At 33.7% G+C, this 283,972-nt stretch overlaps 3 protein-coding genes and 1 long non-coding RNA gene across 9 annotated transcripts; 3 read left to right on the top strand and 1 right to left on the bottom strand.

Moving 5' to 3' along the window:
• Positions 1 to 23,457: 23,457 nt before the first annotated feature.
• On the bottom strand, positions 23,458 to 27,397 carry LOC143246240 (cyclin-dependent kinase 5 activator 1-like). The gene has a single exon (XM_076492611.1). The coding sequence runs from the start codon at positions 27,062 to 27,064 to the stop codon at positions 26,102 to 26,104; it is 963 nt and encodes a 320-aa protein (XP_076348726.1). The 5' UTR covers positions 27,065 to 27,397; the 3' UTR covers positions 23,458 to 26,101.
• Positions 27,398 to 41,276: 13,879 nt separating this feature from the next.
• LOC143246239 (uncharacterized) lies at positions 41,277 to 49,448 on the top strand. The gene is made up of 3 exons (XR_013025868.1): positions 41,277 to 41,372; positions 44,187 to 44,279; positions 49,316 to 49,448. It is a non-coding gene; the product is annotated as an uncharacterized LOC143246239 (long non-coding RNA).
• Positions 49,449 to 53,675: 4,227 nt separating this feature from the next.
• LOC143246236 (dual oxidase-like) lies at positions 53,676 to 179,986 on the top strand. 5 transcript variants are annotated; one of them, XM_076492605.1, is made up of 31 exons: positions 53,676 to 54,007; positions 75,712 to 75,804; positions 113,219 to 113,380; positions 116,129 to 116,316; positions 126,419 to 126,623; positions 127,436 to 127,602; positions 134,141 to 134,201; positions 135,178 to 135,274; positions 141,476 to 141,554; positions 142,777 to 142,873; positions 145,475 to 145,647; positions 147,702 to 147,877; positions 149,459 to 149,577; positions 149,846 to 149,983; positions 152,723 to 152,827; positions 154,108 to 154,313; positions 154,749 to 154,934; positions 158,777 to 158,999; positions 159,448 to 159,720; positions 160,563 to 160,605; positions 161,191 to 161,354; positions 161,893 to 162,123; positions 163,618 to 163,711; positions 164,480 to 164,529; positions 167,164 to 167,324; positions 168,937 to 169,057; positions 169,376 to 169,605; positions 171,370 to 171,534; positions 174,121 to 174,276; positions 175,118 to 175,246; positions 177,404 to 179,986. In XM_076492605.1, the coding sequence occupies exons 1-31, from the start codon at positions 53,929 to 53,931 to the stop codon at positions 177,527 to 177,529; spliced, it is 4,497 nt and encodes a 1,498-aa protein (XP_076348720.1). In that variant the 5' UTR covers positions 53,676 to 53,928; the 3' UTR covers positions 177,530 to 179,986. The 5 variants fall into 5 exon arrangements, with proteins under 5 accessions (XP_076348720.1, XP_076348722.1, XP_076348721.1 ...); XM_076492608.1 differs by lacking the exon at positions 53,676 to 54,007 and adding an exon at positions 74,031 to 74,142; XM_076492607.1 differs by lacking the exon at positions 171,370 to 171,534 and having other exon boundaries at positions 53,682 to 54,007.
• Positions 179,987 to 186,199: 6,213 nt separating this feature from the next.
• Positions 186,200 to 218,902, top strand: LOC143246238 (dual oxidase maturation factor 1-like). 2 transcript variants are annotated; one of them, XM_076492610.1, is made up of 9 exons: positions 186,200 to 186,336; positions 187,059 to 187,254; positions 189,465 to 189,522; positions 195,178 to 195,312; positions 195,692 to 195,754; positions 198,165 to 198,318; positions 206,107 to 206,318; positions 215,918 to 216,272; positions 218,011 to 218,318. In XM_076492610.1, the coding sequence occupies exons 2-9, from the start codon at positions 187,087 to 187,089 to the stop codon at positions 218,090 to 218,092; spliced, it is 1,227 nt and encodes a 408-aa protein (XP_076348725.1). In that variant the 5' UTR covers positions 186,200 to 186,336; positions 187,059 to 187,086; the 3' UTR covers positions 218,093 to 218,318. The 2 variants fall into 2 exon arrangements, 1 of the variants encoding a protein (XP_076348725.1); XR_013025867.1 differs by lacking the exon at positions 186,200 to 186,336 and adding an exon at positions 218,766 to 218,902 and having other exon boundaries at positions 186,953 to 187,254; positions 218,011 to 218,164.
• The last annotated feature ends 65,070 nt before the right edge of the window (positions 218,903 to 283,972 follow it).

Raw genomic sequence — 283,972 nt, 5'->3', positions numbered from 1 at the left:
ACAATTTAAAACTGACTAAATATTTTTACTTTCGTGCACTTGGATGTAGCCTAGGTGATCTCCCATTACTTCTTTAATTTAGGCTTATTATACCAACACTCAGTATACTTAGAAGATTTGCGACACACCACGGCCCCCTTGTTGCACTTTTGTAACTAAAATCATAATGAATAGACAGTAATCGAACTATCCTATCTGGATAAATGCGTTTTGGCTTTTATGACTCTGATATTTCGAAAAACCAGTCATCCATTGGCATTTATATAAATAGGTTAAATATGAATGTGACTTATTACTATAAAATACTGAGACATTAAACGCCAAGTGTATTATTGGAAAAATTTATCAACAGTAGTAAAACTAAATCTTGTTTATGAGTACAGTCAGAATCTCTCTGTATTTGAGTTTAAAAAAGGTAAAAACAAACAATGTATAAGTAAAATTATCAGACTTACACTAGAAAATCGTAAGAAATATTAATGAAATGTGGACAATCGTAAGAAAAACTAATGAAATGTGTTGAAACTGGACAACGATCGTTTAGACAGACTAAAAATACAAACTTTACTGATAAATATAAACTTTGACTATCACAGAGGCTCCTGTTTAGTCCTAAAAATACGTACTGAAACACAAAGTGGGAAGACACGCGATAAAAAGACAACTCTTAATCATTAACAAAGCTAGTCCCATCTATAGTTGATTGCTTCATTTTTATGCTTAAAACCACCTAGCAACTATCAACAGATTCTTTAAATAAGTGAACTGGTACTCTATAAGAAAAAAAAATGTTCCAAATGGTTTATAAAGCTTCTCCCTTTTACAATTAACTAGCTGTCCTTACCCTTACATATTACCGGAACACAGGCCCAAACTTTAGCTATTTTTTTTAAGAAAAGGGATCATATTTTCGCTTTTTATGTGACAATGGTCATCTTCTCTTTACGTTTAATAGTTTAAGAGCATAAACATTAAAGAAAATAAATGAACTTATTGGCTTATCAGATATATCCTCCTCCTCCTTCTTAGCTCTCATTGTAATGCCTCTGGATAAACTAAGTAGCTGCGCTTGCTTAGTCTCGGCTTGAAGATGAGCAGCCTGTCGTTTTCGTTCGCTGTCAAGGCGTGTTTCTCTTTTTTGTGGAGTCTCATTCTATCACTTTATTCATACGTTTTACTGTTTGTGATTAATAATCAGAATATTGTTTTTCGTCATTTGACTCTAAGGTACATAATCAGCGTCAGAAATATTTATTATACCTAACTACTCTCTTCTTTCTCAAAATAAAATTGATAAAAAACATTTTTTTTCAGAATTTTCCAAGTTCAACTTGTCTGTTCCATAAAAAAGTTGGGCCCGGCATGGACAGGTGGGTTAAGGGGTTCGACTCGTAATCTGAAGGTCGCGGGTTCGACTCCTGGTCGCACCAAACATGCTCGCCCTTTCAGCCGTAGAGGCATTATAAAGTTACGGTCAATCCCACTATTCGTTGGTGATAGAGTAGCCCAAGAGTTAGCGGTGGGTGATGATGACTAGATGTTTTCCCTCTAGTCTTACACTGTTAAATTCGGGACGGCTAGCGCAGATAGCCGTCGGGTAGCTTTGCGCGAAATTAAAAAAACAAACAACAAAAAGTTAGACTTGTTTCTGACACCATAATGGCAGAAGACTTCTCTATAAGATATACATACATTTTACTGGCGGTATTTCCACTTAAATCAGACAAAATATCCTGTTCATCTTCTGTGTAAAAAATTAGATTGCAAAGTTTTTTATTGGCAAAATAAGAAAATGACTAAAAAGAACCCAAATCATTAATAATATTAATATTATTAATAATATCAGCCACTTCTTATAGTTAAGGATTTTCGTTTGTGCTTAAAATTGTCTAGCAGTTATAAAGTAGACTTTTAATAAATCAAACAGTGACACATAAAAAGAGAACTCATAAACGACTTAAAATATTAATAATCTAAATAGTAAGAGTCTATGGTAATGGTAACATTAATGAAAAAGCATTTGATCTTCTACGTAACATTACGGAAAATACACTGAAACATCATTGCGGAGAAAATAGCTAAACTCTAAAAGAAAAGAAAATCTTCCAGCAAGACCATTTGTTCCGTGTACTGTTTCAAACATAATATATATTTGGATCTTGAATATTAAAACTCCTCATTTCTCTTAGAACCCTTTTAACAAAGTATTTTGCACCATTACAATTGTTAAGGCAAAACATTTTGTTTTAGTAGTAAGACAATTGTACAATATTTCCTCTCCATCTCTTTAACATTATAGTTTTCAAGAGCATTGACTCTCAGTGGGTCACCAATAAATTCATGGGCTTACAATACTGGTTCAGCATAGCCAGGTGGTTAAGGCGCTTGACTAATTATTAGAGGGTCGCGGGTTCGAAACTCCGTCACAACAAACATGCTCGCCCTTTCAGCCGTAGAGGTGTTATAATGTGACTGTTAATCCCACTGTTCATTGGTAAAAGAGTAGCTCAAGAGTTGGCAATGGGGTGATGATTAGCTGCCATCCCTCTAGTGTCATGCTGCTAAATTAGGGAGAGCTAGCGCAGATTGTTCTTGTGTAGCTTTGCGCGAAATTCCCTAATTTAGCAGTGTAAGACTAGAGGGAAGGCAGCTAGTCATCACCACTCACCGTCAACTCTTGGGCTACTCTTTTACCAACGAATAGTGGGATTGACCGTCACATTATAATGCCCCCATGGCTGAAAGGGCGAGCATGTTTGGCGCGACGGGGATGTGGACCCGCGACCTTCAGATTACGAGTCGCACGCCTTAACACACTTGGCCATGCCGGGCCTGGATTTATATAAATGATTATTTTTAACTCTTTCTTTTCCTGTATAATTTTCCTCAATGTTATATGTACTATGAGTAAAGTCATGGTATTGGTTAAATTTTAGTCAAACTTTCATTTGAACAGAATATTTTTTGTTGTACAAAAATAAAGAAAAAAATGAAAAAAGAAATGCACCTTCTATTAAAATGTCCAAATGGAAAGAAGGTTTAGTTTTAAGCTGGTAATGGTATGGTTCATATCGCAACTTTATATTATAATATTAAGAAATCGTAATAAAAACTCCAACTGGTGTGTAAAGATTCAATACTTCTTAAACGATACTAATATTTCGTGCATCCAGTTGAAAATTCTAATAAAATACGTATAAGAGGTTATTTTTTAGCATCCTCAGCATTTAAGTTTCTAGCGTTATAAGTCTGCAGACTTACCGCTGTGCCACTAGGGATTGTTTGTTTGTTTTGGAATTTCGCACAAAGCTACTCGAGGGCTATCTGTGCTAGCCGTCCCTAATTTAGCAGTGTAAGACTAGAGGGAAGGCAGCTAGTCATCACCACCCACCGCCAACTCTTGGGCTACTCTTTTACCAACGAATAGTGGGATTGACCGTCACATTATACACCCCCACGGCTGGGAGGGCGAGCATGTTTAGCGCGACGCGGGCGCGAACCCGCGACCCTCGGATTACGAGTCGCACGCCTTACGCGCTTGGCCATGCCAGGCCTCCACTAGGGAAGATACTGCAAAATTATATTTGGGGGATAATTTGTTCTCCAACAGCTCAGGCTCTACCGTTTGTTTTACGGTAATCACTTGGTTGCATATGAACCAAAATTTATTAAATTTAGTATTTGTTTTGTTTTATTTCTAGTTATATAATAAATACCATAAAATATAACGAATCGTTACACTGCTAGTTAGAAATAATCAGCTGTGTTTGTTTGATGAGCAATTTTAGTTAATTAGAAGAGAAAAAGGGAAAAATAACAATTAAAATATAAGTTAGTGTTAAAAATAATATAAATTAATTTTTATATGTATTAGTATAAGGAAATTAAGTGGACAATTGACACCAAAATATCATAAACCACGACAGAAGTTCATAATAGCGTTTGTCAAAAAATCAACTTTTTTGTTTTTATTAATATTTTAGCAGCATCACGTTTTTGTCCTATTTTCTATCAAAAATTTTGGCCAGGTTTGAATAAAATATTAAAAGATTCATAACTGTTTTTATTTGTGGCCTTGCAAAACAAGAATAATATAAATAATAATGATATGAATATTTTAATATTTTATTCAAACCTGGCCAAACCTACTAAAAACTCTTGCACAAATCATACAGCTTTTTTATATTGATTCGTGAAAGAGAAGAAGGTATTTTATCAGTTTTTCATCACTACTAACCAAGTTTCTCTTCAAAGCTTTTCAAGTGTCGAAGCCTATAGAAAAACTGTAGGTATGGTGCGTCAAAATCTATCCACAGCTCCTAAACAAACTCCTACGAAAGTTTTGAGGCTGTATTTAAGTTGCTTCTTGAAAGTCGAGATTTTCACCTGTACATTTTTCTAAGTTATTCTCATCTACCAACATAAGTTCTTCGACGCCATTCAAGCAAGGCAGAAACACAGAAGCCATTTAAACACCATTAGACGAATCAGAAACGTTTCGTTTTATTAAAGTAAACATTAAGTCTAAACAACGTCTCAAGCCTTAGTGTTATTAAATATAGTTTTAGAAGCCGCCACAGCAGAAAAGATTACAAATATTTTACTCAAATCTAGACAGTAGTAATGGGAGCGGTATTGAGTATATCATAAGATAGTGTTTCAAATTAATTCAAGCACCTTCGTTTCTTCGCTTCGAAGAATTTCTCTAACGCCTTCGCTTTCCGCTATTGAAAAAATTCGGTGTTTTACCAATGCATATTAATTGGAAAATAATTTGTATAACTTACAGTGCATTAATTGGAAAGGATTCATCATACCTCGATTTTGCTGTTGTACTTTGTCTTTACGTGTTTTTCTTGTTACCATTTCAGTGAGTTTTCTAACAGTAAATGTTTACCTTAGTAGATTTTAACTGCTGATTTTTGTACATGTTAAACGTATGTTGACACGAAACCTCGGGCAAAAAATCACCTAACTCAGTAAATAATGATTGTGTGAAAAAAAGTAAATGCAGCAAAGACTGAATGTATATCTATGTAAGTAACTTAAAATGTATTCCGCATAAACTGACAAAAATAAAGAAACGAGACTACTAAAATATTCTAATTTAAAAAGGGGAATAGGGATCGTCAAAAAGTACAAAATCAAGTGGAATCAAAATATAAATCCCGCAACTGGGAACTCTAAACAAACAAGTGTTTTTTTTTGTTTTTTTTAGATTCCCTAGTTGTAGACTTGAAAATTTAATCTTTGGATTTTGGTTTATCTTAGAATTGAATCTTACATGAATAATACAGATTAATTGACATTCGAGTGTGAGTTTTAATTCAAACTTTGTTTTGATTACTAGAAAAACAGTGATTAGTCTAAAAATATAACAAGTTAATTATATAGTATTGTTGCAACAGACAAGTGATATCGTTAAATAGTTGAAACGAATGGATGGTTACTATTTTTGGGAAATTATTCTAAAGATTCTCGGTTTTGACGTTCAGCTTCAACTCGTTTAATGAAGCAGTCAGGCATACATATTCGCACGCAATGCCCTCGACGCGAATTTCAGTACACTTTACTAATTTTTTATCATTCTTAATAACATAATCCAAAACAGAGCTGACAAAATGAAGTTATGGTTTCGTTCCATTCTCTTAAATTTAGATAGCACGAATTTTTTTTTAAATTATTTATTGGGAAGCAAAATTTCTAATCAAGTACAATATTATTGCTTTATGGCATTCTATTAATACCAGCTACTGATTAAAACAATGAAACAGATATGATTTTCGATAATGATCTTATCAGACAACTAACTGCTTTTACGTGCTGTCGAATTTTCACTATGATCTTGAACAACTTTAAGCAGTAATGCGACGAGCATTAATCGATGAAAGCTCCATCCCATTGGTACGGTTTCTTGGAGTTGGAGTAGGGGAAGAGAAATGAGGAAAGGGGTTCAAAAGCACGTGATGTATGGTTATGTGCAGTCTCTTGGGTTTAAACACGTCAGGCACGTGATAGCTTTCTCGTCTTACCATTGGACCCTGACGACAGGCACGTTACGTGAATTGCGACAGTGAGCTAGCCAATCTCTGCTAGTATTGAATGAGCATAAGAGTAAATAAGAAAAGTCTCCAACAAAGATTCTTTTTTCCTTATTTCTCTCTTTTTTATGTGTGAGCCTTTAATATTTACGACAACAATCAGGGGTATTACCGACTTGATTTCATCTAAATTTACCACTGTAATAATAAAACTCTTCACCCTATAAAAATCTCGACATAAAATCCTATCTCTTGTTATTTTTGTTTTAGTTTTTTTATGAACTGCGCCCATTTTTTGGATTCTTACACGAAGAGACACGAATAAATGCTCATATAGTTTTATCATTATTTGTTTAATACTTCAGAATATTTAAGAAAATAAAACTGTCTCTAAAGATGGAGAGGAATCGCAGAAGGAAGAAAACTGTTTGATCATGACTGATATGCTTCAAAGTACAGACATCAAGAATATCTCGATACACGATTAATTTTGTGTATTCTGATAGCGTGCCATATACATAGAACCAGGTGTCACGTCAAAACAGTATGAGCTGTCTCTGTTGTATAAATACTATCGAGAATAGGAAACGTCTTCGCGAAAAGGGAAATAAGATATATACTTGTATTTCTTTCTCTCATTTCGGAGATGAAAGATTCTCGTCACTTCAGTGTTTTTAATTATTTTTCTGGAGTTTTCTTACTTCTTTAGGATTACAGTTAGAAAAGAAAAGGAATACATATATCTGTAATTCATTCATTTGAAAATAAAAGTCTCATCATTTGATTGTTAATTTCTCTTAGACTATTAGCGTTTTATTAAAGCCCTCACTTATTTTTTTTTTCAGAAGAACTGCTTTAACACTCAAATTTTCATAGTTACGGCAAAGAAAACTGGTTATTTTTACATTTTTAAAATTCTGTGATCTCGATTGAAGCATCGCATACATATTTAGAAATAAATAAAACAACCAGAGAATCTTTTAATTTGTTTTATTCGCTCTACGTTTTGGTTTACGCCTTTATTGTATACAGAACCGATCCTAGAGAAATTGTAGCTTTTCTGAATTTTGCATTCGGCGCCCCTGTAAAGTCGACAAAAACTGCAAAGTAAATGCCGATTGTGGCCTCCCTTGGGTCGAACACACTGTGTGGGGTTACACGTCGACCATCCTGACTGTTTGCTGCTACTAAAGGCATAAAACCAAAAAGACAAGGAAATAGAGCAAACTGTAAGTTTCTGTGAAGGTCACGGTCATTTTATTTATTTATAAATATTGATTATTGCTATGTGAGTTTTCATTCTTTTAACTAAAAGCATTTTTATCATCCCAAAGCTTTAGTCACTATAGTTTTTGTTCTTTTTCTGTTCACTAGAAAGCATTATTTAACGATATGTGTTTCTTTTAGCACAGCCACATCGGGCTATCTGCTGAGTCCACACTTATTTAATGATACTTAGCAAAAAAGAAATGTAACGCAATGTAATTACACATCATTCTTATTATAAACCGCAATGATTAGTGGTTGTATTTCCTAACTTATTTTCTAAAATTATTTATCAACATTCTCATACGTTTCTAAAAAGTTTAAGTCCCCCGCTGGGACAGCGGTAAGTCTTCGGATTTATAAAGCTAAAATCAGGGGTTCGATTCTCCTCGGTGGGCACATCAATTAGTCTGAGGTGGGTTTGCTATAAGAAAACACACACGCATTCTATGAAGTTTAAAGGAGAAATAAATTATAGCGGAATGTCGTAGTTCTAACTTGAAGTTAAATGATGTACATACAAATGTTATTTTAACCTGTGTTTTATTGTTTCTTATACTTGTTATTAGTTTCTAATATTGACCGACACTAACAGTACGAGGAATAATGTTTGTGCTTCATGGTTTAGCCGTTCAACACAAAAGCCTCAACAGCAGACTGAACAGACCTGCGAGAAATTCACATATACGTCTGTGTTTTATATTGATTGCTTCTTCCTCTAATAACGAGTATAACTACGAGTTCTCAGAGTTAGCGCCAATGTTTAGTTTACCTCAGCATGCACCTGTAACTGACACGCAGTTGCTGTGCAATACGCTTTATCTTTTACAGCAAATAACTGACGTTTTCTTAGTCATGAATATTGTTGGCAACATACTTTATTCATCATTACATTTCCAGCTATCAGACTGGATATTCTAATAAAAGATTAAATCTCTCAAATACATACTTGTGGATTAATGAAAGGTGGGATTGGATCAAAGGAGGTACCACCGAGTACGTGTAAAAAGTTGTTAAGGGAGTCGGAGTCGTCACACTAACTTCAAACCTTCTTATTTATCATTCTGTATTATAACATTTATTGTTATTTTTCTTTTAAGTTGAAAATTACATGCTTTTCTTACGAACATGAGATACTTCCTACCTTTTGAGAATCATTCAATTTTCAACAAACTGTGTTGCGGTGTTGATATATTGGTTTATTTTGTTTGTTTGGTTTGTTTTGAATTTCGCGGAAAGCTACACAAGGGCTATCTGCGCTAGCTGTCCCTAATTTAGCAGTGTAAGACTAGAGGGAAAGCAGCTAATCATTATTACCCACCGCCAACTTTTGGGCTACTCTTTTACCAACGGACAGTGGGATTGACCGTATCATTATATCGCCCCCACGGCTGAAAGGGCGAACATGCTTGGTTGGTGTCAGTAGATCATTTTATGTTGGTGATTATGTCACATGCTTTCTATTTTAGAAAATATAATATGATGTTGATGAAATACGTTAATTACAATTTCAAATAAGCTGAAACTAAAATAAATTATAACTTAAATTTAAAAGTTAAAGAAATGTTGATATGTGTTCAGTTTATGATATTTGCCAACAAGATTGGTACACACAGTTTTTTTTCTAATACAAATATACTTTAATACGCAAACAATAACACAATTTATAATAACTGTGACTACAAATAATGAGTTACGTACAAGAGTTTTACAATCTTACAAACAATACTGAGTATTCTGTCTGTACCGGAACTTCCTTGGTATCTTATCAAAGGTTCACGATGAGTAAATTAATCCTTAGTTGATGTAGAAGCAATTCATTCAACAGGGATCTAGTTAACTCTGAGTGATTCGTTTTTCACAAATCCCACGTCGAGGTTTTCACCGCTAAAGTTATATAATGTATTCGTAAAACTACTAATGTCTCATGTAAATTCACTGAAGTTAAATATGTTCGTAATGTTCAAAATTTATAATCGTGTCTATTGGAATATCCAAAGTTCCGATTAATAAACGTTAATTACAGGTATAGCTTCCGAGGTTTATAGTTTACCAATAATAGCAAACCACTAATATATACTGTATTTTGAAGCGTCGCATTGGTTATATTTAAATATGTATAAGAGTGTGAAGAGAGTTTTTCGAAACTCCAGCTTAATAAACAATACAGACCTTACACTAGTGTTTACTTACACATATATATTGTTGATTCTTACATTCGATAATCTTCTATAATGGCGGGAATTTCGTAATACAAATTTAACAGTATAAGCTACGTTCATTTCTAAATATAAACTTAATTTAAACAAACATCAATATTAATATATATATATATATATGACAGTAAATTCGTCAAAAATATAACATTTTCTTAAAATTATAGTCCCTCAAAAAGGATTAAAATAGAAAAAAATGATTTTTTGTGTTAAATCTCACAGTTAGTTTCTTCAGTTCTGAACTCGTGGTGTATTTTAAAGGCAGTTAAACCTCTTCTATTAATTTCTTATGTTTGTAAACTTTTGGTGTATTTTAAGACAGTTTAGAAAATATTTGTTTTTGCTTTTAGATAATCTACCAGTTGTTTATTAATACTAACCTTTGTGAAATTTATCTTAGAATGTGTAATGTGATATTGCACAAAATAGTTGCAATGTGGTTAAGCCTGACAACAGACAAGATTTGTGCCCTAACGGTGGTGATGTTAATTTTTTGATAGCCAATAGTGTGATAAATTTGTTCTTAATATTAGCAAAGACAAAGAAGTGAAAGAGTCATATTAGATAAGAGTTAAGAAATTTATTTTTTATATCTATGCGTGTTTACTTATTTTACTTTATTTTGAAATTCAAGTCATCTTAAAAGATCATGCAAACGAAGATACTGGCGTTCCTTGAAAAGTATTTTCAGCTTAAATAATTTTAATTTCTCAACTGATGCTAACATAATTTCACCATACATCGAAATTGGAAAAGGATTTGCTTTTGCTTACGAAACAAACGTATTAAAAGTTTGTGTTTTTTCAACAATCTTATTTCAAAAAGACTGCACTCCGAATTTCTTTCATGATACGTAAGTATATCATTATGTTCTTAAAGCTTTTATTGTAGGAGCTGAACTTTAGATGACGCTGATACTTCCAGACTTATTTAAACATTAAGTCAAACAAACAACAAAAAACAATTATAAAATTTCCTAAACCTTAAGTTAAATAACGTAAGAAGACTATATGAAATGTAATGTCATTACATACTATATGTGTTAACATGTAATGCATACTCCGGGACACAAATTTATTCTCAGTCACATGGGGCTATTTAAGCCGAATAAAAAAAAGATAATTGGTTAAACGTTTTTGTGTTGATTCTCCCATAATGTAACGAAGAACCTATTGAAATTATACTATATTCTACCAACACAAATGTATTCTTATCTGTGTTATTTTAAGAACATACATATTTCTTCCTTTGAAATTTGTATAACGTGATGTTTTGCTACTCCACTTAATCTTTAAATCTATTTTCTTGTGATATTTTTACTAAGCCCATAATTTTTTAAATATTCTACTTTCGTTCTTAACGCACACATTCCAATTTGATTTTATTTGTATTTAATGATGGCATTAATGAACGACACTACTTTTTTTCTATTATTCATTTGTGTAGGTTATAAAGCACTGACATTCTGACCACTGTGTATGTTGTCTAGGTAACAAATGACTGTAACTATGCGATCGTACCAGACATGAGGTGAACTTTGAAATCATTCTGTAGCTTGAGAAATATTTATGTAGAAGAATATTGAGAGTTGATTATCAAACGTCATCAATCTCGTTCTACTTCAGTAGAACCTTACTAGCAGAAACAGAAAGTTGAGTCTAAATTATACAAAAGGTTCTCGTGGACTAGCCAATGAAATTATAACATGTTGAGAAAACAATAATATTATCTCCTTGAAACATAAAAAAATTAATGGAAAATGTGACTGATCATGGAATTTAATACAAACACGAAACTTTTTTCTTTTTCCATTTCTTATCCGAAATTCTTCTTTTGTGTTTATAAGACAAAGAAGATACTTTTTGTGTGTAAAAAAATATAGTAGTACATTTACACCTTATTCTTTAAAATGAAAGAAGTTTCAAGGAGAATTTAAGCCACTCTGTGTCATTAAATGTTTTATTACCTTAACAATAAACTTTAATGAATTTCCTGTGTTCTAATATTGTGTTAGTTTCAAGCATTCATAAGACAATTTCATATCCTTGAAATCTGTTTCTTTGGAAGTATCATGAATACACAAAAGGTTTTGTTTAGATAAAGAAATGCAAAGGTCAATGTTGCACAGTTATTATACTTACACAACATGTAATAAAGAAATAAAAATGCACAACCATGATATTTATCTTTAGAAGTAAGTTCAGAAAAAAGTAATCACAACCATGCCCTTTACACCACGAAGTAAGTGAATGCAGAGCAGTCATGATCTTTACACTAAGAAATAAGTGAAGGCAGGAATAATGTACAACCATGATCTTTTTCACTAAGAAGTAAGTGCAATTAGAAAGAATACCCAATAGGTTGGTTTATTAACAAAAGAACAAATTAAATTTACAAATCACACAGACTAATCAAAGCTGAGTTGAAAAACCATGGGAAATTGTAAAAATTACCAGACATAACTAACTTTACGAACGAAGGACGATTTACTGACTAAACATCCTTTATCCATTTTAAGACAATTGACTAAAAATAATTTATCCATTTGAGGAAACTTAATATAAATGGTTTGCCTTAAGAAACAAGAATGAAGCAGAAGTTTTTAGGGTTAGCCTCACACGTGTTATTTGTTGTGCACTAAACTGCTGTCCCCCACATACTATTTTCGAATGTTTTACTTCCGAGTGCTGTCTTCCACATACTCGTTCCACCTGTTATGTTTCTAAACTGCTGTCTTCTACATGCTCGTTTCACCTGTTAGAGTTCTAAGTGCTGCCACACTTACATAATGCTACCTCTTACGGTTCTACGCTGTTGTCATACACATATATCAACATGATTTGTTATGGCCCTAGGAAGTAAGCATAATGTAATGTTAAATTATCTTTGATACGTGTAGTGTATTCCAAATCTAGTTAATGATTGATTCTATATTAACATTTAATATTTATGCAGAATAGCATAGTACTTACGAAAAACAAAACTTAAACTTTACGATTTAAATATTGAAAGTTGGCAAAGCGTTTGAAAGTAATAGGCCTAAATATTTTGTTTAGTCCAACTTTAAGTAAATCTTTGAGCTTGATAGTTTTTTTTTGCTAACGTTAATAGAGGGAATTATCTTAGTCTGCTGGTAAAATTATTGTATTTTCGAATTTTTGAAGACAATTTATTTTGTTATTGTGGTATTACGGTGTGATTTATGTTTCATGGGCTCATGTACTGTTAACTTTATTTTAATTCCAAATTATTGTTTTATTATTTGTGGTTGACTCTAACTTGTGTCTTCTGGGGTCGTATTGTATTTGTATCCAGTGTGAGAATTTTGATTACGGAAGAATTGATTACCAATTATTCTGAATTAGTTAATGTTATAAAAATAAATCAATTAAATATATTACAAACGCTTTAGCGACACCGATTAAATGGATACGTTGACTTTATCGACACTTAAGAAATACGATATTGTGTTAAAGTCTAATGACTGGTATTAAGGGAAAGTATTTATATCATAAACTAGTTGTAGTTTACAGACTAGTATTAATTCTAAAATAAATATATTTATCACCTAACTAGATTGAAATTAACTGTGAATAAACTACGAATTACAGTGCTAAGAAGTAGTAACTTTAAATGGATTATAAAATTAGATGTGATTTCTATAGAAAATGATGATAACATCAGTATTACATTTTACTTACAATTTTATTTTAATTTATTTGTTACCCTTGGAAATAGCCTCTGAATAAAATATACTCTTCTCTTATTCAAAAATATTGACGCATGACTAACGAGTCTTAAAACTTGAAGATAGAAGAAACAGGGTTATTAACCTTGTGATTACCAATATTATGCATCTACATTTAATGATGTTCCGTGACACAAGTGTACCATGTCATTTGTATTTAGAGCTTACGAGCAAAGTTACATAAAGACTTTCTGTACAGAAATGATAGACTAGAGTGAAGGTAGCTAGTCTAAAGCATACACCCTCAACGTCTTGTTTAGCCTCGTCTCATCATTTCAATATTAAAGTGGTTTTACAATCTCTAATAATAATTACGGCTTATTTACTATTTATAAAATGTTCTTGGATAATAAAAATAAAAGTTGAATACTAATTAATGTTATGCAAAAGCTAACCTCAGATATATATATATATATTTGTATATAATTGTGGTAATGATCAATGATTACAACGATTCTGGTTGCACAAGAACTCCATATGTATTCTGTAATTATACCAAGTTTTACTTGGCACTATTTCACGACGTTGTATTTCTTATTTGTTGAAAGTACAGTAACAGAAACGTAAGTTATTGATTTCCCCAGTTAGTAGTGCTACATTTTCATAACTATCGCTACGGCATACATCGTAAACTTCCCCTGAAGAAATGTAAGTGTTGTTTTCGAATGACACTTACGAGATTTTCTTTTCGTTTTCGGTTTGTTGCACTTTTCCTTATGCTAGCATTTTTTTTTTTCATTTAATACATAAGTAGAAAATATAAGGCATGCTTAGGAAGCGGGTTTGGATAGTAAGGCAATAAATCACTCAGTTTCACAAAAGTAAAACAGAAACACGTAAATAAGTAATCAGTACCTTTATTCATCAGTTTCACACGTGCCATAAGATATGAAAAACAAAACAAAAAACAACATTAAAAGCTAATTAAGATTCTTAATTGGCTAAAAACTCGCAACTGAAATGTTTTCTACTCTACACGTATATATAGCTGGCTGTAGGTAACGCTACAACAAACGTTCCAAAATATCAGAAAAACAGTCTACAGACTTATCACACAAATTTGTATATATCTTCCTCTTCAGATTCGTTACAGTAACTGAAAAATACTACTCAATGAATTTTGATATTTCAAAAATATGATTCTTTTTAAAATTTGATTATTAATAAATCGTATACCATTAACATCACAAAGTTCAAGATGTTTTCTTGATCGTAATTTGATAGGAGTAAACATCTCATATATTTTCCCTAGAAAATTCTATTAAAATATCTGATTTCTATCACAATCTCAGTGCCTTATATAGTTCTAAACAAGTCTAGTAATAATAATAAAATATCAGAAACAATTCAGTGCGCTAAACTTGATACTAAATAATTATATATCTCACGTTTAAATAACAAGAACTGTTAGTAGGGTTTTTTAACATGCTATGGTTATTTTCACTTTGAAAAAGAAAACACAAAGCTCCATGAATGAGTTTGACTCTTGATAAAAAAAGAAACATTACAATGATAGTATGAAATTTTACTTTATAAAGAATAATTAATCGTCTACAGAAAATTATCATTGCAATGACATTTGATTTGGTGGTAGCTCATAAGTGTCGTATCTGCTTGCAGAGTGTTATTATTAGCTGTCGCAAGTTCTCAAGCTTAGAATATACATATTTATTTATATGATTTGATATTCATTTTAATCAAATGTTAAGAATAAAGAAAATCAAAATCAAGACAGTTGAAAATACGAAAAAACATAAAATTTTGTTTTGTGTTTAATTCAAAGAAGTGCTGAAACAACACGAGTATTTGTTTTGTTTAACTTCACTAGAAAGGTTTGTTTGTTGTTGAATTTCGTGCAAAGCTACACTAGTATTATCGGCGTTAGTCGTCCCTCAGTAAGTAATGAAAGATTAGGGGGAAGGCAGCCAGTCATTTCAACCCACCGCAATTCTTAGGCTACTTTTTTACTAACAAATAGTAGGATTGCCCGAAAATAATAATACCCTCACCGCTGAGCATGTTTGATGTGATGGGGATTCGAACCCGTGCCCCTCAGAGTGCGAGTTAAGCGCCCTAACTACTTGGCTTCATTAGAAAGGTATACTCATTAAACACAATTTTACTTTTACTTCAAAGAGAAAATGTAAGTACTATAAAGAAACCAAGTCAGAGCTTAAAATTACGTAAATTTAGCGTAAGCTAATTTCATATAAGGGAAATCTAAACGTTTTTAAGTTTTAAGTAACATAAGGTTTTTGGGTGGTACTGAGTTATTAAACGGATCTGGGGAATGAAACGAAATATGTAGTGGGGAATCCTATGTTAAGTATGCATACACGTGAATGATAAAACGTCGTTAAATCAAAGGTTTATTTAGGAGTTTTAAGATTGTTTGTTTGTTTCTTTTTTGGAATTTCGCACAAAGCTACTCGAGGGCTATCTGTGCTAGCCGTCCCTAATTTAGCTGTGTAAGACTAGAGGGAAGGCAGCTAGTCATCACCACTAACCACCAACTCTTGGGCTACTCTTTTACCAACGAATAGTGGGATTGACCGTAACATTATACACCCCCACGGCTGGGAGGGCGAGCATGTTTAGCGCGACGCGGGCGCGAACCCGCGACCCTCGGATTACGAGTCGCACGCCTTACGCGCTTGGCCATGCCAGGCCCAAGAGTTTTAAAAATCCTATTTTAGATTAGTACTATTTGAAACAATAAATCGCCCAGTTTGTTTATCATGACTTTTATTTAAAAGAGCATATATCGTTCTCAGTTTAATAGAGCGGATATTTTTGATGTTTGCTTTCTTTCGCAGCAATTCAGGTACCATTAGAGATTTGATATAACCTGCAAGAAACTTAACACTAGGAAGCTATCGTCGGTACAAAACGTTCGAATATAACTGAGGAAGAGAATTTCAAGAACAAATCTAAAAAAGAAAGAAAAGGGAAGATGATCATGTTGATTCAATACTTGGATGTATTGATAAAGCCAGTCATTTCTGTGAAAATTAATTTGTTTGCCTTGAAAAAAGCTATGGCATTATGTAGCATGAACTGCGACGTTATACAAATTTCTGCATAACCATGGCCATCGATCACATGCAGCTACTTTTCACATAGTCTGTTTCTTACTATTAATACATCCTTTGTTCTTCTCATGGTTTAACATATCACCTGCTTAGAATCTGCTGCAGCTTATGATGTAGTATGTTTAATATCACGTGAGAAGCACGAGAAGTCAAAAGAAAGTTCGAGAACTTATAACGTATCTTTATTCTACTTGTTTCCCGCATCTTTACGGGAAGTATAAAGTTGCGGGAACTTTATCTTTGTAAAATCGAAATTTCCACTCAAAATGATATCATTCACTGCCAGAGTAGTTTGTTATTAAGTACAAAACTAGATAAAAGGCTTTTTGGGAGCGTAGTTGAGTAGAAACCAACTCTTAATAAACAATATTACTTATACACAATAGCCCAAGAGGTAATGGTCACAGAACACCATAATAATTGTTTTTAATGTTCACACTTTGAAAATTAATTTACGACTACAGAAGAATCGGAGAAATATATGAGATTCAGACTGAATGAACGAAAAATTAGTCCGTGGCTGCAAATAAAATGTAGTCCACACACAGAAAACAATTTAATTTTGGATGCTTCTTTGAAGAGTTCAGTATTCCTTCTTTATGATATTTTGAAATATTTGAAAATTTTATATCACAGAAAAAATAGATTTATTATTGTAGACAAACATATTCACAAGTATTAATAATTCCCAATTAACTTATAATAAATACTATTGTTATTAACCAGGATTTTATTGAATCGTATTTCAGTGTATAATATTTCATAATCGCATTCTTAACGTCAGAAATTAAATATGTTTTCCAGTAGAGAATAGTGTTTGTTGCACGTATGGATTTATTAAACAACATTTTATTTTCTTGAAAGTTTCATAAACGTGTAAACTTTTTCATCTGATGTCTAGAGGGAAGGCAGTTAGTTATCACCACCCATCGCCAACTCTTGGGCTACTCTTTTACCAACGAATAGTGGGATTGACCGTAACATTATAATGCCCCACGGCTGAAAGGGCGAGCATGTTTGATGTGACGGGTATTCCAATCTTCGCTGCTCGGATTACGAGTTGAGTTCCTTAATCATCTGGCCATGTCGGGTCTAACTAGTGTGTTGTAGGGGTGTGAAGAAGGAGATCAAATAATGAACAATCATGTAACTAACTTTAACATCCCCTGACAGGTAAAGGGCGAGCATGTTTGGTATGACAGGAGTTCGAATCCGTGACCCTCAGATTACAAGTCGAGCGTCTTAACCACCTGGCCTATATAGTTTCGTTGGGAATAATGAACATGTATATATATTACACGCTGTTAACCGTAAATATAATTTCGTTTTCTGCTGCAACACGTTTTACAACAGAATTGTGGCTTAATTTACTTAACATTCCCACATTAAAAATTATGTATATATGTTTCATAATTAGTAATGTGCATTCAGATTATAGTCTTTGATAATAACCGGATTAAACCGTAATTAACCACAACAAAATTGTAATATATAGCGTGTAATAAACACTACGTTTGTACATTTGATTTTACAAGTTAAGTTTCAAGATTATTGTCAGCTGGGGCATGCCATTCATCTTCCAACCAGTTGCTAAACAACACAATATAAACTTTGTAAACATTTTTAATGCTTAAATAGTGTTTTGTTATTAAGCAACATTGTAAATAGAAAACACTGACATTTTGCAGTTCTTTATTATGCGTACGCTTCAATATATCTAAATATTCCTATTTAGCAAGCACTAAACGCGAAATGAATACAACATTCGTAAAGTATATGTTGTATTTTGAAAAAAACACCAAAAAACATCAACACAAAATTAAAAAAAGCAACAATCTAAAAGTCCGGAATGGATCTATGATGAAGCTGTTTGTATGTTTGTTTCTTGAATTTCGCGCAAAGCTACTCGAGGGCTATCTGCGCTAGTCGTCTCTAATTTTGCAGCGTAAGACTAGAGGGAAGGCAGCTAGTCATCACCACCCACTGTCAACTCTTAGGCTACTCTTTTACCAACGAATGATTGACCGTCACATCATAACGCCCCACGACTGAAAGGGCGAGCATGTTTGGTGCGACCAAGATTCGAACCCGCGACCCTCAGATTACAAGTCGAACGCCTTAACCCACCTGGCCATGCCGGGCCTTAAGCGAGGCAATATGTATTTAATATTTATGTGTCGTTTATGAACCACAGTGAAACGTAAATACTAATTTATAAATTAGAAGGTATCTGACAATTTTAGGCTTTAAAAAGTAATGCTAGTAATGATTGGTTTGTTTTTTTCTAATTTCGTCCAAAGCTACACGAGCGTTATCTGCGCTATCCGTCATAATTTAGCAATGTAAGACTAGAGGGAAGGCAGCTAGTCATAACCACCCACCGCCAACTCTTGGATTACTCTTTTACCAACGAATAGTGGAATTGACCGTCACTTTATATCACCCCCACGGTTAAAAGGGTGAGCATGTTTGGTGCGACAGGGATGCGAACCCGAGACCCTCAGATTACGTGCCGCACGCCTTAACCCACCTGGCCATGCCAGGCTTTATGATGAAGCTTTTGTTGAATAACAAGGTGAAATCACAGGCTAAAAACTAAGTAATGCACTAAGAATGTGAGAAGTTAATGCGTATATTTCTAGAAGCTACAATTACTACATGTGATCTTATATAAGTAGTCTGTTTTATATTAAATAAATATTGCCTCGCTTAAGGCCCGGCATGGCCAGGTGGGTTAAGGCGTTCGACTTGTAATCTGAGGGTCGCGGGTTCGAATCTTGGTCGCACCAAACATGCTCGCCCTTTCGGTCGTGGGGGCGTTATAATGTGACGGTCAATCATTCGTTGGTAAAAGAGTAGCCTAAGAGTTGACAGTGGGTGGTGATTAGCTGCCTTCCCTCTAGTCTTACGCTGCAAAATTAGGGACGGCTAGCGCAGATAGCCCTCGAGTAGCTTTACGCGAAATGTAAACAAACAAACAAGTCTCGCTTAAGTAGGGTTTAAAAAAATTGAGTACCATTGATATGAGTTTTCCATTGAGCACTAATGAGAGGATTGCGATTGATTCGTAAATAAAATGTTCTATTAGTGACAGAATAATGAAGTCGAACTACCAATTTTGAATCCACAAATACATGTTATAAAACAAAATCTAACAATGCTTGTTCTTTGTTTGTTTTTTAGAATTTTCGCGCCTAGCTGTGCAACGGTCTGTTTGGGAATATATCTAATTTTAAAATAATAAACTAGATAGAAGGAAATTAGTCAACAGCACCCATCGCCAACCTTTGAGCCACATTTATCTGCCCGAACAGGGGAACTTGAGCATTTGACTACAGAAGATGGAGCGCGTTTTTGAGGCAAGGGGTTTCCATTCATGAAGTTTTGGATTCACAGTCAAGTTAACCGCTGGCCACTAATTTTATGATATTGTTGTGTTATATGACTATTAATGCGTAGCAGAAACTGCTCTTCAAACAAGATGAATTACCCACCCACATTAGATGTCGAATTTATTAATTAAAGATTAGTGTTTGAACGTTTCCTTAACTCGCGTTAGAATAAATTAATAATAATATGTGGACGAAAAAAGAATTTTAGACCGATACTCCTGAAGTATATCAAAATTTTAGAAGTTAACAGAAAGGTGTTCACAAGTGATTAACTAAAATTCAATTAATAATAATGAGCGACAATACAGTTCTTATGAGAATTTAGTTAGGCTTATCAGACATTTATTCATAAGTAGTAAAGTAATGTGAAAGATTTAAAATAACAAATGGGAAAGTAACACACGAGTAAAGGTGAGCTTTAAAATCACTGTGCTTATGGATACCATCTGATAATTCAAATATGAATTACTTAAAATAACAATAGTGTACCTGCATGCACAGTTCATATAAAGGTGATTTATCTGTAAATATTTGCAAAATCGTTGATTTACCAATTAGTTAAAATATAATATTATCAGATCAGCCCATTTTGAGCATGCCAACTTGAGGGGGACATGAAGCTATGTATAGTTTGAGCCATTGCTTGAGTCCAACGTTTAATTGCATTTCCGGTTTAATAGGGACACTAGTGGTATTAGTGAATGCTCTTTTTATAACCTTTTGAATCGTGACTTAAACAGTAATATTTTGTGGCGAAGAGGAAGTTAAAGTTGCAAATAAATATATTGTTTTATGGAATGTGAAACACTTGTTCTTGTTTATTTAATGCCAAATATAAATCGAATTACAATGGCATGAAACTATAACTGCGTCAACAAAACATGTTCTATGGAATAAACTAACTATACATGGGAATGTAATTACAAAATGGAGACGTAGAAATCACATAAAAATCAGCACATCCGCAACTGAGCACATGATTTTTATAGTTCCTTTAATTACTTAGCTTTCGACATATTTTATGAGAACAAGTTATAAATCTTATATGGATAGAGATGTTGAACATTCACTAGAATGACAAATATGTGCATAAATATTCCACGGAAACGTTTTAAAATTATCTATATACATCAGCAATGGTTATCAGTTTTCAACTTGACACATTAATAATAAAAATTTCTATGGCAATTTTCTGTTTTTATGTTTTTTTTAATTTTACAGTAAATGTTTCATGCATCAGTCGTCATTAAACACACAAATATTGCACAAAAATGAGTGAAAGAAGTAGTTATTTTTTAGAAGAAAAACAGTTGTTTACGCATGCGTGAATTGCTGCCAAATAGACCTTGAATGTAGCAATCGATAGGGCTGCAGTGGCTATAGAGAAAGATACTCACTAAGGAGGAATTATCATTAGAGCTGCAGTGGTTAGGGGGAAAGACACCCAGGAATAATCACAACAACCGTATTTTAGGGTTTTTTTGTGTTTCTATTGATACGATAAGATGTGCTTTCGTTTTGTAGCTCTTACAGTTAATACGTACTAGTGACAATAATTTAGTATGCAAAAAATGAATGTTCACTTAGTGGCTCTTTTTGTATAGTGCCAGCTGATGTTAACAATTTTAGTATGGAATAATATTGATTTTATTCATGGCGTCTTGTGTTGACAAAGTAGCATGAAACAAAAGTGTGTTACTTTGTAACTCTTACACTCATTGATTACTGATGATAATGACTTAGCATTCTACAAGTATACTTTTATTTACAGTTCTACTTAATAACTGCTGCTATCAACACGTATTATGCACCGAGTGCGCTTTTACTTTGTAGTTATTCGACTTAATGACTAGTGGTGTGAACACTTCACTAATCGTCAAATATGTTTTGACGTTGCAGTTCTACTGCTTGATGATTATTTTTATCAAGATTTTAGTGTATGTCACATATTTTTGATGGCTTCTGGTCTTAACATTATTTTATGTCAAGTTAATGACAACTGGTATCAACAGTTTAGTATATGCCAAGTACAGTACTTCAATTTACACACCATCAAATATGAGTGGTTAATCTTTTTCAATTTTAGTTTTACAATGTAATATTTTTATAACATTTTTTAAAAATTTAAACATGCAATTTTTGGTCACTTTAAGATGTCATAATATAAAACGAATCGTAAATAGACTCACATCTACAAGATTAACCACTTGAATTATGTTTATGATTTATTCTTAAAATGATAAATATTTTTAAGTAATACAATTGTCTGTAAGAGAGATAAATTTAAAAATTCCATTAGAAAATGTACTGATCAAGTCTGATTTTGATTTGTTTTGTAACTCTTCTGCTTGGTGATTATTGGTTTCAACAGTTTACAATGCGACAATTGTTTTATCGACTTTGCATTTTTTCTGTTTAATACTCGAAGCGTCTATAGTTTACCGTATTGCAAGTGTGGTTTCGCTTTGTAGATCTACTTAGTAAATGTGGCATCAACAACTGGAAATTTGACAAATGTTTCATTTACTTTCTATCTCTTCCTCTAGGTGATTACTGGTATTAACAACTTACAATATGACAACTATCTCTTTTGTGTGTTTGTTTACAACTCTTCTAATTAGTGACTGCTGATAAAAACATTTCGTCATATGACAAGTGTGTTTTACCTAAATATATCTATACGTAAAAAAAAAATTCTTAAGCGTTGTTTTTCTCAGGGGTGGGGGAGTCTTACAGGTTATATTGTTCTATAAACATGTAACAAGACTGTATGTATATTGATTTATTGTAACCAGAAATAATTCTACGAAAGTTTATTTTTAACGTATTTCAATATTTGCCAAATAACGTTTCGGATGTCACAGTGTGTCATTTTTGTTATGGCCATAGATAAAAGAGAATAAACATTTTTGTGCTTTTAAATGGTTCATTTTTACGTAAACAGAATGTAAAGAAAATTTGTTCGTGCATATTTATCAAATCAAACTTTAAGAAGAGAAAATTAATTTAAAAATTTAGGCTTATTGACTCATGTCCCACATTGGTAACATCCGATACAAATACAGTGTACAAGAAAATATATTCCCACATCAACATACCTTGCCTAATATTTATTTAAAAATATCAACATACAATTCTCTGAATTTCAAAATGGAGTCTGACCGTTGTAGAAAGGGAACGTGTAAGTGAAATATTTTTGAAAATTGTCCTGGAAACAAATTTAACAACATCTTTTCATAATATCGTGGGTGACATGGGTGTTTCCAGCGGCTAAGCGGGAAGTATATAGACTTAAAATGCTAAATTCCAGGGTTTGATTCTCCGCGGTGGACAGAGCGCAAACAGCCCATTATGTAACGTTGCTCTGAAACAACGAAAACAAGTGACAGAGGTAATTTTAATAATCGATTTTTCTGGTTGTAAGAATATGTTTTTATTTTGTTTTGTTTGGAGTTAAGCACAAAACTACACAATGGGCTCTCTGTGCTCTGCCCACCACGGGGAATGAAACTTAATACCTTGCGTTATTAAGTCTGTAGATATATTTCTGTGCTACCAAGGGGCGCAAGAATATGTATTTGATGTCATAACAACTTCAATAAACAGTAGGCAACATATCTAACAATAATCTAATGGTTGTTTTACTGTATACAAAGCTGAAAAAGCGTGGATTCGTATTTTAAATACCTTTTAGAGACTCAATTGAATCTTTCAGGGTTTGTTTTTATTTTTTCCTCTGTCTTCGAATTAGGTTATATAGAGTTTATGTTATCTTTATAAAAATACTGAAAGCTGGAGGTATTCTAATCATGCAACCTTTAAAACATATTCGACCTTAATTATGTGTTACAATATTGCCTTTCAGAAAAAAAATTAAGAATCAATATTTCAAAACAAAACAGCATAAAAAGGAAGTACTTTATAATCAGCAATAATAATAATACACTTTTTGTATCGAATATTTTAGTAAACCAAGATTGTGTTCTAAAGATTAAATTCAAGGAAAAACACACCTCAGATGTCGGAAAAAATAAATTACAAATTTGTTAGAAGGTAAAAAAGTGACTTTAATCCACATCCCTGAGAGATAAACGTATTTTATAGGTGGAGTGAAAAGCAACATCAAAAGGATGGTCTTAGGAGATACAACTGTGAAGAAAAGGTATCAAATATATAGGAAATTAGCTAGTTCATGTTTGGTTTCATTTCAGAGCACAATTATACAACAGCTTATCTGCATTATATCTATTGTAGGGATTCGAACCAGGAATTTTAGCACTGTAAGTCTGTGAACTTACTGCTGCCCCGTCAGAGAACAGCTTGTCGATGATCTGCATATTGAAACAAGCATCAAGTACTTTAACATTATAAAATAAGGTATGTATATTGACCTAATTTGCAACAGATTGTTTAAGATATAGCATTCGTGTGTTTCAGTTACTCATATATTTCTTATGAATCTAGATAAATCTAAATCTAGAATATCGATGTGAGTTTGTCTATCGTATAGAATAAAAGTGAAAATAGTAAAACAAAAGAATAAATATTTTTTGACGTTGAATTATTCACAGCTTTTTATTTCCTATTTTGATATTTTTATTTCGTTATTAACTATCTCTGATTGTGGTTTACTCCATATAACGTTTTTCCGATGGCAAATTATGACTTTTTTCTTTGATAAAATTTTGAAATATGAATGTTACTAGTATATTTCAAGATACGGATAAAAAAACATATTCTTAAAAATGATAACGAGGAATTTTTAGAACTTTTTAAAAACATTTCAATGCTTTTAACATATCTTGGTATTTAGTCTCACAGGTATAGTTATTGTATTAAAAGTAATTTTGTTTTGGAGAAGAAAGCTTTAAGCGTATAACACAACTATACATTTTTATATATGACACTCACTACTTCGAGTTACTTTTACATAGATAACTAAATATTTGTTCGATAGAAGTTTTTTTGAATGTTTAGTGCTACAAACTTTTGTGAGCGTTTGGTTTATCATTAAATGAAATATTTTATGATAATTCCGTTTCCGTGTCAAGTTTATATGAATTTCAATAAACGATATTTGAGTCTTATTTTGTTCATGGTACCTTATTAAGTTCAAACACCAGCCAAATATTCACAGAAAATAAGACGCTTCGGTTCACCTCAAATATTAAAATAAAATTTTGCAATGCAAGAATATAAAATCCGTCGCTATATATTTGTACCTATCTTGGTTAACAAAAACTTATTTAGGATACTTTTAATAAATGCTTGCGCAGTTTCAATCTTGAAAACAGACGTATGCTGTTCTTTCATTGCAAGAATTAGGCCTAATTTACTAGAAAATTTTGGAGTTGGCGGTGTTTGTAGTAACGTGAAAACATCTTTGTTATGGCGAAGACCTCTAATTGTTTGTTAGATGTGTTTAATAAGAAACTTTTATGCACCTTGTTCATAAGTAACCTTGATAATAAGTTTTCTAGAACACATTATTATTTTATCTTTAACTAGATATGTCCACCAAAGACCAGTGATCTGATATTATTTGGAATTACATGCTATTCTGTTATATATTGACTAAATTAATGACACAAAACTCATTTGTGTTTCATATCGTAACTTACCCTATGCTATAAACATTTTCAATGTCACTTGACTTTGAAACAAACTAGGCTTTCTCTTACTAACATTTGGCTTTGAGGCTTAAAGAGCGTATAAATAAAAAATAACTAGTGAAAACAATCGTTACAAGTTTTTTTATGATTTCTTTGAAAAAGAATTCTAAACTTGGCTTTTATTATCCAATATATAACTAGATAAATATATAAGATGAAACTTTAGAAATACTCTTATAATAATTATATAATTATTTTGAGATTGATAATTTAATACCACTTTTTTATAACATAATAGTTTTACTTTTGAAGGAACTACAAAACATTGAAAACAGACCGGATTTTACATATTTTACGCGTTTTATGCAGAGCAATGTCTAATGCTGCAAACACTTAAGTTATATTTATCACAGTGCAAACCACGGGACTAAGTAGGTTACCTTGTGTAGATTAATTCCACACTAACGTTGAGACTGGCAAGGAACTGGGTCCTTAATTGCTATAAGCAGCTAACCTTAAATAACAAGCAGGGGTGATCTAAAGTGAAATTATATCGTCTGGGAATTTAACAGAGCTCTAGCCTGGACAGAGATCCTTCAGTAGAAGGTCTGTCTGTCTGAGATAATCTTGGACCCTGGTAGAGAATCTGTTTAGATACATCTCCTCTTCTGGGTTAGAGCTTTATTTGAGTAGTAGATACTTTTGACATTAAGTCATTTAATAACCAATCATTGTTAGCCAGACGTCGGACAGCAGGCCTTCAGTTCAGTGAACACCTCAGTGAAAAAGCTAGGTTCGCAGTTAATACGCAACATCTTACCGCTGAGCAGGTTGATGACCAGAAGACAACGATCCCAAAAAGTGTCCTTCGTTTCTTCCACTAAAAATGGCTTCAGTGGATAGGAAATTTCATTCCCCATGTAGGAATAGGAAAGATACAAGCATGTCAGCACGATGGCCTGCAATTCTTGCTCACTGTCTATGTCATCAGTTACTAGTTCTCTGACCAGCATATAAAGGAAGACCACGTTAGCGGGGTTGATAAAAGCGATGTCCTGCCAGCCTTGGAGTAGTAGCGATCGGTCCACTGTCCGAAGCCACATCACAGCATCTCCAGCCTGAAAGTCCTTCACTTTTCGACACTTCCTGAACAAAAACTCTCCTAGCGATCTTAGGAGCTCCGAGGTAGAAGCCTGGATCACCGTCTTCTTGTGAGTTGGGAGTGGCCTACTCGTTACACTCGGCTCGTTAACCGTTAGTGCCCCTGGAGGAGCTGGGCGGACCAGGTTATGTCCAGACAATACGGGTGGTTTTGGGGGTAAAGGAGGTGGAACGACTTTCTGGAAATTGTTGTAGTTCTTGTTAGCAACGTCAACCGATCCGATGTTACTGTTTTTCAGATTGTAACAAGACAACGACTTCTGAATGTTCTTGTTGTTGTTCACCAAAGAATCAATGTTGTCTAGTGGGTGGCGAGAGGTGGTGCTTTTGTTCTTGTCATTTTTTCTCTTACCTGGCACACTAATATGTTTCCACGTGAGAGCGTTGATGAACAGGGAATGCTTCTTAAAATGACCGTTGGTTTTTTCCATACATTTCTCCTTATTTTTAGCGTTATGCATCTGTTCATAGCTAGGGGTGTACTCTCCGTAAGTAGGCTTTGGGCCTCGGGGGGAGATGCTGAGCACAGTTCCCATTTTCGAAGACAATCACTGCAGAATGCCAAGGAATTCAAACCCACGCTGGTGACAACCACTGGACGATGGGTCTACTATTCCTTGTACGTGTAATTGTCTTTATCAAGTAGAAGTAACAGAGTGGAGGTCGATTTCTTGGAAGGCTGATGATTAATGTCATCCCTGAATGGAAACTTAAACGTGGATTTTATAATCCCTTAGCTTTCATGAAATCTTCATCAGGTAGGTAGGTTCTACCTGTTCATAGTAGGCGTCTTTCTACTACTTCCACTAGCTGGCAGACCGTCTGGCCAAAAGTACTCTTGGCAATAAACGACTGTTGTGTGTCAGGAGCTCGATCGAAATTGGATTTACATGTAGTGGTTGCCAAGGCAACTAAATATGAGACTGCGCACGAAATCATTTCTCCTTAGATGATGTCACTCTATTAGGGTGGCGTATTTTATACCTTGGTCACAAGGCAACGCTCGTTTTAATGACATATTTTTACCATGAAGAATATAAAGAATAATGGAAGACAGCAACGACACAAGTGAATGTATTTTGTGTAGTCACATATTTTATTATTTTATCTCATATTGCGTACATGAGTTACTGATTATGTGTACATATACGGAACACATAATCATGGATTAAAATAAATCCAATACTTGGTAAACAATTTTAGAAATATTATTAATCTATGATAGAATACATTATATAATTTATACAATAATAAACGATTATTTTTGTCAATTTTTATTTTACTTTGGAATAACACTTTGTGATTTGGTGTATTCGGAATTCGCACAAAGTTATATGAAAACTATCTGTGTTAGCTGTGCTTAATTTAGAAGTGTAAGACAAAAGAGAAGGAAGCTAGTAATTACCACCCACAGCCAACTCTTAGGGTACTCTTACCAGTGAAGAGTAGGATTGATCGTTATATTGTAACCCTTTCACGGCTGAAAGGGCGAGCATGTTGGGCGACAGAGATTTGAATCTACGACTCCTCAGACTGCGAGTAAGGGCGTCCCGTCACTTAGTTACAAAGAAATGTTCTATAACAATGTGTTTTTATATTTTGATACCCGTAGTGGGCAGAGCATAGACAGTCTGTTGTGTAGCTTTGTGCTCAATTCCAAAAACAAACAGAAAATATCTTAGTTGTAGACGAAAAATGCGAATGTTTTTCATATAGCAATGAAGTGTTATAGTTACGCTCAGTAATAAATGACATTTTTTGCAATACAGTAGAGTATTCTAAACATAGAAATATTTATATTTTATATCTTGTCGTTACATGTCAGTTACACTCACTTGAAGAAAGATTTTAGAATGCATTAGTGAAGCAAACCACAGGACGCTATTGCCACCTAGTGGAAAGTTGAACAGTTTTAGAGCACAATTTTACTCCCAGCATTAAATGTACTTAAAAAGTACACTTTTGATGAACTTCTAGAAAGACCTAGTGATATAGTAATCTATGCATTTTATGTTTCCGTTTACACTTGGTAGTGTATTAAAAACAACGTTATTTATTTTATTATTATGTACATGTTTAAAACAAAGGAAGAGACCAATACAATTATAATACTGCAGTGAATATTTTTAGAAGTACGTAACTTTACCAGTGGTTCAACAGGTAAATCTGTTGGCTTATAACACTAAATCTTGACGTCTGTACATGAGATAGTGAGTGCACAAATAACTCATTGTTTCAGTTTATCCTTAACAATAAACAAATAATACGCGTGGTTTTTGATTATACGATGCAAATAGACGTCAGTAATCTACATATTGTGTACTTGAGTATTTTGCAAACTTTTAAACTGTTCCCGGTGTAGTGTTATAAATTTTTATGTCATTTTTTGTATGTATATATTTATGTGTAAAATGTCATTAAAACACCAGTCTAAATATATGCAAATACAGTTATTCCATTTTTTTTATTTATTTTAGAGCCCTCCGGTGCACTGAGTGAAAGAAATGTAATGTACGTGAAAATACAATAAAGGCATCTTATTAATTTGAAGTCGCTCTGAAAATTTAAAGTAATACGATGAATTATGTTTCTATTGATAGTGCTTCTGGATGAAATTTAAAAAGTAATAGTACTCTTGAGTCGCTATTTGATGATCTATCTATTTGCAGAATTTGATAGTTTTATCACACTGTTTAAAACAGGCATAAGTTATTTATGCTCGGATTTTATGCTACTAGCATCCATTAGTAATACTAAACCGAAATCCATATAAATATCAGAGATATTTGTGTGTTTTTTTGAAGTGAGGCATAAAGCAACACGATGGATTAACTGTTCTTTGCCCACCACGGGTATCGTCTCTGATTCTAGCATTGTACGTGAGGAGACATACCACTGTGCTATTGGAGGGCGCGAGTTACACTAGGTTTATTATTTAACTTACTTAGTGACAGGTTTCATGAAGGAAATGCAAGAGAAAAAAAAAAAAGATAACCGTAACCAACTTGTGGTTGTTTCTTGAACCTTGTTGTGAGAGAGACGAATAATGTGACAGCTTATACTGTTAAAAAGTGTTTTAATACGAACTGTTAGTAGGTTAGTGGAATGTTTCAATAATTAACTCAAACTATCCTAAGAATAAGCAAGTTCGGTGAATACAGCTTTTACATCTGGCAAGATAATTGTCTTGAAAGTTGCAATTTCTTCAAGACAGGAATGTGGTAAAATACTACTGATATATTTTTGATTTTTGCTTGTTTCGTAATTTCGTACAAAGCTGCTACATACACAATAATTATCTACAATAACTGTTCTTAATTATAAATTAATTGATCAAAATGAAAGCAGCTTATCAGTAGTATCTGTCACCAACTCTTGAACTACTCCTAACTTGCCCAATATTGAGCTTTATTCGTCACTATTTTAAAGTGTTCATGGCAATAAACTTTAGAAAAGGTTCAAGAAAAAGCTTTTAAACTGGTATATGGTTTGAGAAACAAGAAATGCGATGTTAATCATGAAATACCAACTTTGAGAAAGAAAAAAGGTTAAGAAGTGATTTAATCGAAACATACGAAATGTTAACATGGAGAATGGATACAATATTATGAACAGTTTTTGGCGAATTTAATAATGTTAGATGAGGTTATGTAGACAAACATAAAAAAGATTCAGATTACAAAAAAGAGAAGATTGTTTGATCCAGACAGTGACTGATGTAAGACTAGTCTGTTTAAATACATAGTGAAGTCAAATGTTGCGCAAACATTTGTGAAACATTGGGTGAAGTCTTGGAGAAGATATAGATGACATACTTTCAGTAGAAATATCAGGGGTTTTCTTAGCGTGCAAATGACAACAAATTATGTATATGTAAAAAATATTTGTGCAGTTGAAAATTCGCTTATATAAGTAAATTCAAATGGATAAATATTAAAAACGTATTTAAGAATATAAAATTCCATACCAGACTTGAAAAATAAATGTATTTTCTAGATAATTCATTATTTTTTTATCAGTTGTTACTTGGCCTATATACAGTCATGTGAAAAAGTTAGGTCACCCTACGAAAGCCTGTGTATTTTTGTAACATTTTTGGATATATAGATATTTAATCTCAATTTTAACAATACTGAGAGATTATAGGAATATAACTAAACAATTAAAACTGAAGTAAAAGCCTTTTCAAAATCTTTTGTAAGTGTAATTCTACAAAAATGCATATTCTAACTGAGGAAAAAGTTAGGACACTCCCACATTTATTCCCACTTAAAATGGCTCAACTCACACACAAGTGTATCACACCAGCATTTTGGATGAGTCTTGCCCTATTTAAACCTCAGACATTTAGTTTGGTGTGCTCCTGACTGTTGAAGTGAGAGTGAGCACCATGGTGAGAGCAAAAGAGCTGTCTGAGGCTTTCAGAAAGAAAATTGTAGCAGCTTATGAGTCTGGTATGAGATTTAAAAAGATCCCAAAATATTTTAAAATCAGCCATTCCACTGTTCGGAAAATAGTCAACAAGTGGAGAGCTTTTAAAACAACTGCCAACATGACCAGACCTGGGCCAGAGCCTGCTGTAGGTCCTGTGAAAGTGCATGCCTCTAGAATCAGAAAGAGACTGCACAAGTTTATCTTGCATGGAAGGTGTGTAAGGAGTAAACCTTTGCTCTCTAAGAGAAACATGAAGGCCAGACTGAAGTTTGCCAGAGAGAAAGTAGACAAAGACCAGGACTTCTGGAATAATGTTCTTTAGACAGATGAGTCCAAAATTGAATTATTTGGACACCAGAACAGAGGACAAGTTTGGCATAAACCAAATACAGCATTCCAGGAAAAGAACCTCATACCAACTGTGAAGCATGGAGGTAGAAGTGTCATGGTTTGGGGCTGCTTTGCTGCAGCAGAACCTAGATAGCTTACAATCTTAGAATCCACCATGAATTCTACAGTGTATCAGAGGGTGCTTGAGGATCATGTGACACCATCTGTAAGAAAATTAAAGATGAAGCAGAACTAGACCCTGCAACACGACAATGACCCACAACATACCAATAAATCCACCAAGGACTGGCTGAAAACTAAGAAATGGAGAGTCCTGGAATGGCCGAGTCAAAGCCCAGATCTTAATTCCATTGAGATGCTGTGGGGTGACTTGAAACGGTCTGTACATGCAAGAAACCCTTCAAACATCTCACAGCTGACAGAATTCTGCATTGAGGAGTTGGGAAAACTTTCTTCAGACCGATGTCAGAGACTGGTAGATGGCTACAAGAAGCGTCCCACTGCAGTTGTTTCAGCTAAAGGGGGTAACACTAGCTATTAGGGGGTAGGGTGTCCTAACCTTTTCCTCAGTTAGAATATGCATTTTTGTAGAATTATATTTACAGAAGATCTTGAAAAGTCTTTTTTCAGTTTTAATTGTTTAGTTATATTCCTACAATATATCAGTATTGTTGAAATTGAGATTAAATATCTATATATCCAAAAATGTTACACAAATACACAGGCTTTCACAGGGTGTTCTAACTTTTTCACATGACTGTATAGGAGGTGTAATAAAGCGTACTGTATTAAAAATGATGAAATTAGAATAAAAAGTTGAAAAAATTATTTAGGAAAAGCACTTATACAACATTAATGCTCATTTAACTTTTAACTGAATATGGAGTTCTTTAAGGTTTTTAACTTTTCTAAACTGTCTACCACGAGTATCGAAACCCGAATTCTAGCGTTGTAAGTCCGCAGACATATCACTGAGCTACTGAAAGGGGAGAGCACTGTTGAACAGGCTTTGTTTAGGACATTAAATTAATTTTATCTTAATTTAATTCAAAAGAGTTTAATGCTGATTCATGTTTAGTTACAAAATATTTTTGGCTGTTTGTTTCTGGAATTATTTTGGGCAAAGTTTCTAGCCGATTCTAATTAAGAAATGATAGATTAAAGAGAAGACAGCTAGCCAACACTAACCGCCTACTCTTTTAGTAATGAGAAGTGCGGTTTACTGTGCTTTAGTGGAAAGTACTTTTGAAGAAATTGGCTCTAAACCATCAGTAATAATATGCAAACGTAATTTTGTAACAAGTTGATTCCAATCTTGCACCATTGCTGTTTTAGCAAGATTTGTGGAGATTCCTTCTCTAGCCATAACAAGACCAAGAAATTCCACTTCTGTGTACATTAATGCATATTTCCTTGGTTTGAGTTTCAAGAACGTTTTTTTTAACTAACTGGAATACCATTTTCATGTTCTCAGTCACAGACTCAGATATGCAACCAAGATATAATCAATATACTTCAGGCAATTCTTTTACTTCAGCCTCTGTAGTATAAAATCTTAGCAGTATCTTGAAAGTGGTAACTTCATTAAATGGGCTGAGTGATACAACATGAAAAGAATGCAAGCTAAGGTCTGCTGTCATCATCCGTCTTTATATATCAGTATGTGGATGCTAGTTCTAATGTGATCTTTACAATGCATCCATACGTTAATTTTTATAGTAATGGAAAGGTGCTAATGTGAGTTATCATATCTTAAATCAATACAGAACTTGGGAATGCTATTCTTTTACTTACTAATGGAAAGAACCATTAGAACCACTCTCTGAAGGTTGTATGAACCTGTCCTTTCATATTTCTAACAATGCCTACGTGATAGTTTAGCCATCCTGTCTTACAAGTACATCAGTATATTTTGCCAATCCATCATTATCATACGTATAATCTAGCTGGTTTGCAGGGCTGAAAGGACGAGCATCTTCTGTGACAGCATTGGAGTTCGCGACCTACAGATTACTAATCGAGCGACCTAACTATCAGACTATGCCAGGCCTTATTGCGAAAGATAACACTACCATATTTTCACAAGCGTTGGGTTATTATTATGAAGTGAATCCATAACTACCTTCGAACTTATATTAGAGTAACTCAGTTTTCCCTGTGATACTTTCTAAAGGTTAATTTATCTGACAATTTCAAAACAACAGTTTTATTGTTAAGAAAATAATGTCCACTAAGGCATCACTAAACAATTAAGTCGTGACACTACTAGTACCTATTATTAAAATAACCTACACTAATACAGTGAATAAGAGACTTTGCATAAACCTTGCGTATAAACTGCAGTTGACTAATATGAGTGGTTTGGTGTTGTTCTTTGGATTGTGTTTCTCCGGAGTCAGTGATGACGAAGGAGAGGAGATTAGGAAACCAGCTAACTGGCTGATCATTTGACATCTCCATAAATGGGCTTGGCCTCAAGTTTCTTTTTCGTAAAAATCTTTAGTTTTGGTGATACGAGACACATATTATTAAAAGTGTGATATAATAAAGATTAACATTAATGTTTATTTTTCTAGTGACTAAAATTATTACTTAATACTTATGGGGATTGAGGGATATTGCAAAACCTATAAATACTTTGTATTATAATTACACTGAGCATTATGGTGTTCACTAACTTCATAGCAAAGCCAAAGAATGCAACCTATACAGAATCAAGATGTTAAACTGACTGGACACGTGATCACCATGTACAAAACTACTTTAGAGTTAGATGACTTCTTCTTTAACCTTCTAAAATCCATTTAGTCTTACAATGGATCTGATAAAATGCTTATAATGAGTGAACGCAAAATATCCCTTATTTTGTACTTGACGGAACGCTACACAAAAGTATTTAAATATGTATTTACAGTTGGCACAGCTCACACACTTCTTCAAGTATGTATTGTCACGGTTTTGGCATTTGTAGACTCATTCTGTTTGATATTAACAATATTAACTTGTAGGTGAAGCTGTGCTCTGAAAGAAATATTAATACACGTCATCAAAATAATGTGTTGTATGTAACAAACAGTTAACGTAGTTGACTAATGTTTATAAGAAAGAAAGAGGTGCTTTGGGATTTCTGTTCCAAATTTAGGTAATAAGTAAAGTTTCGACTGAAGTTATGTTTTCATAAAACAAAAATTTAAAATTATGCAAGTGTAACGTGCTCTAGAGTAGTACAGGCAAGCAATGACATCAATGTTTTTAATAATATATAGAAAGCATAATGAAAAAAAAAAGTTATTAAAAATTAATATGAATAGATAAGAAAAAAATTGAATATAAAACTAGATATGTGAAATATGTGAAATTATACAAAAAATATCTGAAGATGGATCGTATTTAGATATTGTTCTGTGCCCGAAGTTTATTGAGTGCCCAGTTAAGAGACACTTGATTATTATTAGGCTTATCTACTGAGGATTTAAGAGGATTTGGTTGCATTTCGTACACACATGGATTATTATTTCATATGAAAGTGTTTTTTAAATATGTGTTATTAATTGATATTTGGAAACTGAAATATACGTGTGGCACAGCAGTATATTTGCGGATTTACAACGCTAGAAACGGGGTTTCGATACAAGTGGTAGACAAAGCACGGTTAATCCTTTGTGCAGCTTTGTACTTAACTACAACCAAAAACAAATAAATGATAAAATCGTCCTTTTTATATAAAATTATAGTGCAAAAATATTGAATGCGATGCTACTTCTTCATTAACCTAGCGGTAAGTTCGAGGACTTGTAACGCTGACATTCGGGGTTTGGTCCCTCTGGTGTGTACAGTAAAAACTTGGCGTTTTCTAGCATTCTAATAATTTGCATAAAAAACCTTTGTTACCTAGAAATCAATTGTTGTAAATGCATAGAATGAAGAAGAAGCAAGGTGAGTGCATGTATACTGCTCCCAGTGGCACCGCGGTAAGCATGTATACTGCTCCCAGTGGCACCGCGGTAAGCTTGAAGGCTTATAATGCGAAAAATGGACAAGGCATAGAGAGCTCTTTGGAAAGCTTTGTGCTTAATTGTAAAGAACTTAGATTAAAACTTTTCCTCTCATTTAAATAGTTCTTGCTTGCTGTAAAATAAACTGTCTATTCAATACCTAATCAAATCGTTTTTGGAGTCAAGGCCTAAAGTAGAAAATAAAAGTGAATCACAAAAAATAAAGTAAAATTGTTTATCTATTTGTTTGTTTTTCTGAATTTTCGTGTAAAACTACAAGGAGGCAATCTGAAATGATAGACTAAAGAGAAAGCAGAAGTCAACAACACCCACCGCCAAATCTAGAGATACTTCGACTGAATACTTGAAACTGACTGTCACTTCTATAACGCAAACACAGTACATTTTTAATGAAGTGAGAAACAAAATAAAACTCGTTATAGGGAAAATTTGTTGTTTGTTTCGTTAAAGTTAAGCACAAAGCTATATAATAGGCTACCTGTTCTCTGTCCACTACCGGTATTGAAAAACCGGTTTTTAACGTTGTATGTCCGTAGATATACCGCTGTGCCACTGGGGGGAAATATAGGGAATAACTCCAAGTTGTGAAGTTAAAATTAACCTCCAATGTTTTTTTTTTTAAGAAAGAGATAGTGTTTTTTTTTTTAACTCTATCTAAAATATCACCTCTGACATTCATGCTTTCTATAGTACCATAAGGGTGCTGAACGACTGTTAGGATGTGTTAGACCAGAGGTGGGCAACCCCATGGCTACTGGTCACATGTGGCCAATGGATAGCACAATTGTGGTCAGTTTGAGTTTAGGAATGAACTTTTTTCATAATTTTTTTTCGTAAATTTGGTAATCAGCAACTGCAATGCTTCACGTCATTGCTAATGTCGCACGCTTCATCGCTGCCACAGACTCCGCCCATTTTGTAACGCCAGTCTGGTTTAGAGTGTTTTTTTTTATAGCAAAGCAACAGCGGGCTATCTGCTCAGCCCACCGAGGGGAATCGAACCCCTGATTTTAGCGTTGTAAATCCGGAGACATACCGCTGTACTATCGGGGGGCTTCTGGTTTAGATGTACGTGCGTTATTTTCCATGCGCTTGCAAAACATACTTTTATTGTGCAACTTTCAAGTGTTTAAATATATTTTGTTTTAATCCCATAATATGGATAAGTAGATAATTCGAAAACGAAATAATCCAGATGATGGTTAACACTTAGAATATAAAGACAATTTAATGAGAATGGCGCGTGACTGCAAAAACATGAAACAAAAATTTAATGAAAGTTGGGAGTTGAAATTTGCAGAGATTGAAGCAAATAATAAGCCAGTGTGTCTTTTGTGTAACAAAGTTTTTAGGAATAATAAAGTATATAATCTTAAGCAACACTTTTATAATTTTCACAACGAATTTGATGTAAAATTTCCAATTGATAGCAAAAATTGTATGAATACAATTAGCCGTCTAAAAGCACAACTTCACGAACAAAAGGGAGGCCTAAAAAGATTTTTATCAACGACAGAACTAATTACGTTAGCTAGCTATAAAGTAGTTTGGATTCTAACTCAAAAAAAGAAATATTGATTGTGGTTATTGAAATTCTGTTGGAGAATTATGATTCAAAAATAAAAGGTGATATTTTTCAAAAGGTAAATAATTTGCAATTAAGTCGAATAACAATTGTTCGCAGAATGCTAGAGATAGCGAAAGACATAGAAAATCAGTTGTTTGAACAACTAAAACTCTATTTGTATTTTTCTTTAGCAACAGATGTTTATGATACTGCACAGTTGATATTTTGGGTTGGATATGTAACTTCGGATCTTCAAGTGGGGAAAGAACTGCTTGGCCTTTGTGGATTACGAGATCGAATGTATGGAAAAACATCTTTGAAAAATTTCTTGAAATGTCAAAAAAATTCAATCTGGATTTTAAAAAAACTGGTTTCTGTCACAACAGACGGTTTTCCTGCGATGACTGAGGCGAAATTAGGATTTGTTTCTCTTTTGAAGCAGCATCTAATTGAAAATAATGTGAAGTCCACGCTGCCATCTTTCCATTGCATTTTGCATCAGGAAAATTTATTTGCTCAGATGTCTAAAAGTGATAAATTGAAAAATTTGATGAACATTGTTGTAAAAATTGTAAATTATATTAGAAGTGGAAGCTCTCTCATACATCGAGAGTTTGTTGAATGTTTGAGAAAAGCAGTGACTGTACTTTTGATGGTCTCACTGATATTGCAAATGTAAGATGTAAGATGGTTAAGTAGAGGAATAGTCTTGGAACGATTTGCTTCTCTGTTCCCTCAAATAAAAAAGTATCTTGTTGAAAAAGGTAAGATTGAAATTTTTTCTGAAATTGAAACTTTTTCATGGTAGTGTGATTTGTACTTTTTGTGCGACATGATGACTCATTTGAATAATTTGAATACGAAACTTCAGGAAAGAGGTAAAATAATAAGCAAACAATCACAGTCTATTCATGAATTTTAATTAAAGCTAAACCTCCTTGCAGAACAATTACAAAAGAATTATTTGTCACATTTTGCAAAGTTGAATAGTTTTCTAGAAAATAATAAAGACTATGATTTCTCTGATGCTAAGGATGATCTCTATGTAAACTGGATCAAAAATCTATCTCAAAAAGTTGAATCACTTTTCTCCGAATCTAAAAAATTGAAATTGATATTTGAATTTTTGCATGATCAATTTGAATTTGACTTAGGAAATTACAACTTTTTTGTCTTTGAATAAATGTGGATTTGAAGACGAGATGTTTACCTGCAAAAGTGTAGAACACATAAAAGGTAAACAAAAATATTCTATCAGAGAGATGTGGCTCACTATTCTGATAAATGATAGTTTTTCAAATTTAAAAATAGTAATTTCAAAATTATTTTCCATGTTTGGATCCACATGGGTGTGTGAGGCAACATTTTCTACGCTAGATTTTCTCAAGTCTAGATACAGATTTCGGCTTACTGACATAAATTTAGAGGCAGAACTAAGATGCTTATTGAGCATAAATATTCAGCTAAATTTTACGAAACGTGTTGATAAAAAAACCCATCACTTTTCACATTGAAGGTTAGTTGAAATGCAATTATTTTGGTTAAACTAACATTTTTTTTTTGTTAATAGTGTGGCCAACGTTGTTTTCATGAGCCACACTTGTGGCCACTATGAAAAATAAGTTGCCCACCCTTGTGTTAGACTGAAGGTGTATTTTAAGGTGGGGTGGAGTAATAAAGTGTTTATTAAAACGTTCAAGGTTTTGAAACAGTAAATCACACAGTCTCCCAGTGGGAACGCGGTATTTGTTCGGATTTACTATGCTAAATCAACAGCTCGATTCCTGTCGGTGAAAAAAACAAATAACTTGATGTGGCTTTGTTATAAGAAAATGCAAATGAATGGAAAATTTAGTGTTATTCCAAACACACATTTTAAAAGCTGGATATAGTAGTTTAGTCTATAAATTAGGACGGGTAATATTTACAAGTCCCGAGTTACATCTATAAATTAATTTATACCACATAGTCATTGACCCGATGAATAAAGTGATCGATTGCGCAGTTATAATCCTTATTAATCACTAATTTTTGATCAAACAAGTAACCTAAAAAATAGATCAAAATAAGCCGCAGTGAATACGTCTCCTTTAAGGTACCAATTCTGGCTCAGAGCATATAGTCTCATAATTATAACTTAGTACATCGCAGGCATGTAGATAAAAAACAGTGCTAATGAAACAAGCTTTTAATGCTCACTTCGTTGTCATGCCAACACTTCCAGCCAGTGTACAACACAGCGGGTTAGTCACAGGCACCATTCTTTTGTAAGGTTCTACAATATTTATGAAAATTTGTAATCAAAATATTTATTGTTTTAATGGAAACTGTAATTAATTTCTATTAACAGTGTTTGAAAGTAGTTTTCACTTAGTTTACCAGGTTAACTTTCTGGTAATGTTGTTTTTCGCTCTACGTAGTTTCGCCAGAGCTCTCTTCTTTAATCAACGCGTTTAGCCTGATATCACTGTAAAATAAATAAATATGGTGTAGGGCGTTCACTCAGAATATTTTAATGTAAAACAGAAACACTGTGTTGTCCGTGCTTGTCAATTTATTTGTATTTGTAATATTTCGGAATATTTCTACTATAATATCATAATAATGATGCTAGAACATTCAACTATAACAGTGTTTGCCTATGAGTGATTGATTAACACTTTACACAGCTATCACATCGCCTTGACAACTAACTTGTGAGGTTAGTTTGCAGAGGCATTAGTGAGTTGCTTGTTTGTTTTACAGGAATTGTCAAGGAAATGTAATGTCCCAACAGGGTCTCTTTGTTGACGTTTCGTCCTCTTAATTGTCCTGTCTAGTTCAACACGGCATCATTATTTCGTCACTAAACATTTGAAATAACTTATTGTAACTTTACTTTTTTATTATCTTTATCTTTTATGGGAAATGCCACGTTTCCAGTACAAATACTGTAACTGAATACTGTAACTGTTTTATATACCGGACTCATTATCTATAAAGATTTAACATAACCAATACTGTCACTCTTCTTTTAAAGATATGTGTGTGTGTTTTTCTTTCCTTAGAGCAAAGCCACACTGGGCTATCTGCTGAGTCCACCAAAGAGAATAGAACCCCTGATTTTAGCGTTGTAAGTCTGTATACTACTTACCGCTGTAACAGCTGGGAACTTTTTAAAGATATAAAACCGAGCATTTTATTGCTTTGACTTTCTGGTATTTAGTCTTGAACTTTGTCATTGCTTAAGCATTACCGTACGTTTCTTAACCTGATTCTATACCAGTGTGCTAAACACCAGTCATTTTCAGCAAAAGACTAGCGCTTATTACATGAAGTAAGATACAATGTGGAATATCCCAACAAGCGTTGTGTTGAATGTTGAGAAGGAAAGTCACTGGAATGAGCTCTGGATCCTATCAACGTAGGATCATCAAATACCAAACATAAAAACGTGCATTCAGGACTGTCGAATGTAAATATCTCAGAAAATCTCCCATGATGCTGCTGGTACCAAGTTAATGAAAGTTTCGAAAATTTGGATCTCGTGGTAGTGGCGTACTAATTTCTACATTGTAAAAAGCTGCACCCCCTTCCCCAATATCTTAACTCTACTCGACAGACAATAAAATTTGCACCTCTTATTGAAATAGAAAGTGGCGTTCTTGGACGTTATATGTCGATTTTAATAATTAAATAAGTAAATCAAACTTATCCATGCTAAATATTGGTAAGGTTATGCTCTTAACTCTGAATGTATATAGCACTAAAAATCTGGTTTCAACACCTGGGTAAAACCACCAGGATTCATTTTAATAGAAAAGTGGGCTCATTCTTTGGCATTAATCATAGTCTTGACTCTCTCTTGCTAACACTGATTCTCTAACTGATGGAATAGACCGCTATTCATTTTTAGCGCATTTCTAAGTGTGTTGAGATTTCTGGAAAATAAATTATAATTAAAGATAATTCTAAATTTTATTTCTATAAATGGTTATGAACTACAAGTGTTTCACTACGTCAAAACGGCACAGCACAGATAGTTCATTTTGTAGCCTTTGTGATTAACAACAAACATAAGTAAAAGGTTTTACATGGAAAGGTTAAAAACAAACATACGCAAATAAAAAAAAGCAACATATTAACATAAAATGAGCGCTTATCTTATGGACGTGCGTTTCTGGTAGAAAATTCACGATTTTATGCAATATTTAAATAATCACTGCAAACTGGCGAATGTTTCATTTAGAAACTTGTTTAAGTTATAGAATTATGTAGGAATTACGGTATTGATTTAACAAATTATTCCTTACTCTGCAGTTCTACCAGTTATTTGATGTTTTGCAACTCTCCAGTGACGTTTTAGTACCTGCACCATATGGTTTACAGAAACACGTATCTGTTTGGATCACATTCGGATTATTCAAGCAAGCAAAAGTAAGGCTTCGTCACTGATGTACTTCTTATTTCCTGCATTGCATAGATATTGTTTTGCAGGTAGGTATAGTTCGTTTCGTATATGTCACAAGGCCAAGTCGTTAGCTAGGTAATATTGTATTTATTTGCTGTTAATCATTAAACTACACAATGGGCTATCTGAGCTATGTCCACCGCAGATTTTTAGCGTTTGTAAGCCTTTATCCTCCCTTTTGAGCCACCAGGGACGGCATTGTCCTATCTATTTATCTGATTCATGGAAAGAAAGATAGGTAGACAAATAGATGTCGGAAGCTTACAAGCATCCAGATGTCTGTTCATGTGATTTGATACAAGTCGTGTTTCAATGGTCGCGCTTTTATTCCTGTTTGTTCCAGTTAAAATCAGACATTTAATATTTTGTTAATATAAGGAATATTGATAGGTTGTTTAACGTTTTTTTTCTCTAATAAAAATTATGAAATAAGATTAATTTCCAAATTTCAAACTATAAACCCAGGAAAATTACTTAATTATACTACACTGAGAAAATCAATCTCTCACTATTATGTAAACACACTTTTCTGCTAGTGCTGTTTATTATGCGTTGTGATGTTATTAGATTAGTTCATTTATGGTCATTGTGTTAGGTTTAGTAGGTCATGTTCCAAAGTCAAGTTCAGTAGACTATGTTCACCATATTATATTCCAATGTCTAGCTCAACAGACTAGGATCATTAGGCGATATTCCAACGTCAAGTTCAATAGACTAGGTTCATTATGTTACATTACAACGTCTAGTTCACTAGAAAAAGCTTATTATGTTATATTCCAACGTCAAGTCTTCTGAACTGGGTTCATTGTGTTATATTCCAACGTCAAGCTCACTAGCCTAGGTTTATTATGCTATATTCCAATGTCAAATTCACTAAACTAGGCTTATTATGTTAAATTCCAACGTAAAGTCTTGTGGACTAGGTTTATTATGTTATATTTCAACGTCAAATTCACTAGATTAAGTTCATTATATAAAATTCCAACGTCAAGCTCACTATACTTGGTTCATTATGCTATATTACAACGTCAAATTCACTAGACTAGGTTCATTAATTTATATTCCATTGTTAAACTCAGTAGACTAAGTTCATTATGTTATATTACAACGTCACTAGGTTCATTAGGTTATATTCGAACGTTAAGCTCAGTAGACAAGGTTCATTAGGAACATCAAGTCCACTAGACTAGGTTCATTAATTTATATTCCATTGTTAAACTCAGTAGACTAAGTTCATTATGTTATATTACAACGTCACTAGGTTCATTAGGTTATATTCGAACGTTAAGTTCAGTAGACAAGGTTCATTAGGAACATCAAGTCCACTAGACTAGGTTCATTTGGATACATTACAATGCCAGGCTTACTAGAAGAGTTTTAATTGATCGTGTTTTCAGAGTCGAGTTCAACGGGCTAGCTTCAAAGTAGTGTTTTGAAGCACTTGTTTGGTTTCACCATCTTTTGTGGTTTTTGCTTGGAAATATTTCATTTCTCAGCTGTTTTAAAGTACACTGTGATAATATGCCAAACCAATAGCCATTGTTTTTTGTTTACTGTCACTCTTCTCGATGTACAATGGATATTATCCAAAAGAGAGATATGAATAATTAGGATTTTATTTGATGTTTCGCTAACATTTCAATTAGAAGCCATACCAGAAGAGGTATAGTATCTGTTTCTTTAGTTCTCTATGTGTGGAATGAATCACATGTTTTTCTCATAGTTTCAATAATTATTTTCTAATGTATTTCCATAATACTTGAAATAATTAATAATAAATTATCAAAATTTACTAACTATGTTTCTTTGTTTTGAATTTCGCGCAAAGCTACACAAGGGCTATTTGCGCTAGCCGTCTTTAATTTAGCAGTGTAAGACTAGAGGGAAAGCAGCTAGTCATCATCACCCACCACCAACTCTTGGGCTACTCTTTTACTAACGAATAGTAGGATTGACTAACACATATAAAGCTGCCACGGTTGAAAGGGCGAGCATGTTTGGTGGGATGGGGATACGAACCCGAGACCCTCAGATTACGAGTCGAGTGCCTTAACCACCTGGCCATGCCGGGCCGTTACTAGCTATGTAGATAAAAGCCAAAAAGTGTTTTATAAGTTAACAATACCTTCTACATAGTCCCTCCATGACCAATTGGTTAGGGCGCTCGACTCGCAATCTGTGGGTGACGGGATCAAATCCCGTCACACTATACATGCTCGCCCTTTCAAACCTGGCAGCGTCATAATGTGTCAGTCTTGACTGTCACCCTACAGCCCCAAAGAGTGACGCATGTTTTTTTTATTAATATCTCATTTATTATGGCGGTAGCAGAATGTGGATCACCGAACCTCAGTTCCACAGTTCAGCAAGCTAGCCACTGGGCCACTTTCGGCACTATCAAAAACAAGGGCGTATTGACTGACATGTTGTATTATATTATCATATCTTTATTTGTTTAGTATTACGTAACTATTGTGTTTTATTTCTAAGCACATGTTTGTAAATATATCTGTATTTATGAGTAATCTTAACGTTAAAAATAGATAATTGTTGACTGTGTTTCCTATGTTATTTTGAAAAACCAAGATACACCTCAGAATAATGTTTTATATCGATGTCCATGGATTTAGCTGGGTTATGTCAAATAACTGTTCTTAGATTCAATTTTTGATTTGCTTTACAAAGTTGCCAATCTGATGAAAATCAGACACTAGTTTTGGAAAATCGAATTATAGTATAACTGAATTTATTTAAGTGAAATTCTAAGTTTGTTTAATTGTGATTATATAACTACAACGCCTTCACTTTCTCGTATTTCCATTTACTATTTCTTGTTTTAGGGATTGTTTAGGTAGTGTGATTCAACTAAAACTGAAAAAAGAAATGAAATCTCGGCAATTTTACAAATAACCCACAAACTCTAGTCTCTAAGAGTAAGTTTTTTTTGTTTATGAAAAAGACTCTAGCGTCTTTTGGTTATTTGTGAGGATTACAATAGTCTATGAAATTGTAGTAACACTTTCAGTATTTAAACTGTAAGTAATTACAAATGCATTATATTTAATTTGTACATGCATACGAACATGTTTATATTTAACATGGAGCTATATTTTATGGACTTGTAATGTTTGTGAATTTATTATGCAGTTAAATATTTATTTTTACTTATCAATGAAAGAAGTTAATATTATCTATAGAATTATTATTCAATTCATTTTTTTTACTTCCTCTAATTGTTTATATGTTTGTTTTGAATTTCGTGCAAAGCTACACGAGGGTTCTCTGTCCTAGCCGGCCCTAATTTAGCAATGTAACACTAGAGGGAAGGCAACTAGTTATTATCACCCACCGCCAACTCATGGACTACTCTTTTACCAACGAATAGTGGGATTGATCGTAACTTTATAACGCCCCCAAGGCTGAAAGAGTGAGTATGACTTGTATGATGGGGATTCGAATCCGCGACTCTCAGATAACGAGTCGAGTGCCTTATCCACCTGGCCTGAAAGAAGTTAATATTATCTTTAGAATCATTATTCATTTTTTTTTACTTCCTTCAAAATAATTGTAACTTGGATTGGTACTTTGGGTGTGTATTTGTGTATTTCCTTATAACAAAGCCACATCAAGCTATCTGCTGAATTCACCAAGGGGAATCGAACCTCTGATTTTAGCGTTATAAATCTGTAGACTTACCGCTGTACTTGAGGGGGACTTGGTACTTTGGCTTGTAAGAATGTGAATTCTCATATTTGAAGTTATTGACGTTGTAATTCTATGTCGACGATGTTTTTGGTTTCTTTTTAAGATATAAATATTAATATTTTTCGGTAACATAATTTAATCAATTTACGCATAACTCTTTACTAATTTTCTTTGCCCTTTTTTTTTAAAGTACATACACATATAAAGAAATAGTTAGGCCGGAAACAATTAGAACATATTTACCCCCTCCATGTGTCATTATAACTATTAATAAGGGCCAATACTTCCCAATCTTTTATTTTGTTATTTAATATCGTGACCAGCTTTTCAAGGTATCCCTCGCTGGTACAGCGGTAAGCCTACGGATTTACAACGCTAAAATCAGGGGCTCGATTTCCTTGGTGGACTCAGCAAATAGCCCGATGTGGCTTTGCTATAAGAAAACACACACACATGCTTTACAATGGAAAATATTTTTAAAGCAATTATTTGTTTAGTTTAATAACTTATATACTATATTTTACAGAGTTTGGTTATTTATATAAACTGACCCTTTTTTGATGTTAGGATTGTTTTTTCTAACTTGATTGTTTTTGTAAATGTGAAATATGTCGATTAGACATATAGTAACAAATACTTTTTGCACTATATTGTTTCTTTTCACCATGGCTAGATGGCAGCATGTTATTTTGCTTAATGAAATTGTTGGATCTTGTACTTTTTATATAAAATTATAACGATATTTATATTTACCAATAGAGTGATAATTTGGATTGTTGCGGACCACACTCACCTAGTAAAAGCTACTTACAAGATTTTGAAGTTAGGACTAAATTTAGAACTTTCGAGGAAATGTAACATTTTTTTTTAAAATTGTCGATAACTGTTAATTGTTAAGGTAATTTAATTTGCACCTAAATTGACAACAAAAGAAGTTGAAATTCTTTTCGCATGTCCCTCAAACACCTAACCAAATTTATGAATACTGAAAAATGTATATAAGATAGATTGATCAAAGTGGTATTTTATAAACAGCTAAGAATATTAAACATATACAGTAAATGAAAGAAGAGTTAAATCTCTAGGAGGAAGCTACAAGTGATGTAAAAGAAGGCTTAACTTGCAAGTCTAATAAGTATTAAACTAAAATATTCATGAATTATTATGTTTAGCATAAAGATCTATTTAAAGATAAATATACTTAATTGCTTTACAAATTTGGAATAAGGTTTAAAGTAAAATGATGAGTATTTGGTTTATAAATATTTTATTCAACTTTCGTTTTACTTTTTAAATTATATGGTGCAGTTTATAACGATGTTAAATAATTTAACTAATGCATTTTTAAGTGTGTGTCAATTTGTCGAATAAAACTTTTAAAGAAAATCAATAGATTCGATTTATGTTTAATAGTGAATTCCCTGAGACTAGATAAATTTTCAAAATGATAGTTGGATTTTTCAGTTTTGAAAAAAAGAAAAATTACGACCTTGGTTTATAAAAGAAACTTGCAATTTTCTGTTAAACGTATATATATATATATATATTTGAAATAGCTTTAAAGTGTTATAGCTAGTTATAATGCCACTATAACTATTTGTATATTTGATTGCTTGTTTATTTCTTGAAATTAATTAGTTTGTAGCGGTGTGAATCCGTAGAAATACCGTTGTGTCACTGAAGGGCATGTTTGACTGAAGTCATACAACGGTACAAATTCTGACCCGGTTATGCAACGAACGCCAAAATATTATTAAATAACCCTTACAACTATACATGTTTGAAAGAAAGTCAGTTTTAATAAAACTTAGCTATTTTATTATTTCAAGATAAATCGTTAATCCCATTTTCACGGATATTTTACGGAATATAATTTTTCAGCCGTCAGAAATAAGTACAACAACAAAAATCAAAACAGACATTATATATTTAAAAATATATATGTAAAAACGGCTCGTTTGGGTTGAGAAAATATTTTACGTAGGGGGGGGAACAACGTTTCGACCTTCTTCGGTCATCGTCAGGTTCACAAAACAGACATTGTGGTGTTTCTTTATCAGTTACTAATATTGTAACGAGTATCGGTAAAATAAAACAAACACAGACTTAACATATCGTTACACGTCGTAGTTACTTTATATAACAACAACAAAGAATATTACTATTGCGTAACATTTTAACATAGTTAGGCTTCACTCTTTGCACTATCAAAGTTAGTAAATATTTATTTGTTACTTATTGAAAACGTGTTTTCTTGGATTTTATAGCTTTGAAACCAAGCCAAGTTTGGTTGTATAGACGTCTCGCATTTTCGAAAGAGTTATTTGGCAGATCTAGGAATTACAGCAATTTAGAAAAATAAACAAACTGAAAAACAAAAAATTGAAATGGCAAGGAAATTGACTGAATTTAAAGGGAACTTGTGTTCGTGTAGTAGTTGGCAATAGTTCTTCATGGTTGTTTAGTCACGTAGTTGTAGTTAAGCTTATGTGAAATATAAGTAATAAAAAAACGTGATAACAAAGCCATTGTGGCACTACAAGCGAGTTTAATAAGTAGCGAAATACTGCCATAGTCTTTCGGTTTAATATTCATAGTAGATCAACGTTGAATATTAAATAATAATTCTTTCAATTGCCTCTATAGTAATCGCCCCTCCCCCGTACGCCTATGGATATACGTACGGGGGGGAAGGAGCCACACAACTTGCAATATTTATGCCCATTTAGGTAAATTGTCAGTTTTCATTCGGACAAAATTAGAAGAAGATTCATGGTGATTCGGGTAGTTATTATCTTCATTCGGGAAAAAAGTTGGTAGCAGAAAGTCTTTCTTACTCAGAACCTCACTCGGGTTAAAATTGAAGAACCTACACTCAGAAAAATCTCCCGTACTCCTATGAGCATTTCCACAGGTGACCTTACAAGAAAGTGAATTCGTTATTCGTGTTTTTCCGAAGCCAACATGTTTTTTTGTACTTGTATTTATTTATTTTTCTTTCGAAAGCTTTTTTTCATTATAGTGAGAAGTTAATATCTGTACATATAAACTGAAGTTAGTTTTGTATAAAAAACAACAACAAAAAACATCATGAAAGTATTGATGGTTGAAACAGGATATTCAGGTTTTTAAGATGAAATAAAACGATTGTCATACTTGGTGATCACTCCCTGAAATTACATGCACAAACACCAGTTTTGCATACGTTTAGTAGGTGATTGTAGGTTTTATTTTTATGTATGCTTTTTTTTCGTCAGTGTTTTTAGAAAAACCTGTAATGAAAAATTATGATTATAACTCGCAGATCCTTCTGACTTTTTTCCTCCCTGTGATCAATAGCAATGGAAAAAACTCTTGTCCGGCCATTTTGTCACGAAAACATGTACATATAAGTTATGTAAGAAATTCTGGTTTTATATACTCAGCCAAAACGTTTTGCTGCGAATAGTTCAAACTCAGTGATCAGAAATGGAGATGTTATCAGCCACTATCACCCGTTCATTATAATAAAATCTTTACTATTTTGGGATTGAGAAACACATTTTCTAAACTTTATTTATAACAATTCAGGGACAAAATATATGTATAGATATCCCCCAAATTTGGCACGCTTTGCTTTCTTCTCATACAGTGGCATAACATTTTGTAGCAACTGAGAATAGTAAATATCTTCGAGTATTTGTGTTTGTTGTTCACTGTGAGTGCTCAATTCATCGTATGGTAAAGTTTTAAAATGTTGCAGAATTATGTTTGTCTTGCTATTGGATAAACAACAAAACATTTATTACTGTGATAGCATATTGATTTTACTGCTTCTAACTTTCTTTCTTCTTTTTTTTTTTTTTTTTTGCTGCTACTATAATATGACCAAGAGATTGTTCCAAAACCATTACCGTGGTTAATGTCGTTTCTGAAATTATTACAAGCAGTTAATTTCAAGTGTTTGATAGAAACGGAATTAGTACTAAGTCGGATTTTATACTTTTGTATGTACATGTTTTCTGTATTTTTGTTTTAGTTATTAGTTACACAATAAGTTATATATGCTATGTCCACGACGGGGAATCAAATCTCGAACTTTAGCGACGTAAGTCTGTAAATTTACCGCAAACTCACTAGGAGATGTTGTTGTTAAGTTAGTTTGATCTTTGTTTGAATTGTATTTCTCATCACTTACTTAGTTAAAATATAAAATTATACAGACAAGACCATGTGTTTTCTTTCCTCAGTTTCGCGTAGACGTTTATCTATATTTAAATTTCAGGTCACGGATGATTTTCTTGGGAATATAAGAAGTGCAAATATGTAAGACTCATAGAAAAAGGAAAATAACTTCATTCAGCATATAAAAAGAGAGGAGTATGTGTGTGTGCTTTTATAACAAAACCACATCGAACTGTTTGCTACGTTCAGTGAGGAGAATCGAACCTCTGATTTTAACATTGTTAATACGAAGACTTTCTTCTGTCCTACTCAAGAACAGGAAGAAAAGAATCTCACAGTTTATTATAATTCTGTTTCTGTTATATATAGTTTGTTTTGTTTGCTTGTTAATGGTACATAGGTGCACAATGGATTAATTATGCTCTTCCAGTCAAGCGGTATCATAACCCGAATCTTACCATTGTAAGCCGTGAGACTTAAAGTTGCGACACATTACTTCCACAACTATAGTTCTTTCTTTATCGATCACAAAAGTAAATTCTTTAAGTAAGCTTTTAACATCTCCAATTTAACTGCTCTGACCCAAATATGGCCAATGTTAACAAAGGTAAGTGTTAACTAATGCATTGAATTTAAAGTGAATTTTAATGTGCAGCCAAAGGATAACAAAATGATGTACGTTTACATATGAGAACTTATAATTCTTCAGTCCTTCAAGATTCTCTGGAGGGATCAGCGTTAAGCTTGTAACACATAAAGTTTGGAGTTGATTCACACAGTGAACATATTGCAGATATTCATTTAGCAAAGATGAATAAACATTCCTATATATTAATCTCAAGGTTTCTATTCTGCTATTGGTTTGAACTTTAAAAGCAGAAATTAACATATTTATTAACGTATTTTAAGGCCTTCACTATCAGAATACATATATATATAGGACAGTTCAGAAAGTGTAGAAAATTGAGTTGAGTTGCATGGAACTTTTTATTTAAAATTAAGTACTTTTAACGAGACACGAATAAATCGCAAAAACAAAAAATAACAGGTTTTCAATTGAATCGTTGTGGTATTGCCACCGAAAACTGTCTAAAAAGCTTATATGACTTTTCGTTGTTATTACCACGTCATCTTTTGCTACGCTAATCAATATTGGAACTGGCATCCTCTCGATTAATTATATGTGTGTTTGTTTTCTTATAGCAAAGCCACATTGGACTATCTGCTGAGTCCACCGAGAGATTAATTATGTAAGGTCTGATTTTTGTTTGCTTTACATCTGTGATCATAAATACATATTCTATCTGATTAGAGACTATGCTAGACAGATATGACTGTGGATAATATTGATTGATTAGTGATTAGTTTAAAGAAGTCCTAACTGCAATTAAGCAAATTTAATATTTATGAATATTTTCAGCTTTAAAGTATTGAAAATATTATTAACTGTTTTTTTACGAATAAAAGAAATCATGATTATACAAGATAGCTTTATTCTGAATGAATTTATTAATAAACATATGCAGAACTAGTATATTAAGGCAAAAAAAGGACGTTTGTTTTGGAAGAGTCGGAAAAGTTATCCAAAGTCAATTTTAATAATTATGGGGTTCTATATTCATTTTTAAAAACAAAGATTTAAGATTTATTATAATTTTTTTAAATATATTTAGAAAATACTTTTATCTGGAATAGTTGTACCTATGCCAAAATTTTATGTAGAAAAAGAAGCGTACACATAATGGTTCATTTTTAAAACAAAAGATAGAAAGAGCGTATATATATATGTGTGAGTAAGCTTGCTTTTTTCACATTATGTCAAAGTGCTCTTGTATTCGTAAATGGCTTAATCCTAAAGGAATTAAAGTAGGTTTTCTACAGTAAGCTCTGACAACTTTTTTGTAATTGAACTTCCCTTTGCATATCTGCAGCAATACTTAACTTTTAGTTGAGATAAAATATGCGGTACCAATAAACGATATCGCGAATAAGGTTAACAGTTTTAACGGTGTTGTAAGAAATGACCTACTTTATTTTCTTATAGATAGTCTCAGTAAATATTGTATTGAATGTAATGTTTGTATTTAATTTGAATAACTATTGAATTTATGTTTAAACTTGTGATATTTTTCTATTTTTAGTTTAATATACGAATTTTAAACCTAAAGTTCTAAAGGTGTTTTGTTTAAATATTTGTTATTAGTTTAGCAAACAATTACACGATGGGATATTTGTGTTCTATTCATAGGATGGCAACAAATTCCATATTCGAGTGTTGTAAGTCTTGAAACTTACTTTGCGCCACCAGGAGATCCCTAAGAAACATTCCTAACTGCGAGAGTATCTAACTGATAGTTCATGCATTCTAATTATTGTAGACTTCAGTGTTCTGCTCTATTGGTTTTTCGTACTTGTAGTCAGTTAGTTATGTAGAACTGGTTTTACTGGTTAATTTATAAAGCAAATTTTAATTCTGATCAGAAGTTCATTACAATTTCATCTGTTAACTTCTTTAATGATTTATAATCGACTTTGTTGACGGTATGAAATATTATTTATAGTTCATAGGCAAGAACTTTCTCTTTTAAAGACTGTTACCCACACAAAGAAAAAGTGGAACACATAGCTGTAACGGAATTAAACTGGGTGGTCTGAGAACGTCACACAATTGCTCACCAATCGGGGACGTTAAAAAATGACTTTTTATGGCAAGCAAAAAACAACAACAACCAAATGTCTTTTTGTATCTGCTATAAGTGAGCATAAATTGTATAAGAAATGCTAATGAGGAAAGACAGCTGATTTTATGTTGTTGTTGTTGGAATAATGATCTGATGATATTATTCTGAATGATAGAAAAGTTGAAGTAATGAGATGATAAAGATTTTAACAAAACAATACAGGAAAGTAAAAACCTTTGATAGCGTTCGAGAACTACGGAAAACTACCTCGAAACTTAAAAATGAAGAAAACAACAACTTTGCGCTTAGCACAAAAATACAAACAAAGCTCTTATTAATGATAAAAAATTAGTATTTTGTACTTCAAGAAGTTTATGAAATTATTACTGTGATATAAATCTGAAATGCAAATAATTGCATAAAACAAGTAATTATCGTAAAGGTAAGAAAGTCACCATAAAAAGGTAGTGGAGTGAAAAGACAATATTTCTGGCTACAGAAGCAATATAATAGATATTTTCAGAAACAGTAAAGTTGTTTTACTAATTGTTTCTGCATAAAATATACAAAATGGAGATTTTTCATTCAGTTTAAAGGCATTTTTATAAAACGTGACAAACTGAAGAACACTTCGACTACACTAAATGCCGTAGAATGCTTTTAGTTTCTTAAGTTATTTTTTACTCCTTGGATTTTTCTAATATTATGCATAGCAAATATCAGGTAAATTTATAAAATTTTTTGAGAACATTTTAATTTGAATATACGTGTAAATTAAGTAAGAGAGTTCTGCTCATAGATATTTGCCACAAAATATGTCTGAAGTTGCATTTTTTAACACGTCAATGTTACTATAGACATTGACTTTTTTTTTCTACTATAGAGAAAAACTTTCACTAATGGATAATGGAAACATAAAGATAATTTTCAAAATTTCCAAACTCTCAGATGAAATAAACAATATTTCAGTTACAGTGTACCAAATTACCCTAAATAAGCAAACATTTTGAAATATCTCTAAACTAATTAGTGTAATCATGGTAATAGTAAAAAAAATTATTTAAAAAAAAGTGAATGTGTGCAAGTTAAGCACAAACCTGCATAATGGAGTATCTACATTCTGCCCACCGCGAGTATCAAAATCTGTTTTTTAACAGTGTGAGTAAGCAGATCTTCTGTTGTGCCACAGAGAGGCAATAAAAGCAGTTGAATGTAAATAGTCAAAAATAGTGAAACAAGAACAACGCTTAGCTTTTATTCTGATAAGTTACATATTTTATTGATATATCTTTAAGAATGAAAGAGATATTCCAAAAACATTGTAATTATCCCCTGGCGATGTGTATGTGTTGCTATAATGTGTTTATTTTGTGTCTAGTAATCAAAAAGAAAATAAAATAACATTACTTTTTTCTTCCTTATGACAAAATTATCATATATATTGTTAATAAAATTAGCATTTAAATATAGTATTATCTAAACACAGATTATAAGATCTTCAGTAGGACGTTCAACAATATCTTTAATTATCAAAATAATCAAACCTTTTTAAGAACAATGAGAATAGTATTGTTAAAAAGAGAATGCGAGTTACAATATTATTTTAAATTAAATGTGCTGGACACGAAAGAGTTTTTAATTTGTTCCTTTTCTTCTTTTGTTAAGAGTTACACAAGTCAAAAATTTACTTTGACTGGGTTTGCGTTTCATACAATTTCATGCCTTAGGTCACGAGAAAGTAACCGGGTTTTTCGCATAATACACCGTTACGAAAGGGCTTGTGGCAGAACACCTGTTGGTCTTGTCGAACGAGCAATACTTTACAATCGAAGACAAATCTGTGCCAATCTACTTGCTACTTAAAACTTACAGTTCTTTTTAGAAGTCTAATACTAATGTGCAAACTTATGTTCTTTCAAGTGCGTGTTTCTTGAGAAAAAAGTAGTTAGTTAATGATTAAATTAACACTTTTCTAATTTTGTAGTTATAACTTTAATTATTGTAAACTAGTATCGGATTTCTCCGCTTCAGGATGAGATTTTGTTTCTTAAAACAAGTTGCTCTCTGTTGGGTATTATTCATACACATTTTTCTAGTCAAAAGTAAAAAGGGTAAGTAGACTGCACTTTTTTTTTTCTTGTTTCGAAATTATTCAAGATATAGTGGCAAAAAGGTATAACATTTAGTAGCAATAAAAAAAAAATGCTAAGAAATTTTTATTGTTATTTTAATTATTGTTATAATAAGTGATAGCGTATATTGCTTACAATTTGGGTAATTTTGTATCGATTGTGATTAAAAAAAAATATGGCAGGTAATCACCTGTAGTGTTTACAGTTTGGGTAATTTTGATTTTTTTACGTGGTTGATTTTTCTGTTATATTTTTACGATATTTTTGTTTTAGATTTGTAATTACAAACAAGTATAATTGATGTTTTATCGATAGTTATTTGTTTTTTTTTTTACTATGTGTATTAATCAACACTTTTGTATTCTGCGATGTATCTTTAACATGTGTATTACAATAAAACTGAACATTTCTGTAACGATATGTTTTAGGTTCAACAATCAAAAGGTTACTTTTAAAGGTGCATTGGAAGGTTACATTTTTTATAAGTTTTAAATATAAGCAAACTTTATAACTCCCTGTGTTGGATTCATCATTGAAACTAACAACAGTAAACCCCAGATTAAGCGAAAAGTTAGAATATTTACTGTTTCAGAGTGTTTATAGGACAGTGACCGGACCCGTACAGTGTTCTACTGTTTACCTGGCGCTTGATTGGTCAACGAGCGTGATGTAATGAAATGATGAACAGTGACAAGAGGAAGACAAGAGAGATAATTCTTTGTTAACGTCGCCATTTCCTACGAGACAGGACTTCTTATTACTTGAGTTGTGGAAAAAGTTATATCTGTGTTCAAACGTGAACAAGACACGAGAACATTTAAATGAGTCGTAAAAAGTGCTAATGCCACTGAAAATTTAAATAATATATGCATTTCCCCGACCTGTTTGAAGTTTGTTCCATGTTATCAACAGGCTACTTGTATAGTTAGATTCAAAACTAAGAAAGTTACACATTTTACTGGAAACAATTTTTTCTTTCTGTATACAAATTTGTTTCTTCTGTGCGCTAGCCATAATTAAATATAACAATTTCCTAAAGTATGTGTTTTGGAAGTAAGGCATAGCTGATCTTCATTCACCTTCGTATTTCAAAATGATACTGCTGTAAAAGTTGTTTATCCAATAATAAACAGGTTGTCGTTTGTACGGTTACGTTTCTTTAGGTTAACCAGGCATCATCAGGTTCACCAACTACAATCAGCAAACTTATTATCTAGCGTATTTTTTGTTTATTGTTAAGTACAAAGCAAAACACAGTGAATTATCTATGTTATACTCACCATGAGCATTGATCCCTGGCTTTGGCAGTGTGAGCCAGCAGACATACCAATGAGCAGCGAGAAATTTAGAAAGCTCGAAAAACTAGCGGATGGGTACATTGGTATTTGATTAGATGAACTTAACAAGAGTTAACTAGCTATTATGAGATGAGAATGATGAACAAATGAAAAACCTACTAAACCAAAACTAGCAAAACAACATGTCTGAAAATAACACAACGTACATTAAATCTTGTTGAACAGAAATCAGTGGTGTTGGAAATGATACCTAACATCAATAGTAACTTGAACAAACTAATTGGGTCATAAATATGTAGATTTATAGGTTTAGTTGGCGACATGAGTCTGGTTTGTAGATATGCTTGACCTCGATTAAAGGTTAACACAACATCAGATGGAAACAACAAAAGGTTCATGAATGATAAAATTCTCATAATTCTAAAATAATTTACAACATTACAATTTGAATTATTCTGCATGGTAATGTACACATGCAATACATAATTCTAATATATATGTTAGGCTTGCTTTTGCAATATCATAATAGCAATATTATATTAAAGAGGCCAACATTTGCCGAATGCATCATGTCTCCGCCACGCAACCCCAACATGACCAGTTTTGACACCAAAAGAATCGTGAGAAACACAGAAAATTCGAAAACTGTCTGTATCATTGCGTAGGATCTATAAGAAAGTGTCCTTGTACCAAATCCCGTCTTAATTGGTTGACATACACATGCATAATTCAAACCCTCAACTGTACTTTCTCGCCGAAAAATTATCTATATCTCTGTTTGGAACCTGCAAAGATTACACTCATTCCAAATTCTATATTAATTTGTCAAAACAAGATTAAGTAATTGGTTAAAACCTCTAAATATTATGAGTTTATTTAACCTTTTGACCACCTAAAATGACCAAAAATATTTATTTGTAACAAATTGGCTGAAATATGGTGGAGTAATTGTCAAAAAAACAAACCCCCAAAATTACGCTTTTTGGTAGAATTTTGACTCTCCTCATCTTCTAATTACTAAAAATAGGCAAGTCCACCCTTTTTATTGGTCATTATGTGGGATATGTATAAAAGTATATTTGTACTAAATCCCATGTAAATTGACCAAAATATGGCTGAGTAATTTAACAAAAAACCAGAAATTATGTTTTTCTGTGTGCTCTGACCTCTCGTAAAAAAGACTCAAAATGAGCAAATCCAACCTTATTGCATGTTTGTATGGAATCACGCACAAAAGCGACCCATTGGACTATCTGCTCTGCTCACTAAGGATATCGAAACCCGGTTCCTAGCGATGTGAGTCCGTAGGCATACCGTTGTGCCACTTGGAGGCCCAACTTTATTGTGCGTTAATGTATTGATTACATAAAAATTTACATTTATGCCAATTTTTATCTCGATTTCCATAAATCTGACTACGTCGTAGCGCAAAATATACATTTTTTGGTTCTTGGACCTTTGGCTTATTAAAATTCTTAAAAATTCTTAAAAAATAGAAAAAAAGTCTGGGTTGTATTGAACTAAGATATTAATCTGAAAAGTGTAAGTGTTTAAAAGAAGGAGCAATAGAGAAACGGCATGTTTCTCTGTGGACAAACACACCAATTATACGTATGCATACAACAGTTCGTCAATCATAGCTTTAAACAAAGGTCAGAAAAGATCTAACTCTATGCCAGAAACTCTATTAATTAATAAGGCTTCACTTATTTTTAGGCAGTTTAAATTAATATCGTCTCTTGGGATTTACGAAGAGCGTTCTATACTAATATTCCGATCCAATGTGTAAAGTTCACGATTCAATAAACACTACCTTTTTGTTTGTCGGCCGGAGAAGTTAGATGGAACAACACAATGTCCTGACTGTAGATTTTTCACTGGCAATCCCTTCAGAATGTTCATTTACTTATAATTTTAAGTCATTGACGTGTAAAAACAACGTGTGTGTGTGTGTGTGTGTGTGTGTATAAGCGGACCAATAATAGTGTGATAATTTTATTAAATATTTCACAACCCTAAATGTTTTTTATTTCAGTTTATACACAAATAGTATTTGAAAATTAATGCATATCTCTCGATATTTCTATTTGCATGCCCAATACACGTACATAGGCAAAAATTTTAAACTTACTGTATATCGCATTTTGTTGGTCAGTTGTTTGCGTGTTGAGGCTCTGAATCTGAGAGTTCATGGCTCGAGTCCCAATAACAGCAAGAACGTTTTCTGCACTTTGGTGTTTTATGAAAGTGACGATCCAATCCAAGTATCGGTTGAATAAGAGAAACTCGAGAATTACCACTGGATGGTGTTGACTAGCAAGTAATAACCTTCACTCTAGTTCAATGATCCCTAAGTATTTTTTTCATACTGGGCCACTTTAGATAAAGCCAAGAGCCAGATCTGAATTTGTTGGGAAAAATATCATGTCCCCAAAAGAGCTTTGCTTACTTTGTAATGAGGGCCACGAATCAGGTTTGCGATGGCCTAATGTGATCTGTGGGGTGTCTACTGGGGACCATTGCTCTAATATATCAGTTGAAAATTTAGTTAGACTATGCGCAGGTAGCTAAGCAAAAGGTTATTTACCCTTATTCTATCATAAACGCTGAAACAAATAAAATTTCCTTTGGTTAGTTCTCAGAGAACGTTTGGAGTGATGTGTAACGGTTTTTCAACGACTTTGTTATCAGTCAGTTATCAATAGTTGAAGAAAATAGTTGTAAAAATTTAAGAATGGAACAATTGACTGATTTACTGTGGCTATAATACTTTTTACATACATATGTACATGTATGTTCTAATAGTAAAATGCATTATTGGTACATCGGAGTTGTCTTGCGTGTAGCCTCCCGCTAGTATAGCGGTATGTCTACGGATTTAAAACGCTAAAATCAGGGGTTCGATTGCTTTCGGTGGGCTCAGCAGATAGCCCGATGTGGCTTTGCTTTAAAAACACGCACACACACAGTCTTGCTTGTAATGACATCTGGGTAGGAAGTCAGCACACAGAATCGTACACAACAGTTGCAAAGGTTTAAAAAAAAAAAGACAAAAATCCGTTTATTCTCATGAAGAAGATAGCGAACTATCCGAAAGCTCTCAAATTTTGGATCTCTTTTAAAAACCGTGTAACGGCATGTTACTCCTTTTGCATTCCAGAGAGAGTTTCTTTGTTCTGAAGAAATAAAGAAAATATAAAACCAGTGCCATACAAGCGTAATTTAATTTTAATGTAATTAGACAGGAAACAGTTAATGTCAGTTGTTTTATTCGAAATCAACTCTTTAACTGAAATGATGGCTAATGATGTTTGTAGGCCCTACATCCCATGAAATTTTACATAGAATAAAATTATCAATAGGCATCCCTTAAGACCATGGACCCTGGAGCAGAGCAGCTCCCTCTACCTACATATGCCATTGATTATGGTAAAAACTTTCGTAGTTTACATTACAGAAGTAGCTCACAACATCATCAAGTAAGCCCACATATTTTATCATTATCTTTTCATTTACAAAGAAGTAGAAAACAAAATTGGAATGCTTACAATCAAATCTTTACATTAATACACACGCGCGCGCACACAAAAGTGTTTAAGCTAATTTTATACCTTATAAATAACGTATGAAGAAAAACTTATTTTAACGTATCTACAGTATATAGTTAACGTAATTTTATTTCTTGGAATTAAGTGGATTGAATATTTTCGAATTTATAATTAAGATTTGTAGTTAACGTAGTAGCCAAGCCAGCTACAAAAAGAGAAAAATTCATTGAGCCTAACTTTCTCTGAATTATTATCAGTAATGTTCAGTTTAGAGTGCAAGTTGTAATAGTTGATGCTCATAAGTTATATTGATAATTTTCATTTCCATAGGTTTTTTTTTTAATGTATTACTTGCATTTACGTCTAAGTTGCTGAGTCATCATATGCTTGGTTATATATCTACTAGTTTGATGTATAGTCAACTGGATCACTTCTGCACATTGGTGAACTCGACTGTGAAGCAGTTATTCTTTCCTGTTGTGCTGTCGCTTCTATGGAATAGAATATTCGAAATCAAATACAAATCTATGATATTAATGTGCAAACTGTATTTAGATATCGTTAGTGAAAAAGTGGAGATGAAATATATTTCAAAGGAATATACAATATTTGTGTCTCGTTTGCTTGTTTTATATAAAGTCCATTTGTTTCACAAATTTCATATTCTTACAAGTATTAAATTGCTCGTGATACAGACAAGACGGCTGACTATTTTGAGAACACATTGAATCTTCATTTAGATGTTCTTTTTATAATTCATTTACTGATAGTTTACATTGTTTATAGTATTGCTAACAACCTGATTGATGTGTTTGTCATTATACTTATTTCACTCAACTAAACATGTTTTATTCAGTTTTATATAATTTAAACCATCAAAGCCAAGTTGGAAGAAATGGGTGAGAAAGCTCTATTGGAGTATAAGTTATTAAGGAATAATAATAATTATAATTTATATTACAATAGGCATTACATTACAATAGTTCAAAAGCAAGGCCAGGAAGCCAAATCAATGAAAGGACGCCATTTATTATTTTAATGTGGACAACTTGTATTCTTGAGGTTTGAAACAACAACTGTCTACGAAATTGAGTTTAAAAAATGTTCATGCTAATAGAAGGTTTGCATATACACTTATTCTTGGCCCTAGATTGACTGGAACGATAGGTAAATATTGTAAGTCTATATAAATACGTGTGCACCGTGCGGAACTAGTTTACAAGTATTACTAACAAATACTGTAAATGTTACCCGGTGAAGGTAACTTTAAATGTTAGGGGGTTGTTTTTTTGTTGTCTTTTTATGATGTCACGACTAGGATTAGTAGATGAAATGTACACTCCCGTGTCTAAAATATCCACTGAGAAAACAGCAAAAACTTTCGTGAATCATTCTGAAAACGAATGTAAGACAGGCACAGAAGGGCACTGACAGTTAGTGATAGTTTATATGTTTACATGTAGCTCCTGATGAACCCTAACAGCTTAGTTCAACAAGTTTCGATGAAGATTTGTTTACTTTCACAATAAGTCTGAGAAGACCTTCCCAGATTAATGGCACACTTTTCGAACTCTTGTTTCTGCGTAGTCATAAGTTACATAAATATAGGCGATTAATGCATATTATGAAATATTTATGGTTCATGTTTTGATCTTTTGGTTTTGATATTTTGCGTATCTGGAAGATCCGTAGATGTGCACGTATAAGTATTAATAAATTTTGACTTCTCTATCATGAAAGAGGTAAATTTGTCAGCAAGTAAAACACAAGTTATGTGTTATATGAACTATTTTGTCCTTGGGATCAGTGTTTGTAGATTCTTAGAACGAAGTGAAATCTAGAATTTTTGTAAAAAAACAAACTCTGTCAAATATCAGCTTGGCGTCACTTGTAAAATAAAATGCATGTTTAAAGATTATTTTGCAATTTCTGTCAAGCGTTATATATACATGTGCATGTCTTATAAAGTTTTATGATATACATATTTTGAAATTAGTTTTAGATAATGACTTTCATGCTTCATCTATTACTGAAGTGCTCATACACAAAGTATATGTACATATCGTTGCTTTACGTATAGTGCTTCGTGTATGTCCTAGATGTTTAGAGATATACATTTTAAAATAATATTCAGCCAACCCAAATGTTGCGCTTCGTAACGAGGTTAATAAAGCTCTCGTAACTAAAGTGAAACAAAAAAGATCATTGTATGTAAGTTAATTCAGGACTGCAAGTATTTTTTATGAGTTAGTTGAAACACTTTGTTTTGGTTATTCGTGCAAAGCTACACGTAAACTACTTACAACTATGTAGTTGTCTCTAATTTTGAACTAATAAAACTAGATGGAAGGCAGCTAGGACTTAACACCATCCACCGCCAGTATTTGTGTGTATTTATAAGTATCTCTTATAACTGTACCTACGTCTCTAAAATACAGCACATGAACTTGAGCCAAAGAGACGCGAATCATTATGAAATCTCGGATTCATAGCCCGAAGCGTTAAGGATTAAGCGGAGCCCAGCGTGGCAAAGTGGTTAAGGTACTCGACTCGTAATATAAGGGTCGCGAGTTCGAATCTCCGTCACACTAAACATCCACGCCTTTTCAGCCGTGGAGTCGTTATAATGCAACGGCAAATCACGTTATTTGTTGGTAAAAGAGTAGCCCAAGAGTTGGCGGTGTGTGGTGATGATTATCAGTCTTCCCTCTATATATGGTTTTGTGCGAAATTTGGAACGGCTATCGCAGATAGTCCGCGTGTAGCTTTGCGCGAAATTAAAAAACAAGCAACCTTTCAGCTACGTCAGGCCCAGTTTAAACCTACGCTATGATACTATTTTAAAATTAAAATATTTTACAACTGAGAAATAACGGATATTAATATCTTATACATTCAAGTTCCTGTTTAACATCCAATACTTCCTATTTGTTCAGGAAGACTGAGAATTAGTACTCAAGATTTATGTTAGGAATCTTACTGAAATTCTCGTGCATAAAATAAAAGCAATGTGTTTGTGAGTATCTCGATCAAATCAGTGTATTTTAACTTATTGTTCAGGTGCAGTTGTTAAATATATTTTTACGCAAACAAAATATAAAACGATCATTAATAACATGATATATGGACTACATAACTTTACTTGCACACCTACCCTTGGGAAAGATGAAAAGTTAAATCCACCTTTTACTTTTCGTGAAATTATTAATACACCTCTTAGAATTCTGTAAGGTGCTAGGTTCCACTACTGCCGACGACAAGTATTTTGTTCGAAAAATAAAATTGTCTTAAATGGTACTTATTCTGTTTTCCCACATTCTAACCTTGTATCTTATACACCTGCTGTCTTTAGAATACAGCACCAAAAATTAGAGGCCTTCATTCTGTCGAGCCCCTGAATAAACTTTTAACCTTTAACAAGATCACTTTTTTAACTTTTCTTTTCTCGAGAAAATAATTTGTAAAATAATACTTTAATTTCTTAGATCATTCTAGTAGCAATCCTTCTCAATAGCCACCCCCTCCAGTAGCGGACTTACAACGCAAGAAACCGGGTTTCGATAAGTGTGGTGGGCAGAGCACAAATAGTACACTGTGTAGCTTTTTGCTTAATTTCAAACAAACTCTCTCCAATAAGCCAGCTTCATGTTTTACATAAAGAGCCTAAAAATGTACGCAGTATTCCAAGTGAGACCTAACTAGTGTTGTAGATAGAAATATAATTACCTCTTGTCTTTGGCTTGTAATCAGTATGTCTATACATAACACTGTGTAAAAACATTTTTACTTTTTCTTGTTTTTGGACAGAAAGTGTTATTTTCCAATTGCTTATGCCTAAAGTAAATGAAAAAGACCTATTTTTCTCTTCAAACTTTGCTTTTGTGATCTGGGTAATGAAATTTTCAAATTTACCTAATTTCCAAAACATTCAGTGCTGAGTAGCTGATAGAGAATTTTCTCAAACTTACAAGAATTTTCAAGAACTTTCTAGAATGTTGTAGAATTTACGAAAATTTTTAAGATCCTTTTAGAATTTTCTAGAACTTTCCATAGTAATATATATAGGGGCTCACCATTTCAGTTTAGTTCTAACTGCCTAAGTGAGCACATAGACCTATCTGATTTTATCAGAGATAGTATCAATAATCTGCAAGCATCCTCCAGACACGTTCTGCTATGTATGTGACCAATTTATCAAGGCAAGAGCGAAAAATACTCTGTGACAGCATCTGCTAAAATGTGTGAAGCCTGCAAGGTATATTTCGGCATTCCTGTCGGGGATCAAGATAAACCCTGAGGACCTCATTTTACTTGTGAGCACTGCAAAAAAAAAAAAAAAATTCTAAAAGGTAAGACGGACAATTTTTGCTTGCTTGAATAGTAAGATTTTATCTTATACAAATTTTAGACCTTTTAAAATTTAAATACCTTTTAATTTATATATTTTTTTAAATTTCCAATAGTATAAAAATATCACCTATAAAATATTTTTGTATGAACCTCTTACACATTAGCTGTGAATGAAGTAAATTTATTCTTCATAATAACAATTTTATTTTGCTCTTTTGTAGGATGGTACAGAGGGGAAAAGAGAGCCATAAAGTTCGTTATTCAAAGATTTTGGCTTGAACCCACTGACCACTCAAGCAATTGCTACTTATGCATGGTTTGGTAGCCCTTCCAAACGTTGGGCTGGCAAGAATGCATCTGCTATCATGTATTCGGACCTTCCATCATCCACTGTCCCAGTGCCACACTGCCCTGAGCTCCCTATACCCACTCCACCAGACAGAAAGCAGCCATCCTCAGAAGATAACAGCAAATCATAAGAGGAGGTAGACGTTGAAGATCCAGAATACAATTTCAGAGGTGCAGCTGGTGAGAGAAACCCATATTACCCCAACCAAAGAGACCTCAATGACTTGATCAGAGATCTTGGTCTAACATAGTCGAATGCTGAGCTTTTGACATTTAGGCTCAAAGAGTGGGATTTGTTAAATAAAATTGTGCAAGTCGCAAGTCAGAAGAAGCGTCACCGACATTTTTCAAGCTTCTTCACTCGTCAAGATGGGATCTGATTCTGCGAAAATGTATCCGGTCTGTGTGAGGCAATTGGAATTGCCTGTAACTCAAACGAGTGGCGCGTCTTCATTGATAGTTTATCCAGAAGCCTCAAAGCTGTGCTGCTCCATAACGGGAATAAGTATCCGCCTCTTCCCCCTGGCTCATTTGGTGCGTCTCAAAGAGGAATCCAACAGCGTCAAGACCTTGCTAGAAGCCTTGAGGTATGATGAGTATGGCTGGGAGGTTATCGGAGACTTCAAAATGGTGGCATTTCTAATAGGTCTCCAAAGAGGCTTTACCAAGTTTCCCTGTTATCTTTGCCTTTGGGACAACAGGGACACCCCAGTGCCACAACGGACTGAATTCTCTGTGAGGAGGCACAATGTCAAGTGTAAACCTCTAGTGGACCTCCAGAAGGTGTTGTTCCCACCATTGCACATAAAATTGAGCCTTATGAAACAATTTGTCACAGCTCTTGATAAGGAGTCTTTAGCCTTCAAGTACCTTCGAGACTTCTTCCCTAAGCTGTCTGAGGCAAAGGTTAAAGCTGGTGTCTTTGTTGGACCACAAATAAAGAAAACCTTGAAGTGCACTGAATTCCCCAAGAAGCTTAGTAGGAAGGAAGAAAAAACGCTTGGGGCAGCTTTGTCGCAATGGTTCGGGGCTTCTTGGGCAATCACAAGGCCGAAAGTTATGTGGAACTGGTTGAGGCTCTGGTGAAGAACTACGGCAAAATGAGTTGCAGGATGTCCCTGAAAGTCCACATCCTTGATGCTCATCTTGATAAATTCAAGGAGAACCTGAGAGCATACTCAGAGGAGCAAGATGAACGCTTCCACCAAGATATACTGGACTTTAAACGCCGCTACCAAGGATCGTATAACGAAAACATGAAGGAAGACTATATTTGGGGGCTGATACATAAGAGTGATTTAAATTACAGTCGCATATCTCGAAAAGCTACTCGCTTCTAAACATTTTTATTCATGAAAATACATGAAAATCTTGATTCATATGTTGTTTTATTCAGACCTAATGTAAATGAAAATGTGCAAATTTGTCCGTTTTTACATAGAAAATATGTTGATTTCTAAATTTCATTATCCAGGTCACAAAAGCAAAGTTTGAAGGGAATAATGGCCATTTTCTGTACTTTTACAACTTAAGCAATTAAAAAATGAAACATACTATCCAGGAATAAAATTTGTGTTTTAACGACAGAGCAGTGCTTCAATGACTTAAGCGATTTATTCACCACTATGCCATAATATTTTTCTTCAGTTATGCTATTGAATTGTTTCTGGTTTATATTAACTGTGTGATGCAAATTATATCCCGAATATGTTTTCATTTGCTAAATATATGTCTAACTTATCAATCGATCCACATCATTGTGGTACCTTAATATTTTCGTTACTAAAAAAATCGGAGATTGTAAAATCATTAGCTAACTTTACTAATTTACTAATTGCGCCTTTATCAATATCATCAATGTAATTACGAGAAAGCATAAGTCAAAGCATTGACCAAAATGCTTCTGTACTGATAGTCTGTTTACTGTTACAGTTGAACATCTGGTGTCATATGTCTTTGATTGGATCCAAGTATTTTAAAGCAAAGTGTTACAAATATAGGTCAGACAATTCACCACTACCATGGAAGTTACGGAGTTTTTAAACATTCAAATAATAATTGAGCAGCAAACGAACTTCATGGTAGAACTGATGTTCATTTAGGCGTAAGATCCAGTTGAATAAACAATTTACCTTGTACTTTGTAGGCCCAGCTTAAAACAACAGGAAAATTGTTTCTGGACGAAGATTAACATTTCTGGGAGTTAAAGTTTTGCGTAGGTATATCAATGGCTCAACCAAAAGCCTGAGCGCTCATAATGGTAAAAATCGGATTTCGGGCAGAGTACAGATCGCTCATTGTGCTGAAAAACAAACACAACTTTTGTTTATCATTTATGTAAATTGTAAACGATTGATTTTGTACTACGTAATATTTGCGAATATATTTACGAAACAAATTGTTAGAAATACCAAAATAGATAGAGAAAACCTAACTTAAGCGCTACTTCTAATTATATAATGTAACGAATGTTTTTGATTTCTGTATTTTTGGGCTGAAGACGAAAGGAAAAACAAAGAACTTAAAAGTGATAGCGAACGACGAGTCTATTATTAAAAACTTAGGATGCTTAAATTCCGAAAATAAAAACTTTGATCCGTTAAAAATTTTATCATAGCTAAAAAAAAAACATGTCAAACTTGTTTACTGAAGGCAGTCACGACAAAAGTGGAGCACCTAAATTAATGACGACAAAAGAACTGTTGCTATGGTTGAATGGTTTTCCCCTTGGAAACAACCGTAAGAATTTACCAGACAGGGAATTTCAGCTTTTACTGCATTTAGCTTGAGCAGCCAGACCTCGTAATTTTTTACTTTTTTTTTTTCATCAGTTAAAGGGCAGTCAGTCATTCCGTAGAAACTTCTGTAAGTTAACGTAACACGTTCGTTATTAACTTTTCAGAATAGTGTGTTTATGGCTAAATTTAAGTAAGCGTAAAAGAATTAGATCAGAGTTTCCTAAATTTTTGCCATCTATGCCCCTTTAATAAACATGGTTTTTGGCGCGACCCCCCTTTCTTTTAATGAGTGAAAGAGTGAGTTCAGTGACGCAATTTATTACACGGATACGTATTACAATGCTATATGTGTTGTGGTAATTACTTATTAACTCCATTAATAACAAACACATATATAGATGTTTAATTCTGCATTATTGCACTATGGACTCTACTAAAACCACTTGCGCTTCGCTTTTTGGGAAACGCTGGATTAGGTGATACGTAAGCCTTTTTCTTTAAAAAAAACAAAACAAACAATAACAAACGAACAAAAAAAACTAATATTTGGTTGTGGACAACCCAGTAAATTAGCTTGCAAATAAGCTTGTAAATAAGTGCCTTATAACAAACTCGGTAGGCAAAGTTGACTTCGTAATACATTTGTTTATGTGTTTGTAGTTAAGCACAAAGCTACACGATAGGATACCTGTGATTTGCCCACTATGGGTATCTAAATCCGGTTTCTACCGTTGTTAGTCTGCAGGCAATCCGCTGTGCCACTAGGGATTGTGATACAGAATTAAAAATACGTTTTCAAATATTTTGTAATAAAAATATTACGATTTAATAAAGAGGAAGACTATTAGTTTTTTTACGGTTACGGATTAAATTCCCGTTACCGTAATCATTAGTTGTCGTGCAAAAGTTGCTATGGTTATACAACGCGAGTACACTATTCTGTGTACTCGTGAGAGGCCCTAGAATTCTACTACCTAATATTTTTATTAAATTGTATTATATTATGGGACTGATGTGCAGCTGCGCCTAGTCACATATAATCATTTCTATATACTACTAACTGTTGCTGTTATATCGAAATCTAACATCTTTTGCATCATTAAAGCGTAGTGCAAATACGTAAAATAAAGCTTAGTGTACTATTACATTAATGTTTCACGTATTTCATTCACACATTCACGCAGTAACATTCACACTATCTTCAACAACCTGAATGCCCATGAATATATCTGAACCCAGTTTCCTTACCATAATCCAATGCTTAATAATACCTAAACTCAATCCTCTATTCGATAATCCTACGGTTAGGACCATCTAAACCCAATCCCTTGTATCATAACCTCAAAAGGTTTAAGCCTATTCCATAATATAGTGCTTAGAAATATCTAAACCCATAATCTCAAAATTTTAAGATAATTTAAAAAAAAAGTTTTGTATCTATGTTAATCTTTCTGTCAGTAAGCGAAGGTAAGATAATTTAAGTGCTTAGAACTTGTTAATCATAATCCACATATTAAAATCAGATTTTGTCATTCATTCCTGAATTACTGGACGAACGAACTGTCAGACCTGCTTACATGACTTAACTTAATTACACCATTCATTCTAACAAGACATACTTGACATCATTGTTGGTATATAAACGCAAACAGTCTTTCTTATTACATTTTTTAAAATGTAGTCTGAAATTTTTTGTTAATGCTTTACCTTTTTAAAAATATAAACGAAAGCACTTAACTCTAGTTTACTGTGTGATTAAATCCTCTAAGTGACGTTAAAATAACTTGTTTGATTCATTTTGACAAGAATATCACATGAAACTGTTAAGTTGATATTGGCCACCAGAGACAGTGAAGCGTAAACTGTTATTTAGATGACACTGGCAGTACGAGAAATAAAAGTACTCTCGTTGTTTTAAAAACAAAAGGGGGTTAGTAAGTCTGGGGACGTATAACTCTAGAAATAAGGTCTCAATACCCATGGTGGTTACAGCAAAGATTTTTTTGTATTTGTTTTTTAATTTCGTGCAAAGTTACACGAGGGCTATCTGCGATAGCCATTCCTAATTTAGCAGTGTAAGACTAGAGGAAAGACAGCTGGTTATCACCATTTCCCGCCAACTCTTTGGCTAATTTTTTACCAACGAATAGTGAGATTGACTGTCACATTATAACGCCTCCACGACTGAAATAGCAAGAATGTTTGGTGTGACAGAGATTCGAACCTAACACTCTCAGATTATGAGTCGAACGCTCTAACTACTTGGCCATGCCGGGCCACCACAGCACAAATAGCCCATTCTGTAGCTTTTTATTTGACTACAAAAATAAAACTCTTCTGCATATAAATAATATTGATCAAGGGAATCACGGAGCCAACGTTTTAGAGAAAGTTAACACTGTTATTTATTTAACTTGTATTTGTAAACAACTCCTTAATTGCTATTATAAGACACTTAATTTATTTGATCGAACAAATTGTATACGAAAACTGAAAACAAAATCCTCACTCATAAACTTACGGTTAAAACGTTTGAAATAACGGAATCAAATATAAAACCTCGTTATTCTAATACTTAGGACTTAAGTGAATCCCATAATTGTCTAAACAATCAATCTGCTTTTTATTCATGAAAAAACTTCTTAATTAAAAAAATTCATTTTTCGGGCAACTATCATAGTCGGCTAACTATGTACTATTTATTTTAATAAAAAACAAAACCCTTGAAACTATTGACAGGGTAATTACTAAAAATGAACTTGGCTTAGCACAGTTACTGTTTTTTAGCTCAAATACAAGTCCTTTCTCTTTTACATTGACTGACACCTTTTTGCTTTAGTTCATAACGCGGAAATTCAAGATCATTAAGGAAAAAAAATTAGTTATTTGATGATGTTAACTCGAGTTAATAATTAATAAGATTATAGTTTATGGACATCACACTATTTTTCCTATAAAATTAAAAGCTGATCCGCGAATATTCTATGTACATAGTACCACTTGTGTTTGGTTATTTGTTTTATTGCTAACCACTTTAGCTTTATAAGTCCGGAAACTTAACGCTGTTCCACCCAAAAGCATCTAAAACAAAACATCTTGTAGGTCTAATAACCCTAATGATTTTAAAACTTTTTTTTATGAATTTTGGTGTTCGTCAAGATTTGTTAGATAAAATGAAGAAAGAGAATTAAATGTGGTAATTTAACACACACACACTTTTATAACCTTGATAAAAATCTTGTGCATTTTGGAAGAGTTATAAAATATATAGAATTATTTGATATTTGAATGTAGCTGCAACGTAACTCTACCAAACTTTTATTGTAGGATATCTATCAAAAACTGAGGACTTGTTACTGAACCATGTACTTTTCTTTTGAAAATGTCAACATATACTTCTTAGTAGACTTTTACTTACTTATCAACAGACCAATGATTTTTTTTACTCTCAGAAAAATCATAATAGGAAAGAGTTGAATTAAACTTTACACAGCCCGTTAAGTTTTTAGTTTTGGGCTCGGTTAGATAAGATAAGGTTAGTTCAAGGGTTTAAGATGTCTGCTTGACTAAGCTGCCTTCCGTCTAGTCTTTTACTTCAAAACTGGGTTTGGATACGTGCAGGTAGCCCCCGAAATTCTTCGACAAAATTTTTATTTTACCATGGGAATTAACTGAATCTAGATTGGGCAGCTATCAACTATTAGCTGATCTGATGTCGAGCTGTTTCCTGTGTTCGAAGACAAAGTTGCTTAGAGATACGAAATCAGTACAAGTTTTAAAATATCTTATTTTGGAGTATCTTATGTATTTCTCATGTAATTTGCAAACTTCTCTTTGCCAACTTTATTCAGATGTAGTCAGCTGAATGTTCGTTTGTTCTACTGTAAAGTACTGTTCTATTTGATTAGCAAACTAGTTTCGACAAGTAGTACTTTGCAACCGTGTGTGATAGGCAGTGCATTCTGGGCATTAACCCAAATCCCAGTAGCTTGAGTGTTGTGTTTTAACGAATTTGTTTTATGAGTGATCTGTGACTGCACTAACTATCCGTGTATAGGAGTTTGGTGAAATCCGTTCCAGTTACCTTATGGGCATGGGCCAAGGCGAATTCTATTGATCCATTTTTATTTTCACCTTCCAGGCTCAAATAACAAAGACTAAATCACCATGAGGGTGTAGAATAACATCTCTTTTTTTATAAAATTTGAGCCATGACATAAGATTATATTTACTCACATATTGATGAATAGTGGGATTGACCATCACATTATAACGATTTTACGACTGAAAGAGCGAGTGTGTTTGGTATGATTCTAACTCGCGACCCACGAATTACGAGTCAAGCGCCCTAACCATGCCAGCCGTGTTAATTATGTATAGAAGTAGATAACGAAGTGAAAAATGTTTAATAAAAACCTCTTTGTGATTGATTAGGTTTTCTTTCTATCCTGTTACTTAGTTAATGTTGTTGTTTTTTTAACAGACAAAGTATTTTCGAGTTAGGCCTTGCACTAGACTCTCAATCTCAGGATCACTGTTTCGAACCAAGTCAACAAACATGTTTACCCTTTCAGCCACGAGCCAGTTATAATGTTCAGTCCATCCCACTTTGCATTTGTAAAATAATAGTTCTCGAGTTGGAGATGAGTGGTATTGACTAGCTCTTTCTTTCCACTCGATCACCTCTATCTTAGGAATAGTTAACACAGATAAACTTCGAGTCACATTTTCGAGTTTTTGTAAAATTAAAAACGTGTCACAACAGTTGACAGCGTTTATGAGTTTATTCTAATTTAAAACATAGTATGAAACTGAAGTACTTGTTCAATTTCGGGTTTGATCACACAAATGTTGCGTGCTGTTTCAACCATGTTACGAATTGTTTGTTTGAATTCCGCGCAAAGCTACACGAGGATTATCTGCTCTAGCCGTCCTTAATTTAGCAGTGAAAGACAGAAGAAAGGCAGCGAGTCGTCACCATCCCCCGCCAGTTCTTGGGCTACTCCTTTACTAATGAATATTGAGATATATCGTAACATTATAATGTTCCCACGGCTGAAAGGGCGAGCATGATTGGTATGATGGAGATTTGAACCCTCAACCCTCAGCTTGCAAGTCAAGCGTCCTAACCACTTGACTATGCCGGATCGAAAGTGTTATTATAAACAAGAAATAGTCAGTATGAAGCAACATAGCCTAATCAATGTACATAGACGTCTTAAATACGAAATCTAGGGCAAAACTTACTCCATTATTTCCACCGTTGTGGATATTATTCACAATTTGTATTTCAAAAAATGTTGGTCCATCTGCCATATGCTTCTCAAAACTTCTTTGCCGGTATTAACATTTTCTTATGTTCTTGTACATAGGGAACTCGGAAATAAATACAGAAACACAGGAAAAGGAGACTTATAGAATTGAATCAGTAACGCATAAACCAGAAATTTGTCAATCAAACTATAATATTTGTTAAATGATTAAGTTGTGTTTAATTCTACTTGTTCTTGTATACATAGAATAAACTAATTATAATGGTAATGTTTTTAAAAACTAAAATAAAGATATCTGATATTAGCAGACTTCGATTTCACCAAGTAGGAAACCTTGACGTGTTAATATACACACATCTGAAACTTTACAACTATTAATGTATAACGGTATCTATTCAGTTTACATTAAAGTGAATAAACTTACTAATAAATTTATCAGTTGAAGGGTTATAGGCAATTGAAGTTGAGCTGATTATTGATATAAAGTGGCTCAAATACATCACGATACCTCTGGCACAATATAATAGATGTCATATGTTCTGATGATAAATGTTATGAAACTTGTTAATCTTCTGTATCTAACTTGGCTAATCTCCTGACGTTACTCCATTATCAATGTTTCGAGTAAGGTAAAATATATTAGTTCTCTCCGTTTTTTTAGTTGCTGATTGAAAAAAGTTTAATACCAATTTGTGTTGTTTTTTAATTATCTCAGAATGTCTAAAGAATTAGTAATGAGTGATTAAAGAGACCAAAATATAAAGTTTTTTTCTCAGCAAACCTATCTATTTATGGTCTGTGTGAATACAAATCCGTGACAATTTTTGTTAATTGTTCTTGGAAATACATTCTGAGCAAGATATGTAAATATGTTTCATTGACCTATTCTCTGAAGGCATAACCATTAGGTTTCGAGCGATGCTGTGAGTGTACTATTTCTTTGCCTCACTAATCCGCTTTTCTCATAATGGCTGATGTAATAATAAAGCTTTTCTTACACCAGGTGATGCGAAACTGTTTACTTAATTCTGAAATTCAGAAGTAAAAAAAAAGTAAAATAAATACAATAACAAAATATCAAAAAGTCTCTATACATCTCGTACGATATTGGCTTTACGAGGATGATAATTTTGAAAGAAAAAATAATACAACAAAAGTCTGTTGTTTTGATTCGCCTTAGGTTAATCGGATTGGGCTTTTTAAATGTACGAAGAAATAGTTCCTTTAATTTTCAACATTTATTGTATTATTTGTTTGCTTAAGACATTAAGGGGCAGAACATTTCTTTTGAAAATTTCCAGTCTTTTGTTGTGTTTAGTTTAATGATATCATGTAAACATGGCGATAAAAAAAACAAAAACGTTGTAATCCTCTGAGACAGCGAATAGGAAACTAGCTCTATATAGTACCAAGTCAATTATCTAAATATCAACAAACTTTAAGTGTGAAGTGGTTAATGAAATTATAAATAAATCTCAGTTTGCCTACACTGATATATAAAACTAGACAATGTCTTTGTAACCTTAAAAAGTTAAAACAATCCACTCGTACGTTTTTAATTTATAACAACTTAAACCTACGTCATAAAATTAGGACGTTGACCCTTACTGTGTTAATTTATCAATATTCAAGTAATGTTGCCTCTCCGGTTGTACAGTTAAGTTAGCAGCAAGACATTTAATGAAAGTTACACTGTTTATTGTACCATTCTAAACAATATAATAAGTTTTTTTTCTTTTACTCACAGTTAGTGTCAGTACCGGGTACGAGTCAATGATTTAATGGTAACATATGTATACTCTTAAAAGGCAAATGAAACATAATGGAAGAGTGTAATTATTTACGCATCGAATAAAAATATTTAAGTACCGGGTACGAGTCAATAAGTTAATGGTAACATATGTATACTCTTAAAAGGCAAATGAAACATAATGGAAGAGTGTAATTATTTACGCATCGAATAAAAATATTTAAGCACTTGAAGTACTTCTAGCCAGAAAAAATTGGTTTGTATAACAAAGTACTTGCTATAATCACACGTGTGCTAAAATGTTAGAGTTAACAGCAAAAGTGACAAAAGAAAATAAACAAATGTAACCACAAATTACCTCAAATATTTCTTGTGAAATAAGAAAATTAAAAATTTCCAGTAGCTATTGTGGGCTTATACTGAAAATAAATACGTAACGAATATTACTAAGTAAAAAATATTTGGAATCGAAAATCCAAACAAGCACTGTAGTTTTATAAATTTAAAATAACTCTCATTAAATATAAAAACAAACAACAAACTAACACGAGACAAGTATAAGACTTTGTTTGTGAAACAGAGACGTTTCCTTAAAAGCATAAGGAACAAAAAAGGAAGACATTTGAACAAGGTAAGCCTCAGAGCATTCAACAAACTGTCGTACTTAATCTAAGAATAGATACAAAATAATTTGTACAGAGAACTGCAGAGAACTGGTTGTACTAAAACTCGTGTTCTGTTTTTAAATACCGCGCCGTCTGCATGGTCTTTCTACAGTAAATCATCGACATCACTCAGATGTACTTAAGGTATGGAATACATTATAGATAGTCTTTTTTAGTTAGCTTGCAAAATAAGTCGTCTGAACAAGTTGTTTCTAAAATTACTTGTCTTAGAGTGTTGTTTCTTTAAAAATAGTATATACGAAATAATTTACAATGTCCATGCGACCGTTGATGCTAGTTATTTAAAAATTTCTTCAACTTGGTTTGGGGGAAAGAATTATGAGTGAAGTTTTACCTTAAAACAAATTTCAAATACATGGTAACTCAGAACAAACCTCGCATTCTACAGTTAACACTAATGGACCGTGAAGCTTTGTGTTTCACCAAAAACAAACGTTGTGCTTCTGTAAAGTTACGTTTTGTACTAAAATGTTTTCAACTCGCTTTCTAAACAACTTTCTGAGAGTTAAATGTGTAGTATTATTGAATTTCATAAATCACTCTAAATCTTTTCTGGTAATATGTTTTAAATCTATAATTGCTGAGCATTAGCATTTTCTTCTGAAGGATAGGAGTACTTATTCAGCTTATCATTTTACAAGAGCCTATTTTTACCGTTAACTTTACACATCTATGAATGACGTATTTGTATCTTATACCGCTACTGTGGTAGTAATGCAACTATGAATGCCAAGACAGGATATTTTACTCCTAACGTTTCGAATAAGTTAACAATATATTTAAGCTTTTTCTATCATTTTGAAGCTAATTACCTTCTTTATAGTTTATAACTTCAAAATTAGAAACGGCTAGTGTAGATAGTCCTTGAGTAGCTTCAGACGAAATTGAAAAACACACAAACAACGAGCTGACCAGAGGATCAGAATAACTAATTAAGTTTTTACATTGAAACTGGTTTTTCTTTTTTTAGTCAGATCTAGACAGATCTTTAAACTAAAAAAAAAGTAAAATAAAAATTGACTTCTTTACCGCTTTTTTTACTGAGAAAAAAAAATTATACGTTGTTTTCATCAGTATCAGCTGAGAAGGTATATTTTCATACGTCCCACCAATCCCTGTTGTTCAGCGGTAAATGTGTTTATTCTTTGAAATGAGCTTCCTGGCTCAGAGGCAAGTCTACTAGTTTATAATGCTACAAACAAATGGTTTTGATACCCGTAGCGGACAGAACACCGATCAACAACAATTTAGCCAACAACAGTTGTTATAGTGTGACGTCAAAGCATGATTGTAATTATCTTTGTCATACGATAATTATAATAGTATTAGGCCTATTATAATTTTTATATACTAGATTATTTATCTACTATTTCAGGGACTTTCAAGAATTAGAAGAGTGTATAATTATAGACAATGTTGTTAATTTTTTACTATTTATAAGTATATATATATATATATATATATATGTGTGTGTGTCTGTGAAGATGATACTTGTGTATATATAAGAAAACTTCCTGCACTTTGGACGAAACTGTAATTTCAACATTGCAGTCAAGCATGATGTACGGTCAATAACAAAGTATATGTAAGAAAACTTCCTGCACTTTGGACGAAACTGTAATTTCAACATTGCAGTCAAGCATGATGTAAGGTCAATAACAAAGTATATGGCTTATATTCTTCTCTTTACAGAAGCCAGAACAAAAGAAAGATATGCTTTCAGCGAAAGACAAAGATTCGATGGATGGTACAACAATTTAGCCCACCCAGACTGGGGATCAATTGGTGAGTTTTTGATTGAATTTTACTCCAGTTTCCAAGACTGAAAAAGTTAATTTAAGAAATCCATGTATACATATACGTGTGTGCGTGTGTACATACAAACACTGACCTTTTATTGAAACTGTAACACTTCACTATATTCATACTAGCGTATAGCCTGTCGGAAATAACGGGGCAAGTACTACCACCCACACCCCATAGTTTACCCTAACCTCAAATTTTATAGCTAACTGAAATTATTCAATTTTGCGAAATCAAGTTTGACCAATAAAGAGGTTGGAAAGTGCAGTTGAAGCAGTCAAACATCGGTAAATACCTTTTGTGAACCAATCAAAATTTAGATGCTTCGTGAAATTAAGCCGTGACGTATTTGTAGAATAATTATTGGAAAAATCAGATTAACAACTTTAATATATGTATAATTTTGGAGAGAATGACTTCCAATATTGGCTTTAATGTCATGTTACTTAACCAAGAAAAGAATAATCCAATGCTGTTGTTAGACTATATACTGAAAGTATAAAATGAAATGTATAGACAACAAAACTGGAGAAACATTTGTTGATTTCTTAAAATAGTGTATGTTGATTAAAACGGTTTGCTTTTATTAAAAACATTAGTTTAATATTAATAAATGTTTTTACTTCCATGACGATTTTTTTGCACTTGGCTCTAGACTAAGTGATCCTATACTACATATTTACTTTAGGCTTATTGTACCAACACTTATTACACTTATAAGGTTTCATGGTGCTCGTCCACCACTTACGGACCCCTTACATCTCACTCACTAAAATTATAATGGGTACACAACAATCGAACTATTCTATTTGGATATGTGCATTTTGGCTTTTATGATCGTTCCTTTGTCCAGAAATCTAGTGTGAAGTGACGCGACGCGACACACACTGGCTTTTTTGTATAGGTTAGATTTCAAAATATATCGGCCCGGCATGGCCAAGCGTGTTAAAGCGTGCGATTCGTAATCTGAGGGTCGCGGGTTCGTATCCTCGTCGCGCCAAACATGCTCGCTATCCCAGCCGTTAGGACGTTATAATGTGACGGTCAATCCCACTATTCGTTGGTAAAAGAGTAGCCCAAGAGTTGGCGGTGGGTGGTGATGACTAGCTGGCTTCCCTCTAGTCTTACACTGCTAAATTAGGGACGGCTAGCACATATAGCTCTCGAGTAGCTTTGTGCGAAATTCCACAACAAACAAACAAACAAACAAACAATTCAAAATATATCCATTTATACAACAAAATGTAAATTAACGATACAACCTCTCTTTGTTGTTAATGAGTTGTATGCTTGTAACTACCTAGTTTGGTAGCCTTGCATAAGTACTCTTGATGAAAATAGCAGAATGATTTCTTTCTTAAATGATTTTATCATTTCCACTCGTATTTTTGCAAAAAAAAAACAAAACCTACACGTGGATAAATTCGCTTTCTCCGTTTCGGACCTATGTTATAAACTGCATTTAATTAAAGTTTACCAAATAAACTGTTTATTTCACTGTAAATAATTTGTTTAGGTAAAAACAATGAAAATTAACATATGATTTACATCTAGTGACCCTCGATCCACATAAACAAGAATCTTCAGTGATGTCGAGAAAACCCACTTGTAGAGAAATATATATGCAAAAACGGCTCGTTTGGGTTGAGAAAATATTTTACGTAGAAGAACGAACAACGTTTCGACCTTCGGTAATCGTCAGGTTCACAAAGGAAGAAGGTAACTGACCGGAAGCTGACCACATGTTAGGAAGGTTATTAGGAAGGCAAAATTAAAGAAGCCTTATTTATACAACAACTTAAACCCAAAATAAACCAATATAAAAGAATGCCTTTATACCTATATTAAATATAATAAAATAAAATTATATATTCAAACATCTAACACCGCCCTCTACATTCCAACACTCAGTTACACAACCCCTTCCTAACATGTGGTCAGCTTCCGGTCAGTTACCTTCTTTCTTTGTGAACCTGACGATGACCGAAGAAGGTCGAAACGTTGTTCGCTTTTCTACGTAAAATATTTTCTCAACCCAAAAGAGCCGTTTTTGCATATATAAACAAGAATCTTATTTGAGAAAGTTGGATTTTTTATCCAAAACTCATTCTGTTATTAATTTAAGCAAGAGTCTTTATTAAGTCTTCCTTAGCACATTTTGATAATTTCTTTCTGTCTTATCTGTTTAAAATTATATATACATGCATAATGTGTTTTGTTTTGGCTTAAAAATTTATGGCTATAATATAATCAATCAGAGGTTGGGATTTGCTATTTTTAACACAGTCCTTCCTCATTATTTTGTTTACTTATTTAACTTCATTTAAATGTAATTATTTAATTTCACTGTATATAACAGAAGCTCCGTACCCTTTGAGTGTACTTTAACAAATAAGTTTGAATATAAATTATAATAATATCGATTATTTCAGCAATCGCACACCATAACTAAAACCTTTCAGACTTCTATTAGCCTTTACTTCAGTGCAGGAATTTATTTTTGTCTTTGGCATTTCATCTAGTAATTCATGCGTAATAAAGGATGAAGTCATAACACACGAAACACAACTGAATACTCTTAGTGTGTTCGTAAATTATTTAAAATACTCAATAAAAATATTAGGATCGTAAAATAAAATATTTTGGATTACGGATCTGGCAAGTCGGGTCTGAACTCATGAAATGTAAGAAAATATTTCCCACACTTTAAGATGTGTGGGCGCTATAAGAGTGACAGTCAAACCTTTGTCTCTCGACATGTCAACGGTATTTTTAATGATTAACAACGTTAAAATCATGAGTTCGATCCCATGCGGTGGACAGAACGTAGATAGTCCATTATATAACTTTGTGATAAAACAACATCAACATGTGATAAATAAAACATTCTATTTCCTATAAAAAAATAATTGGTAGAAAATATACTGCCATTGTTAAATGTAGTCTGTTTTGTTTATTTCCTAACAATTATCCCCCAGTAGCACAGCACTAAGTCTGTAAGCTTATAACGCAACAACCGGGTTTTAAGTATCCGTGGTGGGTAGACTACAGATAGTCCATTGCGTAGCTTTGTACTTAAAACGAACAAGTAAACCTAACAATTAAACAGTAGGAATATCTTGCGAAGTATTTAAAATCAATGTTAAAACTTAATAGCCTATCCAATTCATTGTGAGGTATAATACAAAATGTAATAATGGTATATAGTGATAAACTCTTGTACAACACAGTGATGATGAAGTGCTACAGAACGTAATAATGGTACATAGTGATAAAATATTGTACAACATGATAATGAGGAAGTAACAATAGAGTATTTATATCATAAGATATGATGTTAAACTACCATACAATATACGAAAGCTAGGACACATCTTTTGGTTAATGCTGTTAATAAAGATCTTTCTTTAAACAATGAAAATATACCAAATTTAACACGTTTAAGAAACGATACAAACATTTGTTTTTGGTTTTAGAAAACCACCAGCCAGCTTCTATAACCATGATCTAATATATCTAATTTTTAAAACTAACTTGAAAATTATTATCTACACTTAGAGTAAATAATTATCTTTATAATCAAAACAGCTGTTAGTTTGACTTCAAATACGTAGTTCAAATGAACAAAGAAACTAAAGAAAATAAACAAAAACGTTCATGTGGATTTAGCAGTACAGTAGAGAGAAAACTTTCTTTGATAAAGAGCTGGTCCCTAATGCTTGTGCAACATTCTGCTCTAACCTTGCGAAGTTAGGCAAGTCGTTGCTTAGTATTATGTGATTAAGTGTTGCAAAATGATAAATTAATGCAAACCCTTATACACTATACATTTTTCTTTCCTGAAGCGATAAGTACTGTACCGTTTGTACGGTCTAATAAACGTCATATACAGAAAATAGAACTTCTTTGTGAAGTGAATACCTGAGCTAAAGCACGTTACCAAATGGTTATTAAAAATATAAAATTTTGTTTTACATGAAGCCAATTTTTTTCCAAAGCAATTTCACTTGCAAAGAAAAGCACAAAGGTCTAAATGCAATTTATCGTTATTCAACGCTTTGTCTTAAAATTTCAATGAATGGTTGACATTTTGCACATGGAAACATTTCAATTAAATTACCTGTGTTGATTTCTTCAAATATTTTCAACCGCGTTTTTCTTTTTGTTTCAATATCTATTGTTAAACGAGAACTCGGTTAGTAGAGGAAGATTATATGCCATGACAGGAATTTTCTCAGATGTTAGCCCTAGGAATGTAGTATGGCTTGGTGGTTGGGGCTTCGACTCGCATTATGCGGGTCATGGGTTAGAATCCCGTCATAGGAAATACTTGCTCTCTTAGTCACGAAGCGTTATAACGTGAAGGTAAGTCACTCTATTTGTTGATAAAGGGATGACTGAGGGCGCTGCTGACTAACTACCTTTTCTCTAGTCTATCGTTAGCCGCCAAGTAGCTTTGCGTGAAATCCCACGAACAAACAAACTAGCTATAACTTAGAGGTGAAAGGCAAGTTTAAATTTAGAGTTTTATTGGAAATTCCACGAGATAGAGGAAAATAATAAGCACAACAAATAAACACTGTGAAAAAACAAATAATGGTAAATTGTCATAACTATTGATTTGTTTGTAGCTTAGTACAGACCTACACAATGGGATACCTGTGCTGTGCTTACCATGGATATCGAAACCTGATTTGTATCGTTATACGTAGGCAGACTTATCGTGTGCTACAAGAGAGCAGTTACACGAAAAGAACAAAGTATATCACGTTGTATGTGTGTTGCTCTGAGGACGAAGCATTGATGTGATGACGGTATCAATATTCTGTTCTGAATATACAGATATTATAACTGTCCTCAAAGTGATTTAGTTCGTTGTAAACGCACACCATTTTCTTTTTTTATTTGGAAACGAACCCGTTTTATGTTGCTTCAGGGTTAAACATTATTAACAAGCGTGATTTTCACAACGTAATAAAGATTTATTTAATCACAAGCTAGCTTTCTCTTCTTCTTTTTTATCAGAAGCGTCGAAAAGGGAAAAATGAACTTGTTCTCGACCAACCCTAGTTTACAACTGCTAAAGCAATATTTGAACTGTTGTACTTGATTTGTTTGTTTGTTTTGAATTTTCGCACGAAGCTACACGAGAGCTATCGGCGCTAGTCATGCTTAATTTAGCAGTATAAGACTAAAGGAAAGGCAGGTAGTCATCAACACCCACCGTCAACTCTTGGGCTACTCTTTTACCAACGAATAGTGAGATTGTCTGTCACATTATAACGCTCCCACGGCTCAAAGGGTGAGTATGTGAGTCGTACTTGATACAGCAGATATAGTGCAGGTGTTATACATTTTTCTTTACTTTCTCAGCAGTACTTCTTAAGGCTTACAATGCACAAAAAAAAGTTTCGATAAACATTGTGGGCACAGAACTAATAGTCATTGTTTACCTTTGCACTTAACAAAAAACATAAACAAAATTATCAAAGTAGTTTTCACCCGTTAACGCTGTAGTTGCTTGACTTCCCGGGAATAATAAGACTATACTATTGGTTCACCAGTTCTTCAGGGTAAATATAAATAATAATAATATCAAATTATTGGTGTTAAAGTAAGTAATCGATAGTGTGTTATCAATTCTGGTTTCTAAATGTCTCGTATAAAGTGGATATAAATTACATTTCACCAGCTTTGTTTAGTTCACGCCCCCCCCCCGCTAGTACTGCGGTATATTTACAGATTTACAACGCTAAGATCAGGGGGTTCGATTCCCCTTGGTTGGCTCAACAGATAGCTCGATATGGCTTTCCAATAAGAAAACACAAACACATTGTTTGGTTCACACCATAGCTGTTGTTGTCAATGCACTTTAATAATGCGTACAGCATCCCAAACATCACTGTGTCCATCGTATCCCAGTCAGCATAAGAAGTGCTATATTAAACGTCTTCTAATGGATAAAGCAGATATTGTGTATGATTGACATATTGTTTTACATTTTTATTTATTTGTATTCTTTATTTCTAAGAATTACTATAACATTTAGTGATTCTCAGTTAGTCAGCTGTCTTCCTCTTAGTGTATCACTGTTAAATTACAAGGGTTAACGCAGACAGCCCTCGGTTATTCATAGCAAAATTATTTTTTTATTTTACAAGATTTAAGGTAATTCGTATTAAAAGCCATCTTTCGAAAGATGCCAGAAAATACATCTAATTAGTGATTAACGAGCATATGACTGGAAACTGCGGTTATCTAGTATGATAATAACAGTGATTTTAAAACAAGAGAATTTGCTTGGGTAAAATCTGTTATCTAATACAGTATTTAAACACGAAAATATACATCTGCAGCTCGAAACGTTGTACGTAACTTCCTAGACAGATAAAGTCTGTTGACAACACCTTCTTAATGTTTTCCCTAGAGGCGTTTAGAAACAACTTGTTTAGTTCACGTAGGGCAAACGATTGGATCCTAGAAAACAAATTCTGTAGATTTAAGTGTGTCGAAAACAGTTCAGTATAAGATAGTTCCAGCTTGTGTATGGTTTATTGTTAATAACTTATTACTGTTCTAATAGTCATTACTTTGATAGATTGTGTAGCAGGAGGGTGAAAACTCGAACACTGATATACTTCTCAGTTTATTTAACATAAACAATAGTAGTTAAATTTATTTAAGCGTAAAACTAGGATACGTAACAAAATAAGTTGGTGTTATGGCTGTGCACATAAACATAGATTTGTTTTAAATTATTAAAATGTTTTAGTTCATACTGAAGTATCAGCTGATATTTATAATGTGCATATTTTTTAATTATTCTCCTTACAGTTTCACTCTCTTAAATACGTATGTCATGTTGATTTACACTGTTATCATTTAGTGTTTGTGTTACAGAAGCGAGAATTTTGAGAAATTACCAAACTTAGGTCCAAAAGAATCCTTGAATTCTATCATCAGATGAATGAATTATAATAAATTATAAATCGTTTAAAAACATATTTGTTTTCTTGCTATTAATCGAATCCCAGTGTATTTGAAATAACCACATTAAGAAAACAAAAACAAAGCATATATCACGTGTAGTTAATATTTGTACCAGCTGTTCTCAAAAATTTTTATACGCATATTTATACTTTTCACAAACCGGTTGATATTTAATTGCTAGCTGCTAGACGAATTTATTCGGTCAAAGATGAATTCTCGGTGAAAATAAAACGAACTTACTCAGAAGTAACGTTTTTCATATCATAACCTTTCAGAAAACTGTGTGATTTATGTTTGAATATGCAAAAACTTGTTCCTCAGAAATGGCAACGTTTAAGATGTCGCGAAATAGTATTTTTATCAGCACATTTGAAGTTGTTTCTGTGAAAAACAAAGTTACGACTAACCTCATGAAGGTGTTATTTGAAAGCTCACTCATATACAATTTATTAAACATATTGAATAATGTTTAATCTCAAACATTACTATCGACTTATTAACCACATTTCTCTATACTATTTATTTACCAGGTTCCTTGTAGGTCCATTGACATTTTCGGTTGTGAACTGAGGTAAAATCCTGTTAGTTTTTACTATACCTCGTTTGGTTTGTTTTAAATTTCGCGCAAAGGTACTCGAGGGCTATCTACGCTAGCCGTCCCTAATTTAGCAGTGTAAGATTAGAGGGAAGGCAACTAGTTATCACCACCCACTGCCAACTCTTGGACTATTATTTTACCATCGAATAGTGAGATTGACCGTCATACTATAACGTTCCCACGGTTGGAAGAACGAGCATGTTTGATGTGACGGGATTCGAAGTCCCGACCCTCGGATTACGAGTCGGGTGCCTTAATCTCCTGCCGATGCTGGACCCCTGTAACTCGTACCATTTGGAATAAATGGTCGCTGATTTTTGGAAGCTCCTAAAATCTGAGTTATGTTTTGTATTTCTTGGTAGTTAATTTTGGGAGTCAATTTAATTAACACTTGATACTTAATGCGCTGTGATTCCAGGTTCTTGCAAAAGTGAGTATTTATTTATACTCGATTAAGTATAGGTGCATCACTGGCTACAGGGTGTCTAATGAAACATGAGTTACATAAAATATTAGATATAAATACGAAAAACATCACAATTAGTTTAATTAATTACTAGTGTAATTCCCTTTTATATCTTTCGTGTTAAGTTAATTATTTTACTCGATTTTAGGTCATTTCTCTATATTAAGTATTTCAACAGATGAAAAAAAAATTATCTGAATGTACATATATGGAACTCATTAATAGTAAACAGTATAAAAATAAATCGATGATTTCAAAATGAAGCCATAAAATGTAAACGAGTAGACTTCTTCATATAGTGAAAATATGGAGAATGTTGCAAGTTTCTTTAGCGATTTACGGTAACCTTCCAAGGGTGTTGTATAATGAAAGGACAAATAAAGCTAAGTGTTATTTATTAAGTCGTTGTAAATAATTAGACTTATCAGTAGTGAATATACAATTCAACATCAAACCTCCCAGTGGCACAGCGGCATGTCTGCAGACTTGCAACGTGTAGTTTTGTGCTTAATTACAAACAATCAACAACAAATAATATAATATTTTTACTTATGAACAATGAAAATTAGTTTAAAGACATCAGTTCGTTTTTGAAATAATCATAAAACAGATATAATCTTTTTCGGGTGATGAAATTCAAAATCACATGAAGGTTTACAAGGCGAGTGTTTTATACATCGGTTGTTAAGCGGCCATATTACCTACTACAAACTTGGTTTGCAAAAAAAAAAAAGGTTCTCCCACTTTTTAAAAACCTGTTTTGCTTTCGTATTCACCGAATGAAAGTGAAATCAGGTCGCAGTCGAACTGTAACTGCTAGAAGTTCAGTGAGCTGTGTCAAAATAACAGAAAAAGCAATAAAAAAAGTAACAAATCGTGATATTAAACACCTCTGCTCGCGCGATCACCACGTGTCCGAAACGTTACTGTTCGGTAAATTCCCAGCATTAACATTTCGAAATATAGGTCACGTTGATAAAGCTGAACTGTTAACCTAATAGATTTCATTGTGAATAAACTGCTTTATTCACTCTCCGGTTTTTAACTGTAGTTAAAGCAGACATGACCGACTTAATGTAGAGGGAAAACATTGAGGTTGCATTTGTTGAGGAGGGAGGAAATGATTAGCAAACACTCAAGTTATATAAATGTATTTGCTGTTGAGGTTGTATGCACGTGAACATATTTTGGAGCATAAATTGTTTGTTTGTTGTTAAGCGCAAAGATACACAATGAGCTGTCGGTACTGTGACCACCACAAGTACCGAAACACGTTTTTTAGCGCTACAAGTATTGAGACTTACTGCTGTCCCCCTGTGGTATAATATAAAAATAATTTGATAGATTTAGAGAGTGATCCTAAAAGTATTGTACCATTTTAACAAATCTCATGCAGACCAATACAAATCAGGTCATTTGTATTCTCAAGACACCTGGTACGGGCATTAGTACAGAGTGTTCGGAAAGTCACTGTGCAGTTTTGTAATCATATTTTATTCAGTCTATTTCAAGCCAGCAACTGACAGAGGTGTTTAGAAACAAAATAAGAAGGATTCAGGCCTGTATTTATGCCAACGGGGGTCACTTTTAACATTATTTATAATTGTCATTCATATTTACCTCCTGTATTCTATATTGAAACATGTCTGTTAATAAATTTATAAGTAAACAGTGACTTTTCGAACACCCTGTACTTCAATTAAAATAAAGCACAGAACAACGTATCGACCTTCTTAGGTTAACCTAAAGATGACCTAAGGTCAAAACGTTGTTCTGTACTTTATTTTAATTTAAGTATTAATACCAATACTAGCCGTCTTGAAAATACATTTTTATTTCAAGTGGGTTTCTCGTCATCACGAAATCAAGTCATTTCGTCTTTTATAAAAGTGATTTAAGTTCCTTGCTTAAGATGTTAAATTTAAAAAAATATAATGAAGAAAAAACCAAAACTGGAAAAAAATGAAATAATTCTGCGCTTTGTCCACGCTACATAATAAATCATTTTATATATAGATTTGAATTGAATAAAATGTTATGGTTAAAAGTTCACGCGTATTTGCATGTTTAAAGTTCTAAAACTGAGCAGAGAAATACTTAATCTAAAGCCCTTGTTGAGCGTAAAGGATCAGTTGCTTACAACAAAGAGACGATTTTTCCAAGTTCAATCAAGCAGCGATGACAATGTGTTCTATGGCACAACTTGCGATTTACTCTTTATAAACTCTATATTAAAATAACTAGGGTTTGAAATTAGTTTCAATTCTTCTTTCTTCTTATAGGCAAAGTGGTGAAAGGTATGCACACCATTACGTGCCAGAAACTTATCTCTCTCTATGTCTGTTTTGGACATTCGCAACCCATTAAAGTTTTACGAATATCTTGTATTTTATTTTCTTATGTTTAGTGTCTAAAACGTTAACACAAACAAGTTACAAACAAAACTAATTTTTAATTTGTGTTTTTATTACATTGCTTTTTACAAAAGCTTTACAGAAATATTTTTGGGGCTTTTGTATAAAGAATTTAATTATTTTTAGCTTTTTTTTCATTCATACACAAAAACGTGTTTTTTTTTTTACAGTTGAGATATAGCTTCAGATCGCTAAGCTGATACACAGAGAAAAGATGCACACAATAGCCCTTAATTTAAAGATACGAAACAATATGTTTTTATATAGATTCACAAAGTACACAGAAAATGGAATTTTTATACATGCAAGCGAAAAGAAGCCCACAACAACCCGAACATTTTCGAGAAGTGGACTTTCCTTTATCAGTAGTAAATTTTTCAATTTTGATTTTTTCTTCTTCTACATTTTCTGAGCCTTCAGTTCACATCTCTTCTGATATTATAGTAATAACACTTACAGTCTTGAGTCCATCTCATCTGTACGTGTCCAACGACCTGGCACAGCCACGTGGTTAGGGCGCTCGACTAACACTCTGCGGTTCGAATCCCATGTCACAACAAATATGCTCGCCCTTTAATCCATGGGGACGTTACAATGTGACAGTGACAGTGAATCCCAACACTCGTTGGTAAAAGCGTAACTCAAGAGTTGGTGATGGGTAGTGATGACTAGCTGGTTTCCCTATAACTTTTCTCAGCTAAATTAGGGATGGCTAGCGCAGGTCGCCATCGTGTAGTTTTGCGCGAAATTCTTAACGAACCAAACTTCTACTTCCGCGATTCCATGACCTCTTTTTTTTTCTAAGTCTAAACCTTGACTAGCACCTTTCAGTTAAAGTAAACTAAGTCACATAGCGTCAGTGATTTTTCTTATTTTGTTGCTAATAAAACTACTAGTGACATCCCTGTAAGTAACCAGCTCATTCCTGAAGCATTCTTTAGAAGAACTTTAAGCGACTCCTTTTTCAGTTTAAGTTTACTGATTCTGATGTAAGTGGTTTAAAAAGAACCAGTATTTTCTGAAACTTGGTAAACAAACCAAGAAGCGAACCAAAAACCTTACATGCGCCGAATCTCTGCACAATAGAATTAGCTCAAAGCTCCTGTCACAGTATAGTCCCTCACGATAAGAAAATTTCTAACACTTGCACGAAACATAGGAAAACCAATCTTTCCTATTCAAGAAAGATACGAAAGATGGTTGTTGAAATATTATAAATCAGTTAAATCAAGAAATTATGGTTATCACTCAGATTTATATTTCTCTCAATGATTTCAAACAAAAGAATAAAACCACTTACATCAAGAAAAAAATTACTAAATCTAAAACCCTAAGAAAAAGCAAAAACAACAAGAAGAATCACACTGGTGTAACTTCAATTTCGAATAAAGAAACAAAGTGTACTTCAAATCTACCATAATATAACACTGCACAGATGTCGTTAAGTCACCCAGTGGGGCAACCAGCCAATGAAAAAGTATCAACTAACTTATTTGTTAATAAAACACTGGACTAAATTTGTCAAAATAGCGTTATGGCACAAATAGGTATACCATACGTCTAGGCGCATTATAGTGATTAGGCTAGATATTAGAAGACTCCCTATTTGAACCTACGATATACTACTGACCAGTCTTCGCACTTTTAGAAGAGGAAGCGTCATAAAAGTGATGATTTCTCTCGATATTCAGTTTTTGTCTGCCAAACTTTGCTTCATTTTCCACCAACCACTTTACTCTGACTTCATCTCCAAAATTAACTTTCATTCCCATACAAAACCTGAGCTTTCATGATGTTATTATTATACTTACTCGCGAGCGAGGCGAAACCAATATCTCTGAGGTGTGTGTGTTTTCTTAGAGCAAAGCCACATCGGGCTATCTGCTGATCCCACCGAGGGGCATCGAACCCCTGATTTTAGTGTTGTAAATCTGTAGACATACCGCTGTACATCTCTGAGGGAAGCCCTACTTTCCTTGAAAACTAAATCCTTAGCACAACATATATAACTAAGATATTTAGTTAGGCTTAAGAGCGTAGGAAGCCGAAATTTCTAACTGGTTACCTTTTCTTTAGCAGTATTAAAATACCGAAAATTAAGCCTAAACTTTTACCGTTTACTCCACATGTTGCACAAAGTGCTGTTTAGGTTGAAAATACTTAATACGCTTTATTAACCTGTTCGAGTAATAAAATTGATAAATAACGACATATGGAAAACAGCTATCTTTGTATTACCTTTACTGTGAAACAAACTATTTTGAAAATGTCCAACCTTCGCAAATTTACTCTCACGCGAGTCCTCCTGCGGACGCTATTACATTCTACCAAAAGTTTTAAAATACGAGTTTAATCTGGTATAGTGTGAATGCTTTAAGAAGTGCCTTGTAAGTTAAGATAATTGGGCATTAACTGAACGTCGCACCAAATATGCTCGCCCTTTCAGTCATGGAGGCGTTATATCGTGATAGTCAATCTCATTATTCGTTGGTAAAAGAGTAGCCCAAGAGTTGGCGGTGGGTGGCGATAACTAGTTGCCTTCCATCTAGTCTTACACTGCTAAATTAGGGACGGCTAGAGCAAATAAACCTCGTGTAGCTTTGCGCAAAATTCAAAAACAAATGAACAAATAATTAACTGAAACTTTTCAGCCCTGTACTGATTGTCATAAATAGTTTTATTTGCGTAAAGCAAGGGCTGTCAAAAGTTTTCGAAACTCCGCTAAGTTTTTAATCAATCAATAAAGGCCTATTCAAGAAAACAATGATTGCAAAAGAAAGTTTAAAAGTTTACCTGTTTTCCTGAGTTATGAGTTGATTGGCCAGTTTTGGAGTCGTAAAGAGCCCGATGAAAAGGCATTTATCTTCCTCCTTGACATTTCTTGTCGTACATGTCGTCACACTTATCGATCTCAATCTTGTAAAACTCGATTGGACAACCAGGTTCGCCAGCCATCACAATTTCTGAAGAAACGACTTGACCTGTGGTTAAATTTAACCAATTTGAGAAAGGTTTAATGCATTTTTAGAAATAACAAAGAGCTGTTTTTACTCCTTTTAGATCGTTTTTAAGCAGCCATGTGATTCTGAATATGTTTTGATACAACTTATTTCAACCATTCACAAAACATCATACTCATCTTCTGTATCCATATCATTCTCCATATTATGAACGTTACATTTTGAATTGAAATAACAATACGTCTTTTAAGTTAACATATAATTAGCAATACATTTAATAATATTATGCGTATTCGTTTCGTAAGTTCTTCATGCTCTTCACTAACTATATATATCAGCTAAAAATAATATTACACTTACAACCTATCTATTTGTTCACATCTTATGTGAACGAGCAGAAATTCTTAATTATGTCTCCGGAAAGAGACACACTGTGTTTTTATTGTTACTTCTTTCTTTATTTTTCCAAACACTCTTCAATCGACTATCAATCCTTCATTTTTTTTGCCGTTTGTCTGCGAACTTACAACGCTAGAACTGAGTTTTGATACCCGGGGTGGGAAGAGCACAGATAGCTCATTGTGCAACTTTGTGCTTAACTTCAAACAAGCAAACAATTAAACAAATTCTTCATTTCTCGGCAGACTGGCTTTAAATTTGACAAGATTATCCCTTGGTCTAACATGTACAGACGCCTTTATATATATATATATATATATATAGGTTTTTTTAAGTATTTTATAGGGCGAAAAGTCAAACAACCCGAAAATGTACATTTTTGGCTCCTGTGCAGACATATTTATAGTAAACAAGATAAAATTTGACAGAAATATATATTTTGTAGCGACCACCACGTTGACATACAAAAAGTTGGATTTTCTCGTTTCTAGTCATTTTTAAGGGGTTGAAGCTCCCTCCCAAAAAACCAACATAATTTTAGGGACTTTCACTTAATTTTTAAACCATATTTTGACACAAAAATAGTTTACTACAGTTCCTAAGCATTAAAAAAACAAAAATGATGAACTTGCTATTTTTAGTAATTATAGAAGGGAGCCAAGATACCGCAAAAAGCATAATATTGGGTTTTTGACAATTACCCCGCCGTATATTGTACGATTTACATGAAGTTTGGTATATAGATAATATTTTATCAGTTTCGCACACTACATAAAAAAATGTGGGTATGCCTATTTGTTGTCATTTTCTCAGGCTCCAAAACAAGCCCACGTATTTTAGTGGTTTTGACGAAATATTTGTTTCGACCAAAGTCCATGGAATTCGGTACAAAGGTCCCAGAAAGAGATATATAAAACTGTAGAAGTTTTTGCTTTTTGCTCACTTTTTCGGTGAAGACAGTACAATTTAAGGTTTTCGTAAAATTATTCACATTTGTTAACCAAATGACATGGGATTTATTACAAGGATACATTATTACAGATCCAAAATAATTACATAGACAGTTTTTCGATTTTTATGCAATTCTCACGATTTTCTGATATCTAAACTGGCTATACTGGGACTGTATAGCGGTGACATTTTACATTTGTCCGCGAATTTTGGCCTCTTTAATTAATTTTGTAATTAACCTATAAATTAACACTCATGATACTGTCCTCATTTATGTCTCAACATTTGCTGATGAGCAAATTAATTTGGAGTTGATGAAGGTACAATTCACTTAACAAGGAGCTAGGTTCTACATTGTTTTTCTTTATCCCGCCAAACGCAGAGTTTTCTATAGCTTTAGTTATATAAAATTTTCATAAAAATACTAATGTTTGATGTGTAATCATTGAAGTTAAATAGTTTGTAATATTCAAAATCTATAAACGTCCCTGGTCAAATACCTTATGGTATCGTTATATCAATCGCAGTTATAGTATCTGAGGTTTATAGTATCCCAACTACAGCAAACCAGTAATATATACTATCGCTTGACGCGTCGCGTTAGTTACATTTATAGTCGTGAGGAGAGTTTCTAGAAATTTCAGCCTGCACAAATATATTTGATGATTCACTACACGTACATACATATATTATTGATTCTTACACTTGAAAATATTCTACAAGTTTAGTGAATAGGTGGAAATTTCGCAATACAGGTTTAACAGTAGAAGTTATGCACATTTCTAAATAAAATTTTAACTTAAATAACCATCAATATTAAAATAGATACAGGATAATGAATTCTTTACAAATCCTGAATACAGATACGAATATTCGTGCTATTACTTGCTTAAACTTTGTTCTTGCTACGAAACTAATGATTTCAAGAATACTACAGCCCATGCAGAGCACTTAACTATTTCCATCGTTAATTTTTCAAATAGGTCTCTTTCTACTGCGAAAGTTATCGTTTTCAGTAAAGAAATCAATATTTGTTGCACCAAAAACTTTGTTAACAAATCCTAATATATTTTTGATCTTCACGAATTCTTCAAAAAATCGAGATTTCATGAATTTTTTCATGGCAAACTCTGTTCTCTTGCAATCAGTAAAATCTGTTCAATTTTTAAGGAAAATCTACATGTAGACACCTTCCACAAATAGCGAAGTTCCCTAGAAACCCACATTAAAGCTGTTAAGAAAGAAATGACACACTAATTGGAATATTTCAGAAACATTTCCAAGAATTCCAAACCTAAAGATATAATGGCTTGTAAGTCTTCATTAAATGCAAGTATTACTATTATGAAACCTACTGATAAAGGTGGAGTGATTGTTTTACTTCATAAACACAAAACTGACACATATTACCAACCATGTGATACAGAACTGATTTTTACAAACAACTAAATAATTACCTAACAACCACCATTAATGAGTAACCATCCAAACTGATAAACTGAAAGTTCATAAACTCGGCAGTCCTGGTCGTCCTTTCATGTCTAGCATCATTATGGCTACTGAAATATTATTAACTTATGTTTTTCATCACACAAAAGGCATCCCTTCAATCGTATTTCTTATATAGAAGAGCAGTTGTTCCGAGTGCCGAGATATCTAAAAACGTTGGTGGAAAACGATCAGCGATTCTTTATACATTCCTGTTACTGGGGTTGTTTGCACGTCTAAACTACGCTCTCCAAAAGCACATCCTTTCTATTAGGTTGTCCAATAATAAATGTCGGAATTCTCACGATGACATTTAGAAGCTGAATACTGAGTAATTTATCGTTGGTTGGTTTAATCTAATGTTTGTCGCTTACAAGGTGTCTTAGTTGTGTGTTGTTTCAACTCTATTCAGAGTAAGTTTCGCGACCCTGAGGCAGCATGGACAAGAAGGACTTTCGTCTGATTTACCTCTATGACTTCAAACTCTGACAAAAAGCTATCAAAACTACACGAAACATCAACCGGGCATTCGGCCATGAATCTGTTACTGAACGTATATTTTAACGTTGGTTCCAAATATTTTGACATGGAGATGAAAATCTTGAAGACCACGAAGGTCGTGGAAGGAAGTCATCTTTAAATAAAAACATATTAAGAAAAACACTTGGGACAGTACATGAGCTTGTAGAAAAGCTAGGCACAAGCAAATCAAGCACTGCCAACCACTTGAATGCAATTGGGAAGATGAAAATGTTAAATAAGTGGGTTCCGCATGAACTGACTGAAGGTCAACGAAATCAGCGTTATGAGACATGTCATTGATGACGCTTCAAAATATGAACTAATTGGGAATAGAGCTTCTGCCTCATCCACCTTATTTCCTAGGCTTTTGCCCCACAGATTTTCATTATTTCAAGCACTTTGACAACTGTTTGAAAAATAACCGCTTTCAAGACCATGCAGCTGCAGAAGAAGCTTTCAGGGAGTTCATTGACCATATAAACTGATTTATACAGCAGGGCATAAACAGCATCGTTACACGTTGGCAAAGTTGTGTTGTAGCAAATGGTGTTTACTTTGATTAAAGCATGTTTTACAACACTGGTTTATACTTTTCGAAACTTCGCAGTTCAAAAACGACATTTATTTTTAGAGAACCTAATACATTTAATATGCAGTTTGAAACAATCTGATGTCAAATGAGAAAACAACGACAACAAAAAAAATACAGTAAAACATACTTCTTTTCGTGCTGTGGTTTTCAACAAGTGTAATGACATTTAGAACATCGTGTTTGCATTTCACGACATCCAAACTTCCGCAAAATTTCATTTGTTCCTCAACAATGAAATAAATCAGAGAATGTACCTGCTGTGTTGTTTATACCGCTTATATTAAATTATTTATTCGTGGTTTTAAAAGAACCATTTGCTCGCGAAAAAATTAAAATAAAATACATAAGAAGTGTATCCTAAAATAGGATGAAGCTACAACACCCTTTATATCATTGCTACAAGGCTAAATCTGTTACATGTGGCTCTGTTAGGAGATAAAAACGAAGATAATCCTCTTCTGAAAAAGTGGGCGGACAATAGCCGAAACCAGTAACATTGAACGCACAGCTCAAGGTAGTCCTATATGTACTACGTGTGTAGAAAAAGAAATGATAGCTGTAACAAAAACATTGCCAATTTGAAAAACCGCCAAGCTATAAAAAGAACCCAGCCGTATAAAGCAGAGATATCAGACACGCAAGCCAGGTGAGAAGCAAAAATTGAAACAATCTTTTATGTTACTATTACGTTTTATAATTATTATTGTTATAAGATGTGCTATGATGTTCAAACTACTACTATTCTTATCTTCATCCACTGGAATCAAACATGTACGACAAGTTTGAAGAATTAAAGAATGCAACCTTGGCCAATACCAAGTAAATAGGCACAATTATAAACGCTGCGTTTCTTAACTTGGCTTATATGTTTGATATCCCCATTTCATGCAGCTGTGGTCTGTTTTTGTAGTTTGTGTTATTTTCACAATCATAATGTTTTTATTACAGATGTCTAAGACACTATTTATTTCCTCAAAATTATTCAGAATATTGATTATTAAAGTCCACTGTCTCCTAACATCCTTCTTTGAAGTATGGACATTTCATTCCCATATGTTAGCATTCTACTCGACGGAGTAGAATCTTTTAAAATGTTTTTCGTTAACCTAGAACTGAATAGAATAATTGATAAAGTCACATTAGTCATAATCCTAAATAAGTTTAAAAACAACAACAAAGATTACAGTTAAAATAATGGTACTACTATGGACCGTAAAATGCCTCATCCTCTGCCTTATTATCACTTTGCAAATATTTTTATAGGTGGAATTGAAAATTAAATCCTTAATAAAAGTTTTGTCTAATCGCTCTTCAAGAAACGTTATTTTAGTTAAGTATTATAATATCTAGTGGTGTATGGAACTCTCTAGATCTCTGTCGGGGCATAAATATGCGTCGGAAAATTAATTCAACAATTAAAACTAAATTGCGTGCTTGTGAATTTAGTCATAAAGAGCATATAAAGGGCGTTTGTTTACAGTGAACTTATCACAGATTGTATGTAATAACAGAGCAGAGAAGAATACTTGTCGTGTCAATTGTGTTCTAAAGTATTTGAATCATTCTGCGTGGACTTTGACGAAAAAGAGACAATTATTAAAATTTCTGAATACGGCTGTGATAATCAACATTGTAATGAACGTTTGTATATACGTTTGACTTGTTTTAATGTATTATTTTTTAAATAAGTGGACTGTGTGACCTTTGTTTATTATTGACATTTATCGTCAACACCTGCTGTAAAGAATTCGGACCATACATTAAAACTGACACACATCACTTATGCATCAGATTCATGTAATGCTATTTCACAGATTAAGTCATGTTTTTAGAAAGCAACACTAATTTATTCCTGATGAAGGAAATATCACTTTCCAAAAGTTCTCTGGTTATTCTTTATGATCTTAGTTTTGCTTTTGATCCTGCATGCTTTTGAATATTGTAATTGCTTATTCATAGTAAGTACCCCATACTTATAAAAGGCAAATTGAGAATCTCATATGTTATTTAGGAAAGTTTGAACATGGTACAGAATGTCACAAAAATGTTCACACAAAGTGTTTAAAATGCTGTTCATTGTCATGCATCAGCATATAAATTCTATGTCTAAACGTAATTACTGATTTGTTCTTTATACCTTACATGGTGACATACATTTTATTTGAATTACCAATTTTGAATTGTTGGAAGAGAGGGAAATAAACCTGAAGTTAGTTTGTAAGAAAGAAGTATGTAATATAATACAGCTTTTCAACATCAATTGACACAAACAAACTTTTCCGAATAAATGTGTTATTTTCAACATACCTTGGTTTTGTTGAACTATATTTAACTATATTTTAACTATATTAAGTATTATCAATATAAGTTATAAGATGAGTATTTTAAGATGTGCTGTTTCTATTTAATAAAAAAAAACACATTGTATAAAATGGTTTTTAGGCCTACAGTTTAGCTTCCTGGTATTAGGTTTAAAGCCAATGGCTGCAATTTTATAAATAAACCTGTAAAGTTGCCCTGGCATCAACAAGGTATTGTCACATTGCACTTTAGTCTAATTCTTCTATATATATGTATACATGCAAAAGTTATCGCCTGAGTCTGTGGCCAAAGAAGTGTATAACATTCAGGCAATGCATATTATATAATTATAAGAAAAACAACGATATATTTAAAACAATTAGCCAGGCTACCTATTGAAAAATGGAGAGCGTTTACTTTTAAAAACTAAGGGATATACTTCATTTTTTTTGTTGTTTTCCTACTCCAAAGGTACATAATGGATTGTCTGCATCGTGTCCATCGTGGAAATTCGAGCCTCAGATTTTAGTGTTGTAAGTCTGTAAGTCTACCATTTACCCGTCAGGGGATGTTAAAGTTAGTTACAGGATTGTTCATTATTTGATCTCCTTCTTCACACCCCTACAACACACTAGTTAGGCCCGACATGGCCAGATGATTAAGGAACTCAACTCGTAATCCGAGAAGCGAAGATTCGAATACCCGTCACATCAAACATGCTCGCCCTTTCAGCCGTGGGACATTATAATGTGACGGTGAATCCCACTATTCATTGGTAAAAGAGTAGCCCAAGAGTTGGCGGTGGGTGGTGATGACTAGATGTCTTCCCTCCAGTCTTCCACTGCTAAATTAGGGGCGGCTAGCGCAAATAGCCTTCGTGTAACTTTGCGTGAAATTCAAACCGAACAAACAACACACTAGTTCTTTGTACTTCAATTCCCCAAAAGATTAAGAATTTATCAATGCTCTTTTCGGCCTAATATGGTTTTGTCCCAAAACAAGAAAATATCATATTGTTTTGTAGAAACATTTACTGTGTGAGTGTTGAACTAACTGTTGATTAACCTTTCCATAACTATTTTGAAAGGTTATAAATATGTATTAATCCCTTTGCTTAAGTTCAAGTTACACATGGCATTGGATATCTCATAGAAGTTTATATCATTTTAACCTTGCGGCTACGCCTTGAAGTAAATCAAGTCCGTGTCAGTGTTGCACAGATACTTGTAAAAGGTGATTAAGTTAACATAGTATAACATTTAGGGACAACAAGGGACATATTGATCCATTTCGTCTGTTTCATCCTCCAAGCCAAATAAAAACTATTAAATAACAAAAATTTAAACCACTCCTTATCATTTATATATCTAATAAGGTTTCTTGTAAACGCATTCAAATTTACTGCCTCCACAACATTCGAATGCAATCCATTTCATAAGCCAACTTTTCTTGATAAATGAAATTTTGAACTGAAGATGGCGTCTACCTTGCATAAATCTGTACTTGTGTCCCCTAGTTTTATAATTTTCGCTGTTAAGTATGAAAATGTTGATGTATCAACATTATCAGTTACTTTTATAATCTTAAATGCTTCAATCAAATCTCCTGTAACTCTTATTTTCTTAAGAGAATTTTAAGGATCTTAATCTCACTTTATATGAATACCACTTCATCCCAGATATGATTTTAGAAACTCTCTTGTGAACCTTTTCTTTCCTAAGTTAAGGAGCCCAAGACTGAACACAGTATTCCAAATGTGACCTAACCGGTCACATATACAAGGAAATTATAACCTCTTTAGACTTCCATTTAATATTTCTGTAGATACAACCTAAAATCCTACTTACTCTACCACGAGCAACAGCATAATGCTTGGATGGCTTAAGAGATTGATCAACCATTACACTAAGATCCTTTTATTTTCTTGACACTCTTAAGGTTATTCACACCCTAATTGTACTTATAATTATGATAACCCACATGCAATATCTTGCATTTATTACAATTAAAACCCCTGTGCCATTTATTTGCTCAACTCACTAAATGATCTAAATCATTTTGTAAGGCAGCATCATCTTTTTTACAACCAGTTACACCCAAGACATTGATATCATCAGCAAATTTAAGTAATTTATAGACCATTCCTTCACGTACACCGCTTGCAATATTAATCCAATTTGACTGAACTCCATTCATAACAACCTTCTGTTTTCTTCCATCAAGCCATTATTTTATTCAGTTAGTTAATTTATCCCCCACATATGTAGAAAAGTTTTACAAGCTCTTTACGTAGCAATTTGTCAAATTCTTTCTGAAAATCTAGATACACCAAATCTATCCTTACCCTCATTTACCTATGCAATAACGTTTTTCAAATATGTCAAAATATTTGTAAGGTAAGATTTTTTCCTTAGTGAAATCATGTTGACTGTCTAATAAAATTCTAAAATTTGTTAAATTACTTTGCAAAGTATCTTTTTATCAGATTTTTGAAGACTTTTTCACAAATGATGTAAGATTAAATAGGCCTATAATTACTGGGACAACAACCGTTACCTCTCTTGAAGATAGGAGTGACATTAATTAATTTCCAATCTGTTGATACTTGCCCACTATTCAAGGACTTATAAAAAAAATTGTGGCAAGCTGCTTACATATTCAATACTTGACCTACTTTAAAACCCTCAAGGAAATATTATCTTACCCAGGAGCTGAATCATTCTTAAACTTTCCAATTTCGTTTTAACAAGCTCAGAATTTATGTAACTGTTTTGTTCAATTTTATTTTCATTAATCATTCGTTCAAAATGAGGAATGCTGTTTAAATCTTCATTAGTAAAAACTGAAAAAAGTAAAATTTAGTAATGTATTCATTTCATAATCATCATGTACAAAGCTTTCTTTGTCATTACTAAAGAGTCCTATCCCCATCCTAACATTTAATAATTCTTACTATTAATTTTTATGTTTTCAACCAAATTTTTCATACAACTTCTTGAAGTCCTAATTTTCTGTTTGATCAACTTTCTCGATCTTCTATAATCTTCTAAATATATCATGTTACCAATCAACTTAAATTTCTCATGTTTTTCTTTAATTTTATCTCTTATACTCGTGAGACAAGTTGTTTTTTACTTACAGCTACCCTTTTCTATCTGTAAGGAGTACATATGTTTTAAATATTGAAATATATTTCTTAAATATTTTCCATGTTTGTTTAGTGTCCCCAAATAACTCAGTTGCCTAATTCACAACACAATTTTTTTTGCTTTATTCAAAATTTGCTTTTTCGAAATTGGGAATCAAAATATAATTATTTCTGATTTCCGTATGTAGTAAAATACAAATCTAATAAGCAGTGATCAGTTGTATCTAGATGTTTCCCAATTTCCACTCTCTAAACAATTTCCCCATTAAAAGTTAACAATAAATCTAAAATAGCTTTATTATTAATAGGTTCCTTGATCAGTTTGTGAAGCAATCCATCTTTAACAATTTCCAGAAACCTTTCTCCCTTATGGTTTGAATCTAGCATTTCCAAATAAGTATGTCTGAAATTAAAATCATCCATAATTATGAATTAATTAATAGCTGAGATCTTAATCTCACTGTAAAGTTTCTAATTTCATCATTTTCATCTGATGATTTGTAACAAATTCTTACTAAGTAAATATTTGGGTATTCATTAACAGAAACCCAAATGGATTCAATCTCCTTGCTTTTATCCTTAATATTTTGAACTTTAACAGGATGTAACTCACACTTTACATATATAACCACTCCACCCTTTCTATTTACTATTATGTCTCTATTAGATAACAAATAACCAGGTATTTCAAGCAAACGTTCGCCATCAAAATCGTCTACATTTAACTATCTTTGATTTATTTCCATTATATTAAAATCTTCTATTTATACCAGTGCCCTAAAACCCCCATTTTATTCCTTATAATTCTAGTATTACAATAGTAACTATTAAGCTTACTGTTGTAACTACTTTTATATTGATTTCCTATGCTAAATTTTCTTCTAATCTCAATGTTTCTTTCATTTAGTTTATCTTTGCCTTCACCATTGTTTAGTCCTAGTTTAAAATTTCTATTAGTAGAAATATCCTTTCCTATTTAAGTGTAAATCATCCATTCCATAAAGTGTCCTCTTCCCACAGAACTGATCTCACAATTCCAGCCAATTAACCTGCTTATCCTTACGTATTAGCATTTAGCCCTTGTAACCGACTCAAAATTTCATCTTCACGGTTAATTCTTGGCAGTATTCCTGACACAATTACTTTATGGCTTTTATTTTTACAACCCTTTGTACTTATTAATTAGGATCGGCATAGCAAGGTGGGTTAAGGCGTTCGACTCGTAATCCAAGGATCGCGGGTTCAAATCCCCATCGCACCAAACACACTCGCCCTTTCAGTCGTGGAAGCGTTATAATGTTACGATCAATCCCACTATTCGTTGGTAAAAAGGTAGCCTAAGAATTAACGGTGAGTGGTGATGACTAGCTGCCTTCCCGCTAGTCTTACACTGCTAAATTAGGGATGGCTAGCGCAGATAGCCCTCGTGTAGCTTTGTGCGAAATCAAAAGAAAACAAACAAAACAAACTTATTAATTAGCTCATTCTGACTTACTCTTCCTCACATCGTTAGCCCCTACGTAGATAAGAACGACTGTATCGTTGCTCTCCCCTTCATTATATCTCTCGCTCTGTCTGTTGTCTTCCACTTGTGCCCCAGGGTAGCATAACCTAACTCTTTTATCCCTATATGCCCCATAGACTATTCTATTCACATGCATTGTCAAGGAATCATCTATATCTATAACCTTTTTAAGTTTATCATCCATATCCATCTCTGTTCCTTTTGCTTTTCCTCAATCCAAAAGCTCCTCGTCTACATTAGCTTAGGGCTAAAATTTGTTGTTCAATGAAATAAGCTCTTTACAGTTACGTTAGAGATGTTCTCTCTTGAATAACTAAGGATTGTGAATACCACTTTAGGTCCTCTTGGTATGAATTGAAAGAGCAGTATAACATTATTATTTTTTCTTTGTATGAACGTTTTTGCAAACCTTCTTTTTTCACCTCATCAGGAGTTAGAATTCAACCCATTAGCAGCCAACCAGTATGCTATGATAAATTTTCTTCTGAATACATATTTTATTTCATGTTTTCACTTATTTTGTTGTTCTTTGCCGTCCAAGTTCATTTTACTCTTCTGCATAAAATTTTGTGCGAAATTCAAAAAACAAACAAACACTTATAAGTTCAAGTATCTGCAGAGCGAAGATCCAGTAATTTAAAACATATGTACTCCTTACAGATAGAAAAGGGTAGCTGTAAGTAAAAAACAACTTGTCTCACGAGTATAAGAGATAAAATTAAAGAAAAACATGAGAAATTTAAGTTGATTGGTAACATGATATATTTAGAAGATTATAGAAGATCGAGAAAGTTGATCAAACAGAAAATTAGGACTTCAAGAAGTTGTATGAAAAATTTGGTTGAAAACATAAAAATTAATAGTAAGAATTATTAAATGTTAGGATGGGGATAGGACTCTTTAGTAATGACAAAGAAAGCTTTGTACATGATGATTATGAAATGAATACATTACTAAATTTTACTTTTTTCAGTTTTTACTAATGAAGATTTAAACAGCATTCCTCATTTTGAACGAATGATTAATGAAAATAAAATTGAACAAAACAGTTACATAAATTCTGAGCTTGTTAAAACGAAATTGGAAAGTTTAAGAATGATTCAGCTCCTGGGTAAGATAATATTTCCTTGAGGGTTTTAAAGTAGGTCAAGTATTGAATATGTAAGCAGCTTGCCACAATTTTTTTTATAAGTCCTTGAATAGTGGGCAAGTATCAACAGATTGGAAATTAATTAATGTCACTCCTATCTTCAAGAGAGGTAACGGTTGTTGTCCCAGTAATTATAGGCCTATTTAATCTTACATCATTTGTGAAAAAGTCTTCAAAAATCTGATAAAAAGATACTTTGCAAAGTAATTTAACAAATTTTAGAATTTTATTAGACAGTCAACATGATTTCACTAAGGAAAAAATCTTACCTTACAAATATTTTGACATATTTGAAAAACGTTATTGCATAGGTAAATGAGGGTAAGGATAGATTTGGTGTATCTAGATTTTCAGAAAGAATTTGACAAATTGCTACGTAAAGAGCTTGTAAAACTTTTCTACATATGTGGGGGATAAATTAACTAACTGAATAAAATAATGGCTTGATGGAAGAAAACAGAAGGTTGTTATGAATGGAGTTCAGTCAAATTGGATTAATATTGCAAGCGGTGTACGTGAAGGAATGGTCTATAAATTACTTAAATTTGCTGATGATATCAATGTCTTGGGTGTAACTGGTTGTAAAAAAGATGATGCTGCCTTACAAAATGATTTAGATCATTTAGTGAGTTGAGCAAATAAATGGCACAGGGGTTTTAATTGTAATAAATGCAAGATATTGCATGTGGGTTATCATAATTATAAGTACAATTAGGGTGTGAATAACCTTAAGAGTGTCAAGAAAATAAAAGGATCTTAGTGTAATGGTTGATCAATCTCTTAAGCCATCCAAGCATTATGCTGTTGCTCGTGGTAGAGTAAGTAGGATTTTAGGTTGTATCTACAGAAATATTAAATGGAAGTCTAAAGAGGTTATAATTTCCTTGTATATGTGACCGGTTAGGTCACATTTGGAATACTGTGTTCAGTCTTGGGCTCCTTAACTTAGGAAAGAAAAGGTTCACAAGAGAGTTTCTAAAATCATATCTGGGATGAAGTGGTATTCATATAAAGTGAGATTAAGATCCTTAAAATTCTCTTAAGAAAATAAGAGTTACAGGAGATTTGATTGAAGCATTTAAGATTATAAAAGTAACTGATAATGTTGATACATCAACATTTTCATATAACAGCGAAAATTATAAAACTAGGGGACACAAGTACAGATTTATGCAAGGTAGACGCCATCTTCAGTTCAAAATTTCATTTATCAAGAAAAGTTGGCTTATGAAATGGATTGCATTCGAATGTTGTGGAGGCAGTAAATTTGAATGCGTTTACAAGAAACCTTATTAGATATATAAATGATAAGGAGTGGTTTAAATTTTTGTTATTTAATAGTTTTTATTTGGCTTGGAGGATGAAACAGACGAAATGGATCAATATGTCCCTTGTTGTCCCTAAATGTTATACTATGTTAACTTAATCACCTTTTACAAGTATCTGTGCAACACTGACACGGACTTGATTTACTTCAAGGCGTAGCCGCAAGGTTAAAATGATATAAACTTCTATGAGATATCCAATGCCATGTGTAACTTGAACTTAAGCAAAGGGATTAATACATATTTATAACCTTTCAAAATAGTTATGGAAAGGTTAATCAACAGTTAGTTCAACACTCACACAGTAAATGTTTCTACAAAACAATATGATATTTTCTTGTTTTGGGACAAAACCATATTAGGCCGAAAAGAGCATTGATAAATTCTTAATCTTTTGGGGAATTGAAGTACAAAGAACTAGTGTGTTGTTTGTTCGGTTTGAATTTCACGCAAAGTTACACGAAGGCTATTTGCGCTAGCCGCCCCTAATTTAGCAGTGGAAGACTGGAGGGAAGACATCTAGTCATCACCACCCACCGCCAACTCTTGGGCTACTCTTTACCAATGAATAGTGGGATTCACCGTCACATTATAATGTCCCACGGCTGAAAGGGCGAGCATGTTTGATGTGACGGGTATTCGAATCTTCGCTTCTCGGATTACGAGTTGAGTTCCTTAATCATCTGGCCATGTCGGGCCTAACTAGTGTGTTGTAGGGGTGTGAAGAAGGAGATCAAATAATGAACAATCCTGTAACTAACTTTAACATCCCCTGACGGGTAAATGGTAGACTTACAGACTTACAACACTAAAATCTGAGGCTCGAATTTCCACGATGGACACGATGCAGACAATCCATTATGTACCTTTGGAGTAGGAAAACAACAAAAAAAATGAAGTATATCCCTTAGTTTTTAAAAGTAAACGCTCTCCATTTTTTCAATAGGTAGCCTGGCTAATTGTTTTAAATATATCGTTGTTTTTCTTATAATTATATAATATGCATTGCCTGAATGTTATACACTTCTTTGGCCACAGACTCAGGCGATAACTTTGCATGTATACATATATATAGAAGAATTAGACTAAAGTGCAATGTGACAATACCTTGTTGATGCCAGGGCAACTTTACAGGTTTATTTATAAAATTGCAGCCATTGGCTTTAAACCTAATACCAGGAAGCTAAACTGTAGGCCTAAAAACCATTTTATACAATGTGTTTTTTTTTATTAAATAGAAACAGCACATCTTAAAATACTCATCTTATAACTTATATTGATAATACTTAATATAGTTAAAATATAGTTAAATATAGTTCAACAAAACCAAGGTATGTTGAAAATAACACATTTATTCGGAAAAGTTTGTTTGTGTCAATTGATGTTGAAAAGCTGTATTATATTACATACTTCTTTCTTACAAACTAACTTCAGGTTTATTTCCCTCTCTTCCAACAATTCAAAATTGGTAATTCAAATAAAATGTATGTCACCATGTAAGGTATAAAGAACAAATCAGTAATTACGTTTAGACATAGAATTTATATGCTGATGCATGACAATGAACAGCATTTTAAACACTTTGTGTGAACATTTTTGTGACATTCTGTACCATGTTCAAACTTTCCTAAATAACATATGAGATTCTCAATTTGCCTTTTATAAGTATGGGGTACTTACTATGAATAAGCAATTACAATATTCAAAAGCATGCAGGATCAAAAGCAAAAACTAAGATCATAAAAGAATAACCAGAGAACTTTTGGAAAGTGATATTTCCTTCATCAGGAATAAATTAGTGTTGCTTTCTAAAAACATGACTTAATCTGTGAAATAGCATTACATGAATCTGATGCATAAGTGATGTGTGTCAGTTTTAATGTATGGTCCGAATTCTTTACAGCAGGTGTTGACGATAAATGTCAATAATAAACAAAGGTCACACAGTCCACTTATTTAAAAAATAATACATTAAAACAAGTCAAACGTATATACAAACGTTCATTACAATGTTGATTATCACAGCCGTATTCAGAAATTTTAATAATTGTCTCTTTTTCGTCAAAGTCCACGCAGAATGATTCAAATACTTTAGAACACAATTGACACGACAAGTATTCTTCTCTGCTCTGTTATTACATACAATCTGTGATAAGTTCACTGTAAACAAACGCCCTTTATATGCTCTTTATGACTAAATTCACAAGCACGCAATTTAGTTTTAATTGTTGAATTAATTTTCCGACGCATATTTATGCCCCGACAGAGATCTAGAGAGTTCCATACACCACTAGATATTATAATACTTAACTAAAATAACGTTTCTTGAAGAGCGATTAGACAAAACTTTTATTAAGGATTTAATTTTCAATTCCACCTATAAAAATATTTGCAAAGTGATAATAAGGCAGAGGATGAGGCATTTTACGGTCCATAGTAGTACCATTATTTTAACTGTAATCTTTGTTGTTGTTTTTAAACTTATTTAGGATTATGACTAATGTGACTTTATCAATTATTCTATTCAGTTCTAGGTTAACGAAAACATTTTAAAAGATTCTACTCCGTCGAGTAGAATGCTAACATATGGGAATGAAATGTCCATACTTCAAAGAAGGATGTTAGGAGACAGTGGACTTTAATAATCAATATTCTGAATAATTTTGAGGAAATAAATAGTGTCTTAGACATCTGTAATAAAAACATTATGATTGTGAAAATAACACAAACTACAAAAACAGACCACAGCTGCATGAAATGGGGATATCAAACATATAAGCCAAGTTAAGAAACGCAGCGTTTATAATTGTGCCTATTTACTTGGTATTGGCCAAGGTTGCATTCTTTAATTCTTCAAACTTGTCGTACATGTTTGATTCCAGTGGATGAAGATAAGAATAGTAGTAGTTTGAACATCATAGCACATCTTATAACAATAATAATTATAAAACGTAATAGTAACATAAAAGATTGTTTCAATTTTTGCTTCTCACCTGGCTTGCGTGTCTGATATCTCTGCTTTATACGGCTGGGTTCTTTTTATAGCTTGGCGGTTTTTCAAATTGGCAATGTTTTTGTTACAGCTATCATTTCTTTTTCTACACACGTAGTACATATAGGACTACCTTGAGCTGTGCGTTCAATGTTACTGGTTTCGGCTATTGTCCGCCCACTTTTTCAGAAGAGGATTATCTTCGTTTTTATCTCCTAACAGAGCCACATGTAACAGATTTAGCCTTGTAGCAATGATATAAAGGGTGTTGTAGCTTCATCCTATTTTAGGATACACTTCTTATGTATTTTATTTTAATTTTTTCGCGAGCAAATGGTTCTTTTAAAACCACGAATAAATAATTTAATATAAGCGGTATAAACAACACAGCAGGTACATTCTCTGATTTATTTCATTGTTGAGGAACAAATGAAATTTTGCGGAAGTTTGGATGTCGTGAAATGCAAACACGATGTTCTAAATGTCATTACACTTGTTGAAAACCACAGCACGAAAAGAAGTATGTTTTTACTGTATTTTTGTTGTCGTTGTTTTCTCATTTGACATCAGATTGTTTCAAACTGCATATTAAATGTATTAGGTTCTCTAAAAATAAATGTCGTTTTTGAACTGCGAAGTTTCGAAAAGTATAAACCAGTGTTGTAAAACATGCTTTAATCAAAGTAAACACCATTTGCTACAACACAACTTTGCCAACGTGTAACGATGCTGTTTATGCCCCTGCTGTATAAATCAGTTTATATGGTCAATGAACTCCCTGAAAGCTTCTTCTGCAGCTGCATGGTCTTGAAAGCGGTTATTTTTCAAACAGTTGTCAAAGTGCTTGAAATAATGAAAATCTGTGGGGCAAAAGCCTAGGAAATAAGGTGGATGAGGCAGAAGCTCTATTCCCAATTAGTTCATATTTTGAAGCGTCATCAATGACATGTCTCATAACGCTGATTTCGTTGACCTTCAGTCAGTTCATGCGGAACCCACTTATTTAACATTTTCATCTTCCCAATTGCATTCAAGTGGTTGGCAGTGCTTGATTTGCTTGTGCCTAGCTTTTCTACAAGCTCATGTACTGTCCCAAGTGTTTTTCTTAATATGTTTTTATTTAAAGATGACTTCCTTCCACGACCTTCGTGGTCTTCAAGATTTTCATCTCCATGTCAAAATATTTGGAACCAACGTTAAAATATACGTTCAGTAACAGATTCATGGCCGAATGCCCGGTTGATGTTTCGTGTAGTTTTGATAGCTTTTTGTCAGAGTTTGAAGTCATAGAGGTAAATCAGACGAAAGTCCTTCTTGTCCATGCTGCCTCAGGGGTCGCGAAACTTACTCTGAATAGAGTTGAAACAACACACAACTAAGACACCTTGTAAGCGACAAACATTAGATTAAACCAACCAACGATAAATTACTCAGTATTCAGCTTCTAAATGTCATCGTGAGAATTCCGACATTTATTATTGGACAACCTAATAGAAATGATGTGCTTTTGGAGAGCGTAGTTTAGACGTGCAAACAACCCCAGTAACAGGAATGTATAAAGAATCGCTGATCGTTTTCCACCAACGTTTTTAGATATCTCGGCACTCGGAACAACTGCTCTTCTATATAAGAAATACGATTGAAGGGATGCCTTTTGTGTGATGAAAAACATAAGTTAATAATATTTCAGTAGCCATAATGATGCTAGACATGAAAGGACGACCAGGACTGCCGAGTTTATGAACTTTCAGTTTATCAGTTTGGATGGTTACTCATTAATGGTGGTTGTTAGGTAATTATTTAGTTGTTTGTAAAAAATCAGTTCTGTATCACATGGTTGGTAATATGTGTCAGTTTTGTGTTTATGAAGTAAAACAATCACTCCACCTTTATCAGTAGGTTTCATAATAGTAGTACTTGCATTTAATGAAGACTTACAAGCCATTATATCTTTAGGTTTGGAATTCTTGGAAATGTTTCTGAAATATTCCAATTAGTGTGTCATTTCTTTCTTAACAGCTTTAATGTGGGTTTCTAGGGAACTTCGCTATTTGTGGAAGGTGTCTACATGTAGATTTTCCTTAAAAATTGAACAGATTTTACTGATTGCAAGAGAACAGAGTTTGCCATGAAAAAATTCATGAAATCTCGATTTTTTGAAGAATTCGTGAAGATCAAAAATATATTAGGATTTGTTAACAAAGTTTTTTGGTGCAACAAATATTGATTTCTTTACTGAAAACGATAACTTTCGCAGTAGAAAGAGACCTATTTGAAAAATTAACGATGGAAATAGTTAAGTGCTCTGCATGGGCTGTAGTATTCTTGAAATCATTAGTTTCGTAGCAAGAACAAAGTTTAAGCAAGTAATAGCACGAATATTCGTATCTGTATTCAGGATTTGTAAAGAATTCATTATCCTGTATCTATTTTAATATTGATGGTTATTTAAGTTAAAATTTTATTTAGAAATGTGCATAACTTCTACTGTTAAACCTGTATTGCGAAATTTCCACCTATTCACTAAACTTGTAGAATATTTTCAAGTGTAAGAATCAATAATATATGTATGTACGTGTAGTGAATCATCAAATATATTTGTGCAGGCTGAAATTTCTAGAAACTCTCCTCACGACTATAAATGTAACTAACGCGACGCGTCAAGCGATAGTATATATTACTGGTTTGCTGTAGTTGGGATACTATAAACCTCAGATACTATAACTGCGATTGATATAACGATACCATAAGGTATTTGACCAGGGACGTTTATAGATTTTGAATATTACAAACTATTTAACTTCAATGATTACACATCAAACATTAGTATTTTTATGAAAATTTTATATAACTAAAGCTATAGAAAACTCTGCGTTTGGCGGGATAAAGAAACAATGTAGAACCTAGCTCCTTGTTAAGTGAATTGTACCTTCATCAACTCCAAATTAATTTGCTCATCAGCAAATGTTGAGACATAAATGAGGACAGTATCATGAGTGTTAATTTATAGGTTAATTACAAAATTAATTAAAGAGGCCAAAATTCGCGGACAAATGTAAAATGTCACCGCTATACAGTCCCAGTATAGCCAGTTTAGATATCAGAAAATCGTGAGAATTGCATAAAAATCGAAAAACTGTCTATGTAATTATTTTGGATCTGTAATAATGTATCCTTGTAATAAATCCCATGTCATTTGGTTAACAAATGTGAATAATTTTACGAAAACCTTAAATTGTACTGTCTTCACCGAAAAAGTGAGCAAAAAGCAAAAACTTCTACAGTTTTATATATCTCTTTCTGGGACCTTTGTACCGAATTCCATGGACTTTGGTCGAAACAAATATTTCGTCAAAACCACTAAAATACGTGGGCTTGTTTTGGAGCCTGAGAAAATGACAACATTTTACTCAAGTTCATTTTACTCTTCTGCATAAAATTACTGGATCTTCGCTCTGCAGATACTTGAACTTATAAGTGTTTGTTTGTTTTTTGAATTTCGCACAAAGCTACTCGAGGGCTATCTGTGCTAGCCGTCCCTAATTTAGCAGTGTAAGACTAGAGGGAAGGCAGCTAGTCATCACCACCCACCGCCAACGCCTTAACCCACCTGGCCATGCCGGGCCAGGTTGAGCTGACTTGAAGTTTACAATGGTGAATTTTGCTACATCAAACCATTATTTTTGCTTACTGGTTGCCTTGTTTCTGAAATATAACAAATAAGGAAAGGATTCTAGAAGATAACTCAGGGAAAAACTGCTTTGGCCAGACTCAAGTAACTGTGTGAATTTATAATGACCGTGGTAAAGACCTCGGCCAGTGGAGTTTGGAGCTAATGTCAGAGGATGAATCAAGGAAAAAGAGCATACAGTAAAGTTTATGGATCTAGTCCTGATATCGCTATCCCCAGAATCTGGATCTCCCTCGCGCATAAATCGACAAAGGTCCAATACCTAATTTCATTTTATTTTTTGACGAAGGGAGAATGCTCATTGACACTCATATCTACTAAAGTTGTGACACACGTGAACATGATGTTAGAGGGACGTTTAGCGGTACCTCGAGGAAATACACAATATCATCATCCATGGAGATGTTTTTCAGAGTCCCCTTCATCCCGTAAATCCTGATAAAATAAGAAAAAAAAAGCCAGTCACGGGATCAGTAGCCATCAGAATACTTACTGTGTCCAATACCCTGTAGTTGTTGATACCAGTTCTGAATACTATTCTTGAAAGTATAAATATGGCAACAATGGATTGTTGTCTTCATTACAGCCAGAGACAAGATGCAGAGTGGATGAAGGCTTGAGCTCTGATGTAGTGTATCAAAGACTGGCTCCAGGGCAATCCTATAACGAACACTAGCGTTTGGTATCGGGGGATACTGCTAATATTATACAGGAAGACTGACTCTATGGCCACACTCATAATGAACACTATAACTTGTTGTAAGTGAACGTTTCTATTATCGCACACATTTTCAAGTAGATTGGAAATTGTTACCTTTAAGAATTACAACATGTGAAAAAAACCCGGAGGTAACAGTGACACGGGATGACACTCTCGTTATACGCTGAACTATGCAAAATAAACCCTGAAAACAAGAATGCCGGGATAAGGGAGAAAAGGATTTTTTTTCCTTTTATCAGTTGGCGTATTTTTCTCTCATTCACCACACCACTGATAAATCATGTTTTAAAAAGACATGTTTATTTACCAGTAAAAAGAAATAGATAACTATCTCAGCCACGTAGACGGACATTGAATTCATGCTTCGTGTTGTGAGCGCTAGAAGAAGTATATATTGTAACACCTACAGTGAAGATCCGCTGACTATGGTCACAAGTTTAGTGTTGCAAGCGCTCGTTCAAGCGCTCACCACTTTTTGTCTTGCTTACATTTTTGCTTCCTCTGGCGACAAACAATGGTGAAATACGGGTTACTTTTGAAAGTCATTTTAGAGCAGATTTTACATTCTATAGTCGAACTTTGTAAAGGTGTACGCACTGTACTTTCCTTTTCCCATCCATGCCACTGAGAAGATTACCTTTAGAAGTGCATTTTTTATTGCTAAACGAAGAATAAGAAAATAAATTTTGAAATTTACTGGAAATTTCACGCAACCTTAACAAAAAGTAGGCAAAACTAGTGAATAATAATTTGCCACTCTGTTTTAGAGGTGCGTAATGTCCAGGATAAAGCAGAACATTTGACATTTGTAATTTTAAAAGGAAAGTAATAAGTACGCATATTTTTATGCATAATGAGAAAACGATGTAAACGGTGATATTTTTCTTCTTTTGCTTTTTACGTTAGGTACAAAACTTCGGTTTTGTTTGATGTATAAGTAATTTACGATACATTGATTTTAACATTTGTGACATGAGTTTTTTTGGTTTTGAATTTCGCGCAAACCTACACAAGGGCTATCTGCGCTAGCCGTCCCTAATTTAGCAGTGTAAGACTAGATGGAAGGCAGCTAGTCAGCGCCACCCACCGCCAACGAATAGTGGAATTGACTGTCATATTATAACGCTCCCACGACTTTCAGGACGAGCATATTTGGTGCGACGGGGATTCGAACCCGTGACCTCTGATGACGAGTCGAGTGCCTTAACCACCTGGCCATGCCGGGCGTCACATGAATTATGACAGACATAAATTCATACTGTGAATATGCAATGAGGTAGTGGAATTAAATATTTTATATTTCACAGGTAATATATTACATGATTTTTTATAGTTCTTAAAATGCGTTATGGATTATTATAACACACTTTAACAGGCCTATAAGTATTTATATATAAACCATTTGTAATTCATAATCGTGTTTCCAGTTTTTGTTTGTTATTGATATGTTTTCATTATGGCAACTCCAAGTAAGCACGTTTTGTTTGGATCTCCCTGTACGATCGCACTTGATTATCAGATGCAATAAAACATTAAGAATATGTTTGGTAACCTGTATTGAACTAGGCAGGAGTGATGTGTCTAAAGTATATTTAGTTGTATTGTAATGTTTCACCACGGAATGAGCCAAAGTCTACATTTGCCCTAGTGTTGTGAAATAAGTGTGGAATATTGAAAATGTGCTTCCATTGAGTATTTAGTTATACTGGAGTCCATTACGGGTTTCGCATAAATTTGCATTATTTTAAACCAAGAATATTTCACTTTTATAAGGGTGACTTATAAAATTATGTACATTTATACAAAAATGCAGGTAGCTATTCGAATGACCTTGATTTCACCTTTATATCATGACGTCATGTTAGGTGACAAATGGCCTCCAATATATCTAAACATCCTATGCCTGCAGATTTTCAAAATTTCTTACCCACTTCACAACAATAGGAAAAGTCAGGACCTTAAATACAGATACATATAAATGTACAATATTTGTGCTTAGGATGGATAGACGGTTTGGTCTGTTTTTGAATTTCGCACGAAACTACAAGAGGGCTATCTGTGCTAGCCGTCCCTAATTTTGCAGTGTAAGACTAGTGGGAAGGCAGCTAGTCATCACCACCTATTGCCAACTCTTGGGCTACTCTTTTACCAACGAATAGTGGGATTGACCGTAACATTATAACGCCCCAGGACTGGAAGGGCGAGCATGTTTGGTGTGACGGGGATTCGAACCCTCGACTCTCGGATTACGAATGGGGTGCTTTAACCATCTGGGCATGCCGGGCCCTTAGGTAGACGGAATGTGGCAATTGCAGATTCGTTATACCTGATATTTAAAGGAAATACGAGACTGCATTGACTTAGATTTATTGATAATAGCAATTTATTTCTTGGAGGGGACATAGCTACATAGGAATTAACGTTTTGCACAAAAAACAACTTTGATCCGAATACAGAGACAACAATAGACAACACTTCTACCCCTAGAGTTTTGTGCTAATCTGGTATTCTAGTTTCGTTATTCTCGTTCTAGGTATTAAATTATTTCTTCTTGTAGCACTCTCCCTGTCTTCCATATCCCGTCTTACATGCACAACCTATACCTTAATATAATTATTTTGATAAGTTTTTCGTGTTTAATAGGAAATATTTAATGAATTCATCGTATTACGTTGAAAGTATTGCTCATTTTATAATCGTTAAATCTGTGGACTACTAGCGAACGCCAATGTTCGATAGACATAAACATTCCTTTTTAAAACATTGTTTATTGAGTTTCAAGTAAAGTGACACATTGCTTAAATGATTATAAAAAATCAGGGAGGGAAAGTTTTGTTTGTTTGTTTGTTTGTTTTGGAATTTCGCACAAAGCTACTCGAGGGCTATCTGTGCTAGCCGTCCCTAATTTAGCAGTGTAAGACTAGAGGGAAGGCAGCTAGTCATCACCACCCACCGCCAACTCTTGGGCTACTCTTTTACCAACGAATAGTGGGATTGACCGTCACATTATAACACCCCCACAGCTGGGAGGGCGAGCATGTTTAGCGCGACGCGGGCGCGAACCCGCGAATTACGAGTCGCACGCCTTATGCGCTTGGCCATGCCGGGCCAGGGAGGGAAAGAGAAGAATGTTTATTAAACTATCTTTTTTCTTCTTTTTTAGAGAGTCAACTTGTCCGAAAAACGCCACCTTCTTATTCTGACGGGGTGTATATGATAGCCGGCAGAGATAGACCTAGTCCTCGAGTAGTCAGCCAGTCGGTATTCAAGGGTGATGATGGTATTCCATCAGAGCGGAATCTAACAGCTTTGTTTTCGTTTTTCGGTAAGAGATGCGAGCAGGCAAAATTTACTTCATTTGTTGACTCATTCCGTCTTAGCTTTAAAACTTCGTTATAGATCATATTTGTAATGACTATATTTGTGGCGGGAATGTCAATAAACTGGACATTGGCAAGAGCGTAGTCAACAGACTGAACAGCTAATATTATTTTCCACTGGCGGAAATTCAATTCTAAAAGTTCTGTCTGAAAAAAATACTTCATACATGTGTGTGTGTGCTTTCCTCATAGCAAAGCTACTTCGTGCTATCTAATATCTACCGAGGGGAATCGAACCCATGATGTTAGCATTGTGACTCCGAATGTTTACTGCTGTCCCAGTGGGGGACTACTTCATATATATCTGGAATGGCATTAATTTCTGAAGTATGATAATCAATATATGACGGGCCTTCATGAAAATTTTGATTCGCATCCAATTTAGAGTTCTTGTTGAAAACGGAAGGAAAAAGGACTGACCTTTTACGAAAAAAAAGAACAATGAGATCTTGAGGGCTATTTTTCGAACGGCAAAAATCTATATCCAGAATGTCATAGGCAGTTTACAGGGCAAAAATAGTTGTCTTGTGTAATTCATTTAAAAAAAAAAATTGTTTCGAAATTATCCGTGACAAATTACAGCCCATATCGCTTTATTGGTAAAAATAACGAAATGGAAGTGTAATAATCTATGTTTTTGTACAGATATAATTACTTCCCTTATAGTTAATAAACAATGAAATAGTTACATATTATTGTATCGTAATATTTAATATTAATATTTTTGTTTCGGGTTTATTTTTTAAGTCCAAAACTTTACGATGGTTTGTTAAATTTGTGTGTTAAATTTCGATTCAACTTGTTTATGTACCTTTAACTCCTACAGCAAATGATTTAAAGAAACAACAACTAAGCAAACAAAACTGGAAATAGTGTCTACATTATTTTCTCAAATTACAAATCCTTATTATGACTCCATGTCTACAGTACTTATCAATTTTAGTGGAGTCAAAATAGGGATTTGTAGCTTGAGCTGTGGGGGCGTTATAAAGTGAAGCACCATTACACTATTCGTTGATAAAAGACTAGCCCAAGAGTTGGAGGTGGGTGGTGATGACTAGCTGCCTTCTCTCTAGTCTTTTATCAGGGATGGGCAATTCCATGGCCACTGGACACATGTAGCCAGCTCGAGTTTACGAACCAACATTTTCCATCATTTATTTTTATCGCAAATTTGGTAATCAGCAACTACAATGTCTCATGTCATCGATGATGTCACGCACTTCATCACTGCCACTGACTCCGCCAATTTTGTAACGTCAGTCTGGTTTAGATGTTTGTTATCGAATGTGCGTTGTTTTGCATGCGGTTGCAAACATATTTTTTATTGTGCAACTTTCAAATGTTTAAATATATTTTGAATGAAAGTATGGAGTTGAAATTTGCAGTGATTGAAGCAAATAATAATCCAATGTGTCTTTTGTGTAACAAAGATTTAGGAACAATGAAGTATACAACCTTTTAACAATTTTCACAACGAATTTGATGTAAAATTTCCAGTTGATAGCAAAAATCGTATGAATACAATTAGCCGTCTAAAAGCACAACATCATGAACGAAAGAAAGGCCTAAAAAGATTTTTATCATCGACAGAACTAGTTACGTTGGCTAGCTATAAAGTAGTTTGGATTCTAGCTCAAAAAAAGAAATCATTTTTTGATGCTGAACTAGTAAAAAAATATTGATTGTGGTTATTGAGACTCTGATGGTGAATTATGATTCAAAAATAAAAGATAATATTTTTCAAAATTTGCAATTAAGTCGAAGAACAATTGTTCGCAGAATGCTAGAGATAGCGAAAGACATGGAAAATCAGTTGCTTGAATAACTAAAACACTGTTTGTGTTTTTCTTTAGCACGAGATAAGTCAACAGATGTTAGTGGCCTTTGTGGATTACGAGATCGAACGTGTGGAAAAACATTTTTGAAAAAATTCTTGAAATGTCAAAAAATTTCAACCTGGATTTTAAAAAATTGATTTCTGTCACAACAGACAAAACCGTCTGTTTTCCCGCCATGACTGGGGATAAATTAGGATTTGTTTCTCTTTTGAAAATAATGTGAAGTCCACGCTGCCATATCTGATCACAGCACGAAATTTGATTTTCTTCGTGACGTTAACATTGCCCATTTCTTACTTTCGAAAATCCTCAATACATAAAATAAGTTCGTTTGGTTATATGCTACGTATTTTTCTACTCATAAAAAGGTTCAAACTTCATTTTTATCATAAATTCCATTTTTTAGGCTGTACCATTAATAAACCTCGTGCATTTATAGATATATCTATATTGTTATATTGTAAATGTAATTTCTTTAGGTAATATGTTTCGTGTAGAGAAAATGGAGAACCTGCGAAGTTAATATATGTAATATTATAAAGTGTATTGGTAATTGTATGGTAACTTAAGTTCTGTTTTGAATTTAGCTCAAAGCTACATGAAGGTAACTTAAGAGACGGATTATTATTTCGGTTCATCAAGAAAATATAATATTCAAACAATGCAGAATGATGTGGAAACAGTGTATGTGTATGATGCTTAATGAATGGTTGAAATAAGTTGTGTTGGAATATATTAGGATTTGAAAAATGAAATAGCTGTTTAAAATGCAATCTAAAAAATGAAAAACAGCTCTTTGTTATTTGTAAAAATGCATTAAACGTTTTTCAAATTGGTTAAATTTAACCCCAGGTCAAGTTGTCTCTTCGGAAATTTTGATGGCTGGCGAACCTGGTTGTCCGATCGAGTTTCATAAGATTGAGATCGACAAGTGTGACGACATGTACGACAAGGAATGTCAAGGAGGAAGATATATGCCTTTTCATCGGGCTCTATACGACTCCAAAACTGGCCAATCACCGAATAGCCCAAGAGAACAGGTAAATATTTATACTTTCTTTCAGTCATTGCTTTTAGAGGAATGTTTTACGTTCGAATTCTTGGATAGGCCTTTATTGATTGGATAAAAAAATTTACCGGAATTTTGAAAACTTTTGCCATCCTTTGCTTTACGCAGTTAAAACAATTTGTGAAAATTAGTAGAGTTAATTCTTCAGTGGCTATCCGAATAACGTAACTTACAAGGCATATTGGAAATTATAGCATCTAGCCCGGAACATTAATTACTATGACAAGGTTGGCCCTAAACGATGGTATAATCACTTGTGTTGTAACCAAATTTTTATTAATTTAACCTTGCTCTCCATAGCTCAGCAGTAAGTCTTATAAACCACAAAAACAGACTTCGCTAGTAGGGGCTTGGCATGGCCAAGTGAGTTAAGGCGTTCGACTCGTAATCTGAGGGTCACGGGTTCGAATCCCGGTCGCACCAAACATTCTCGCTTTTTCAGTCGTGGGGGCGTTATAATGTGACGGTCAATCCCACTGTTTGTTAGTAAAAAGAGTAGCTCAAGAGTTGGCGGTGGGTGGTGATGACTAGCTGCCTTCCTCTAGACTCACACTGTTAAATTAGGGACGGCTAGCGCAGATAGCCCTCGAGTAGCTTTGCGCGAAATTCAAAACAAACAAACACTCGATCGTAGGTGGTGGGTACAGCAAAGGTAGGCCATTATTTATCCTTGCGCTTAAATAGAAAAAGAAAATCTAACCCTATGTATAATAAATATAACTATTAGCTTTATCGTAGTTTCTGGTTGGTTTGTTTTAGTGTAAAACGGAGCAATGTCTGATAATTATATATCTTATTAATTCAGTTCTATTATAATTCAATAACATTTGTGAATTCCGATGACAGGTAGTGTTAACGTACCTAAAAAATTATATTTCAAACTAAGTTTTTTGTAAGATATGATTGTTTTAAACTGTTTTATGTCAGTATGGTCAAATGTCTAAAGATGCTTTAATAATTACAGCTTGGAACTGACACTTGCTATAAAAGACCACTGCCTTTATAACAATAATTTTATTTTTTCAGAAACAAGTTAGTCCATTCCATGAAAATTGTTTCCCAGAATATAGGCGGAACCTATATTATTTAACACCAAGTGGGTTTCTTTGATCGCTTTTTTTTAATACTGTACCCACTGGGTTTATGAACTTTGCAAGTTAACCCAACAGAATGGTACGAGCGAGAACTTTAACCTGAATATAAATGTAAAGTTCTCGCATTGCCACAAGTACACACGTGCTACTTACTACTTCTACGGTAATAGTATTGTTGTTGAAATTTTTCTTTTTACTAACACTCACCTCTTCAAACTTGTCGAAATATGCGTACAAGTAGTGCAGGAAAGTTTAAACTTAAAGTTGAAATTTGTGTTTAAAATGTTTAAATATTTCTATTAACACTTTTTTTTCAATTCATAATCATCACACGTACACACAAACACACACAGCGACCGCATACAGGATCTGGAAAACACTAGAGACTGTCTATGGTAATGGTATTTTTCAACCTGAACAGTCTTATGAACGAACGCACGGTTTAAAACAGCTCGTGCAATCCTCAAAAACACAACCGTCCCGCACTTTCAATTTCTACCGAAGGAGAGACAGCTAGACAACACCCGTTACCATAAATGCATTGACCGACTTAATAGTATTGACTGTCACTCTTCTAATGCATTCAGAATTGAAAGTGTGAAGCTTTTTTATTGCGGAATCGCTTGGCGAACATTGAACCTCTTGACATGCAACTCAACATACTAAAGTAGGTAACATTCGGTCGAAAAGTTTCGCATTTCATGGAGAGGGAAAAAAAGCTTATATTTTGCTGCAAATTTTCCCAATTTGTTCAAAAATGCCCCAACCACCCCTCTGGCACAGCGGAACGTCTGCGGATTTACAACGCTAGAATGCGGGTTTCGACACCCCTGGTGAGCGGACAATTTAATAGCTCATTGTATAGCTCTGTGTTTAACTGCAAGCAAAATACAGGCAAAAGTAAAGAAATTTTAAATATATGTCTCGTGACATTCTTTATTGAAATTAACATCAGTTACTTTGAGTTTGGTGTCTTCACAAGATGCTTGAAATTTCTAGCGAGTAAACTAACCTGTAAGACTGTTTCATGAATTTCTTAGTCTCAAACATTTCATGCCATATCTGGAGTGGTTAACCCTTTAAAATATAAGATAGAAGTAATGAAAGAAACAAGCGATTAAACTGTGCGATATTTATGTTATATATTTGTATAACTAACGAACCCGTGGGCCTACCGGCCAAATTTAAAGGGCCGCTACAATGCAAATATAAATTTTTAATCAGGTTACTAACAGTAATTAGCAGGCCTATTTATTTACATGCTATAATGTAAACCAACGCTAAATTTGAGGTTTCCTTTTGTGAATTTCCCGGCTTCCTTAAGGAGTTAGGTGAAAAGTTTTACCTTTGTGCGACATCGGTACAGGACGAATTGTTTGGTACCATTAAGACGTTGGTGAATTCAAACATTTAGAAGAATGTTTTTGAAAAATCACCTGATTCCCCAAAGGTTGGGATGGAAATGTTTACCTTTGTGTAAACTTCGGGACCAAGGCAATACGTTTGGTATAATTTAAGTCCATGCGACCACCGATATAAGAGGAGTTATGTAACACACACACTGAATTTTATTATTTAACTTATATAAAAGCCAAGATGAATCACGTCACGTCACACTTGATTTCTCTTGATTTTTCAAACAGGGGAAGTCATAACAGCCAACATGCATTTATCCAGATAAGATAGTTTGATTAATATATGACCATTGCAATTTTAGTGACTGGGAGGGGAATGAAACTTTGTAAGTGTAGTGAGTGTTGGTATAATAAGTTTAAAGTAAAGACGTAGTGTAGGATACTTCGCCTGGAGATAAGTGAACAAAAGTTATGATGAAAGTGGAAACATCAATTGAGGTTTAAACGTAAATAGTTTCTGAATTAAGCTGTTTTCTACAACCAACGTTTTTAATAAAAAAATACTAACTTGTTTAACCAACAGAGACTGTATCATATAATACATCAATAAATCAACAAATATATTTCCTGATTTGTTGTCTATTCGTTTCATTTTATACTTTCAGTGCCTACTAGTTTATACTTTGTTGCTAAGCAACATGACATAAAAGTCATTGTTGGAACGTAGTGTTACTAAAACGCTTTTGTTTGTTTAAAATTTCGCACAACGCTACTCGAGGGCTATCTATGCTAGCCGTCCCTAATTTAGCAGTGTAAGACTAGAGGGAAGGCAGCTAGTCATCACCACTCACCGCCAACTCTTGAGCTACTCTTCTACCAACGAATATTGAGATTGACTGTAAAATTATAACGCCCTCACAGGTGAAAGGGCGAGCATGTTTGGTGCAACCGGGATTCGAACCCGCGACTCTCGGATTACGAGTCGAACGCCTTAACACGCTTGGCCATGTCGGGCCATACTAAAGCGCATTAGCGTTTTTATATATTAGAAGTTCTTAATCTAACTGATTTTTACCAATATTTATTCAAGTTTGACTAACAAAGAGGCAGAAAAGTGCAGTCGAGGAAGTAAAACCTCTGTAAATTCCTTTGTGAGTCAAGCTTAATTTCACAAAATTTAATAATTTCACTTAGTAGTGAAAAGTAAGGTTAATGTATTTTATGATGTGGGGGAGGTAGTACTTGCCCCGTAATTTTTGACAGGCTATACATTAGTATAGATTCATAATTATTAGTTTATATTTTAGAACATGGGTTCAGATATTTTCAAGACTATTTTTATTCAGATCAAATATAAGCATAGGAGAAATGTACTGCTAAAAAGGCTGAAGTAAAACATATGAAATCAAAATATTATATCAGTAGTCTGTGCATTCGTATTATGTTTTGTGTATTATTTTCTTACTAGCTTCTGATCGCAATAAGCATATATTCTGTTGTTGTTGGAACGGTAAAATGATGAATAACTGAATACAAGCTTCAGCGTATCTGTGTACAGCTGTCTGTGCGAGCTGTTTGAAATCAGCTCATTCCCATTGTGTATGTTTCAGCCCTATGTGACGATTGACCTACTTGAGTATTCATAGGAGAAAACTGCTTATCCTTGTCTTTGTTTTTAGAGCCAGAGCTGTTTAGAAATACATAGAATCAAAATTTAAAGTTGCTTCTCATGAGCAAACACACAAAATTAAGGTGGAAAGAATATATTAGACACAGGTTCAAATTTACATTAGATTCAAACTCAACTTGTAGGTGATTCTGTTGACCACTTGATTGCGCTGCGCAACCAGTCATCACGTGGACAATGGTGAATTAGTTAAAGCATCATAATTTTGGTTGCTTAAAATTAAACAATGTGGCTATTTTTATTAGTTGGTTAACATTTTATTATCGAATAACACAGTTAAATTTTGACATGTTTGTATTATTATTTTTTAACGTTAAAGTAAGACATGAAGTGCATAACTTTTGGTTCGGTGCATTGAAATAATATACATAATTTACGTATCTGTCATTTATTAAACTTAAGATATTTATTCGACGAAATGACAGTTGGAGAATTTATTAGTCGAAATGTTGTGAAAGCAACAATACACGTAAAAAATACGAGACATAATTATAACATTAGTAGTGGAGTAGTGGACCCTTCTAAAAGTCAATACAAAGCCTAGGTCTGATATATTTCCTGTGAATGCAATACCTGCTAAGCAAGGTAAATACGTAGCCTACCATCTAGCTTAAAACACTACCAAGCATTCTATTAATTTCCTTACTGATATAAAGTGGGCCTATTTTCATAACCAGTTAGCAGTGGTTTATAGAAGTAAGAGTTTATCTACATTAGCACTGTTTGATTGCACTATTGAAGTCGTTCTCTGTGACTATCTCTTAGTCTGTTGTTTCTTAGCCTCTTACGTTCAGTAAAAGACTTTGGATCAGATGTTATAAATGCAATATGTTATGACGTCCTAATGAAGTTGCACTGGCATTCGTGCCTTGAACATTTTGAGTTCATAACTCAATTGTTTACTGAACAAATTCGACATTCAACTCTAGAATGGAAGCTGGGGTCATTTGTTTTAACAATTCACTCAGGTGAACCCTCAGTGCCAAGATTATATGTACGTGTAACTAAACGAAAGAAAAACTTGCTAATGTTCATAGTATCTCAGATGACGCTATAGTATGATACGAATGTGTGAGATACTTGGCATCTTGAGTACGAATTGATATACTAATTCGAAACGGAATCAAATAAACGCGTTTTAAATAAAGTTTTAAACGAATAAATATGTGAGTTTTCTATAGCTGTGTATAGCATTTTCTGCTATTTTGTTTATAACAGAAAGGTGAATCATCCACGTTAATGGTACTTAGAATATCTTTTCTACTAAATCAGATTGGAAATTGGATACTAAACCAGTATTCTGACTGTTGAGAAAGACACGCGTCTCTTTTATATTGTCGTAAGCATAATCGCATCGTGTAAAGGACTTGAAACGTCTAGTTTCTTATAACAATAGTTAGCTTTGGACAATATGTCCTGAATGGTTAATCCATGTAACGCTTGTTAATAAATTACAGAACGTTTATTGTCGCCCATGTCCGACATGAAGATGTAGATTTTCCTTGGATGGCTTTATATGTATTGGTGAAGGCATATCGTATCATCTTAAACTATATTTTCTTAAATTGCTAAATCAAATTAATGCTTTCAAAGTTAGGTCGAGTATGACTCAGTAGTCCAGGTACGTGGTTGTAGATTTCGAGATCCATTGTTCGCATCCCATTACCACAATAACTGTGCTCTGCATTTTGGAGTAATGGGTACGTTATACGAGTAACGGTCAAATATCACTGTTCTATCAGAATATAGTACATATAGGTACTGTTGACTATCTGAGATAGTTTTTTAGTAGTTTTACTAGAATATGCGACAAAGAAGACAGTTACTAAGAGCTGTAAACAGTTTTGTACAATAATTCTCGTTGCATAAATACATAATTTCTAAATTACATTTTTACTAAAATTTCCAAAGGGATAAAACTAATTCTTGATGTTTCATGTTTTATAGCATTTACTAACAATTTTCATTGAATAATATAAGTTCTTCCCTAGTGGGACAACGATAAGTTTGGACTTGCATAGCTAAAATCCAGGGTTTAATTGACACAGCAGACAGACCAACGTAAAAAAGAAACAAACGACTAATATGGAAAAATCCTATTCTTCCTTAATGATACTTTCAAATTTTGCTTAACAGTTGACGAAACGTCTGACGGCTTTTTTTCTCAACTTTTCAACAAAAAAATTCTCTAAAATGCTTAAAGCTTACAACTTAACTTACCATCCGTGTTTTGAAAAGGAACAACGGGTAGTGCTAGCATCAATCTTTCCTTTTTCAAGTTCCTCAACACACCGAACATGCTCGCCCTTTCAGCCATTGGGGCGTTATAAAGTGAAGATCAATCCCACTATTCGTTGGTAAAAGAGTAGCCCAAGAGCTGGCGGGGGATGGTGACGACTCGCTGCCTTTCTTCTGTCTTTCACTGCTAAATTAGGGAAAGCTAATGAAGATAGCCCTCGTGTAGCTTTGCGCGAAATTCAAAACAAACCAAACTAATCAGGCACGAGGTTGTCGCTATAATGCATTAATTTACATATATATAACTGATGTAAATTCTAGAAGTGATACAAGTGTAACGTTACGCCTTCATTAACGAAGCCCTTGTGATATTTGAGTGTTTTGCTCAAACAACTTGATACTAAACAGAAAACATTGTTTTGTTATGTTCATACCAGACCATTTTTGTTGTAAATTAAACAATATCTATTTATATATTTTTTTCTCTGGTTTATCATTACCTAAAAATATGGCATTTGCATAGTAAGAAATATTTATGCTACCAACCTGACGAAGTGTGCTACAGTATTTTTCAACTTTATTGTCATGCTAATTTTATTATTTTCTACTGTATAACAATATTGTTATTTTTCTCTTACCAGAGACTTTCATAGGTTTCGAAATTGTCACACTATTTGTTTCCTTTTAATACATGCTTGCCTTTGTATTTTTCGTTTTCGAACATTGTAAAATTAGCATAGCATTCTACACGTTGGTGTGTCTGACTTTGCTCAACAATCTCTTTTAACAAAGTTAATAGAATGTACAAGAATCCAGCACAACAAAGTCTGTTTAAAACAAACCAAAGGTGTCGCTCTCATCCGTCTAAATTAGAAGTTCGAAAACTATTATCTGAATATTAGTATTGTGAATTTTATATGAAAATAACTTTGCATTATAGATGAAAGGGCATTTGCTTCCCCCTTGTTTGTGACTTGTTTCCTTGTGCTAGATGCACAGTTTGCCGGAACTTCAGACCTCCATAAACTTGTGGCTACTGTTGCTTTCTAATCTTTTCCTATTGTAACCGGCCCGGCATGGCCAAGTATGTTAAGGCGTTCGACTCGTAATCCGGGGGTCACGGGTTCGAATCCCGGTCGTACCAAACATGCTCGCCCTTTCAGCCGTGGGGGCGCTATAATTTGACGGTCAATCCCACTATTCGTTGGTAAAAGAGTAGCCAAAGAGTTGGCGGTGGGTGATAATTACACTGCTAAATTAGGGACGGCTAGCGCAGATAGCCCTCGAGTAGCTTTGCTCGAACTTCAAAAAACAAAAAAAAACTATTGTAACCTTGATAAACTAGGTATTTTACAGTCTGAAACTTGGCGCAACAAGGCTTACAAGGTCTTGAGTAAGGACCTTGGGAAGTTATTCCTTAAGACGTGCAAAGACTTAAGTGTCACCCTGGAAATAGAAGCAGACAAAGCACTATAACCAGAGCTTTCTTACAGTTTAGTGTGTTGCAGAAACAAAGCTTTGCGAAGTAGATAAATGCACTGAAACACTGTTTATTTAAACCTAATTTTTCACTCATGAGCATTGCTTTGTATCTCTAATGACTTCACACACACACACAAAACAAGTTTTTCTAATTAACAAGAAGTATAGAGCTCCCAGCTAGTACAGCAGTATGTCTACGGATTTACAACGCAAAATCAGGGGATGGATTCCACTCGGTGGGCTCCGCAAACAGCCTGATGTGGCTTTGCTATAAGAAAACACACACAAGAAGTATAGCGTTTGGTCACCAGGGTGTTGCTAAATGTATCACATAGGATTTCGAACTGTATGTGCTTTTGCGTACAAAAATTAATAATATAGCTTTCTGTGAGCAAAGAACTTTAAATGCGGACTTAGAGCTGAATAGGTCACAGAAATGGTTAAGAAGAAAGACTGTGTTTAAACAAATTTTCCACAACAAACTATTCTAATAGCACATTTAAAAACACTCGATACGTTCATTTAATTATAAGCCTAGTCGATAATAATCAACTAATGATGATTAAGGTTCTTCAAATGATCTGTTTTGTCCATATGGACTTAATAATCAAGGATTTTACATATAAATCGTCATTCAGTTCTATTTACAGAGTTTTGTTTGAATTTTGCAACTGGTGATCAAAGTGTCCTAGCATGAAATAATATTTCATTAAAAAACTAAACTTTATAATCCTGTTAAATAATTTTGCTAAGTTTTCCCGAGCTTACAATATTTTTTTTTAAATTGAACCTATACTTTGTAATTTTGTGGATCAAATTGTCAGTGTATCAAATGTTTCATATATACTAGTTTTGCAATATAATCCATAAATGTTTCTAAAATAGTAAAAACCTTTTTTTTTGCAATATTATACTTTTCAACCCTTATTTTACACCATCCGTGTGAAAGTGGATGGTATTAATTAAAACTAATCTGTTATTTCCAAATATGACAATATGAATCAACATCCGGGTGCACAAAAACACCCATAAACAAATATATAATCATGTATGGTATATATAAATATAAATTTTATAATTTTCACGCAAAACTTCACGAAAGTTATATGCTCCTAGTTGTCCTTAATTCGAAATGATAAACTAGAAGGGAAGCAGCTAGATAGTCCAATCAGAGTCAAGTTAATGACAACCGTTTCTAAGACAAGGTTGGCTACTATTACTAGGCCAAGTAACGGACGTGTTAAAAACACTGGTATGACCTTGGCAATTGGGACTTGAATGACCTTGATTGTCATATGTTGGAGGTTTGTTTTTTATAGGAAGGTTTCTGTTTTAGGAAAATCAAGTTTCAATATCAGTGGCATTTAACTAAATTAAATTCTTTCTTTTCATGAAAATTATATGACTAAATATAAAAACTAGGTTGTCAATCAGACTTAATTACTTGAACAACGGGTGGTTGAGATTTAAGTTCTAACGTATGCCGGGAAAGTTTTTTATTTTTAAAAACATCATCTCATATGTTAAATATACTCCCGAGAGTCTCCAAAAGTGTCTGTTTCGAGAGTAAATAAAACCAAAATTAAGAGTAACAAATACATTTATTTATTCGTTTTGAAATTGTAACCTACAGAATGCATAATTATTGTCGTGATTTATGTCGTGCGTATGTTTTACTGAATCATAGCAGTAGAAATTGCAGAGTCCCTCACGTGACGTCATTTTAGTGTCTACTGACTAACACACTACTGGAAAATAATGCGAATGGCTAAAACAAGTGATCTCTCCAGGTGGCCTTTGGCCACCTCATGGGAAAATTATTCATTTATTGAATAGCTTCACGTAAACAGCATCTACGTTCTCTCACTAGTTTTGGTGTCCAAAACGTCGTCTCCAAACTAGAAAGAAAGAAACTATGCCAACACAGTATCTGTAATGTTTTTTAACGTGCTGATTTGTTTAAGAATGGTACTATTTTAGTAGAATATAATTTAGATTTATCTTAAATCAATTTGGCATCATAAAATTTGGCAGGATAAATGAAAATTTTTTGTACTTTTATGATCAGGCAGGATAAGTGAAAACATACAATATTCTATACTTGCTGATTAATTAGTGATAGTCTATGAATTATAGCTTAACTGGACAGGATTAGTAGTTTAATGTATTTGGATTATTTTACTTGTAATTTATTTACAGAATAATTTTTTTCTCTAGATTAATTTGGTGACAAGCTGGATTGATGGTAGTTTTGTGTATAGTACCAGCGAAGCTTGGGTCAATTCCATGAGATCCTTCAAAAATGGAACGTTTCGTCGAAACAAAGACAATAATTATCCACCTAAAAATACCGAGAGGGCACCATTGATGAATTCCCCGCCAGCTAAGTACTTGGGAATGCTGAGCCCGGAAAGAATGTTCCGTATGTAAAATTATTCTTATAAATTACAATATACATGAAGAAAATTACAAAAACAAAAATTAACATTTTCTATGATCCCTGGCGGTAAAAATGTAAAAGTGGTAGATTGAGCTTGGGAAACCAATACAATATTATTTGAGCCACAGATTGGGAGTTCTTTGAAAAGTAACAATCATATGAAAAGCTACTTTTCGATGAGAAAAAAATTAAGTACAATACTAGAATTATGGCCCTGAATTAGTTTGTTGTTTGTTTGTTTTGAATTTCGCACAAAGCTACACGAGGACTATCTTCGCTAGCCGTCCCTAATTTAGCAATGCAAAACTAGAGGGAAGGCAGCAAGTCATCACCACCCACCGCCAACTCTTTTACAAACGAATAGTGGGATTGATCGTCACTTTTTAACGCCCCCACGGCGGAAAGGGTGAGCATGTTTGGTGTGACGAGGATTTGTTTGTCGTTAATCACGTACTAGTACAATAGGCAGTTTGTGTTGTACTAATTACAGAAATCAAACCTATGTAACATATTACATTGTTGGTGACAAACTATTTAAATTTTTGTTGTTGTTTATGTTGAAAGTGTGAATGTATGATGAGGTGTAATTGGACAAGAGACTCGAAGTATGTGTACAAAACTACTTGTTCCTCTTTATTGCTAGTTTTCAAGAAGCAAAAGTAATAAACACGAAAACATCACTGTTAACGTCACCCAAGAGTTAAATGTTCATCATGATTAGGCTTATATGAGACTTTCTGGCATGCTACCTGAGAACAATAATTATTTCTGATGAATTTGTTCATATTTATTAGTTGTCGGGGATCCTAGGAGTAATCAGAATCCAGCTCTCTTAGCGTTTGGAATCCTTTTCTTTCGGTGGCATAACGTCCTGGCTTCGAGAATTCATAAGGAACACCCAGACTGGTCAGACGAAGAGGTTTTCCATAGAGCCAGACAATGGGTAATTGCCAGTATGCAAGTACGTAGCAGTTATATTTATTTCATAATGAAACATACCACAGTATGAGTAAATTTAACAGTGGGAATAGGTGTGAACTTAAATGTCACATATAATTTCTCATAAAATGTGTTTAGAAAGAGATCTGATTTAGTCACTAAAGTTTATTTAACATGATATGAGAATACGGATAAAATTAAGATAACGTATTATTACAACAGTATATGTTAGTACAGAAAATTACTGCATGATACGGAACTTGTTTTGACTAGTTACTACTGGACTTTCTTTGATTCATAGGACCATAACTCTAGCTTGTTAATCTTGACAACGTCGATGCTCAAACATAAAATTTGTTTTCTGTTTCAACAAATTCAATAGATTTACACGTAGATCATTAAGTCAATTTTAATAAAAACAAGTATTTAATGATTACAATAAATATCTAAAAAAATGTGATGTTTTCAGTCTTCAAAAACCAAAACATTTTACTTAATAATTTACTGTAAGAAGATAAAAAAAAACCCGTGAAATTGGGAACAGTCTTATACACTACATGTTTCTAATTCTTATCGTGTCATCATCAGCAAGGCAATATTTCACAAGAGTTAAGACTTGTATTTTACTCAATAACCATATGATTAAATTGGCATACGAATTTAATATAAAAAGTTTTACACTATCTATTAGCAGCATTTCCCGCTGTTCCTTCATCTTTACCAATAGTTTAAAATTCTTTTATTACATTTAGTTATTTTAGTAAGATTACTAACGTTAATAATATTAATGCTTTGATCATGTGGATTACGAATAACGTTCTTATATGGGTCTTAACTCTCACAAAATGTTGCACTTCTGATGATGACGCAATCAGAAGTATTTCAGACTCTTCCCAGCTTCATGTTTTGTTGTATTTTTATCATTATACAGTAAATTATTAAGTAAATAATTTTAATTTTATTTTAAGACTGTCTTAGTTTTATATTTAAGTATTTATTGTATATCATTAAACGTTAGTTTCTCCTTTAACATGTGTTATTTAAAATGTACACTAGTCTTGTCTTAACCCTAAAAACAACCACTTTTTCATAATAACTATATTCTGGTTATTCAATTAATTTTGTTTGCTGCAGATCAGATATCTACGTACAAGACTGAACTAAGTACACTGTATTTTTTGTATTCGATAATTAAACACCCCGATAGGAAACTACAGTTACGTAACAGATTAAACTAAGTCAGTTTTGCTTGTTACTCGTCGGGGATTCTACTCATCTAGAAGATACTACATCTACGCATCATAACGCTAGGTATAAGTAATGATAATGCTGCGTTAAATGCTAAAATTATAATTCAGTGCATGTCGAAAAATAGAAATATTAAACGACAGTTTTATTATAAAATATCAGAAAAATATTTTATATCCTACATATATCTATTTGATGTCATATTAGAAAATTATGAGAGGGCATTTCAAGGACTGAGTGTTGTATATTCTAATTAAGTAATAGTTATTTAAGTAAAATTGATAAAATATTTTCACTATGTAAGCTGGAGAACAGAGGGCGAAATATATGAGTAACGACGTTCAGTTATATTTGTGTGTGTGTGTGTGCTTCGTTATAGTAAAGCCACATCAAGCTATCTGCTGAATCTACCGATGGGAATCTAACCCTTGATTTTAGCGCTGTAAATCCGTAGAGTTACCGCTGTATCAGCGGGGGCTTATGTTTGTGTAAACCAAACATCGAAATTAAAATACTTCAAGAAATGCATGCATTATTCTTAGACCGTTTCAGCAATAGGTCTGTGATTAGTGTGTTTAGAAACTGATCTGACCTATGACTTATTTGGTGGTTAAATTGTGAAATTGGAAGAGGGAGCCTGAAAATTTAATTAATTTGGCAATTATATAAAAAGCTACTCTTTGATAATATACAAATTAATGCTACAGTTGTTGCCATACATTAGTTTATTGTTAAGTAGAAATTTATAAAATGTGCAACTTTTATCCACTAAAGGGATCAAACTTTATATGATGGGAGCGAAAGGCGTGACATTGATGTACAGCACATCTATTTCGGATAATTTATATTCTCTATAAAAATGAAACTACAGAAAATATTATATAGTGACCTCTATAGTCGGATTTTTCTTTGAAAGTATGATGTAAAATTTTAGAATACTAATAGTTGTAAGGAACTACGTGCATTAATCTTGAAGAAACTACGACACTTCAAATGTCAGTATTTGTTGTTTGTTAAAATTTCACCAACTAAAGTGCTATGACTGACTTTTTTCTAACAGGAGATATAAGTTTGTACGTAGATCTTATTCTTTTTAGATATTTGTTAATCGCTGCTTCTAACTAGCTTTAAAAAATACCTTAAAATGCTCAAATAATATTGCCTTGTGCTTGAAGCAGCGTCACCACATTGTTCACTAGTAAAGAACAGAACCGTGAATTACAAATGTTAAGTAACATTAGTTAGCGCTTGAAGCAGTGTCACCACATTGTTGAACAGTAAAGAAGAGAACCGTGAATTACAAATGTTAAGTAACATTAGTTAGCGCTTGAAGCAGTGTCACCACATTGTTGAACAGTAAAGAAGAGAACCGTGAATTACAAATGTTAAGTAACATTAGTTAGCGCTTGAAGCAGTGTCACCACATTGTTGAACAGTAAAGAAGAGAACCGTGAATTACAAATGTTAAGTAACATTAGTTAGCGCTTGAAGCAGTGTCACCACATTGTTGAACAGTAAAGAAGAGAACCGTGAATTACAAATCTTAAGTAACATTGGTTAGCGCTTGAAGCAGTGTCACCACATTGTTGAACAGTAAAGAAGAGAACCGTGAATTACAAATGTTAAGTAACATTAGTTAGCGCTTGAAGCAGTGTCACCACATTGTTGAACAGTAAAGAAGAGAACCGTGAATTACAAATGTTAAGTAACATTAGTTAGCGCTTGAAGCAGTGTCACCACATTGTTAATTAGTAAAGAAGAGAACCGTGTATTATGAATATTCAAGTACTGTTATTTTATTGTAAGTAATAGCTTCTATAGTAATGAAGATTGTTTTTTAGAATAGTTGTTGTTGTTTTGTATTATGCACAAAGCCTCTCACAGAGCTATCTGTGCTCTGCCCAACACTGGTATCGAAACCCGGTTTTTAGTGGTACAGGTCCGTAGACATATTGCTGTGTCACTGGGGGGGATTAGAACAGTACGACGTTTCGAATACTAGTGCGACCGTTCTCACGTAACACATATTTTAATGCTTAGAATAATTTTCTGTAAAAATATTCTTTACTACCCAAGCTCTAATTGGTATTAGAATAATACTTTTTGTTTGTTTGTTTGTTTGTTTGGGAATTTCGCACAAAGCTACTCGAGGGCTATCTGTGCTAGCCGTCCCTAATTTAGCAGTGTAAGACTAGAGGGAAGGCAGCTAGTCATCACCACCCACCGCCAACTCTTGGGCTACTCTTTTACCAACGAATAGTGGGATTGACCGTCACATTATACACCCCCACGGCTGGGAGGGCGAGCATGTTTAGCGCGACGCGGGCGCGAACCCGCGACCCTCGGATTACGAGTCGCACGCCTTACGCGCTAGGCCATGCCGGGCCTAGAATAATACTAAATCAGTAAGTAAACTCATAACGAAACTATTTGTTCAGGTAAAAATACCTAGAACATTGCTGATTGGTAAACAAGAGAACTGTGAATTACTAGTTTTATTGTGAAGGGTAAGAAGTCGGAGCTATACTTGTTCACGTGATTCATAGTGTTTCTAATCAATAACTTATTTCGTGTATAGTGCAAAGTTATGAGTGATTATTAGCATCTATGTAACGATTGGTCTTCATATGTAGCAAATTTTCAGTCTCATTTATCTTTCTAGTTTGATAAAGTTTCTAAAAAAATAAAAATATTACTTTATCAGAACAGCACTTTGATTAATTATCTTTTCTGCGCATATGTAATTGAAACTCCGATTTGTATCAATTAGGCCGAACACGGCTTAGTGGAAAAGAGTTGGGCTGTAAGTATAAGAATCTATGGTTCACACCCCTTTACCGCATAGAAAATGTTCGCACCTTTAAGTCGTGGGTGCGATACAATAACAAGAGTGAGGGTGAAATCCTTATTCTGTTTTAGTAGCTCAAAAGTTTGCGATGGATGCTATTGATTAGTTCTCTTCCTTTGAGACTGTAAATTCAAAATAAGGAAGGGATAGCGTTACTAGCCTTCTTGTAGTTTTGTGCAAATGATCGAAACAAACAGTAGACACTGTTTGTAAATATTTCAGTTAAATTACGATATAAAATTAGGAAATATTTGAATTTTGGTGTTGTCAGCTTGTAGTACTAAAACCATAGCCCTACTACTACTACATTTCAATCGTAAACTATTACCATGGCAACTTGGTACTGGTAATCGCATATTAAAATAAACACTGATCAAGACAATGAGCTTACTCAATATTATCTACACAAAGTACAAGCAGAAAGCTATTTTACACAATGCATTTGAACCATAGGTTTACTTCCTATAAGGTGCAATGAAGCAATTTTAAGAATGTGACATTATTAAATGCACTTTTCTGTCTGTTATTGTGAATTTTCAAACAAATAAATTTTGTGGATTTGAACACATCGGGTTTTCATTTATCAAGTACTACTTAAAGGTATATATGTACATATAACACTGTATTTAAAAAAAAAATCGTAATGTCGATATAAAAACTTGGAATAACCAGCAGTATAACTGATAAGAGGTATGTGGATTATGTCCCTATTTGGGCGACGTCAAAGGGTGTGGCTGCTGGCCTGACAATGGTCGCCCCTAGTACTAGTATGTGTGTCATGTAGTGACTTATTTTAAAGCGTTTAATATTTTAAAGGTATGCTTATAAATATTTAGCCTGCTTGCTACACATAAATGACGGTGTATCTCAAAATTTCAAATTCTCGTTTGAAAAGAACGCGTTAAACACGTTTTTGTCCGAATAATTAACACAAGACTGTATATGAATAGATCATAAAACACAATATTAGCTTACTTTGCACTTATTGCTGATCATAGATACGCACTGTATTAGTTGTGTGTAAAGTATACATACATCACATTAGAGTTCATTGTTACTCCACTGAGGTGGATGAAAAATGTCGCCAGTGTCCTAACTGTAAGTTGGCATGCTGTCTTGTCCGAGTACCACAGTGACATCGGTGAATTCTGGTTAACATCTGTTTGCAGGTAGCTTTTCTTGCAAAATCAGCTTGTTTGACCAGTCTCCTATTCACTCTTTCTTTGGATTTCCTGGAATGAAGTGTTCATGGCATTCCTGTCGTAGAGATTTATGGCATCTACCAGTAGACTTTCCATGAACAAGATTTCTTGAAGTTCGATGGCGTTTCAACATTTTGGATACACTACTGTTCGGGCAATTTTCGTTTTCTTCATGCCATTTCAGAACAGTCGAATAATTTGACGTCCTATAAGTTTTGGTTCGTGACGAGATATGATTGTACGCAAAACAAGTGTGCATATGTGTTTTGACTAACAATGCTCAAAACAACTTATAGAGACCAGAATAACAATTCGTACGTGTTTGTTTTATCATGCCTGTTACTAGTCGGACATTTATTCAATAACTACTCGATACATGTAGACAATAGTACAATAGTACGCAGACATTTTGGTTAATACTATATTAATAAATTTACAGTGTGCTTACGGTATGTTAAGCCTAATTTGGTTGGCTAATTTAGTTAGAAAACGTTTATTATAGTTGTATTCTTTGTTCCTGCTAATATGGATTTTTATTTTATATTAGCGCTTAGCTTATCTATTTACGTAGTTACTTTGGATTTGTTTGTTTTAGAAGTTCGCACAAAATTAAACAGACTATAAGCGAATTCATGTGTAGCGTTTGGTTACAATCGCTTCGTGGATTTTTTCTAATGTTTCCAAATTGTGCACTTCTCTGCAAGACAAACATCTGCTGACAGGAGCAGTGAGACGTCTCGATTAATATACTCTCAGTGAATATTTTACTTCATAGAGAAAAACAACAATTATAAATTGTAGAAATGATTTAAATGGATTGCATATTTAATAAGATTTTAGTCGGCATAGCAACGTGGTTAAAGGTACTCAACTCGTAATCCGAGAGTTGCGGGTTCGAATTCCCGTCGCATCAAACATGCTCGCTCTTTCAACAGTGGGGGCATTATAATGTTACTATCAATCCCACTATTCGTTGGTAAAAGAGTAGCTCAAGAGTTGGCAGTGGGTGGTGATGACTAGTTGTCTCCCCTCTAGTTTTACATTACTAAATTAGGAACGGCTAGCGCAGATAGCTCTCGTGTAGCTTTGGACGAAATTCAAACAAACAAACTATAAGATTTTAATATTTTGTGTTATATTTTCACAACTGTTGTTTAGGAAAATGATAAAGAATAACTGTAATTAATAGGGAGCATTTCTTACTATTCTAAAAAATTCTGGGATTTGTACAAAATAGCTAATTATCAAATATCTACTTACAGAACATCATTATATACGAGTTCTTGCCAGCCTTGATAGGAGAAGAAGTGACGGAGTATACAGGTAACAATTGTTGATTTTATTTATTATTGTTTTATTCATATTATTGGATTTGTCGTGCACATTACAAAATAACGAGAATAAGAAAAATAAGATATCACTTAAATGTTAGAGTACATGAAGACCTTGATGCAGTTATAGCAATATTATTTCTTAACTAAAATATATCTAATTAAATAACATGTATCAACAATAAACTTATGAAAGCTTGGTTTAGTTTTCTTGTATTTGTTTCGACAAGTAATGTGTATTAAAATATTTATCAAAATTAATTTTACCGAAAGAATTGAATAACATCGGGATTTGTTTGAATAATTACAAATATTACCTATTTTCTAAATAAGTAAATGTGTCATATTCCGTTCAAAAATATTTTCACACTAACTACGTCAGTAGCTGCTAAAAACCGTATTAATTATTAATAATTATTAATTATTTTCTATCCATACAAAGTCTCATTTTTTTCTGCAATTGATTCTTTAGCTAATTGTGAAACGAAAAATAAGAGCCGGTGAGAGTAGTTTTTATTTTATTACACATGCACGTGACTCGTATTTTTGAATGTCATTTAAAACGTACTGAACCAACAGCAAAACTCGAATTAAAGGATGTTGAAAAGAAACAATTTCTTTTACTTTTTTTAACTGATTCAAGTTTTCTTGAATATAAAGCAATCACGTGTTCGTACAAAAATAAAAATATATTTAGTATATGATTTACGACCTTAAAACCATTTTGAAAGTAAGTATTGCCACAACGTTTAGCTTAATATAATAAAAAATTAATAATACCTATCATTATCGTAGTTGGAGATCAATGCTGAAGTAATACATGCAAAGAATATTTACTGAATTTTTCTTTGCAGGATATTAGAAGTAATGTCTAGAAAAAGATGAATTATTTCAGAAATCTAAGACATCTTAACACTCCTAAGATATGCTAAAGGTTTTCACGTCTCTGACACATGTCTGCATTACAGGTTACAAACCCGATCTACATCCAGGAATTAGCCATGTCTTCCAATCTGCGGCGTTTCGGTTCGGGCACTCTCTGGTTCCTCCTGGTATGTACCGCAGGTAAGAACATACGTATGAAACTAGTTCCATGTTCAGTTATTAGCAAAATATAAAGGTACTTCCAAAGGTTCCCCGAAAGTGTTCCATTTCAAGAGCAAATAAAACCAAAATTAAGAGTAAAAATATTTTAATTTCTTGCTTTTGCAATTCATATGTCATACCGTATTGTATTCTAGAGAGCGCATAATTCTTCTCGTGATTCACGGCATGCGCATGTTTTACTGACGTCACAACGATTTTAATGCCCCTTCTGTTCGACCAATTCTTACAAGTCGTTACACATTATTTCCGTCTTTACTAAAATACCATATTGCACAAGATACAGTTCGCCTAAGACTAATTGCTTTCAATTTACATATTTATGAAATATGAAATGAATAAAGTAGTGTTGTAACTGTAAATTTTCTGAGGTAAACAGACGTCTCACGTTGTTTTATAAGTTACGGATCACTATCATCTATTCTTTATACTGTCACAGAACATTCTAAACACTTAATACCAAGAAGGCCAAGCGCTTCCTTGCCACCGTTTTTACGTAGAAATCATGGAACAATTGTACCATCAATCTGATTTGGGTTATTTGATAGTCATGTATGTAAAGTAACACTGCACTGCAGCGTTTTCCAAAATTTTGTCATTCACACTTCCTTTAATAAATATAGCTTCTTGTGCCCCCTTTTTTCCTAATGAGTGAAAGGGCGAGATAAGTGACGAAATGTAATACAGAGATAGAGGGATAGACGTGAAAATGATATATATATATATATTGTAGGTTAAGTTTTGCATTATTTCACTATTGACTCCATCCTAATCACTTCCCTCCCACACCACCAGTGGTTATTTGCGCTACCTGAACTTTGGAAAACGGGGCTAGACTGTATGCCACATTTATCATTTCTTTCTTATCGGAAGCGACGAAAATTTCAAGCTAGAAATTTTTGGTCGAGAGGTCAACCTGAACAGATTGTGAGACAAGCGCAGGAAGATACAATGCTATGCGAAAGCCAATATGGAACAATTTTTCGTCGAAATAAAATAAAACTAAAAGTATCAGCAAAGAAAAATATGTCGTCACACATACACTATATTGAGTCTTCAAACCAATTCCAATAAAAACAATTATCTCAGTGATAGAAGCATTTCATTTTATTAAAACTAGAGGCTAACATTGCCAAAAGGTTGGGTAATTGTCAAATGTTTTTGAGTTCTAGATGGTTGAAGTGCTGTTCCAAATGATAAACGAAGCGATGGTTGTGTGCAAGTTTAGAAAAATCTCTTTGTCATAACGGAACAGACTGAAATTATTGAAGCATCAGTCTAGGACAAAATATGTTTTGTTGTGAGAGATTTCAGAATAATATTTACGCACAGCAAATCAGTTGCGAGTGCCGTTTCGGTTACTGAAACATCCGGACTCACAACGTGTTGCAAATAATCCTAATATTTTAAAAATGGAATTACTGTTGACATGGGAAAAAATAAGGATTCCAGATGTGAATCTAACATGCAGTTTGTTACGTTCTCTTACACAGCTTAGACTTTGTATTGGAGGAGTTTGTTTGTTTGTTTTTGGAATTTCGCACAAAGCTACTCGAGGGCTATCTGTGCTAGCCGTTCCTAATTTAGCAGTGTAAGACTAGAGGGAAGGCAGCTAGTCATCACCACCCACCGCCAACTCTTGGGCTACTCTTTTACCAACGAAAAGTGGGATTGACCGTCACATTATAACGCCCCCACGGCTGGGAGGGCGAGCATATACGTGCACACGTTTTGTTCATCGATTTCTTTCAACAGACACGTGAAGAAGTTCTATTGGTTTATTGACGTTATGAAGTTATCACTCAATTTGTAATTTACAGCAATAAAGGAATTTATTGTGACAGAACAATATGCAACGTATTTAAAGATTCGGGTACATCCAAGGGGATTCACCAGAACTGTGAATCCGGGAATTCATGGTTCGAAATCCTTTGTCGCTAAGACGCTCTCAGCACTGACGTTATGAAGTTATCACTCAATTTGTAATTTACAGCAATAAAGGAATTTATTGTGACAGAACAATATGCAAGGTCAAGTCCCATTAATCGGTCCAGCAAAAATAGTCCGAGAGATGGCGTTCAGTATTGTTGAATAAGTGCCATCTCTCTAGCCTGTAAATTTGAAATCTGTGACGACCAGCGCAGATAGCTCTTGAGTAGTTTTGCGTGAAATTTTTAAAAACGAAAAGCAAAAGTATACTTATTGTCTTGTCTGTTTTATGCGCCATAAAATACACATGTGTTTAGGAGGAACATTTGACCCCATCAAGTTTGTGGCTAAAGTTATGCAGCAACTTTATGTACTCAGTACATAGTTTTATGTATTATGAACTACATAATAGAAGAGAAACACAGTCTTAAGGATTCAGCAGATTATTTAGATTCTATTTTGGTGCACCAGAACTGTTTACTATGAAGTAAAATAATAAAAAAAATCACTATAAAAAAACGCTATTGCCTTTATAATGCGCTGATGACTGGAAACATTTAAACCAAAGTAATTCTTACAGGATAACAGCTTTTGGTTGTACTCGCTTTTCGATTACAAAGGTTGTGAATGAAATAGTTTCAGCTTGGATAAATGGATATCTTAGAAATATTTCTGCTTACGAGCTTTTTCTTATTCAATTTGCTAGTTGACAATGTTAGTAAATTTTTGTTTTTGTTTTGCTTTTAATTCTCTTTACGAGAGCTGGGCGTAGCCTAGTGGTTAACTTGTTGCACTTGTACATTGGAAGTTCCAAGTCTTAGCCTGCAGCTTGTCTCTGAACATGTGCCAAACTTTAAACTTCGGACACTTCATTATAAATATGATAGTCGTTCCCATTATCATTTAAGAGTTACCATATACACGGCGGGTGCTGCTCACTGTTCTCCTTTATTCTGCTCATGAGCTTAAAATTAGCATGTATGTTGCGAGTTGAAAGGTCCAAAGCTCGAGCCTTCAATACACACACGTTGAACACGTTCCACAGTTTCAGGTGTGGATTCGTTATTCTGTTAATAAGAGTGGCTATGTAGGAAGCGGGTGCTGATGAAAGTTTGTCCTCCTTCTGATCAGTAGTTCAAAATTAGGGGTGGTCAAGTGGTTAGGGCGCTCGCTCGTAATCTGAGATTCGTGGGCTCGAATCTCCGTCACACCAAACATACTCGCCCTTTCAGTCGTGGAGACGTTATTATGTACAATCAATCCCATTGTTCGTTGGTAAAAGAGTAGCTCAGGAGTTGGCGGTTTGTGGTGACAGCTAACTACCATTCTTCTAGTCTTACACTGCAATATTAGGGAGGGTTAGTGTGGATAGCACTCACGTAGCTTTGCGCGAAAATGCAAAACAATAAAAATTAGGGACAATTTTGCCTGACCTGACGTTTAGCACATGTGTCTCATAAAATGTCTTTTAGGTTGAGAAGTCCACTTACTAAAATACCAAAAGAACAGAAAGAATAACTAAGCATATATATTATTATACATATATGCTTATAAAGGTCATAAACAAATAAAAATATTTTGTGATAATTAGATAACAAATATGACTGGTTTATAAAAAAGAACAGTCCAATTTAGCATAATATAGTGCATTTCGTCTATTCCTGCCTGGAGTGGTCACCGTTTTAACCACTCGATGCATCGTACAGTAATGTGTTGTCTGTTATTTAATCAATATATACTAAAATGACCAGGGACGCTTAACGTTGAAATTTTTTCTGTCGTGACGTCACTAAAACGTGCGTTTGCCATGAATTAAGAGCAGAATTATGCACTCTGAAAGTTACAGCGCAGCCTGATATATGAGTTTCAAAACAAAAAAATAAAAATATTTATTACTCTTAATTTTGTTTTTATTTACTCTTGAAACAGAACATTTTCAGAGACTTTGCAGAAGTACATCTAGCATATATATAATACTTGAGTTATTTAGATTACAGCTACACACAGAAAACCTGATTATGGGTCTTTTTCTCTTTTAAAAGCTAACTGAATTAAAGCAAAGACGTATCGGTAGTGAATGCATGTATTATGTTTTTACTATCTATGGAGATTCTTTACTTATATATATATTATATTATCAGCCGGAGATAATGACAAAAAAATCTACAAAAGAACATGTAAACAAAACAACAAAAATTGAAGTTTTTGTTCATGCATTTGTAGGCTCTGCACTTTAGATGTATTTTTGTTGTAGCAAATTTCTTCATTCTTTTCTTCTTTATATTTTCTCAAATTTTTATACGTAGGTTAAGAAAAATTGAGTTCTTGGACGTGATTTGCAGTAGACCATACTATGTACGTGGGAAGAGGACAAAAGCCAAATATAAAAACACGAACTCTAGAATAGCACTGATAAAATGAGGAATACGAAAACTTGTATTTGTTCTTTGCATAAGAAATGGCGTTTTAAGAACATTTATTTGACATTTTAGTCTCAACGTTTTCATAGAAAAAACTAGTTTATTTTTTATGACTGTTGCAAGAACTTAGTTTTGGTAGTTAAGCCTTTTGTTGTTTATAATTATTATTATTATTCCCTTTATTTTTCGTTGATCTTTTTAATAATATCACTTTCTATGAGTTGAATATGATGATAATAACATGAGCTTGATAATATTATTATCGTATTATCTCTCGGGTACGTCGAATTCTAAAGCATTAATGTGCAGATTGCAAAATAAAAGAGAAAAAATTGTGTGAATCAGAACGATAAAACGAAGAAATTAGAATCGTGAATGGTGGAAATCTGTCTTTAAGTGACGTAGATACTAAGCTTATCCAATGGTGATGATTACTTAATAAATATTGAACACACTGCGTTCTATACCCGAATCCTTGGGGTAGGTGAACAGAAAATGTATTACAATTACTTTGTACCTCCCAACTACTCTGTGTGCTATTTGATTTCGTAAAGAAGCTTTATAGAAAACGAGTGGTGGTTAAGGGAGGAAAATGAGTTAAGACATCAAAATTTGCTTTGGATAGTCATTTTCTCTGCGTTGTAAGGCACTATAAACTATCTTCGTTCTATCAAATGGATTACAAAATGCCTTTTTTCTCTTTATGTTGAGATCCTGTATGATTTCTTCGCAGTTGAAGATTAGCAGAGAACTTTTACTTTCAGAATCAGGTCATCGTAGTATGGCTTCGAGCATTGTAATAATTAACACCTGTAACTAGGCCTAGAAAAATCTGGAACAAGCTGGTTGTTTAACACAAGCGTTTTAGGCAGTGTAAATACAAAATAACAGAGTGCACAATTTGAGTTATATGATTCCCTCTGTTTTTGTTATATTTGTATTTAAATATAGACTTAGAGCAAAGATAAATGTTGTTGTTCAATTATTACTTTTGTCAGTTTTCTCTTTACAAATTCGTTATGAATAAACTTCTCACATGAAACAAATAAATAAATCAAGTAACAATAATACTAAGTAAACGTAGCAGCAGTAAAGAAACTACCCTTAAATAATACAAAACACAGAGGGCGACTAAATAAGCAACTTTTGAACAACATTTAAAAAAGAAACAAAAAACAGTACCATCACTAAATTCATTATTTATATGTCAACGAATGTTTGAGAAACATTATAGATAAGTTGAACTTCGTCATGTGACACATAAAACGGAAAACGATGTTAATTATTGTTTTTAATTAGCCTTGCATATTTATGTGATATCCCACCTAAAGATGCCAATTGGTAAGACTTGCGTCTTGGCTGGATTGGTATTTTGGTCGTAGTGCGCTAACAGGTGGATCAAATTCAATATAGACTTCTTCTTCCCGCTCATTGGGTTAAATTTTGTAGTTGCATTATTTGTTTTATCTCCCGCATGCGTATATATTTGGATTTGAGTCTTTGGGTTTCCTAAAATTTGTTTTAAGAAACACGTTTTTCTTTTTAAAAAGGAATTTAGAACGTATGAAACAGAACTTGAGACTAAACATTTTAAACACGAACTTCTTTATGTAAAAACAATGATTTTTTGAAGAAGTTAAAAATCAGGATTTGATCAGGTTTAAATAATCTAAACATATTTATCCTTTTTACAATATGTTAACTTTTATACTATATGAAAACTGTGACCCAGTTAATCCAGAAATCATGCCAAAGTTTATCACTGAACAAATAACCTTCGTCAACTATTGTCATATGTATACATGTTTTTCAGGGACGGTCAATGCAATTTCAAGAAGACTCAAAATGGTTATCCTGCGTTACGACTATGTTCTAGTTGGTGGGAGTCTGATGTAAGTAGACAGTATGAATAGAATTTTCAAAAATTACAGGATTTTGTCTTTTTTTTTTTTGACATTCTATGGAGCTTTATGGATTAAATAATAGGACATTGTTTGTAGCCAACGACTAAGTAGATACACACTCCAAAAAGAATGCCGTTTCATAAAAATACTTTTTTATTTTGTAAGCTGGTCATTGGTATGCATAGATAGAAGGTCCTGGTGAGGAATGACCTGTAGTTAATACTCAGCAGATTGTTATACCAATTCAACTACTAATGATTTCTGAAGCTATATACAGGGTGCTTAAAAAAAAAGGTAACACTTGTATGGGACTATGAAAGGTGGATCGCAGTTGAAATGTTCTCTGTATTTCTTGCAAACCACCGTGCAGTAACCTTTATTCTTTGCTCTAAAAGTAATTTCGTTGGCAGACATACCGCTGCATTAATGGGGGGGGGACTTCACTTATGTCAAAATATTAATGTAAAGGTACAATAACACTGTCTAATTTCATAAAATTAAATTATTTTCTTTGCTTACAGGAACTGAAACTGAAATTAGGTAAGATGCAAACTGGGGTCTTTATTTTTCTGAGCAGAATATAAGGACATGAATATTGCACTCCACAGTTTTCATTCTAGTGATTTATTAATGCCTAAGAGGGCCCGGCATGATCAGGTGGGTTAAGGCGTTCGACTCCTAATCTGAGGGTCGCAGGTTCGAATCCCCATCGCACCAAACATGCTCGTCCTTTCAGCCGTGGGTGCGTTATAATGTGACGGTTAATCCTACTATTCGGTGGTAAAAGAATAGCCCAAGAGTTAGCGGTGGATGGTGATGACTAGCCTAACAGCTTTACTAATATTTTTGTTTGCTATTCGGTGATATTCATCCACTTACTTATTTATATTATTTCTCTAATTTGTTTGACGTTCTAGGTTGTGCACGAGTTACATGGTACTCAAACAAATAATATGTATCTCACGTTTCCTTCGCGTCATTTTTGCTTTACACAAGAAATCCCATGAATATATACGCATAGAATATGACACTTGTAAAGCTCTGGAATTGCTGTAAATATTATTTAATTTTTGTCTTCGGACTTGTAATTATTGTACGACTTTGTTGTAGTTTTTGTTAGTTTTATGAACAGGAAAAATAAAATGCTACTAGTTGAATTAATACTTTATGAAACTTAAATCTTATAATCAACTACTTTGCTTCTGGGTAGGTTATTCTACCAGAGTTTGGAATGGAGGAGATATTCATGGGCTTGGCTTCTCAAATCGGAGAAAAAGAAGATATTATTCTATGTTCTGATGTCAGAGGTAAGACTGTTGATAACTTTCTAAAATAACAGAAATAAAATCCATTAGCATCATCACAAACTATTCTAAAGAATAATCTCAACAAGATATTGTTGCAAATTTTACCATGAAAACCTGATAAGTAGGGTAAAGATGAGCTACGTCTAAATATGTTATTTTAAGAAAATTTAATTATGTTTTTACTGATATAACAACAGTTTAATCTAGTAAAATTTAATTATGGTTTGATGTTAATATGGTAATTCAAATAATATTATGGGTCGAAGTTACATTTTCAATTATATTACTTCACTATATCTTATAACGCTGTACGAGTTCTTGAGTTTTAGTAATTTGTTATATCTAATTAATTTAAACGTTTAATAAACAGTTTGAGTTGCTAAATCCCATTTTCTTCTAATCTACTTAATGTTAGCAAACTACTACGAAACACTTCCAAATAGCTCGGCGGTAAATCAACAGGCTTAACTAATATTTTAAAATTCGGGTTTCGCTATCAGTGATAGTAGGGTATAGAGAACTCATTTTGTAGCTTTGTGTTTAAAATAATCACCCCAAACTCTGAAATATTTTGATATCTAACAGTAACTATTGGGTTTTTAATTAAGTAACTGCATAATAATAATAATAAAAATAATAAACAGAATAATAAGGTTCCATGCAGAATTTGTAATTTATGTAATACTTGTTTACTTGGGATCATCGTTATGCAATGAAATAGATATTTATCTACCGGGCTGTTTTCTAGTTGATACATAAATGGGTGATGTTAATTTACTTGCTAGAGTTTTGAGTGAACAAGAATAATAAATACCTTTTCTTAATTTATTTATAATAGTCTCATCCAAACTTACACTTAAATAAAATAACTGAATTTGAAAAACATTTCTAGGTCGTTTATGTAAAGAACGTTCATACTGTTTGGTTCACGAAGGTCACCATAAAAAGTTATGTTTATTGTTTATCTTGCATCATAGGTGTTAGTGTTAGGAACAGAGGGTGAAGAGTTATTTTTAATGTTTTGTCTTTTTCTCGTATTGGTAGTTTTTGTTATGTGAGTCGGGAGTATTTTATTTCTTAATAACACTATAAAACATACTCAAGATGCCAGAAACTAAATAAACCGCGATAAAAATCCTGCGCTCTTTTTGTAGGATTTTTATTGTAGTTAAGTTTAAAGAGACTTTATGGTGTTTGACGTTATCTTTCGGTTAGGATGCTGAACTGTTGAACGAATACATAATACGGAAAGATTGGAATATATATATTTTTGAAAGAGGCAAAGTTTTTAAATAAGATGGTGTTATGTGTATGTTGAGTGTAATACCAAGCATAAGAAAATTGAACACTTGCAGTTAATATTTTTTAAATGTATAATTCTAAGACTAATATTCAAGACAATAATTATAGGATTCTTGTACGCAGTGTTGCGTTAGGTACATTAAGCAACGACTGTCATTCAGAAAAATGATAATACGATAGAGTAAATAGTAAGAATAAACCTATGTTTTTAAAAATCACTTCTCAATACACAACTCCATTCTCAATCTCTGCAGAAAAATGTCTACAATTCGTGGTTCATTACTTTTGCATTTACAGGAATCACGTCCACCTTTCGAAACTGTATTTTCAAAATAGAGAAATAATAATGCAGTTTCTAGTGTTAACATACTAAAATTTAAAAACAGTTTGTGTTGTATATTTTTTGGTTTTTCCTTTTCCCCACTCTTGTGTCTTGTTATGTTGAAACGCTTGTTGAGTTTAAGTATTTCTAAGAAGATAATTCAGCGTATGACTGATTATTATATGGGGAAAGGAACAAAATCATATACATTTTCTGCTAGGCATTTAAACAACAAGTAATACTGTATTAAAACGTTTGAAGAGGCTCTTTGTCAGCTGGTTAGATGCAGTATAGCCCCCCCCGCTAGTACAGCGGTATGTCTTTGGATTTACAAGGCTCAAATCAGGGGTTCGATTCTTCTCAGTGGTCTCCGTAGATAGCCCGATGTGGCTTTGCTGTAAGAAAACACGCATACATGGAGTACATATACTTTTAACATTATTTTTACAAATGGGGGAAAACAAAAAATTATGTTATCATAGTAAAAGTTTTTATTAGTTAAAACAAAACTTATTCAGCATCACAAACTTAGTTTTTTCTCTTTTATTTCGGTAAACAAGATGTGATTTATTTATTAGGAAATTTACAGATAGGATGAATTTGTAAAATATTTATTACTAGTTTTCATTTTTTGTTTTCAACTTTTAATTATATTATTGAGCTTTCAAACTTTTCAAGTCAAGCGTTTATAGAGAGCCAACATTTAAGCTAAGCCTTTTTGTTAAATACTCCCATCGTTGGAGTTACAAACCCATATTTTTATTGTATTAGGGGTAACACCAAGGAATAGTTCAGATGTTTTAAAGATCATAGAGCATACTGAAATTCATCCTTTTGGTTGTTCAGTATAAATATAAAAATAAGCCCCTTTATTCCAGATATAAAAAAATGAAAAGAAAATAATTTAATGAAGCCTATGTTTCGCCATAATAAGAAAAAAAGACAAGATTCGCCTCAGATTTTTCTCTCTTTATTAGACAAATTGTTTGGACCTGTTGATTTCAGCCGTCGTGACCTAGGATCCTTAAATATCATGAGAGGTCGAGATAATGGCTTACCCGACTACAATACTGTACGCAAGTGTTACCAACTCCCTGTGGTTTCAACGTGGTCTGAAATCAACCCCAGTCTGTTCAAGGAACAACCTGACGTAATACATTTAGATAATTATTAAAATAGTACTTCAACAAAATATTATGTTGTTCGTATGTTTAATATTATTTTTTAATTCACAAAATCATATGTGAGAATATATGCAATACAAAATAAAGTAGGGTGCGCTGTTTCTTTTTGTCTTTGCTTTTTCTTGTAAAAATCTACTGCTCATTTTATTGACTTTTATTCTACTGGAATTGTCTGATATTTCTTTTGTATTGTAACCGAAAGAAAGAGATATAAAAAGTAAGGTGACACCACTTAGTCGAGATTTACAAGTTCAGTAAATGTAATAGTATATTAGTAATTTTTGTAAATTATTTAAAAAGTTAATTGTTGAAGACGATAGTTATAGCTGAGTTGTAATAACAAACGTCAAGGAAATATATGAATGTGAGAATTAATAATGTTTTAAGTTGCTGTTTGTATATTGAAAAACGTTAGGCCTACTACATTTTGTTAACCTTTGTCGAGTTGCGCTCATGCTGTCGCAATGATATTGATTTCTGCCTTTTAAAAATTAGACTATCTGCTAGAAAGAGATTGGGTTGTTTTGAATTTCGCGCAAAGCTACAGGGCTATCTGCGCTAGCCGTCACTAGTTTAGCAGTGTAAGACTAGGGGGAAGTCAGCTAGTCATCACTACCCACCACCAACTCTTTTACAAACGAATAGTGGGATTGACCGTCACATTACAACGCCCCCATGCCTAAAAGGGCGAGCCTGTCTGGTGTGAGGGGATTCAAACCCGCGACCTTCGGATTACGAGTCGAGCGCCTTAACCACCTGGCCATGCCGGGCCGCTAGAGAGAAATTTTTCATTTGTTGATGAATGCAAACTATTTTTTAATGTTATTGCCGTAATATTTTTAAATTAAAGTTTTATACAAATAAAACTTAATTGTTATTTCAATGTCGTAGAAACAGGCTTTTAGCGGAAGAGTTTGTTTATTAAACCGAGCGCAGATTGAATTGAAGGGATGTCGTTAATGGAATTACTTACAGTTGGGTTATCACTCATCTTTAAAGTTTGAAAAGCAAATGTTAATAATGACCAAATTGACCAATATAAACGAATCATGTGTGATTTTAAATTAATTTGTAAGATTAATTCAATATTAAGAACATGTAAGACATTTTTCCATTGACATCATTTATATAGTTTTTGCAAAGTTTTAGCTCTTTTTGCTGGAGCCTTCAACGTGAGAGATGTTAATGGCACAAATACAGTATATTGTTTAAAACACACATTAAACTAAGTTAAAAAAATACAATCTGGCAGTAACAATGACGTCTGCCTTATTCTTATTGCTGGGTTACAAGCTTTGTTTTCAACCAAATATACATTTCTAAGCAATATACGCTATTTAAACACTAAAATATTACCTGTTGAAGGCACCAGTAAGGTCACAAAAACAAAGGAAAATAACGTTCATGAAAAAATGCCCTTGAATTTCTTAATATAGAAACTAAATATTTTAAATTAGCCCTAATTATATAATAACATTTTTCATCCATCAGGTTACAAAACTGGAGACAACATATAGCTGTAAAGATTTGTTTTTTTATGAAACTATATACCACTGTGATGTTAAGCTGAAACGTATGTTATTGCCTCACACAGATTCATAATAATCCAAACGTTAGATTTTAGAGAGAGAAAACTAATATTGTGGTCTGAAATGCACCAGTGAGTGTAAAGTAATAAAATTTCAGGCATAAATTACTTTTCTTTCCTTTCTTGTTTTCTAGTGTAAAATAAGATTGTACATCAGAACTTGGAGTGGTTTAGATTCCTTTTAAACGCTTCCTACACGATGTTAAGACGTATATAAGTGGTAAAAACATTTATGCAATTGTCACAATGCTATCTAATAATATTTTATAAAATATGTTGCTAAAAGAGGCATAACGTACTACCATAAATTTATTAACTTTGTTTTAACTTATTGTCTAAAAAACCATACAATTTGATTTTTAAGTAATATTTTTATATGCGTATTTATAACATATCACGTGAAGTTTTTGTTCAACTTTTATTTCTATTTAGCTGTTTAAAAAGATAGAAGAACTGTATGGGGATATCGACAACATCGATCTGTTTGTAGGTGGAATGTTGGAGACAAAAGATGGAAAACCTGGACCACTCTTCACGAAGATCATAAAGCAAGAATTTGAAAAAATTCGTGATGCAGATCGATTCTGGTTCGAAAACAAACGAAACGGGTACAATATTTCGAATATTCTACAAGAATGGGTATAACACAGTATAGAATAAGGTTACAGACGCGAGTTTATTTGCAACGTACCTGAAACATCACTAGACTTAAAAATCAACGAAAGATAATAAGTAATAGCTTAGTATTGTTATAGAAGTAAATGCATGGAATAAAAATAAATAGAAGAGCTACTTTCACTGAGTCAAAGCTTATAATTTAACATACTCATTTTGATATACGTATAAAAAATAATGAATTTTGAACCGGATTTATAAATGGTTACGTAGATAGAGATCTTGATTGTTTATTTCATTTAGGTATGTGGAAATTCACAAGTATTTATTCTCTGATGGATTGTTTAAGTAGAGTATTCGTGATGAAATTTGGTTGAATGGAAGGCAACTGCCTGTTGCAGAAACGCAAGTATAGAGGACCGACGTTTGTCTTCAGAACACCTAAAGAACTGTTATGGACCAGTAACTATGAAAGAGATCAACAACTACAGTAAAATTCTTTTAATGGACCTGAAAACTAAAGAGAGAACGGAAGACTTTCGAAACGTCGTTCTCTGTGTTTGTTTCTACAACAGGCAGTTACAAGTTTGTAATTGTGTCTAGATAGATAAATTTAAGATTTGTGCTGTTATCTTTTGACGAATCAAAGCACCAAATTACTTTTAATATTATTAAACCTGTATTCCCAATCTTCTCATTTTTGCATATCGAAATGAAAATTAGTTGCGCATAATATTATAGTTACGAATATAAAATCTTAGACGAATATTATTTATCTGTCTATTATAGGCAGTCCTAAGACTAACATCTGGCTAATTTGTATTAAAAATTAAACAATTAATAAGAATCAATTAATTCAGTGAGTAATTTGAGGGTAAATTATGTAAATCTATAACAATTATAGTTATTTCCATGATAATTATTTTTATTTTTGGTTATTTTGGTGACAAACTGAGATCCAGTTAATCTTCACAATAGGGATCATGTTTGCTTATGTTTGATGATAAAGTCCATAATTAATTAATTTATTCGAAAGGGAACTGAAGGCAATCCTGGAGGGGTCATCTATATTACCCTCTCGCACCACTATACAGTAGTGTGTTGTTTGTTAGTCAGTCGGTAGACACTAAAACAATATATCATTTGTGACGTTTAACTTTGCAGTTTGTACTGTCGTGACTTCAGTAACACGTGCACATGCCATGAATCACGAGAAAAATTAAGTACTCCGTAGGCTATAACGCAGCATGATATATAATTTTTCAAAGCAGCAAATAAAAATATTTGTTATTCTTAATTTTGGTTTTATTCGCTCTTGAAACAGAACGTTTTTTGGGACCTTGTAAAAGAACATCCAATTTGTACTTTATTTATCAGACATTCACGATAGTTACTTAACAAATGTCGAGGAATATATTTACTTATTAATTGGTAAAATGTTTAATATTCATGGAATGATGTTAAATACATCTTATATATATAGCAAGTTACTTCACAAATACAACTATTATCCACCTGAGTAATATTTACGTAATATGCTTTCTCATATTTTCGCTCTTTATTCATGTTTTAAGAATATTTACACTGGATGAGATCCAGAAAATTAAAGGAATCCGACTATATGATATTCTGATCAACGCTTCAAATATTCAGCCTGACCAAGTTCAAGAAAACGTATTTAAGTGGAAACAAGGTTGGTCTTACTACTAAAATAACAATTTAATGTAGGTTAAACATACTTCAAACATCATTTTATCGTATATATATATATTTATATTTATACAACATCATTTCTGCTATGTCAGTAGATGGTTACTTTTTTTCATTAAGTTCTTTGGGATGAGGATGTGGGTGTTTTAATAGGATTTAAATTTGTTATATGAATGGTTATTTACAAGATTTTAGAGAACTTGAGAATGGTTTCACAGTGACCTTGTTTATTAACTGTTTTATTTCTTTAGATGACCCTTGCCAGCAGCCAATTCAATTAAACAGTTCTTTCTTGGAACCTTGCATTGTCTTGGATGGTTACGACTATTTCCATGGCAACGAAGTTGCTTACATTTATTCGTGTCTTACGCTTGCATTTATACCAATTAGTAAGTAATATAGTTATTAATCTTTGTATATACTCTGTGTTATATCAGCGTAATTTTGTTTAATTGGTTAATTTTCTAGTAAATGGTATGAAACTTAAGCCAATTTTTGTTGAAAAAACAATAGATAATTGCTAAAATGTATGAAATGTATTTTATTTTTAATTTTTACTTTAATGGGTTGAAAGTAATTTTCTCTCTACCAATGTCAATGATGCCAAGAAAAGAAAGTTTCGTGAGAGCACAAAGACAGCTTATTTCATTGTTGTTCAGTAAATTGTGTTTTCAAATAACATTCTTTTTTAATTTTGGCATTGAAAATCAAGAGATTACAAAAAATCAGCCAATCTTAATTTCTTATATTAAGCTGATTCAGCAGTAATCAACTTAACAAACAAAAATGATTTTTAGTTGACTAATTCTTGTGTGAGAAATATGTTTTGTTTAGTAGTTAAAACTGCATAATTTTATTATAAAAACCATAAAAGAAATAGACGCAATCTTTCGATAGCGCCCAAAAAACTGGTTGACGTTATACACACATATTCATTAAAACGAATGTTAAAATTTCTGTACACTTGTTGATAATAACTTTCATCTATAATGAAGTCAAATATTAAAAAACAAACAATAAATAAATATTGTTGTAACAAAATCCTCAGACAGCTGTTTTTAAAAATAAACGATTTGTTTGTAATTAAGTACAAAGGACTATTTGTGCTCTGCCCACCATATGCATCGAAACCTGGTTTATAGTATTGTAAGTCTGCAGACATACCGTTGTGCCACTGGGGAGCCCAACTTTATTGTGTGTCAGTGGGTTGATCGCATAAAAATTTACATTTATACCACTAAAGGACAGCAATAAACAAAGCGAGAGGTTGCTATTCGTCCCCTCTCACTCCTTTTCTGTGAAATATAGATTCATCAAACATTATTATTCATTTAATAGTAGAAGTAAACTGCCTTATAACATCAGAATGTTGTTTATTCTCATTAAACACTCCACGTATTTAAACTATTTGAAGCTTTGAACTGTCAGTTTCGGTTTGTATTTTAGTGAACTCTCCTGAAGAAATTGTAAAGCGAAACGTTGAATGTTTAATGAAATAAAAACAACATTTTGGTGTTATATGGTCGTTTATATCTAATGTTAATATGTTTTCTTTACACGAATCCACTACAGAAATTAAATATTTAGTATGCATTTGTTAAAATACACTATAAAATATTTGCAAAAAGAGCTCCAAGTTTAGTGATATTTCAGGATATGTTAAGTTTGTACTTTTGTACTTACAAGTGTTTGCTGAAACCACTGCTAGGTATAACGTGCAGCATAGTTGAGTTATTATAATTACATATGATTCTTTTCCATTGAAGCCCATCAATCCAAACTGTTCATAACGTCAAAATAAATCAGTCATTCCCAATCTCCTTAAATATCACTAGAATCAACTGAAGCAGACACAAAATGATATTAATGCATCACCCTTTATGGTTGAACTAACATATTTGTACTCAAAACATTAACCAGGTTGCTTTGTTTACCTGTTTTGTTTTAATTCAAAGCCACATTGAACCATTTGCTGTGTCCACCGATGGAATCAAACCCCAGATTATACCATTGTTATTCTGTAAATTTACAGCTGATCCATAAGGAAACAAAAGCTAGATTGCTGTAACACCAAACACATCTAACTGGAGCATGAAATTGTTTCAAGATTTCCCGCCTCCACGTGATGTTTTTTCTCATTTCTTATTCCTCTCAGTTTTCACTCTTCAGATACCAAAAGAAGCAATGCTTTCCATTCACCGTTGTGATAAGTGGCTCGTGTGTTTCACCCTGTCCGTGAAATCCAGCAGAATATAATTTCCTGCGCAAAATGGGTGTTCTGGCCCGCATTTTAAAATGTTTCTCATTGCTCTGAGTAATAGAGCTCATGTAAATAGTGGTTTCATTTCGTGACATATTTCAACATTTGTGTAGACTGAGATGTGATTAACTGTAGGAATCCATGCTAGTAGTCCACATTAGTCCATCAATCTTCTTTTGTTTTTTAGCACATATCAATGGTAGATTTAAATATGACTAGGTGGGGTGAAATGTTTCAGACATTTGTATCGGCTCTTTGAAGACCTGTGGGTTTCTTTCATGTGAGGTTGTGACTATAAATGGCCATCTGTGACGTCTGCTAACCTTTATTAAACCGCATACAGTAATGCGTTATGATGTTCGCATGTAAATTTAGAAAGAACGAATGTGTTCTGGTCAGCACTTTAAGAAGTGAAATCCATTTCTACATTGTTCGATACTAGATTATGTATAACTCTTCAATTTATTGTGTCTTGTGCTTGTAACCATTGTTATTAATTTCTACAACATGTATGTTGACTTTATTGTTGTTACTGTAATACAGAAAGCAACAATAAATATTTAAGTGGTTTTTATAGTAAAACAGAGAACTTGCGTTGCACCCTACGGTGGTTACAAAAGGGAGATTAGCAAATACGAAAATATCTATCCATCTTTACGTTATGGATTACTATGCCCAGCTTATATGGTAACCATAGTTGATGAACAAAGTTCATATCCTGAAAATAAAAAGTTTAACTTTCACAATACAAAACCCGCTTTATATAAGTTCGTCATCGTACATATTTGTAATTCACTGTAGTGATCTCGTATCATTTAGTCTAAGGCGTTGGAAAATGTTTATACATTTTGGTGTATTTGTTCTACAGTTTGTCTTGGTATGGGTTATGGCGTTATTAAACTTCAGAACCGAAAGAGGAGGAAAATAAAAACCGTGAACGACGATACCACGAACAAAAACTACGAGAAACTACGTAAGTAATTCTCATATTTTAGATTCAGTTTAAATCGTATATTTTTGTCAAAATGACATGCTTTTTGGCTTTGTTTAACTTCGTTTTGTGCGTTTTTTATGTATTTATTCTTAATTGATAACAACATGTGCCTGAATGAACAATTCCAAAGATGACGTCACTAAGGGTGTAAAATGGATTACAGTATTTTAAAAAGACGAGAGTGATGCAGTCAACTTTAAATGACATTACTGTGACATTTTTTTCCAGTATCCAGTTCATTAAACGATTATAGGGTTTATTTCAATAAACTGATATGCTGTTTGCCCACATTGTCGTATTAGCTTCGGCAATGAAATGATAACATAAATACCTCCGCCTTAAATGAAATAAATTATAAGATTCGTTATTAAATAAATATTTTCTGTAACTAATTTTAAAGTAAGTAACACAGAAAATATATTGTCATTAATACATAGACTCACACCTGATGGTAGCTGCAATTCTTGGAATTATGACGTGGTAGGTATATAAAGAAATACACAGAATGTATACTGTGATTGATACATAGATCTGCATGTGTTGGTGGTTACAGCCTTGTGAATTATGACGTGGCAGGAATATAACAGTCATACATAAAATATATACAGCGATTAACAAGTAGATCCACACAGTTCTAGGAATTATGACTGATAGGGATGTAAGAGTTACAATCGATCAACTGTGTTTGTTACTAGATATGTGCAAGTTATCCAAACCTGTTATTGTCCATTACAGTCCCACGTTCACTCCATCTGATAGAATTCTATTCTTATTAAGATATTGTTTTAACAAGTTTAAGGATTTTTACGCATAACATTTCCGACGTAACACGTTGAACATAAAGTAATATTTGTATTTCATTTTAAAACCATTTTGATTCGTTACATTAAATATATATTACTTTTTATACTTTGTTCGAGGTCTATGAAATTACTATAAAAATTAAACTTTACCAAGCTAATTAAGTTCATACCATAACAGTTGTTGTAAAGCGAATTTCTAATATAAACAGCGTCTGAAACATTATTACATCTGTTGAATCTCAGACGACCTGAAAAGCCTTGGTATTAGTCGAAAGGCTTCTTCAGAGGATATAGTATGGAAGACGCACTAATAAACTTTTTTTTTTTTTACTATAACTCGGAACTCGTACTAATAATTAGTAACTGAGATGAATAGCAGAATTGGTTTAGTTTTAATAAATGAAAACTATTGTTTCTAAAATCACGTAAAATCTCGCTCAAAATGTGGTGTTTCAGACGTAAAAGAATGGTTACATCAAAATCATAAACGATTGGTGAAAGTTAAGATTGGACCCGATGAAGCCATTTACACAATCAACCGGAAGGGGGAGATAATGCGAAAACTGGAGTTTAAAAATGTTAGTTCTTTGGTCGTGGAAATTACTCAAGAAACTCACAAGAAACCGATGATTCTCATTCGATCTCCACGCGACCATGATTTGGTAAGAAGTGGGTGATTGGTAGTTTTAGTTTAAATGTTTATATTAACATTAACAATGAACATCTCACGACGTTCATTTACAAAACGGTTATAAGTTAAAATGAAAAATATCTAAATATTGTATTGTAAATTGTATTATCGTCGTAAATATTTTATTGCTAGTAATACTATATTTATGAAGACTGTTAATTATCCTGTTAGTACAATTTAGATTAGTTAATTATTAACGTATATAAGCTATAACACCATGATGTATAGGCAGTATTTTAGAATTTGTTGAAGGCCATCTTTTCCTCATCTTGTAAGTGCATAATGCATTATTTATCTAAAGTAAAATATATACATTTGACGAGTATATTAGGTAAATTTAGTAAATTTATATCTAATCACTTAAAGGTGAAAAAAATAACTTTTCTCTTTTTGAAACTCTCTATAGGTGTTACAGTTTGATAACGAACAGTTAAGGAAAAAGTTCGTGGGAAAATTAGAATCTTTTATGCAAAATCACAAGAAGACATTGGAAACGGTCTTCACATACAGAGATACAATGTTAACTAATGCCGAAACCAAAGAGAAACGACAGAAACGTTTGGAACGTTTCTTTAGAGAAGCATACGCTTTGGTACGTTTTAATCAACTTCGATAACATGTATTTCGAGGTTTATTTAATATTATATTATTAGTATTGTATTTGTTCGTAGACTGATGTATTTGAGACATACCGAAAAATTATACAAGAAAGTTGCAGCGTTATATGGATGAAGTAAGTTTTCTTTGGATGGTTTCTTTTTATTCTACAATATGGCAAAATATTCGAATATTACATTAAATATAGTCAGAAATACTTATGGACTTTACAGATCAGTGAATCAGTTTTCTTCAGTTCTGTCTTTGATTGTTACTAATATACTAAGCTTTGTTCCTTACTGACAATCAAATATTCTTTTCCATTCCAAAGAGTCATGTTTTAGAATTGTGAACGTCTAATCATCGTTAAAGTTCTGTTTGTTTGTTTTGAATTTCGCGCAAATCTAAAAGATGGCTATCTGTGCTAGGCGTCCCTAATTTAGCAGTGGAAGGCTTTTAGTTATCACCACCCTCTGCCATCTCTCGTACTACTCTTTTATCAACGAGCAGTGGGATTGAACGTTATAATGTGATGTGGGTTCGGATACCCGTGACACTCAAATTACGGATCGAGTGCCCTAAACACCTGGACATGCTGGGCCATTAAAGTTCTGTATTTGTATGTTAATGTCATGGTTTCTGTTAATTACATGCTTTTTCTACCAGTGTACACTTTCTATGTTCTCTATATTTTTACTCTTTTACATAGTACACCCCTCGGTATCTAGGGTGTAAGATAAAGGAATTACAACACAAACATTCGTGGTTCAACCCCTATAGTAGGCACACCACAAATAACCCATTCTGCAGCTATACAATCGTATATATTCTATAAAAAAAAACCAGTCGTATATCAGTATTTGCATATCGATTAATTTTATACCTAAATGCTTTGAACGCCGTAATTAATTAAATGTTACAGCAAGCAAGAAAGTTTGTGCTTCACCAGTTTGTACTGTTAATTTTATATTAAGACGACACCTGTGTCAGGTAGACATAAAGGAAAAACGTGACAGTTTATCGGTTGCTGATAGTAATCACTTGTATGTTGTTAAGGGGTACAACTGGGATACGCGGCTGTAAATGTTTTAGTTGATTTCAGAAAGTGCAAATCTTATAAGTTATTTTACAACAAGCAACTTTATTTCCGTACACATTGTTGGAGAAGCTTTCAGGATATCTCACTAATAAGTTAATTGATGAAATATATATATTTATAATTAAAACTCAAGCCTTTTTCACGAAACAAACATGCATGCATAAAAGAAACTGCATTTGACCACGAACTCATAATTAGCATTTGATTTAACATTTCTTTCATAGAAAGCTATACACTTTGACGAGAATTTAATATCTGTAGAAACTAGGGGTTGTATAATGAGTGTGTCCGATTTCGTGGGAAGAATGAAATTTGTATGGGTTTCCAACTTGTAAAAGTGTTTAATAAATGTTAGTAACCTTTTGTGCATCTCCCTGGTGGAAAGGCTCATTCTTACTTCTTATCCATTTTGTGCTACGAGGCTTTTAGTATTTCTACTTTTGAGTTCTCACATTTCTTATTGAACAAGTTATGACCAGTCTATATGTTGTTTTTTTCGTGCAAAGCTATCTGTATTCATTTGAGTGCGGGGAAAAGAACCTTGGATTTTATTTTTGTAAGTCCATAAAGTTACCATTGACCCATTGGGGGATTTTATTTGTTCGAGGAATGGTTGACTGGAAAAGAAATATTAGAATATTTCAATAGATGTTTCTATTTGAATTTTAGTGAAATACAACTGTTATGAATGTGTATTTTATCAGACTGTTCAGTATTTTATCCTTTTTTGTACTCACAAACACACTAAAGGATCTTATACATAATAATTTGTTTAATATAAACCTTCAACAAAATTACAAACATTATTCTAAGTTCTGTGCTTTACATCTCGACAAGTTTGTTTAACATTTTGTTGAGTGATTTCGCATGTTTTGGTTATTTGTTGTTACATGCTTTTGTTTAAGCAAACATATGTTTATTAGGAGTCTAATAACGTAAAGACTAGGTAATTTTGTAATCTATTTTATATTACAAGCCCCCCTCTCCTTCAATCGATTAAAAGTAAAGCAAAATACTTCTATATCGAACCAAGTGTCAGTTGTTGTTGTTTTTGTAATACATCTCTGCAAATATTTGAGTGTTATTACTTGTCTTTGTCTTTTAAGGTATACATGTTATAGAAACAAAGTTTAATTTCGGATCATTAGAAGAAAACAATGTTTACCAAATATTAATTTATAAGTGAATGAGTTTATCGTGTGTGTGCTAGCGAATAACCCGCCATGAGTTATAGGTTAAGTACTACCATCCCCGCCATAATATACCCTAACCTCACATTTCATAGATAAGTGAAATAAATAAATTTTAATAAATCAAGCTCGACCAGTAAAGAGGGAGTCAAACGTCAGGAAATTAGTTTCTGAGCCAATCAAAACTGAGATAATTCATGAAATGAATTCGTGACATATTGATAAAATGATCATTTTTTTTAAGAAACGACTTTTATACTCCATATATTTATACATGATTTTTTTTTATATTTTAACGAACGTTTCGCCTTCTCATCTTCATTGGGGTTAACACATACAACGTTTTGATGTTAGAATAATAGAATAATTATTTGTAAAAATCAGTTACATTAATAAATTTTAATCCGTAGAAAAGCCAGTGCGTTTTGATAAACTACTTTTCAATAATGACTTCTATGCCACGTTGCTTAACTACAACAGAATTACCTAATTTGTTATTAGTCTATGTATTGAAAGTATAAAACAAAATGTACAGTCAACAAAACTGGAAAAATGTTTGATTTCTTAATTTAGAGTCTTCGTTTATTAAAAAGGCTTGTTGTTTTGTTTATTAAAAACGTTGGTAATATAACAGAAATTATCTTAATTCAGAAAAGATTTCAGCTTAAAATTGAATTGATAGTTTTATTTTCATGATAAATTTTATGCACTTGGCTCTAGTCTACGTATACCACTCTACTACTTTAATGTAGGTTTACTATACCAACCCTCACTACACTTATAAGGCTTTATGACACAAACACTCCTCGAGGACCCTTTCACCCGCATCATTAAAATTGTAATAAGTAGATAGTAATCGAACTATTCTGTCTGAATAAATGCATTCTGCCTCTTATGACGTATCCTATTTTGAAAAATCAAGCGTGACGTGACGCACACTTCTTTTATATAGGTTATATATACATATCAATGTATGTATCTCAAACATTACAATAAAAGTAAAATTGTAATTATTTTTAAAATAATGTTGTAAATAAAGGGGTTGACGTTTGTGGTTTTACCTCGTATAATTTTGAGGACGATATTATTTCTACTTTAAGGTTATGGTAACTGTCTTCCTACAACTGTCTGCAAAGAGCGAAAGGCAGTAGAAGTTGAGACGTTGTGGATATAAGCACTCAACTCTTAACTCTTAATTGAATTTCAGTAGCTGCTGTCTAGTTTAACATCAAAGCCTGGGGTTTTATCTCATAGATGAAACATCCTCAACGAATTTGGGTGCTATGAACATAGACGTTATCCGTTATGACTTAAGGTTGACAACTACAGCTGTTAATGAAAACTGTTTAATTTTTGTTCTCTTATAATGTTTGTTTTATATTATTTCATTATTTTCTTTTAGTGCTGATTAATCTCCTATTGATGATTAATGTAACTGAAAGTATCAGAGCTATTTATATATAAAAATATATATATGTGTGTGTAAGTAAACTTTAAATAAAATACAAAGTAAAAGTAAGAATTGTTCAATTCTAACCTGTTTTATAGACGTTTGGCATGAAAGCTGGGGAGAAAAAGAAACTAGAAGAGTCCAGCAGCGATGTCATCATGGTTATGAGGACGTCACTATCAAAGAAGGAGTTTGCAGAAGCTCTTGGAATGAAACCAGACACTTTGTTTGTTAAACAGATGTTTAACTGCGTGGACAAGGATAAAGATGGAAGGATCAGTTTTCAAGAGTTTTTGGATACTGTTGTTTTGTTCTCCAGAGGTAGAGTTCAGAATGTCTATAAATCTCAGGCTTTCACATTTAAACATACACACACAGATGCACATTCAAAGCGTTTATGCTATATTTCACTGATTAGTACAATATGTACTTTATCATAGTTTTAGTAAATGGCATTTCAATAAGCAATTTCTTAGGCTGTTATTATAGGACATTCTTGACCAGAGTTTTAGTAAACGATTCTTCAATAAATAGTTTTTTAGTTCGCTATTATAGGATATTCTTGACGAGAGTTTTAGTAAATGGCTCTTTATTATTTAAGCAATTTCTTAATGTATTGAAGCTTGGATTATTTAAGCTGTTTTGTTGGCCAGGTAATGCAAATCGTATATCGTCAAATCTTCATTACAGACTGTAAACATCTTATATTCTTCTCAGTAAGCAGTGATTAAGGCGGGTAAATTGTAATAATAATAATTATGCTTTCCAGGTAGAACTGAAGATAAACTACGAATAATCTTTGATATGTGTGACAATGACGGGAATGGCGTCATCGATAAGCGCGAGCTGATGAAGATGCTTCGTTCCCTTGTGGACATTGCTAAAACCAATTCCTTAACGGAAAACCAGGTTATGGACCTCATTACTGGGATGTTTGCATCTGCTGGCTTGGAAAACAAGGAAGAACTTACATACGACGACTTCAAGGTCATGATGAAAGAATATAAAGGAGATTTTATAGCCATTGGCTTAGACTGCAAAGGTGTTTTATCTAATTAAAGTTTATAAACAAAATAATTTTAATATGCTTTGCCTTAAGCCTTGAAATGTTATAAGTTTGTGTATATATCCTCGTAAAGTTATAAAACTCAAACTTTACCAGCATTAAAGAGAGTAAAATAAGTTAAATCGTTTTTTTTCATCCTATCTTCTCCGGTGGGCGCAAAGAAAGTGCGAAGCTTGAACAAACATCGCCAGCAGATGGCGTAGTAAATATTTGCAACAAGTTAACACTTCTGCTGTTATAATACTCTTGTGTGTATTTATACTTTCCACTACTTAATTACTGTTCAAATCTTAGCTTGGCTATAAGGAAAATTTATGATCATATTCTCATATATATAAAAAAAAATTGCAAGGAAACTTCACTAAAAAATTTCAAGTGCAGGAAATAATGATAATTCCAGGGAAATTTTTAAAAATCCTCTTTAATGTAAACAAAAGATAGTCCAACAAAATGTAAAGAAATAATTTTGTAATTTCAAAAGATATACCTAACAAAATGTTTGAAAAACCTATAGTGTAGGAAAAAAGATATGTGACAGAAGCTAAGAAATGAATTATAGCATTGTTATCCCAGTTTAGATTACATGGAAATAGTTAAAAGATGAAGTGTTTATTTTATTATATAACATGTATAGAGGCATTGTATGCTATATATGTACAGTTTCTTGTACCGATTACAGCGGATTTGTGATGAACAAGAATCGATTTAGAATTACGTTGATATGTAAAATATTAACGTAATTAGATATGTCACAGTTACTGTTGCCTTTACATGATTTCATATTCGATTTTGAAACCAAGCGTTGTTTGTTTTTGCAGGAGCCAAGCAAAACTTTTTGGATACATCAACCAACGTTGCAAGGTGAGTTGTGATTGTAAAACTTTTTTTTCCGAAACAGCACTGAAAACGAAATCTAGAATATGACTTGAATAGTAACAGTTTTTTTTAAATCAAGTAGGTTTTATTATTAAACCGTGTTTATAGAGGGTAAATGTCACGTATAAGAAATATTATTACGAACTATGAACTAAGTGTAAATGTAAAAATGCTTATGAGGAATAGGATTTATGATTTTTATTAACGTTAATGTATGTAAAGATGGTGTACTTTTATTCCTGTGTGAAATGTCAAAAATATTTTTAAAATGTTTTCTGCATATAAAGTAAATAATAAATAATTATAGTATGTCGAAATTTGTCTTAACTTGTTTGGTTCTTGTCAATGAAAGTGATGACGTGTAAGTATTTCAAACATCGCTTTATATCCATAAGTTTTAGTGCTGCCATTTAGAGGTATAATTTGTTAAATCCGAAGAGAATATTTATGTTATTCAATTGTTACTTTCGGGATGAAATATTCACGTACCACTTTATATTTTATATCATTTTTTTTTCAAAATAATGTATATAGGTTTGTGATTTGTTGTGCTTCTATGTGAATATTCAGAATGACCAGTTTTCAAATCAACCAACCACACGAAGAATCTCCCAGTTGGCTACAACAGAAGTGGAATAATCTGGTTACAATCTTGGAAGAGTATAGACAACACATTTTTTATCTATTTATATTTGGAGTAATTAACATCGTTTTGTTCGTCGAAAGATTTATATGTAAGTCACAATTGATATATTTTTTGTGAATAACAAAGATATGTGATAACGAATAAATAGTAAAGTCGAAACCTCTGTGTTGATCTATGTTAATCCTCAGGTTATCAGCTTATTTATATTTCATTCATTACCGACCATATATTTTGTCATACTAAGTAATTTCGCAATTTTCCTATCATAACCTTCATTGTAAAGAACTGACAAGAAAACATGAAGGAAACTCCATATTTTCTACTTGATAACCGTAGTAGTAATTAGTGAGTTAAAATATACTATTAATGATGTTCTCATTTTAATGTTTTATGTGGTCAACGAAGTCATTGATTCCAAAGTAATTTTTGCAAAATTAATTTAGAAAAATGAGTTTAAAAAGTCGACAGACTCTATACGTAATTTTAGTCCTGTGCTTAAATAGCTGTAAGTTTTAGATTTGAAACGAGTAAGCTTCATTAAGGCAGTAACTCCTGTTTCACAGTGATTAAAACAAGAGCAACAACTCGAAAATTGTACTTTGTACAAATTTGCCTTTTGGTTTTAGATTACACGTATATGGCTGAACATATGGACCTACGACACGTGATGGGGCTTGGCATCGCTTTTACCCGTGGGGCGGCAGCATCCTTGTCTTTCTCTTACTCCTTGTTGCTACTGACCATGTCCAGGAACTTGCTGACCAAGCTGCGAGAACTGCCCATCCACCAGTACATCCCTCTTGACTCTCATGTCCAGTTTCACAAGATTGTCGCCTTGACCGCCTTGTTCTTCACAAGTAAATATATTACAAATGTAACAGTAACTTTTACAAAATAACATGAACTAACTTAATGGTGATATTTACATCAACAGAAATCTTTGTGAATGTCAACTCTAACACGATTAGTTTGGTGGATTCTTAGTTTGTTGTGATACATCTAGAGAGTAATATTCCTTTGTGTGCCTCACACTGATCTTATTTCCCTTCTTGCTACTCTAAGACCAAAAATATTTGTTGGATTTTTTTGTGAGAAATTATCAGCTGAAAGTTTTTTTTTTGTATCTAAGAGAATTTAGTTACAAAAGTAAGTTATAAATTTGATTTTATAGAGGTAATAGTTACAAAAGTAAGTTATGAATTTGATATTATACAGGTAACAGTGAAACTCCTTCTTAGGTAATAAACCAAATCATTCAGTAATTTGTGGTCTTTGTTGCTGGGTAACTAAAACATTCAACTTATTGCACGAATTTAACTGAAAGTGTGTAAAATCATTCGATAAACATTTAACTTTCATGCTTTAAAGAAAAAAATTCAACAGAAAAAAACTCTAAAATGTTTATCATATTTCTTAATTAACCATCCCCCGCTGGTACAGCGGTAAGTCTACAGATTTACAACGCTAAAATCAGGTGTTCGATTTCCCTTGGTGGACTCAGCAGATAGCCCGGTGTGGCTTTGCTATAAGGAAAATATACATACAAACACACTTAATTAATCATTCAATAACTGTGGCGTTATTGCCACGTGTTGTAATGACCTGACTAAATCAGTTTCTATGAAATTTTGTTGAAGGATTCAGTTGTGATATCTAAAGATTGAGTTCAAATGCTTGAGTAATAGTAAGAGCAATTCGAATTTAAAAACCACTTCAGCCTTACCGTATTAACGCTGCGAATGAGGGCTAAAATTATAGAGGAGTTCGGGATGACAAAATACATGAAACCGACGTCAAACGAAAGTGACTCATAACAGGAGCACGTTTTCATTAAACTTATCCATTACTGCGATTCAAAATGACGGAAGAAGGTAGTCCATGCCTTCATTACTAGCAGGCCCGGCATGGCCAGGTGGCTAAGGCACTCGACTCGTAATCGGAGGGTCGCAGGTTTGAATCCCCATCACACCAAACATGCTCGCTCTTTCAGCTGCGAGGCATTATAATGTGACGGTCAATCCCATTATTCGTTGGTAAAATAGTAGCCCAAGAGTTGGCGACGGGTGGTGATGGCTAGCTGCCTTTCCTCTAGTCTTACATTGCTAAATTATGACGGCTAGCGCAGATAACCCTCGTGTAGCTTTGGACGAAATTAGAAAAAACAAACCAATCATCACTAGCATTACTTTTTAAAGCCTAAAATTGTCAGATACCTTCTAATTTATAAATTAGTATTTACGTTTCACTGTGGTTCATAAACGACACTTCAAACATAATACTCATAGTTTTTTCTTCTTACATATTAAAGGGTGAGAAAATAATTGTTTTATATTTGTAATTTCATCCTGCAGTGATCCACTCGATCGGCCACTTAATTAACTTTTACCACGTCTCAACACAACCAATAGAACATCTCCATTGTTTATCAAAGGAAATACATTTCAAGTGAGTTTTAAGTTATATTGCATATTGAGTAAGAATGCAAATAAATGTAATTTATTACAATTAAAAAATATGAGAATCACCCACTGCCTTTCGAACGTTTTTTTTTTCTTTTCTAATTTTTTGTGTATATCATATATAGAAAAATTGTTTTTTGTTGTATATATAATTACTTGTAATGCAATACGATATTTAACAAATGTAAACATAAGAGGCTGGATCGAATAACACAACGAAGATATATCACAGTACTTTAGTAAGTACTAAACAGACTTAGATGGGTTTTGCAAAGGATTTCGCCCCAGATCTCGTATAATATTTGTAAAAATGTGTATCATTCACTATTGCAATTCCGATGTTTTGGTATTTGTGACATCTTTGACTATTTTTTTCTGTACTCATCTGAAATGACCGTTTTTATTCCCATAAAAGTTACCAGACTGCCAAATTTCGGCGCTTTAAACTTGTAGATTAACTTAAAGTTATATAATTATCATTTATTTTGTATCAGGTAACACCGATATATATGTGAATCTTCTTTCCCTGCACAACTAATGAAAGTGGTTTATATTTATGTAACATGTTTATTATTTAATAAATAAGAATATACTGAACATTTTACACGTCTCTTCTCCTATCCTTCGTTATGCCCTTAGTTTGAACTATAATTTCTTTCGAAGTTTTTCGTCAGAAAATATAGTTAACAAATGGACGAGACTCCATAGAATTTTGGGTTCTGATTCGTCTTCATTAATTGCTTTATTTTTACAGTTCTGACTTCAGACCTACCATAACATATTGGCTTTTTCAAACAATAACAGGTAAGCATTAACTTTGCCTGTAACACGTGCGGAATGTAAAGTAAACTTTAGTTTATATTGGCTTTTATCTATTGAATATTAATCTGATATTTTAAACAAATGACATAAATGAGTGTTAGATAACAGATAAGATTACCGATTACTTTTTTATCTGTCCACCAATTCATATACTATGGATATTAGATTAAGTGACCAAGTTGAAGATAGGTGATTTATGAATAGATAATAGGTAACTACAATTACGACAGAAAGTGTCGTGAGTAGTTTTTTCCTCATAACTTAAAAGTATCACGATTAGGATAATGAAAGTACAGTATATTATAAATATTATACTAACTCACATCTACATAAAGTTCTATGTAAATTGAACGACAAATAAACTATTTTTAAACAACTAACCAAACATAGGAGGGGCAGAAAGTGTTCGTACGTCTTCTTTAATGGTCAGTTGTGTAGCCTTACTTGGCGCAATCTCTCCTCATAGCTCTCCATGATCATTTGACAGTACTCGACTGGTATTTTCTTCCATTCTTCTTACAGAAGTTTTTCTTGCAAGTTTTTTGGATGACACTGATGAACCCTGGTCTTCAACTCATGCCAAACGTTTTCAATTGGGTTGAGATCGGGTGACTGCCATGGCCACTCCAAAACGCTTATATGGTTCCTCTGCAACCAGGATTGCACATATTTTGATGTGTGCTTAGGGTCATTATCGTGCTGGAAGATCCAACAACGCCCAAGCCACAAGTTCCGAGCATCATTCTTGATATAAGTGCCTAATATATCAACGTACTCTTCTTTTTTCATGATTCCGTTGACGCGGTGAAGGCTGCCTACACCAGAAGAGCTGAAGGAACCCCATAGCATGATCCTCCGTGTTTAACTGTAGGGACGGTGTTCTTTGGAAAACCCTTCTTACGGAAAATATTGCGAACATCATTGTGGCCGAAAAGTTTGATTTTAGTCTCGTCTGACCAAAGAATACTCTTCCAATAGGTAAAGGGTTTATCTACATGCTTTCTTGCACACCTCAATTGTGCTTTTAAATGAACAGGCTTTAAATATGGAGTTCTACGAGGATGGCATGCTTTGAACCCAGAAGAGCGCAACATGTTCGTAACTGTAGAGGTGCTTACTTCAACCCCACTTTCCCTTACCAGTTTCTGTATGTCATTACGTGTTAAACGAGGGTTCCTACTAACCTTCCTCTTGGTTCTCTCTGGAATTTTGGTGGGGCGTCCGGAACAAGGGAGGTTAGCAGTTGAGCCTGTAAGCTCAAACTTGGCAGTTATGCTTTGAACAGTAGATTTCAACACACTAAGTTGTGTCGCAATACCGGAAAGAGACACACGAGACTTGTATTTTACAATAATTCGTTTTTTTTAAGTCACTGGATAGTTGTTTCCTATTCGCCATGATGACCAAGCAGATAATGACGGAGACGGCGCTAAGTTGCCGGAAGTCAATTTTTTGCTGGCTAAATTCCAATAATTATGAACCCAGTGTCTAGTTCTGGAATGGTATAATGCAGAGATGCCAACCATTACGATTTGAGCGTAATCATTACGATTTTGGTGTATACATTACGACTATACGCTCATACAGACAAATATTACAACTTGTTGCAACTCCCAAATTATTATATATCATATAGGCCTATACAATAAAGTGATAAATTGTTCTCCCAGGGCTTGAAAGGGGTGAAAAGAAAATTTCTAGTGAGACACAAATACATTTTGATAATAAATAATAGACGTAGTCCAAATGGCTACTTGCGATAATCATGTTTGTGCTTGAAATAATAAAAAAAAATATTTGTATCTCCGACGTCTACCAATAGTATGAGTGCGGTGCTTCTCCATACTATATACGAGGGGGAATCCATATTTACGTCATCAGTGCTTGTCAGCCAATCAGCGCTCGCGTATATGGGTACTTCTCGTTTTCTGAGCGGCATAGAAACACCAATGCGATCGTTCACAAGTGGAAAAAAAGAGGCCTCGTTCACCAGATTGTCTTGTTTCTGGCAAATCTAAAAGGACTAAAACTGTGAAAGGGCTCTGTCTACAATCCTTACGCTCAGTCATTTAAAATAGTTGGCATCTCTGATAATATAGTTTATTCGCCAAACTAAACAACATTTTTAGGGGAATATCAGTTTTTTCACACGTTCTGAAATGTACGAACACTTTCTGCTCCTCCTATTTTTGGTTATTTGTTTATAAACAGTTTATTTGACGTTTAATTTACATAAAAATTATCTAGATGTGTGTTAGTATAATATTTATAAGATATTATATATCTATTAGCCTAATCGTGATACTTTTTAAGTTATGAAAAAAAACTACTCGGGATGCAGGGGTACGAACACTTTCTGTCGTAACTTTAGGTCGTTAACCTATGATAAATATATAAGAATTATAAGACTGAATATTATTTAAGTTGAATAGTCTGAGTAACTTGATAGTATTAAATTTACAATAGGATCTTTATCACTGAGGGCGAACTTTTCTCACTTTTTTACTTAGATATAATATAAAATGTCCCATTACAATAATTACATATATAATTATATGTAGAAGTGTTTAGCATTTAGCAGTGTTAATCATTGTTTTTTTTTATCTTTTCTTATAGGAATTACAGGTGTCTTACTATTTGCCATAATTTGTATCATCTTCATATTCGCCCATCCGCTCATCAGACAAAAGGCTTATAAATATTTCTGGTGCACGCACACTTTATATATCCTTGTGTATATCCTGTCTATTATGCACGGATTAGCCAAGTTAACAGGGGTGAGTTCACAGACAGATTTCCATGAGATTTGTTACACAGTTCGTCATTATATCGTGTAAGATGTAATTAAGCATGATTTTATCACTCACCACTCCTGTGTGTGTATGTATATTTACGTTTTCTAAGATGTAACACCCGTATTGCCTAACAAAAAAACTAATTACAATTTCAGCAGCTCCTCCACTCGCTGTGGTCTTGGAATAAAAAAAAGTAGCTAGAACATGTGGCACAATGTGTATTGTTATATTATGTAAGAAAGAAACCTGACGAAACCTTCTATTGTGTGCACAGCTTTCTTGATCTTATAGGTGTATTCTATTTTCTTAAATTTGTGCATGATATAAATTATGTCATACTAAAATGAATTTTACTAAATATTGGAGTAAGGACTCGTAGTTAGGTATCGCTTTAAGTGTAAATTTTAAAGCGTTTTGAATCTATAAACTTAGAAAACTAAATTTATATTTTTGGTGTCACTTCATCCCAAAGTAGGTTACATTTAACAATACTCGGATACAGGATTATTTCTGAACAAAACAAATTCCAAACAAATAGAAAGGCAACAATATCTTACAGTTGCTTTGTTTATTGATATAGAATATCACTGTAGCCAGGTATTTCGTATGTAACATATATGTTTGTATGCTTGTTGGTGTCGCTCTTAACATGGCAGTATATATTAATATATAAATTTGAGTTTTTATTTGTCCGCCAACTACTTACACAGTTTTGGAGCTAGCAGGACCAAACTTGTCGGACCGATTCGTGGTGGTTCGACATTTGCCCTAATCTATATGGTGTAGCTTCAACATGTAGAATGTACCAAAGGGACCTAAAACTCACCCGGGAGGTCATCCAGCTTAAGATTTGAGTCTAGGATTAGTTTTATAGGGTTTCTGAACCCTAGCCTGTCATCAAATTTTGTAATCGTGTTATCCTAGGATTCTTGGGCCCATCATGTTTACACCCCCACCCAAAAGCTAGCAGGACTAAGTTTGATACGTGTTCTTAGGCACCACTGTTGGTTGTCCAAACGGGGTTTGTCAGGCACTAAATCCTCTTAGAATAGCTACAGAAATAATTGTAGTAACTTGATCGGTACATTGGGGACCTCTGTGAATCATAATGGGACCTTTGAACCCTGAAAGGAGAAAAGATATTTTATACTAGTGTTATTTATTATATAGCATAAGATCCACACCCTTGAATGAACGGTTTCACCTATCAACCAAAATCTGGATGATTACTGTTTAAACAAAAGATCAGTAAAAATAATTACAACAACATCTTTGTTACAATTAACTTTTTTATTTGGTAAACACAGCGAATTAATATATTGAATTAAAATGCTTGGGTTGCCAAAACCAATATTTTCATCACTATATTCTTATCAAAAGGTTATCTTGTTGCTGTAGAAGAAAGTATATGTAAAGTTATTGACTAAACAAGTACAGATATGTTACTATGCAACGTAGTGGTGAAATTGTCATCGAATAATATATATTATGTAATTCATATTCTTGAATGTAAACCATTAATAAATTATTCATGACACTGGCTACAAAATTTTAAACCATATTTTATAATAAAAATAATCCTTTATTTTTTTAGGCACCTCGGTTTTGGTATTTTTTTATTGTTCCAGCAATAATATTTGTACTAGACAAAGTTATCAGTTTGCAGACGAAGTTCATGGAACTGGATATTCTTGAAACTGAACTGCTGCCATCTGGTAAGTTAGTCAGTCTTTCATGATATGAAAGGCGATTAATAAATGGCATTTATGATCCGATATCTCTCTCTCTCTTTTTTTTTTTTTAGAAACATAACTTTTTGTTGGCTTTTATTCTTAATTATGACGTGTTTTGTTGTTTACAGAAATCAACGTACGTTATTTCCATTATGGATGAGCTTTTCAAATAAAAATACTCTTATTTAAGTCTGTAAATAATTTCTAATTATACGTTATTTTGTTGACTATTTTGGGATTTACTTTAGATTTTTTGATCTAAGGTATGTTAATTTTTATTATAATTATCATATTTCTCAGATGTTACTAAGGTAAAGTTTTCCAGACCACCAAACTTCAAGTATTTGTCAGGTCAGTGGGTTAGGTTAACATGTACAGGATTTCGACCAATGGAATATCATTCTTTGACACTGACGTCAGCACCGCACGAGAACTACTTATCAGTGCACGTAAAAGCACAAGGACCTTGGACATGGAAACTGAGGAATTTTTTTGATCCAAGTAATATTCGGGATGAAGAACTGCCAAAGGTATTTAAAGTTTAACATTTATCAACATTGTTGCCATTGTTTTGTTTCTGGGTATTAAACTTGTATCTTTCAAACCAAATTAGATGGCTAATCAACATTTAGGGAAATAAAAACGCTGCCTCTCTTTGCACAAAATAGTAAGTATACTATGTATAGTAAGTATTTGAACTGCAGATGGAGCTCCGAAGCATGATACAAAATTAAAAAGTGACATACGTAGAATCACAAATAGGTAAATAAAGATTTAATTGTGGTAATACTTGGATTGCAAATATTTAACTGTTATACTGATTGGGCAGCAAAGATTTAGTTGTTATCCTACTCGAAAAAAATCCTCAAAGCTTTCTATTTTATTTAGTGTCGTGTTTTTATCTGTCTCACATTACTTCACGAAGATAATTTTAAAATGATAGGAATATTGTGAATATTATTCATTGCGTGGTGCTTGGGTATCGTTATTAAGTTCTCCTACAACTGTTTTTTTTTCAGCAAAGTTGTCTACATTTCGTTGTGTCTAGAAGCGAGCTATTTACATGTAGCCGTGTGTACAAGTGTTGTACCTGCAACAAAATACGCTGATACTATTATTTCAGCTAAATCTCTAGGATACATTTACATTTACACACATAACCATTAGTTTGGGGTTAATCAATACGCATTTCTCTGGTAGTAATTACGAAACCCTAAATGGATTAACCAAAGTTCTACTACAGAAACTTTCGCAAATGTGATATTTACAGCTAAAACTGATCACTGACAAAGTAAAAAGTGCCACATTAAAAAGAGGAATGATAAGGATAAGTACTTCGAAATAAATACGTTAAACAGACCACTGAAAGAATGAGATTGGCCACAGATGTTTCAAACAAACAACAATACAATATTTATCGTTTCACAAAATAAAAGAGAACATCGTAGTATTTTCTTTTATAACAAATTTATTGCGTGCGTAGTGTTCTGTTACACTTGCTGGTTGGCTTCTTGGGATTCACAAAAGCAACTACTGGAATGTATGGATTACAGTATCAAGGATAGTGTAAATATTTCGTGAACCTAAGATACAAAAAACCTGTCTGGTTCAAAGCTTGAGTTGGCTGTCTAGAAATGGTAACTGCATGATGATGAGCCAGTTTCAGCGTTAAATATGTCATTCAAGGCATCTGTCTGTAATCAGATGTTAGCTTGATTACAAGCAGAAACGTACAAGCATTTGCCTGCTGTGTGTAACTAGCCTAGTCATCGTATTAAAGCAAGCTAAAGCTGTCTAAGCTCTATTTATAAGAGTACCAAAGAAAATTCATGTAACTTTAAAGAAAATACCTGAATATACCTTGAATAATGCTTATTTACGAAGCAGTTATGAAGGTTTTTTTTAGATAATTTCGAATTACCACACAAACATATATACATATATATGTGTGTCTGTGTTTATTACAAACATAGATTTTAATATAACATTAAAGTAGTGCAATATTATATATTAATTCAACAGTATCTGATCTAAGATATTCTTAATAGCGATATATTATAGATATCTTGTTTTCAGTTTTGTGGGTATATTCTATACTGTGTTCAACAATCTGATTAATGATTCCGATATAATGACTGCTTCCATGAAAATTTGTCTTTACATTTCAAATATCTATTACTCGTATGCAATGGAAATAAACAGATAAAATATGAATATATATTTAGTAGAAATAGTAACATAAAAATACAGCTTAATATTTTTCAGCTCTGTATAGTTATTACTATGATACATAGATTCGCTTAGAAGGACCGTTTGGTGGAGGTAACCAGGACTGGTACAAATTTGAGATTGCTGTGATGGTCGGTGGCGGCATTGGGGTCACGCCCTATGCTTCCATTCTAAATGATCTTGTTTTTGGAACATCCACTAATAGATATTCTGGTGTGGCCTGTAAAAAGGTGATTATTTATTGCTATTAGCTGTAATTCAAAATGATTTTTTTATTTTAAAGAAAAGGGTTCTAAAGATATAATTTTGATTTATAAACACGAGATAATAGCAAATGAATGACAAAAACAAAACAAAAACGAACAGAAACGTTCGTTAGTTATCGTTTTTCTCAATTTTTTATGTTCATAACATGGTAATCAAAGTACAACGATCTTCGATAATCGTGGTTTTACGAGTAGGTTGAACAGAGTGAAGAAGAATGATAAACTTTATCGTCAATTTTAAATTTCTTGTAAAATTATCTTCCAATCATATAGCTACAAATTGAGTACCGATAAAAGATAATTGGACATTTATAATGTAGTGCATATTACCTTGTGTATGTGAGAGCAAAGGACAAACGTGTCTGCTCCCTTTGAATTTGTCCCCCAGTGGCAGAGCGGTATATCTGTGGACTCGTACTGCTAGAAACCGAGTTTCGATACCTGTGGTGAGCAGAGTACAAAGACCCAATTGTGCAGCTTTGTGCTTAATTCCAAACAAACAAACCCGTTGAAGTTAGGGTAGGATATATGCTTTGTTATTTTTCTTCTGCCAGTCTATTTTACTAGGTGCAAATATACTCGCATAACACCCTTTCCTGGCTTAGTAAAAGCAAAGAAAACGTACTTTACTAAGGTACAAGTGAATTTAACTATTGTTTATTGAGGAAAATTGAGTATCATTGTGATGGGTAAATCTTAGAACTCCGTAGTCATGTGTGAAAAAATAATAACAAAAGGGGGAACCCTCAATAGCTGCAGTTGCAATTAGGTCTGAAATATGTAAAATATGAAGGTATGAGCTAAAAGTTTGTACTTTAAAAACAAAACAACTGGGAACTATTCTATAGGCCACTTTGCTGCGGTTGAAAATAATGAGAAATTTCTTTCTTCATGAGAACTTAGAGCAAATATGCAAAACAAAAAAACATTAAAATGAAAAAACGCTCATGGGACCTATCAAAATGAAATACTTATTTAAACATTCCTCACCAGCAATCGTCAGCTTTTGTCCGTCTTCAATGATACGCTGAAAATAAAAATTACAATCGCCCTTGATGTGAAAGTTTTTAGTATTCTAGCATTGCCAATTAAAATTCCGATTTCATAGCCAACAAACTATATTGACATGATATTTAACATTATTTTTTATATTGGATACTAAAGTTATTGTAAGCTGAGTAAAATTTCCAAATAGCATTTGTTTCTTAAATAGTAACTTAATCTTACATTAACCTTTCTTTCGCCTGTCTGTATTACAAATTTATTCGAACCAGCCTTTTAGTAGATCGGTATTAGGAAGGCGACTCAATTGTCATAAGCCGTGTTGAACGAATTGGAATCAGACTAGATGGAAAAGTAAATCGTTTTATCAGAGCTCATGTTGACTGAGTAGAGCTGGGGTCGAATCCATGCTATAACACAAAATATTCACCGTACTTTAATATGTGGGTGCATTATAATGCGATAGTCAATCCTACTTTGTTTTTAAAAGAGCAGCCCAAGATTGGCAGTGGGAGATGATGACTAGCTTCCTTCACTCTAGTCTATCACTGCTAAATTAAGGACGGCAAGCGTAAATAGTCTTCGTGTGGCTTTGACCGAATTTCAAACCAAACCAAATTAAATTCACCACAGCCTGATATATAATAATGTTTGAATTAGGAGAAATTTTGAAAATCTGAACTGTGTCAAAAGGGTTGAGCCCGTTTATATTTAATGGTATAGAAATTAAACGCCTTATAATAAAATATGTATAAATAAACTTATAACAATAGGCAGCAGTGATATGTTACTAATGGTATGATAGTTAGGTTAAATGTTGCCTTGGGGATGAATTATTATTATTATTATTATTGTAGGGTAACATTTAAATTGTTGAATTTTTCGCAGTTCTGTACTTGGGTTATCTGCGTTAATAGAACTTAATTTTGAAGTGATATATTAGAGGGAAAGCAGACTCTTGGGCTACTCTTGTTAGACCGAATTGGGGTATTTGATCATTACTTTTATAACACGCCCACGGCTCCAAAATGCGATTTCTTTTTGACGGGGGGAAGGGGAAAGGAGAAGGTTTTATGTGTTTCTTTGTTTGCAGTAAAGTAAGCTACACAATGATCTATTTGTGCTCTGCCCACCACGAGTCTTGAAAGGAGGTTTACAGCGCTGTAAGTTCACATGCATACCGCTGTACCACTGGGAGAAAACAGTAATGTTCTTATTAACCGAAATACAGATACGTATAAAAAGGTCCAAATTGTTTAGCCCCACTCAGTCAGTAGGTTCCTACGCCTGTTATATGCCAGTATCCTTCAATATAAAACACAGTATTTAGATCAACATCATGACTTTGGGATACCAATGTTACTCCTTCCAACATTTCCAGCTTTCCTTGAATAATACAAAATTTAACTGAAGTGCTTAATTTCCTCGGGCATATTTCAAGTGTTGCTTACATTAAAATGTGTACGGATAAACACTTTTTTGTTTTCTATAATGTACGAAGAATCTCACATATATCCTTCAATGACTCGCCAGCATTTTCATCTATAGGTCTACTTCCTGTGGATATGTCCTTCTCATCGGCACTTTGAATGGTTTATTGATGTTCTGAGGGACGTAGAACGTAAGGATGTCACCAATGTCTTGGAGATCCATATCTTTATTACTCAGTTTTTCCATAAGTTCGACTTGAGGACTACCATGTTGGTAAGTAGTAGCACAATTATCTGCAACGTTTTGGAGATCCAGATATTTATTACTCAGTTTTTATCACAAGTTTGACTTTAGTGTTACGATGTTGGCGAATAATGTAGTTATTTTCCAATGAATGAAATATCCACGTTTCGAATACTCAGTTTTTCCACAAGTTTGATTTAAGGAATACCACTTTCCTAAGTTACTCAGTTCTCATTGTTCGACGATATTATATGTATTATCGTTGTTGAACTGTAATTCAAGTCATATCTTATAAATATTATTTATTTACCCCTATTTGGCATCGATGTTGCGTTACTGTTGAATATGTTTGATGTCATTTTTCAAAACAAACGTGCTTATGTACGAACTTTATTATACAAAGTAACGAGACTGTAAGGTGTTTTTTGCACATTGTTCTAAAAATAAAGATTTATTTCGGCAAATAAATTATCTTTAGTACCGTTTTGTATTATTTCGTGTACAAACCTGAGGTAGACCAAAGACAATAGGTAGTATTTAATTATGCAGACACATCTTATCCACACCTATGAGATCTATTATTTTTACATTACCTTCCACTTGATGTTAGTATTAAAACGTACCTTTATTTTCTCTTATCATAAACTGTAAGCGTTTATAAATCTACGCCACTTTTATAACGTGTATTATTTCGAAATAACACTTGATCAAGCTTAAACTACTGAGTGTGTGATATGCATTATTTATTGATTGTTGTTGGTTTTAAGTATCACAGTAAACTATAGTTTTTAAGGTATTCTATGTTTATTTTTTATCATTATTCTAAAGACTATAGCTTTTCCAAATTTGAAACAAGTTCTTCCTTTTTCAGTATATCTGTGAGAACCACTTTCAGAGAATCTCCAACTCAAGTATGTTCACTGGTTTGAAAGCTATTAATCATTTCGGGAGACCTGATATGAACGCCTTTCTCAAGTTTGTTAGAGAACAACATTCTTACGTACGTTTTCTGTACATGTTATACTTTGTAATTGGCTTATACATGTACAGTCATGTGAAAAGTTAGGACACCCTGTGAAAGCCTTTGTATTTTTGTAACATTTTTGGATGTATAGATATTTAATCTCAATTTCAACAATACTGACAGATTATAGGAACAATTAAAACTGAAAAAAAGACTTTTCAAGATCTTCTGTAAATGTAATTCTACAAAAATGCATATTCTAACTGAAGAAAAAGTTAGGACACCCCCACATTTATTCCTAGTTAAAATGGCTCAACTCACACACAAGTGTATCACACTAGGTGCACATGATTAGAAGATCGTTACTCAGCATTTTGAATGAGGCTTGCCCTATTTAAACCTCAGACATTTAGTTTGGTGTGCTCCTGACTGTTGAAGTGAGAGTGTGAGCACCATGGTGAAAGCAAAAGAGTTGTCTGAGGCTTTCAGTAAGAAAATTGTAGCAGCTTATGAGTTTGGTAAGGGATTTAAAAAGATCCCATAAGGTTTTGAAATCAGCCATTCCACTATCCAGAAAATAGTCAACAAGCGGAGGGCTTTCATAACAACTGTCAACATGCCCAGGTCTGGTCACCAAGCAAGTTCACCTCGAGAGCAGACCGCAAGATGCTAAAAGAGGTCTCCAAACACCCTAACATGTCATCACGGGACCTACAGCAGGCTCTGGCTACTGTTCATGTGAAAGTACATGCCTCTACAATCAGAAAGAGACTGCACAAGTTTAACTTGCATGGGAGGTGTGCTAGGAGGAAACCTTTGCTCTCTAAGAGAAACATCAAGGCCAGACTGAAGTTTGCTAGAGAGAATGTAGACAAAGACCAGGACTTCTGGAATAATGTTCTTTGGACAGATGAGTCCAAAATTGAATTATTTGGACACCAGAACAAAGGATATATTTGGCATAAACCAAATACAGCATTCCAGGAAAAGAACCTCATACCAACTGTGAAGCATGGAGGTAGAAGTGTCATGGTTTGGGGCTGCTTTGCTGCAGCAGGACCTAGATAGCTTACAATCTTAGAATCCACCATGAATTCTACAGTGTATCAGAGGGTGCTTGAGGATCATGTGACACCATCTGTAAAATTAAAGCTGAAGCAGAACTAAACCCTGCAACACGACATTGACCCACAACATACCAGTAAATCCACCAAGGACTGGCTGAAAACTAAGAAATGGAGAGTCCTGGAATGGCCGAGTCAAAGCCCAGATCTTAATTCCATTAAGATGCTGTGGGGTGACTTGAAACGATCTGTACATGCAAGAAACCCTTCAAACATCTCACAGCTGACAGAATTCTGCATTGAGGAGTTGGGAAAACTTTCTTCAGACCGATGTCAGAGACTGGTAGATGGCTACAAGAAGCGTCCCACTGCAGTTATTTCAGCTAGAGGGTAACACTAGCTATTAGGGGGTAGGGTGTCCTAACTTTTTCCTCAGTTAGAATATGCATTTTTGCAGAATTACATTTACAGAAGATCTTGAAAAGTCTTTTCTTCAGTTTTAATTGTTTAGTTATGTTCCTATAATCTGTCAGTATTGTTAAAATTGATATTAAATATCTATATATCCAAAAATGTTACACAAATACACAGGCTTTCATAGGGTGTCCTAACTTTTTCACATGACTGTATATAGTTGTGCACATTATACTTTTGAAATCATTATTACATTTACAGTCTTTTATTTTATCTCATTAAGCGTTTCAGAGACAAACAACGTCAATAATACAACTTTTCGTTGTTATTAATTTATATTTTGACTACAGTTTAAGTTCCTTATTAACTAAAAGTAATCATTATTTAAGTCTTAATATTTATGCTTTAAAATAAATAGTATCATCTCTGTGTGGTTAATAAAAGTTTATTTTAGTTTTTCTATTGTCTGTTTGTACTTATGCACAAAGCTAAAAAGTGGGTTATATATGCTCTACCCACCAGGGGTGTCGAAACCTGGTAGCTAGCGCTAAAAGTCCACAGACATACAGCTGTGCCACTGGGGGGCTAATGTTTGTAACCTCTCTTATTTAAATTTGAAATATTATATATTTATTCATTTTTATGTTAACCTATACTTTGAGTTTGTAATGTTTTATTTATAGTGAATAATAGTTTTATCAACTTTTCTTGGCAGATGAGCAAGGTTGGAGTGTTCAGCTGTGGACCTACAGCCTTAACCAAGTCTATAAGCTCAGCCATCGAGAGCGTCAATAATTCTAGGAAACTTCCGCACTTCATACATCACTTTGAAAACTTCTGAACGTGTGCGCATGTGCGTGTTTCCGTGCCATTCTAGCAATCCTGGTCAAAAGCCATAAAATAAGTAAAAATAATAAAATAACAAAGAAACAATAGTTATCGGTAACAAGAAAGATTCCTGTTATTTAAAATAAGAATATTGAATGGATGAAAAGTTGTATAATGCAAATGAACCGAGGAATGTCATAAACATATAATACGAAATTAAACTTTTTTCTTAAAGTATTATCAAGTGGACGTGTGAATCTAACTATCAATGAAGCCATTTTAGTTGTTTATATATATACAGTTGTTCTATCAAAAGACGCAAAGATTTGACTCGCAAGTTTGTATATCAAAATCAATAATATATTACTCAAATGTACTACTTAAAAATATTTTGCCCGTTTTGGGGATTTTCATATTATCATTGGTATATAGGTACGACTTTGTATAAAGTACATCAATGTCATATTATTTTTATAATCTATTCCGTCTAATAAACGTTTAGACGGATGGTTTGAAGCTTTAACCTCCTGGTGTTTAAACACTAAAATTTGAGGTTCAATTCCTGCTGTTATTACAACACAGATAACCCACTGTACAGCTTTGCGTTTAAAACCGTTTCCACACTTTTATTATTAGAAGATTTGGAAAATTAAAATAATACAAAATTTTAAATCTTTGCATTTGTTGTCAAATGATTTTTTTTTAAAGTTTGAACAGAAATGCGACTATTATAGAGTTTCTTTTGTTAACTTGACCTACAAAGTTTCTAAATTTTGCCAAAGATTCTCTGCTAATTTACAAACAAGTATTCTGAAAGAAATTGCGATAGAAGCTGTGAACTAGAACACGTGTTTAATGTTTTCGATACAAATGTAACAACCTCAGCGTAAACATATTTGTATAATTTCGTATTGTGATAGTGTTTTATACGTTTATAAGTATTTCTATTCGTTTAAGTTACTTATGATAATGTAAAAGTATCGCAAGAACATACTGCGTATTCGTTGTTTTTTAGATGTTTTAATTCTTTGTATTTTGTATTAATGAATAAGAAACAAACGTTTTGACTTTTGTATGGATTCAGTATTGTGTGATAAACAAAAATTCTTTAGATGTGTAACTGTTTTAGGTTACGATAAAATCTAGTGCTACCTTACTTTTAACTAGAAGCTGAACGATAGCTTATTTCGTGCAAGCTTTAAACTGTTGTGTTGATTATAGCAACCTAAGCGTAAGTTTAAGTCTTTCATCCACAAAAATGTTTAAGTATTAAATTTTTTGGATTAAAGATGCGACTTAAAATATCCAATTTTGGCACAAAACTGTTGGACTTTCGAGTCTTTTAGGAATATTAAGTTACAAGTATTATTTGCGTTACAGTTTATTATGAAGGGAATATTCACCTTCATCATCAGTTTTATTTTATTTTATCTTAATATCTGGCTGGAAATCTTAAAGAGTACTACAATGGTCAAATGCGCAGACGTTTGTTTGAAATTTTAATATCGAAATAAAAAATTGCGTTGACTTCAAATTAAACGCGGGTCTTTATTTACAAAGATGTTTTATGTAAACTCTCCTCATGTAAAGTATGTTAAAAGAAAGTAATGGTGTATTCTTTAAGGTCCAAAATGTGTATATAAACATTACTTAATCAGTAATTGTGATAAATAATTGTATTCTTAAAGTGCTAGATGGTGCCTTAAGCACCTCTGAGGACATTTGTTGTAATCTGAGGATAGTTGTCTATTGGATAAATGAGGTCACGTTTATAGCAATCTGCAGACAGTTACTGTATTGGATAAAAGGGGACACCTGAAGCGGTTCTGTTTTTGGACTGTAATGTCTTCTAACGCCTTAGTTGTAATCAAAAGACGGTTCCGGTATTGGAAAAATACACTCTTGTAGTAACCAGAAGGTCTGGCATTGGATGGATTCCTCCAAGAACGCTTGTACAAAACCCGAAGCCGGAGCTGGTATTAGATAAATGTGCTCCGAGAACGCTAGAAGCAATCTCAAGAATGATAACATATGGATATATGTGCTCTTAGGACACTTGAAGTAACTTGAAGAAGGATCCGGTATCAGATAAAGGCGCTCCGAGGACACTAGAAATAACGTAAAGATTGATTCAATATTGGATATACGTGCTCCGAGGACACTTTAAGTAACCTGAAAGGAGGATTCGGTTGGGTATAAATTCCCTATAAAGAGTGGGCTAATATTGCAAGTTTTATCTCAATAAACCTACTTGAAAATGTAGATATCCCGTTATTATTTGAGCTATAAGTTACAAAGGTTTATAAAATATGAGGAGTCGAAAACGACTCAAAATATGTTCCTCTATTATTGAAACTTTACATCTTGGTATAATGTATTTGTCTAGGTGATTGGTGTTGTAATTTATGATTTTTTTTTACGATCAGGGCTAAAGGATGTGCAATTTCTGGAATAAAATAATAATTTTTAATTTCTGGTTATTGTATTTCCTTGTTTGCTTAGGGTGGAGTCTTAAAGAACATTAAGTCATATCGAATAGCGTCGCCTCTCCACAGTTAAGATATATAGTAATGAATATTATGCAAATGTGACGTCTGTGATATTGTTATTAATATTTATTCAAAGTTTTCATGGTCTTATAAAACATATAAGTAAGTGATAAGACAAGGAACACTGGTGGAGACTGGAAACTCCTACACTAATATTAGAATCAGCAAAGTATTTCGAGCTATAAGATATAAAATCTATACAATTTACTACAGTAAGGTAACGGTGAGGTAATTGTTTTTTGTTTGTTTTTGAATTTCGCGCAAAGCTACTCGAGGGCTATCTGCGCTAGCCGTCCCTAATTTAGCAGTGTAAGACTAGAGGGAAAGCAGCTAGTCTTGGGCTACTCTTTTACCAACGAATAGTGGGATTGACCGTCACATTATAAAGCACCCATGGCTGAAAAGGCGAGCATGTTTGGTGCGACGGGGATACGAACCCACGACCCTCAGATTACGAGCCACCTGGCCATGCCAGGCCCTGAGGTAAAATATATGAAATATTAAACTTTAATGTGTACATTATATTATATAGAATTATTGATAACTTCTGAGGTATAGATAGGACCTAACATTTCAGTTTGAAATGGTTATATCATTATACATTTTAAAACATGGACTAAATAATGATAATGCTATGGTAGTACAAGTTGGATTCTGGCATTGTAATGGTAACGTTGAAATGTGTAAAACCAGTTAACTTATACAAACACATTGTAACGCAGATAATTAAATTTAGCCATTCTGAAAACACCAGTACCTACATTAATGGGTTCGAATCCCGTCACACCAGAGATCCTCGCCCTTTCAGCCGTTGTGGTGTTAAATGTGACAGTTAATCCCAATATTCGTTGGTAAAAGAGTAGCCAAAGAGTTGGCGGGGAGTGGTGATAACTAGCTGCCTTCCCTCTAGTTTTACACTGCTAAATTAGGGACGACTAGCACAGATAGCCCTCGTGTAGCTTTGCGCGAAATTAAAAACAAACAAACTTAATTGATTCCTTATTGAGGGTTCAACATGAGTGAACTACGAGTTGAGTTCAGTACAATTCACTTAACTGGCTAATTCTTCAGTGATCACACACGAGTTTTTCACAGCCGAAATTATGCAATATCTTCGTAAAAATACTAATGTCCGATATTAATCCGTTTAAGTTAAACGTTTTCTAGTGTTTGAAATCTATAAACGTCCCTGGTCAAATATCTGAAGTTCCTGATTAATTTATAATATACTGTCTCTTGGCGCTTTCATTGGTTACATTTCATAGGCGTGAGGCGAAATTATGGAAATTTCAGCTTGCATAACAATAGTGACGGTATAGTGGCAATTATATGTACATTGTTGATCCTTACACTCGAGATTTTTCTTCACTTTTATTGAATAGGAAAGAATTTCATAATACAGATTTAACAGTATAAGTTATGTATATTTTTAAATATAAATTTAACTTACACAAACATCGACATTAAAATAGATATATGACAGTAAATCTGTCACAACCTGTTTTCAGAACTGTTGTTGTACATTGCAGTTCCTGTTGACTGAACTTAAAACAACCCTAGTCACTCCATTCTTCATCCAAGCCCCCAGTTAGATGTTTATTTTATTATAGAAAGCAAAAAAATTATTTAATAAGAAGTCACAGCTGAAGATTTTAATCTGATCAGTTTCTGTTCCTTTTCATTTTATTATAAGCTTAAAAGTGTTACGTATTATGATTTATTTCTGACGAGTCTCCGATTTATTATGTTACGTACGTTACGTACTATAATTTCAAATAGCGTGAAATTTTAATATTAATTTAGAAGTTGGTGAAATGTTAATACGTATCAAATTTATTATATTTGCCAACCAGACTGATACACACAATTTTCTTTTTTAACATAAATATATTTTAATATACAAACAAACAAAACAATACAATTTATAATAACGGTTCTTACGAATACTTATTACAAATAATAGTTTATAAATAACAGTTTTACAAACTTACAGACAATATTGTGTCTTATATCCGGTCTAGAATTTAACATTTTATCAATACTTCAGGTCCACGAGGCGCAAGTTATTTTTATGTTGACACACAGGTATACTTCTCTCGACAGAAATGCTAACTAGCTCTTTTCTTATCTGACCTCACACCATTACAAGCTGACTTTACTTAGCAAAGATGTTTATTGCGAATTTCGCGCAAAGCTACTCGAGGGCTATTTGCGCTAGCCGTTCTTAATTTAGCAGTGTAAGGCTAGAGGAAAGGCAGCTAGTCATCACCACCTACCGCCAATTCTTGGACTACTCTTTTACAACGAATAGTGGGATTGACCGAACATTATAACGCCCTCACGGCTAAAAGGTTAGGCATGTTTGGTGCGACCGGGATTCGAACCCGCAACCCTCGGATTACGAGTCGAATGCCTTAACACACTTGGCCATGGCGGGCTGCAAAGATATTTAATGTCCTTGTAGAAGTAATAACATCCAAAGTAATTCATTGAAGTTGAACAGTTTGTAATATTCAATATTTATAAACTTTCTTGGTCCAAATCTGCAGGTTCCGATTAATAGGCGTTAATTACAATTACAGCTTCCTAAGCCTATAGCGCACTGTCTGTAGCTGACTAATCGTAATATTCTTCTGCCTCTCGCTTCACTGATTTTATATTAATAATGTGAGTTTCTTGAAACTTCAACAATGTTTTAGCACGTTTTCGTAAAGCAAATATTATTGATTTAAACTTTCAAAAATCTTCTACAAATTTCGAGAACAGGCGGAACTTGCCCAATACACAATCAAGAATATGCGTCGCATTAAGAAAAAACTAAAACTATACAGAAACAAGCGTATGGACTAAAATAAATGTAAAACACTAGACCTGTAACATTTCATGGATTTTCCTGATTATTTTTACTGTTTGTCGTTGAGCTTTGCTACATGCTTTCTATGAAGATGCTAAACTAGAAAACATCGTCAGTGGAAAGTGGTTTGGGAAAACTAATGAGAATTCAGTTTATTATATTATCTTATTATTATCATAATCTGGATTTATAACGTAAAAATCACTTATCTAAAGGGAAGTTAAAAAAGTATTGAAATTTTGAAGTTGAAATGGTAGTTTCCAAGCACACTTCAACTGAAGCTGACTTTTTTTTTAACTACACCTTCCATATTTATTTCATAGCCTTCAAAATTTATCATTTTAGTTTTTGCTAAAGGTGGGTGTAATTAATGAAAGATAATCTAATATGTAGAACAATATAGGGTTTAATAGATTATATTAAAACCCATATCAATTTGCAGATCAGCAAGTCGCAAGATAACCACAGCATACATAAAATCACGATTAAACATAATATATGAGAACTACATTTCGATATTATTTGGTGTTACGTAGAAAGTGTGATATCGCCGATTACTGATTGCTTTTGGGAAAAGTGTGTAATAACCTTTTCCTAGGCAAAGTATTCATACCGTATGATAATAAGAATGAGATTAAGCCAGTGTCTTAAAATTTCCAAAGTGGGGATGGATATCCTTTGTATTTAATTATACTAGAAAAAGAAAGAATAGGGATCAGTTTGGGGTGTCATGATCATTGAAAAAAGGCCTACAACAAATTGTACCCCAGCCGTTATAAGAAAAATGTGCTTGTAATGATGATATTCCACAAACACTACCACAATAAGTAATTTCTATGTTAATTCATGATTTCATGAATTTGGAAGTTAATGAGCTACGAATTGTTTTCTAACATTATTTAGTTTTTAATGTTTGTTGAACTCCCCCCCCCCCAATTCAGTTCGTTTTATTAAAGGCTACAACTTGGTTTGGTTTGAATTTCGCGCAAAGCTGCTCGAGTGATAACTGCGCTAGCCTTTTTTACTTTAGCATTCGTAAACTAGATAGGTAGCAGCTAGTCAACAATACATTCTGCTAACTCTTGTGCTACTCTTTTACCAAAGAATAGTGGGTTTTACCATCACATAATAATACTTCTGCAACTGAAAGAGCGAGATTATTCGGCGACAAGAAATCGAACCCGCGACCAGCAGATTACGAGCATCACATTCTGAAAATATAGTATAGAGAATATGATATTCTATTTCTACTTTTTTTTGATACACGTAATTCGCTGTAACATTGAATGTTTGATCGTTCTTTAGTTTTATATATTAATAGATTTACAGAACTCGTATTTTACATTGAAACATCATTAGAGCCATAGCAATTATCAAAGAGAGTAATCCACTATAGGCTTGGCATGGCCAAGCGTGTTAAGGCGTGCGACTCGTAATCTGAGGGTCGCGGTTTCGCATCCCGGTCGCGCCAAACATGCTCGTCCTTTCAGCCGTGGGGGCGTTATTATGTGACGGTCAATCCCACTATTCGTTGGTAAAAGAGTAGCCCAAGAGTTGGCGGTGGGTGTTGATGACTAGCTGCCTTCCCTCTAGTCTTACACTGCTAAATTAGAGACGGCTAGCACAGATAGCCCTAAGTATAATTTGTGCGAAATTCCAAAACAAAATCCACTATGAAAATTAACGGACAGAAAATACTTACGTAAACTAACCTCAACTTTAAGCCTGAAAGAACAACAAACACAGTCATCCTATCTTTGAGCTTTCGTCACACGATAAATATCGTTATATACATTCAAGCAAATAACCTAAAAGTTGGGTGGAAAATAACCAATATTACTGTAAGACGGCAAAAATTATTTTGAGTATTACATAGTAATAAGGTTGGACACAAGATGGCGCTAAAGACAATCAGATCACAATGTAAAGTTATAAACAAGAAAAACATATTCCTCACCACTCTAAAACTCACCTTTTCTTATATAATTATTTGTTTGTAAATAAGATACAACCATTATTTTATAACACTAGAGATGTGCAATTTACTAAAGTAGACTTTAGTCTGAGGAAGCAAGCATAACGGTTTTGAAAACTTTTAGGGTACAAGTTAAAAATTTCTGATATAAATTGCGGTTTTATTGCCAAGCCTTGCTAGATAAAGGGTTAATGTTTCTAAAACTGAATTTTAGTTATTGCTGTATCTTACTGCACCAAATCTTTCTGCATAGCCTGGTGGTAGGACGGTCGACATGTCATTTGTGAATCGCGTTTCGAATGCTACTATCAAACGTGTTCACTATTTTAGCCAGGCGTATTTTACGATGACGATGAATTTCACTTATTATTTGTAACCAAGGGTAGCCTAAAAGTTATAAATGTGTGGTGTTAATTAGCTGCAATTATTCTAGTGCAGCGCGTCTGAAAGTGTGGTCCGTAAGAATAATACCCCAGGAAATTTCAATCCATTGTCGAATTTGTATAAAAATATTTTAAAAGAATGTTATTTACAAAATGAAATGCATGTTTAGTATAATTAAATTGGTATAAATTAAAATATTTAAATTTGGAATAAAGCTTTTCATATACACGGAATCTTTTTCTTTAAAAAACAAAGCAACATCGATACTTCTGTGGGGGCCGCAAAGAAATTTAAGTTAAAACGGATTCTCGGGCTACTAAAATTGAGAACAGTTTGATTCAAAATGAGTGACAGCCTGTGTAGGTTTTTTTTTTCTGTTTGTTTTTGAATTTCGCGCACAGCTATACGAGGGCTATGTGCGTTAGCCGTCCCTAATTTAGGAGTGTAATACTAAAAGGAAGGCAGCTAGTCATCACCCTCCACCTCCAACTCTGGGGCTACTCTTTTGCTAGCGAATAATGGGATTGACCGTAATATTCTAACGCCCCCACAATTGAAAAGGGCGAGCATGTTTAGTGTAATTAGAATTCGAACCCGCGACTGTTGAATCAAGAGTCGGGTGCCTTAATCACCTGACTATGCGGGACCCATAGCAGATAGTGTGAATTAACTTTGCTACATGAAAACATGCAAGCTTGAACAGCTGGTAAACACGTTCAACTACACAATCCTTTCAGCTCGAAATTTATGTCCTTATGACTAATTAGAATACATATTGAAGTTTTATTATTTGTGTTTCATTGTCAAAAAGGTCTTAATTCAGTAACGGAAATGTGGACCGCACATCCTACGCACGTCTCTCGAGCAAGTGCTAACGTCCGGAGACTAGACGCAGCACCTTCCTTTCTCACGTGGAAGATTAGTGTTTCTGAGCCAGTTGTGTGATAGGGACAGAGGTTGAGAGTTTCTTATTATTTACTAAATTACCGCTGGTCTGCGTTTAGTATCGTACAGTTTGACTACAGTGGGACACGGGTGAACGAAAATGGGAGAAGACTGTAAGTGATCACTCAAAATGATCCTAAAATAAATTTAAGTATTAAGAAATATCAGTAACACACATAAATAGGTTACTTAACATTATAAGCTGGAATGAGTGGATATTAATTCAGAATACTTAGAATACACAGATTTAGATACTGCTACCGAATTTAGACCTTTACAACTTCATTAAAATACCTTTCATACTCACTTCATGTTTACAATAAGCAGTTTTATTCATGTGGGAAGGCGCGCCACGCATGCGTTGCGGTTGGTAAAGACAATTTATGCACAATAATCTCGAGAGAGCTTGTTTAATTTTGCAGCATTAACTGATTGGGTAGTGGCTTGCGTAATGCTGTTTTGGCCCTTGACCTGTTTCAATATTTCGATATAATTTTGGAGCCGAGAGATAATGCGAACTAATAGTTGTATGCCAAAAGTTGTTCTTCAGAGATAGGACCATTTTGGATGTGCTTAAAGGGGTTGAGAGTAGGCCATTCTGGAAGTGCTGGGCACGAGAGGGGGTAGTGAGAGTATATTTGGAGACCGTTTCACTTTCGTTCGTCTTTGTTTGTCCACTTCTACTGAGGTGTTTAATAGCGGTAGAAATCGACTGATAAGTCCAATAAAATTTTCATTTTTAACGAAGATGTATGTTGAAGTATTTCCATTGTATTATATTATAAACTAGAAGTTCTGAACAAAATATATTCTGTACTTTATATATTTGCTACAGTGGTTAGGAAAACAATTAGGCTGGTATCATGTTAAAAGGATGGTTCGATGCCTTCCGCAGTGACGGAGGTCCCACGTTGTACAATTACTCTAACCGGACGCCTGTGATAGAAGATATTCAAAACATTGTAATCTACGTGAGTTTTTCTACTGTTTTCATTGCCTTTCTCATCGTATTTCCAGGAATTCGAAAAGAGGTTAGTACTGTTAGGGCATTATTCGATTGTTTGTCGTTTTACAAGTCATTGATTAGTTTATGTACCTGTTATTTTACTTGTTTTGATACAAATTTGATTTTCGACAAAGCCACAAGCAAAATGTCTATTCCGTAATTGTTTATTACTATATGAACTAACTGTGTGTGTGTGTGTAAAAGAACGAAATTCAGTTGTTCGTAAGTCATTCCAAATCATTTTATACAGCGTGGTAGACCTAACGCCTTTTACTTGATTTATTTATTTTCACGTTAAACAGAATGTGATATTCAGCACCTGTAATTAATAAAGTAATAAATTTGGGTACCAAAACAGCGAGTTAACGATTACTTCCTGGGCTACGGGAGTAAAAGCCCAACAACAGTACAAGAAGGTTGAGCTCTACACAACACATGGGTCTATGTGAAGAGGGGTTGAGTTATGCTGTGAATATACTCAATGCCATAGTAACATAGTTTAAATGATGAGCTATACAACATAGCATTTGAGCGTATATCATTTTCCCACTAAACGTTCATTTTGTCGCAGTACAACTAGAAATGGTACAATAAGTACCTTCGTATGTGCTTATTAATGTTTGTATGCTTGTACACAACTACATTAAGGATTAGTTAACGGGTTTATGGTGTATAAACTTAAGTATTTCTAAACATTGTGGCTCTTTTGTGCTCTGTTCGTTTCGTTTCTAGAAAAGCAAGGACTTTGCTAGTCCTGATAAAACATCGAAGTGATGAATGAAAACGAATTCCACTTCATTTCCAAACGAACCCGGCACGTTCGTGCAGAGTGCAGGCGTGCACAACTACATTAATCAAACCAATCAAAATGAGCTGAAGCCAACAGAAACGAACAGTGTGATTGCTGATTAAAAAATTTCATAACAAACTTTCAATGTATAAAGAACAAATCGGTTTTACCTCGTTATTTCTCACCTTTCAGGCAGTCATTTTCAAGAGGTTCTCATCCCCCCCCCCTATAGTCCATAATATCATGTTGTTGTGAAAACGTTTTGTTCTTTAACTTGTAACTGTGGAGGTGTACTTTTTACTGTGAATACCCTATTCACACTCTTCAGAAAACAACAAATACTATATTGAAACTGAAAGAAAGTACTCTCCCATCAACAGTATTTCAACATTTTTGTTTTCTCAATCACTAACGCTGGGTTCGTTGTCTTTTCTTTATATAAATATCTTAACTATTAGGTGTTCCATTCTGAACACTTTTATAAACATTCAACTAAAGTTGAAGTGTGAATATAAAGCTATATTTAAGAGGATGACCCTTTCCTGTGCGACTGTCATGTTCATCAGAAAGGCCTAGTCACTAGGGTCTGAACTGTGAAGCTGAGGATTCGAGGTTAGCGACCTTGTAGAAAAATCCTACTTTATGTGCCATGAATGGGTTTGGCGGTGGTCATTATTGGCTTGCTGCCTTCTTTTCGGTCTTTCAATTCAAAATTAGAGACAGTTATATACAGATAGCTAGCTCTTGCGTAGTTTTGCGTGAAATTCTGAGAACTAAAATTACTATTAAAAAAAATACGAAACTAACACGTTTAGGTGATTTTAAATGGTTTTATAATAGTAATTCGGATTGAATAATGTTAGAATTGAAGAAATGTTGCCGTTTCATCCTTTTGTGAACTAAGGAAGATTTGTGTTAAAGGTTACTTTTTATTCTTGAAATCGTGAAACATAGTGAATGTATTTGTGAATTGTTTAACGCATTTGTATTGAGTTTTTTCCTGAAATTTCTCATGTTGGTGGTCCTTATATGCGTAATCGTATTTTCGCATTTGTTGACGCTCTTTCATCGAGAAAATGAAAGTGGTTTTTGCACAAAACATCATATTAACGTTATATGTAATATATGAATCTCGTGCATGATAAATATACAGAGCATTTAATTGTTTGAATGCGATACTTTATTTTAAGGAATGTATATACTTTATTAAAAATCGTAACGTTAATTGGAGTTTTTGTTTTGAAATCCGAAATTTTCGGGAAATTTCTTGTTAAATTGGAAAGAGTTAAGTTTGAGTTCTATACATATCTTAAATAGTCACCTGATGGCGCATGTCTGCTTGCATGTGTACTTGGAACCGGTGGGGGTATAGGAGGACCAGGTAAGCAACATATCCTATCACCTGTAGAATATAAACATTTATCGAGTTCTGTTTTTTTTTACAGAGGTTTTCTACGTTTGTGAGTGTCGCGATTAGTCTCTTCGTTGGAGCAATTATTCTCGGTAAGTTCACGTAACTTTCAGTTTAGTTTCGGTAAATTTTCACTTTAAGGTTTGTCAGATTATTTAGTACAAATATGGTAAAATTGAAAAAAAACTCGTTAAAATTGATGTTTTTTCAACAGTAACTATCCGTTCTTTATGAATCGTTTTGCTTCTTGCGGTCCGGATTATAACAAACTATCTATGGGAAAAACCCCAGAATTAATCGTGCATGACGTGTTCGTGTCTCCCTGAGAGGATCGTCTCAGCCTGTTTTCCACATGTAATTAATAACAAGCTCAAAACACGGGACGAATGACAAACATTGGCATCATTTACATTACGTAGAAAGATAACTTGCATACGTTATGCTCATCTAGCTGTCATGTTATCACCATCTCTATATATTGAACTATTGTGGTTTAATACCTATATCTGTAAGTTAGGTGGGAACAATACATGCTTAATTAAAATATTGTTTAAACTTTAAATCTGAATAACAGAAAATATTGTTGACCTTACTGTTCTCATATTTTACAAATATTGTAATATTTGAAAAAATATACGAGCCAAGTGAATACCTGTGTTGTATGGAAGGTAATTATCAGTTTTGAAATCAAATGTAGTTCTTGGTATTTCATGTTTCTCTGCAAACTGCGCATATTCATTCACCTTTTCTATATCACAGAATACACGAATCGTCAATCAATCACTTAAGTATATTTAGCCTTTGCTTCTATGTAATACTATATAGGGCAGTTGAACACTGTATATGTTTTTATTTATGGACACAACTTTTTATTTTGTTTTACTTCATTCTAGCTTTTATGGCGAGACACTGCCTAAATGCAACATAAAGCACCACTGTGTAATTAAATTCTAAAGTAGTGGCTACTTTGGAGTACTGATATAGTGAAAGTTAATTCTGCGATTTATTTTTATTTGGGGAAGGCCAATGAACGTAAAGAAAATATGCATTTTGCGTTGTTAGACTCAACCGTTTATTAGAGCTTCAAAAGATGAAAATAAAAAAAAATGTTTTAGCATTTAATAGGGAAAATGTGAACACTATGAAATTAGCCTAATTACTAGCTGGTCAAAATTTTAAGACCATACCAAAAAGAAGTCTTAAACAGGGTGGGAAATACCCAACAAGAGGTCTCAGTCGTGAGATGCACGGCTGTGATTGCGAATAACTGCAAACATTCGCTTTGGCATGGTCGATATAAGCGTTTGAAGAAGACTGGCTGGAATGTTATTCTAAGGGGTGAAGATGGCTTCACGAAGGTCATGCAATGTTTGGAATTGACGTCCATTTCTATAAACTTCCCCTGCCATCCACTCCGAAACATTTTCAATGGGGTTCAGTTCGGGCGAACACGCTGAATGGTACAAAAGAATCACGTTATTCGCCATGAAAAAGTCCTTTTTCCTGCAGGCATTGTGGATTCAGCGTTGTCCTGCTGAAAGATCCAGTCATTTCCACACAAGCGAGGGCCTTCAGTCAATAAGGATGCTCTCTCCAACATGCCAATGTAGTCAGCTGCTGTTTGACGCCCCTGTATAACCTGAAGCTCCATTGTTCCATGGAAGGAGAAAGCACCCCAGATCATGATGGAACCTCCTCTACTGTGTTGTGTAGAAAATGTCTCCGGTGGGATGTATCCTTATTATGCCAGTAACGTCGGAAGCCATCTGGACCATCCAGGTTAAATTGTTTCTTATCAGAGAACAAAAACTTCGTCCATGTTTGGTGCTTCTCGGCAAAGTTTAACCGAGCTGTTTCGTGGTGTGGAAGGAGGCGTAGCCTTTGAAGACGTTTATGGTTTCTAAAGCCTTTCTTTCGTAGATGCAGTCGTATTGTTCTTGAGCTACATTCTGCGTCTGTAAGAGTCTAAATCTGGTTCGACGATCGGCTGGCGTTTTGCTGAACAACCCGTCGAATCCTCCTGCTCAACACCGGCGAAATTTTCTTGGGTCGACCACTTGAAATTCTCCTTCCGTATCTCTCGGTCTTTTAAAAAAATTTGCAACAGTAGTGTTCTTACGCCCAATCTCGCCAGCAATGGCACGTTGTGAGAGACCTTGCTTTTGCAGCTCGACAATTCTGTCACGTTCAAATTCTGTCAACGTTTTAGCCTTTTGCCATGTTGACAATGGTAATGCTTGAGCACAAATGACTAAATTTCGTTACGTATTTACCGATTAACGCTTCGTTTCAGTATGGTCTTAAACTTTTGACGAGCTAGTATTTAGGCTAATTTCAGTGTTCACATTTTCCCTATTAAATGCTAATTTTTTTTTATTTTCCCTTTTCTTATTGTCATCTATCGAAGCTCCACTCAAATAAGAGGCCGAGTCTAACAACGCAAAATGCATATTTTTTCTTTATGTTCATTGGCCTTAAGATTTTAGCCAGTAGTGTATGCGCAATTATATTTCTTACTACAGCCGTTTTCTGATACTAAAGCTCTTCAGTTACGATCTTCATAAATCGTCCTATTGCAAGAAACATTGTAATTGTTTCTACCGTTGCAGTAAAAATAAGAGAAACCCTTGAACTTTAGACGATTAAAAACGTCATGTTACATCACATGAAACCTAGGCGTTGAAAAAATTACCAGGCATTGCATATGAATGTATTATGCCAAAACTCCTAGCAACCAGTATAATGCCTAAACTGAAGTATTAAAACAGTTAACCAAAATCATTTTTTGAATACTCCTACTTCTGATAACTTAAACGAGTACTTCATATTGGTGAAGGTAAGATATTACAATTTTATAAGGCCCAGGTTGTTAAAGCATTCGACGCGTTATCTGAGGGTCGCGGATTCGAATCCCCATCACACCAGATATGCTCGTCCTTTCAGCCGTGGGGGCGTTACAACGTGACGGTCATTCCCACTATTCGTATGTAAGAGCCGCCCAAGAGTTAATGGTTGTGACTAGCTGCCTTTCCTCTAGTCTTGTACTGCTAAATTAGGGACGGCTAGCGCAGATAGCCCTCGTGTAGCTTTTTGCGAAATTCAAACCAAACCAATTTTATAACTCTAACGTTTGAGGTTTGAATCGTAACATTAAAATTGATTTAATCTGGAGAAGCTATATTTGTCTTTTAACTCTAACATATCCCTTTACTCAATTTTTGAAGTTTTTTTTTTAAATGATAGCAACTTTCCTCAACCGTATTAATTGTTGTAAAAGTAACTTGATAACCAAGGCACGATTTTCTCAAATTTTAACAGACACGTGCATACAAATACAAAAGCTGGGAAAGGGGAGATAAATGTTATTTTCTGAAATGTTTCTACTCAAGCCGAATTAATACAAATGCAGGGCCACCGTGAGGCCAGTTTTTTATTTCCCTGAGCTTTTAAAGAAGAGACATTTTGATATATACGCTTAAATGGGGTGTTTGTAGAACGTAGCCCAATATTTCCCATATTTGCTAATGGTACGTTGAGAGTTCCGTCGTTATGCAGGTAGTGAATGCGAGATCATAATCAAAAACTGAAAGACTGGTCTTCCATATTACCAAAGTGTTTGAGATCCTATCAAACTGTTCTCTTACAAAACAACCCGTTACCGTGACATACCCCCAGAGATTAAAGTAATAGTCGGGTATAAAAATCGTGACGATTTTCTAGCTATTACAGTTCAACCGCCTTTAGGCCCTTGTACTTGTGGTGAATTCAACTAGGAAGCTGACATGAACGATAAGTACCATTTTTTAAAAATCTAGGTGTCAGTTCCCATTCTTATATATCATTCTAATTTGAGGTCTACATTTTGAACAAGCACTACAATAGTCTATAGCCCCTTTTCTTTCTTTCATGTTTGCCAGATTCCAAGAAGTGAAGTTAGCTATTCCTGCATGAACTTCTCTATAATCTAGTCTTGTAATTATCTTCAACAACTTAACCCATCAACCAAGTCACGCAGAGCTCCAGCCTAACCAATGTTATGTTTCAGATGACTGTTGAGGACACTTTTGGTAGACAACGGACTAGTCTTTTATTCCAATGTATACCTGCTCTACTGCCTTCAGAAAACTAAATGGTCGCTCAATATACATTATAGCTTTTTATAAGCTTGCATCGTGTGACAGTTAAAATAGTTTTTCGAAAGTAACAACGAAGTTGTTTGATAAAGTGTACCACAATTATTTCCGAATACATTTAACTAGTTTTTGTAAGCAAAACTATAAAGATTATTTATAATCTCACTTCATATCCAAAAAGTCACTTTGACTCGAAGGTTTATAACAGCCGAAACTACATCAAAAATATATATGTAAAAACGATTCGTTTGGGTTGAAAATATTTATGTAGAGGAGCGAACAGCGTTTCGACCTTCGATCATCGTCGGGTTCACAAACCCAAAATATTTTCTCAACCCAAACGAGCCGTTTTTACATATTTTTCTCGATATCATTGAAATTACGTCAGTAAAACTTATAGTAAACTGTGAAGTCTCTTTTATCTTTTGCTGCATTGTTTCATCCCATATTACAAACTAAACTTCGTAGTTAAGCTTGCACAAAACACAGTATCAGCATAATTGGATCCAAAGTTCAGTGAATAGGTATTGTTTCAGGTTGAATTGGTTTTTGTATTGGATTAAAAAAAAACAACAAACTTTTATAGTAGCGTAAAGTTGACTGCATTAAGGTGATTTTACAAATACCGTCTTCAGTTAGAAAATTAGTAATTTAAAGAATTTATAACTTATGACTACGTAAAAGAAACTTAATACAAGATTAGGAAGGAGGTGATAATAAAAAAATAGGTTTAACGTTAATTACTCTATCATAGCACGTGGTAATATCTCCAGCACCATCGATGAAAGAATATACTCAGTCAAAAATATTCTAGATTAAGCATAGAAAAATATCATTTAAAAAAAAAAAAAAAAAAAGGTGGGGCAGTAACTCATTCTCTTTGCCACTTGTGATGCTGTAACTTTAAATACCCTCGCGCTCTGTGTTTCCAGAGTTAAAAAAGAATTTCTTTCTGATTACAAAATCAGAAATACTTCTTAAACATTATCTCAGTGAGATAAAGAACTGACATAGTGATTCTTTGGCTACTATCAAATGCATAGTGCTAATATTTAGTTAATCCTTCGATTTGTTACGCATAGTTGCGGAGTTCTACGAGAAGGATCTTATGGAATTTGTTAATGTGAAGATGAACATGATTGTATAATTTAATCATAAATTCATAAACTTTCAACACATGAGGATTATGATCAGATTTAGGCAGATACGAAAGGTGATTTGTTTTCACTCTTAGTTCCGTCATTTAACCTTAGTTATTGATCGCTGGAGTTTAACAATCCGATTTCAAATACGCAACTAATTATGAAGGTCGATGTGTTAGATACTTGTTTACGGGTGTTCACATCAGAGTTTATGGCCTCGGACAATAAGTTACGCTTTTCGACAAAATATTATTCGTATGGAAATGGTTTTTAGATATATTAATGTTTTGGATTTGTAAGTATTATTAACCTTATAGTTGATATCGATTTATTCTTAACTTTCCATAACATCAAATATTTTCCAAACTTAAAACAACGCATTATATGATTGCTGAAATTACGAAAGTGAAGTTCGAGTTTCATAATAATATGAAGCATGTTCTCCACGAATTTCCTATTTTGATTATTCTAGTTACCAACTACGGTGCCGCATGGCAGGTGGCGTACACAAAGATTTATACCTCTCATCACGCCTTTTCTAGACAGAAGATCGACACGAATATTGGAGTACATATTGGTCTAAACGGTGTTAATATAACACTCAAAGGTAGCTATAACTTTTACAGATTAGCTTATCAAAACTTTAGTCCCTTCTTCCCACAATAGTTTCTTAAAAATACATTGCTTTTGTGTTTCAAAGAAAATTGTAACGTTTTTTGGCAAACACATGTAAAATGTATATTCTTCCATGGCCTAAGATTTATGTTAATAGGTTGGTTAACATCCTCTCACGGCAAGAATTAATTAATAACAGAGAACAAACGTTAGCGATTTCAATTAAAATAAGAGTAAATCTTAACTAAAAGCACAATTCACAAGCGTTACAGTGGTTTTGAAAACAAATTGTATCTATTATTACTACAAGAATTCAGTGTGTGCATGTGTGTGGTACGAAAAAAGTTAATATATTTCTCTATCTTGAACAGCTATGCCGAAAAATGTGTTTTTGGCGAATATAAACTACAATGAAAGATTCAGCTGGATTAGACGTAAGATGTACTTTTTTTTTTGTTCTTGTTGAATTCAAAATAAGTTACTCAGTAGTTCTGTATTTAATTAAATTTTGTAATGGAGAAATAGTTTGGCAAGTGTGGGTAAAATACTTTTACTTTTTATGAAGTTACCATTGTTTTAGATTTATCTCTCGTAGTGGTCACGATTTGATTTTAGGTTAAATAATTCTTATCTGAAGTTTGACTTGTAAATGACTTAGATTATATAGTAAATAATTACAACTTACCTGCATAATCTGATTGGCAAGATAATGGGTGTTCATGAACGCTGAAGGAAAGAAAAGACACTTAGGCCTACCGTCTCGTCTGGTCTCTAGTGTTGAAAGATCTGACACTGAATATGGCAAATCTAATACGATTAACATGCTTACTTTCAGTCATGGATTATTAGAATTACTTCGTTACCGCATACATTTTATTTTAATAAAAATTCTCAAATATGGTTTGTAAAAACTGGAAAGATTTCAAAACTCTAAACCCAATTCTTGAATAGAAGTTAATATAGCGGGAATTTAAACTACTCTCCGCCCCTACTCATTTACTCTTTGCTACAAAGTTTTACTCAATCGAACAACCTTCTGATGCTGGGTTTCGTGTAATTCATATGTTTATCCTAAAAGTATCCTAAAAGACTTCACAATGTAGTTGATTAAAAAAAATTTTTTTTTTTTAAATTCCAGGTTTACTTATTTAATAATTATATATTTTAAGTTACCTGAGGTTTTATCTCGACGAAATGTAACTGTTCTCCGGCCTCAAATGTTTAACTTTAGGAGACTGGTCTCTTTCATTTTTAGTTCTCTTTCCTTAAGAGGAACTATTCGCAATTAGTTGAGTGATGTGATGTATTGTTATTTTGGGTATTTATCAATACATATTCTGGTTTTAATATTTACCTCCTTACTTCCAGGCTATCATGTAAAGCTTAAAATTTGAGGTTGAATCTTTTTCTCCAACCATTACCACTAGTGCCTATTGGTTTCCAAATACATCTTGAACTGTTCCATCTACGTAATCTTATTTATCCCTATATGGTGCGATGCCACTTGTATATGGTGGAGGTGTTTAAAATTGCATGTTTTTAATTGTATTCACTATAGATGTTAAGATATCTTGTAATTAAGGTTGTGTATTTTGGCAATATAAACATTAATTCTAAAATACAAATCCATTAAAGACTATTTTTTCGATTGATAATTGTGGGATAGTACGTTTCAAAAGGTTTAGGATCTTTATTGTTGGAAACTGGTTTATAGTTTCTACTGATGAATTTAAACGACCTGAATAATCACTCGGTTGGAGCAGTATCTCTATCAACAAAAATAACGTATTAGACCTCCCGTTTAGAGATAAGTGCTTGGTAGAGCTATCTTTGTATACAAGTGGACCTCGTCTTGTGCCAAAGACTATTGTTCAGGCCTTTCAAGGAATAAAAACTCGTGACAGAAATAGCCTAGTTGAAATTCATATAAAAATATATGCATAAAACCCCTATTTCATGGCTAACAGTGCTTTTACTTCACTGAATAATTGTAATTTAAAACATCAGTCTAATGTTAACGTTGTAGGCTACTGTTGCTAAGGGCAACGGTGCGTGCACTGCAGGACATTTGGTGCTAAACATCGTTAAGTTGCTTTTGTGATAGTTTAAAAAATGAATTCAATTTCTTTTGTTTGTTTGTCGAGCATGTCACATTAAATTGTTGGAATGAGTGAAAAAGCTCGTGACAATTTAAGGATTGCAGATTGTTCACGAAATGCGAATTGTTTTTTTTTTTTTAAATTCATGCAAATAATTTGAAATGTACATTCACGGAATTCATCTCCTTATTGTAATGAATAGACGTGTAAAAAGCAGTGGCCTGAATATACATATCTCGGATAATTACTAACAAACGTTCGTACGTGTAATAAAATGTGAAATAACTGAAACTGTTAATTTAACTTGGGTAACTGAGTGTGAATTTTGTAGTTTTTTAGCTAATATAGCTTTCCATTAGTATATTCTCTCGCTTTAGTGTGTTCTTTGAATGTATATTTCGAAACAAATCGATGGTAATACTTATTGCTTATGTTATATTTACCGCAAGCATCCTATTTCTTCACAAAGATATTTAGACCGAAAGCTAAATTTGTGTTTTTTTCTCGCTTTTGTGGATACTTAACGAAACGATACGAAACATTTCCTGTGGTATCATTTGCTAACAGGAGCACTGCAGATTAAAAACGATATTTATTTGACAGATGTAATGCTTGGTAAATCTATATAGGAGTATTTATAACGAATGGAGTTTTATCATTCTTGTTTCTTATTAGACTTCACTCCACTGCAAAATTCAATTAGAGTATTAATCATTATTTCAATGAGGAAAAGTTCTATTTTTAGCTACGGAAGTGAAAGAGATGTACAAAGAAGCCTTAATCAAGGGTCTACCGTTTCCCATCCTCACCATTGCCGAGTATTTAAGCCAGGATCTAGAAGGGTTCTGTTGGGGACGGAGTTATCGCACAGCAGGATATTATTCCTATATCATCTTGTGGTGAGTCGTATAAATTTTGTTCAATATTAGGAAATGGAATTTTTGTATCCAAATACGTGGTTTTCTGGCTAGCTATGTCATTGATCCAAATTTAAGTATTTCATTTTTTTGAACTATTTCGGGAAATCGTAGCCCCAGGTACATTTCATTTACACGAATATTAAACTCAAAGTTACTATGGGCATTCATCGCCTTCTGCAGTTTTCCTCGTAGCTGAAGTGCTTGGGCGCAAAACGATTTCGAATAGTATTTACCGCTATAAAAATAGGAAACCCTGAATACTCTGAACTAGATAGTTGCTGACCATTTCACCTGTTTGTCACGAATACTTTACCTTGCATTAGTTTTGATGAGCTTAACTCACTTTTTTATTAGTCCAACAGCAGTATGTTCAAAAGGTGCATGTCGTATTGGGTTAGAATGTGATAGTACATAGTTATTCAAAGTAACTAGGTGACTTTAAATTAGTATTAAGTAATAATTCAGTGTCAAGTTTTGTCAAAGCCGATCTCAAAACAGCTAGTTCTTTAGAATTTTAATTTCTCTAGAGTCGATAATACGTCTCGTAAACCTGCAAGAAAGTGATTAATTTAAACTTGACAATAAATGTCGCAAGATTGCAAATAGGGGGCAGTTTGGTTATTCGCTTTTAAGAATTTTACAATTCTGAAGATTTGGCACTAGGGGGTCCCGACTGAATCTTCCACTTTGCTTGTGAAGTTTATGTATATAATAAAGAAAATTCGTATATTCACTTGTATGATATTCTGCTGAATGGCTTTAGTTTATAAAATAGGATCATAGTTCTTGAACGTATAAAGTCTTCTTTATCCGTTAATTTATGTTTGTACGTATATGCGTGGGTTCAGGACAATGTCTTGCTTCCATTTTGGTGAGATATCCTTTTTCCAAAACGTGGTGAGACAGTGTCCGTTTGCGTATCTGAAAGTTTAGTATTGCACTTTGTAAAACAAGCAAACTTTAAAGTTGAGACTTGAATTTCTGCAATCTCTGTACCAGTTTCAAAACAAATATAGAATAGTGAAACAACTTAACTTAAACGAAACTGAGCGTTAGATATTCACTTGCTCTTATATTTGAATACTTTGTTTAGGATGTGACCTATGAAGTATGTTTAGCATCGATAATAATTGTACCTATGGTACAACAATCTTTAAGAAAACCGTTAGGGAAGTATCAAAGTTGTTTACAAAACTGAAAGGATCCGAATTGTTTCTTTTTATACAACTGCGTTTATTGCTATTGGAAGAATCGGGCGCATCTAAATAGGATTAACATTTAAGTTTTGCATCTTTCCCACCCGCTTAAAGATAACATACATAAAGAAAAACTTTACATTTACATATCTCGTGCTGACATAACCAAGGTCAGTTTATAATCTGTTTTTCTGGCCCTCAGTTTCAGTACATTGGACGATACGTCTCCACGTGCGATGCGACATCCTAAGAATATTAGGGAAGACCTAACTGAAACTTAACACTTGTTTCAAAGCTTCGGATGGATATTGTTTCTGTTTCCTCAATCATAACTAAAACGCGAAAAACTAACTTAACAACAGCTTCAAATAAAGGGGGTGGCCACACTTTTTGCTCACACTAAGTTAAATGATGTTTCATGGTATGATTAAAATTCTTTGCATCACTGTCCAAAAAGTCTTGATTTTGTTACAAATCATTAAAATGTTATATAGAGCAGAACTGTAACTTGATAGGTTGGAAGGACTGTGAGGAGGGGGCGTGGAAAACAAGCTGTATGTAGTTCTGTTTAATAAAAATGGTAGTAGAAAGATAACACTTCTCGAGACGAAAAATTGCTATGTAAATAGCATGGTATGGGGAAACTCCCATACAATACTTTTTCCATGTTTTTAATTCACTTGAAGGGTAGATAAGTATCTACAAAATCAACGATAAAAGGAAAGAAGAATCGGCACGAGAGACAAATTTTACATTACAAGAGACATTACAAGAGCTTGTTTATTGCCAATATAAATTTTTAATTTTTCTTTGCTACTTCCAAGTATCAGTTTTATTTCGTGTAACGCATAAACTTATTGGTGCCGGTGTGTGACTGGTTAAGTAAAATATTATTTCTTAATCACAGTTTGATGCGCCAAAATGATCAACAGATGCTCAAAGGATCTGATTAAACATAAACTTGTATATCGTAGCTCAATGGAGACTAATTTAGCGCAAAGTTTATTGTTAATTCATTTCCCTTATTTTGGGGAGGGCCTAGAGGGTTTAGACCCACAAAATTACGATTCCAGCTTCCCATCTTCTCCAAAAAACGAAAGCAATGGTGCTCTTAGAAAGTTGGTCCTTCTCATTTTTCACTTTGAAAATTATAGTTTTTGAAACTAATACATTTTCATTGTTTTAGATTTTGAACGAACGCACTTTGAATATTTTATCACTAAACATTATAGTTAGTGTTACTTAAAAAAACATTTTAGATTTAATTCCTTCTTCATAAGGAAACTTTCAATGAAAGTGCTGTTTTATTTATACTCCAAAATTAATTCTACTTAACAGTGTTTTATTTACGCCAATAAGCGCTTTACCCGCTTTTTCGTTGAATAAGTATATTTGTAATTGTTCAACGAATTAGTTGAACAAAATATGCTTCGGTTAAACAAGTTAATTTTATGAATTTTTAAATTGCCCCCAAACTTATTTCCTTTGCTCCTCAAGTTTTTAGTTATGAAATATTGATTTTATCAAAACATAAATCGGACGTGTCTAATAATTTAATTCATCGAGATTGTGAATCTGAGGGTCCATGTCTCGCAAAAAAATTGTTTAGGGTAATGGATGAATTATAAGAAGTCAAATTCCCCTACTCTATTAGATTACTACAAGTTTATGGATATTGCTGTTGACTAGTTGTTTTTTTCATTGTTTACGTATTATATCTTATTTCCGATTTGTTGCGTTATGTATTACAATTCGAAAGCCTGAAATTTTATTTGGAACTTTTAATTGAATGTTTATGTATCAAATTCTTGATTCATTATAAGACTGACACAATTTTCTTTTAACATAAATATCTTAATACACAAACAGTATGGCTAAATCTTTATTGCATATAGTTACTATAAATTATTTTATATACACAGGTTTTACAAACTTGCAAACAACACTGAGTATCTGATCTAGAACTAATTTTATCGACGGTTCACAATAAGCGAATGCATTCTGTATTGATGCACCGATACAGTTCAGTTAGCCATAACGTAAGTTCTTTTCCTTGGCACAGCAGTATGTATGCAGACTTGTACTGCTAGAAACCGGATTTTGATATCCGTGGTGGGCAAAATACAGATAACCCTTCGTAGCTCTGCGTAATAACAAACGCATGCAAGTTTTTTCTTTGCTGAAGCTATGCGATATTTTCGTAGATATACAATTCGAAGCTAATTCACTGAAGTTAAACGGTTCGTTATTGTTCGAAATCTAAATGCCTGGTAAATATCTATTTTTTCGATTAATAAGTGTTTATCACAGTTGTAGCTTTCGAGGTTTATAGTATACTAAATATTAGGTATAATCAATAATATTACTGTATATTGGCGCGTCGATTTATAAACATTTATGGTGTGATTTTCTAAAGTTCAGTTGACAATAATATTCGAAGATACGCTAGTACTTTCGTGTTATTGATTCTTACACTCAATCTTCTACAGATTTAAGAGTACGTTACATGCATTTCTAAATGCATATTAAACTGAAACATTTATTTAAATGTAGTAAATCCATTGCATCTCCCTCCTTGGAGAATGGAAACTTGGCATTAGACAATTTTTAACTAATTATGTTTATTCATAACAATACATTACTTATAATGCATTGTCAAAGAATTATAACTTCAAAAATCGTATGTGTACATCATAATCAATGCAAATTACCTAATCAAAAATTACACACCATGTAAGTGCATCAGTAAAAATGCTATCAGTGACCAATAACACGACCGAGGGTAAGTTGAAAAAAGAAACCAGAATTCTGATTTGTTTCCAACCAATTGACAAGTATTAAGAGTTTTACAAAATTGACACACATCTTGCCTAATTTTTGGCCAAAAGAAATGTCTCAAGTTTGTCACGTGTCTTAGTGACATCTAAATCCCCTTCTATGGGGGAAGGATGTTCATGGGCAACTTTCAATATTTTGGAACAACTTCCTTCGGAACAATTAATTATTTGAAAACCTACTTCCAGTCTTCTGAAGCTGGTGCATTAAGTGATCTACATTTTTCTTAAGTATCCCATTTTTCAAAACGTATACATTTGGAACTTTCTTCAATTCATTTTTTTTGGAGTGCATATTTAAATAAGATATGCAGATACTTCTCTTGCTCAACGATAAGTTAACTTCTAGCAAAGGGAATTTCACTAGGTAAACCAGATCCCTTGCATACATCATTATCAGTTGTACAGCTATTCACAACATCCCGTCAGATAAATGTCTGAGATAAATCTATAATATCGTCATCTGAACCGTCTCCTTTGTTTTCGAGTTAACTTCTTAGCCTGAGCTCAAGTGGCAGCACACAAGAGACTCGTCTGGATTCTCCTCTACGATAACATCATGCTTAGGTGAAACCTTGATCAGCTCGCTAACCACTTCAGAATCGGCAACATATTTCCCAACAATAATGATACATCGTTATTTGGCATAATAGATCCTACTGCAACCACAACTGGCCTCTGAACTAGGTCTGATATTAAATAGATGGTATGAAGAGGAACATTAACAAAACAATCTTCAATACTCTGCGCAATAAGATTCCAAAGGCAATAGTTATTTTAACAACAATGACTGAGTCGCTCCATTATCGCGTAGAAGCATAGTGGTAAGACACAGAACCAACAGACACAAAAGGTTTAGTTTAAATTTTTCCTTAACTGGATCGTCCATTTTATTGGTGGCCAAATCAACATTGGGTGATTGGGTGAAACTGCGCCCATATAGGGACATAAGTGCACTGAGTGTTGCCTAGGTTTTTTTTACAAACGCCATAAATAAAATATAATGACTTAGTTTTTTACACAAATGGCATACGGGTCTCGATGGTTAAGTTTTATTCTGATTTTCAAGATTTTGAACTAGAGGAGCTGGAACTTGTAGAATCCTCAACTTTCGTGGGTTGAACTTTTTTGCTGAGATGGCTGGAATTTATTTTTATGGAAAGTGGTTTTGTGTTAAAATGTGCTCCTCGGAAAGAGCAGTTGCTTCTTGGAGGATTTCAACTTTCATTTCCTCAAAGAAATTTAAAACTCTGTATAAGTGACGACCTCAAAACTTGCTCAGTTAGACATTGTCATAGGTTGTCAAAATTGTTGCCAGTCAGCATAAATCACACCCACGATCAAAATAAACCTTTTTGTGGAAAAATTCTGTAAAGATTAACTGTCTTGTTTGCCATAACCTCATTATTTGCCGATAAGCCTCTGGTGCTAACTTGTTTGCTTTAAAATTAACTCATTGAACCTTCTCATAAGTGGTTTAATCTTCTAGAGAGCGGCATTAGCATCTTGTGACTTACCAGTTAAAATACTTTAACCACCATTTTTTGGTGGATCATTCCGTGATTTGGGTAACTTTCTCGAAATGTTAGAAATATTTATCAACTTCATTATCGTTAAATGGTGGTACTTTAACATATCGATTGAGTTCAAGGTTGTCATTTTGCCTTGATCAATCGCAGTTGAGTCTAACTTGCATTTCTTTCAGACTAATTTCTTGCTCGGCTTTGATACAAGGTTGTTTAAGCTCTATTTGTGTTTTAGCTGAATATGCAATTTCTCTTGTCACTCAACTCTGATTGGCTAGTGAATACACTAGAGCATTTCCTTAGTGCTTTCTCAGACAGCAAATACTGACTAGTTTCAGTAATGTTTTTAGTTCTTTTTTATAATTGGTTACTTCTTAATTCTAAAGTTTTGGCAGTTTTGAGCACTTTTGTTACTTCTTTCTAGTTCTAGGGAGGGTTATTCAAGAAAACCTTTAATCGGACATGATCAAATTTTGATAGCACCTATAAATATAAATTGAGTTATGATTTGAACTTTAATTTAGAACGAATTTTTGTCCCTAATTCTTTCTTGGACGCGAGCTCCGAATTTGTTACATACTAATGTAAAATAGGCTGAAGTTTTAACTGAGAAGGTAACTGAATGTTTATCAAACTTATATTGACATTTTTTTTCTTAACACATTTCAATATACAAACAATACAACTGAACTGTTATTACAGGTAGTTACTACAAGTAATTTATATACAAACAATACTGTCTTCTATCTGGTCTGGCACTGAATATTTTATCGACGAGTCATAATGAGCAAATTTTGTATTGATCCACCGATACAGTTCACTTAACGAGAAGATGGTTATTTTTTCAGAAGTTTGTTTTTCTGCTGAAGTTGTTTTCATAGAAATGCTAATGTTCGAAGTTAACTCACTGAAGTTAAAGGGTTTGTAAAGTTCAAAATCCATAAACGTTTCTGGTAAATGTTTGCAGTCTTTTAATGAGCGTTTGAGTTATAGCTTTCGAGATTTATAGCATATTAACTGTAGCAAAACACCAATATTAAACTCTTGGTCTGTCAATTTATAAACTTTTAGGGTAAAGTTTTTGAAAGTTCAGTTGGCAACAATATTTGAAGATACGCTATTGCTTTCATTAAACAAGTATTGAGTCTTCCACTCTATTCTACAAATTTAGAGAATAGGCGGGACTTTTGCAGTACACATTTTAACAATACGTTAAATTTCTAATATATTAAACTAAATGTATAATTGTAAATTCGTTACACATATTACTTAACATTACGATCATGCTTTTTGTTTAAGGACAGCCAGAAGGCTTGTTTTAACGGAAATCCCTTGGGGGGGGGGCTTCTCTATATTGGGGTGGTTACACGATAAATATACGTGAGAATACATCATGAACAAGTGAAATGTTGAATCTGACAAATGTCAAACACCATGCAGTTTCAGATCAGAGCCAACAAACGCGAACGGTGAGGTAAAACTATTTTAATTGTGTTTCTCTTATAGCAAAGCCATATCGGGCTATCTGCTGAGCCCACCGAGGGGAATCGAACCCTGATTATAGCGTTGTAAATTCAAAGACTTACCGCTGTACTAGCGTGGGGTTACTGTTTTAATTTCCTCTTTGTGTATTTTGATAGTTTACTGTTGTATTAAACTATCTTTCAACAACTACGAAAAAATTTCAATTTTAAACCTTCCGTACTGGGATGAGGAGTGGGGTGAATCAAAGTTTCTTATTTTTAGCGTAAAGCTCACAAGGGTCATGTGTTCTGTGACCATCTTGGTGTTTAAGCCCCGACTCCCATTGTGATAAACTAAGAAATAAATTCTTAATAAATGCGCCCTCTGCTAGTACAGCGGTAAGTCCACGGATTTACAACGCTAAAATCAAGGGTTCGATTCCCCTCGGTGGGCTCAGCAGATAGCCCGATGTGATTTTACTATAAGCAAAACACACACACACACACACACACACACACACACACACACACACACACACACCTTAATAAATGCAGGAAAATTACAATATTCGTATTTTTCTATCTTCTTGAAATCACTTCTAACTTTTTGGTATTTGCAAATTTATTTTCAACAAATTGAATCGTAAGAACATGACTAAATGTTATTTATAGTTAACAGTATTAATTTTCCACTTCAACTGAAATCTCGTGGTTCTTAATATTGATTGTTATTTATGTTTTTCACCAGGACGGCGTTTGCCTTGTGGCTGCTGATGAATATTCTGTTTTGTACCGTCCCAAGATATGGAGCTTACTGCATGCAGTTTATGGGCTGTGTTATGATCCTCACGAACGCCATCTATGCTCTTCTTTTACCAAGGAAACCATTAGTAATACCTTTTGAGGGAGGACTTCTCAGGTTTTATTACGGGTGGTGTTTTTGGTTGGTGCTTGCAGCCGGTAGGTTCATTTTGTTGTACAGTTAGCTTGCGAAATAAGTTTGCCATTTTTTAAAATAGTACTCGAATTATAAATATTTTGCGCCTTTTAAATAATATTCTTAAACTAGTTAACCAACATTAATAATAAAAATTTCATAAAATTAAGTGTTATTTCTCAGTTTACTACTTGTAGTCCCCAGGGTGACTCGGTGATAAGACAATCTTAAAACTCAAATTCATGGTTCGATTATCGTGGTGGACAGACAACTAGCCTACTGTGTAGTTTGCACTTAACAACAAATGTGTGTATGTATATTTACGTATCTTTAACTTCCGACTATGCTGCAATAGTACTTTTTATGGACCGAAATCAATACAAATAAAGAATTAAAACATTGGAGTCTTATGCAAATTATAATTTAAATTTTGTTTACTGATAAATACAACATTAGACTTGCATGTTCAGAATAGTAATCGTATATAAATTGCAAGTTTGACAAACTTCAGTTAAAGTACTTGTGTTAATGTGTTACTTATGTCACCTTCAACTTTCCAATTTTTGTAGTTGAATCGCGTTCAAACTGTATTTTTTATTTTTTCGGCTAGTAGTGTACACACTAGACTGTACTTTCAGAAACTTGTTTAAACAGAAGTTTCTGAGAAAAACTAGAAAACTAGCTTAAATTACTTGTGGAATCGTTCGTGCCTAAAAGATTTTGTTTCAGTGTCTGTAACAAATAATGATCAAAACTACTTCTATAAAGAGAATAACCTGATTACTACACGTAACATTTTACTTGTTGCTAAGCGAGAATGCTGCAAAGTATGTCTTAAAATGTACGTAAACCTTTTAATCAGTATTATGTAGCTCTCATTAACATTTTGATAACCAAAACAGCTACTCGTTAATTTAACTGAACACAATTGTATGAACATTACGTATATCTAGGTCTGCTTTACCTTTAGTTGATGAGAATTAACTGTGGTTCAACCCATAAAACAAGTCCGTAAACTTGCCGGTGACCAACCAGGAATGGGGGGGGGGGAGTACTTCTTAACCATTTGTAAGTGTAATTACCATTTTGCCATCTTATAAATCGACACATTAAATGTTGTTTAGGAAAGTACAAAAGTTCCAAGATATTTGACACTAGTTTGTTTTTACAAATGTTATGATGCGGGGGGACATTTAAACTTGATTTTTACTACACATTAAATGAAGACATTTTGATAACTTTCCCAGATAAAAATGCATTTATGCTTTTGAATGTAGTATCTTACTCGGATCATTTAACGTTGAAAACTTTGATCTTTCTACTTCATGCAGTGGAGACCTAGATTGCCTCGATTATCAATTTTTTGTAGACTTTGTTCTTAATAAACTACTATGGAAACTTTAATATTACTATAGTAAGATCACGCTTAAAATTAGTTTCACCGATATATCGGCATTATTTTAGAGGTTACTAGGCGTGGCTTTCGAGCTACTGCCTTGAGTATTTTTACCCATCCACTGCGATTTAGTACATATATGGTCTCTGAATTATTTATATTCACTATTATTATGGTCGATTAGATTTTGTGGAGCTGGGAAGGATAAGTGCAAATAACCCCTCCTCCCCGGTAGGTGGTAGCTGTTTTAGGATATTATGAATTTAAGTACTACATAAGAATTGGGTAATAAATTACATTTATATTCATGTGAATAAATACGTTTTCTCCTTCCTTGATGTTGCAAAATCTTGTACATGGCCAACAGTTCCACGTGTATATATCGTATTACTTTAATTTTAACACTCATTGAGAGCACTTGCACAAAACACCCTACCAGTGCTGTTGTACCAGTTTAAATCTAACGGGGGTTTCTTAGTCTTAGCGCAATGTGGTCTTAAATTCGTTTTGCTATACATATTAATTGATGAAAGGTACTTGGTTGTATTCGTCTTCTATGCAGTAGCGAGCTAATTCACACAGTAAATAGTTTGTGTAATTTTTTTCGAATTAGTTGATGCACAACTGCAAGTATACAAACTATCTTATACACTTGCATAATTCGTTAAAGTTTGAAGTGAAAAGTTCTTTTTATACACTGTTGTGAGTAATGAAATATTGTATGTAATAAAATATTTTATTGTAATAAAATCTTATGAATTTGGCTGATATTGTAGTTTGGGTAAGTAACTCTCGCGGGCCTTTGAGATTTGTTTTGCGAATGTTACCAATTGATTTTTTGGGACACTTCTTTTGATAAAGTATTTTTGACAACATTATACGATATTTAATTGTGGCTATAAATTTACTGCAGCTATTGATGTGAAACTATGAGCACTTTCCAAATTGAAACATCGTCAGCAAGATCATGCTGCTTACACACATGGCGAATAAAATGGGGCTTACTACTACTCGAGCTACATTCTGCGCCTATATCTATTTTAAAATTTCTGTTCTCCATGATGTTTGACAGCCAATGAACGATACAGCACGGCAGTTCAATTTCTTGCATACGGAACCTTAGACTATTGTGCCTTACCATGTAGAATGCCTTCTCGTTATTGAGAAAGCATGTAACAGTGCACTCTCTTAAGGCTATTTATGATTGATTCTGTTAGTTTAACTAAGTGGTTTTCAGTCTCTAAAATTACCCGAAATCCAAAATGGATTTAGAAAATTTAAACTAATTTTCAAGAATGTGGAGAGGTTGCGACTGATTATTTCCAGAATTTTCCCTTACACGGTTGATCTGGCGATAGCTCTTCGTTTTATTCACTGGTTTTCCTTTTTTGTGGAACATTAGTAAAATCGCTTGCTTTAAAAAGCGCAAAAAGCCTTTTTCCAGAATTTTTAATGAAAGGTTAAAAGGGGTTAGTTGTTTTAAACAATCTGAACTTTTGAGGAGGGTAACCTGATTGCTGTCTTCTATCGCTTTATTTTTTGTTGCTTTAATCGCTTGTTTAAACTTATTTCCGCTACGAGTTTTGTCATCTGATGCATTACAGGCTTTTCCTTTATAGCGCCATTTGTTTGGTCCTTGTTTGTCAGCAAGGAATCATGGTGTGTACACTTGTCTTGTTTGCGCGAAATTGAAAAAAAAAACTACACGAGGGCTATCTGCGCTAGCCGCCTCTAATATAGCAGTGTGGTAAGGCAGTTAGTCATCACCACCCTCCACAAACTCTTGGGCTACACTTTTACCAACGAATAGTGAGATTACCGTCACGTTATAACGCCTTCCCGGCTGAAAGTGCGAGCATGTTTGGTATGACGAGGATTCGAACCCGTAGTCCTCGGATTACAAGTAGTGTCTTAATTACCGATTTTTCTTGTTGCATACTTGTTCACCTCATTAAAGAAGTGTATAAATGTGGTCATGGTTTGTCCACACGTGTTGTAGGAGTTCATTGAATGTTTCGCCTTTTGTGTACGAAAGTTTCTAGAGCCGAATAAATTCGGTTTGAGTTAATTGTCCACAGTTGTTTTGTCGGCTTTATTTAATTGACCATCAGTGATCCCAATTGTATTGTTTAACTTTTTGGATTGTTTTCATGATTGCATTTGTTTCAATACTGGGATCTACTTTGCATGTATTGTCTGCGTAGCTTTCGCCTTATTTGTGTTTGTGTGTGTGTGTTTCTTGATTGGGCATGTTTGGGTATTGCTAGTTTCATGGCTTTGAGGTACTCGGTGATTTGTTTTGCAGCATTCATCTATTTCATTTATTTGCGGTATTGAGATTTGTTTTTAAATCTGGTATCGAAATGTGTTCATTCCAACTAGCTTCTCTATAATTTAGTTTTTTGGTTAGTATTGATTTTGTAGGAGGGATGAGATTGAAGATAATCACCTATAGGAAGGTGATTGTTATCTTGGTCTTGTCCAACTTAAACTAATGAATTTTTGGTTAATATAAAATCAAAACTGTTTTATTATGTATAGTATTGTATGAGTATGACGTAGGCGTCGGGGTGGCATCATTGAATAGTACGATATTTGTTAGCTATGAATTCTCACATACGTGTGGCGTTTTTGTATGTAAATAATCGGTTTCTAGTTGGTCACCTATGAATAATGAATTGTATGAATGGGTGTATTCAATAAGCTACCATTTAATCTTTTGATGGTGAGAACTAAATTCCTGCTACCGTGACGTACGTGTTTATCAATATAAACATCGATTGCTATACACTTATTGACAGACCACCTTGTATAATTATTTCTTCTATTTTGGTCATTTCTATTTGCTTTTAGTTACATGTCAGCCTGTCTTTAAATCTATTTTTATACAAACAAGTTTCACATGTAACTAACTCATCAGGCTTCTTTATCTTCAATCTCAATTCCTGAAAGTAAGTGCACCTTGAATGCGTTTGTGCTATCAACTTATTTATAGTAATGATTCTGTAAAAAATGTTACTGCTTGTGTTATGTATCTTTTGTATTTTTTATATTATTATTATTATTATTATTACGAGTTTATCGATGTAGCTTTGTTTGACGTAGTTTTAAATATTGTGTGATAAGATCAGTGTGCTTTTCAGAGCGTCCAAAAGTGTTTCCTGGAATACTCCAATTCCTAGAGTTACTGTTCCGGGTATCGGTGTTTAGTTTTTAGATCTGGAAGATTTCATGTTCAAAACCTGTTCCTTCTTCCTGCACTTGACTAACATGTTCAATATTTACTTAATTACTATCTAAACTAGCGTTCTTTTAATATGTGCTTTCTCTCTAACCCTTTTCAGGGCCATATCCATGTATGTAATTATTAATATTGTGCTAAATCCTTTAACAAAGTCCACGCTGCATCAACAGGTCCAGCTGTATTTTTCATTCAGTTAGATTTAGTCTAAAGCGTTCACGTGTAACCTTTCTTAATGCTATCACAATAAATTGAAATTGATATCCGATTGCATTAAGTGACCTTAATTTATTTTTAGTTTTTATATAAATGTTCATGGGGAAGTTACTTTATGTGAACTTGACTGTATTTACACGATGAAATTTGTCCTTTTGCTAATTTTTTGTGAAATTAATCGATAAACTATGTAGAAGTCTACCAAGTAGTTTTTATATTTGTACATAAATACTGAAGTTGATTTAAGTACTCTACTCTATATGCTGTTGTGAGTAGTATGTTTTTTTAGTGTTTGTAATTTAACTTTTTGTGGTGCTATAATTATCCCAGCTAGTACTGCATATTCTCTATTACTGGTCGCATATATACTTTACTTTTCAGATGTTGCTCCACTGTTTATACCTGTTTGACTCCTTGCTTAGTTTGTACGCTGCCAAACTTTGATTTTTATATTGTTCGAGTTGAATCCATAATAATTTTATGTTGAACCTAAGAATTTAGCTAATGTTTTAGTCTGGAGAAGTATTTCACTAGTATAAAATTCTGGTGGGTTTTTGTGGTTAATTACCCGTTTTAGCGGAATGAACAGTCATCTTCGGTACATCGATTTTAATACAATATTTTTGGTAGTATTCTGTTTTTCTAATTAATTGATGTTGAATGTTTGTAGCTGCAATAGAGGTGGTAACACATTACAAAACTGCTGTATCTTCTGCGAACTTCTAAATACCGATGATTCGGTCATTTAGATAAATGATTCAGAAAAGGTTTCTCTTATCCTTATTTTATACTTCCCGTTATTTAAAAAGGTGGATAGCTAATGAATAATCACTTTCTTTGTTAGGATTTAGGTTTCTGACACGAGAGTCAGGTTCGTTGACCTATTCCTCACCCGTGGCTGCTGTAGAATAGATACAACATGAAGATCAGAGTAAATCGCACTTTATCCGACCCCTTTTAGGACTACGTCCATCTATGTAGTGCCAGTTACAATCATGTTCACTTATGTTCGTTATTATATACTTCTGTACACCCCAATCAGTTCAGTATGTTTTCAGCTTACTTTAAAACTGATGCAGGTTGCATTAGGTGCCTTGATTTAACTTTTCATTTCTAAAATTTGTTAACAGGCGAAAGGTAGTGTCTATTTACATCGTGTATGTAATAACCATGAAGTAGGCAGTTTTTATTTTCTATAAAGTGATCGAGGTAATTATGCAAGTCTTTCGGCGATAGTTTACGTTTACACATCTGAAGTTTTAATTTTAATTTCATATGTGAGACGTGATTTGTTGTTAATATTAGTAATATGCATTGACATTCTGCTATACGTTACCATACAGTAAGTGACTTACTTCCGCCTGCTATGTATGTAACATCTGCGGCATCAACAACTGAAAAAGTGTACGTACGTATCTCATCCACAGTGAATGGGATGTACAATCTGAGTAGCGAAAGTTATAAATGAATGTTATTGACTGTCTTCCTTCCACAATGTGTCTGTTTTAAATTATGACTAATAGGTGTAAACGTTTGCTTATACAGCACATTCACATTTCCCCTGGGGGAAGGGTGGTCAAAATTTAAATAAAGACCAAAGCTAAGAAGCCTCGAACATTTTTCCTATCAACTAATAGAAGTATTCGTAAAACAAAATGCAACATCGACGTATTTGAAATACAGCTTTGAAGAACCACTTGTATGTAACCTGGTAATATTTTAGCTTAATTTGCGTTACATTTCAAAAGTACTAGTCACATCGGTAATCATTTTGTGTAACATCATTCTATTCCAGGTTTCTGGTGAATGATTAGATGAGAAATGATACTTGCACTGTGTATATCTGTCAATGCCAATGCACGTTTTCTAAACCACCCAACAATAGTACAAATGTTTATTTACAAAAATTAAGAAATAACATCTTGGATTGCACTCGTCCAACCCATATTCTTAAAATATATATAGTGGTACTTCGGTTCTCGAACGACTTCCTTCTCGAACAATTCGGTTTTCGTACATATTGTTTGAAAAAACAAGTCTCGGTTGTCGAACATAAACTCGGTTCTCGCACGACCCTTCGACCATTTTTGGCCCACGCCAAGCTTGTCCAAAACATTTTACTCGCACCTGTCGCTCAGTCCACACTCCCCCTAAAATCTGCTGTGAACGTTCTCGTTTTTCCTTTGTTTTTTCTAAATATTCTAATTAAATAAGCCACCATGGGGTCAAAGAACGATAATGAAAGCAGCAAACCAAAAAGAAAAGCTGTTAGAGCCACAATAGGGATTAAAAAAGATCTCGTAGCGAAGTATGAAAGTGGTGTTCGCGTGTCTGACCTTGCTACACAGTTTGGTATGGCGAAGTCTACAGTCTGCACCATACTGAAAAATAGTCATCGAAGGAGCTGATGTTGCAAAAGGAGTGATAGTACCTACGAAACAGATCACAAACAATGGAAGAGGTAAAAAAACTATTGTTGATTTGGGTAAACTAAAAACAGTTAGCTGGTGATAGCATTTGAGACCATCATTTGTGAGAAAGCAAAGCAGTTGCATGCTGACCTCCTGGAACGAATGCTGATACAAGTGATGCCTTTTAAGGCTAGTAGGGGGTGGTTTGAAAACTTTAGGAAGAGAAGTGGCATACATAGTGTCGTGAGACATGGGGAGGGTGCCAGGCAGAAACAAACCTAATTAGACATGTTTTTAGTGAGAAATAGTGAGTCTCAAGCAGATTGTAGCGGTGCAAAGAGACCAGAAAAGAGAGAGAATCCCAGAAGAAGTTACCTCACGTTTTTGTGGAAGGTGACTCCCCTTCCAAACAATAACCCTCCTATTCTCTACGTTCCTCACTACCTTTCACTTACGCCATCAGCTCTCCTCAGCACAGGTAAAGTGCAGTTAAATTTTCATTTATTGTTTCTATTGTGTTTATAGTTTTTTGTGGTTGACTTTGTGCATGTAAGTATTATTATACAGGTATAAATAAGCAATATTTTTACTTAAAATGCTTCATAATGCGCAATTTTTGGAGGTCTGTAACGGGTTAATTTAATTTACAGTATTTCTTATGGGGGAAAAAAATTGATTGGGTTTTCGGATAGCCTTCTGGAACGGATTAAGTTCGAGAACCGAGGTACCACTGTATATGGTGTTTCAATGGTGTTCTTCCAGTGAAGGGGGGGGGGACTCATAAGCATGTTAGTGACCCGAAAACCTTAGAACCTACTTTGTACACGTTTTAGAGAATGTCTGAGACAAATATTTCAAAGTAAACTATCAATATATGTATTCCAACAAGAGTAGGGCGTGGTTGACATTTTGATACTATATAAAATTATACAAACTAATTCAACATTAATTTTTTTTTTTATAAGGGGAAATAAGAACGAAAACACGAGTTGACTTTTGTAATTTATGTAGAATAAAATCGTTCACTCGGAGATATAGTAATGAAATGACTACTGAAAATAATACAAAACTGCTACTGATGTATTCATAACTTCTCAATCGAATTAAAATTGAATTTATGAATAGTAGTACTTTTAATGTTGACATCTTGTAGTATATGCTAAGTATTATTGTTCAACATATTTCTTTACTATGAAACAGACTTGTTTCAACGTTTTCAATCCTTCTGGTAAGTTTTTAAGATTAATTATTTAAGTGTCTGTCGTGTAAATTTTAATCGTTTATATTTAGCAGTGTAGTAATAACGAAACCTTGAGCCTCTAAGCAGTATAAAAAAAAGCTGACTTTTGTGTTCAATTTCTTTTAATTATTATTATTATTATTATATAATAAACCTACACTTCATCACAAATGAACTCCAAGTATATTGTAAAACTATTGATAAAATAATCTAACTTAATGGTCATAACTCGAAAAATTGTTGTCAGAACACGTTTGGAATTGGTAACCGAATCGCATTCACCACCAGTCTCACTGTAGACTGGTAAAAAGAACAAGGTCGTGCGTGGTTCCATACCAGGGCGACCTTCATATACAAGTTTCGATTTTGTTCTTAATTTTCTGATTATATCTACTAAAATATTAAGTTTGACGCAGTCATATCTATCATAACATTTCAGGAATTCGTATTGTTGCAAATGTAGAACAATAACGCGACCAGAACTTTTTACTTTGTAGCTTGTTCGTGTAATTTTATGACCTTGTCTGATAACCACGTGCGAAGTAAAATCTAGCATTTAACATTCTAGTAGCCGAGTTACCATAACATGTATGTTATTTTGTATACAAGATACAAGCAAGTGTAACCTCCAAACTGGAATTTCTACTCCGTTCGAAGGTTAACGTTCTGATCGCAACTGAATTAATGTAAGATACAATGACTGGTACGAGTATCTACTGCTCCAGTAGAGGGCCTTGACACTTTTTCTTGGTTACTTATTAACTATAGCAAAATGGGGTCAATCGGTTCTCATTATTGTCTGTTGCACGTTACCTTCTCTCGTACCGAGCTTTAGTGTTTGTCGAATTATTTTTGAAAAAAATAAATTTTTCTAGCCTTTTCGTACGTTTCGCATGATTTAAAATGTTAATTAAAAATAGCCCTACACAGATATATGTATAACAAAAGATGAACTTGCTACGAAAAGCTATTTTGTGACTTTAATTCCAAATCAGCTTGTTGCTTAAGTCATGAGACCTCGCGACTGTTATTTGAAAGTTAGTTTTAACAATTAGTAATAAAAATGCATTGTTTTAACATATAATTACTTTAGTCTGTCTTGTGGTTTTTTCTTTCAGGTATTGTTACAGTATTGGTGGGAGCAACAGTTGTAATTGTAGACACTGTATTTCCTAATAAATTCTCTACCATTCTTGAGGTTGATTATGATACCCCGTATCGATACTTTATGGTTCAGGACAGCGCTTATACAAAAGTTAATAAAACTTCCTTGGAGTTGCAACCGATTAGTCAACCATTAGATGCTGCTGTACCAGGAACCAGCACCGAAGGAATCGACAATCCTGCATACGAGAATGACGACAGCGACGTTACTACAATGGTTAATGGAAAACGGGCGGTTAGTTTACACCAATTTGGAAAACTTGCCCGTCGGGAAGCTTTGAAGAAGGGAGCGATTTTACCCACAAACCAGTAAGCGACATTTTAGTTTATGCATTTGAGAAAAATGTCCGATATTTATTCTTTTAAATTTAAGAAGAAATATAAGCAACTTCAACATCTTTTGATAGAAGCTTTCATTAACAATGCTTGGTCTAAAATTGTTCAAGAGAAATGAACATTTAGGAAACATTTTACATTACTCGAACATAAAACAATAAGACATTGCTCTAGTGTAGTTCTATTTTGGTTTGGATATTTTAGGTCGAACAAAGTATTTTGGAACTTGTTAAAATAGGCAACTTGCTTAAATGCATTTTTCGTAAGAATTTTTAGCCGCGGCCCAGAGTACGAGTTTAAGAACAAACGTTTAACTCGTAGCTTTATTTCTTCTCAGATTTGAGATCTAATTATAGTCGCGGCTATTGATGATTCCTAGTTTGTCAAGTACCAACTTTGTTGTATCCTGACTCGTCTATAATTTAGTTTTTGACTCCAGATATCAAACGTTTTTGATTGACGTATTTGACCAATACTAAGGTCACGTAGATTAATTTAATCCTTCCTAAAATTTCTATTTGAGGGTAGGCTGGTAGAGGCCTTTGACTGACTAATCAAACTGAATCGGATTTACGCGTGCACAAAAAATGTAGCTAATGGAAGGGATTATGGTGGTTTCAGATGAGTTTACTCCTGCCGAAAGTAATTTCAATTGTGGCAGATATTGAGGATTCTTTTTTATTTAACAATGTTAGTCACTTAAGCAAGTGATTGTATATCCAAAGTCCAAAAAGTTCTATTAGTGTTATTCGATTTGTTAAATAGTGAATATTGGCGTTAAGTATAAAGAAGAAAGTAGGTTGGGTTTGTTTGTTTGTTTTGGAATTTCGCACAAAGCTACTCGAGGGCTATCTGTGCTAGCCGTCCCTAATTTAGCAGTGTAAGACTAGAGGGAAGGCAGCTAGTCATCACCACCCACCGCCAACTCTTGGGCTACTCTTTTACCAACGAATAGTGGGATTGACCGTCACATTATAATGCCTCGCAGCTGAAAGAGCAAGTATGTTTGGTGTGATGGGGATTCGAACCCGCGACCCTCCGATTACGAGTCGAGTGCCTTAGCCACCTGACCATGCCGGGCCTGCTAGTAATGAAGGCATGGACTACCTTCTTCCGTCATTTTGAATCGCAGTAATGGATAAGTTTAATGAAAACGTGCTCCTGCCACATTATAAACCCCCACGGCTGAGAGGGCGAGCATGTTTAGCGCGACGCGGGCGCGAACCCGCGACCCTCGGATTACGAGTCGCACGCCTTACGCGCTAGGCCATGCCGGGCAGTAGGTTGGGAAAATAAATGTAAAGTTAAAAATTACCCAATTTGAAAACGTATTACATTTTTAGATTATTGTCGACCGTGAAATTGATAAAACATCGGATAAGGAACGAAACATGGCACGTATGATTGCTTGATTAATTGGGGATGGGGAGGCCGGCATTCTTGTTCAAGATGGGCTGATTTTGAATTTTGTCGCTGCTATAAGATTAAACTTAACTTGTTCAAGCTAGTTAAATCGTAATTGTTGTACTTAGTTCTACAATACTACCAAATATTTTCGGTTATATAACTATAAAAATGTATGGAAACCTTTCAAGTTTCATCACCATTAAAAAAACAAAGGGTGATGGTTGTTTATCTGTGATATATTCTAATTTCATCTTATGTTACAGAAAATGGTAATTTTTCTTAACACAATGTTTTTTCCTAACAGAACTTCCGATGTTCCAGAAAATGTGATTGCATCCCGTTCGGGGAAAATAAAAATTGATGTTCAAGAGGCAGATATGTGGTGATGTCGTGCATACGTTACGTGATTCTTTTTTGGTATACAAAGAGAATGTTGCTAAGATACAACGTGTGAAGAGGTAATCAGTACGTAAGAGCCATCCATTTTATCATGAACATGCAAATAAAGTACTCTGTTTTTTACATTATAACGGCATGATATTTATCAACTATGAATGTGAGCATGAGAAATAAATTGTAGATGTTTTTAAATAAATATTTTCGTATACTTAATTTATGTCGTATGAGTAATGGGGGAGATAATCTAAATTTTATTTTGCTAGTATATATGGATAAATTATACACTGCTTATATACAACGTTGTGACAGCATATTTCACTGTCTGTATTAATTTTAACATAAGGTTTAGAAAAATTGGGTAACTTTACGAGCATAAAAGATACCAAATAACTCTTTTATTTGTGTTACCAGTGAGAAAATAATATATTTAATTGTTAATTTTAATGTAATACTCTTTTATGAACTAGTCCAATTTCTTAACATTGCAAGAAGGGATGAGAAAATATTCGTCTTGTGCATGGATGCTAGGGCTAAAATTCAGCTTAACTTTTATATCTATATACTTGCCTTAAATGTACAGAACTTGTAATTGTACATAATGATTTTTCTTTTTAGAAATCGTCCACAGGAAAAATAAAATCCTTTTTTTTTTTTATATAGGAGAGCTCTGCAGTAATTTTTCGTTAATCAAAATTTATGTGAATAAAAATTACGTCATCGCTAAATATTTAATTTGTAGTTTTTATTTCTCGTTTTATGTATTACAAAGTACTTGGGTGTTTTTTTATTATCGACTGGCAATAAGCAAGATTTTTAAGGCCATTTATAATTAAAAGAAAACTTACGAAGACTGGTAGAGCTTGTGGTGAAATTTATCAATTTTTGGTTTGTCGCTAGTTATGTAAATACTTGTAATTTCTATCAAACTTGTGAATCTTATTTTAATATGTTTGTCTGCGTAAGAATATTTAAATAAATTTACCAAAATTCTTAACTATTGTCGTTGTGTTGATTTTTACATTGTCTTTCTACAGAAGACTAGTGATTGAGCTATAATGTAATAGCAAATCACTAAAAGTAATTGAATTTAAATCTTGTGTGTATATGGAAAGGACGGTTTCGACTTTTTTGACAAAAATAATAGCGCGAGAATAGGTCTCTATGTAAAGGGAAAAACATGAGAAACTTCACCGTATCTATAATAGGGGCTTCTGACCAAAGTAAGTTTTAACAAATTTCTTTCGTATTCCTTATATAACTTTAGGGGAAGGCAGCTGTAGTATTTCAACAGTAAACTGTACCGAATGCTAGTTCCCACGTGTTCTGTAGGACGATACCAGAGCTCTCTAATGTGACTGGACAATGAATACTCGTATCCTATTTCTCACGCCTCAGCAGCGTACAAGTATGTAATCATTTTAAACTTAATTATTGTGACGTTGACAGCCGCGTTCACTCTAGTGTTTCACTCCAAGATTAGGCCTTATTGTAACGCAGATTACACTGAAGTAGTTTGCGTTTACAAATTACTTGCCATTATAAGTGCATCAGTGCGATGGGCACATCAGATTACATTTGAGTTAAAATTAAATTGGTCCTCAAGGATTAATACTTCAATGTTGGCAGTTCCCGTATTGCGTGCCTTAAAGGTTTTATTACGAAATGCAAGTAGGGCATTTGATATTTATTCGCGGAACAACGTTCAAACCATATGAAAAGTAATGTGTTCAAATAAAACTGATACAGAACGAACTAAAACTTAAATCTGTCAACAAATATCCGTTGACAGAAATATTCCAAGTTGTAACTGTTTTTAGGTATGAAATGGAGGCTCACCAGTGACGCAGCGGTATGTCTGCCGACTCCCATTGCTAAAAACCGGGTTTCGATACCCGTGGTGGGCAGCCCACAGCTAGCCCATTGTGTAGCTTTGTGCTTAATTCTAATCAAACAGAAACGAGTTTTAAGAGGCTTAGTACAATAAGAAATGGGGAAGGGAGTAGGCGATGGCTCGGCGTTATTTCTGTAGGCTTAACACTTAAGGGTTTCGATACCCTTTGTGCTGAAACAAATCTAAGACAATGGACTTTTCGTGCTCTACCCATAACGATTATAGATGCTTGGTAATTAAGACTTTCCGCTGAACCACTGTGACAGAACACAACTAATCTGTGTAGTTTTTGCTTAACAATGATAAATACACGTGATGTTAACTGAAGTGGAGATTCTCAGATATTAACTTTGTCTGCTTGCTCTATCTACACAATAAATACATTATTTTGAATAATAATAAAAATATATCAAATTTCAATGTTATATGAAAATTTAGAAAATATGAACTAATATGAGCTCATTAGTAATATAGATTGCAAGTGTAGTGTTTTAAGAGGAACAACTATACTAGCTTATCTCTACTCTTTAACATTTGTCGAATCCGTATAAATCTGGGTAAGGCTCCAAACTTTGTTTTCTAAATAAGGTTTATCCGCCAAATCTTAATCGTAGGACATCAAATGTTTTAGTGCAGGATGTCTTATGCTAGTAAAAACATCATCTTGTATAGTTATTAAAAACGTAGAAAGTGGACCATGCTGTCTTAAGTCTACTGTAGAAATTAACCTCGGTTCGTTACGTTAGTTTGTTTTCTAGTAAGAAAATTAGCTACCAACGCCTACCTGACTTCGAAAATGATTTCGCTTAACGACAAGGGAAATTGGAAGTTTGTTTAGCTTTAAGATGGGCCTTTCATTAAGCAAACTTGGACTATTTTTCTTTTGATAGTTATCTGTATTAGAAATCGGTTTAATGACCGGAATCTTCAAATAGAGAAAAATATTTGTTTGCATTCAAATCACCATTTGATTTGACAATCCAAGAGTTATAAGCGAGACCATTGAAGTTTCTGAAAGGTTTAGTTTTAAGGAAGTTGCTTACTCGAATACATGTTTAATTTTAACATTCTTCAAGGTCATGTAATGCAAAAGAAATTTGACCACCTGGTGTTTTTCGATGTTCTGGGGTCATTCATGTGATTTCGACCGTTTTTTGTTTTATATCAAGAATTCTAAAAGTTAGTGAAAATGCACAGTAAGTAGAATAATATTGTTATTCCCGTTTTTAAGAAGAAAGGTACATAAGTAAACCACCTCCCCCAAATGACTGACTTTCAAGGATTCGGTGGTTGAAACAAAGTGAAATCTCAAAGAAAAATACTTCGATAACTATGAACTACTACTTATTTAACCCTTGGAAAGAATCGGTTTCCAATAGCTTAAGCGCTATGATTGTAGGTATCTTTTTCCTTTTCCCAGGATACTCGGTCAGGAGAATTGCGAAACGGTAAAATATCAACACTATTGGAACATAAATTTTCATTGCATGTAATCTTTACTGGTAAGACTTAAAATATAATTGTTCTAGTTTATTGTAGACATTCATCATAAGTAGATACGATAGAACTATAAAGCAGTCTTAAGTTTCCGGGAGTAACATTGAACCAGTTCCGTGTTAATTGATAAGCAAGTTCGCCCACATACTAATCACGATGTAAAACTATGGCCTAAGACTTTATGACGTAATAGTGACGAACTTTGGAGATTTCGCATGCCATATGCATGAATTTTTATAGGCTACCCTGTTCTAAAACTCGTTATAAATACAAGGTCAAACAATGGAACGATGATTTGAAACCCAGCACAAAATGAGTTAAACAGTATTTTCCTTTAATTTTCCTACAGTTTCATGATTAATACATTTAGAATTAATAAAAACACTAAGATTAACCCGCTTAATTTCCAAGATTTTTAGTTCCAAGAGGCTATTTTATTTGCGAGATGTGTCAATAGGCAAACTTATTCAACGCATGAAAAATATTGATGAAGAAACCAATTACGTAAATTAACAAAATATTTAGTTAAATACTAGTGTTTTTCGTATGGCAAAATAACCTCTTTAGGCAGTTCGTCGATAAAAATATGAGAGGTTTCGATATTAAAGCTTACGTTGGTTCCTCTTTCCAAGTATTCCGTTATTTAAAAAACCAACTCTTCCCTTAGAGTTGGTAACTGAATGCATTTTGTGTTCTTGCTATGGTTTGGGCAACTACTAGTCATAAGACATCAATCTTAAGTTTTGTTAGCGTATTTCAACTCCATTTTGAAATAATTATCTCAGTCGATCAATAGAAACTTTATAAAAAGCAAAAATATAATTTAAACGTTGTTTTACTAAAGTCGGCTCGTTTATAACTCTTCAGTGTTACATGTGTTTTATTTGATTTATTTTTACGCATGCGGTAAGTTGGAGTTAAAAAATGGTGCTTACTCAAGTCGTAGAAGACACTAGATAGCAAAACTAGTAAATCGATAGTATTAAAGCGTGTAAAAAAACAACAACAACAAACTATAAACGTAAGGTTTTAAATTACTGAAACGTGTATTTTACAAATTTATTTGAGTTGAAAACGTTGGACACTCTGCTTTCCTGAACTGCAATGAACTACATGACGAACCTGAAGTATCGTGACATTCTTTTTGTCATTAGCCCCATATTCAATCAAATTACTATAACGTCATTACCAGTAAAATCCATTTAATCGTACACAACTTTATCGTTTTTATTTACATTATTCCCATTGTAATTCGTTTTCTTCTATTGTTTGTTACATTATTAGTTGTTTGGAGTTAAACACAAGGCTACACAATGGCTATCTGTGCTGTGCCCATCACTGGTATAAAAGCCCGCTGTTTAGAGTGGTAGGTCCACAGACATACACCTGTGCCACTTGGGAGCGCATTATTAGTACTTGCAAAAATGTTTTCCACGCATCTGAGTCAATTTAGCGGATATTGATAAATATAATCCAACACATTTACGACCTCAAAAGGCTTATTTGAAGTTTCTGAAAACCTACTCCCCTTACATTCGCAAAATAAAGTTCACAGTCCACTAATGATAAAAGACGAAATCGTAGCTTCCTTTTTTCTTGTTAGCCAGTGATATTCCTCAAAAACGAATGGAAACCAATAAAAAAAACAAAATCAATTTATCCACTAGGTATTAAATAAAAACTATGACCAGCTTGAGCGTACACAGTTTGTAGATACGGGCGGTGTTAAAATCGTACAAATTATCGTTTAGCTAATATGTATCTTTATAAACTACAGTACTGAAGGCAGTATCTAAGTAGTTTTAACACTTGTAATAATATGCACCGATGAAATTAGTGTAATATAGGTACTGCTGTGTTTTGATGTGGTGATAAAAACAACTGACGTGATTTTATATGTCCACAATTAAATCGTAAAGGAAACGAGTCTCATTACACTTCAGTGTATCAATAGATTAACTACAATGTTAGAGTATTTGGCGGAATAGCTAAATACACCGTACCAGAGTGTAACTTGTGATAGATCTGATTTTCTGAAAAACAAACGTGTAGATAAAACGTATTTTAGGAGTTTAAGCGGTCGTTCAGAATCTAAGTTACTTTTATAGAACCTTTTATTGTTATGAGGAACTTTTATAGACGCACCCCAGTGACACCACAGCATGTCTACTGACCTGCAATGCTAAATAGGGTTTCGATACCTGTGGTGGGTAGAGCATAGATTGCTCTTTATGTAGCTTATGGCTATATGGTGAAAATCATCATCATCAACAAAGAACTTGCAACGTTTCATCAAATTTACTTTTATCAGGTATAAACAATGTAAGTTCAATGAAAGTAGATTTTACGAACCTAACAGTTCAAGTGAACCAATCAAAGCAATGTCCCTTGTGAATAATTATAGTATGAAATAGGGATATTTATTTATAGCGTTATTATTAGGACTTTCTGTTTTGTAGTGAAGTACAAAGCTGGACAACAAGCTATCGGTGACTTGCCCACAACAGGTATGCAGACGTGGTTTAGAGCAGTGCAAGTAAGCAGAAAAATCTTGATTTAAGAAAAGATTTTGAATGTTTGAGTTTTTGGTTCAAAATGTTTTGAGTATTAAATGATGGAAACATTATAAATTAAAGTGTGAGCTGATCCCTTAGTAACGTAAAGGTCGCGTTCTATGGGTGGCCTTCCAATAAACATTTACGGAGAAACCTAGGTATCATGGTCTATGTATAAGGATGTTGAAGTGACACTTTAGGTGTTTCTTGTTCTACGGAGAATTTTGTAGAAGGTCGTTGTTTAAGTCTTTTCTCCAAAATACTGAGTCTATTGTAAGTACGTAAAACTCGTAAATACATCACAAACGTATCGACTATACAAGAGGAAAGAGTACTGTGTTTAAGAGTCCATCTTTCAATAGATTGGTTTGAGCTTAATTTCTCGGAAAGCTAGTCATTGCCAGCCATCAGCAACTCTTTTTACCAAGAGGGTTTGGTTTGGTTTTGAATTTCGAACAAAGTTACACGAGGGCTATCTGCGTTATCCGTAATGTAAGACTAGAAGGAAGGCAGCTAGTTATCACCACTCCACTCACCACGAACTCTTATGCTACTCTTCTACCAACGAATAGTGGGATTGATCGTAACACTAAAGCGGCTGAAAGGGGGAACATGATTCTGACGGAAATTCAAAATCTGCGACCCTCGAATTGCGTGTCAACCACTCTAAACACCCGGTCATGCTGATCTTACCAAGAGGGCTACTCTTTTATCGACGAAGAGGGGGAGGATTGACCATTACATTATAACATCTAAATTGGTATGGAGGTTCATAAGGTCCTTGTACAAGTGTTTTCTACCACGACCTTGATTCCTTTCGATGTATTTTTACTGACTTTTGTGTGAAGATTTATTGGATTCATTGGGAGATGCATATTTTTAATTTTGCATTTTACGGTTTTAGGGGGATTCCTGGGGTTTGTAGCCAGTACCTAACATCCTCTACATCGATCTTCAAATTTGATAAGGTTCATTGCATCTATGGAAAGATCCTACAACTTTTTAGTTTTTTATTTTGCGTTTTGCAGTTTTTGTTGGCGTTTTTGCACTTTTTACAATTGCATATGAAGGAAGCAGCTCTAGTGTCTTTTAATAGCCTTTCATTAATCACTACTTTACATAACTTCCGTCGAGGAGGTGGGCACTCCAGCTTGTTTGTTTTTTCATTTCTTGCAAAGCTACAACGAGGGTTATCTGCGCTAGCCTTCCCTAATTTAGCAATGTAAGACTAGAGAGAAGATAACTAGTCATCATCCTCCACCGCTAACTCTTGATACTGTTATGAACGAATAGTGGGATTGACTGTGATATTGTAACGCCTTCACGACTGAAAGGGGGCGAGGATGTTTGGAGTGATGAGGATTCGAACCCGCGACCCTCGGATTACGACTCGAATGCCTTACCCACCTGGCCATACCGGGCTGTACTCGAGCTTATAATAAATAATTTACAAAACACAACTCCTCAGTTATACAGTCTTCTTAAAATCAACTACCCCTTCATCCTATTTTCTCAGCCTGTAGGACTTAAAGGAACAATGTGAGGTTTTTGTGCTGGGTTTCCTCCCCTTATGTAAATTGTGTTTCATCGTGTGTGTGAGTGCTCCAGTACTCTGATCCAAATTTTAATCAATCATGACGTATTTTTTCTCTTCGTACAATCTTCTGTGTAAACCATTAAGAAAGTGCTCTTTTTTAAAAATACAAAATTACTCCTTTCTTAGTATTTTTATCCTTTGTTTATCTTTTAGGGTATTATCAAAATTTTATATAAAAACGCTTTTGCCTCTTTGCTTTTTAATTCATTTACGATTTCCATTGACAATATACTACAAACCCCACTCTTTTTCTTCCTTTTATATCGGCTACGATATACTGATGATACTTAAAGGTTTTCATCTTTTTTGAAAAAACGATTTAACAAACATCCTATTAAGTTCGCCATAAAACAAGAAGTACATAACTATCGTTTCTAAACATGTTTTTACTTAAGATCTTAAGGCTACCTGCGATGATCTCGCTTATCTTGGAATTCAGTTAATTCCACCTATCAGAAACAGAACTTAATTTATAGTTTACAACCTTTTTAAAAGTTCCCAATACATTCTAATTCAGAAATTCAAAACTTCGTGTTTTTCTTTTTATCAACTCATCTCGTATAACTATAATCCAAGAAATAATTACTAAACATTATAAGCACAATCAATATAATGTCCTAGAAAATTTTATTATACAAAGACCTCTATCTATTCTTTATCGTACATTCTAGATATTTATCATACTTGTTACTGTAAGTTATTAAGCACAAAGTTACACAAAGAACCATATGTGCACGTCCCAGCACTGGTATCATGACCTGGTTTCTAACGGTACAAGTCCACAGACATGTTGCTGTACAACTTGCACTAAACTTATGTATGGTATTTATAGATCATGGAAAAGCATTTAGATTTGTAGACCACAGTACAACATTAACTGGGCTACATTGAGCGTTAATCCAACGTACATCGAAAGTGTAAGAGCTGTATTTAAAGACACAAAAGCAAAATACATTATGGGAAAGAGGTATAATCAGCGATAAAGATCGAGAGAGAAGTGACAGGATGATCCAGTATCTCCGAAACTGTTCACAGCAACTTTGCCAGACGTATTTACACAAATTGAGTTAGAAAACGAAGGTATACAAATAGACTGAGACATTAACAGATGTAAGGTTTGTAGATGTACCTCTTTAAAATTCAACAACGATGGAAGCCCTCTTAAACTGTTTGAATGCCAGTAGTAAGAAAGCAAGTTTAAAAATACGTAAGGGAAAAACAAAGTATACGGTCTGCTATCATGACACAAATACCATCAAAATTGAAAATAAAGAAATCAAGAAAGTGTCGAAGTACAAGTATTTAGGGTAAACCCTCAGAATGAAAAGCACAACAAGGAAAAAATTATGGTAAAAATAAAGGTAACATGATGTTTTGAAATATATGAGGAAATTCTAGAGGATCATGCTACCCAATTACTTTGGAGAAAAAGATCATGAATCAGTGTGTGCTACCAACCGTAACATATGTCAGCCGTAAATGGTCATTAACAAAAGAGATAAAAAAGATAGAAACCACACAAATAGCTATAGAAAGAAAAATCTTACACATAACACTACAACACCGACGGAGGAATGACAAAATAAGAAAAACAACCCCTATAATATACAGTTAGGTTCGTTCTAAGTGAATGGAAATGGACTGGGCAGGTAGCAAAATATTTAAATAATAGTTGGGCATTAATAATAATGGAAAAGGGGAGAAGATCTAAGGGAAAACAAAGGAAAAGACGGACGACCTAGTTTGACAGAGCTACATCCAGCTAGCCTAGAAAGCGAGAATATTAAAGTTTCATTCATGTAAAACATGTAATCTTAATGTAAAGGTTGAATTTCGGCTTATTCCTGGCACAAGTAATAGACTATATCCCATCAAATAAATTCCAAGATCACTATATTAGTATTAAATTCAAAATTAGTATTAAATTCAAATGTTGCAAAGGTACAACAGGAAGAAAATTCAATACCACAATAAACGACAATAATCGCACGTCTTCTCACATTAGTCAATATAAACAAGACGTAAGTAAGTCATAGCATCTCATTTATTTCACGTGATGTTTAAGGAAAACAACAACTGCGAAAGACCAGTTAAGGAATCTGTACCAAAAAGAAATACAAACTACAAGTATAGTTCCTCATTATAATTATGTAACAATGGTGTTTCAGCTGTTTGATTAGTTTACTTGCATAGGTATATTCTGAAATTCACGATGTTAGAAAAACACGAAGATTCAAGAAGTCTTGACAGAAATGCATTAAAAACTGAGCGCTTTCGAAAGGCAGACCTTCTTTTTTCAGGGGAAAACTGGAAATGTAATTCTATGAATCTCATTTGTACGTTGCAACATATAAACTTTTCAAAACGTTGTAACTTGTCTTTTTTTTCATTTTTATTCCTCTCGTTTAGTTAATTTAATCGATTTATTATGGAACTCGTCATTTTCATGTCTGTTTTTCTATTGTTTCTTCATCTCATGTAGCCGTTTCAATAGTTAATTTATTCACTTTATTACGGATATTTCAGCTTGTGTTATAAAGCACAGATATCGCGGATAGTTCGTAAAATTTTGTGTGACCGTTATTTATGAGAAACTGTCCATGCTACATAGATAGACATGCACGACAATGAGTACAAGAGTTTCAGTTAATATGAAATTACTTTGGAGTAAGCGAGATGAGATTCACATAAAGAGTTAAATACATTTCACTTTTATATGACACAGAAAGAAGTTAATGACTGGTATAAATAAATTTGTTTTTCAACCAGTTTTATTTACTTTCGAAGTTTTGTTTATGTTGCTTTAAAGATGCCTTTTGAATTTTAGTTCACACGCGTTTCATTTCTTTCTCTGCTATTTTTATTTTTTACATTTAATGAATTGTTCATCGCTCTTGCGCAAGTTAATTTTAATGGGAAGTTTATCATAACAACTATGAAAAATATATTTCAAGCAAGTTATTGGTCTCAGAATAAAAAAATGTAGTTCCCTAATCATCTCTAAGTGTTAGAGCTAGGCTCTAATGTAGATAATAACAACAAGCGACAGGAATTTTGATTTGAAGTCCTCTGAGGTAAACTTGAGGAAAAAAGGGAGGGGGCCAGGAAACTGATGTTCCGCGTTCGAGAGTGTTGTATAGAACTTGAATTTATTATTTTAGGGCTTTATGTAGTTTTTAGATGGAAGGTTGTCTGTTCTACTCTAACAAACGACCGATATCGGACTTATGTTCATTCAGTGCTGCAGCGATCGATAAATCCAATGCATGAAAAGATAAGATGGGGGAGGGGACGTGAATGTCACGAGAAAAATCACACTTGCTGGTTACGTGCCGAATGATCTACCTTACTAGTGCCCGACTAAAATTGAAAGTTGCTAAAACAGATTAGTGGAGAAAGAAGAAAGGTGTAGAAATATGTTAATGGTTTAATGTAAACGTGTCCATCATAGCGAGTTACAACCTCAACCCCCCTGCCTGACGGTGGGATTATTGTTTTAGCGAGTTACAACCTCAACCCCCCTGCCTGACGGTGGGATTATTGTTTTAGCGAGTTACAACCTCAGCCCCCCTGCCTGACGGTGGGATTATTGTTTCCACATCTGTTTTTCATGAATGAACAGTATAACTCGAAGTTTCTATTTGATTATGATTATCAACCAAGGACAAATTGGTTAACTTTGGGTAAATATGACTTAAAGGTGAAGGTCGCAATGAAGGTTAAACTCTTTTGCTGTAATGGTATTAAAGTGGGATTTTGGAAAATAAACAGGTTAGGTCAGTCCTCGTTGCCCTTCTCAAACTATTTTTGAAATGCCCTTGTTGTTAGCATTAAAATATCTATTTACATTTCTGGTTCGCTTACACCGAAAATATCAATCTGACCTCGTTAAATAAAGAAACGAACATTGACGATTTGAAATGTGTATCAAGTTTTAAGTTTTGTCGGTTTTAAAAAAGTCCAAAGTCTTCAACAAAATAAAAAATAAAATAATACCTGATCTGATGATGTTGAAATTTGTCGTCACATTTTGGAAATTGTTGAATTAAATCGCATATTCATTGTTACGTTAATGACAATATTAGAAATGGGATCTTGAACAGAGAGAAATATAACGAAGTAATTCCATTGCATTCAAAAGTATTATTAATTTCCACATTTTGTAAAGCTCTTCACGCGTGCTTATATCTGAAGTAACTTGTTCCTCAGTGAAACATTAATTCAGCATTTTTATTAAAAGATGTTTACACGTCGTCCCCACCACTGCCATAGGGGCAGGTCTGCAGATGTACAACGCTAGAAATCCAGTTTCTATATCAGTTCTGGGCAGAGCACAGATATCTTACTGTATAGCTTTATGTTTATCTACAAATAAACACTCCTTTACTTAGGAGTTTAATTTTATTTATAAGACAGACATGTGTTTAAGTTTAACCAGACGAATAAATCATGTAACTGAAAGCAGCAGTATTAAAAATGTTCTGCAAGTGGTTTTCGAGTGCATTTTAATGCACACTGTGTCGCGAAACAAAGAATTCTGTAGTGAAATCGTAAACAACCTGTTTTAGAGGTTATGCGACTATGTGGCAACAATCACAACAAAATTTACGAAGCAAATAAAACGACTACTGCCACAAGAAAAGGGGTAGATATAGACTGCACGATTGTCCTCGTGCGCTTCTGTTTACTTCTCATTGGATGTATTATTACACATTGTATTCAACTATGGAGATATTTAACACTGCAATTGCCAAAAAATTTTCATTTTTTCGGTGAAGAAAGTTCGAACCCGAAATCCTTAAATTATGAATTGAGCACCCTAACCATCAGGTCATGATTGGCACAAATTTTTATGCGCGTATTTATCTTTCCCTTCTACAGTAAAATCTGTCTAAGGCGGAATCGCACGGGACCGACTAAACTTTCCGGCTTAGACAGTGAACATGCATTTTCTAAATTATATATAATTTTTGAGTGGAACGTCTTACTTTCCTTGAGCCAAGCAAGTAAGACGTTTGTGAATAAAGTTATTATACTCTTTATGTTATATTTATTAAAATAAGAACAAAAATAGACATTCAAAATGTACATAAGTATATAAAATCTTAAATTTATTATAAGAAAGTGTCCAATTTCAACTGTTTCGTTTTTTAATGGGTTTTCTCATTCAGTTAAAAAAAAACGTCAATTCTACGGCCTTTTTATGAAGTTCATTTTACCCCTTCATTTTCGCATACGATTTGATAGCGTTAATATAACTTAACACTTGCGATGAAGTAGGAATTTCTATTTTCTCACTATCTTTTCTATTTTGTTCATCTTCTGTATCTCTCACACTGTTACCATCTTGCGATTCTATTATAGATTTTAAATCAATTTCTGCTAAAAAATTCTTGTCAACGTTCACAAAAGTTTCCGCGTTTACAGAATCATCTGCATTAATCTTCACAATCAGAGTTTGGATTTCACTAGAATCGTCATAACAAACAACTTCTGCACAATCTCCGCCATTATAAAGAATAAATCCACAGTTTCGAAAGCACTTTATTACCCATTCATCTTTTATTCATTTGATTTAATGACTGAAAAATGCAATTGCATCTAACACGTCAATTTTCATGGTAATTTCAGATGCTCTCTTACAGTCGTCCATGTTAGCAGTAATATGCTGAAGCATCAATTTTCTGTATTTCAATTTTATACACTGTATAATTCCATTATCTAGTGACTGTACAAGTGATGTTGTACATGGAGGTAGAAAGAATAAACGAATATTTGAAAGTTAAACTTTCAGATTACAAGTTGCATTATCTAGGAAAAGTAGAATATTCCTATTTTCTTTTAATTTATTCAAAAATTCCTCGAATATAGCACTTGTCATCCACACTTTATTATTCGCTTTCCATTCCACAGGAAATTGATTCTTCCTTAAATTTTTGAAACAACTTTGATTTTCACTTTTATTTATTACCCATGGTTTCTTTAGTTTTCCATCATAAAATGCGACCAAACGTGGAGTCAAACGTTTTTTTGAATAGCGACCTCCGGAATAATGACGGCAGAAAAAAGAAGAGAATATATTTAACCAATACTTACTGTAACAAAATGTCCGAAAATTGATTAATATTTAAACAAGAATTTATTAATATTTTTAACAAACAAATTACTAATTAAATAAGAAATTACTCAGGTTCTAATCTTACTTGTTGATAGATAGTGTAGATGAAAGATAGTTTTCTGTCCGCGTTACGCAAGTTCCGCCATATAGAGAGCCTTTTATAAGAAAAATCTTAAGATAATGCTGAAAAATTTTGATATTTGCGGCTTGTACAGGTTTCCGCCTTATGCAGTTTCTGCATTAGACAGGTTTTACGGTATAAGACGATAATGTTCTGAAACTAAGAGTTTATTACAGACAACAGACACTTAAGAAAACAGCTTTAGACTTAACATTTTTTAATTTTAGCAAAAAAGAAACAAACTAATTAGCCATATGTGTGAGGAGTAAAGATGATCATATATGTAACTGTAAGCTTTAAAATGAACAAAATTGATCGAGATTGGTGAACAAACGGTTTTGTTTACCACGTGGAGATTATGTGTTTATAACAAAAACATGTTAAACGCAAGTTAAGTAACTCGCTTCATGACACTAAAATCTGATAAATGCAGCATTGAACAACAGGCCTACTAACTCAGCTTCTTCGATGTCAAAAGATTCATTTGAACTTTAGGCCTACGGACTTTCATAGCATAGCTGTTTCGATGTCAAAAGTTTGTCATTCAAAATTAAACAATTATCTGATCGCTAGCCCAAGGAAGACATGGTATGCTTTGAAACAGCAGTTTTCAAATTACTTTTTGTAACTACATGTCAGTTGCTTTGTATTATTCATGAACACACGATAGTGAGAACAGCGTTGAGTTCATGTATTTAACCATTCATTCCTCCCGGTGATTATAACTTGTACAACAGTAACAAAATCTAGTCAGGATAAGTCACTCAAGGTGACAACTAAAGAAGTCATTGGCCATCTGAAGAGCAGGCAGTTGGTTACTTTACACCACATGCTTGGAAACCTCCTATAAAATTCACTATCAGATTAGTGTCGAACTTGTAATGCTACTGGGATTTCTCTGAATCGTGAAGAAAACAGGGGTCGTTCAATTATTCTCAGAACATATTTTTGTTATTGTTTAATAACATCGTGTTTTCAAGAAATAGTTGTATAACATTGAAAATAAAACAAAGCGTCTTATTCCATTTCAATGATGCTTTTAAATAATAAAAGAATGGAGTATAAAAAATACTTTTATCATTTGGGTAACATAGAACTACAGCTACCTATTGGTTCATCATTTACGGTCCATGAAAAAATTTGAGGCATTGGAGGAGAAATAGCTTATAAATGTCCACGACAAGAATGAAGGCTGTGGTTAAGTCAGTTTTAATCTGTTCTTCTCACCACGATTGTAGCAGAAACAGTCTCAAACTGTTAAATAAAAATCATCTTTATGACAGCACGAATAAGAATAAAGTATTTGCATGTACTGTTATTTGGTACACAAAAACAGAACCGCTCTTAAAGTTGTTGTCTTTATGATGTCTTGATAAAATGCAAGGAAAACGCATCCCATAATTTTCAGTGCTTCCCCAGGCTATTCGACTTCTCCGCTGAATACGTTAAGGCCTTCTCTAGTAATTTATTCGTACACATCTTTAAATCTCAATATGTAGCGATAGATTACTTATTTTTCTATGTTGGTTTTTGATAAACCAAAAGAATATAAAACTATGACTAATTAAATTATCATGGACCGTCCTATTAATATGAAGCTCTTCAAGCATTTACTTCGATTGTAATAAAATCAAGAAAATTATTTTAAAATATATAAAATCTAAACCCAGTTTCAGACATATTGTCTTTTAGATGTTTCTTATTACCTGTATGGCATAGTAACAAAACTCACAGGTCGTTGTCTTCAATAAATTAACTCATGTAACCATTATTTTAGTACCAATGGTTTGGGAGACGTCAGTACGAAATAGAATAAGTGGTTCTTATTTCGCATTCTGTTACCGCTGAAATTGTCTCACATTTTGTAGCCGCAAGTGCGTTAAGAAAGCGACACTAAACTCTTATTATTCGATTAGAGTATCCTGAGAATTCACTATGGACGCTATTGACAAGTATACTCTTCAAAAAAAGAAACGCAAAAGGCAAAATATAAGACAAATTGTTAACAAGTTTATTCCGGGTAGTTTTGTATGACATGTGTGAAACTTTGCACATTCACTGCTGAACACCCAAAGTCTGCAAAGGCGAAGTCTACGCTCACTAGGTGAAGTTTAACGTTAATAACAAGTATGCCCCCCGTGAGCATCAATAACTGCTTGGCATCTCCTGCCCATGGAAGCGATGAGATGACGAATCACATCCTGTGGAATGGCTGTCCACTCAGCCTGCAAAGCTGTTGCAAACTGAGGTAGAGTCTGTGGTTGAGGTTGTCGCCGTCGCAGACGTCGGTCCAACTCGTCCCAAAGATGTTCGATGGGGTTTACATCTGCTGATCTGGAGGGCCAGGGAAGAACGTTGATGTTGTGGTGTCTCAAGAAGACAGTGGTGAGTCGGGCTGTGTGAGGACGGGCGTTGTCATGTTGAAAAAACGTCGTTGACGTTCACCATGATGGGTTGCACATGGGGCCTAAGAATCTCGTCGACGTATCGTTGAGCCGTAAGATTCCCTCGAATGTGCAAAAGGTCTGTTCTGGCATTGTAGGCGATGGCAGCCCACATAATGACGCTGCCACTACCAAATCTGTCAACAGCCTGCACACAGTTTGTTGCGAAACGTTCACCTCGGCGACGGTAAACACGGGTCCTTCCATCCTGCCTACGAAGCATAAAACGTGATTCATCGCTGAACCAAACATGCCTCCATCGTAGATGAGGCCATACCCGATGTGCCCGAGTCCACTGCAGCCGTGCTTGACGATGTTGCTGAGTGAGGATGACGCCTCTGACTGGACGTCGAGGTCGGATTCCTGCATCTCGTAGACGGTTGCGTACGGTCTGATCGGAAATCCTACGCAGCCCTGGTATGGTTGAGGCAGTAGACGTCGCAGTGGTGGTCCTATCCCGAAGGTGACGTAACCGGATGTTGCGATCTTGTGCGGGCGTGGTCACACGAGGTCTGCCAGATCGTGGACGGTCACGAGTTGATCCATGTTGTTGGTGGCGATTCCATAGCCTTGTGATGGTGCTTGGGTGGACATTCACAGCTCTGGCAACATCTGATCGAGATTCACCTGCTTCCAAACGACCAATGACGTTGTTGCGTTGTGCTTCAGTCAGTCTTGGCGTAACTGTATTGCGTGTCGGTGGCTTAACACTGAGCTATGGAAACCGAGAACCCGTCACTTTTATAGGGATTTTGCACATGTTGCACTTGCAGAACATGCAGATCTCTCAAACAAATTTATTGGACACGCATGCGTTTTGGCGAAAAATCCGATGTTTTCCTCCGTTTTCAAAGTGCACAACTTTTATTGTCATTTTGGTCTGACAGTCAGTGCCTTAACACGTGTAACATCACATACTCTGAGCTTGTAACGTTATTACATATATTTCTCTTTAAAATAACAAAAATATCCCTTTTGCGTTTTTATTTTGAAGAGTATATATCATTTCAAAATTAGGGATTGTTGGCGCAACTAGCTCTCGAGTAATTTTGTGCAATTATCTGAAACAAATAATATGAAATAACCAAGTTATATTGCATCCATATCTCTAATTCTATTTTAACCTCTTATTCGTAAAAAACTACTTACGTCTCACATTTAAATGCTTAAAATAAGAACTTTCATGACGTTTATTTAATCCTTACATTTGTATTTGGTTTGATGATCCTAGAAATAAAATCATACGTTTTATAAATTTAATTACAGATAGTTCAAAATAAATAAACAAACAATTTTTCCAGTAGTTTTTGCACTATGGCCAGCATGGTGTGGCGTAGCGAATAACATATTGGGTTACGGAATCAAAGGTATGAAGTTTAAGACATCATAACGATCCACACTTTTAGCTATGGATGCGTTATAAAAGTGACAGTTAATTTCATTATTCTGTTTAAAAAGTCAGACAAAGACTTTATGGTGATGGGTGAAATTGGTTGAATCTCTTTAGGTAAGTGGCTCAAATTAGGAACGGCTATACTTGATCCCTGTACTAGCGGGGGGCAACAATAGATGGAATCACACAGTTCACACCCAACTGGTGACAGTAATTACTTCACTTGTCCCCCTCTCTCTCTTTTCTTCACAATGACATACAGTCCTGCAGTATTCCATGATGACAAGAGGTCCACTTGAAGTAAAAATGTATTTAAGTTTTAATACCCATACCAGCCATCTTCAGAATACAGTCGTGCAGCATGCTTATAATACAGTAAATATAGTGTTATTAAGTTTATTTCTTTTTACCCATTTTACTCACTATATGAATCTATATTTATGAAGGATTTGAAAAATACTTAGTATTGATAATACCGTGATATATTCTGGTGAAGTGAATTAGCTGGAGAGCTATATCGGATATGTCTGCTAATCAGGAGACTTGATAATACAAGATATTACAGAACAGTTAGTACTGATTATGTTCCGGTTATGTTTAAGTCTAGGAACATCTGAACTAAACAGTAAAAACACAGTCTCTATCAAATGATTGAAAAAATAGAAACAGGGTATGTGTGTACTTCCTTACGTTTGCCGATTCTTCACGGGGTCAACAATAGGTCAGTCTTGAATGAGACTACGAATCAGACATTAAATGAGAGGTTTCTATTTACAACGAAATGTCGTATTTACCTAGAGTGACTGTTTTACCACGTAACTGGTTATTTTCATTCCACAGTGATGGATTATGATCTCTAGAAGTTACTTGAACAACCAAGGAAGGATACTGTTCTAACTGTTCACAATGTCACATGTAGCAATATTCTCCTAACTTTGAGAAAGACAAAGCAAAGTAAACTTGAAATAAAATCAACTCAATGATTTTTTGCATATCAAAAAAGGAAAAAAAAATCCTACAGTACGTACATGTGTCGCATCATTAATTTATTCTTCTAAATTATTTAGTAGATAAGCTGTTTACTAAGATACTAAAAATGAGTGTGAAGCCCAACCTACCATTCAATTTATCATTTTTTACTAAGTTATATCGGTTTTAGAGAATTCTACCCTTCACCACAAACCTTGTATTTGCTCTTACAGCTTAAAATATTAAAATTCCCCGGATGTTTGAAAATAAAACTTCAGTATAAACATATTAGAATAAATAATAAACTTGTTGTAAGAAAAGTAGAATATTTAATAGTACTGTAACAAATTTACCGTTATACGTTTCTTTCAATACTTACGCTTGTTTCAGTATAGTTTTCTTTTTTGCGTGTGACGTATGTTTTTGACTGTGTATTGCGCAAGTCCCGCCTTTATAGAGGATTCTTGAGAGAATGAATCAACAATACTTGTTTTACGAAAACGCGAAAGAACATTGTTGAAACTTCAAGGAACTCGTGTGGTTCGTATAAAAATAGATAAGAAAGACACAGAAGAAGATTATTTTTGATCAGTTACAGTCAGTGTGCTATAGGCCTAGGAAGCTATAATTGTGATTAACGCCTGTTAATCGGAAAAACTACAGAATTTGACCAGAAACGTTTATAGATTTCGAACATTACAAACTGTTCAACTTCAGTGAATTACTTCGGATGTTATTATTTCTACGAGGACATTAAATATCTTCGCCGGGAAAAGTTAGCTTGTAAGGGTGTGAGGGCAGACAAGAAGAGAGCTACTTAGCATTACTGTCAAGATAAGTATAAGTATATTGATAAGTATCAATATAAAAGTAATTTGCGCCTCGTGGACCTGGATTGTTGATCAAATGTTAAGTTTTAGACAGGATATAAGACACAATATTATTTATAAGTTTGTAAAATGGTTTTATATAAATCATCATTTGTAATAACTATTAGCAATAACAGTTATTATAAATTGTAATGTGTTTTGTTTGTATATTAAAATATATATGTGTATCAAACTTCTTGGCAAATACCATAAATGTGATACGTATTAACATTTCATTAACTTTTAAATTAAAATTAAAATTTCCGGTTGTTTGAAATAGCAAATTGTAACGTATGTAATATAATTAAAATAGAAGACTCGTCCAAAATGACGTATATTACGTAACAGTGTTTATATGGTTAAACAATATACCTAATAGTTAAGAAACTTCACTTTCCAAAAATTCCAGGACCTGCCATACAGAGTACTGTATTAAACACACAAAAAAGTAACTTAAACTTAAAAATACTCCGTTGCATACCCTCACTCCGTCGCTTCTTTTCAAAATTGCATGTGTTTATATTGAATTACGTCAAATTTTACCTTCGAAAACTTAGAAAATCCTTCTGACATTCACAATGATAAAAAATCCAGATAATTTCTTGTAATGTGTTGAAGAGTCTCAACCTTAACGTGTTCATGAAATTTGGTACAAATTCCATCACACTTTACAGAGTTGTTAACTAAAAAACCGAGAAAAATGTCTAATCTTCCAATTATAAAAATGCTTTAAAGTGATCCGGAATCTGAATCTGGGCTTAGATTACTACCTCATTTGAGGAGGACTTTCTCGTTGTGACGTCCCGTTGTGTACAAAATTTTTGTTTACATCGGTTAATCAGTTTTCGAGACACGCGTGCAGAAACATTGACAGACAGACACACATACGCACAGACCTGATTGCAATACCGTCTCCCCATTTTTAAAAAAGAAATACTGAACAACTTTAGTGTGTGTTATTGTGTTAAGTTAATTCTTTATTCTTACAAAGGTGTTCAATAATTATTCTGAAAGTGTCATATGACCCAAATCGAAATAAATATTTTTCCCCCTTCTTGTGATCAGACTACCATAGCAACACATCAGTTTGGTGTAAAGTAACACAGAGTTTGTTATGTAGGCCTTAGTGTATTTTATATAAGTTGTAACGTGGTTGACACGATATTATACTCTTCTTTGCTTTCACTCTCAAGTTTTTATAGTTACTAATGTACTTGCACCTTGTGTTTAGGGCACTTTACTCGCAAACTGCGGGTCGCTGGATCGAAATCATTTGCTAACTAGCCCCATCCTTAAAGTGTTGGGAGCATTATAATATAATGGCTAATCCTATTATTCATTAGTAGAGAATAATTCAAAAATTAGCGGTGTATTATATTTACTAGCTAGCTCCTGTTAAGTGAAGTGTACCTGTATCATCACAGAATTAATTTGCTCATGCGAACCGTCGATAAAATACTTAGATTGAGACCACATAGAAGCTCAGTATTGCAAGATTGTAAAGCTTTTGTATATAATTCATTATTTGAAACAATTATTTGTAATACCCATTACTATAAGTTATATTGTTGCTTGTATCTTAAAATATATTTGTATAAATAAGAAAATCGTTGACAAATATTATTAATTTGATACATATCGACATTTAATCAACCTCTAAATTAAAATTTTCTCAGTTCAAGCTGTCTGAAGCCGTATTAAGTGACATAGTATATTACAGGCTCATCAGGGATGAATTAGGGAACGTGTATAAATTTTCAGCCTTGTTTCAGGCAGGAAAGTGGAATAATAATCATTCTATTTGCAAAGATTAGTATAAAATAAATGATAACCTACTGACTTGACTGTAAATATTGTGGATTCAAATAAAAAACATTACTGTGTCTTTGGTTTTAATTATTTGTTAAATTTGAGTTGATTTAATCGTTATTGAAAAATAACTTTTTAAAATTTGTAATTTAAACTTTATATATGCTCCTCGTGGTCTTTCTATTGTATGTTGAGCTGGATTGGCTATTGGTCTATAAATCCTTACTCTTTGCAAATTCAAAAACTGGTGTTGATAATACATTTGTAGTCAGTCAATAAGAAGGGCATTATAACACTAACTCCTTGCAATTGACAAAACGAATTCGAACTCAAAATAAAATTGTTCCTTAAGGCGCCTGAGTTGTCTTTATTATGTATACAGCAAAAACGTAAACGGATCATAATTTATTTTGTTGTTACAAACAGTACTTCGTGCGTGAATAATGTTCATGTTTCAAACTTTGAAAGCAGAGATAAGTAAAGCTGCAGAGATATGCCGATAACAGACGACTGCATAAGATAAGTAAAACTGGATGTGGAATTGCCGGTTTATAGCTCTCAAAACAAGGTTGTATCATTTTATTTAAGTATGTTTGAAGCTATATATATTTAAGTCTATCTATCGTCCCGTGTTCTATATCCAAGTTGTTAAATATCTTTATTTTGGATAACGTTTGTTTTAAATTTCGGGCAAAGCTACACGAGGGCTATCTGAGCTAGCCGTCCCTAATTTAGCAGTGTAAGACTAGAGGGAAGGTAGCTAGCTACCATCACCCACCGCCAACTCTTGGGCCACTCTTTTACCAACGATTAGTGGGATTGACCGTCACATTATAACTTCCCCACGGCTGAAAGGGCGAGCATGTTTGGTGTGACGGGGATTCGCACCCGCATCTCTCGGATTATGAGTCGAGTGCCTTAATCTCCTGGTCATGCCGGGCCCTTTATTTTGGAAGACATTGGGAACAGTACCTTTTGTATTTTTGGAATCTAAATATTTCTGGGACTTTGGTTAGTTTGATTTTAGTTTAAGGTTATTGTATTTCAGTTTTTTTTATTTGTTCACATTTCAAAGTGCACGAGAGTCAGGTTAGGTAAGAAGTATTTTGTGGCATTGTACTCATAAGCAAGTAAAATTTGCCCTTATCAAGGCCACCACGCTAAGTGGGTCTTAACGAAAAACTTAGATGTGTGTGTTTACACAGCCACTGTTTGAGTTGGTCTAGAAAATAAGCGACAAATGAGGAATTTATTTATAATTTAGGGCCAGGCGTGCTCAATGATTAGCATGCAAGACTGTGAATCAGAAGTTTCATGGCCCGCGTCCCACTACTACAAAAAATAAATTTCGCTCCGTCAGTTGGAGCTTTGGACGTGTTATACGAGTATCAACTCCCACTAGACGTTAAAAGGAGCCCAATAGTTCACAGTAGGCGCTGTTGACTAATCGCCTTTTCTCTAGTTGTGTGTTTTTTGTGCGAATATACCAAACAAATAGTTATTAAAAAGTTAAAATTAAAAAAAATGTTTCTAAATATTTAAAGTATATTAAAATACCCAAATGATTAACGTTGTATTATACACAGTTGAAATCTTTAATTATTTGCACAGTACCAACTGCAATAATATAATTACAATAAACCATGGTTGCACTCTATTTGTTTCTAACACTCCTGAGGAGGACGCGAATCGACGTCGAAACATATAATGTATTTTACGACTGCTGATCGATCTTTAAATGTTTTTTTTTTAATTATGTATTATATAACGTTGATCGTTTGGGTATTTTAATATGGTTTATATGTTAGCTATTTTTTGTACAGAGTTTTAAATATGACTACATCTCGCTTTACCTTATCTCGGGGCCCGGCATGGCCAACTGGGTTAAGACATTCGACTCGTAATCCGAGGGTTGCGGGTTCAAATCCCGGTCATACCAAATATGCTTGCCCTTTCAGCCGTGGGGGCTTTATAATGTGATGGTCAATCGCACTATTCGTGGGTAAAAGAGTAACCCAAGAGATGGTGGTGGGTGGTGATAATCAACGGCCTTACCTCTACTCCTACACTACTAAATTAAGGCCGGTAACGCAGATAACCCTCGTGTGGCTTTGCACAAAATTCGGAACACATCTATCTATTTTGTGTCTGTTATGACTTATGTTTTCTGATGATTGAGACCAATTTTATTTTATAAAATATATTCATTATTTTTTTAACAAATGCTACCCTATATGGGTTATCGGTAAACTTGAAGGTTCGTAACCTTAAATTTGAGAATTCGATTCCTGCAGTTGGTACTGTGCGCATAATTAATTGCATAGCTCTTTAAACACATTCTGATATTAAACTCTTAATATAACATACAAACAAAGCACAAAGCACAGTTATGACATATACAAACTGATCTGAATATAATAAATAGAAAGCTATGTTAGTGGGTTGTTTTTCTGCTTTTCTGAATATTTGTTTTTGCACTTGTTAATTTAATTTTATTTTTTATATTTTATCGTTTTCGTTCAACGAAGAATTTCACTAAAAAGACTACGAGGAATGTTTCAGGTTTTTCGTTTCTTCAAGTGGCATTACTTTCTGATTATAAAGTTATAAAACACAATTTTTACGGCATGAACCAAGCAAATTTTATTGTAAGCAAAGTTAAAATGAATTTTGAAGCGGAGAAAGATGAAATAATGGCAGTGTTTCTATTTATCCTGCCTGAAGTGAAGCAAGTAAATTTGATGTATTTCACCAAACTATCTAACTTAATGGGACAAAATTTTGGATAAGGAAGATTACTTAGGCATTATTTGTTCTAAAACAGGCATTGTTTGTACAAAATATTTTATTCTAGTCACCAATAAACATACGATAAACGCATACGATTGGGCAATGATGTTTTTTTATTTATTTAGATAAACCACTTTTACTTAAACCGTAAGGACACACACACAGTTGACCTATTTATATTTTCCTTGTTTTCAAATATTTTAATAAAGAAAATTATACACAAGGGATAGTTCTTCATGATCAATTTGTAGTTAGTTTCATGTTATCGTTCATACCACATCGAAATCGTTGGTTCTAGTCTACTGACATCGAGTCCAGAAGAAATGTGTTATCATTTACGTCCACTTGTGCAACTGAAACCGGATTTCAGCACCGTCTCAGCATGAGATGTTCAGTTCCATCTACAGTCTTTTAAACTTCTTATCAAGTCTTCTAAGACAGTGGTTCCTAATTTTTTTTTCTTTTTCAGATAGAGACCAATTACTTAATTTTTTTGCCTGCCCAAGGTCGGTTTTAAATATCCATCAGAGATTTGTTTAAAAAAAATAGTGTCACTGTACCTCTGTATTTCTAATATGTTATAATACATATATATATCAAGCTAATGTCGGATTTTCATCTGCAAATTAGAAACTCGATTTTCAATGGCTGAAAGAGAAGCATTATCATACATTTGTCAGAATAATATAGTGTATTGTATATTGTATAGTATAGTATATTATCTGGTTCATTTCAAGACCACATTATTCTTCTTATTTCAGAAACTAAAACATATTTTTATTGATTTTTGTCACCATGGTTAAAATTGGTATTCGTGTAATTTTCTTGTACGAGTTCAAGCTTGGCCACAGCAGCTAGTAATATCAATCATGTATTTAGTGAGGTACAGCTAATGAGCGCACAGTACAGCGTTGGTTTAGGAGATTTCGCTTTGGTGCCACAAGCCTTGAAAATGAGCCTCCAGGGTGCCTTTAGACAGCCATTAATGAGAAAGAATTGAAGGCCTTAGTTGAATCAGATACCCGCTGAATCGTGAGAAAACTTATCGATAACTTATTGTTAATTATTTAACTGTTTCCCGACATTTTAAAGCAATTGGTAAGGTGAAAAAGCTCGATGACAAAACGAAGTGAAATTTGTTCTTCACTCCTTATTCGCAACAAAAACGACCCCTTTCTCCATAGGTGACGTATCTGATTCAACTAAGGCCTTCAATTCTTTCTCATTAATGGTACATGTTGTGGTGCTTCTTTATAGCCAAAACCAGCTCTTCACCCTAAACAAATTTATGATCAGTATTTGGTGGTTGTCAGCAGGTGTTATTCATTATTAAATCCAAAAGAAACAATCACAGCAAAGAAATATTGTTGTGGACTTAAAATTATGCATCAAATGTTGTCACGAAAACATCCAGCAACAGTCAATCACAGCTGACCTACACAGCTTCATGACAGTACTCGACCTCATGTCATGTGTTATTGTCCATAAACTAAACGAACTTCAGTATGAAACTTTACCTCATCCACCATATTCACCTGATTTTTTCCCTACAGATTATCACTTCTTTAAACATTTAGACGTTTTTCAAAGGAGAAAAAAAACGTTTGCAAACCAAAGGTCAATTGAAAGTGCCTTCAAAGACTTCATTGCATCACAGGATGTTCAGTTCGTTAAAGATGGCAGAAGTGTAATAAGTCTAAAGGAGCTTATTAATTTGATTAAATAAATTAAACAACAAAAAGATGAACTTTTTTCACATTTTTCTTTAAAAATCTAACATTTCATATGCAACAGCCTGATATATATATATATATATGTGTGTGTGTAATATTAATGAATTACATCGTATTTGTTTATTTTATTTAAACAGCTTAAACATGTCTAGGTATGGTTATGACGTCGCTTTATAAGCTTCTCACCTACTGTTGTAAAAATGATAAAATGATAGAACTCAATGGTTGGTAAACATTGTTCAAAGACACAGACAATAAGAAAACCTTCATCTTAAATAATAGCTTAGACCAACCGTTCTTTTATCAGATTGAGAAGCCCATAGATAGTAGTGATGTTTTTTTTTTGTGTGTGTTCTTTTTCAATTTGTTATCCATTATTTATTGAGAAACTTTTTATCTGTAATGCTCCTTCTATTTCAGTCTCTCAGTGGCACAGCAGTACGTCTGCAGACGTAGAACGCTAGAAACTGAACTTCGATACCTGTGGTAGGTAAAACACAGTACCTTACTATGTATCTTTGCGCTTAACTACAAGAAAACAACAACTACGTTAAACAAACAAATGTTGCATTTCAAGCAAAATTTCTGACATGGCTAAATGATGTATTGCCATCTAGTAACCACCTTTAAAACTAAAGTGAGATGTGGAGGTTTGAAAAGGGAATTGGTTCTTTTAGCACAACGTTACTAGCACTCTGTCTACCACTGGAAATGAACTTCGTATTTTAGGGCGATAGAACTGTAGGTTTACCACTCACCTACTGGAAAACAAGGAGATTATATATTAAATTAATATGTTTTATTAGGGCTACAATTAGACTCGATATTTGATAACAATTCTAAGTATAGAATTTTTTCAGTCTTCAAGTGCGTTAATCTTTTAGATTGTTGTTGTTTGTTATTAAGCACAAAATTACAGAAAGGGCTACCTGTGCACTATCAATCACGGGTATTGAAACCCGGTTTATAGCAGTATAAGTACGCAGACATAACACTGTAGGGCTAGGTGACAACCTCTTAGATATCTGATTTATCCCGAACAAAATATGGAAATTAGCATAGCCACATTTTAAGTTAGTGACATTTTTTGTTAGTTCTCTTAGTTTCAAAGTGGTACAGCCTTGTTAAAAGAATATTTAATTATATTTATTTAAGTTAGAGGTTAATAAATGCCCCCTCCCCCAGTGGCACAGCGGCATGTCTCTGGACGTACAAAGCTAAAAACCAGGTTTCGACATCCGTGATGAGCAGAATACATATAGCCCATTGTGTAGCTTTGTGCTTAATTACAAAAGAATAAATAGCTTATTTCTAGCGCCTCGATAAGGCCCGGCATGGGCAGGTGGGTTAAGGTCTTCGACTCGAAATCTAAAGTTCGCGAGTTTGAATCCCCATTGCACCAAAATGTAATTGTAATTGTTTGTGCTTTCCTCAATTTTATGTTCTAAAAATGTTTTATTGCTTCTAATTTGGTTATTGCATTTCGCCCCAAACTACTCGCTGGCTTTCTGCATTAGCCGTCCCTAATTTCTAAGTGATAAACTAGAGGGAAGAGAGCAAGTAAATACCACCTACGAGCTCTTGGCTGCCCTTTAACAAAATATAGTGGAAGTGACTGTCTCATTGGGGGCATTTCAATGGTGAATTATTTGTCGATTTTTTTCTCAGGATATTCCAAGAAAAAGTGATTATATTTGATGGTTATTTTTAAGAAGGATCAGGAGTAAGTGGGTGGTTAGATTTTACTGACTTTAAATCATAGAATTTGTGGTTCGCACTCCGTTGCCGCAAAAATGCGCTCCAATCTTTGGATTCGTAGGTGCTCTATAAGAGAATAAGCCAGATAATTAGAAGTGGGTGGCATTGACTAGTTGCCTTACATCTAGTGTTATTAATTGAAAATTAGAGCTGGTTAGGCATAGATAACCCTTTGTTTAGCTTTGTGCAAAACTCCTGAAACAAACAAATTTTCATCAAGAATGTTTGTCTGTTTTGAATTTCGCGCAAAGTTACACGAGGATTATCTGTGCTAGTCGTTCCTAATTTAGCAATGTAAAAACTAGAGGGAAGACAGCTAGTCATCACTATCCACCGTCAACTGTTGGGCTACTATTTTACTAACGAATAGTGAGACTAATTGTCACATTATAACGCTCTCACGGCTGAAAAGGAGTGACAAGGATTTGAATGCGAGACCCTCATATTGTGAGTCGAGCTCCCTAACCACCTGACTATGCAGGACCCATGAAGAATGACTATATATATAACTGCAGAATCTAACCAGGCCTCGGTAAAGGACGTATTCTAGTTTTGAATACAACAATAAGGTGTTCAAATATTGACAGTTATAAAGATATTTGATTTGTAGATCTGTTTGCGAAACTTATTAATGTTGATTAAAACATTGATGCTGTATTAGTATTATTTCATCATGTTTTTACTCACATCTGAAGTTACCGTGATTTTCTTTCCTTTTATGGTTTTAATAGAAATAACCTTTTTTTAAATGCAAGATTTATTTGTTATTATTTTTGCTTTTACCTTACTTACAATTTCCTAAATTTCTTGTCTACATCATAAGTAGACTAAAAATATAAAATTCAAAAAATGACTGTTTTATTTTTCGATTGTACATGGATGCTTTGCGTACCTTACATCATAAACATCACAAACAAAATGTTGTAAGTTGAAGGAATGGGTGTGGCCTATGGTTAGTATACCGAACTGTGGAAATATGAATTGCTAGTACAAATAACTTCTTTCTATTTTTCTGAATATCCGAAACGAACTAGTCTCTGATTCACTATTGTAATGTTTAACCATGCTGGAAAGTTCTGGCTGGCGCTTTAAAAATCTTTCCGATTAAAAACTGAAACATTAAGCTCAGTCTCGTCAATATTGAACAACGCTATAAATGTAATGTGTTATTTATTGAAAGATAGCGGAATTTGGAGTTGGTAAACTATAAAATAGTTTAAAATAGCTTAAGAGGAGACATAAAAATAAACGAAAGAACAGTGAAATATTCTTTGACTTGTTGTTTTTCACCCATGATTTAAAGTGCGAAGCAACTCTGTTTTGCTCTCTCACGATTAAAAACCTCTTTAAAAAGGGCACATTTGGTTAAAGAAACGAAAGTTTCTTTAATAGATGATTAAAGATTGAGATAGTAAAGAAATGTTTTTTAATTTTACGAGGTTTTGATGAGTCATTGTTTGAAGAAATAATAACTTTTTCTTATCTGTTTCTATTTATATAACACATTCATTACGGGACGGCATGGCCAGGTGGATAGGGCGCTCGACTCGTAATCTGAGAACCGCGGGTTCGAATCCCTGTCGTATCAAACATGCTCGCCATTTCAGCCGTGTGGGCATTATAATGTGACGGACAATCCCGCTATCCATTGGTAACAGAGTAGCCCAAGAGTTGGCGGTTGGTGGTGATGGCTAGCTGCCTACCTTATAATTTCACACTACTAAATTAGTGACAGCTAGTGTAGATAGCCCTCGTGTAACTTTGCGCGAAATTTCAAAAACAAACAAACAAACACCTTCATTACCTTAGTGCTGTTTACATAAAAATCACGATAAAATTATTCTGTTTTCTACCACCAATCTGACTCTACATGGCTTGTTTGTTAGGGTACTTGATTTGCGCTTTTGAATCCCATTCGCCGAACATGCTCGCCCTTTCAACCATGAGAGCGTTATAATTTCACGGTCAATTACACTATTCGTTGGTAAAAGAGTTGGTGGTGGGTTATGTTAACTAACTGTCTACCCTCTAGTCTATCATTGCTAAATTATGAAAATATAGCGCAGTAGCCCTCGAGTAGTTTTGAGCGAAATAAAAAAACATCGCTTTTCATAAAAAAATTAAAACCATAGTTGGTTATATTCTCTACACGGATTTAGAAAAATAGAATATCGAGAAAAAGCCAAGGTCAGCTAAACATATTCAGTACTGATACTGATATTAGTGACACAGTAACCTACATTATGGTGCCACAACTTGAAATACCTCCCCAGGTATATTGTAAGGCGTGTCCATTAACTGAAGCCAGAGTAAGTTACGCTGCTTATGGTGATTTAACAGTCCGAAGGCCACATTTTGTTACCAAGGGAAAACAGGAATGATTAATTTTGTGCAGTAAAAAATGCTGTTCACACTTATGAGCATTACATCAATGTATAAATAGTAAAGTGGAAACAGCTCGAGTGAACGAAAACCTAAAGAAGAGTTCCGTATGGAGAAATTTTTATCATTAAACTTTTGTATTACTGGCGATCTAAAAAAAAAACGGAATAAAGAAAGTTTTTCTCAGCGCAGTCTACCGTATAATATATTTTAATGTCTGTTTACTGTCGGCTGCAGAACTATAAAATATCCAAAAGAATAAACATGTTGGCATCAACTTTATCGTAATAAAACTCTATTAACCATTGGAGGTTTTTTGTTGTTGTTTGTTTTTTTAATCGTTAACAGTTTTTGACTTCTACAACCTTTCATATAAATTCGCCAAGACCGGAAAGTTAGCAAGGTTAAAAAACCTCAATGGATGAAGTTGTGAGTTGGCCTTATGTTACTCTTTCTTTTTAACTACCTAAATCTTAAAATGACAACAGTGTTTTTAAGATTAGCCAGATTTTTTTAGAAATATTAAAAATAGTGAATGTTTAAATGTATACAATATTTGAATATTCTCTAAAGTTCCCGCATAGTCTTTTTACGCAACTACTATTAATAAAGGGTTTGGCTTGTTTTAAATTTCGTGCAAAACTGCAGGAAGGCTGTCTGCGCTGGACTTCCCTTATTTAGCAGTGATAGACTAGAGGGAAAGAAATTCGTTAGTATCGCCCACCCCCAACTCTTGGGCTACTTTTTCACCAACGAATAGTAGGATCGATCGTTACGTTATAACATTCCCACGACTAAAAGAACGAACATGTTCGGCGACAAGAATTCGAATCACGAATTGAGCGCCTTAACTATCAGGCCATGCCGGGTCTCTTCACTAAAGAGAAATTTAAAGGTGTAAAATAAGAGTTTTTTTACAATTATTTATTGGCCTATAATGAACATAAACACACTATCATCACTTGTGTATATTACTCTTTAAACAAATTTATATGTTATTACACATCTGTACAGTTTTTCCGGGATCATCCTGAAGGAACAAGGCAAGGTGAGATAATAAGAAAGTAAAATAAATATTATACAACGTATAATAATATATAAGATGTATATTATTGCGTCGTCAATAAGACAGCTGAAATTTTGCTAACAACGGTTAGACAGCAGTAAGTGGACGCTTCCACACAGAATCACCAGGTTAAAAACAACAACGACCAACACACCAATCCTCGGAATGTACTCGTTGTGACACATACGTCCTACCAACAAAAACCAGTCATTTGTAAAGATTGTTTGTTTGTTTTGGAATTTCGCACAAAGCTACTCGAGGGCTATCTGTGTTAGCCGTCCCTAATCTGGCAGTGTAAGACCAGAGGGAAGGCAGCTACCCACCGCCAACTCTTGGGCTATTCTTTTACCAACGAATAGTGGGATTGACCGTAACATTATAACGCCCCCACGGCTGGGAGGGCGAGCATGTTTGGCGCGACGCGGGCGCTAACCCGCGACCCTCAGATTAGGAGTCGCACGCCTTACGCGCTAGTCCATGCCAGGCCAACATTTGTAAAGACAGATTAAAATTGTTTATACTCGCTAAAATATTATTTCAACTCTTTTTTTTTTCCCTAATGTACTTTAAAATTTTAAAAGCACAGTTCGGTTTTGACAAGTCGTTTGGTTTTTATTTTACTTTTTTATTTATTTCGGTTTTTTTACTCTTTCAATAAATGGATTTATAAGAAGGTTGTGTACTAAATTAAACAAATAAAGAAATGGGTGGCATGATTTATTACATGGTCACTAATGCATTTTAAATAATATACCTATAAAATAATAATAATAATAGTATAATAATTATAAATAAGGAACACAGCTTTTCAAATATAATTGTTGATATTTTGAATAGGGTTCCTTTTACTACAAAGTTAGGTTTTATCAGGCGGTCCATTTTAAATAAATACGGTCATGCTCTATCCTAATCCACTCTATTCTATCTGTGGCATTAATTTTTTTACCATATCTGCGCTGCTAGCCGTCCCTAATCTAGTAGTGTAAGACTAGAGGGAAGGCAGTTAGTCATCACCACCCACCGCCAACTCTTGGGCTACTCTTTTACCAACGAATAGTGGGATTGATCGTAACACTATAACGCTCCCACGGCTGAAAGAGCGAGCATGTTTGGTGTAATAGGGATTCGAACCCGTGACCCTCGGATTACGAGTCGCGTGCCTCACCCACCTAGCCATGCAGTGCCGACTTAAGTTCGGCCTAATTAATAAACAACGTAGAAAATCTCGTTAGTATTCTAAGCAAATTTGTTCGTGAGATTAAACAAGTGTGTACTTTATATGTTTAGTGGTGTTATCACATAAAGATTGGCTTTATATTTTGAAAATTAAAACAATTTCAAAATTTTACTAATTTGTTATTGATGCATAAAATTAAGTTAAAACTTTCAAAGTAGGTCACGTATGTAGGATAGATATACTAAGTAACAACGTTTGTTAATTAAAACTTAATAAAATTGAAAACAGAAGGAAGATAATGGAAATAGAATTATTATTAAGTGGTTATTTCGGGCAACAGCTCGGCATGGCCAGGTGGTTAAGGCACTCGATACGTAATCTGATGGTCGTGGGTTCGAATTACCGTCACACCAAACATGCTCGCCCTTTCAGCCGTGGGGGGCCTTATAATGTGACAGTCAATTCCACTATTCGTTGGTAAAGGGTAGCCCAAGAGTTAGCGGTGGGTGGTGATGACTAGCTGCCTTCCCTATAGTCTTACACTGCACAATTAGGGACGGCTTGTGCAGATAGCCCTCGTGTAGCTTTGCGCAAAATTCAAAACAAACCAGTCGGGCAATAGATCATTTGTTGTCGTTGAGTTCACAGGCTCTCTTCCCTGCGTTAATCCAGCACTAGTTAGGCTTAGCTGGCTTTGAATTTTTTTGTTTACACTTTTGTCGCTATAAGGAAGTACATTTCACCACAAGTATCAATTTATGTGGAATTGGCTCTTTGACAAAAATTAAATACAAATTAGTTCCATCCAATCTCGCAACTTTTTGTTTTCCTTGAACATTATATCAGGGAACAAATATAGGTCATTTATCCTTCAGTTGAAACTGGGCGAATTTATTCTATTTTTCACTTGCACTTGATGAGAGGTCACTATCATATTATCATGCTATCTGTTTCCATCCAACATGAAGCCACAAACAGATGTTACGTTACTTAAGTTACTTGCTTTCATATGATTTATACCTGTAAGTTATAAGTTGAGGCTTTTTGGAAAATACATTTTTGTTCTCGTTATCAAATTCAGGACGGCTGGGTAAGACCTAGTGACCAGTGTTGCCGGACTATGAACTTAAAGGTCAATTTTCATGACCCGTCGCTGTAAACTGTGCTCCGCACCTTTGGGCCGTGGATGCGCTATAAAAGACTGACGGTCAATTTCCACTTTTCAGCCAGCTAAGTGTTGGTTGTAGTTATTGTTGCCTAACTGCCTGCATAGCCCTTTGACTAGCTTTGCGTTAGAATTCTGAATCAAACAAATATTTGGTTACTATATATATTTGTACATGAATATATAGTTAACATTTATAAATGGCATTTTATAAAAAGAATTGTCAGAGGCTTGCTGAACTTCGACCTTCCTTTTTACTGTTTTAACCCTATTTTATGTACTAGAAGATGTTATTTTTTATTTTCCTGTACTATACCACTTTTTGGTAGCATAGAAATCTCTGAAAAATGGTTCAGGATACACATTTTCTTTTCTTTTTTTTTTTTTAATTTCGTGCCAGGCTACACGAGGGCTATCTGCGCTAGCCGTTCCTAATTTAGCAGTGTAAAACGAAAGGGAAGGCAGCTAGTGATCACCACCAACCGCCAACACTTGGGTTACTCTTTTACCAACGAATAGTGGGATTGACTGTTTCTTTATAATGCCCACACGGCTGAAAGGGCGAGCAGGTTTGGTGTGACGGAGATTCGAACCAGTGACTATCGGATTGCGAGTCGAGCGTCTTAACCATCTGGCCATGCCGGGCTCATTTTCTTGTTGCCAGATTTGTTAAGTGTTTCAAATTATCAGCAACTCGTGACATATCCACTACATTAGTAAAAATGTATTTATTAAAATCATTCAATGGACAGTTTGGCATGATGTAATGAATTTTAAAAAATTCTACACGATAATGCACTCTCAAATTAGTTAACTAATTAACCCTTAAGTGAAAGATGGGATCTATGTGACACAAAACGTTTTCATTTAATAACCTAGTTTCATATTTTATAATAATATTGTGTTTTATGTGTATGTGTATTTGATGGAAGGTATGAAAATAAATGAAGCTTTTTTTTAAGAAGTTATAGTGATTCTAAAAATACTTTGAATTATTTTTTATACTACCCTAACATTTACTGATGAGTAGTTTATTTATTCATTAGGTATGAATGTTTTGAAATGTCATCTACAACATATACAGGACCCTGCACTAGAATGACAGAAATGCAAGAAGTGTCCTCGAATCATGCACAGGAAATTGAACATCACCATTCAGGAGTGTAAGATAGACCTTAGGGTTCATGAAGCTAGAATTTTGGTCTCGATCTTCGCTGAGAACACAGCACATATAGCCCATTGTGTGGTTTTGCACTGAAATAACACAGAGAATAATTGCGTAAAAATGTCATCTCTTTGAAACGTTTAATAAAAATCTGCTCATCCATAAAAAAATGTTATAAACTACAAAGTAAAAATATTTGTAGAAGAAAAGGTACGTCTGTGTACTAAATACTTTGTCTTATAAGCTTCACTCTAGTACTCATGCTGAAAAAACAAAAAATAAAAATTATGTCCAGTGAATTTGGAAAACGATAAAAATTCGTTTGTTTTGTTAATTTAACGAGTTAACGAGGGTTACTACCCTAGCCGTCCCTAATTTAGCTGTGTAAGACAAGAGAGAAGGCAGCTAGTCATTATCGCTCACTGCTAACTCTTGGGATACTCTTTTACCAATGAATAGTGGAATTGACCGTAACATTATAACGCTTCCACGGCTGACAGGGCGAGCATATTTGGTGTGACGGGGATTCAAAACTGCGATCCTGAGATTACGAGTCGTGCGCTTTCTAACCACCTCGTCGTATTTCAAAATGCAAAAAAATGGTAAAGAAAAATAATATTCCCTTTATTGAATATCCGTTCTACCATGCGTGCCATTTCTTTCAAATAACTAAAAACAATCATCTAACTAGTTTCATTGCTGAAGAAACGAGACATTGGTTAATGATTCCTTACTAAAGGTATAATTATTCGAACTATTATTCTTGTCTTTATTATGTATATTACTATTATCACAAACATATCCGACTCTCATCAGGTGTTATGTCAGTTTTTGATTTTTTTATGCATCACAACCAGAGAGATTTTTTGTGGAATTACCAGGATTCAAACCCGTGAACTTGTGATTCCGAATACGACTGGTCGAAACCTTGTGAATACACATAACACTAATAATCCGATTAATTATACTGTTATTAATACTAACATCTCGTCTCGTTCCTTTTGCAAAACTAATTATTCCTTTTTTTGTTATCTGAGAGAAGCTGATGTTTTGTACAGACCTGACATTGTTCTGAATTTTTAATCTGATATATATTGTTCTATCCACCAACAATGATTCCTTAAATTGTAGCTAGCGTTCTCGAACTTTTTAAGAAAATCCACGAAGTATTCTCTTATACCACATTTATGGATTTATTTTTTTTACACACAAGATCCTTTAGTGATTTGATAAAACGAGTTGTAATACATACCTGTGTGTGTAGTTAAAAAAAAAAGGAACTTGGTATGTCTCTTGACATTCATCAAATTCTCTTCCTAAAAGGTCAAACCTGAATGAACTTTAATATTCAAACTGTTTGTTTGTGTACGCGAAGCACAAAAATACACGATGGATTAGCTGTGCTTTCTGTGCTCACAAAGGGTATCTAAACCAGATTCATAGCGTTATAAATTCTCACATTTATCACTGTGCCACTGGGAAGCTACACTAATTCCTTGTGAGGCTATTTGTTTGTTTGTTTTGGAATTTCGCACAAAGCTACTCGAGGGCTATCTGTGCTAGCCGTCCCTAATTTAGCAGTGTAAGACTAGAGGGAAGGCAGCTAGTCATCACCACCCACCGCCAACTCTTGGGCTACTCTTTTACCAACGAATAGTGGGATTGACCGTAACATTATAACGCCCCCACGGCTGAAAGGGCGAGCATGTTTGGCGCGACGGGGATACGAACCCGCGACCCTCAGATTACGAGTCGCACGCCTTAACACGCTTGGCCATGCCGGGCCCCCTTGTGAGTCTATCAACAGAATATATTAGTTAGTCCTGATTAAAAGTAAGTAGTTTTTTAAAACAATACGATGTTCTAACAATATTCTAATTTTACAAAAACACTTTGGAATAGAGCGTTGTTAACAAGCAGTAAAACATTCTGGGTGTCATTTAGTAATAAACTTTCAAAACATTAAAATATTCAACATACCTTAAACCCCACGCCCTTTCTAATCACATATAACTCAACAATGGTTTAAATGATTCATTAATTACCTTCATCCAAAAATATTTGATAAACGACATTAAGTAACTGTATTGAAGTTCAATCTCGCAATCGTTGAATTGTTCATTTTTGTTATGGAACATAAATAAGAATCCGTTATAGTTTTTGTTGAAACACAGAAACTAGGATAATTTACCGGTTGCGTGCATTTAGAGAAATAACGCAATTTTTACATTATCCTATCTGCAGGGTTTTTAAAAATATAAACTAATGGTTGTAAACACTGAAAGGGAAAATTAATATTTAGTCATAGTTTGAGCCATACGAAACTTATCGAGTACTCATGGGAGCGGATTCACCTTATGTTAGTGCTCTGGATTTTGAAGCTGGCAAACCGAGTCCGAGTCGGAGAGTACCATAAAATATTTTCTTCCACTTAAGTTGTGTGTAAGTTACAATAGTGACAGCCACTCTCTTAGTGTGGATGGTGGGTGGTAACGTGTTTCAAACTGGCTACTTTGACTATTATCAATAGTTTAAAATTAGAGAAGACACACTTTAGGGTAATCTTAGTCGCTTTGCTATAAATACGAAATAGAGATACGAAAAATCTAGACAAAAGTGGTTTAGCAGAAACGTTGAAAACTTAATTAGTTTTATGTTACATTTATTTCTGACAATTTCTTTGCGTGTTCAGATTTTATTACACTGTAGCCAGTGAACTCTGTTGTTTGATCTGAATTAGCCCCTCAGCGACACAACAATATCTTCTCGGTCTTTTGGTTTGGTTTGAATTTTGCACAAAGCTACACAAGGGCTATCTGCGGTTGCCGTCCCTAATTTAGCAGTGTAAGACTATAGGGAAGACAACTATTAATCACCACCCATCACCAACTCTTAGGCTACTCTTTTACCAACGAATAGTGAGATTGACCGTCACATTATAACGCACCCACGGCTGAAAGGGCGAGCATGTTTGGTGTGACGGGGATTCGAACCCTCGGATTACGACTCGAATGCCTTAACCACCTGGCCATGCCGGGTCGCCTCAGCGGTCTTATTATGCTAGAAATCGGGTTTGGATACCCGTTGTGGGCAGAGTACATATAGACCATCGTGTAGCTTTGTGCTCAACTTTAAACAACAGCAACAACAATCTGAAGTAAAACATATAAATAAAGGAAAAAAAAGAGTAAGAATTTTGATGCAATAAATTTTATTTGTGTCAAAATTTACTGGTATGTATACAGGATGATCAGGATCCAAGTTCATCGTAAATAATTTTATCTGAAGCAAAAACTCACAGTCGCTTGACCTTAACCCAGTATTTCCTGTTCCGCATTTATGGACAGGAGGTTAAGTTGAACTCTACCTACAGTTTCTGTCGCCCACGTTAAAAACTACAATACATTTAACACAGTGGCACACTTGTCTGCCTGTATGATAATCGCTTTAAGTGTAAAGTGAGCGGAGGCGTGAGATCATGTAAACTTTAAACTTTTCAAAAGTCACAGAAGTGAAATAATTACACTGAAAAAAATAAAGTTACTATTTAGTGAAAAACTGCTAGGCTATTTTTCCTACTGGTATTTATTGAGAATTTCATAGCCGACAACGACGGAATGAATACGTGATCCGAACCATGTATGGCGACTTTGTGTATGTGTGAAACCATGGCTTCGGATTCTCACGTGTTCAGAGCAGCCGTCACACTCGAAGATACTACTTTTCTCTGTATAATAAAAACACAAAAGTAATCCTATGAAAGGGATACAGTAACGTTTAAAAGGTCGTATCTATAAAATTATCATTATAAGTTTGATGTAAACAAAACGACCTAGCACGTAAAAGTATATGTAGTTTTCATTTTATAACACGTGTTGTCTCATGTAACAGTTTACACGTATGTACAATCTGAAATAACTGTTAGGCCTTATCAGTTCAATTACAACTCTCCTTTACGGTAAAGTTCAAGTCCATCTCGACCTAATAATAACATTAAACACGAAAAAACGTTTGAAATAAAATAGTAACATTTATAAGCTAAGGGTTGGAAGTTAACGTGATCCATGCAAAAAAAAAAAAAAAAGAAGAAAGAAAGAGAGAGAAAAAGCAGCTTGTTCTTCCAAAGGCTCATATGTCAAAAACTCTGAACATCCAATTCATTGCGAGAAGTTTTCATCATGGTAGACTTAATAAAATTCAGTATACAAAGGGCAGAAATAATTAGTTTTTGTCGTTATTAACATAATATATATTTACCATTTACGATGTTTCTACAACTATAGTTAGAAATCCAACGAATTTTAAGTTTAATGAAAACAAATGATTCTTTCTCCACTTTGTCCAACAAGTTCTTCATTACTTTGTGTCAAGGTAAGATGTCACACTAGTAAGACATAAAGGTATGTTATCTTACAAGATAAACACCAATCGTAGGAGTCGGAGGAATACGATGTTACAAAATAAGCACCAATAATAGGAGTCAGAGTTCTGTTTGACCGAACAATATACTGAAAACCAAATATAGGATTTTACACCTTTTCCTATCTTAAAGTAAAACAATCTAAATATGGTTTACGAAGTTTAACGAAAATACTTTGTCAGTTTTATAAAGAATTAAACTGTACATTTGAGATTTTGTCATTTATCGAGTTTGTTAGTTAATCTAATGATGGTACTAACTCCCTGTTAATGAAGTTGACTCTGGATTAATCTACCACGATGATTCTTGTGTAACTGGTATATTTTCTACTAAGAGCTTGACATGACAGGGTGCACGACTCGTAATTTGAGGGTCGCAGGTTTTATTCCACGTCATAACAAAATGCTCGCCCCTTCAGTGGTGGACGCATTATAATGTGATAATCGATTTCACTATTCGTTTGTAAAAGAATAGTCGAAACGTTGATGGTGGGTGGTGAAAACTAACTGCCTTTCTTCTAGTCTTTCACTGCTAAATGGGGGACGGCTAGCGTAGATAGCCTTCGCGTAGCTTTGTGCGAAGTTCAGAAACAAAGAAACAAGCCTAATGAAATGATTAAATAAATGAAGAACTTATTGAGCGACCTCCATTCAACAGTACTTGATGCTGAAAAGTTAAGGGATCGTGGATCGGTTTAAAATGACCTATAATGTTTTACATAAAAGATACCTACTTTAGCCCTGCGCTTGTGGCTTTAAAATATAAGTAAAAACGTACGTGTATTTATTTATATCTTTCAAACTTAGTAGCCAATAGTAAAAGATCTATATCTATTACTTTTTGGTATCTTAAATATTAAAAACCTTATTGTTTCACGAGAGACAGAAACTCTTTTATACCAACAATTAACATATTACTTTGTATATTAATAAAATAAGTTGGTAGAGTATAGTTTCTGAAAAATACAATTTCGAAAGATTTTACGGTTAATAAAATAATGTACATTTGAAATCTTACGTTTTGCAAAACACACACACACACATACACATATGTATGTATCGTGAATTACTCAGAGCAAATACCACATTGAGAAATTCAATATGATAATTGGTATTGATTAGTTACAGTTTTGAAGTAATGACGCACGAACTTGTATTATATATAGTGAGCTTTACTACTGACTCCAGGTGGGACAGCGGTAAGTCTACAGATATACAACTTACAACGTTAAAACCGGGGTTTAGTTCCATACAGTGGACAAAGATAATATCACTTCTAGCTTTGTTTTTTTGCAGGGTGTCCAAAAAATCTGGTATCATAGGCACTTCAACGAATTTAACATAATGTGTTTCAAACACACTGTAAAAGATACACAAAACGGCTCGCCATGGCCTGGTAGTTAGGGCGCTCGATTCGTAATCTGAAGGCCACGGGTTCGAATTCCCGTCGCACCAAACATGCTCGCCCTTTCAGCCGTAAGGGCTTTATAATGTGACGGTTCACCCCAAAAAATAATTGGTAAAAGAGTAGTTTAAGAGTTGGCAGTGGGTGGTGATGACTAGCTGTCTTCTGTCTACTCTTACATTGCTAAATTAGGGACGACTAGCGCAGATACCCCTTGTGTAGCTTTGCGCGAAATTTAAAATCAAACAAACACAATAAACAAACGAGATTTATTACTTGAATGGTTTGATATTTTCGTTTTCCTACAAATACCTAATAATCGTTGTATTATTGAAGTAAAAACAACTGATTAATATCAGCAGTTGCTATTTCAAAGGGTTCGATTTTCCACCAAAGAAATGTAAGGATTTGCTTCACCGTCTGTAATTGTGAGCTTCATCTAACGGTGTTAAATATTTATAAATTGTTTGCTTACCATGCATGTAGATTACGGATAATACACTTATAATTTGGCAAACTAACTATGTTCTGAACTTTAAAAATGGAATATTTTTCTAGCACTCATTAAATGAATGGTAAGATTTTATGAATTTAAGTTAAGGGTAAACCCATTTCATGCCGATACGACATATAGGAGCAGGTAGTGAATTAAGGTTTCAATGGCACAAGTAGTTGAGAATAGTAACATAACTCCATCCTCACCCCACCCTCCTAAACAAGACGTCGTTTACTGCAGGCTAATGCAATTGTACTGCTGGGTTGGCTGAAAATTTTGGGGTAAATATTTAACCTTCTGACTCCAAGACAAACACGAACTACAGCGCCACGCTCCTTTTTTATGGACTTAATTATTTATTAAACTGAAACTTTTTCTACTTTGTTTAACCTCAGTTAGTAGATGAGCCTTTCAATTTTTGTACTAATTTGCTAACTACTTTCGTGTTCTATTGATTATGTAATTTGAATTGTGGTTATTTGGATATAACAGTGAAGTCTTTGAACCTCTCACCCCACCGAAAAACAAAAAACAAATACAAAAAACGAGATTAATTTTTAATGACTCCCCCAGCTCTTCATTGTCACAAAACGACGTAATAAAATTCGAATCAAAATTAAATGTGGTGTAGCACAGCTTCATTTGAAGGTAATGAAATGTAATGAAACAACAATACATAATTATGTTACTGTGTTTCGTTTCGTATTCTTTGTGAGTGTAGTTACCATCATTTGTTTTTAATGGAACTGGTTGTATATGGTAATATAAGATATCTGTATAAGGTGAGAAAACAGGCCAAGGTTGTATATTTATTTTCTTGCCAAAAATAATTATTAGCTTTCCACGTGACTCGCGGAACATAACTTCTAGGACGAATGATATAATCATGACGCTTTTCTCCGTACGCCTAGCGCGAAGACGTGACGAAACGCGCACAGAAGTTATGAACCTGATTTGCCGTTGCAATAAGAAGATCGACTGGATGGATGCACAGTTAAATTATTTTGGTATTTTGAAGTACATGCACGGATGTAACTACATACATTACCAGTTGCATCAAGTCCACACACACACACAGACACAATGCCATTTGAGGACCACACTGAGAAAATTGTTAAGGATCCCCATGTCATTTAAAAATCTATTTGTAACGTATGGGCTTAACTGCGCCACCCTGAGCACACGCGCAAAGACGAAATATCCCCCAGTATAAAATCTGTATGGTACTGAAGGCACAATAAAAATTGACAAGATGTGCCTTTATTACATTCTTTTGGGAAGGGGGGGTAGAGATTCTGGGATAGTAGACAGTGATCAAAAGAAATACGAACTTGTATATAGCTTTTGTGTAAAAATGGTGAATCTGAATAAGTAAAAAGTCTTAGTTGACTCTTTACTTCTCACGGAATTTATATTTTGTGGTGTAAAATTATGTTTAGAACAGAAACAGCAATAATAATGAATTAATAATACATCGCTTAATGTTTACAAATATATATATATCATATTGGAAAGAAAATGTATGGAAGAGGGCTGTTCATGAATAAATAAATAAATACATATATAAATATAAATAATGACAGAAATATAAAATTAGGGGTCTTGTTAGTGTTAAAGGTTAAATGAAAAAAAAAAACTAAGAGAAAACTGACTTGCACACTGTTTTTCTTCGCTTCTGTTTTTGGATATGACAATTATAGAGATATTTCATTTATTCATGTGGATTTCTTGTACATTTCTGGTTATCATATTTAACGTAGTTATCAGAAATTGGCACATGCTAAGAGTTATTAACTCACTGCTGCAGAATCTAAAAGTTTCGAATTCGTTTGTTTGTTTTTTTCATGTATCGTTTACCAGTAGAAAGAAACTTAATTTCGGCTTCTTTTTGATTTATAACAAACCACATACATATTCATTCATGTTTTGCTTTCTACTATGAAGATCTTTCCGGGTATGTATACATGTTTGTGGTTATTTCTAAAAGTTCACGTATGATTTGTTTGTTTGTTTTTGAATTTCACGCAAAACTATACAAGGGCTATTTGCGCTAGCCGTTCCTAATTTTGCAGCAACTCTTTTACCAACGAATAGTAAGATTAACTGTCACATTATAACGCCTCCAGTGTTGAGAAGGCGAGTATATTTGGTGTGAAGGGATTCGAACCCGCAACCCTCAGGTTATGAGTCGAGTGCCTTAACCACCTGGCCATGCCGGGTCTTTCACCTATGGTACTTTCTCACAGTTGTCTCATATTACCTTTTGGTGACGGGTTCTCTCGAGGTACGCTGTCATATGCTTAATGATACTACCTATTCAGGCTGCAGTAGTACTGCTTATGAATTTCAAATGACATGTCATAACAGTATTCACACAACTATCACCTATAACTATAGTTAACGTTGAGATGTAAATTGAAGCTTAGTGATAACAAATATAACATTACTAACACAAACGACAGTTTAGGCCCCTTATAATTTTTCTCTTGAGGGATGCTGCTTTATCACCATAAATATGTATTATGCCAAACCATTTATTGCATAATGCTTATTTTATACTAAGATTCAAACTGATTAGCGTGTGATATTGGCTTTAAATTTTAAGAAATATAATTGTTCACATGAAAGCGGATAATGGGAAGATATAGCTCATTTTTTCAGGTAATGAAAGTTTCTAAAATTGAAAAGCTTGTTAATTTTTCAACATTCAATTTAATAAGACAAAACGTGCAACAAAAACACACACACAAGCAAAGAAACAAAAAAGATTAATCTGTTTTGTCACTCATATTTAAGTAAATGTAGAAACCTAAAATATTTAATGTGCTGCCATCTGCAAGTGTGGTAAGTAATTAAAGGAAGTTAAGACACTTATGTTGTTTATTCATTGAATTTTCAAAAAGATATTTTCTCATCATGAAGTTTAGTTACTGCATAAAAACTATGTGGTTAAAGTATGCATTTTTTTATACATAGTTACTCACCATTATATATGAGTGGTTGATCTTTTTTGTATTTTGGTTTTACAATTTAATATTTTTAAATGTTTTTATTTTATTTAAATATACAATTTTGTGGTAATTTTAAAATATCAATAAATAAAACAATCGTAAGTAGACTCAAATCTACAAGATTAACCATTTCAATTATTTTTATGATTTACTCTTAAAATGATAAGTAATACAATTTTTTGTTGAAAGATGAATTGAAAAATGCTATTAGAAAATGCATTAAGGCTTAGTTCACGTAAAATCTTATAAAGGGCAGAGAGCTCGAAATTTTACTTTGTAGTCAATTTCATCGATCGGGTTTGATCTTTTCACTTACAAAGAGTTTTGCACTTCTACCTATTATCATTACGGCGATAAATATCTTATTCTCATTTTGTCCCTGCAGAAGAAAGGTCCAACTTTCAAAATATTCTATCATAATTTTGTATGTTTTCATTATTACGCGTTTATATATATGTGTGTGCATGTGTGTGTATACATATACATGATAAGTCATAGTTTTGTCATTATATATACACATATATACATGTTTTCACACACACATATAGATAAGACAAGTCATAATTTTGTAATTATATATATACATGTATTCACACACACATATACATAAGACAAGCCATAGTTTGTCATTATATATACATATATTCACACACACATATGCATAAGACAAGTCATAGTTTTGTCATTATATATACATATATTTACACACACACATATATGTACATATACATAAGACAAGTCATAGTTTTGTCATTATATATACATGTAAACACACACACATATATGTACATTTATATAAGACGAACTCCTCGAGATGACATTTTTTGGAATGAAAAAAAAATGTTCCCTAAACTGGATCGCAAGCTTTGTGATTTATGTTTGTTATTCAGTGTGTCTTCAAAAAAGTTATATTTTTATTGAATTGTATATTGAATCAATCTTTACGTTACGAATGTTTATTATTGTTTTCAAATGCAAGTATTTTCTAGTGTAAATAAAAGTTTACAAAATTATTGTCTTTTTACTTTATCGAAGTTTATAATATTACATCACAAAACACATAGCTATGTTCCTTATTCTGATATTTCTTCACAAAGTTACATAGTTCAATCTCAAAAATAATCTGGAATTATGTAAGTTTTAATTACGTAATATAAAAACTATTAAAAATACATTATGAAAATATTTTATTAATAGTTTCAATACTCTGCAGTTATTTCGTTTTATTATTTTAAATAATATTTTTAATTAAAAAGTAATCACAAAAAATTGCAACTTTTTAAACTTTCGAACTTGACCGTTTTTATAACATCAACTGGGCTTTTCGTAGGAACTTGCTTATTTACCACATAGACATTCTAAATAACAGCTATTTATAATTGTTTCTTCCAGTATCATGTTCCGTGTCTTCTGGAGCATTCCTTTGACAATTAGGGTAGAGACACACGACCCCTGAAGTTATGACAGTCACGTGCCACGTTTTCCACATCGATTTGAAATAGGCGGAAACATCTTTGATATAGGACCACTTATTTTTCAGTTAACGGTCCAGAATACAAAAGAATTCTCGTACATTGCTACATATATAATGATTTATAAATGTTATTTTTTTTGTTTTAAAGAGTCATACAAACTATTTATAAGTAAATATTTTTCCACGTGTTTTTAGTTATATATTATTTGTCTTCAGTTCACACTTGTTGAAGGTATCTTTCAAACATTGTCACTATTGAAATTCTCACAGAAACTAACAAGTGGTTTTATAAAACAAGTTATTACAAAGTTATGGATATTTCTGCATTTTAGTTTTATGTAATTCTAATTATGTGTTGTTGGCCAAGTTTTATTAGTTCTTAAGAAGTGCAACTTTATATACACTGCTGGCCAAATTCTTAAGGCCAATGAACATAAAGAAAAAATATGCATTTTGCGTTGGTAGACTCAACAACTTATTTGAGTAGAGCTTCAAAAGATGAAAATAAGAAAAGGGAAATCAAAAATAAAAACTTTTTTTAGCATTTAATAGGGAAAATGTGAACACTACGAAATTAGCCTAAATACTAGTTGGTCATTATAATTCTTGCAGTATAAAAAGTGGTAATTTTTATTCACGAGAACTCTATATTTAGAAACTAACATATATGAATACAGTTAAGAAGGAACTGTGAACGTAGTCTTTGTTTTCTACATGGTAACAAACTCTGTTGATAATTGCTTGCCAGACAATACCTTTTATGCACTATGAATTTTACGCTAACTTTCTTCATTCAAAGCGTTTTGAATTTATATTATGAGATCCATCTCGAAATCCATTTTTATTATATTCAAAGTCTCTGGAAAATATTTTCTGTGCTAGTGAAGTTGTATAGGCTAACGTATCGCTGAACTAAATAAACATCAGAAAATAATTTGAGTTTTTAGTTTTATTTCACTTATTTTTAGTGTACTTAGCTAAGAGAACTTGTAATAAAAATTCAGATCTAGTACCATAAATTTAGCTTCACGATATAATATTTAATTAGCATGTGAAGTATATCTATTATAAAGAACAATACACACTACAAATTCTATAAAACCCAAAAAATACAAAATATTACTGGACATTTCTTTGTAGATCACCAATAAACTTGAGTATTAGCAATCTGGCTGTGCTGTTTATTAGCTGCAATATATCTTTATTGTTACTAGTTTTATGTTTCCGTGGGTGTTATGATTGGCTTGTATGCATTCCAAAATATTAGTTTGACCCATGGATAGTATGATTGACTTATATGCATTCCTAAATATTAGCTTGGCCAATTGTTGAGAAACATTCGTAATAGCATTTGAGTTCTAATAGGAAGAATTAGTTACATACATGTCACGCGAAATATTATCAATGGAATAAGGACAACACTGCACATAGGCTCCTGCTTTAAATCGGATCATTCATCATTCGACTAATTGCAATATAAAATATTTATCCATTAATGCTATCTATCAGTAATAGTTGTCATTAAAGGAAATTCTTGAGGGATATGGCATGCCAGGCCAAATAATATTTTCCCATAACGAATAAAGTGAAAAAGAAAAGAAAGTTTTGCACGCAAGCTTTTATTTCTTGAGTTGCAAGATTTTTAAAAAAATATTAATATTCCTACTTGATGAAAATTTAAATATCATTAGCATATCAAAGACCCCCTATTAGTCGATCAAGGAAATAAAAGTATTAAAAGTTGGTGTTAAAAATAAAACAAGTAAATACTATTGTTTTATTGATCCTTACCATAAAAATCTAATTTATAAGTGACTTATATAAATATATGTTAATTACAACTGATTTACGTAATGTGGTCCACACCTTAACGGTCATTATTCATGAAAGTTAATATTGTAAGTAATGGCTAGATCACTATTATATCTATTGAATTCTAATGTATGCCTAAAGACTTCGATGACATTGGTTGTAGCATATTGTTGTTGACATATTATAACGTATTTTCCCTTGCTTTTTCTCAAAAGTAATTATAGTTCAAAAGCTAACAGTATCTTTTCAAGCACTATTCAGACTAAACTGTCCAAAAATCCAAAAAATATCGAAACTCAGAGCCGGCTACCATGTATTATTATAAAATGTATTTGTTTTAAACAAAGAATCGCCTTTTAACAGAAAATTTTTAGGGGGCCTAAACTGTCACTTGTATTAGTACTGCCTTAGGTAGGCAACAGCGAGCTTTCAATTAACATTCCAATATCTTATTAAGTTCATTGAAATGCTCAATTAAATATCAGAAAATTCTTTTAAAAAATAGTGAACAAATAAAAACAAATGAAATTACTGAAAAAAAAAACTGTAATGTAAAACGTTGGATTATTCTTAGTGGTTTAATTCTTCGTAAAGAAGTACAAGTACTTACCTTTTTCCAGGGCATCTTATAGTGAGAGGTGCATCAAGTGTCTGTACGTTAACTATATCTTTTTAAGCAAGTTAAATTGTCAAGAAATACAATAAACAAAAGAATATATTACCGGCTTCCAAAAATGAACTTGTACTAAAATACAGTTCATCTCTTTAAGGCAATATTTCAAATAAAAATACGAATCGACAGTAGAGAATCTATTGTCTCCATGCTTCAACATTAAATCAAGAACTTCAAAACTTCATGTACGTTTTGAAGGTTTTGACATATCACATCCAATTCATCAGAAATACTCATCTAAAAGCCAATTTTTAAATAACAAAACAAACAAATTATAATAATAGAAAACTAAAAAAAAACAACTCTGCCTCAACTACAGCGAAAAAGTTTAACCCGAAGAAGGAATCCTAAAGCAAAATAATATTTTGTCAATAACAAATGTCCTAATGCTAGTAACAGTAATCTCTGAGCAAAACTATTCAAGGAGACAAATTACAGGCAGTGTTAATCATGAGAAAATGTTTACGTTAGCAAAACAGGTAAGGCACGGCATGACCAAGAGTGTTAAGGCGTGCGACTCATAATCTGAGGATCGCGGGTTCGCATTCCCGTCGCGCCAAACATGCTCGCCCTTTCAGCCGTGGGGGCGTTATAATGTGACGGTCAATCCCACTATTCGTTGGTAAAAGAGTAGCCCAAGAGTTAGCGGTGGGTGGTGATGATTAGCTTCCTTCCCTCTAGTCTTACGCTGCTAAATTAGGGACGGCTAGCACAGATAGCCCTCGAGTAGCTTGTGCGAAATTCAAACAAAAAGCAAAGCAGGAAAAAGTGTAATTACAGGAATAACAGAATGCAAAAGGGACATTAAAAATGGCAATATAAATAATACAATATTTTTCTATACAATAAATGTTTACCATTTTATGATTTGGAAATCAGTCAAGTGATATATAAAATTGAAAATTGTATGAAAGAAGAATTGTTGAAAAGTGTATTACTAAGAGTATGGTAAACTTTAACACCCTTGAACACCAATTCAACAACAATATTTTCTGACCAGGTGTCTCCTGAATGGTATTTCATAATCAAGTATCATGTTAGCTGTTTGGGCAAATTTCTTTTCAAAATATGAACAACCGAAATTGTGAAAAGCCAGTTTTCTCGCCTTTTTGCTAATAGAAATATTTTGTTCCAGAAAATGTGGTTTATTTATTCAATTAATTTAACTATCATAGCAGTATGTTGATATCAATTTTAAAATCCAAATTAAAATGTTATTAGTAATTATTCATGTAAATATTGTGCGAGATGAAACTGTGTTCTGTAAATTAGCTGTAATTCTACCAGGACGTGTTTTTACATAAAAGCGGAGTTTTATTTGCTTGTTTATAATTAAGCACAAAGTTATACAATGGGCTCTCTGTATTATTCCCACCACGTGTATCGAAATCTGGTTTTTAGCAACAAAAGTTCTCAGACTTACCACTGTGACACTGAAGAGATTCAAAAAAGTTAACATTGCAAATATGGCAAGTTCCTGTTCTTCGGTCCCCCGCTGGTACAACCGTATGTCTCCGGATTTACAACGCTAAAATCAGGGGCTCGATTCTCCCCGGTGGGCTCAGCAGATAACACGATGTGGCTTTGCTATAAGAAAACACACACTCCTGTCCTTCTATAAATATTTGCTTTTTCTGCCATCTACAGATTTAAATCGCAATTAACTGCTCCTCTTTGGTTCCCCTGGGTAAGTCTGAGGATTCTTAATGGTAGATTTGTTTGTTTGTTTTTAGATTTCTCACAAAGCTACACGAGGGCTATTTGCGCTAGCCGTCCCTAATTTAGTAGTGTAAAACTAGAGGGAAGGCAGCCAGTCATCACCACTCTTGGGCTACTCTTTTACCAACGAATAGTAGGTTTGACCGTCTCTTTATAACGCCCCCACGGCTGAAAGGACGAGTATGTTTGGTGTGACGGGAATTCTATCCCGCGACCTTCAGATTGCGATTCGAGTACCTTAATCATCTGGCCGTGCCGGGCCTCTTAACGGTAGGAATTGTAACCAATTGTGTATATTTGTGCTTATGAACAAAACAAACAATTATAAATTAATTACTGGAACGGGTACTATAAAGCCCAAATTCAGCGATTTTGTTTCAAACACTGTTACCGATTTTATCTATATTTTCATTATATGCCATTGAATATCCGGTATAGATATTTTTCGATACGTGTGTATAAAACTATCTACTAGTGTTACAAAGTTACATAAATTTTATATATTTATATGTAGGGTAACGTTTCATGTGTGAATTTGGTAGTATCGTGGTGGATACAGCAAAGATAGCGCATTACATAGCATTGTATTTAGCAACAAACAAATAATTATAGTGGTATAATATAGTATTCAGATATCAGTGTAATGTAATAGTTCTAGAAAGGCTAAAGAAGATTCTTGCTGCTTATTAGTACATTAAAAAATTAAAGTCACATTAGTTGCTGATAACATTTAAAATAAAACCACATTTTAACAGCTTTTTTCATGAGAAAGGTATGTACTAGATAACTGAAAGAAAGAACAACTTGGAAGAAAATTACAATACTTGGCGATAAAGCCATGAAATGATTAGATACATTTCCTGGGTCTTCTTTCAATCACATGATAATCATGTATACATGACTAAAATATGACTTATTAGTAGACTGAGGCTCATGCGCACTTTATATGAACAATATACACGTTTTAATACAATGGTATGTTGCTGTAGACGTAAGCCATGGCATCGTTGGTGATATGTTTATCACCTATGTATATTTGACACAAGACCTCCATTCAGTATTGTTTCGAAAGACACGTTTTCTGGCTAGAGAGAGGTTTCATAGTGTTCACAAAAAAGGGTTTTCTTATACAGAGATTGATAAACGATGAAGAAGGAATAACACCATTTCTAAGTGGAGTCTTTGGGTCAACTGAAAATTGAAAATTATTATTTCTCAAACTAACACGGAGCAGTCAATGCTGTTATCCACAAAATGGAGGTTATGGTTACAAAAAAGAAGCCCACGTCTCTTCCCACCAAAAGTATTTGTAATATTGTAGCTATACCTTAAAAACCTATCATGATTATATTTTGTTTTTATTTGTAATACTGTAAACATACCGTAAAAACCTATCATGATTATATTTTGTTTTTATTTGTAATACTATAACTATACCGTAAAAACCTATCATGATTATATTTTGTTTTTATTTGTAATACTATAACTATACCGTAAAAACCTATCATGATTATATTTTGTTTTTATTTGTAATACTGTAAAGATACCGTAAAAACCTATCAGTAACCCCTTTTTTTTTTTACTTTTTTTCTTCAACTTTTGTTATGGTATTTGTATATATGTTAAAACTGATACAAATATCTGCCGTCATTTCTCATTTTGGATTTTTCGCGCAAAACTACTCGAGGGCTATCTGCGCTAGCCGTCCCTAATTTAGCAGTGTAAGACTAGAGGGAAGGCAGCTAGTCATCACCACCCACCATCAAGTCTTGGGCTACTCTTTTACCAACGAATAGTGCGATTGCCGTCACATTATAAAGCCCCCACGGCTGAAAAGGCGAGCATGTTTGGTGCGACGGGGATGCGAACCCGCGACCCTAAGATTACGAGTCGCACGCCTTAATCCACCTGGCCATGCCGGGCCCACAGATCTTTCCGTCTCATTTTTAACTTTTTTTGCTGAGGCTGTTGTCATGTAGAGTTTAGTGTTGTTGTTGGTTTGTTAGTGCAGAGCTACATAGTGAGCTATCTGCACTCTGTTCACCGAGAGGAATAGACTCTGGGATTTTAATGTCGTTAAATTTGTAAATTTATTATTGACCCATCGGATGATACATGAAAAGATTAAATTTTAAATTTGATATTTTTGTCCGATATGTCTGCTTGCGCTATTTTTTAAATATTCTGAAAAGAACTACGTAGTTTGACTAGATATAACCAGTAGCAGTTATGCCTGTCACGAAACGAGCTGAGGTTGTGAAAATAATTGTTAAATATTTTTTTATTTTATTTTCCAATTTCGTTTCCTAGTATTTTTGAATATTTCCAACGGGTTATTTGATATTCACTTCAAGCCCGTATATATAGTTAGAAATTAAATCGGTTCATTCACTCTCATTTTCAATAAAAAGTTCTTCTCGAACAGTGCTAGAAAAGCCAAAGACAAGATCTAATTCAACTAATTTAAAATAATGAGATCTGAGATGAATTTGGCTGTCATCTTTGACGAGTACAGCAAATAACGCGCATACTACACAATGGTGGCTAGTTCAAAGAACTTTGGTTTGGGTATCTCATGGTATTTATCAATAATAATGCATGAATATGAGGTTAAGGTTTTAACAGATATGGAAGTATCAGAGTTTTATTTGACATTGCTGTATGTTAGTTGATCTATGGAATACTATCATTTTTGCCCATTAGCATCAAATTCATCTTGGCAATATTGTGTGACAAATGAAAATAGTCGTCTTTGATTTGAGTTCGATCATTGATATTTTAGGAGCAAACCTACTGCTGTAATTTTAAAAAACTTTAATTCATTATAAATGTGAACTACATTTCTGTGGCAAAGCCTTCCAGAGTCAACCAGACTGGGCATGAAAACAGTGGATTGCACGTGTGCACGTTGAAATGGATGTTTTAATTCTTCTGAATATGTAAATGACATACTATGATGTATTACAGGTACGAATTAATGTGGCGCTACTGGCTGCTGAAGTCATAGAGCCAACACACATGTCACCCCATAACTAGTGACTATATGTATCTTGTAAAACAACTGCTACGTATGTTTATTGGATATAGTGAGCACTGATACCAAACATATTTTGAAGAACAGTCTTATACAATCCTCAGAGAGTGTGAGGCCATCTCAAATGTAATAGTCAATAAGAAAGAAGGCTAAGTTTCTGTAGATACTGGGGGAGAAGGAAATGATTGTATAAGGGGAAACTCTGATAAAAAGTGGTAGGTTTACCACTGGAGATATTTGCTTTGGCTGTTCATGTGCTCGAAACTAAAAATGACAGTTCATAATTTCTGCTAATTAATGTTTACTTTACCAAGAAAGCCAAAGCCTAATTGCTGATCCATACATTGGTACAGACTGTTAATAATGTGTCGACAGAACAACGGATGTGATATTTTGGCTCATCTCGAGAAATACATGCAGATCAATGAGCTAAGTTTAATAGCCAATTGAAGAACTATTAGTTCTAAGTGGCTGAGTCTAAAAAACTTTGATAATCCAGAGTAAAAACATCATCTATATTTCTCCAGGATGGTTACAGTTTGTTTTTCTTTTTAAGCTAAGTTCATAACGTATAAAAATTCTAGTCCGAACAAATGTAAATTTACAACTTGTAGGCTAAAATTATCTTTTATTGTAATTCTTTGTATTTAGAGGAAGGCATGGTAGTCAAATTCCATTGGCAAGTAAAAAAACACATGGTCCTTCAAAAATTCATTTAACATGAAACAGTTAATCTTTATGAGTTATACTGCCATAGAAAGATCCGTGTTTACTGATGCAGAGTAGTGATTAACTTGAATCAAAAGAAGGCTTTGAAATTATTTATTAACAACTATTTTTAAATTATATCAATAAGAAGACTAGGGAAATCACTACTGAAATGAAAAATTGCTATTGTTATAGCTTCAAGTCCTTTAATTTTATCTTTTCATTCAATGGAGTTATGGTTGTTAATGAATGAATTAAAAACCAATCCTCTATTTGATTAAAAGTTGGGGCTTAAGTGTTATTTGACCTTCAGTGTTAGGGTCAGTTTCGGTCAAAGACATAGAGAATCGTTTCTCCATCTTCATTCCCTTAGTGGAATTGGGTTCTAGCACTGGTGAGAAATATTATGCTCCTGTGATAACAGTTGGTCAGCTAGAGGATTTAAAGATATGTTGATGACATTAGTTTACCAAATTATCAAGGTTTTATTGATATTGACAAACACAAGTAGCCACAAGTAGCAAGTTAAATTAGGGACGGCTAGCGCAGGTAGCCCTCGTGTAGCTTTGCGCGAAATAAAAAAAAAACCAAAAAAAACTTAATACAAGTATGAGTGCTGATTTATAAGCCTGAAAAGTTATTATTTCACGTTTAAAGTTCGGTTTAAGGATTTAAGAGTAATGTAAATTTAGTAAATTCGGCTGCCGAGTATTTCGTTGCCCAAGATGTGATACTTTTTATTTCCACATCAGCTTGTTTGTTTATTTGAATTTCGCACTAAGCTACTCGAGGGCTATCTGTGCTAGCCGTCCCTAATTTAGCAGTATAAGACTAGAGGGAAGGCAGCTAGTCATTATCACCCACCGCCAACTGTTGGGCTACTCTTTTACCAACGAATAGTGGGATTGACCGTCACATTATAACACCCCCACGGCTGAAAGGGCGAGCATTTTTGGCGCGACGGGGATGCGAACCTCCAACCCTCAGATTACGAGTCGCACGCCTTAACACGCTTGGCCATGCCGAGCCTATCCACATCAGCCTAAATACATATTGTTCATTACAATATTTAAATATATATATATATATACTTTTATTAATTAGTTTTCATACTTCGAATTTAATTTTTATATTTATTATCTACACTGTACCAATTTTATTTATTTAATTATTATTATAATGATTATGCTGTGTTATTATGTTAGCACATGAATTCAGGGCTAACCTAAATCTCATAGACTGGAGGAAACTCGAGAGATATTATTGAGTTTATGGTCGAAAATATTATTACCATTGAGGAAACCCAGCTGATACACACCTGAAAACTGTTTATGCAAATCAAGTAGAATGAGTTATTTAAATGTCCGCTTTTTTAATGGCTGATCGGATATTATATGCTATCCATATGCTATTTCCATATGCCATAAGTTATATGCTAACGAATCGTGGTTTGGTTCCCAGGAAGAAACTTAAATAGATAGAATATAGCATCGTTCAACATCGATGTCTATATGCAAGTGAACTCATTTCAAGATCATACAATATAAATATTGTAAATAATCCATAGTTTTATGTGAGCCATCTTTGACTTATGATCAGTTTTGTATTTAGAATGTATTTGTAATTTCTTTTGCAATGTATATTATTACGTTTTACAATTTATCTTGGACGAGTCTTTGATTTATTATGTTATTACGTTACGTATTACGATTTCAAATAGCCGGAAATTTTAATTTTAATTCAGAAGTTAATTAAATGTTGACATGTATTAAATTTATTATTTTTGTCAACAAGATTGATACACACAAATTTCTTTCTTAACATAAATATATTTTAATATATAAACAAACAAAAACATTACAATTTTATAGATTTCAGCGCAGATTTAAAAAGTATTTAAAACATTTTACACCTTCACGTCCTTGAAGAACTAATTAATTCTTAGTTGATATTATTACACCTCTTTTAAGCTAGCTGTTTTTTGTCGTGTTTTTTGGCTGGCCTGACATCGCTTAGAAGCTGACTTTTTTACCGACGAAGATAATTAATGTCTTCGTAGAAATGGTAACATCCGAAGTTAATTCACTGAAGTTGAACGATTTGTAATATTCGAAATCTATAAACGTGCCTGGTCAAATTCTGTAGTTTCTGATTAACAATCATTAATCATAATTGTGGCATCCAAGGCTCATAGTATACTGACTGCAACTGACCGACAATATTCTATTACTATCTCTCGACTTCTTGTGATAGCTTGCTTTTATATTCATTAGGCAAGATTCTCGAAAGCTCAGCAACATTCGAATGTATATACACGCTAGTGTTTTCGCAAATCAACAAAATATATTGTTGATTCTTACACTCGAGAATCTTCTACGTATTTAGAAAACAATCGGGACTTGCACAATACTCATTTAACAATATATGTCATATGCATTAAACAAAAACAAACGTAGATATTAAGATAAATGTATAACAGTAAATCCATTACAATATCTACTGAATACTGTATCTTGATTGATTTCATATGCTTCAGTTAAGATTTATTTTGTACCTTTAAAATAGACTCAGGTTTGTTTTGTATATATTTGATTTTTGTAAAAAGGAGTGTAGACTGTGGGAAATGACAGCAGGATTTTAAAAGAAACTTAAGTGTTTGCATGTAAAGGATTCGTCAGCTAACAATGATCTTCAGGAAGTTAGAAAAAGTACTATAAGAGTAAAAAGTAGGAAATTTAGTTACAATGAGCCTATTATGTTGAGCAACGTATTTCAGCTATTGACATCCGTAGATGATAAGGATGTGGATGAGGTTATAGTTATAGATGATTTCTTGATGAGACATGTGGATAGATTAGTCTGTGGGCTAAACAAGAAGAAAAAATCATATTATGCTACCCAGGGGCAGAATTGGAGGATATATATCAAAAGAGACTAGCAGAGATGCAATTTTTATGGTGCATTTAGGGAGTAATCATGTAATCATGTAAGGACAGATAGAACAGATATGAGTAGAAGGGGTTGATAAAGGAATTTTAGGAAAAAGGCCTTAACTTAATTTTGTCAGGGATACTGTTTAGAATTAATTGTGGGGATGAAGGTATAAGTGTGTCACTAGGACTAAATGCTAGACTTAGAACGATATACAAAAATGAGCATACTAGCTGATTGGACTTGTGGGATCAGTTCAGTAGAAAAAGAGAGCTTTTAGAAAGGGACGGTTTATATTTAATAGGACAGGGGCTGGCTTGTTTAGTAAGGCTATAAACTCAGTTCTAAGGGAAGTTTTAAACTAAGACTAGACGAGGGCCAGGAAACCTAAACACAAAAGTATTAAGAGGTAGAGAAAAGTTTAGCGTAAGAAATAAATACAGAAGTATCATAAAAATAGGCTTAATTGTTACTATTGTAATGCTAGAAGTATAAGAAATAAAATACTTTACTTTAGGGTACTGGTAGAAATGAAGGATCTTGGTATAATGGGAATAACTGAAACATGGTTAAATGTAGATGATTTTGGTAACAGGTGTGTTTTTAGATTAGATTAGAGAGGGGGGAGGGGTGTCTTTAAACGTAAAATGTGAGTTACATCCAGATTGAAATTGAGAATGCCAAATATAATAGCAAGGATATTGAATTAATTTGGGTTTCTATTAGTGGATATAAAGGGGATAAAACTTTAATAGGAATTTCTTGCAGACCGTCAAATGATATTGATGAAATTAATGAGAAACTTCACAATGAGATTAATATTTTAGCTGTTAATGAGGCCATAATTATGGATGATTTTAACTTCATGAATATACAATGCTAGAGTCAAACTATGAAGGAGAAAGGTTTTTAGAAACTGTTCAGGATGGCTTTCTTCACCAATTATTCAAGAAACCTACTAGAAAAAATACTATTTCAGATTTATTGTTGAATTCAAATATAGAAACGATAGAGAGGATGGAAATTGGTTAACATTTGGGCGCAAGTGGCCATTGCTGTATTCGGTTTGATGTTTTGCTACATATGGAGATAAGGAATAATAATATTTTAGTTAAAAATTTCAGAAAATAAAATTTTGAAAGGATGCGACAAGAATTATCTGTTGTGAATTGGGCAGCTGAGTTACTTGGAGACACTGATCAGATGTGGAAAAAATTTAAATAAAGATTTTTCAATATTCAGTACAAATATATTCTTTATAGAAATAGATTGGTAGCTGCAAGTAAAAGACCAGGTTGGCTTACAAAGAGTTTAAGAGACAAAATTAAAGAAAAGCACAATAAATTTAAGTCATTGAAATTGACTGGAATGACAAGAGATTTAGAGGAATATAAAAGATCAAGAAAGTTGGTGAAACAGGAAATTAGGGCATCAAATGGGGTGTATGAAAACAGATTAGCTGAAAACGTAAAAAATAACAGTAAGGATTTTTAAAATAATACATTAAAGGCAAATAATATGTTAGAATGGAACTAGAAATGTTGAGGGATGATAAATGAAGCCTGGTATTTGATGATTATGAGATGGCTATGTTATTAAATTTTGCTATTAGGTTTAAAAAAATATTTAAATAGTATTCCACATTTTGAACAGTTGTTAAATGGAAATGAGATCAAACAAGATAACTGCGTTAATTCTGAGCTGGTTAAGCAAAAATTAAGAACTTTAAAGAAACAATAAGGCTTCTGGGCCAAATAATATTTCCCCTAAGGGTTTTGAAAGAGGTTAAATATTGGATACGCGAGCAATTACGACAATTTTTTTGTCAGTCCTTGAGTAGTGAGCAGGTACTAGAGGATTGAAAGTTAACTAATGTAACTCTACTTTTCAAGGATTGTTTGTTTGTTTGTTTTAGAATTTCGCACAAAGCTACTCGAGGGCTATCTGTGCTAGCCGTCTCAAATTTAGCAGTGTAAGACAAGAGGGAAGGCAGCTAGTCATCACCACCCACCGCTAACTCTTGGGCTACTCTTTTACCAACGAATAGTGGGATTGATCGTAACATTATAACGCCCCCACGGCTGAAAGGGCGAGCATGTTTGGCGCGACGGGGATACGAACCCGCGACCCTCAGATTACGAGTCGCACGCCTTAACCCATCTTGGCCATGCCGGGCCACTTTTCAAGAAAGGTGATAAAATTGTCCCAGTAATTATAGAACCATTTAGCCTTGCATCAGGAAACTCTGTTAAAAGACGCTTTGCAAAGCCATTTAATAAATTTTATAATTGGACAGTCGATATAATTACTCTGAGTGAAAATCTTGCCATTCAAACCTTTTGACATTATTTTAAAAGGTCATTATAATTATATAGATGTGGATAAAGGTGAAGATTTGGTATATCTGAATTTTGAGAAAGTATTTGGCGTGTAGCCACATAAAAGGCTTGTAAGAAAAGTATTTCTATAGATGTGTGTGATAAGTCACAAAACTGGATAGAAAAGTGGTTGGGTGGAAGAAAGCAGAAGATTGTTACAAATAGAGTTCAGTCAAACTGGATTAATGTCAGAAGTAGGGTTTGTTTGCTTTGTTTGTTTTTGAATTTCGCGCAAAGCTACTCGAGGACTATCTGCACTAGCCGTCCCTTGGGCTACTCTTTTATTAAAGAATAGTGGGATTGACCGTCACATTGTAACTGAAAGGGCGAGCATGTTTAGTGTGACGGGATTCGAACCCGCGACCCTCAGATTACAAGACGAACGCCTTAACCCACCAGGCCATGCCGGGTCCCAGAAGTGGGGTACCTCAGAAATAAGTCTTAGGACCTTTGCCTTTTTTATTTACGTTAATGACATACATGAAGGAGTAGTTAATAAATAACTTAAATATGCAGATGATATCAAGGTCTTGAGTGTTGCTAGCTGTAAAGAGGTGGCTGCTGATTTACAAAACTTAGATCATATAGTGGGTTGAACAGATAAATGGCAAATTGTTTTAATTATAACAAATACAAGATAAAGCATGTGGGTTATCATAATTTAAGTTATAAAAATAATTGCTATTGAAATAACCTTAACAGGAAGGAAGGAGATCTTGGTGTAATAGTTGATCAGTCTCTAAAGCCAACCAAGCAGTTTGCTAGTGTATGGCAAATAGGATTTTAGGTTGTACCTACAGAAATATTAAATACAAGTCTAAAGAGGTTATAATTTCATTATACAGATCACTAGTTAGGTCATATTTGAAATACTGTGTTCAGTTTATGGATCCTTATTTTATGAAGAACTCTGAATTGTTGGAAGGTGTTAAGAGAAAGGTTACTAAAATGGTGCCTGGGATGAAGGGGTTATCATAAGAGAACAGGTTGAAATCTTTCAAATTATTTTATCTTGATAAATGAAGAGTAAGGGGATCTGTTTGAGGTATTTAAGATTTTAAAAGGAACTAAAAGTGTTGGTGCATCATTGTTTCATATTTAAAAGTGAGAACAATAGTAGACACAAGTATAAATATTGACAGGATAGGAGTCATCTTCGGCTGAGACAGTTTTATTTTTCTAGCAGAGTGGTTGGCCTGTAGATGTTATAGAGGCATCATATTTAAGTGAGTTTAAGAAAAAGAGTGATAAGTATATGAATGATAAGGGCTAGCTTTAAGAATAAAAAAAACAATTTAGTTTATAAGATAAAACAGCCGAAATGAACTAATAGTCCTTATTGTCCTAAAATTTTATGTTATTCGTATTACTTGAAAGTGTGACATGATATTAATCTTCCTGGTGTACTTGTCTAATACGGACATTTACCTCATAAAGCTTCCAGTAGATAATTGAGCAATTAAGAATACATTTTATCAATAAAGATTGTTTTGTATTCAGGAATATTTTTCAAAACATTGTGTTCGTACATATTATTAGCACTAAATACCTTTTTGAATTGATATAAGTAGCCATAAACGTGCATATCACAGTAGTCATTTCAAAGAACCTGTAGTTGCTTGGCCAGTCTTTTCTAATATCTCTTCCCTGGGTCACCAGGTTACACACAAAGGAATGGGTCAAGCAAAGGTTTATATAATTTAATTTGAAATAGAAGTCAACTCTCTTTATACACGTACAGTCATGCCAAAAAGTTAGGACATCCTATGAAAGCCTGTGTATTTTTGTAACATTTTTGGATATATAGATATTTAATCTCAATTTCAACAATACTGAGAGATTATAGGAATATAACTAAACAATTGAAACTGAAGAAAAGACTTTTCAAGATCTTCTGTAAATGTAATTCTACAAAAATGCATATTCTAACTGAGGAAAAAGTTAGGATACCCTACCCCTAATAGCTAGTGCTACCCCATTTGGCTGAAATAACTGCAGTGGGACGCTTCTTGTAGCCATCTACCAGTCTCTGACATCGGTCTGAAGAAAGTTTTCCCAACTCCAAAATGCAGAATTCTTTCAGCTGTGAGATGTTTGAGGGGTTTCTTGCATGTACAGACCGTTTGAAGTCACATCCACAGCGTCTCAATGGGATTAAGATCTGGGCTTTGACTCCCATTCCAGGACTCTCCATTTCTTAGTTTTCAGCCAGTCCTTGGTGAATTTACTGGTATGTTTTGGTTCATTGTCATATTGCAGGGTCCAGTTCCGCTTCATCTTTAATTTTCGTACAGATGGTCTCACATGATCCTCAAGCACCCTCTGATACACAGTAGAATTCATGGTGGATTCTATTATTGTGAGCTGTCCAGGTGCTGCTGCAGCAAAGCAGCCCCAAACCATGACACTTCCACCTCCATGCTTTACAGTTGGTTTGAGATTCTTTTCCTGGAATGCTGTATTTGGTTTACGCCAAACATGTCCTCTGTTCTGTTGTCCAGAATACGCCTTAACCCACCTGGCCATGTCGGGTCGTCTGAAGGAAGAAAAGATATAATTCCTTTTGAAATAATCTGATGAAAAAAATGTGCAGGGAAAATATGATCCGAGCATTTCTATTCAACCAATACGGACCAAGTTACAGAAGTCATTGCCATGTGCTATAACAAATCATAATTATTATACAATAATATTTTAACCGCATCGATATAAACATACAGTTCGCCAGTTCCCTAAATTACATGATATTTGCATATTAACAAATATTATCAGTTCTTGTGTAATGAGCTGATATTACGATCTTTCTTTCTTATAGTTTTCGCGGTTAGTTTAACGATTCGTCAGCTTGATAAGCGTCAGTGAAGAAAAGAACCAAGTGGAAAATCATGTGGCATGATAATGCTTCTAAGATGTCTTTGACGGTGACATTATTGAATTTGTCTACCAACTGGTCGTCTGAAGCATCAACGTTAACAACGATTAAACGAACATAATTTCACGAAATCGAAACTATACCTGTATTTACATATAGGTATTGCCAAAACGCAATGAAATAAGACAACAAACACACTATAAGATATTATTATTTTTTAGTTAACGCTTTAACTCTTTAAGAGCTTCCCTCAGTTATCGGGAAAATTTCAATCAACCAACTTATTGCTCCCACTTTCTCCCGCTGGCACAGTGGTATGACTGTAGACTTGAAAACTAGAAACCGTGTTCCAGGTGGGTTAAGGCACTCGTATTGTAATCTGAGGGTCACGGGTTCGAATACCTGTCGCACCAAACATGCTCGCCCCTTCAACTGTGGGGGCGTTACAGTCAATCCCACTACTCGTTGGTAAAAGAGTAGCCTAAGAGTTGGTGGTGGGTGGTGATGACTAACTGCCTTCCTTCTAGTCCTACTCTTCTAAATTAGAGACAGCTAGCGCAGATATATCTTGTGTAGCTTTGCGTGAAATTCAAAAACAAACAAATCGATGGACGTGTTTGGCAGAGCACAGATAGCCCGTTGTGTAGCTTTATGCTCAACTTCAAAACACTTATTTTTTGTTTCTCTCACTAACGGTGGAGTCTACATATTCCATGTATTCATTAATTTTACGTTTTTTTTCTTCCTACAGTTTTCATTCCGAAGAATTGATTTAACTAACTGGGTTTGATAATTTCCACATCTCTGTAAAATACTTAGAAAATTACAGCTGTATTTACGGGAACTAATTACATTATTACTGGCATTTTTGTTTACGTTTTTTTCATGCCTCATATATGTTTTTCGTTCTAATAATTTAGCGCATTACAATTTTTAAAGATGTGTTTAGAAAACTCGTAACCTCCTGATTCTGTTGATGGTCTTACGGTTAAAACTGTGTATTGTGAAACTAGTAATGAAGTTAGACACGAGAAATTAAAATAATCACTCCCTTCAGACATTTCTGTACTTTATGAGCTTGTATTATTGAATTATGAAGAAATGATGTGATAATTATAGAAGACCGGGAAAGTCAAATTCTTTTTCTTTTTTTCGATATCTCATGGATACGTATTATTAAATTACAAAGAAACAATGATGTACCTGGCGAATTTTAGTTCTAAAAGTTCATAAGAGATTTTTACGGAATGCCACGTTTTCCTTGTAAACGTGTTCGACATTGATAATGTTTTTTGTTCACTTGTGTTGATAGTTTGCAATTTCATGTTGTCAAATGACTTCACTCGTGACACTGTAACATATAGCTGACCATGTTCAAAGGGAGACCGCGATAGGTAAACACCTACTCTGTCAAAGTGTCTGACCTTACTCTTGTTTATAATTATAGCACAAGCTGTTTTGATATAAAATTGTCTTCTACCTAACTAGGTGGCAGAGTTGTAGATGATGGACGTAAAGTGACTTTTTACAAAAAAACGTGATTTTTCCAGTTACCACTTCTAAGTAAACTGTGTTATCGTAAAGTGTTTTTGCAATACATTTCGTGCCGTTAATTAAACCAATTTTTGAACTGGTATTTCGTAATATAATCACAACAGTTCCTATTTTAACCATAAGCTTGGAGATGGGTGATAGGCAGCTCAGTGACAAATTGTTGAGGAACTTGTTTGGATATTGGATGTTCTCGTTGCCATGTTCATTTTCTCTGCACTTAAATAAACTCTTTAATCTCTAATAACTATGGTGATTACGTTGTTATTTATAGCATCGCAGTGTTCTTTTTTAGGGCAAAAATCCTAGAATTTTAAATGCAGCGAATAGCAACCTCTGCTCCTCATCCCCAGTGGCACAGTGATATGTCTGCGCACTTGCAACGCTAGAAATGGGATTTTGTTATTCAAGGTGGACAGAGCATAAATAGTTCACTGTGTAGCTTTGTGCTTAACTACAAACATACAGGTAACCTCTGAGAATTCATTGCGATAGATCCGCTCAGTTAACTTACCTTTTTTTTTTAAATACAGTTTATGGTATTCTAATAAGATCAGATTAGAGTAATCTTCACGTGTAGGCTCTGTCCTCTCTCTGATGCTTTGAAGATAAGAAGCAAACTAATCAGTTCCAGCTGTTGAAGACACAGCAGGTAACGAGGTGCAGTTTTGATATTAAAAAACACGCTTCTACACAGAAGTTGATATTTGAAATTGAAATTTCGGTTAGAATGAACGAGAGCTTAAGTTGATTATACACACTTGTTCTTCCTTTAACTAAAATTGCCACAATACCATCCCATGTAATAGCAATACAAAATAGCCTGCGTCCAAGTAGCAGATAAAATAGATATTAGTAAGTAAGAGCCTTTTCAGCGCTATCAAGTCCATCTGTGAAAAAAAAAATGCTTTCTACTCTATTTCTTCAGATTGAACAACTATGATAATTGTAGCTATAATCAATTTCTGACATGTTATATGTAACTGCTAATAAACAATGTTTTCATTAGTAGTTTTTCCTGTTATTTAATTCTGCAATAAAATATTTGATATTTTGTACGTTTAGGTTAGTGTAGTAGGCTCAACGGCATTGATTCTTAAAATATCAATTATCTTCGCTAACGCCAATTTTCTCACTCGAGAAAAATCTTCCTGAGTTGAGAAGACATTTGGAATTTCGATGCTTTAGCTAAAACGTGTTCTAATTTCGTAAGTAACTCCAGCTCCCAAGATGCGTATTTAAATGTTGCGCATTGCACTCCATTTACTGTGTACAATTCTAGAGAAAAAGACATAACACACGTTACATGAAGTAAAAGCATCCTTAAGTAATATGTCTAGGAGTTTTCTGGATAAGCTATGTACATGCGTCCAATTACTTTATTATCTCCTCTTATAAACCTAAACAAAACGACTGGGAATATCTTGAAACATGTGCTGAATGGCATTGATGTTTTGTGTATTTAGTTGTAAGAACGCAGTTAATTTGGTATTTCTACCCAGAACTATTACCAACGCAGCTTGGCACAGCCTTATCTGAAGAACATTCGTATTTGTTGAGGAAGGTATACAATTAGAAGGTATACGAGTATAATGTGTGACTAACTATGTGAGTGAAATTTGCCAAGATGCTTCCGGTGGATTGACGCACTGGGTGTTTAGGTGCGTAGTAAATTCTTTATAATTTAGCATACTAGATGCTCTTGTGTTAACATCAATGCTTGTGCTGTTGTATCCTTTCTAAATTTATTTGTGGAGGTGTTCAACAGTCTGTACAATACAACATGGCTCAACGTTAACAATTGTCTCAAAACATTTTAAGAGACTCTGATTATAAATACTGTTTACATTAACATCACAGCCGTAAAATCGCGTTGACTGTTACACCTTGCTCCTACATCTGTACACGATAACCTCAGACGTTGTCAACGCATTGTGTCTTGACAGACCTGTAGAAATCTCTTCGTACAGCGAACATCAGCCATACATAAACTTGAATGAGACAGCAGACCGCATGGGGTGTGAATCATGTTTTTTACTAACTCACATAATTGTCTGTCATTCTGTGTGAAGAATTTCTAATCAAACAGTTCGGTCTGTGTTTTCTATGTTGTGTGTTTCGTATTAGTTTTGAAGAGTTACCAATAGATGACAATGTGGTAGGTCTCTTTCCTAGAACTCGATCAGATATATCAAAGATTTATCTTCCTTAGATATTTTAGCTTATTGACATTTCTGATAAGTTATTTTTCTTTTCTATATATTACTCTAGTCACGATGTTAGGAATAGGTGAATATATTGAAACGTTGGTAATTTTGCAGGACTGGAATTACCCCGCGTTAGTTATTACTTTTTGTTTTGTTTGTTTTTGAATTTCGCGCAAAGCTACTCAAAGGCTATCTGCGCTAGCCGTCTCTAATTTAACAGTGTAAGAATAGAGGGAAGGCAGCTAGTCATCACCACCCACCGCCAACTCTTGGACTACTCAAAAGACCAAAACCAACGAAAAGTGGGATTGATCGTAACATTATAACGCCTACACGGCTGAAAGGAGGAACATGATTGGTGTGACGGGGATTCAAATCCGCGACCCTCGGGTTGCGAGTCGAACACCCTAACCACCTGTCCATGCTGGGCCTACCAAGAAGACTACTCTTTTATCGACAAAGAGTAGGAATAGACCATGTTTGGTGCGACAAGGATTCAAATCCGTAACGCAGATTGAAGCGTAGGTCTGTGGGCCTTCATTGCTATTTGCTTTTCCCCTGGTTAGCACGACGCGGTGTATTATACATAAAGCAACGTGTTCCCTTGTTGGACGAATTTTGTTACTTGTTAACATTCGTCTTCTGTATGATGATGGTATTGTTTCAATAATTGACTTT

The sequence above is a fragment of the Tachypleus tridentatus genome, chromosome 3 (genome assembly GCF_004210375.1).
Source record: "Tachypleus tridentatus isolate NWPU-2018 chromosome 3, ASM421037v1, whole genome shotgun sequence".
NCBI lineage: Eukaryota > Metazoa > Arthropoda > Merostomata > Xiphosura > Limulidae > Tachypleus > Tachypleus tridentatus.
This window is presented reverse-complemented; position numbering and strand designations above follow the sequence as displayed.

Excerpts from the sequence above, each read along its gene's own strand:
- LOC143246238 (XM_076492610.1), top strand. The coding sequence starts at position 187,087 with ATGTTAAAAGGATGGTTCGATGCCTTCCGCAGTGACGGAGGTCCCACG. Across the intron at positions 187,255-189,464 it reads TTCCAGGAATTCGAAAAGAG|AGGTTTTCTACGTTTGTGAG; the intron begins GTTAGTACTGTT and ends TTTTTTTTACAG. Across the intron at positions 195,755-198,164 it reads AAGATTCAGCTGGATTAGAC|CTACGGAAGTGAAAGAGATG; the intron begins GTAAGATGTACT and ends TTCTATTTTTAG.
- LOC143246240 (XM_076492611.1), bottom strand. The coding sequence starts at position 27,064 with ATGGGAACTGTGCTCAGCATCTCCCCCCGAGGCCCAAAGCCTACTTAC.
- LOC143246236 (XM_076492605.1), top strand. The coding sequence starts at position 53,929 with ATGAGATTTTGTTTCTTAAAACAAGTTGCTCTCTGTTGGGTATTATTC. Across the intron at positions 127,603-134,140 it reads GGGTAATTGCCAGTATGCAA|AACATCATTATATACGAGTT; the intron begins GTACGTAGCAGT and ends ATCTACTTACAG. Across the intron at positions 152,828-154,107 it reads CAAAAACTACGAGAAACTAC|ACGTAAAAGAATGGTTACAT; the intron begins GTAAGTAATTCT and ends GTGGTGTTTCAG.